Genomic DNA, 288,358 nt, shown 5'->3' on the forward strand with positions numbered 1-288,358 from the left:
CAAACTTAATTATTATGCCTCAGAGTCATATTAAGAAGTTGGCATTAAAGATACCATTAAAATGAAGTAATTATACAAAAATCAGTGTTAATTTTTTTCCCTTGGAATTATAAAACACATTTTATGACCTAATATTAGTGAAAAATGTTAGTGGGAAAAGATTATAAATGCAGAATAATGTATTTATCTAATAGGCTTAATGTCAATTTAGAAGGGACCATTATCATGTTTTAGAAAAGAATGTCATTTTATAATATTGCTGTAGAGAAAATTTCTAGAATTCTCTAATATATCTTTATGGTTGATAATGCATCTGTGGGGCAACACTTTGAAATTTTCTCTATGGTTTTCATCTGTGTGGAAACAAATTCCAAAGTTAAATATTTATTTTTATTTTTTAACTTTTTATTTTGAAGTACTTTCAAACTTACAGTAAGTTACAAAAATAATACAAACAACATACAGAGAATCCCAACATTCCCCTACCCCACCAGATACGCAGATCTACTAATTTTAACATTTTGCCATGTTTTCCTTATCATTTTATGTCTGTCTGTCTATCTATCTATCTATCTATCTATCTGCCTATCAATCAACCATTTATGTGTCAATCCATTTTTTGAACAGTTGAATGTAGGTTGTATACGTCATGTTCCTTGAAACTTAATGCTGCCATGTACATTTCCTATAAACAAGGATATTAATTTATGTAACCACCTTCAGTGCAGTTATCAAGTTCAAAAAATTTAACATTGATATAAAATGTAGAGTCTATATTCCAAGTTCTTGTATATCCCAGTAATAACTTTCTGAGCCTTCTCTCCCACCTTGTTAATTCTCTCACAAGATCATGTATTGCCTTTAGTTGTCATTGTCTCTTCAGTAGCTCTTTCTTTTTTTTAAATTTTAATTGTGAGAACATACATTTACAACATAAACTCTTCCATTTCAACCACTCCAAAGCATACCATTTAATGGGATTGATCACATTCATGATATTGTGGTACCTTCAGCATCTCCCATTACTAAAACTTTCCCATCTTCCCAAACAGAAACTCTGTAACCATTATGCATTAACTCCCCATTTCTCCTGCCCCCTGCCCGTGGAACCTGTACTCTAATTTCTGTCTCCACAAGCTTGAATATTCTCCTTTATTTTCTTTATAGTTACCCTGGAGCTTAAATTTAACATACTAAATCTGTAACAATCTCCTTTGTTTTGATACCATCTTAAGTTCAATAGTATACACAAACAATGTTCCTATAATCCTCTATCCCCCTTTTATGTAGTTCTTGTCACAGATTGAATGTTTATACATTATGATTCCCAAACCACTGATAAATCATTACATTTTATGCATTTGCCTTTTAGATACTGTAGGGTGTAAAAAGTGGAGTTACAAAACAAAAGTACGATAGTAATGGCATTTATATATACCATTGTCATTACCCTCAGCAGAGATCTTTATTTCTTCATGTGGCTTCACTCTATTGTCTATTGTCCTTTCCTTTCAACCTGCAGAGCTCTCTTTAGCATCTCTTGTAGGGTTGGTCTAGTAGTGATGAATACCCTCAGCTTTTGTTTATCTGGAAATGTCTTAATCTCTCCCTCAGTTTTGAGTGAAAGTCTTGCCAGATGTAAAATTCTGGGTTGGCAGTTTTTTGCTTTCAGCACATTAAATATGTTATCCCACTGCGTTCTTGCCTCCGTGATTTCTAATGAGAAATTGGAACTTAAACTTATCGAGGCTCTCTTTTTTTTTTTTATCATCATTTTATTGAGATATATTCACATACCACGCAGTCATACAAAACAAATCGTACTTTCGATTGTTTACAGTACCATTACATAGTTGTACATTCATCACCTAAATCAATCCCTGACACCTTCATTAGCACACACACAAAAATAACAAGAATAATAATTAGAGTGAAAAAGAGCAATTGAAGTAAAAAAGAACACTGGGTGCCTTTGTCTGTTTGTTTGTTTGTTTGTTTCCTTCCCCTATTTTTCTACTCATCCATCCATAAACTAGACAAAGTGGAGTGTGGTCCTTATGGCTTTCCCAAACCCATTGTCACCCCTCATAAGCTACATTTTTATACAACTGTCTTCGAGATTCATGGGTTCTGGGTTGTAGTTTGATAGTTTCAGGTATCCACCACCAGCTACCCCAATTCTTTAGAACCTAAAAAGGGTTGTCTAAAGTGTGCGTAAGAGTGCCCACCAGAGTGACCTCTCGGCTCGTTTTGGAATCTCTCTGCCACTGAAGCTTATTTCATTTCCTTTCACATTCCCCTTTTGGTCAAGAAGATGTTCTCCGTCCCACGATACCGGGTCTACATTCCTCCCAGGGAGTCATATTCTACGTTGCCAGGGAGATTCACTCCCCTGGGTGTCTGATCCCACGTAGGGGGGAGGGCAGTGATTTCACCTTTCAAGTTGGCTTAGCCAGAGAGAGAGGGCCACATCTGAGCAACAAAGAGGCATTAAGGAGGAGACTCTTAGGCACAAATACAGGGAGGCCTAGCCTCTCCTTTGCAGCAACCGTCTTCCCAAGGGTAAAACTTATGGTAGAGGGCTCAACCCATCAAACCACCAGTCCCCTATGTCTGTGGTCATGTTAGCAACCATGGAGGTGGGGTAGGCGAATACCCCTGCATTCTCCACAGGCTCCTCAAGGGGGCACTACATCTTTTTTTTTTTTCCTTGTTTTTCTTTCTTTTTTTTTTTTTTTAACTTTCCCTTCTTTTTTAAATCAACTGTCTGAAAAAAAAAGTTAAAAAGAAAACAAACATACAATAAAAGAACATTTCAAAGAGACCATAACAAGGGAGTAAGAAAAAGACAACTAACCTAAGATAACTGCTTAACTTCCAACATGTTCCTACTTTACCCCAAGAAAGTTACCTAATATAGCAACATTTCTGTGAACTTGTTTCTACTATATTCATCAGAAATTAACAGACCATAGTCATTTCTGGGCATCCCCAGAACGTTAAATAGCTTATCTGTTCTTCTTGGATTATTGTTCCCCCTTCCTTAATTGCTCTCTACTGCTAGTTCCCCTACATTCTACATTATAAACCATTTGTTTTACATTTTTCAAAGTTCACATTAGTGGTAGCATATAATATTTCTCTTTTTGTGCCTGGCTTATTTCGCTCAGCATTATGTCTTCAAGGTTCATCCATGTTGTCATATGTTTCACAAGATCGTTCCTTCTTACTGCCGTGTAGTATTCCATCGTGTGTATATACCACATTTTATTTATCCACTCATCTGTTGAAGGACATTTGGGTTGTTTCCATCTTTTGGCAATTGTGAATAATGCTGCTATGAACATTGGCGTGCAGATATCTGTTCGTGTCACTGCTTTCCGATCTTCCGGGTATATACCGAGAAGTGCAATCGCTGGATCGAATGGTAGCTCTATATCTAGTTTTCTAAGGAACTGCCAGACTGACTTCCAGAGTGGCTGAACCATTATACAGTCCCACCAACAATGAATAAGAGTTCCAATTTCTCCACATCCCCTCAGCATTTGAAGTTTCCTGTTTGTTTAATGGCAGCCATTCTAACCGGTGTTAGATGGTATCTCATTGTGGTTTTAATTTGCATCTCTCTAATAGCTAGTGAAGCTGAACATTTTTTCATGTGTTTCTTGGCCATTTGTATTTCCTCTTCAGAGAACTGTCTTTTCATATCTTTTGCCCATTTTATAATTGGGCTGTCTGTACTATTGTCATTGAGTTGTAGGATTTCTTTGTATATGCAAGATATCAGTCTTTTGTCAGATACATGGTTTCCAAAAATTTTTTCCCATTGAGTTGGCTGCCTCTTTACCTTTTTGAGAAATTCCTTTGAGGTGCAGAAACTTCTAAGCTTGAGGAGTTCCCATTTATCTATTTTCTCTTTTGTTGCTTGTGCTTTGGGTGTAAAGTCTAGGAAGTGGCCGTCTAATACAAGGTCTTGAAGATGTTTTCCTACATTATCTTCTAGGAGTTTTATGGTACTTTCTTTTATATTGAGATCTTTGGTCCATTTTGAGTTAATTTTTGTGTAGGGGGTGAGGTAGAGGTCCTCTTTCATTCTTTTGGATATGGATATCCAACTCTCCCAGCCCCATTTGTTGAAAAGACCATTATGACTCAGTTCAGTGACTTTGGGGGCCTTATCAAAGATCAGTCGGCCATAGATCTGAGGGTCTATCTCTGAATTCTCAATTCGATTCCATTGATCTATATGTCTATCTTTGTGCCAGTACCCTGCTGTTTTGGCAACTGTGGCTTTATAATAAGCTTCAAAGTCTGGGAGTGTAAGTCCTCCCACTTCGTTTTTCTTTTTTAGAGTGTCTTTAGCAATTCGAGGCATCTTCCCTTTCCAAATAAATTTGATAAGTAGCTTTTCCAAGTCTGCAAAGTAGGTTGTTGGAATTTTGATTGGGATTGCATTGAATCTGTAGATGAGTTTGGGTAGAATTGACATCTTAATGACATTTAGCCTTCCTATCCATGAACATGGAATATTTTTCCATCTTTTAAGGTCCCCTTCTATTTCTTTTAGTAGAGTTATGTAGTTTTCTTTGTATAGATCTTTTACATCTTTGGTTAAGTTTATTCCTAGGTACTTGATTTTTTTAGTTGCTATTGAAAATGGTATCTTTTTCTTGAGTGTCTCTTCAGTTTGTTCATTTCTAGCATATAGAAACATTACTGATTTATGTGCATAAACCTTGTATCCCGCTACTTTGCTAAATTTGTTTATTAGCTCTAGTAGGTGTATCGTCGATTTCTCAGGGTTTTCTAGATATAAGATCATATCATCTGCAAACAATGACAGTTTTACTTCTTCTTTTCCAATTTGGATGCCTTTTATTTCTTTGTCTTGCTGGATTGCCCTGGCTAGAACTTCCAGCACAATGTTGAATAACAGTGGTGATAGCGGGCATCCTTGTCTTGTTCCCGATCTTAGAGGGAAGGCTTTCAGTCTCTCACCATTGAGTACTATGCTGGCTGTGGGTTTTTCGTATATGCTCTTTATCGTGTTGAGGAAGTTTCCTTCAATTCCTACCTTTTGAAGTGTTTTTATCAAAAAGGGATGTTGGATTTTGTCAAATGCTTTTTCAGCATCTATTGAGATGATCAATTGATTTTTCCCTTTCGAGTTTTTAATGTGTTGTAATACATTGATTGTTTTTCTTATGTTGAACCATCCTTGCATGCCTGGAATGAACCCCACTTGGTCATGGTGTATGATTTTTTTAATGTGTCTTTGGATTCGATTTGCAAGTATTTTGTTGAGGATTTTTGCATCTATATTCATTAGGGAGATTGGCTGGTAGTTTTCCTTTTTTGTAGCATCTTTGCCTGGTTTTGGTATTAGATTGATGTTAGCTTCATAAAATGAGTTAGGTAGTGTTCCATTTTCTTCAATGTTTTGAAAGAGTTTGAGTAAGATTGGTGTCAGTTCTTTCTGGAAAGTTTGGTAGAATTCCCCTGTGAAGCCATCTGGCCCTGGGCATTTATTTGTGGGAAGATTTTTGATGACTGATTGGATCTCTTTGCTTGTGATGGGTTGGTTGAGGTCTTCTATTTCTTCTCTGGTCAGTCTAGGTTGTTCATATGTTTCCAGGAAATTGTCCATTTCTTCTACATTGTCCAGTTTGTTGCCATACAGTTGTTCATAATATCCTCTTATAATTTTTTTAATTTCTTCAGGATCTGCAGTTATGTCACCTTTTTCATTCATTATTTTGTTTATATGGGTCTTCTCTCTTTTTGATTTTGTCAGTCTAGCTAGGGGCTTGTCAATCTTGTTGATCTTCTCAAAGAACCAACTTTTGGTGATATTTATCCTCTCTATTGTTTTTTTGTTCTCTATGTCATTTATTTCTGCTTTAATCCTTGTTATTTCTTTTCTTGTACTTGGTTTAGGATTGGTTTGCTGTTCATTTTCTAGCTTCTTCAGTTGATCCATTAGTTCTTTGATTTTGGCTCTTTCTTCCTTTTTAATATATGCGTTTAGTGCTATAAATTTCCCCCTTAGCACTGCTTTTTCTGCATCCCATAGGTTTTGGTATGTTGTGTTCTCATTTTCATTCGTCTCTATATATTTAGCAATTTCTCTTGCTATTTCTTCTTTAACCCACTGATTGTTTAGGAGTGTGTTGTTTAACCTCCAGGTATTTGTGAATTTTCGAAGTCTCTGATGGTTATTGACTTCTAATTGTATTCCATTGTGGTCAGAGAATGTGCTTTGAATAATTTCAATCTTTTTAAATTTATTGAGGCTTGTTTTATGTCCCAGCATCTGATCTATTCTGGAGAAAGTTCCGTGAGCACTAGAAAAGTATGTGTATCCTGGTGATTTGGGATGTAATGTCCTGTATATGTCTGTTAAATCTAATTCATTTATCAGATTGTTTAGGTTTTCAGTTTCCTTATTGGTCTTCTATCCAGTTGATCTATCTATAGGAGAGAGTGATGTGTTGAAGTCTCCCGCAATTATTGTGGAAACATTAATTGCTTCCTTTAGTTTTGCCAGTGTTTCTCTCATGTATTTTGTGGCACCTTGATTGGGTGCATAGACATTTACGATTGTTATTTCTTCTTGCTGAATTGCCCCTTTTATTAGTATGTAGTGGCCTTCTTTGTCTCTCAAAACATCCCTGCATTTGAAGTCTATTTTATCTGAGATTAATATTGCTACACCTGCTTTCTTTTGGCTGTAGCTTGCATTCGAGGCTCTCTTATACGTGATATGTTGCTTCTCTTCTGTGGCTTTCAGAATTTTCTCTTTATCTTTGGCATTTGACAATTTCATTATACTATGCTGTGATGTATGTCCATTTGGGTTCATGCTGTTTGAAGTTTGTTGAGTGTGTTGGATGTGTATATTCATGTCTTTCGTTAAATTTGGGAAGTCTTCAGCCATTATTTCTTTGAATATACTCTCTGCTCCTTTGTCCTTTTTTTTCTCTTTCTGGGACTCCCACAATATATATATTGTTATGCTTCATGGTATTCCACAGGTTCCTCAGGCTCTGTTCAGTTTTCTTCATTCTTTTTTCTTTCTGTTCCTCAGACTGACTGATTTCAGTTGTCTTATCTTCAAGTTCTCTGATTTGTTCTTCTGTCAGCTCCAATCTGCTGTTGAGCCCCTCTAGGGAATTTATAGTTTCTGTTACTGTGGTCTTCAGCTCTGTTTGGTTCCTTCTCAGAATCTCCAGCTCTCTATTATTATTCTCTTTCTGTTTGTCTATCATTTTCTTGATTTCCTTTAGTTCTTTGTACATGTTTTCCTTTGGCTCTTTGAGCATTTTTAGTACCATTTTAAAAAAGTCTTTGTCTGCTATGTTCCCGGTCTGGTCCTCCTCATTGATGATTTCTAATGCTTTACCCTTCTCCTTTGCCTGAACCATTGCTTCCTATTTCTTTGTATGTTTTGTAATCTTTTGTTGAAGCCTGGTATTTCGATATTTTAATTGTCATCCCTGGGATTTAAATTCTGAGACATCTGTATTCAGTTAATTTTATGACACTTTCCTTAAATACCAGGAGCTAATTTTAAAAAAAGGTAGTAGAAGAAGAAAAAGGCAAAAATGAAAACACCTTTTTTAGTCTTTGCAGACTGACCTGTGCATGTACATTTATTCAGGGTTTTTCCATATAATGAATTTAGAAAATAGCTCCAGGTCAAAGTGTAGGGGTCTCCCTGATCCTTTATGTGTATGTGTCTTGTCTTGGGCATGTATGTATGGGCCTAAAACTTCCCCTGCTTACAAAGTTCTGAATGTCCCCTTTTCCCTAGGAAACAATTTCCTCATGGTTCCAGATACTGCATTGTATGTCCTTGTAGTGATTTGAAGTATGTTCTTAAAGTTAATCCATTCCTGTGTATGTGGACCCATTGTAAGTAGGTAGGATCTTTTGGTGAGAAGGATCTTAAGATGTGGCTCACCTCATTCAGGGTGGGTCTTAATCCTCTTACTGGAGTCCTTTGTAAGAGAATGAAACTCAGACAAAGAGAAAGCCATGGAAGCAAGAAGCTGAAAGCAAGGAAACCCAGAAGAGAAGGGAGAGACTAGCAGATGCCACCGTGTGCCTTGACATGTGACAGAAGAGCCCAGGATCACTGGCAGCTGGTCTTCAGACAGAAAGCATCGCCTTGATAATGCCTTGATTTGGACATTTTCTGGTCTCAAAACTATGAGCTTGTAAGCTAATAAATTCTCAGTGTAAAAGCCAATGCATTTAATGGTATCTGCTATGAGCAGTTCAGCAAACTAGAAAGATCCTATAGTCAGGAATCCCTTGCCCCAGGCATCATGACTTGACTGCTCTCTCACAACATTCTGTAGGAGTGCTTGGTGAGCTCTTCTATGCACAGGACAAGGTTTGGGTTGGTGAATCCCTCAAGCCACCACCAGGCAGATTGGGCCAGAACTACATGCTCCCAGTATGTATACAAATGTTACTCTGCTCACTTTTGTACCAGGGCCAGGGATCCTCTCTGGGAGCTTAGTCTCTCTCCACACAGGCTAGTGAGTGGTGTTGAAGGGGCCAGCCAGGGCTCCAGATAGAACTTCTTTTAAATACTTTTTCCTTGATTTAGTGATCACCCTGCTGCTGCAGTCCTTTAACTGTTTTCTGGAGCTTTAAGAAAGATGTTTCTGCCAGTTCTTGTTGGTTGTTTAAAGATTCTGTGGGCAGATGGAGCCCTGAAGCATCTCATTCCACCTTCTTGATTGAGGCCAAAGGTAAATATTTTGAAGAATTGAAAGTTATACCCTCAAGCTTAGGGCATAAAGGAAAAGCAAAGAAAATCTGCTAAAATTTCTTCTACCCAGGTACATTTTCTCCAAAGGCAATAAAAGTTTAGAGGGTTTATTGCTCTCTATCTTTCAGTTTTCTCTAGATCTTTCCTCAATAACTATTTTCTCCTTTTCTTTCTTCCAAAATTGCATTATTTTAGTTTACTATATTTTGATTAATGTTTCATGAATGGGATCTTGAAAGTAAAGTTTAAGTCAATCAGTAGGCCCAATTAAATTGTTTCATGTTGAGAGTATTCAATGAACTCTTAACTTTGCCAAATGTTATTTAGTTTCTAGGATATGGGGCCAGGAGAAAAGGCATTATTGTTTCATGATTTGCTAGAATTTTGTGAGCAGTATCAGCCTGTTATCTGTAAAACAGATATTTAGCTTCTCACATACCTAAGTATCTCTTTCTTTTTTGAATCATGGTGTTTATGTAAGAAGAAGATAATTATCAAGTCATAGATAGCATTTAGCTGTCAATTTGCTAAGCTGTTTGTTACCTAGAATGAAAGTTAAGGATGATGGAGCTACAAGAGCTTCATCTTGAATCCAGTGATTTTAAAATTATTTTTCTATTGTGAAAGTTACCAAATACAGAAAGATATATAAAGCCTACATGTATAAAGAATCATACTTTAAAAAACCTCTGTGAAGCCACCACCTATGATAAGAACTAGAACATTATTTGAGTGTTAGAAATGCCTGCATGCCCTTCTCCAAATGTAGGTTTCCATTCCTGTGCTGTAAGTAAAAATTATCTTGACTTTTATGTTAATCATTCTGATTTTCTTTACAGTTTTATCATCTATGTATGCATTGCTAAACATAGATTGTTTTTTAAAACTGAGTAGAAATTTCAAACCTAGCTGGGAGAGACTACCAGGAAAAGACGGCCATAGTCTGTTATGATCTGGCTTTGGCTTCCCTGAGAGTTTGAAGGGCAAAGTCATGAGTGAATTCTGGGAAACAAATGGCTTACCACTATTGGGGTATCTGGCTGCAGAGTGAATCAGGTATTGGACATCTGTGGTAGTAAGCTGCTCTGGATTTTCTGTTTCTAAATTCAAAATGAGCCACTTTTGGCTCTCCAGGAAGATCGGAGGAGAAGAAATGAGCTTTCTGTCAAAACCTGTGGAGAATCAGAGATTTATCCACTTGCAAGCTAACAAGCTAGCCTGACACAATTTCATGGATGCTGGCAGAAAACAGGGGACCCCTGGGTCAGAGACAAAGGACAGTGTGTTATTCAAAGCAATAGCAGTAGTCAAAGTATTCATATTTTTTGCACTCGTTTCTCAAGATCCAATTCCCACAAACTGATGCAAAGGGACCAAATGGTACCTGAACGTAGAGAGGAAGCCTGGGGTATAGAAATCCACATCTTTTATAATGGACAGTAAGCATGCCTACCCTTTGCTCCGGGGAGACATTATTTCTGTCTTCCAAGGCTGTTTGTTTTAGAAACACCCTTGAGTAGCTAGTCTAGATCAAAGAACAGTAAGTACCTTGCTGGCAAGCTGGACAGAAACATGAGAAACCTATGGAAAATTACTACTCGATATTTCCTCAGCTGATTCAGGCTGTTCTGAATGTTTCATTTTTTCCCAATTCCATCAGGTTCTTATTTCATGGAATCAGTCTTCTGTTATCCCTCTGAGTATGAGAACTTTTCCCTTGCATAGTTATTGCTTTCACCAAGTTGATTTATTTTTATTTTATTAAGTATTATTTTTGTTTCTATCTTCCATGTTGAGAACTTTCCTCAGAATCTTGTTAATCTTGGCTGCATGGTCATGGGTACTAAATAGCTTATTGAAAGCTCTGAGCATGTAGGTGGGGCTCATCATCTATGGGAATAACTGTTGGGTGATCTCATTGAATCGTCTTTGGGGAAGACTTGATGTCCTTATGTTTAGGTTTTTGTTCTTGGGCTGATCAGTTTCCACAGATAAGTCTCTTCCAATCTTCTGCTTGGATGATAAAGAACTGGCTTTCAGGGTTCTGAGAAACCAGTGGTGATAGCACCATGAGATTCTTAGCACTCCTTATGTATGTATACATTAACTTAATCTCCTTGTTTAAGTTAAGTACTCCTAAAATTGCACTTCTCAAATTGCAGATAAGATTGAGAATATTTTCCTGTGTTTATTTTAAGTGTGTTTTCTTTTTCATGAATTGCCTATTCATGTCTTTCGCCAATCTTTCTATTAATTGTTTGTCCTTTGCTTTTTTATTTTCCAGGAATTCTTTATTTATTCCTGTTCCTAATCTTATGCCAGTTGTATGTGTGGTATCTTCCTCCAGATTGTAGGATTTCTTGCTGGTTGTCTCTCCTGAGCTTTTCCTCAACTTACAGCCTTTCATGATTCCTGAATTTTTGCTACCAATGTGGACTCAAGTCTTAGTACCCAATGCCACCGCCATCCCTGCTTAGCCACCTAGGGCCTCTGCTCTTAGAGAACCACATGGTATATGGCATGTCAAGCACATTGACCTTCTTGCTTGGTTCCTTCCCTCTAGGGGATGTTTTTTGTGTCTTCCAAGCTTTTACATTGAATTAAAAAATCATTTACCCATGTTTCGTGCATTTCTAGACATTTTGTAGTCAGTGTGTAGTGATCTCTAGTCCACCTTGTTGCCAGGAACTGATGTTTACCCTGAATTTATTTACTTTTTAGTTTTCCTAAACATTCTACCCATTCCAGTTTGAATTTTATGAAATATATTTCTTCTAGCTAGTAGGTGGAAATGGAAAATTGAGTTTTTGCACTGACTTTTTTTTGTTGTTTTGTTTGTTTTCTTTTTTAAATATAATTTACCATAATCTACAGCAAGAAATACATTTACATGATCCAGAATTACATATCTACTGACACCTATATACACAAATGATTGAAAGAAAACTTTTATGAAATAATGCTTTTACAATGTGCAAAGCACTCTGATATTTTCTATTATATTCTGTTCTGTTGTATTTTATTTTATTTTTATTTTATGGTAGTTTATTTTATTCTCAATTTTGTTGTATTTTATTTTATTCTGTTTCTTCCTTTTTTATGCAATTTTATTGAGATACATTCACATACCAGATAATCATCCAAAGTGTACAATCAGTGGTTCATATCATCACATAGTTGTGCATTCATCACATAATCAAGTTTTGAACATTTTCATTACTCCAAAAATAAGAATAAAAATAAAAATTAAAATGAACACCCTAAACATCCCACACCCCTTAATCACAACCCCCCTTTCTGTTTTTTTATAGTCCATCATATATGCTGTGCACAAAGCTGATGCTCAAACCATTTGTTTAAAGAATCATGTGATGACATTATCACTTCATTGATGAGTATATGTCATGTGCCAGACATTACGCTAGATACTTTGTATATAACATCTCACTTAGTTTTCCTAAATCTAACTTATGTTCATAAATAAGTTAAGCATTGCTATTTATATATTTTAGGAAGGGAAACTGAGGCTTGTAAATGTCAAGCACCTGTCTTTTGTCACACAGCTACTAAAGGGCAGAGCAGTAATAAATGTAGGATTGAAATCTCTAATTGACTCAAAAGTGCTCTTTCCACTGCTGGAAGGATGATGAAATGAATAAATGAATCGGTGAATGGGGAGTGTAAAGGAAAGTAATTCATTTGAAGTGAATGAGAATCAATGAGATTTTAATCATGTATGAATTGCAATCTGCTTATTCTAGAGGCAGAAGGAAGATAGGTGGGACTCCTGCCCAGTTCTGAGCCCTTTGGAAGAAGACTTGGTCTGCTGGCAGGGGGCGCCAGTGCACAGAATGTACAATCTGGAGGTGCCTTGAATGCAGGACAGTGCCGCTGGATATTAAATAACCTGAATAGTTAGGGAGGAAAACCCAATGATCGACATGATAGTATTGTGTGACAAAGCAAGAGAGCAAGTCCTCTGATGGGAGTTAGTCTTGTGTGTCAGTCACCTGAGGAACTTTTGAAAAATACCAATGCCCAGACCCATCCCCAGAGATTCTGATTGCATTGGTCTGGGGTAAGTACCAGACTTTTCCAAAAATAATGAGCAGCCAGGGTTGAGAACCCACTGCCCGAGTATTTAACTTCATTACCTGAACACTGGGATTTGGCACTGCCCCCTACAGGTACGTTCCATGGGAATAAATCACCCTCTGAGGTTGCTGTCCTCCTGCTATTGAATAAAACACTACGATTATTACTAGAAAGCTGTTTTGTTCCCATCAGATGGGATTCATCTTTATCTGAGCAAGTCCTGCATTTCCAGTGATTTTGCTTCTGGGACCCAATTATGCAGCCACTGGTACAAAACTGGCTTAGCAAAATTAATGAAAACATAATTAAGCAAATTTCCCTCAGCTCTGCCATCTAAAGGGTCCTTATAATTTTTAAATAATATATCAGTAAGATAAGAACAAATTAAGAAAATGATTGTTTAAATTGCAAGCTAAACTTTTCAATTAAACTCCAAAATTATACTTTTAATGAAGTGGATCATTAGTGATGATTTCAAATGATAAAGCAGGCTTAGAGTATAGAGGATGGGCTTTGAAACTGGAGATGTAGCGTCAAAACCTAACTTTGCAGTAGTAGATGGATAACTTTGGGAAGGTCACCTAACTTCCCATAGCTGAGCTGCCTCATTTATAAGATGATGATAATGGTACCGACACGCAGGTGTGCTGATAAATGTATAATGACTGGTTCTCTGCAGTGGAGGCCAATTTTTGAGGTGTAAATGTTCCCATCATGGCAGAGTTCAAGCTGCCAACAGAATGGATTCATGAAATTCCTGAAAATTTAACAGTGGACCCTTGTGAGCAGGTATGAGCTGCACCTCCTCACTGTTTGAGATATTATAGTGATTAAATGAGGTAATGTATAAAACACCTAACCCAGTGCTTGGCCTATAGAAACCTAATTCTATGGTTTTCAAGGATTTAAAGTATTGCTGTATTGAAGAAATAATTGCTAACCATTTGAAAAGTAAGATATGTTACTCATGGCAAAAAGAGCAATATTTTCTTGTTAACCCAAGCCTGAAAAGGGGTTATGCTCTTCCAAGTTAGGTTAGCCCTAAGTTCACTATCTCCCATTATGAGTCCTTGAAAATCTACACTTACATATTTGAGAATTATTGGATCTGGGTGGAGATTTGGTTTGGAAGTATTTTTTAAGCACATTTTGAGTACTCAGCATTATGCTATGCACTGTGGGCTTGGCTGGTAACTTCTTTGAAAGGCACGATTTGCATGCATGAACATCTTAGATGGTCTTCGAAGGCTTTCTACTTTCCTTCTCAATGACCCTCTCTCTGATCTTGCGCTCAGTGCCTCTCCTTGTCTCTTTTCTCTTTTCTGCTGTCTATACAGTCACCCCCCCCCCCCATAGGGGCAGTTTTCTTTTAAGGGAGACCAATAAAAAGATAATGGTCAAATCTGAGACAAAAGGATGGGGATGGGGAAACTCTTTTGTATTTAGTTATAAAATAATGAAAGCCAGATATTGCTTATATTTAATAAAAATTTATTAGATTGTAACTTTTAGTTTTCTAATTCCTGCTCTGACACTGTCTAGGCTTATTTTGCAAACTGTAAGAAAAACAGTCAATTGAAGTTGCATTAACCCAGTGGATGGTTACTGTTCATTTGAAATGCTCCCAAATGGCTCCTCAAAATCAAAACTAATTTACTGCTCAGATAACAGCTGTATTCATTGGTGATGAGCTAATTTTCTTTACTATTGGCAAATTTTATGTCAAAATTCCTATGCTGTTTGGAATTAAATTCAACTGTTTCAAAAGGTAGATAAGCATCTCTCCAACCCTCTGATGGAGTTCACCTTGTTGCTAGAGTGATGTTTCTGTTTGGAACACCCAATAATCTCTCCACTCAAAACCTTTCATTGACGCCCCATTCCCTGTGGTTACAAAGCCCCTCCTTGGCTGTTTTTACAAGCCCTGGTGGGGGGCTGTTCTCTGTCTGCCTCCACAGTCTCTCTTCCCACCAATGTCTATATGCATTCCATGCTTGCATCCCAGTCACATGGAACTGCACTGAGTTCACCAAAGATGCCCTCTTGTTTCTTGCTTCCATACATTTGTACATGCTGTTTCTTCCAACTGGAATGCCCTTTCCACCAGCCAACATCTGCCTGGAGAACTCTCTCACCTTTCAAGATCCAGCTCTAGCTTCTCCTCTGTGAAGTCTTCTCTGATCATCCAACAGAGTTGATCCCCCCAACCCCCAATCCTCTTTGTGCTAATATTGCACCTAATACTTTTCTCTGATTATAGCCCATTCACTGAGTGTTGCAACTTGCTTACACATCTCTTTCCCAGCCTATACTATGAATTCCATGAGGTTGGAGAGCATGACTTTCTAATCTCTGTATCTGAACGTCTAACATTCAGGCAACCACCCCAGTGTGGCTATTTATAGCCAGAGTCCATTCTGATTGGTCCCATGCCCATGCCATTCTGGTTATTAAATATTTTGAGTATCATCCTCACCCTGCACCCCTTGAATCTGTCAGCTGTTCCTGGGAACCAATGCTGATGTGACAGGGTGGCTTTGGGCAGCCCTTAAACTGCAGTTATGGTTGGACAATGTCAGTCTTGGTGTAGAGGGTGATTAAGGTAGCATGTATAAAATCCACCCTCAGCAATGCCGGAAATATGCAACATGGCCGCCAGGGCTGATGCAACAACAGCTTAAGTTACCCTCAGCCTTCTTTACGGAAGTAGTTCGCGCCAAAAGTGCTAGTTCGCGCCAAAAGTGCTAACCTTACATCTGCCATCTACCCTAGCAACAGCAGCCACCAATCCTAGACCGCCACGAGCCCTTGCTAGCCACTTCCCCTTCTCCTAGAGTATATATGCTCTGCCTCTTCAATAAAATTTTGCAGCTTGATCAGAAACCTGTCTTGCTGTCGTTCCTCGCGTCTCTTGTCCCATACCATTCCTCCCTCACAGGATTCGGAGTCTCCGTTGAACGTCCCGCGGGCCGGGACAAACTGGCGCCCAACGTGGGGCTCGGAGTTCTGTGAGAGACGGAACGCCGCACTCAAGGAGAGAGTCCTCTCACACTCACCGCACCCGGGATCGCCGCGAGGAAGCGTGCTCGCGAGACAGATCCGTTCAGCAGTCGATCAGTGCCGACGAAAGGAAGAAACGGAAAGAAGAAAAGAAAGCAACAAAAGGTAAGCCCCCACCCCCAACATGGGACAAGCAATCTCCCAACATGAATTATATATTAGTCAGGTCAAACAATCGCTCAAGGCACGAGGAACTAGAGTTAAGAAAAAAGATCTCACGCGCTTTTTTGATTTTTTGTTAAAAACCTGCCCTTGGTTCCCTCAAGAAGGTACTATAGACCACCAATGCTGGCTAAGAGTCGGCGACTGTTTAAAAGATTATTCCCGGACCTTTGGTCCTGAAAAGGTCCCGGTTACTGCCTTTTCTTATTGGAATCTAATTAATGAAATCTTAAGAGTCCATTCTTTAGCTCCAGACATTCAAAACCTCTGCAAAAAAGGAGAGGAAGCTTTGAGAGAGCACTCTCGTCCCGCTTCAGCATGCAGCTCAGTAATTATTAACATACCTGAGGATCCCCTAAACAAAAACCCCAACAGGGATAGGCCAAATACCCCAACCAGTCAAGCTAGTCTATCGCCTGATCAGCACAATATCGAACCAGAGGTTAAAATTTCTCCCTTTTTGGAGGAACCGGAGGCTAAAATCTCTCCCTCTTTGGAGATCAACTCCCTTCCTCCGTTTCGGCCACCCCCTTACGCACCCGATTTTCCAAAACCATATTCTCATTTTTATCCAGTCACGTCCTTACCTCAGTTCCGCGCTTTGGAAGAGGCCACAGAAAACCTCCGGCTACACGCCGATAACTTTAGAGAAACTTTTAATCAAGAGCGGCTGTGAGCTGCCAATTTGCTCGCCGACCTCCGGTCGGCAACTCAGAGCGTTGCAGCCCTTGTGCTTCCAGAAAACGCCCACTCATCACGTCCCCATTGCGCTCACCACACCTACGCCTTTCCAGTTACACGTAGTCAAACCCAAAATGGCGCCGCCAGCTCCCAAAATGGCGCTGCCAGCTCCCAAAATGGCGATTCTAGTAGCGAAAGCGAGGAAGAGGAACAATCAAATCCCCCTAGTTCTAACGAAGAAGAGCAGGAAGAAGCTAGTACTACTTCAACAGTTAAATATAAAAAACTCAGTTTAAAATATTTAGAAAAATTAAAAAAGGCAGTGAGTGATTATGGTGCTACTGCCCCCTTCACGCTCACCCTATTAGAGAGTCTCAGTGAAAAAGAACTCACTCCTAACGATTGGTCCCAATTAGCCAGAGCTGCCCTGTCCGGCGGCGATTTCCTGTTGTGGAAATCCGATTATGAAGAGCATTGTAAAAAGTATGCCACCCATAATGCCCGTAAAGCCACCTCTAAAACCTGGACATTAAACAAATTTTTAGGTCAAAGCCCCTACCATCGGAATAATAAACAGGCTCAATTCCCCCCAGGTCTCTTAGCGCAAATACAAACGGCCGCGCTTAGAGCATGGAAAAAACTTCCGCAAAAGGGTGCCGCCACTGCCTCTCTTGCTAAATTAAGACAGGGACCTGATGAACCGTACAGCGAATTCCTTAGCCGCCTGCAAAACGTGGCTGAGCGCTTATTTGGGGCCAGCGAAAACGAAAGTGATTTTATTAAACACCTGGCCTATGAAAATGCTAACGCTGCCTGCCAAGCAGCAATCCGCCCCTTTCGTAATACCAACCTTAATAATTACATAAAGCTCTGTTCTGGCATTGGGCCCACTCAAACTCTTGAAATAGCCATTGGTGCCGCCCTTCAAAATTTTGCAGCGCAGCATAAAAATTTTATGGCACAAGCAAAGCCTCCAACATGCTATAACTGTAAGCAACCTGGCCATTTTTCAAAAAATTGCCCCGTGCCACAAACCAGTTCCTCCTTACTCATTACTAATAAACCCCCATTGCCGCCCTCTATTTGTCCCCGCTGTAAAAAGGGGTTCCATTGGGCATCTGAATGCCACTCTAATGCAGACATTAATGGCCAACCCCTTAAGCCTAAGCTCCAGGGAAACTTCCAATGGGGCCGGCCCCAGGCCCCAACCAAAACAAACCCAGGGGCAATACAGTTTGTTCAGCCATCCCCAGTCGCAGTACCTGTGCTCCCAACTATAAACCACGCTGCTATATCGCAGACTTATGGAGAGCAACAGCAGGAAGCGCAGGGATGGACCTCTGTACCACCTCCAAATCAATATTAACCCCAGAAAACAGTCCTCTCCTCATACCAACGGGAGTTTATGGACCACTGCCCCCAAATACCTTTGGCCTCATCTTAGGAAGAGCCAGTACCGCCCTTCACAGGATTCAAATCACCCCAGGTGTGCTGGATAATGATTTTAAGGGTGAAATAAAAATAATCGCAGCCACCTCAAGCAACATTGTCTCTATTCCTCCCGGCACCCGAATAGCACAGCTTGTAATCCTCCCCCTTCAATGCATTAACTCAAACTTCAAAAAAACCCAGCGCCCCACAGAGGGCCCTGGATCTTCCGATATTTTTTGGGCACAGCCACTATCCCATAATCGACCCATCTTACGATTAAAATTAAATGGTAAATCATTTGAAGGTATTTTAGACACAGGGGCTGACGCCACAATTATATCCTCAAATCACTGGCCTAAATCCTGGCCTCTCATGGCCGCTGCCACCCACCTACAGGGAATAGGAGAAGCCACAAATCCTCTACAAAGTTCACAAGCCCTAAAATGGGAGGATGAGGAAGGGAACGCTGGTACAGTTATACCATATGTTATCCCCCATCTCCCCGCTAATCTATGGGGCAGAGATATCTTAACTCAAATGAAAGTTTTTATGTGCAGCCCTAGTGATACAGTTACTGCTCAAATGCTCAAAATGAATTTTCTCCCTGGCAAAGGCCTAGGCAAAGCTAATCAAGGAATAAAACTGCCCATCTCTATAACACCTAATACAGGTAGAACAGGACTTGGGCTCCCCCAAAATTTAGCCTGATGGCCATTGACATCCCTGTACCCCATGCTGAAAAAATTTCGTGGAAATCCATAGAACCAGTATGGGTTGATCAATGGCCCCTGACTCAGGAAAAGACCCTAGCGGCTATAAAGTTAGTACAGGAACAGCTTAATGCCGGACATATTGAACCTACTCAGTCCCCTTGGAACACTCCTATTTTTGTTATAAGAAAAAAATCAGGTAAATGGAGACCGCTACAAGACTTGCGCGCCGTAAACAAAGCCATGGTACCCATGGGGGCGCTGCAACCCGGTCTCCCTTCACCAGTTGCTATCCCTATCAACTTTTACAAAATAGTTATAGATTTAAAGGATTGTTTTTTCTCCATACCTCTTCACCCAGAAGACAGGCAATATTTCGCCTTTAGCGTCCCTCAAATCAATTTTCAAGGCCCTATGCCCCGGTTTCAATGGAAAGTCTTACCACAGGGCATGGCCAACAGTCCAACCTTGTGCCAAAAATTTGTCGCTAAGGCCATTAACCCTATCAGACAGCTATGGCCACAAATCTACATTCTTCATTACATGGATGATGTCCTATTAGCAGGTGAGGACGTAGATAAATTACATTTTTGCTTTCAAGACCTTCTTAAAAATTTAACAGCAAAAGGTCTTCAAATAGCCCCCAACAAGGTACAAACCTCAGACCCTTTTTCTTATCTAGGGTTCGAACTTTGGCACCAACAAGTTTTAACACCCCGCATTCAATTGCGAATCTCCCATTTGCTAACGTTGAATGACTTCCAAAAACTCTTGGGAGACATTCAATGGCTTCGCCCCTACCTAAAACTACCCACTGAAACTCTCCTACCACTCTTTAATATTTTGAAAGGAGACGCAAGTCCCTCCTCTCCCCGAAGCATAACTCCAGAGGCAATGCAAGCGCTTACCATCATAAATCAAGCTATCCAAAATCAAACTTGCTTTCAAATAAACTACCACCAGCCTTTAATTTTTATAATTCTTAATACAATTCACACGCCTACAGGCGTATTCTGGCAATCCAATTTAAAACAACCAAACGGGCGAGGCCACCCACTACTCTGGGTTCACCTCCCAGCTACTCCAACAAAAATGCTCTCGCCATACGTTGCTCTTATAGCTGCCCTCATAATTAAAGGCTGGCAAACTAGCTGCCAACTGTTTGGAAAAGATCCCGATTCCCTTATTGTCCCATACACCCAAGATCAAATCCATTGGCTTTTCCAAACCAGCGATGAATGGGCTATCGCATGCTCTTCATTCCTAGGCAATATTGATAATCATTACCCAAACGACCCATTAATCCAGTTCGCTAAAATCCATCAATTCACTTTCCCAAAGGTCACTAAAGCAAAACCCATAGACCCTGCTACCTTAGTCTTTACTGATGGTTCAGCAAATGGGACCGCAGCATATGTCATCCAGGGTCAAGCATTTTCCGTGCGCTCTCCCTATACCTCAGCTCAACTTGTCGAGCTCTATGCAGTCCTGCAGGTTTTTTCCCACCTTCAAAACCAACCTTTTAATTTATACACTGATAGCGCATACATAGCTCAGTCTGTACCACTATTAGAAACAACTCCATTTATCAAACCATCCACCAATGCAGTCCCCTTATTTTCAAAGTTACAAAAATTAATTCTCAAACGGCAGCACCCCTTTTTTGTGGGGCACCTCCGTGCCCATCAAAATCTACCAGGTCCTCTTGCAAAAGGCAATGTGCTAGCAGATGCTACCACTCAGTTAATATGCCCCAATCTCTGCGATTCTCTAACCTTAGCTTCCCAAGCCCATGCCCAACACCACCTAAATGCAAACACCCTCCGCCTAAAATTTAATATTACAAGGGAACAAGCAAGGGAAATTGTTAAAGCCTGCAAAAACTGTGTAACCCAACTGCCAGTCCCTCATTTAGGAGTTAACCCAAAAGGGCTTATCCCAAATGAAATCTGGCAAATGGATGTCACACACTTTGCCAGCTTTGGGCAACTTAAATATATTCATGTTTGCGTTGACACATATAGTGGATTTATTCAAGCTAGTTTGCAAACAGGAGAAGCTTCAAAACATGTTATCTCTCATTTACTGCATTGTTTCACCGTTTTAGGCCAGCCTAAAACCATTAAAACAGATAATGGACCTGGGTATACTGGCAAAAATTTTCAAACCTTCTGTCAACAATTACAAATCAAGCATACTACAGGAATACCATATAACCCCCAGGGGCAAGGCATAGTAGAACGAGCACATCGCACCCTAAAAAATGCTCTGTGCCGCTTAGCCGAAAGCACTCTCAATCTCACGAAACAACGTCCCCGAGACCTTTTACATCATGCTCTTTTTGTTCTTAACTTCCTAACTCTGGACGATGAAGGACAATCTGCAGCCGACAGACATTGGCATCCCAAAACACAGATACAACAAGCCACTGTTATGTGGCGTGACCCCTCAACATCAAAATGGAATGGACCTGACCCCGTTATCATCTGGGGACGAGGTTCTGCTTGCATATATGACCAAGAAAAAGAGGGTCCTCGCTGGCTTCCAGAAAGACTAATTAGACATATTAATCCTCCACTGTCAAAACAAGCCCCAAAATCCCCCCTTCCCTTTAACAATAACCTTTCCAGGGAACAAACCCCTCCCTGAGAAAAAATTTCTCTCCTTTTTTCTCTTCCAGCACGTCGCCAACTTTGCTGTAGCCTGCCCAGAACACGCCCAGCCTACGTGCAGCCAGCAACTAAAAGAAGCCCAACTTACAGGTATTACTGGCCTGGGCACCGGAATCGCCTCTGTCGTTCTCCAAAACCAAGGCTTCTCCCACCTAAGAGCTGCTATAGATGAAAATTTAGCCCGCATTGAAACCTCCATCACCCATCTTGAAAAATCCCTTACGTCCCTATCGGAGGTTGTTCTCCAAAACAGGAGAGGCTTAGATCTGCTTTTCCTTAAGCAAGGAGGGCTTTGTGCTGCACTAAGCGAAGAATGTTGCTTTTACGCTGACCATTCTGGCATAGTTAAGGATTCCATGACCAAACTTAGGGAAGGAATTGAAAACCGCAAACGTGAGCGAGAAACCCAAGGAGGTAACTCCTGGGGGCTTAACGGAATTCTCCCTTACCTCCTCCCTATATTAGGCCCCTTTATAACCATACTCCTTATAATATCTTTTGCACCTTGGACCATAAAAAAAATAATACAGCTAGTTAAGGACCAAGTTGATTCTGCCCTAGGCAAGCCTATTCAAGTGCATTATCACCGGCTTCACCTCGCTGACCAAGGTGTGGATCCAGAAAATCTGCCTGCTACCCACCCTTTCGGGTAAGAAAGCCCCCTCCTACGGGAGCAGCATATAACTCGAAAATATGCTTCTAGCTTATGCTATGATTGGTACCGCTGGGTGCGAGGCAAAGCACTGCAAAGGAGGGCCAAAACAATTAAAGGCCATTTTCGAGCTCCTTGAGAAGTATGCCTCATTAGCATAGGGGTTCGCTCTGCACAAATTCCCCTCCCCAGAAAAACAGAGCCACAAACAACTTGGGGAATGAGGCCTCTACTTCCCCCAGCAGGTTAATGCCAAAAGAATGCTCAATCAGCATTCTTCCTCCATCCTTTTGAAAAACAAAGGGAGGAGATGTAGAGGGCGATTAAGGTAGCATGTATAAAATCCACCCTCAGCAATGCCGGAAATATGCAACATGGCCGCCAGGACTGATGCAACAACAGCTTAAGTTACCCTCAGCCTTCTTTACGGAAGTAGTTCGCGCCAAAAGTGCTAGTTCGCGCCAAAAGTGCTAACCTTACATCTGCCATCTACCCTAGCAACAGCAGCCACCAATCCTAGACCGCCACGAGCCCTTGCTAGCCACTTCCCCTTCTCCTAGAGTATATATGCTCTGCCTCTTCAATAAAATTTTGCAGCTTGATCAGAAACCTGTCTTGCTGTTGTTCCTCGCGTCTCTTGTCCCATACCATTCCTCCCTCACAGGATTCGGAGTCTCCGTTGAACGTCCCGCGGGCCGGGACACTTGGAGGGCATGTTGGAGCCTCACTGCCTCTGTTCCTTAATAAGGAAACTGAGTCCCAGAGAGCTTGAATTTCCTGACCCAAATCATGGAAGACTAGGAGCAAAACTCAGATCTTTGGATTCTTAGGCTGGTGCATTTTTCATTAATCCTCTTTCATTTCTCTCTAAGATGTTGGTAGCAAATAGAAAAAGAAAGATGGGCATTTAGAAGAAAGAAGAGAGGCAGAAGGATAGTAGATGATAGAGTGACAACTACATTCTCAGTTTGGGTGCAGGGACCTGAGCTCTGGAGCATGTGTTCCTGATGGAGCACATCTGAGGGTCTTGCTGAGTTCTGTCATGCTCTTATTTGGCAGTACTCCGAAGGACAGAAGCACTACATTATTCTGACTTTGGCAGGGGGTTTGGTGCTAACAGATTGCACCCAAGTTACTCCCTATTTCCTGAGTCCTATAAACACATTCATCACATTTGCCTTCTCTCTTATATAGGCCTCTTGTTATTCCCACAGTTCTAGCCATATACTCTTACCAAGGTCTGCATAGCTCCTGCCCACTGCTCCAATAATAACAGCAACTTACATTCATTGAGTGCTTTCTGTGAGCCATGGGTCACCCCACGTGCTGACCTGAATTAGGTCAGACAATCCTCAAAACAAAGCTTTGAGCTATTAATCCTGCTTTACAGATAAGGAAATGGAGGTTTTTCTTTAAATAATTTGTATGAGGCCCCATAATTCCTAACTGGCAGGGGTGGGATTTAAAGAGATGAGGTCTAATTGGAATTTCTTTCTTAAAGGACATGTTGTAAGGAGCATCAAAGTTCTGAACATGGTCAAACCTGCCTTCAGGGGGGTGGGGAGCATGGTCCTCCATGGGGGAGGGGGGCTCTGGGAAAGGCCTAGGAGAGAGGGGCAGAGGACATTTTAACATGATTCATGAAATGGCAAAAAAGCACCCAGAGAAGGGAAGATGGAGATGAACATTGCATCACAGTTTTGGAATGAAATCACATGGAATTGCCTGTCTCACGATTGCTATCCATTTTCAAAATTAACTTTTTCACAAGAACTGCTCTAGTCATAAGTGTACAACGCAATGCATTTTCACAAAAGAAACACACCCATGTAACCAGCATCTATTTTTAAAAATTGGATGTCACCAGCACCCTAGAAGCCCCCTTATGCCCCTTGTCGTTTATTTATATTCCTCCTCCCCAAAGGTAACCACTATTCCAACTTACATCACCATAGATTGGTTTTCCTTGTTTTTGAATGTCATATAAACAGAATCATAAATATTTACTCTTTAATGTCTGACTTCTTTTGCTCTACATTTTGTTTCTGAAATTCATCCATATTGTTGAATATAGCAATAATTAATTTGTTCCCATTGCTGTGAATAGAATTTTATTGTTTAAATATACCATGCTTTATTTATCTGTTCTATGGCTGATGGACATTTGGGTTGTAGTTTTTGGCTACTCTGACTTGTGCCACTGTGAACATTGTTGCCCATGTCTTTTGGTGCCAGTAAAATGCACTTTGTTGGCTATATATAGAGGAATCGAATTGCTGGATCATAGGATATGCATATGTTCTACTTCAGTGGATAATGCCAAACAGTTTTCCAAAGTGGTTGTACCGAGTTAAACTCCCCCCACTGTGTGTGAGGGTCCAAGTTGGTGCCTTGGCTTGACTTCTCTTGGATTGTTGTCACTCTTTTTTATCTTGGTGGATGTGTTCTGGTATTTCATGGTGGTTTTAATTTGAATCCCCTCATAAGTAATGATGTTGAAAAAAAAAGCCATTGTTTATTTTCCATTTGGATACTCACTTTTGGGAAGTGTCTGGTTAAGCCTTTGGCCTATTTTTAATTGAGTCTTCTGTATTTTTCATTTTTTCCCTTTGATTTGTAGGAGTTTTAAAACTTTATTTCATCACTATTTTACAAGGATTCTTTATATATAATCAGCAAAATACTGTTGTTGCACATGCAAAGCTAAGAATAGAATTTCATACTTGTTAATTGTTGAAACAAGTAACTAGTTCTTTTTAAAATTGGTGTGTTTTCAGCAGTTTGGTTTCTAGATTTGCTTTTGTTACAGATACGGAAGTCCTGTACTCAAATATGTCAGGATGGTTATTCTAGGAAAGAGCTTGCTTTTTCTTCCCTGCCTGCCCCCTCCCTACCCCCTTCTTCCTTCCCTTCCTCCCTTCCTTCCTTCCTTCCTTCTTTCCCTCCCTCCCTCCTTCCTTCTTTCCTTCCTTCCTTCCTTCTTTCCTTCCTTCTTTCCTTCCTTCCTTCCTTCCTTCCTTCCTTCCTTCCTTCCTTCCTTCCTTCCTTCCTTCCTTCCCTACCTACCTCCCTGTCTACTTGCAGTCCTACCTTCTCTGCCTTTCTTTCTTCCTTCCCATAACAGTTTATATCTATGTAAAATTTTGTACTGAGTTTCTTTTAGAGAGCTTTTTCTCAGCTATAGTTTCCACCTTCTTTTCTGAGGACATTGTCTAAAGAAGTGGGACTCAAGTTTGTGAAAGTAACCATATCAGAATTACCTTATGATGATTCTTTCTGAGCACTATGTTTAACAGGAGCCATTTTAAGACTGCTTTTAAAATTCATTTTGAAAGAGAGAGAGAAGGAAATAAGGAGGGAAGGAGGGAGGCAACGAAAGAAACTCTCAAATATATGCTCATTGTAGAATTTGAAATGAACCATGTAATACAAAAAGAACATCGATAAAATACAGAATAACAAATAATGTTGTCCATCCTACGCAGGTGTGCTTGCTAAAGCACACCTGATGCATGAACATTTAGAGCTACACAAAAGATAAATGCTTTTCATTTCAAAAGCATTCTCTGGATTACAAAGGAATCCACAGTAATTCACATAATGCTGTTTTGCACCTCTGTGTTCCTTTTGCTTACTCTGTTTCATCTGTCTCTTTACCTGCAAGTTCTCCAGCTATGCTTGAAGCATAATTTTATTTACAGAAGATGATTTATACATGAACTTTATAGGAAAACATTGTATCAAATAGGCTGTATCTGTAGAAAAGTAACACTTCTCAGATATCAGTAGGGGGAGTTTTCTTTAAGTATTTTTCTTAGTTGCAGCAATGGGTTTCCGCTGATCCCACCATACTCCCAACTCTGATGTTCCTGGTGATGATTTGCAATGTTGACAGAGTGGCAGAGGGGAGCCAAGGAATCAGTGGAGTTCAACTGTCACTTTCTGGGCTGAATCCATGTCTCATTACTGGTAAATTCTAACTTAATGAAACAAACTAGCCACATCTGAAATGAAAAAGACAATCTAAGGCTCAGTCTGCTGAAGAAATGGCCTGAGGTAAAAGCTCGGAAGGTATCTGCATAATTTTAAACCTCAGATTCTGAGAAAGAATATAGAAGGAATACAAAGCCACTGGAATGACTGAATTTCAGTGAGAATACACAATTCTTTGATGAGTTTAGCTATAAAGGGGAACAGAGAAACAGTATGGTAGGTGACTGGAGACAAGAAGTCCTTGTAAGAGGGAAGAAATAACAGCATCTTGATATATTGATGAGAATAATCTGGTAGAGAGGGAAATTTGGTGATACAGGAGAGAGAGGGGAGAGTTACTGGAGTGAAGCTCCTGGGTGTACGGGAGGAGATGGGATCCCGTGAGCAGTAGGGGGCTGGTGCCTTACCCAGGGGTGCAGAGCACATGCTCAAAACAGATTGAAGGAGGGAACAATTTAGCACTGTGAGAATTTATATTCACTTTTTTTTTTTAATATTATGTGGGACCTCAGTCTGGTACAGTGATTAAGAGCAGCAACTTGGGAGTTGAAGGCCCTGGGTTTGAGCCCTACCCCTGCAATGTCTTGGGGAAATTACTTAGATGCTCTAGGACCTGTGTAAAGTAGACATAATAATAGCACCTCCCTCAAAGGGTTGTCAGCCCTATTAGGTATAACAGAGGAATTATTAGCAAGTTACCTAGTGAGTGCCTGGCACCTGGGAAGTGCCTTCAAAGTGGCACTGCCAACACCGCCTCTGCCTTGGGCAGCAGCCCTGGAGTGCCCAGGGCTAGGAATCTGGGTAAATGGCACACAAAGCCTACCTGTACCCTAAGAAGAGCACAGCCCCACCTTCCCTCCTTGACAGCCCCGTGCTGCAGTAGCACACAGCACGCCTTCTTCTTCACAGTGCTCCAGCTACGCACTACCTTGAGAATTTTGAAGGAGGGTTGGAGAGGCTGATTTCCCCTCCTTTTGGAGCCTTCCCTAGGGAAGAGCAGTTGGCAGGAGTGAGCTGAACTGCAAGAGCAGGAGTGGTAAAATGGAGAGGGGGGAGGTGATTTACCCCTCCCCAGAGTTGGCCAAGATTCTGCCTTGAGCAGGTGCCCTGGAAAAAGTCTGGTGAATTGATGGTTTATTACCACTTCCCAAGGAATCTGAAAGCCCATGGAAGGGATAATAGAACACTTAAAGTGAATAACAATATTATCCAAGATGGGCCGGATTTTAATCTCTTAGTATAATTGAACAAATATTTACAGTTTGTCCAAGTGTATCTCCTAGCCTGTGAATCAAGATTCCTCATCAGTGGTTGTTAAAAATTATTTGGACAGACTGCACAGTAACATTGAAAACACTGATTTAACTGTGACTAGCACTTCACAGCTGATAGTTTGGGTTGCTTTGGGGGCAAAATTAGGGAAAAGCAAGTTATGGCAGCCCTGAATTCATGTCGAGCAAGGGCCATATTTTGGGGAAATACAGATGAGAAAAGGAAACCCAGGGATAGGACAACTAAGGGAGAGAAAAATATGGCCTATTTTTTCTTGATTTAAAAAATGAACACATGCAGGAGTCATTGAAAATAAAATGGCTTTATGAAATTTCCATGACAACACCCTAAGGGCTAAAGTCCAGTGATACAATTAATTAAGAGTATGTTTCATTTATACTGTCAGTATCATCATATCAAATTCATCATTTCTGGTTTTTGTACTGATAAAAGTGCCTGCCAGTCAACGATAATGTCCCTCAATTCAGTAATAATGAATAGGGTCTTGCACATTATAGGTACTCAGCAATATTTAATTCGTGAAATTTCGCTTTTTAAATCTGCCAGTGAAGGCTCGTTTTCAGTCAAAATCTTCACATGCTTACTGTCATGATCCAGTTATAGCATCTTTCTTAACACTAATCACAGTTTCTCTTAAATTAAAATTTGACTTATAATTATGAATTTCTTGTTGCCTTTTTCCAGGTTTGGTCTTTAGCTGTGATATAACTGTCTTGATTTTTCTCTATACCTCTGTATTATATCCTAATGACATGGAAAGATAATGTCTAAAGATAATTTTCAAGGCTGGGAGTCTTTTACTCATTACTAAGTGTTACATGTTCTGATACTTGCCAAAGTATCCTCAGTTGGCCAGTCCTTCCAGTGTGTTCAAGGAGATAGCCAGAAACACATTGGAAGCTGCACCACCAGTGGGCTTCTCTGGCTCCGCTGAGCCCGGGTGCTGGGCTGCCTTCAGTGCAGTGCCGAGAGGCGGCACCGGTGTCTGGCATGGCACGTGTCAGTGCCCCCTTGAGAGTCAATGACAGACATGTGTTAACTTCAGACTTAGCAACTTTGATATTTATTTAATCCTCTTAGCCACCCATATAGTTCAGTGTGATTACTCCATTTTACAGAAGAGGAAACAAGCTCAGAAGATTTCAGTTGGCAAAAGTGGAAAACAAACTGCCATTTTCTCACTCCAGATCCAGTGCTTTCAGTGTTCCATCACTTTAGCCACATGCCTCACTTTTTTTTTTTTCACCTGGGGATAGCATCTGCCAGTGCTTCATATTTCCTGTCTTGCCTTTGGTGGTGGGTTGATTCATTCATACATTCGTTTATTCATCCATTATATAGACAACAGATAATATCGAATACCTCCTGGGTTCCACTGGGGGTTCGGTGATGGACAAGAGATACATGGTCTTTGTCCTTGTGGAGTTTGTGTCCCACTGGGGATTAAGATACCAAACAAGTAAATGTCATGTGAGATGAGTGTTGCCAAGACAGTGGGTGTGGGTGCAGTGGTGTGAGATGCTGCAAATGAGGGGACCTAGCCCAGGTCATGTCTGAGCTGCAACTTGGTGTCTCATTCACAGAAATATTGATCTAACTTCCAAAAATAATTGCAAAGTAATTAAAATGTTAATGCAGTTTCTTGGCAAAATGCTAAAGAGGAATTTCATATATAATATGATATAAGTAACATTTATTGAGTACATACCTTACGGAGTAGAAACTATTAATGTCCCTATTTATGGATAAGGGCACTGACCTATCAGTGGGCGGTTAAGTAACTGCCCAAAGTCACACAGCTAGTAAGTGATGGGAATTGGAATTGGACCCAAATACTCTGACTCTCAAGCTCTATATTGTATTACCACTCAAGAAACATTTCTGAAAAATCTTTTTTTTATTTCTCTCTTTTCTCCCTCTAACCTTCTACATGTAAAATTCCCCCAAAATTATTCTACAAACTTTGCCCCCTGATTTTCCTGACTCCAATTCCCCACCTTCTCTAGCTTAAGCTTTTTTATGTAGAGCAATTTAGTGTCTTTGGCTTCTTTCCAATTGACCCGTTTGCTGGATTACCACTGGTAAAGTAGGGTCCAGGATCTAACCAAGTAAAAGAAAGTCCTCCTTTTTGGAAGGTGTATGTGAAGTGTGTGTAGGTATGTGTGTTCTCCCTCAAACGAGGCAGGAGAGGTTTTGGTGTTATCATTTTGCAAATGCTTTATAATTTCTTCTCTTTTATCATTGTCACAGAGGAGTTGGAATAATTAGCCAGAGCAGGAGTGAGGAGAATTTTCTGTTATGGGGAAAAGCATGTGCCATGGCCACAAGGGCAGACAGAATGGAACATTTGAGAAACTGAAAGCTACCCAGTGTGGCTGGGGCATGGGGAGGCAGTAAGGTAAGCAGCAGCCAGGGTGCGAGGAGCTGAGGAGCTTCCTACGCCTTGGAAATCATTTTAGACATTATTGTATCTGCATTCAGTGTGGGGAAGCCAGCTAGGAGGCTAGTGCAGAAATTAAACCCTAAGCGATAGTGATTTGGACCTGGATAGTGGTGGTGGGTATTAAGGGAACTGGATTGATTCAACAGACAATTAGGAAGTAAAATAAAAAATACTTGTGACTGATTTTATGTAGATTGTGAGGGAGAGGGAGAAGTTGAGGATGACTCCTTAAGATTTACAACTTAAAGCTTTAAGCCTTAGGTAAGCCTTAGGTAAGGATGCAACATGGGGAGCAGGACTCATGGGGTTTGTGTGCTGTCGATTTCTATGAGTCAGTTGAGCTGAGCTGGAATTACATTACTCAGAATTTCTTTTGCCACATAGTTTCAAATTAGTATAGGCTACCGGGACCATTTCACATGAGATTTGGAAAGCAGAAGTGAAGCGATAGCCATATTCTTTTTTATTTTATTTTATTTTGAAAATAAATTCAAAGTTATAGGAACAGTTGCGAAAACAATACTAACCCCATACAAAGATTTCCATCATACCCTGACACCCCTCCCCTGATAGCTCAATCCACCAACCTTAACATGCTGTCACATCACTATTTCTTTCTCTCCCTCCCTCCCTCCCTATCTATCATCCATCATCTATTGCTCTGTCTTCTGAACATATGAGAGCTAGCTGCACACATCCTTGAACATACACTATAATTCATGTATACAGTTCCCATGAACAAGAACATTCTTTTATGCAATCTCATGAAGCGCAGCTAAGAAGTACAACAGGTTCAACAATGATACAAAGCTTACATTCTATATTTCCTTTACCTTATGTCTCAACTGTGTCCCTTTGAGCCACCTGTCCTCTATCCTCTAATTCCATCCAAGTTCATTCTTGGCATTCAATCATCTATTTAGACTGTCTTTTTTTTTTTAGTTGTGGAAACATATATACAGCCTAAATCTTCCCATTCCACCCCCTCCCTAGCCTTCCATTAGTGGGATTAATCACCTTTAGAATGTTGTAATGCTCTTTCCCACCATCCATTACTAGAAATTTCCCTTCACCTCAAACAGCAACTCCACCCTCGTTTCTTAACTCCCCGTTGCCCCTTCCCCCATTTCTCTTAACCCGAACTCTACAATTCATCTCTATGGTTACATTCTTTGATAGTTTCTTTGTGTTTGCTGTGGGGGTTAAAATTAACCTCTTAAATCCATATCAATTGTGTTTTTCTTTGATACCACCTCCACTTCAATAGGACACATAAACTATGTTCCTATACGCCTCCATTCCCCTACCTTTATATAGTTGTCTAAAATTATATATTTTACATTGAGTTCAAAACCACTGATTTGTCCTTAGGTTTTGTGTAATTTATATCATGTAGGAAGTAAATAGTGGAGTTACAGTTCAAAAATTATTGACTTCTATTTGTATTCCATTGTGGTTGGAGAATGTGCTTTGAGTATATTCAATTTTTTTTTTTTTTTTTTTTTTTTTAATTTCTTGAGGCTTGTTTTCTGTCCCAGCTTATGGTCCCTTCTAGAGAAAGATCCGTGATTGCTAGAGAAAAATGAGTGTCCTGGTGCTCTGGGATGTAAGGTACTATATATTTCTGTTAAAATTCTCTATATCTCTTTCTTCTTTCTGTTGTTTCTCTGTTGATAGGGTTCCCTTTAGAATCAGAAGTAGGGCAGGTCTTTTATTGGCAAAGTCTCTCAGTATTTGTTTGTCTGTGAAAAATTTCAGCTCTCCCTCAAATTTGAAGGAGAGTTTTGCTGGGTAAAGTATTCTTGGTTGGAAATTTTTCTCTCTCAGTATTTTAAATATGTCATGCCACTGCCTTCTCACCTCCATGGTGGCCGCTGAGTAGTCACAACTTAGTCTTATGTTGTTTCCTTTGTATGGTGTGAATTGCTTTTCTCTTGCTGCTTTCAGAACTTGCTCCTTCTCTTCAGTATTTGAGAGTCTGATCAGAATATGTCTCGGAGTGGGTTTATTTGGATTTATTCTATTTGGAGTTCTGTGGGCATTTATGCTTTGTGTATTTATATTGTGTAGAAGGTTTGGGAAGTTTTCCCCAACAATTTCTTTGAATACTCTTTCTAGACCTTTACCCTTCTCTTCCCCTTCTGGGACACCAATGAGTCTTAAGTTTGGACGTTTTATTTTATCTATCGTTTCCCTGAGATCCATTTTGATTTTTTTTGTTTTTTTTCTCCATTCTTTCTTTTGTTCTTTCATTTTCTGTTCTGTGGACTTCTAGGACACTGAGATGATGTTCAGCTTCCCCTAGTCTTGTATTGTGATTATCCAGAGTCTTTTTAATTTGGCCAATAGTTTCTTTTATTTCCATAAGATCTTCTATTTTTTTATTTAGCCTTGCAATGTCTTCTTTATGCACTTCTAGGGTCTTCTTTATGTAGCTTATATCCTGGGCCATGGTCTTCTTGATGTCCTTTAAATCCTTTGCCATGCTTTCGTTCCTCAATCATATTTCTTTGATTAATTCTGCGAGAAACTTCGTTTCTTCTGATAACTTGATTTGTGTGTTTTGAGTTGGATTCTCCATATCGTCTGTTTTTATCATATGCATTGAGATTTTCTGTTGTTTTTGGCCTCTTGGCATTTGCTCTGCTCGACAGGGTTCTTTTAATTTGTAAAAAAAAAACCTATCTAATTTTTCAGAAACACTGTTTGGTGACATACACTTTCTCTAACTAACCAGCAGATGGCATCTGTGAGTCACCTATACCTCTCAAGTCAGTTCTCCACCTTGTCCCCGAAGTGTGTGGGGAAATGATTCTTGTGGGTTCCAGCCGGAGAACTCAGCCTGGGTGTGTTGCTGGAGCCATCCTCCCTGAATGCGGGGTGCTTGTACGGGTGGTCAGGGAGGAAGGACAGCCTCAATATTCAAATCTCCCCAGTTCCTGGAGATTCAAGGCAGCCACAAGAGTCCAAGCCTTCATTTCATTTCAGCCCCAGCCCCTCTCGCTCACTGTCCCACAAACCACTGGACTTGGTGTAGTGTCTCTGGGATCTCTGAGCAGATCCCCCTGCCCAGCCGCGATCCTCCAGGACCTCTGCTGAGGGAATGCCGCGCTACGTCATCAGCGCGCGCCGTCCCTCAAGGGAAGCCCCGGGCCGCTGGGCCGAGCCGGCTTGCTTTCAGCCTTATGCAAAAATGGCCGAACGGGGCGTCTCCACACCCCCCTCCTCGCACAGTTCCTCCTTCCCAGCTCCAGAACAACTGGCAGGGCTCTGGGCTGTGGGCATGGCCCCAGGCAGGAGTTTATCCAGCCCTCCCGGGAGCGAGCTGCTAGCCACGGGGATTCTTTCGGCTTCTGGCTCTCCGCTCCATTCCCCCGGCCCCAGGGATATCTGCAGCAGGCTATCTTCCAGGCCAGTCACTGAGAGGCTGGTCCAGCCCCCTCTTGCTGTGTTTTACTGCGTGTTTCCCACGATCGCACCTGCAGCCGATTGCACCTGCAGCCGCTCCTGGGTTTTCCCCTTTTTTCTTTTTTTTTTTTATTAAAAGAGCCTGTTGGTCTCCAGATGCCAAACCCTGGCTTCCCTGGATCACCGCGCAGCTGCGGGACTTCCAGCCAGCTTACTCACTTGTTTCAGAATGCAGGCTCTCAGTTTCACCAAGTACACAGCCCCTGGGAACTAGCAGATCTTGTCCAGCTGACACATCACTGTAACTGGTATTCTGGGTCACTCTCTGGTCCTTATCTAGTGTTTTCCATGGAGGTGTTCTTTAGCCCTGTCTCACCTACCCGCCACCTTGGTTTTCCCAGTCGCCATATTCTTTTTAGGCTGGAAGTTTGGCATAGGGGCACAAGCGGCTATCTCCCCTCAGGCAGATAGCTGCTTATCTACAGATTCACCTGGTTGTATGGGCAGGCAAATAGGCTTGTAGCACCCCCAGCCCTTGCAGGATCCTCCTTTGGCTTCTCTGACCCCCATATGCGTGTGTGACTCCTTGATGAAGGGTGACACCTTCTCTTGCAGGTCACCAGGTCATGCAAATTGGAGCCTTGGAGGCAGTGAGAGACCATTGTGGGTTCCGTTGAGTCCTCATGGGTTCCAGCTCATCTTTGTGGATTTCATATTGTCACAGTTCTCCCCCACTTCACAGTCACCTTTCCTTCCCTGCTGACTTCAGGCTCCAGCACCAGGTGCAAAGATGACAACTTCACACAGTTGGTTTATCCAGCACCCACCAGCTCCTGAATGAGGTCAAATCCCTGACATGCTTCCTTTATTATCTATATGTCTAGTGGTTCTGTTTCTGGTTGAACTCTGAGTGACATATTGTGTTAGAGGAAGATTAGTCAAGCTTGGTCCGTACTGAATTTGAAGGGCCTGTGAGATATCCAAGTGGAGACAGCAAATAGGGAGAGGGATATTCAGGTCTAGGGCTCAGAGATGATACAAATTCAGGAATAGTTATCTTGTAGATAATGACACATCATAGGAATGACTGCTGTAATGAGAAAACACTTAAGGAGAGTTTAAATCAAGTGAAGTGACAGCCTTCGCTATGAAAAGCCATGGTCCTCTTTTGCTGACTGATGCTCACCTGGAAGGGGCTGGAATTGGGGGAGGATCAGGGTGTATGGGGATGTGCTGCTATTTTGATGGACTTTCCCCAAGTCTTGGGTCTCCTGGGTTGTAACACAAACTCTGTACTCCATTTCTATGTTGTGAAGATGCATAAGCTGTGGGTTATTCATGGGTTATTTACTTTCTATTTTGTTCTTCCAGCATCCAGTCTGCGCTGGGCACGGTCACCCTCCACTGCCTCTGGGGGGTGGTTATGGGAGGGAGGCAGAAGACAGAACAGTTAGTGGCAGCAATGAATTATATGACTTGTTGAACTTCTGCCTCACAAAATAGCTTTTCTGAGCAAATGCAGAATGCGTTTTCTCAGCCAATTAAGCCAAATGCTCAGTGAACAACTTGAGGGCCTTCCAGGAGTCATTTGGGGCTTGCACTCAGTCTTTGAATCTGGGGACATTATCCATGAATAATTTAGTACCTTGGAATGTTACCTGAGAACTAAGATTCTGGGTTACAAATTTAGCGTCTCAGAGTCAAGAAGCTTTTTTGTGTCATTCTTGCTGTTTTCATGAAAGCATAATCTTGCAAGATGATTTCCCCTAGAACAGACACCTTTAGCAATATTTCATGATAGGCCTCATGGGAGTTCACATGTAAGTGGCTGAGAGAGAAGACATATTTACATGTGGAGTTCACTACAAAAAGGAAACCTTGGAGAAGGAATGTCTGTTGTTATGCAGTCTGAAAGATTTTGCAGTCAGAAGAGAAACTAATCATCAGGTTAAAGAACAAATGGTTGAGCTTTAGTCTCTTACTTGTCCATATAAGCCAACTGGAGACTTGAAGAGTAGGACCGAGTCCTCTGGGTCCTAACCAAGTCAGTGCCCTCTGTCCCTGACTCCCTTCCTTCTGTCTAGTCCTCAGGAGGCATTCAGGCATCTTGAGACTAAATCTTGGCTGCAAGCAGGAGTAGATGGCATCCCAACTCGTCACTAGCTCGGCACCTTTAAGAGAGTTACCAGTCCAGACAATTGCTCTCTTATATCCTTCTGACCTTGACACTGCCCTCTCACACAGCACCAGTCCTGCTCCTCTAGCTTTTCAGTGTGGGTGGAGAATAAGGAAGTGGCCTATAGAAATATCTGGACACAAATTCTTCCTGATACCCACTAGCTGTATGACTCTGGCAACTCCTGTATCTTCTCTGAAACCATGTATAAGTGGATAAAAACGGCCTTGTAGGTTTTTTGGGAGGATTAATTACAATAACGTAAATAAATGTCTTAGCCCAAGGCCTGGCATATACAAAGTGCTGGTAAATAGTAGCAAATAACCTTCTTATTTATGTCATGTTCATGAATGGGCCATTAGTAAATAATTTTACCTGGGAAGTCTCATGGGTCACAAAAAAGATAATTTATAGAGTGCAGGTGAATTTGTCACAGTGCTTATGAGGACAAGAAAGATTGGATTGCCTTTTTTTTTTTCTCTCCAATGGCCATAGGCTTCTTTTTCCGGCCAGACCTTGGGACAGGCACTGTGTGGATAAGAACTAATGGCTCAGGCAGCCCTACTCCGTAGAAAAATCATTTCTGATATTCTCTTCCTTGGTTAGTCTGATAAGTTTTGAAGATAAAGTTTTTTTTTGTTTATTTGTTTTTTTTTTTTTTTAAGATCTTCTTGACAGCCTCTGAGGCACTTCTAGTTGTAAGGAAGGAACAAACTCATTCAGATTATCTCAAGCAAGGATTCCTGAGGCAAAAAGAGGGAAAGGAGTCTGAAAGCAAGTACTGAAACCTGGCAGGCCTCTGCCTAATGGAGACTGGGCCTGGAGGCTGTTCAGGATTCACAGACCACCCACTGATGGCACTCTGCTGCTTTTTCCTTCTCTCTACTTTTGCAGTTGCCAATTGTCTGAATCTTTCTGATTTTCCCAATTCAGATTCCCAAGGTGGAAATTGAAAATATCTAGTTACCATTACCCCACTTGGGCAGAACTTCTTATGGCTTGTGGTAGTTGGAAGCTGAATGGGCCCCAGAAAAAGATCATGTTCTTAAAGCTAATCCATTCCTGTGGGTGTAAACCTGTTGTGGGTGGGAACTTTTGAATAGGTTGTTTCTGTTGAGGCCTGCCTCAGGTGGTTCCTCTTACTGAAGTCCTTCGTAAGAAGATGAAAGAGAGAGAAGCTGAGAGAGGGGAGAGGGACACACACAGAAGCTCAGAAAGAAAGCCACAGGGGAGCAGCCAGAAGCTGAAACAATGAAACCCAAGAGAGAAGGACCAGCAGACACTGCCATCAGGACTTCAGAGCTGTAAGCTTGTAAGCTACTAAGTCCCCATTGTTATAAGCCAGTCCATTTCTGGTATATTGCATTTTGGCAGCTTTAGCAAACTAAAACATGGCTGGACAGAGCTGAGGCATAGAACTAAAAATTATGAGCCCCAGACTCTCTGATTCAGCCTTGGATAGAGTTAGAGTTGGTGATAGAGGCAACAAGTGTCAATGCAATTGAATGAAGAACCTTGAGAGAACAGAGACTCTTGGCCAGGGTGTTCTCTGATCTGATATAGCTGGCTTTCACATCTCCTTTAAAGTTGGGGAAGAGGTCTGTGCCTATTTATAAATTAGCTACCTTAAAGACACTCAATATAAACATTTGTCAAGTTGGAGCGAAGATGCTTGTCAGATTTATACCTTTACTGCATCTTATGATCGTAAAATGAGTGCTGGCAGGTTTGTTTACAAGAAATTTCCTGAGAGACTGCTTTAACAACAAAGGTTTGTCAGATAGCTTTAACCTTGAGTCTGTGATGCTTGTTTACTTATTAGAGACAAGAGATTGTAGTTACTTCTGTATGTTTCGTATAGGGAATTGCATTCAAATTTATTCATCAACTTTATAATACTTAATCCTTTGACTTACTTTACAGTAATAAAAAGTATTGTTCAGTATAAAACCTTGTTCAGATTCTCTTGGAGCTGGGGCTGGGGAACAAACACCTGTTTCTTCTCAGTGTAGTTATGTATAATTAAAGGTACCTGCTGCATTTAGTTGAGTGGTTTTAAAACTTCTTAACTGTTTCCTTGGCTACCATCCTGGTAGCCTATCATCTTTTCTCTGGATTTTCGCAAGTATCTTCTATCTATTCTTTGGGATCCTTCCCTTGCTTCCTGCAGTCTGCCCTTAACACAATAACCAGAGTAATGCCATAAAATAAGGCTGCTCAGCCTCCTTCAGGTCCTTCCCCCTGAATCCTTCCACTAAATCCCTACGTGATTCGGGATTCACCTGGTCCTCCTTGACCTCTCTAATCTCATCTGCACTTCTCTCCCCGGGCTCACTACATTCTAGCCACCTGATGACTCTTTGTTCTTCAAACACAGTAGGAATTCCCTTGCCTCGGGGCTTTTGCACGTCTGTTCTCGCTACCCAGATACCTGCAGTGCTCCTTCCCTCCCACAGCTCCTCAGGTCTTTACTCAAAGGTGGCTTCCAGGTGAGGTTTTCCAGGCATTGTATTTAAAATGTAACTCCTTTTCCCCTCCATGAATTTCTCTATCCCCCTTTCCTGCTTTATTTTTCTTCCTAGCAATTAGCACCAACTAAATGAACTTATTTTACTTATTTTGTTTTTATCAGTTTCCCCTCATTAGATGCCGATTCCATTAGAGTGGGGATATTTTTCTCACTAGCCCCCTCCCTGTATTGCAAAATTCTTCGCACCTAGAACAATTTCTGGCACATAATAGGTATTTAATAAATGTTTGCCAGATGAATAAATGAATAAATAAATAATATAAATCTCAACCTTTTCCTTAGAGGAGGTTACTGGCTTTCTGTTGATTGGTGGTGCTTATGTCACGCGCCCTGCCCAGGCTGTCATAGGGCAATCTATTTTAGAAGGGAGGAAAAACCGTGGTGGTACCAAAATTGATGTAAATGGCCCATGCTTTGGCCAAAGAGATGGTTTACACTGTGATTTAAAGTTATGGGAAACTGTGCTTCTCAGAAAGACCTGATGGTGGAGTTTCGTTGGAAAATGTGGTAGCATCTCAGGGTCCCCCAAGGAGGTGGAACTACATGCACACTTTTGACCTTGCAGATGACCATGATAGATCACAGTATGGACCACCAAGACAGCAGACTGGTGTATTCCAATGCACTGTCACCCTTGGAAAAACAGCGCAAGACACATCTGATTCCAAGTCTGTGGCAGAGCACTGGAAGTTTGCTGCCAGCTCCGGAAGTTTCAGGAGAGAAACAGAGGACAAACAGAAGGATCTCTCCCCCCAAAATATATTCCTTCCAACTTAATTTTCATAGCATCTAGAATTCTACCATTAGGAACTATTCCTATTATACCCTTTTGTTTTGTTCTAAAGAGAGTATCTTCTTAAGATGTTCTTTTGCCCAGATCAGCTAATATGTAAACTAATACTTTATGGGAAATGTCTAGCTTTCAGGAAGGTTGCAGAAATTGATCATTGGCCAAATGCCTTGAAGGAGGAAAGGAAGAAGAGGAGGTAGTTGGAGGAGAAAACGAGGAAGAAAATAATCCTATAATAATATAATATAAAATAATATAAAGTAACTGGGAGAAGAAAAGTAGAGAAAGAGATGCCAATTCCCGTCCAAAGCTTTAATTGCCAAGTTTTCTTAGAATGAATTTTACAGAGTTATAAGTTCTTGTAAATGGAATCTATAATGGAAATGCTGAGAGATTCTTGTCTAAAGTGGCATTATTAGATGACGCTGTGATGCTACTGTAATGTGATAAATTATTAAATTGTTGCAAAATGCTGTTTTTTGCCTTAAATTTTTAGTTTGTGTGTCTTGAAAACTATAGTATTAAAAGTATTGAGATTGTGCAAATGCTGGGCACGGCTTGGCATGAGATAATTTGTTTTATTTTTACAAAATTGTAATATTAACTATGCAAGTGTGTTTATTAAAAGGACACAAAACTATATAAAAAAATAATATAAGGAAACTTAATTCCCTAAGATGTATGTCCTCCCCTGATGTTAGATCATAGGCATATACAATCCAGGATGCCCTACTGGGAAGACAGGCCCTTTCTGCTGGAGCTATTGTTTTTACTGCTATCTCATCCTTAGAATAATTCTATAAGCTAGTCATTGTCTTTGTAACGTGTTAGTTGGGGTTCTTTTGGTTACAAGTGAAAGAAAATCTCAAACAGGTTTAAGGAGAAAGAGAGAGAGAAATTTGTTGGTTTGGTATCTTAGTTTGAGTTCCCCTAAAAGTCATGTATTTGGGAGGCCATCCCAGAAAGTGGTGTGTGGGTGTGGGGAAGCAAGAGAAAAATAGGAGGGAAGCGAATAAAGAATGTACTAATGAGCTGGTGACTGCTGGGGAGAGTCCTTGTAGAACACACAGCAGGACTGGGTCACTGAGGGGCAAGAAAGCTGGGTATTGCCCAGCCTAACAACTCTCATTCCTGTTGCTTGAGGGTTACTCTGCGGGTGTTAACTCTCTAGCACTTCTGGCCTGTCCTATCTGCCCCATCCCGGCCCATGTGTGCTGATGCCACCAGGGAGTTCTGCAGGCAACTTCCCTGAAGGCTGAGGGGATACAGGCAGAGACCAACAGCTTCTGCCTCAGCCAGGTAACTGGAAAGCCGACTCAGGTGGATGCCAGCCCTGAGGTGAGGCCATTGGCCTTCCTCTCTCTCCATGTCTTGACTCGGCTTTCCTGTGTGCTCAGGCAACTCTCTCCACCTGGGAGCCCACTTATATCCCTGGGGAAAGAGAGCTTCTCTGCCCATTCCAGCAAAAGTCACAGAATTGGGGCCTCTTGGTCCAAATGTGGGAGTGAGAAGGCAGGTCCTTTCGGTTGGAATTGTTTTTGATAAACAAACGACAGAGTAGCCTTTGCGAGAATTTTGCTTTGGAACCTGTATTTAAACCTTAACCCCTAGATCAGGACCCATGGGGGAGAAAAAAAGGCACATGCCTATTTCGTGATCCATGGATTGAGTCTTGAGGCAGATGTTTGCATCTGTTTCAGAAAAGCATTGAAAGTTAATAGGAAAAGGTATCTCAGTAAAGTAGGAAGGTAGAATAAAGCAGCCTGTGGCTTATGGAGTTGTCTCTCCTACATAATAACTGTTTTCCTCTAAGAGGCACTAGGAATCCCCAGAAGCTTCTGTTTGTTTGTTTCCCCCCCTAAAGATATATATCTTTATCTCTGAACTAAAAGAGGCTGTTCCCTGTGGGGTTTAAAACCAGGGAGGCACAATTGGAAATTGGGCTCTTGAGGGATGGCTGGAGCCGACTATGGTAATAAGTTCTTTGGAGGCAGGGAGGGGGTGGCTATCTCTCCCCTCCCCACAGATAGGGAGGGGCAGGGAAGGGGGGTGCACAGAGTAGGGGGTGGGGTAGGTAGAGAATTCTCTTGAGGATGATAGATTTTGAATAGATAAAGATGAAAATTTATTTGTAATACAACTCTCCCTATCTCAACCAACAGCCACAACATTGAGTCAAAAGTGAGATTCAGAAACAATAGTTTAAGATGATTTATTTGAATAGACTGCAGAAAAGCTTTTCCCTCATTTTAAAAAACAATCTTGAGCTTTATAATTACTTTAAAAGTAACACATATTCATGCTTTAAAATCAGAAAATGTAGAAAAGTATGAAGAAAATAAGTCACTCATAATCCTATCATGTAATGTTTTGATGCTTATTGTTTCAATTTTTTCTATTAATAGGTATACTTTGAAAATGCAATTAAACTGCATATCCTGTTCTGTGATTTGCTTATTTTACTTAATTTATCATGTACTGTTTATTTTTTCACATAATTAAAACATGCATCAATATGTATTTAACTGTTTCTGTTTGGGGGCATTTAGATTGCCTTTCTATTTCAATGTGAACCTGTACTTTATTTTTGAGGAAGAATAAAAAACTGCATGTGTAGTTTAAAGAAAGTTTTATTCCTTCTTCCCAAGACATTAATTCACTAATCATTCAAAATGTCTGTCTGTTGCCTGAAAACAAGGACCTTTCTCAGCTTTTGAGAAATGGGGAGGCCTTTGGTAGACAGATTTCAGGAGGGTGATGTGTGATGGGTGATGGGGTTGGGGGTTGGCGATGGTTCTCAGTAGTAGTTTGTCACACAATGAAATCTTTTTTTGTTTTCAATTAGATAAGTTGTGGTTTACATAAAAATGATGCATAAAATACAGGATTGCCATATACCACCCCACCAGGAACACTTGCATTGGTGTGGAAAATTTGTTACATTTGATGATAACACTTTTTTGTAATTCTATTTTTAAATGGTGGTTACATTTGTTACAATTGGTGAAAGAGTGTTAAAGTAGTAGTGTTAACTATTGTCCATAGTTTATGTAAATGGAGCCCAGGTTATTCTTTAAGGTTTTCAAGAATACTGTTAGTTGGGGCTTGACGTACTGTGGCAAACTGCAATCTCTGGCTGAAGCTTACATAAGAGTAACCTCCAGATTTTCAAGCTCTATTTGAAATCTCGTAGCCACTGAAACTTTTTTTTTCATTTGTTTTCTCCCTTTTGGTTCAAGAAGGCATTGTCAATCCCATGATGCCAGGGCTAGTCTCATTCCTGGGAGTCATATCCCATGTTGCCAGGGAGATTTACACCCCACACAGTGAAATCTTAATGCTTAAAATATTTAGAAGACAGCAAAGTTGTAAGTAAATGGATTCCAAGGTGTGTGTGTATGTAGGTGTGTAAGTGCGTGTGTTTGGCAAGTGGGATGGGATTAGGTGGCGTTAAATGTGAGTTATTCAGAACAGAACCAACTTGCTGATGTTGAGGGTGAGTTGGATTAATCTTATTCTTAGCATGTGCAAACCATTATTTTGCTGTTATTTAGCAATTAGCTCCTTTCTCCCTATCTCCCCCACACTCTCACTCACAGGCACTAAACATTACACGCCCACAGCAGAGGAGAGGATTGGAGCTGCTTTTCTTTGTAGGCCAAGGTCAATTTGTCACAATGAACCCTGACTTTCTTTTCTTTGGATCCAAGGTTCTAGCAACATCTTTTCTGAAATATTGGAGCCTGCTCATTTAGATATACCTCCTTTGTTAAACTTTCCCAGATGTCCCAGCAGAATTAATTATTCTTTCATGGGCATACCCACTTACTTGCAATTATTCACAATTCTTTTTTCTTTTTTTCACCTTGGGTTATAAAATGTTGTTTATCTGTTTGTGTCCCAGTGTTTGAGGGTATGCACTTTTTCTTATTCATTGTTGTGCTTCTTATGCCTGGCACAGAGCCTGACTTAAGTGCTCAGCAAATATTTGTGGTAAAATCAAACAAAATAAAGAAAAGACTAAGGAATAAGATAAAGCACTCAGACTATGAGTATTTCTTTCCCTTTTAATTTTCTTCCTGTTTGTTGTTTCTGTTCTTCTTATCACTTAGGTTAGGATATTTAATTTAAAGTTTATTCAGGGTTCTTGTACTCTTAGGAGAAAAGTGACAAGAACAAAAGCCAATTAAATAAGTAATATTTGGTGACTGCATCATGTTAAACATCAACTACAATCAATAGTACAATAAAAGAACATAAAAAATATCCCTTGGTTTGGATCTCAGCACATCAAAGGCTGGCCATTTTCTTTGGGTTATTCTTTCTCTGGACATGTGCTTACTTCCAAGCTTACAGAATTGAAGTGAGGTCTAGCAGGTATGGGGTTGATTCCTGGTTGGGTGAGAAGGATTCCCTAGCAAGTATGGATATTCTTTTTCTTGTCTATGGGGGAAATTTGCTTCTAGATTTAATTGAATTTGTTATTTTATAAAGTTCTTGAAGCCCAAGGGAAATTCTGCTTGTTTAATAAATCAGAGAAACAAGATTTTATAAAAATCCTAAGTGACTTGATAAACACACAGAATGAAACATACCTAATTCTTACATTTAAATCAATTCGGTAACTCTGTATTAGATGCTTACTGTGTGTGACACTCTGCAGGACAGTGGGAAACAGGAAAGGAGGAAAGACGGCTCCTGCCCTCAGGAAGCTAAGAGTTTAGTAGAGACTGACATGTTAATTGCTATCTAAATACACGTCTTGATGTAATGAGGTCTGGGTAGTGTTCTGTGCCAAATATACACTTTACAATGGGGAAGCTGAGTGGAGAAGTGTCACGCAGTGAGCCCAAGCTGGCTTCAGACAGCGGGTGCCCTGAGTGGACACCCTTACCCCTCTTCCGCTATCACCCCCCATCTGCAGCTAACAGCCCCATCCCGGCCTTTCTCCCAGCCTCCACCACACCTCCCACAGGTGGGAAAAGGAGATGTGGGAACGAAGGTACCGCTTTCTTAGTGGTAGAGCCATGTCATGAGAATTTAGAGGAGGAAGAGAAACCACAGTTTGTAAACTCTTTTGGGTCACAGATACTTTGAGTATCTAGTAAAATACTAGATACTCAGGTATTGGAGCCTCTCCTCAGAAAACAGCAACATGCTCATATAGACAACTACAAGAGCAATCTTCAGACTCTCCCTGAGGCCCACCTGGGGCAGGAGCTGAATCTTACCTCTTTCCTAGCGCTGACTGGCTCTCTTCCATCTGTGCCAACTGCACAAACGAACAAGACCGCTCCTGAAAGCAAGTAAAGGGAGTCAGGAAACAAAAATCTGAACACTCATGTTAAACCAGTCAGAAAGGAAACAACATAAAACATAAAAAATAATGTCTTTAGCTTGATATAGTAATAAGTAATTAAGTGAATATTTTTACCACAGAAGGCTGAAAATTTTCATTGTTACTACATTTTAAATTGTAAAACAGTAGCAAAACCTCTGAGAATAGTATAAAATACCTATTCCCAATGCTGACAGGAGGTCACTGTTTATAATGGAATACTTTTTCAGATGGTAGATAGATTTAAGAATTTGAAGGAATAATGGGAAAGCTCTGTGAAATGATGTATTTTTGAAAACGGATTTATTTGTGATAAAGGGAGAGAAACGCGGTTGTTTTCTGTTATCCTTTACCCTTATGTTATTCCTTCTTGCCTTTCTCAATCACCTTTGCTTTTCTCTTCTACATTTGAGCTCAGGCTATTGATATAGGAAAGACCAAAGATTTATTAGGCTATTGAAAGGAAATAACTTTTCAAATGCCAAGCAAAATTTCTGGGGAGGAAAATGTCCCTTGAGCTAAACAGTAGTTTGGAAATGTGATCTTTTAGAAAATACCGGAGACCTTTCAGAAAATAAGCTGATTGTTTTGGTTCAAATCTGATTTGTTGTTAAATCAGGGAAAAATAGCCTTTATCACAAATGCTTTAATGCAGAGTTTTGTTTTGTTTTTTTGAAATGATAAATTTTGACCTTACCTTGATTTTTCTAATTTCCCTCTCCTTAGTTCTCTCAAACTGAAATTCTGATTACAGAGGAGAAGTTTGTAAAGCCTAGACATTCCAAACTCGATACAGAGACTACCCTGAAGAGAATTACTGTGGACAGAGCCATTACAACAGACTCCATATATCTTGCAGTATTGCTTCTTGCAGCAATTTTTTCAAATGAGCGCCAATGTCTACATAATAATTTGACCAGAAAGATCAGTCACCTAGGACACTTGTACTGAGTATCCCCACAATAATTAGAAAAGGGGTACTGGGATCCAGGGGGATGCTAGGGAAAAATAAGGTTGGGGAGGATCAGCTAGTGGCCTGACTCATCAGAGGCAACATGAATATGGCAGAGAACTGCTAATTTCCCCTTAGTACCCATTCTTCTTTCTTTACTTTTAAAATTAAAATCTACTACTTTTACTTGCACACATGGCTGGACTGTATTTCCCAGGTTTCTTTGCACTGGGCATGGCCTATGGGATATGAATGGAAGTATTGTTGTAAGGTAATCAAATATATTAAATTTATGAATGGAGATTTAAATATCTAAAGGATCTAATTAAATTGGCTTGTAAGTGGACCAAACATTGATTTAAAATGTCTTAAAAATATTTAAAAATTTTGCCTGATATCGAATATAATAGGTTTGTAAGGAACTTAAAATCTTAAGAAAGAACTAATGTGAGTTTTAAACCTTAATAAATGTAGTATTAAATTACTGATTAAAAATGTAATTTGTGCTAAGGGCTACAAAGCCATTTTGAGTATCCTAGACTGTTAACACTTCAGATTTCCAACTAAGCATGAAAAATGAGATGTGACCTTCCAATAGGTCTGAATCACTGGCTAATTCACCAATGCCCACACTTTTGTATACTCTATTCATCAAATCCCCAGGCAGATGACGGCTACTGAGACAAGAGATAATAATAAATTGTTCTCCACAATAACAATTGAAGCTCTATACAGTGTCAATTGACTCATTTTTGCTTTGTTCCTGGAGAACAAGTGGGGGCTTTTCAGTTTGGAGATCACAGCAGCATATCTCTGAGGTCTTTAATAATTTCAGACTGATCATGGATACCGCATTCTTTGATTAACTCTGCCCTTATCTAAGAGAAAGAACAAATGAATGAAAGTGAATATGCTTGGCAGTTAAAAGAACTGCTTGGGCATTGCTTTTCTCAAATACATGAGATAAAATGTTGATCAAAATGTACATTAAATCATGAAGGAATGAAGAAATTTCTTTGTACCATGCTATCTTTTTGGGGAGACAAACCAGTAGCTTACCTAATACTTAGCCTTCAACTAGATTTTAGAGGATTTCCATTTTCCCCAACACCTTGCCATTTGTGTAGAGTTTCCACCAGCCTTTCAGAATATTGAAGCAATCAGACTGCCCAAACATTTTATTCTGGGAGCCTGTCATGATGAGGACAGAATGGACGTTGCTGAGGTCCAGTAAACTACTTGGTAAAGAGCACTGGATAGGGGTCAGGAGACCTGAGCCCTATCCCAGATCTTCCACTCACTACCTGGGCCAGTATGGTCAGGCCATCTCGGCTCTTTGAACCTGAGTTTCCTCATTTGGAAGAACTTTTGTAAGGATCAGATGACTTGATGTATAGGAAAGGGTTTTGCAAACTAAAAAGTGCCATATAAATGTAGGGGTACTGTACAGTTTGGAGTATATTGACTAAAGTCCAGAAAAGCATGAGACATAAGTGGGAAGTTTTTTAATGGATTAAAGTACATATTCTTAGATGTGACCTTCACATTTCCAAAGGAGACCTGTAATAGGGCAGAAAGAAAATGTGGTTGAATTAAGAACTTTTTTTTTTTTTTTTAAAGTCCAGAATGAAGCCCGAGTGATTGGGAAAAATTCTGGAATTTCCAGCTTCCTGCTTATGTAGACAGAAGCCACTCTGGAACATTGGAATTTATGTTACCAAGGTAGGTGACTGATTACTTGTTAATGACTCTAGCATATTTGTTTTCAGGTTTTTTAGCTTAAGCTCAGATAGTTTCATCTAGTATCATGTGATGGGCATCTCTACTTGGAGGCTATAGTCATGTTCCATGCTTTCCTCTGATACTCTCCCCTGAAAAAATGTGTCCATGCATCCAAACAAAACAACCCAAATTATTCTTCTGTCTGTCTGTATGTGGTCATTGGTGGCTCCAATGGCACTAAGCTAATTTAGGATAAATCCCTGGACAGTGTGCAAGGATGACAGCCCTTGTTGAACTTCTGTAGAGCTTGCTCATAAATCTTCCTGCCTCCAGTCAAATCCATTCTCATTTAAATGCATAAATCTTCACTGCTTAAAAGTCGTTCATTGACTTCTGATCTCTGACTGGACAAATCCTGAACTTGGAGAAGGGCAGTGGTTCTCAACTGTGGCTGTCATTTGAATCAATTAGGGACCTATGAAAAAATGCAGATGCCTAGGCTTCAAACCCAAGGCTGATTTAAATGGTCTGGGGTGTGACTAGCCATCAGAAATATTGATTCCTCTGGGTATCCAGGGTTGAGAATCTAGGGGAAGCTGTACAACATAGAGCTTGGAAAAGTAAGTTCCAGAATCTTACTGAATTGGGTCCTACTCTTGGCTCTGCTACTTATTTAGCTTTGTGATTTGGGACAAGTTATTTGATCTCTCATTTTCATTATCTGTAAAATGAGAATAAGAAGAGTACCTCTCTCACAAGGGTTTTGTAAGGATTAACTGTGACCCTGCATATATAACACCCTGTAGAATGCCAGGTATGTCATAAGGGCTATTAATGCTGTGGATGCTATTATCATCATTATGATCATGGTCATCATTACTGTAATTGTAACGAATACCACTCCTCTTCATTTCACCCAGTTTCTGAACAGGGCTACCAGTGACATTTAGGCTAGGACAATGGCTAACTGTATGTCACCATATGGACACTTAGCATCGCTGGCCCCCTAACTACTAACCGCCAGCAGCACTTCCTGAGTCATTGTTTCAACCAATAATTGCCTCTACCCATTTTCAAATGCCTGTTCCCTGGGGCTTGGCTGAGTCTCCTTCCTCATCTTGGAGTTCTCCCCATCCCCTTCCACTTCTCTTAGGCGAAACTGAAGTGGGTACAATTTTAGGCATGTGCCCCATGTTGCTCCTGCTTGAATCGCCCATCTCTTCCTCTCCCTCTGGCCACTCAGTATCCACTTCCTCTTTGGAGCTTCTGATTCCCTCTTTTCCCAGTCATTTATCACTTCTGAACTTTGTACATTACTTTAGTAATACATGAGTACTCAAAACTGTATTCATATTTATTCTCCATGAAAGATTCTTTACATGTGTTCTAGTTTAATAAAACAAGACTGCAAATTTGTATTAATATCTCCAAATGTAAGAGATGATCCTGAGGCTCACAGATATTAAGTATCTTGCCCTAGTTCATCCAAATAGTGTCAGAGCTGGGCTTCTTCATACCTCAAATTCTATGCTTTTCCTGTTGAACCATCACATTGTTGTGTTGTGGCTCTCGTTTATATTTCTTCATGTCTTCCTCTCTCCCATCTTTCTTCATGTCTTCCTCTCTCCCATTGACAATAAGGGCAGGACCCGAGAGTGTCATCTTTTTATTCCCAGTTAGAATGACTGGTGCACAGAGTCAGTGCTCAAAAAATGCTTGTTGGATTTGAGGAAATTATGCCATTTTACAGTTGGTGCCGTATGGTTGAGTTTCCATGCTTTTCTGGCACCAGCTTCCTGCCTTGATTGTGAGCTCCATGAGGACAGGGACCTTGCCTTATTCATCTTTGTTTCCCCTGAGTATAGCACATTGGCTAACTCATGGTAGGTACTCAATAAACACTTCTAAGAACCACTTAACAATACTGGCATCTTGCCCTCATAGTTTGTGTCTTTAGAACACAGGCTGCTTTCTTCTGGCTTTCCCAAGACCCTGGAGCAGAATGGAACTGGTTTGGAGTTTTCTTAAGCTATGTTTGGCCTCTGAGAGCCTCTGAGAAGGAAAGAGCAGCACTGGCAAAAAGAAGCTGTCGAGATGATGTGATGACTAAAACTGGAGTAGATTTGTTTTTGTTTTAAAAATACTCTTAAAATATAGTGGACAATCTTCAGGACCTATGGCTAAGCAAAACGTTCTTAGACTTGACACCAAAGGCAAAATCCATCAAAGGGAAACTGATAAATTGGACCTCATCAAAATTAAAAGCTTTTGCTCTGCAAAAGACCATGGGAAAACTATGAAAAGTCAAGCTAACGACTGGGAGAAAATATTTTCAAACCACATATTCAACAAAGGACGAATCTCTTTTTCAGATTTTACCAGTTTTACATGCATTTGTGTGTATGTAAAACATACATAAAAACTCTCAAAACAATAGTAAAAAATCAAAATAATCCAATTAGAAAATGGGCAGAAGATATGAAGACATTTCATCAGAGGATACACAGATGATGAAATATGTTCAACATAAATAACCATTAGGAAAATGCAAATTAAAACCACAGTGAGATATTATACACTTATCAGAATGTCTAAGATAAAAAAGTCATAACATCAAATGCTAGGAGGATGTTGAAAAAACTGGTCACTTACATATTGCCAATGGGAATATAAAATGGTATCCACTCTGGAAAAAGAGTTTGTTTCTTCCAAAACTAAATGGGTACCTAACAAATGACCCAGCTATTGCAATTTTGGATGTTTATCCCAGAGAAATGAAAACTAATTTTCACACAAAAACCAGTACATAAATGTATATAGAAGCTTTATTCATAATAGTAAGTGAATGGTTAAACTGTGGAAATCCATACCATGGAATAAATAAATAAAAGGAGCTATGAATGCAACACATTGGGTAGATCTCAAGGGAATGATGTTACGTGAAAAAGCCAATCTCAAAAGTTTACTTACTTAGATTCTATTTACATAGCATTCCTGAAATGGCAACCATATAGTGAAGGAGAAAAGACTAATGGTTGCCAGGGAGGGGATGGAAGTGGGGGGTAAGTAACTGGGGCAATAAAAGGGTAGCATGAAGGATCCTTGTGATGGAATTGCTTTGTCTTGACTGTGGTGGTAGTTACATGATTATACAGATGGGATAAAATTGCATAGAATTTAATACCTACACATACACACGAATGCATTTAAAATTGGTGAAATCCGAAAATGCGTTGTGGATTTTATCAATGTCAGTTTCCTGGTTGTGATTGTTCTATAGTTAATTGAGATGGTACCATTGGGGGAAGACTAAGATAAAAAAGTCATAACATCAAATGCTATGGGATGCCTCTGTGTTATATCTTACATCTGCATATGAATTTCCACTTACCTCAAAATAAAAAGTTAAATATGCTTTCATAAATTGTCTTAAATGAGATAAATTGATATTATTTCCCATTTTATGGAAAAAGAAAGCAAGATTCAGACATGTTAAGTATCATGACTTAGATCACTCAAATGCAAGTTGCAAGAATCGAATTTGAATCCAGGTTTCTCTGACTCCAAAACTGTATCTCTCATTTTCATTACTTTACACTTCCAGAAGGGATAGCTGAAATCTTGCTAATCCTTTCTGTAGATGGTCACAATAAAAAGGGACTTCTAGCATAGGTCATTAGTTCCTTATGGAGGGATTTATTTAGTTCTTTATGGAAAGGAGATGGAATGCAATGCTGGTAAGAGGTAGGACAGGCCTGGAAGGATGTTGGTGAATGAGTTAGAGGACAGCATCAAAGATCCTCTTTGCTCTCTTCACTGTTGTTGTTGTGTTAAGGGCTGACTTTGGAACCCAGAACTTTCAGAAGGGTTGAAGGAAATGTGCTATGTGGACTGCAACCTCCCAGACTGCAGTTGGAATTCAGAAATTTAGAGAAGGCCTTTTTGGCAATTTGGTAGACACATCAGACCATGCAGTTGGCCAGAGAATTCTGGGGTTCAGGATAAAACTCCAGGGCATTTTTGTGTCCCCTGGAGACATCATTGCTTTCCTGAGTGTGCTGGCAATGAGTGTACTGTTTTTATGAGTTGATTCTTTACCCCATCAGAATTATCAGGAGGACTGAAAAGAGCCTTCTGGGATGTGTATCAGATTTCCAGCTGACAGAGTTGGATGCAATGTCCTTTCTTGTAGATGCTTAATGAGTATTTGTTGACTGATTTACGATGTCATTTTAATCTAACCTGAATACTAAGTAGAAATCAGGCAGGGATCATTATTTACCATGTCAATATTTCTGCAAACTGCCTTTCAAGGTCTAAGGCTGGCTCTCTTCCTAGGGCCAGGTTTGTGATATGGAAGGCTGTTTTTGTTTGTTTTTTTAAACATCAGAATACATTTTATCTCTGTAACTCTCAGTTGCAGTAGAATGAATCCTCAATCTTAATTCTTCCTTTGACAAGTGATGTGAAATGTGGATAGTGTGTGGTAAGGAATGTAGATGAAAGTATTCTTGTAATTTGATTTTCTTTGAATGTGAAACTAATGTCTGACATAAATAAAGATCAAATATGACCCATCACACATACACACACCACTCCGTCCATACTATCAGTGACTGGTCAGGAATATTATAAAAATTCTGCTGCCTCCAAAAAAGGTAGTACACTTTGCTTTAGTCATCAAGAAGCACTTGCTAGGCAATGTTAGTCCTATAGCAATAGTGACAAAGCAGTTATGAAAGAATGGATGTATCAGGAGCTGCAGTTTGTTTTTCAAATAAACAAAACTGACTGGCATGTTCCTCAAACTAACCCACCGGGTATTGTGACTGGACATTGACAGACTAAAGAAAAAGGATGTGCTGACTTACAGTTAACGTGCAAGAGAGGCTTTTGGACATTACAGAGAGGAAACTTTGGCTTTCCCTGTACTATCATAATATACAAAGGGTTAATAATTCCATATGTTTGGGGGAAAATTTTATAGTGTCTATAGAATGACACTGAACTATGGTGAAGAGAAAAATTTTTTTCTTTCTTGAATGGTGAAAACCTTTTCAGTTTGGAGGTAATGGAAAAGACACCCACATTTAAGGGAAAAGAACTGAAAGTTAGTAAAGGTGCAAACAGCACAGCCTTGTGCCAAATGTTGAAAAAACTGCGACCCTTTGCTTTCTGAGAGGAATGAGGCTTTGTGGGGTCCCAGGGTAGGAATTCTCCAAACATTGCTTAACAAGGTCTACAGCAAACAAAAGGCTTTCACCTGAGCCGAGTAGGGCTTTAGGGTCTGTGAGCAAAATGCCAGTGTAGATAACAGCATGGATCTGGAAACCTGTATAAAGCCTTTTTCTCACTGTGAAGAAAACTGACATTTTGCTTCATCTTACCTTTCAAAAACTGTGTTCATTCACTGTAGAAAAACAGCCAACGTTTTTACTTTTTAGACTTTGTTTTCTTCATCACAATGTACTGTTTATCTCCTTTGGATTATTAGGACAGTATTTGTCACAATCTGTACCAGATGGAAGCTACTTTCTTTTTAATTGCATTACTCCTAATGCCAGTATTTGAGACAAATTTCCATCTCCATTAGACAAATAATTCAGTTGTTTTTGTTTTGAATAAATTATGGGGCTGTGGTTTCTGGTGCTTTGGTCTCCGAAAGGTTTATTTTCCAAAAATGATGGAATGGCTCAACAAAACTTAGATGAATTTGCAAACCATAAATTGTCACATATTTAAAGATGAAGTAGTTTACATGGTAATGTGCTGTACAGTGAAGGGAAGCCATCCTAAGGTTTAAAATCTGCTCTACCACCTCCTTCAAATCAAATTCTGATGTGATAGGAGTACATGATGGGGTCCATAGAAAGCATCCTTGGTATTCCTAGGCAAATATTTTCTGGGCTTATAAAGGCCTATAAAGTATGCTGAATTCCTTTTAGTTATAAGCATCCAAAAACCACCTTGAGCTTTTTAGGCATAAAACAAAATTTTCTGAGATGTTTGACTAAACTGTAGTGAGTTTAGGTATGGGACTGGCTCAGGAATGAAGAAACTAGATTTGAACGCAGACATGTAACGCAGCTGGGGAGTGGCCACCAGCCACTGTCTGTCTCATTCCCGTGGAGAATGGCCACCCGCAACTTTCAGACTTAACCTCTTCATAGCTTCCCAACGAAGAAGATGAGGCTCTGCTCTCTCTCTCTCTCCTCTTGTTTTTCGTTTCCATTTTCTCCCCTCCCCTCCTTCCCTTCTTTCACTTTTTCCTCCTTTACTCTTTCCTTCATTCCCACCCCACCTGACAACTGTGATTTAAAAAACCCAGGGATGGAATTTTTATTTTGTCCTCATTCTTGAATAATAGTTTAACTGGTTATATAATTATGGTTGATAATTATTTTCTCTCAGCTTTTTGAAGATAGATATTGTTCTACAGTCTTCAAGCTTCTCTTGCAGCTGTTAAGACATCAGCTATAAGCCAAATAGCCATTTTTTTTTTTTTTTTTTTTTTTTTTTTTTGTAGGTATTGTTTTTTGCTCTCATTACTTTTAGGGTCTTTTCTTTGTGTTGGGTGCTTTGTGGTTTCACTGCAAAATGTCTAGGTATGAGTTTGGTTTTATTTATTATATTCAGGGCTTTCTGGTTCTTGATTCTGATACTTTGTGTTTTCTATAATTCTGGAAAATGCTCGAAGTTTAAATACTTCTACCTTGTCTTTATTTCTTACAGAACCACTATTTTTTTTTAATTAACTTTATTTATCAAAAAATAAAAAAAATCAGACAAAATGAAACAAAGGAATAGGAAAAACAAATATCCTGATAGAAATTTTATTGCTTCCAATATGCTCCTACTGTACACAAGAAAATTAACAAACCATAGTCATTCCTGAGGATTCCCATATCATTAATATTACCTGCAATATCTTATCTATTCTTATCAGATTATCGTTCTCCTTTCACTAACTGCTATCTATTGCTAGGTCCTCTATATTCTACAATATAAGACACTTGTTTTACATTTTTCACAGAGTTCACATTAATAGTACCATGCAATGTCTCTCCTTTTGTATCTGACTTATTTCACTCAACATTATGTCCTCAAGGTTCATCCATGTTGTCATATGCCTCGTGACCTCGTTCCTTCTCACTGCTGCATAGTATTCCATGGTATGTATGTACCACATTATATTTATCCACTCATTTGATGTAGGACATTTAGGTTGTTTCCGTCTCTTGGCAATTGTGAACAATGCTGCTATGAACATGGGTATGCAAAAGTCTGTTCGTGTCACTGCTTTCAGGTCCTCTGGGTAAATACCAAGAAGTGAAATTGCTGGATTGTAGGGTAACTCAATACCTAGTTTTCTAAGGAACCACCAAACAGTCTTCCAGAGTGACTGAACCACTATACAGTCCCACCAGCAATGAGTAAGAGTTCCAATTTCTCCATATCCTCTCCAGCATTTGTAGTTTCCTGTTTGTTTAATGGCAGCCATTCTTACTGGTGTGAGATGATATCTCAATGTGGTCTTGATTTGCATTTCCCATATAGTTAGTGAAGATGAACATTTTTTTCATGTGGTTTTTAGCCATTTGTATTTCTTCTTTGGAGAAATGTTTTTTCATATCTTTTGCCAATTTTATAATTGGGCCATTTGTACTATTGCCATTGAGTTGTAAGATTTCATTGTATATACAAGATATCAGTCTTTTTATCAGACAGATGATTTCCAAATATTTTCTCCCATTGAGTTGGCTGTCTCTTTACCTTTTTGACAAATTCCTTTGAGGTACAGAAGCTTTTAATTCTAAGGAGTGTCCATTTATCTATTTTTTCTTTCATTGCTTGTGCTTTAGGTGTATGGTCTAAGAGGTAACCTCCTAATACTATGTATTGAATATGTTTCCCTACATTATCTTCTAGGAGTTTTATGGTGCAGTCTCTTATATTGAGATCTTTGATACTTACTGAATTAATTTTGTATAGTGTGTGAGGTAGGGGTCCTCTTTTATTCTTTTAGATATAGATATCCAATTCTTCCACCCCCATTTGTTGAAGAGGCTGTTATGTTCCAATTCAGTGGATTTTGGGGCCTTATCACAAATCAGTTGACCATAGATCTGGGGATCTATTTCTGAATTTTCAATTTGATTCCATTGATCAATATGTCTATCTTTGTACCAATACCATGGTGTTTAGACTACTGTGGCTTTATAGTAGTCTTCAAAGTCAGGCAGTGTAAGTTCTCACACTTCATTTTTCTTTTTCAGAATATTTATAGCAATTCGAGACATCTTTACCTTCCAAATAAATCTGATGACTAACTTTTCCAAATCTTCAAAGTAGATTGTTGGAATTTTGATGGGAATTTCATTAAATGTTTAGATGAGTTTGGTTAGAATTGACATCTTAACTATGTTTAGCCTTCCTATCCATGAACATGGAATATCTCTTTCCATCTCTTTGGGTTGCCTTCTATTTCCTTTAGTAGAGTTATGTAATTTTCTGTGTAGAGGTCTTTTACATCTTTGATTAAGTTTATTCCTAGGTATTTAATTCTTTTAGTTTCTATTGAGAATGGAATCTTTTTCTTGAATTTCTCTTCAGTTAGGTCATTTCTGGTGTTTAGAAACATTACTGACTTACGTGCATTAATCTTATATCCCTCCACATTGCTGAATTTGTTTATTAGCTCAGGTAGGTGTATCACTGATTTCTCAGGGTTTTCCAAGTATAAGATCATATCATGTGCAAATAATGAGAGTTTTGCTTCTTACTTTCCAGTTTGGATGCTGTTTATTTCTTTTTCTCGCTGAATTACTCTGGCTAGAACTTCTAGCACAATGTTGACTAATAGTGGCGACAGTGGGCACCCTTGTCTTGTTCCTGATCTTAGAGGGAAGGCTTTCAGTTTCTCACCATTGAGTACTATATTGGCTATGGGGTTTTCATATATGCCCTTTATCATATTGAGGAAGTTTTCTTCAATTCCTAACTTTAGAAGTGTTTTTATCATAAAAGGATGTTGAATTTTGTCTAATGCTTTTCAGCATCTATTGAGATGATCATTTAATTTTTCCTTTCTGATTTGTTAATGTGTTGTATTATGTTGATTTTTCCTATGTTGAAACCACCTTTGCATGCCTCAGATGAACCCCACTTGGTCAGGGTGTATTTTTTTTTTTTTTTTTTTGCTTTCTTTTTTTTTTTTAATCTTCATTTTATTGAGATATATTCACATACCACGCAGTCATACAAAACAAATCGTACATTCGATTGTTCACAGTACCATTACATAGTTGTACATTCATCACCTAAATCAATCCCTGACACCATTAGCACACACACAAAAATAATAAGAATAATAATTAAAGTGAAAAAGAGCAATTAAAGTAAAAAAGAACTCTGGGTACCTTTGTCTGTTTGTTTGTTTGTTTCTTTCCCCTATTTTTCTACTAATCCATCCATAAACTAGACAAAGTGGAGTGTGGTCCTTACGGCTTTCCCAATCCCATTGTCACTCCTCATAAGCTACATTTTTATACAATTGTCTTCGAGATTCATGGGTTCTGGGTTGTAGTTTGATAGTTTCAGGTATCCACCACCAGCTACCCCAATTCTTTAGAACCTAAAAAGGGTTGTCTATATTGTGCGTAAGAGTGCCCACCAGAGTGACCTCTCGGCTCCTTTTGGAATCTCTCTGCTACTGAAGCTTATTTCATTTGCTTTCACATCCCCCTTTTGGTCAAGAAGATGTTCTCCATCCCACGATGCCAGGTCTACATTCCTCCCCGTGAGTCATATTCCACGTTGCCAGGGAGATTCACTCCCCTGGATGTCTGATCCCACGTACGGGGGAGGGCAGTGATTTCACCTTTCAAGTTGGCTTAGCTAGAGAGAGAGGGCCACATCTGAGCAACAAAGAGGCATTTGGGAGGAGGCTCTTAGGCACAATTATAGGGAGGCCTAGCCTCTCCTTTGCAGCAACCGTCTTCCCAAGGGTAAAACCTACGGTAGAGGGCTCAATCCATCAAACCACCAGTTCCCTATGTCTGTGGTCATGTTAGCAACCATTGAGGTGGGGTAGGCCAATACCCCTGCATTCTCCACAGGCTCCTCAAGGGGGCTCTACATATTTTTTTCCTTGTTTTTTTTTTGTTTTTTTAACCTGTTCTTCCTTTTTAAATCAACTGTATGGAAAAAAAAAATTAAACAAACAAACAAAAAAACAGAAAAAAAGAGAAAAGACAAACATGCAATAAAAGAACATTTCAAAGAGACCATAACAAGGGAGTAAGAAAAAGACAACTAACCTAAGATAACTGCTTTACTTCCAACCTGTTCCTACTTTACCCCAAGAAAGTTACCTAATATAGCAACATTTCTGTGAACTTGCTCCTACTATATCCATCAGAAATTAACAGACCATAGTCATTCCTGGGCATCCCAAGAACGTTAAATAGCATATCTGTTCTTCTTGGATTACTGTTCCCCCTTCCTTAATTGTTCTCTATTGCTAGTTCCCCTACATTCTACATTGTAAACCATTTGTTTTACATTTTTCAAAGTTCACATTAGTGGTAGCACATAATATTTCTCTTTCTGTGCCTGGCTTATTTTGCTCAGCATTACATCTTCAAGGTTCATCCATGTTGTCATATGTTTCACGAGGTCGTTCCTTCTTACTGCCGTGTAGTATTCCATCGTGTGTATATACCACATTTTATTTATCCACTCATCTGTTGAAGGACATTTGGGTTGTTTCCATCTCTTAGCAATTGTGAATAATGCTGCTATGAACATTGGCGTGCAGATATCTGTTCGTGTCACTGCTTTCTGATCTTCCGGGTATATACCGAGAAGTGCAATCGCTGGATCGAATGGTAACTCTATTTCTAGTTTTCTAAGGAACTGCCAGACCGACTTCCAGAGTGGCTGAACCATTATACAGTCCCACCAACAATGAATAAGAGTTCCAATTTCTCCACATCCCCTCCAGCATTTGTAGTTTCCTGTTTGTTTAATGGCAGCCACTCTAATAGGTGTTAGATGGTATCTCATTGTGGTCTTAATTTGCATCTCTCTAATAGCTAGTGAAGCTGAACATTTTTTCATGTGTTTCTTGGCCATTTGTATTTCCTCTTCAGAGAACTGTCTTTTCATATCTTTTGCCCATTTTATAATTGGGCTGTCTGTACTATTGTCATTGAGTTGTAGGATTTCTTTATATATGCAAGATATCAGTCTTTTGTCAGATACATGGTTTCCAAAAATGTTTTCCCATTGAGTTGGCTGCCTCTTTACCTTTTTGAGAAATTCCTTGGAGGTGCAGAAACTTCTAAGCTTGAGGAGTTCCCATTTATCTATTTTTTCTTTTGTTGCTTGTGCTTTGGGTGTAAAGTCTAGGAAGTATCCGCCTAATACAAGGTCTTGAAGATGTTTTCCTACATTATCTTCTAGGAGTTTTATGGTACTTTCTTTTATATTGATATCTTTCATCCATTTTGAGTTAATTTTTGTGTAGGGGGTGAGGTAGGGGTCCTCTTTCATTCTTTTGGATATGGATAGCCAACTCTCCCAGCCCCATTTGTTGAATAGACCATTATGACTCAGTTCAGTGACTTTGGGGGCCTTATCAAAGATCAGTCAGCCTTAGATCTGAGGGTCTATCTCCGAATTCTCAATTCGATTCCCTTGATCTATATGTCTATCTTTGTGCCAGTACCATGCTGTTTTGACAAGTGTGGCTTTATAATAAGCTTCAAAGTCAGGGAGTGTAAGTCCTCCCACTTCGTTTTTCTTTTTTAGAGTGTCTTTAGCAATTTGAGGCATCTTCCCTTTCCAAATAAATTTGATAACTAGCTTTTCCAAGTCTGCAAAGTAGGTTGTTGGAATTTTGATTGGGATTGCATTGAATCTGTAGATAAGTTTGGGTAGAATTGACATGTTAATGATGTTCAGCCTTCCTAACCATGAACATGGAATATTTTTCCATCTTTTAAGGTCCCCTTCTATTTCTTTTAGTAGAGTTATGTAGTTTTCTTTGTATAGGTCTTTTACATCTTTGGTTAAGTTTATTCCTAGGTACTTGATTTTTTTAGTTGCTATTGAAAATAGTATCTTTTTCTTGAGTGTCCCTTCAGTTTGTTCATTTCTAGCAAGTAGAAACATTACTGACTTATGTGCATTAATCTTGTATCCCGCTACTTTGCTAAATTTGTTTATTACCTCCAGTAGCTGTATCATCGATTTCTCAGGGTTTTCCAGATATAAGATCATATCATCTGCAAACAATGACAGTTTTACTTCTTCTTTTCCAATTTGGATGCCTTTTATTTCTTTGTCTTGCCAGATTGCCCTGGCTAGCACTTCCAGCACAATGTTGAATAACAGTGGTGACAGCGGGCATGCTTGTCTTGTTCCTGATCTTAGAGGGAAGGCTTTCAGTCTCTCACCATTGAGTACTATGCTGGCTGTGGGTTTTTCATATATGCTCTTTATCATATTGAGGAAGTTTCCTTCAATTCCTACCTTTGAAGTGTTTTTATCAAAAACGGATGTTGGCTTTTGTCAGATGCTTTTTCAGTATCTATTGAGATGATCATTTGATTTTTCCTTTTTGAATTTTTAATGTGTTGTAATACGTTGATTGATTTTCTTATGTTGAACCATCTTTGCATGCCTGGAATGAACCCCACTTGGTCATGGTGTATGATTTTTTTAATGTGTCTTTGGATTCGATTTGCAAGTATTTTGTTGAGGATTTTTGGATCTATATTCATTAGGGAGATTGGCTGGTAGTTTTCCTTTTTTGTAGCATCTTTGCCTGGTTTTGGTATTAGATTGATGTTAGCTTCGTAAAATGAGTTAGGGAGTGTTCCATTTTCTTCAATGTTTTGAAAGAGTTTGAGTAAGACTGGTGTCAGTTCTTTCTGGAAAGTTTGGTAGAATTCCCCTGTAAAGCCATCTGGCCCTAGGCATTTATTTGTGGGAAGATTTTTGATGACTGATTGGATCTCTTTGCTTGTGATGGGTTGATTGAGGTCTTCTATTTCTTCTCTGGTCAGTCTAGGTTGTTCGTATGTTTCCAGGAAATTGTCCATTTCCTCTATATTATCCAGTTTGTTGCCATACAGTTGTTCATAGTATCTTCTTATAATTTTTTTAATTTCTTCAGGATCTGCAGTTATGTCACCTTTTTCATTCATTATTTTGTTTATATGGGTCTTCTCTCTTTTTGATTTTGTCAGTCTAGCTAGGGGCTTGTCAATCTTGTTGATCTTCTCAAAGAACCAACTTTTGGTGATATTTATCCTCTCTATTGTTTTTTTGTTCTCTATGTCATTTATTTCTGCTTTAATCCTTGTTATTTCTTTTCTTGTACTTGGTTTAGGATTGGTTTGCTGTTCATTTTCTAGCTTCTTCAGTTGATCCATTAGTTCTTTGATTTTGGCTCTTTCTTCCTTTTTAATATGTGCGTTTAGTGCTATAAATTTCCCCCTCAGCACTGCTTTTGCTGCATCCCATAGGTTTTTTTTTTTTTTTTCTCTTGGCTACTATTTTTTTTTTATCTTCATTTTATTGAGATATATTCACATACCACACAGTCATACAAAACAAATCGTACTTTAGATTGTTTACAGTACCATTACATAGTGGTACATTCATCACCCAAATCAATCCCTGACACCTTCATTAGCACACACACAAAAATAACAAGAATAATAATTAGGGTGAAAAAGAGCAATAGAAGTAAAAAAGAACACTGGGTACCTTTGTCTGTTTGTTTCCTTCCCCTATTTTTCTACTCATCCATCCATAAACTAGACAAAGTGGAGTGTGGTCCTTATGGCTTTCCCAATCCCATTGTCACCCCTTATAAGCTACATTTTTATACAACTGTCTTCGAGATTCATGGGTTCTGGGTTGTAGTTTGATAGTTTCAGGTATCCACAACCAGCTACCCCAGTTCTTTAGAACCTAAAAAGGGTTGTCTAAAGTGTGCATAAGAGTGCCCACCAGAGTGACCTCTCGGCTCCTTTTGGAATCTCTCTGCCACTGAAGCTTATTTCATTTCCTTTCACATCCCCCTTTTGGTCAAGAAGATGTTCTCCGTCCCACGATGCCAGGTCTACATTCCTCCCCGGGAGTCGGATTCCACGTTGCCAGTGAGATTCACTCCCCTGGGTGTCTGATCCCACGTAGGGGGGAGGGCAGTGATTTCACCTTTCAAGTTGGCTTAGCTAGAGAGACAGGGCCACATCTGAGCAACAAAGAGGCATTCGGGAGGAGGCTCTTAGGCACAACCATAGGGAGGCCTAGCCTCTCCTTTGAAGCAACCGTCTTCCCAAGGGTAAAACCTGTGGTAGAGGGCTCAACCCATCAAACCACCAGTCCCCTACGTCTGTGATCATGTTAGCAACCATGGAGGTGGGGTAGGCGAATACCCCTGCATTCTCCACAGGCTCCTCAAGGGGGCACTACATATTTTTTTTTTCCTTTTTTTCTTTTCTTTTTTTTTTTTTTAACTTTCCCTTCTTTTTTAAATCAACTGTATGAAAAAAAAGTTAAGAAAACAAACATACAATAAAAGAACATTTCAAAGAGACCATAACAAGGGAGTAAGAAAAAGACAACTAACCTAAGATAACTGCTTAACTTCCATCATGTTCCTACTTTACCCCAAGAAAGTTACCTAATATAGCAACATTTCTCTGAACTTGCTCCTACTATATCCATCAGAAATTAACAGACCATAGTCATTCCTGGGCATCCCAAGAACGTTAAATAGCTTATCTGTTCTTCTTGGATTATTGTTCCCCCTTCCTTAATTGCTCTCTATTGCTAGTTCCCCTACATTCTACATTATAAACCATTTGTTTTACATTTTTCAAAGTTCACATTAGTGGTAGCATATAATATTTCTCTTTTTGTGCCTGGCTTATTTCGCTCAGCATTATGTCTTCAAGGTTCATCCATGTTGTCATATGTTTCACGAGATCGTTCCTTCTTACTGCCGCGTAGTATTCCATCGTGTGTATATACCACATTTTATTTATCCACTCATCTGTTGAAGGACATTTGGGTTGTTTCCATCTCTTGGCAATTGTGAATAATGCTGCTATGAACATTGGCGTGCAGATATCTGTTCGTGTCACTGCTTTCCGATCTTCCGGGTATATGCCGAGAAGTGCAATCGCTGGATCGAATGGTAACTCTATATTTAGTTTTCTAAGGAACTGCCATACTGACTTCCAGAGTGACTGAACCATTATTGAGTCCCACCAACAATGAATAAGAGTTCCAATTTCTCCACATCCCCTCCAGCATTTGTAGTTTCCTGTTTAATGGCAGCCATTCTAACCGGTGTTAGATGGTATCTCATTGTGGTCTTAATTTGCATCTCTCTAATAGCGAGTGAAGCTGAACATTTTTTCATGTGTTTCTTGGCCATTTGTATTTCCTCTTCAGAGAACTGTCTTTTCATATCTTTTGCCCATTTTATAATTGGGCCGACTGTACTGTTGTCATTGAGTTGTAGGATTTCTTTATATATGCAAGATATCAGTCTTTTGTCAGATACATGGTTTCCAAAAATTTTTTCCCATTGAGTTGGCTGCCTCTTTACCTTTTTGAGAAATTCCTTTGAGGTGCAGAAACTTCTAAGCTTGAGGAGTTCCCATTTATCTATTTTCTCTTTTGTTGCTTGTGCTTTGGGTGTAAAGTCCAGGAAGTGGCTGCCTAATACAAGGTCTTGAAGATGTTTTCCTACATTATCTTCTAGGAGTTTTATGGTACTTTCTTTTATATTGAGATCTTTGGTCCATTTTGAGTTAATTTTTGTGTAGGGGGTGAGGTAGGGGTCCTCTTTCATTCTTTTGGATATGGATATCCAACTCTCCCAGCCCCATTTGTTGAAAAGACCATTATGACCCAGTTCAGTGACTTTGGGGGCCTTATCAAAGATCAGTCGGCCATAGATCTGAGGGTCTATCTCCGAATTCTCAATTCGATTCCATTGATCTATATGTCTATCTTTGTGCCAGTACCATGCTGTTTTGGCAACTGTGGCTGTATAATAAGCTTCAAAGTCAGGGAGTATAAGTCCTCCCACTTCGTTTTTCTTTTTTAGAGTGTCTTTAGCAATTCGAGGCACCTTCCCTTTCCAAATAAATTTGATAACTAGCTTTTCCAAGTCTGCAAAGTAGGTTGTTGGAATTTTGATTGGGATTGCATTGAATCTGTAGATGAGTTTGGGTAGAATTGACATCTTAATGACATTTAGTCTTCCTATCCATGAACATGGAATATTTTTCCATCTTTTAAGGTCCCCTTCTATTTCTTTTAGTAGAGTTATGTAGTTTTCTTTGTATAGGTCTTTTACATCTTTGGTTAAGTTGATTCCTAGGTACTTGATTTTTTTAGTTGCTATTGAAAATGGTATCTTTTTCTTGAGTGTCTCTTCAGTTTGTTCATTTCTAGCATATAGAAACATTACTGACTTATGTGCATTAACCTTGTATCCCGCTACTTTGCTAAATTTGTTTATTAGCTCTAGTAGCTGTATCGTTGATTTCTCAGGGTTTTCTAGATATAAGATCATATCATCTGCAAACAATGACAGTTTTACTTCTTCTTTTCCAATTTGGATGCCTTTTATTTCTTTGTCTTGCCGGATTGCCCTGGCTAGCACTTCCAGCACAATGTTGAATAACAGTGGTGACAGCGGGCATGCTTGTCTTGTTCCTGATCTTAGAGGGAAGGCTTTCAGTCTCTCACCATTGAGTACTATGCTGGCTGTGGGTTTTTCATGTATGCTCTTTATCATGTTGAGGAAGTTTCCTTCAATTCCTACCTTTTGAAGTGTTTTTATCAAAAAGGGATGTTGGATTTTGTCAAATGCTTTTTCAGCATGTATTGAGATGATCAATTGATTTTTCCCTTTTTACTTGTTAATGTGTTGTAATACATTGATTGATTTTCTTATGTTGAACCATCCTTGCATGCCTGGAATAAACCCCACTTGGTCATGGTGCATGATTTTTTTAATGTGTCTTTGGATTTGATTTGCAAGTATTTTGTTGAGGATTTTTGCATCTATATTCATTAGGGAGACTGGCTGGTAGTTTTCCTTTTTTGTAGCATCTTTGCCTGGTTTTGGTATTAGATTGATGTTAGCTTCATAAAATGAATTAGGTAATGTTCCATTTTCTTCAATGTTTTGAAAGAGTTTGAGTAAGATTGGTGTCAGTTCTTTCTGGAAAGTTTGGTAGAATTCCCCTGTGAAGCCATCTGGCCCTGGGCATTTATTTGTGGGAAGATTTTTGATGACTGATTGGATCTCTTTGCTTGTGATGGGTTGGTTGAGGTCTTCTATTTCTTCTCTGGTCAGTCTAGGTTGTTCGTATGTTTCCAGGAAATTGTCCATTTCCTCTATATTATCCAGTTTGTTGCCATACAGTTGTTCATAGTATCTTCTTATAATTTTTTTAATTTCTTCAGGATCTGCAGTTATGTCACCTTTTTCATTCATTATTTTGTTTATATGGGTCTTCTCTCTTTTTGATTTTGTCAGTCTAGCTAGGGGCTTGTCAATCTTGTTGATCTTATCAAAGAACCAACTTTTGGTGATATTTATCCTCTCTATTGTTTTTTTGTTCTCTATGTCATTTATTTCTGCTTTAATCCTTGTTATTTCTTTTCTTGTACTTGGTTTAGGATTGGTTTGCTGTTCATTTTCTAGCTTCTTCAGTTGATCCATTAGTTCTTTGATTTTGGCTCTTTCTTCCTTTTTAATATATGCGTTTAGTGCTATAAATTTCCCCCTTAGCACTGCTTTTGCTGCATCCCATAGGTTTTGGTATGTTGTGTTCTCATTTTCATTCGTCTCTATATATTTAGCAATTTCTCTTGCTATTTCTTCTTTAACCCACTGATTGTTTAGGAGTGTGTTGTTTAACCTCCAGGTATTTGTGAATTTTCTAAGTCTCTGATGGTTATTGACTTCTAATTGTATTCCATTGTGGTCAGAGAATGTGCTTTGAATAATTTCAATCTTTTTAAATTTATTGAGGCTTGTTTTATATCCCAGCATATGATCTATTCTGGAGAAAGTTCCATGAGCGCTAGAAAAGTATGTGTATCCTGGTGATTTGGGATGTAATGTCCTGTATATGTCTGTTAAATCTAATTCATTTATCAGATTGTTTAGGTTTTCAATTTCCTTATTGGTCTTCTGTCTGGTTGATCTATCTATAGGACAGAGTGATGTGTTGAAGTCTCCCACAATTATTGTGGAAACATCAATTGCTTCCTTTAGTTTTGCCAGTGTTTCTCTCATGTATTTTGTGGCACCTTGGTTGGGTGCATAGACATTTACGATTGTTATTTCTTCTTGCTGAATTGCCCCTTTTATTAGTACGTAGTGGCCTTCTTTGTCTCTCAAAACATCCCTGCATTTGAAGTCTATTTTATCTGAGATTAATATTGCTACACCTGCTTTCTTTTGGCTGTAGCTTGCATGAAATATTTTTTTCCATCCTTTCACTTTCAGTTTCTTTGTGTCCCTGTGTCTAAGATGAGTCTCTTGTATGCAACATATTGATGGTTCATTTTTTTTGATCCATTCTGCGAATCTATATCTTTTAATTGGGGAGTTTAATCCATTTACATTCAACGTTATAACCTTGAAGGCATTTCTTGAATCAGCCATCTTATCCTTTGGTTTATGTTTGTCATATTTTCCCCCTCTGTCTATTAATATCCTTTATTGTACCCATACCGAATCTCTTTAGTACTGAACCTTTCTCCAAGTCTCTCTGTCCTTTCTTTGTTTCTCTGTCTGTAGGGCTCCCTTGAGTATCTCCAGTAGGGCAGGTCTCTTGTTAGCATATTCTCTCAGCATTTGTTTGTCTGTGAAAAATTTAAGCTCTCCCTCAAATATGAAGGAGAGCTTTGCTGGATAAAGTATTCTTGGCTGGAAATTTTTCTCACTCAGAATTTTAAATATATCATGCCACTGCCTTCTTGCCTCCATGGTGGCTGCTGAGTAGTCACTACTTAGTCTTATGCTGTTTCCTTTGTATGTGGTCAATTGCTTTTCTCTTGCTGCTTTCAGAACTTGCTCCTTCTCTTCTGTGTTTGACAGTGTGATCAGTATATGTCTCGGAGTGGGTTTATTTGGATTCATTCTATTTGGGGTTCGCTGACCATTTATAATTTGTGTATTTATGTTGTTTAGAAGATTTGGGAAGTTTTCCCCAACAATTTCTTTGAATACTCTTCCTAGACGTTTACCCTTTTCTTCCCCTTCTGGGACACCAATGAGTCTTATATTTGGACGTTTCATATTAACTATCATATCCCTGAGGTCCATTTTGATTTTTTCAATTTTTTCCCCATTCTTTCTTTTATGCTTTCATTTTCCATTCTGTCATCTTCCAGGTCACTGATTCGTCATTCAGCTTCCTCTAGTCTTGTACTATGAGTGTCCAGAATCTTTTTAATTTGGTCAACAGTTTCTTTAATTTCCATAAGATCATCCATTTTTTTATTTAGTCTTGCAATGTCTTCTTTATGCTCTTCTAGGGTCTTCTTGATTTCCTTTGTCTCCCGTACTATGGTCTCATTGTTCATCTTTAGTTCTTTGAGTAGCTGCTCTAGGTGCTGTGTCTCTTCTGGTCTTTTGATTTGGGTGCTTGGGCTTGGGTTATCCATATCGTCTGGTTTTTTCATATGCTTTATAATTTTCTGTTGTTTTTGGCCTCGTGGCATTTGCTGAACTTGATAGGGTTCTTTTAGGATTTGTAGACCAATTGAAGTCCTTATCTCTAATTTATCAGATCTACCGCTTCGTGGAGTACACTTTCTCTAACTAACCTGCAGGTGGCGTCCACGAGCCACCTGTTCTCCACAAGCCAGTTCTCCCCTGCTTAGCCTTTTTGGTGAGTGGGGGAGTGAATCTTGTGGGGTCCAATTGGTGTGCCAAGCTTGCGTGTGTAGTCGGTGTTGCCTGCCCTGTATATGGGGCGTGTTTCTGGGCAGTCAGTGAGGGGGGGGTGGCTCTAACAATCAAATCTCCCTGGTCATCCTTGAGTTTTAAGGCTGCTGCAATAGTCTAATCCTTCAGTTCAGTCCTGCCACAGTTTGTCTCTGCCACTGACCCACAAGTCCTTGGTATTGGCGTATGGCTCCTGAGACTTGCAAGTGGGCCCCTCTTCCAGGCCGTGCTCCCCCTGGTCCTCTGTTGAGGGATGACTGTGCTATGTCACAGGTGAGTGCCGTCCTCCCAGGGCAGTTCTGGGCTGCTGGGCTGTGTAGGGAGGCTCCCAGTCTGCTGAAATGATGGCTGAATGGGGCTTTGTTAATTCACACTGCTCTACCTTCCCAACTCTGGGACAATCAGCTGAGGTTGCAGGGAAGACTAATGTCCACGCCCAGTTTTGTGGTGTGTGCCTGTTATTTGAAGCACTTCCGTCACACTGGGTTGTCTGGGGCAGCTCTGGGCTATGGGGCTGGCGATGGGCAGGAGTGTTTCCTGTCCACCAGGATGATGGCTGTGAGCGGACACCCCCCTTTTCTTGGGAAGTTGTGTTGTTTAGTGAATTTTCTCAGCCACTTGATTATTGTGTTTTGTCTCAGAGCTCTCCTAGTTCTGCTCTTGACTTGACCTGCCCAAATTGCAGGTCTTTGAAGCTTTCTGTATTGGGCTTCTTAGAGTAATAGTTTTAGAAAAAGAGAAAAGGATTAAAAAAAAAAAAAATCCCTCCTCAGAGATCAAATGGGTTATTGAAATGCTAAGAGACAGAGCAACCAGGGCCATTAAGGAAAGTTCCACAGGGCAGAGAGATCAGCTTTTCTTCGGGATTTGCATATGCGCCTCAGGGCCTGAGTTCGGGCCTGAGGCCCTTCCCCTTTCTATGTTCACCAGAACTCCAAAAATCCTCCGCTTTTATTTTGGAGTTTTTCATTTTGTTTTTTTTCTATGCCTGTCTCCTCTCTGCTGGGCTGGCTGCTCTCAGATTCTCTGGTGTCTGGTCTCCGTCTATCTATGGTTGGAGTTTGGATCAGTAGGATGAGTTTCCGATAAGGGCTGCCACTGCAGTTCTCCCTTCTCCTTCCCGGAGCTGACAGCCCCTCCTCCCACGGGACTGAGCCTGGCAGGGAGGGGCGCGGGTCCCCTGGCCGCAAAAACTTACAGATTTCGCTGATCTCAGCAGTTCCACGTTTTCATGAGTGTTGTATGAAGTATGCCCAAAGTCAGATTGCTCTGTGGTGTCCAGTCCACGCAGTTCCTGGCTTTCTACCTACTTTCCTGGAGGAGTAACTAAAACATACAGCTCACCAGTCTGCCATCTTGCTCCGCCCCCGCTATTTCTTCTTTAACCCACTGATTGTTTAGGAGTGTGTTGTTTAACCTCCAGGTATTTGTGAATTTTCTAAGTCTCTGATGGTTATTGACTTCTAATTGTATTCCATTGTGGTCAGAGAATGTGCTTTGAATAATTTCAATCTTTTTAAATTTACTGAGGCTTGTTTTATGTCCCAGCATATGATCTATTCCGGAGAAAGTTCCGTGAGCACTAGAAAAGTATGTGTATCCTGGTGATTTGGGATGTAATGTTCCGTATATGTCTGTTAAATCTAATTCATTTATCAGATTGTTTAGGTTTTCAATTTCCTTATTGGTCTTCTGTCTGGTTGATCTATGTATAGGAGAGACTGATGTGTTGAAGTCTCCCACAATTATTGTGGAAACATCAATTGCTTCCTTTAGTTTTGCCAGTGTTTCTCTCATGTATTTTGTGGCACCTTGATTGGGTGCATAGACATTTATGATTGTTATTTCTTCTTGCTGAATTGCCCCTTTTATTAGTATGTAGTGGCCTTCTTTGTCTCTCAAAACATCACTGCATTTAAAGTCTATTTTATCTGAGATTAATATTGCTACACCTGCTTTCTTTTGGCTGTAGGTTGCATGACATATTTTTTTCCATCCTTTCACTTTCAATTTCTTTGTGTACCTGTGTCTAAGATGAGTCTCTTGTATGCAACATATTGATGGTTCATTTTTTTTTGATCCATTCTGCGAATCTATATCTTTTAATTGGGGAGTGTAATCCACTTATATTCAACGTTATAACCGTGAAGGCATTTCTTGAATCTGCCATCTTATCCTTTCGTTTATGTTTGTCATATATATTTTTCCCCTCTCTCTATTAATATCCTTTATTGTACCCATACTGAATCTCTTTAGTACTGAACCTTTCTCCAAGTCTCTCTGTCCTTTCTTTGTTTCTCTGTCTGTAGGGCTCCCTTGAGTATCTCCAGTAGCGCAGGTCTCTTGTTAGCAAATTCTCTCAGCATTTGTTTGTCTGTGAAAAATTTAAGCTCTCCCTCAAATTTGAAGGAGAGCTTTGCTGGATAAAGTATTCTTGGCTGGAAATTTTTCTCACTCAGAATTTTAAATATATCGTGCCACTGCCTTCTCGCCTCCATGGTGGCTGCTGAGTAGTCACTACTTAATCTTATGCTGTTTCCTTTGTATGTGGTGAATTGGTTTTCTCTTGCTGCTTTCAGAACTTACTCCTTCTCTTATGTGTTTGACAGTGTGATCAGTATATGTCTTGAAGTGGGTTTATTTGGATTTATTCTGTTTGGGGTTCGCTGAGCATTTATGATTTGTGTATTTATGTTGTTTAGAAGATTTGGGAAGTTTTCCCCAACAATTTCTTTGAATACTCTTCCTAGACCTTTACCCTTTTCTTCCCCTTCTGGGACACCAATGAGTCTTATATTCGGACGTTTCATATTATCTATCATATCCCTGAGGTCCATTTCGATTTTTTCAATTTTTTTCCCCATTCTTTCTTTTATGCTTTCATTTTCCATTCTGTAATCCTCCAGGTCACTGATTCATTGTTCAAATTCCCATAGTCTTGTACTATGAGTGTCCAGAATCTTTTTAATTTGGTCAACAGTTTCTTTAATTTCCATAAGTTCATCTATTTTTTTATTTAGTCTTGCAATGTCTTCTTTATGCTCTTCTAAGGTCTTCTTGATATCCTTTGTCTCCCGTACTATGGTCTCATTGTTCATGTTTAGTTCTTTGAGTAGCTGCTCTAGGTGCTGTGTCTCTTCTGGTCTTTTGATTTGGGTGCTTGGGCTTGGGTTATCCATATCGTCTGGTTTTTTCATATGCTTTATAATTTTCTGTTGTTTTTGGCCTCTTGGCATTTGCTGAACTTGATAGGGTTCTTTTAGGATGTGTAGACCAACTGAAGTCCTTATCTCTAATTTATCAGATCTACAGCTTCGTGGAGTACACTTTAACTAACCAGCAGGTGGCGTCCACGAGCCACCTGTTCTCCACAAGCCAGTTCTCCCCTGCTTTGCCTTTGTGGTGAGTGGGGGAGTGAGTCTTGTTCAGTCCAATTGGTGTACCAAGCTTGCGTGTGTAGTTGGTGTTGCCCGCCCTGCATATGGGGCGTGTTTCTGGGCAGTCAGGGAGGGGGGGTGGCTCTAACAATCAAATCTCCCTGGTGATCCTGGAGTTTTAAAGCTGCTGCAATAGTCTAATCCTTTAGTTCAGTCCTGCCACAGTTTGTCTCTGCCACTGACCCACAAGTCCTTGGTATTGGCGTATGGCTCCTGAGACTTGTAAGTGGGTCCCTCTTCCAGGCCGTTCACCCCCTGGTCCTCTGTTGAGGGATGACTGTGCTATGTCACAGGTGAGTGCCGTCCCCCCAGGGCGGTTCTGGGCTGCTGGGCTGTGTAGGGAGGCTCCCAGTCTACTGAAATGATGGCTGAATGGGGCTTTGTTAATTCACACTGCTCCACCTTCCCAACTCTGGGACAATCAGCTGAGGTTGCAGGGAAGGCTAATGTCCACACCCAGTTTTGTGGAGTGTGCCTGTTATTTGAAGCACTTCAGTCACACTGGGGTGTGTGGGGCAGCTGTGGGCTATGGGGCTGGCGATGGGCAGAAGTGTTTTCTGTCTACCAGGATGATGGCTGTGAGTGGACACCCCCCTTTTCTTGGGAAGTTGTGGTGCTTAGTGAAATTTGTCAGCCACTGTATTATTGCCTTTTGTCTCAGAGCTCTCTTAGTTCTGCTCTTGTCTTGACCTGCCCAAATTGCAAGTCTTTGAAGTTTTCTGTATTGGGCTTCTTAGAGTAATTGTTTTACAAAAAGAAAAAAGGATTAAAAAAAAAAAAAGGGCTCTCCTCACAGATCTAATGGGTTATTGAAATACTAAGAGACAAAGCAATTAGGGCCATTAAGGAAAGTTCCACAGGGCAGAGAGATCAGCTTTTCTTCGGGATTTGCATATGAGCCTGAGGGCCTGAGCTCTGCCCTTCCCCTTTCTATGTTCACCAGAACTCCAAAAATCCTCCGCTTTTATTTTGGAGTTTTTCGTGCTGTTTTTTTCTATGTCTGTCTCCTCTCTGCTGGGCTGGCTGCTCTCAGATTCTCTGGTGTCTGGTCTCAGTCTATCTATGGTTGGAATTTGGATCAGTAGAATGAGTTTCCGATAAGGGCTACCACTGCAGTTCTCCCTTCTCCTTCCCGGAGCTGACAGCCCCTCCTCCCATGGGACTGAGCCTGGCATGGAGGGGTGCTGGTCCCCTGGCCGCAAAAACTTACAGATTTCGCTGATATCAGCTGTTCCACATTTTCATGAGTGTTGTATGAAGTATGCCCAAAGTCAGATTGCTCTGTGGTGTCCAGTCCACGCAGTTCCTGGCTTTCTACCTACTTTCCTGGAGGAGTAACTAAAACATACAGCTCACCAGTCCGTCATCTTGCCCCGCCTCCTGTATAAATTTTTTTTTTAATGTGTCTTTGAATTTGACTTGCAAAAATTTTCAACAAAATACTTACATTTATATTCATTAGGGAAATTGGCCTGTAGTTTTCCTTTCTTGAAGCATCTTTATCTTGTTTTGGTATTAGAGTGATGTTGGCTTCATAAAATGAGTTAGGTAGTGCTCCATTTTTTTCAATTTTTTGAAAGAGTTTAAGTAGGAATGGTGTCAGTTCTTTTTGGAAAGTTTGGTAAAATTCCCCTGTGAAGACATGTGGGTCTGGGGTTTTATTTGCAGGAAGCTTTTTTTGTTGTTGTTGTTCTTGTTGTTGCTTTTTGTTTTAAATTCAGTTTTACTGAGATATATTCACATACCATACAGTCATCCATGGTACACAATCAACTGTTCACACTACCGTCATATAGTTGTGCATTCATCACCCCAATCAATTTTTGAACATTTTCTTTATACCAGAAAGAATCAGATAAGAATAAAAAATAAAAATAAAAGAACACCCAAATCACCCCCCCCATACCACCCTATTTTTCATTTAGTTTTTGTCCCCATTTTTCTACTTACCCATCCATATACTGGATAAAGTGAGTGCAATCCACATGGTTTTCACAATCACACTGTCACCCCTTGTCAGCTACATTGTTATACAATCGTCTTCAAGAGTCAAGGCTACTGGGTTGGAGTTTGGTAGTTTCAGGTATGTACTTCTAGCTATTCCAACACATTAAAACCTAAAAAGTGTTATCTATATAGTGTGTAGAATGTCCACCAGAGTGACCTCTCTACTCCATTTGAAATCTCTCAGCCACTCAAGCTTTATTTCCTTTCATTTAGCATCCCCCTTTTGGTCAAGAAGATGTTCTCAATCCCACGAAGCTGGGTCAGATTCATCCCGAGGAGTCATATCCTGCATTGCCAGGGAGATTTACACCTCTGGGAGTTAGGTCCCACATTGCAGGGGGGCAGTGATATCCCCTGCCAAGGTGGCTTAGAGAGAGAGGGCCACATCTGAGCAACAAAGAAGCACTCAGGAGGAGACTCTTAGGCACAATTATAAGCAGGTTTAGCCTCTCCTTGGCAGTAACAAGCTTCGTAGGGGCCAGCCCCGTGACAGAGGGCTCAGCACGTCAAGTTGTCAGACCCCAATGTTTGTGAGAACATCAACAACAATCCAGGTGAGGAAATCTAACACCTCTGCATTGTCCCCCAGCTCCTTAGGGGTGCCCCAAATACATATTTTCATTCTCTGCCCAAATTACTTTGGGATGTGTTGCTATTTCACTCTAACCTATACAGACCTATCATAGCTCACTTCCCATTCAAAGTTCCATGTAATTGTGGTGTTTGAACAAACTGACTCTAGAAGTTATATTGTTTAGAAAATCTATACCAAATAAACATTTCTTCCCTTGGTCTCACATGGAAGTTGAAGTTTTAACACATAGTCAGTTTCAACCTTTACACTTTGGCCCAATTTGCCTTAGTCATAACCAGATCTGCTTCATTCATATCTCTAATTGAAGTCTGGGCTCTTTTTCAGCTTTTTTTTTTTTTTTTTTTAACAGTTGCTGTATGAGTTACTACTGACATTCATATCTGCCAAGCTTGAGCTCCGAGTTTCAGGTGGAACACAGATACCCAATGTTTCAGAGACCAGTCAGGTTATATACCAAGGGATCAACATCTTAGAGTTTGGAGATAGCCTTTACAATTCAGGAATAGATGTGACTGCTGTAAGAGCTTACAGTCTAGGGACTATTCCAATAATCATTTCCCTGTTTAGGCTGTGCTCTAAGATTTAATTCTGAGTTTACACATTGTAGTTAGTCCATATTGGTGAGGCATTATAGTGTTTGCCTTTCTTTCTGATGTACTTCACTCAAAATGCTGTCTACAGGATCCATTTATCTCCTTGCTTGTCTCACAACTTCACTTCTTCTCGTAGTTGCTCAATATTCCATTGTATGCCTACACCACAGTTCACCATTCTGTTTCTCGGTCAGTGTACCCCTAGGCCACCTCCACCCACTGCAAATCATGAATGCTGCCTCCATAAACACCAATGTGCAAATGTCCATTCATGTCTCTGTTCTCAGATCTTCCAAGGACATACCCCATAATGAGGTTGCAGGACCTTATGGCCCCCAGATACTTAGCTTCTTGTGGAACCACCACAGTGACCTCCAGAAAGCCTGCACCATTCTGCCTCTATTTTCAGGATCTCCTTGCTTGTGATTGGTTTGAGTTCTTCTATTTCTTCTTTTTTCAGTCTAGGTTGTTCATGTGTTTCCGGGAAATTATCCATTTCCTCTAAATTGTCTAGTTTGTTGGCATAGAATTGTTCATAGTATCCTCTTATGATAATTTTGATTTCTTCAGAATCCATAGTAATATCCCCCCTCTTTTTTGTTATTCTGTTTATTTGGGTCTTTTCTCTTTTTGACTAAGTCTAGCTAAGGGTTTGTCAACCTTGTTGATCTTCTCAAACAAACAGCTTTTGGATTTACTTACTGTCGCTATTGTTTTTCTGTTTTTCATATCATTTATTTCTGCCTTAATCCTTGTTCTTTCTTTTATTCTACTTGCTTTAGGATTAGTTTGCTGTTCATTTTTTAGCTTCTTTAGTTGTTCTATTCATTCTTTGATTTTAGCTCCTTCTTCCTTTTTAATGTATGCATTTAGAGCTATAAATTTCTCTCTCAAAACCGCCTTTGCTGCATCCCATAAATTTTGATATGTGGTGTTCTTGTTTTCATTCATCTCTAGATATTTAGCAGTTTCTCTTGCAATTTCTTCTTTGACCCACTGATTGTTTAAGAGTGTGTTGTTTAACCTCCAGAGATTTGTGAGTGTTCTAGTTCTTTGATAGTTATTAACTTCTAGTTGTATTCCATTGTGGTCAGAGAATGTGTTTTGAATAATTTAAATCTTTTTAAATTTATTGACATTTGTTTTATGCCCCGGTATATGTTCTATCCTTGAGAAAGTTCAATGAGCACTAGAGAACAATGTATATCCTACTAATTTGGGATGTAATATTCTATATGTATCTGTTAAGCCTAATTTGTTTATTATATTGTCTAAGTTCTCAATTTCCTTATTGGTTTTCTGTCTAGATGATCTATCTATAGGAGAGGGTGATGTATTGAAGTCTCCCACAATTATTGTATGAAGATTATTGCTTTCTTCAGTTTTTCCAATATTTGTCTCATAGTGCCTTGATTGGGTGCATAAATGTTTGATGGTTATTTCTTGGTGAATTGCCCCTTTTATTAGTATATAGTGTCCTTTTTTGTCTCTTACAACATCCTTGAATTTAAAGTCTATTTTATCTGAAATTAGTATTGCTATCCCTGCTTTCTTTTGGCTGTAGCTTGCATGCAGTATTTTCCATCCTTTCACTTTCAATTTCTTTGTGTCACTAGGTCTAAGATGGGTCTCTTGTAAACAACATATTGATGGTCCATATTTTTAAATCCATTATGCCAATTTATATCTTTTAATTGGGGAGTTTAATCCATTCACACTCAATGTTATTACTGTGAAGGCTGTTCTTGAATCAGCCATCTTATCTTTTGGTTTTTATGTGTAGGATCTATTTTTACTCTTTCTCTTTATTTCCTTTAAGGTAACCTTACTAAAACTCTTCAGTTCTGTGCCCTTCTCCAGAACTCTCTTTCCTTCCTTTTTTTCTCAGCTGGTAGAGTTCCTCTTAGTAGTTCTTGTAGGAAAGATCTCTTGTTAACAAATTCTCTCAGCATTTGTTTGTCTGTGAAAATTTTAAGCTGGCCTTCAGTTTTGAAGGAGAGCTTTGCTGGATAAAGAATTCTTGGCTGGCAATTTTTCTCTTTCAGAATTTTAAATATATCATACCACTGTCTTCTTACCTCCATGGTGCCCACTGTATAATCAGTCCTCAATATTATATTGTTTCCCTTGTATGTAGTGAATTGCTTCTCTCTTGCTGCTTTCAGAACTTGCTCCTTTCTCTTCAGCATTTGACAGTCTGACCAGAACATGTCTTGGAGTATGTTTGTTTGGATTCATTCTAAGTTCATTGGGCATCTCTGATTTGCGTATTTGTTGTTTAGAAGGGTTGGGAAATTTTCCCCAACAGTGTCTTCGAATACTCTTCTTAGCCCTTTGCTCTTTCCCTTCTAGGATATTGATAATTCTTGTATTTGTGTGCTTTATATTGTCCATCATTTCCCTGAGATCCATTTCAGAGTTTTTGATTTTTTTTTACCATTCTTTTGTGCTTTTACTTTCCATCACTCTATCTTCAAGTTCACGGATTCAGCCCTCTGCTTCTTCAAATCTGGTGTTATTGTCTCAAGGATATTTTTAATTTGATCAACATTTCTTTTATTTCTATAAGGTCTATTTTTTTTATTTACTCTTGAAAATTCTTCTTTATGCTCTTCTAGGATGTTCTTCATGTCCTGTATATCCTGAACCATAACATTAATGTTTGTGAGTACGTCTTTGATTAATTGCTCCAGGTTCTCTGTCTCTTGGACATTTGGGTTATCCATATCTTCTAGTTTCTTCATATGCTTTGTACTTTTCTGTTGTTTTTGACCTCTTGACATTTGCTTATCTTGATAGGGTTCTTTAGAGTATGCAGGATTATTTAAGCATTTATTTATCATTTGACAGAGCTACAAGTTGGTGGCAGCCACATTCCTGACCTACCATCAGATGGCGCTCCTGAGCCACCTTTTACCCTTAAGTCAGTTCTCCTCAACTGCATTTAATACTGATTGGAATCCAAATCATATGGTGGTCCAATCATTGTACCAATTTTCTGTGTGCACTGGGGACTGTCAGTCCTGTGGGTGGGGGCATAACCTGTGCAGTTTGGCAGAGAGTCTGCTCCAGGACCCAGTGATCCTGGCCATTCCTGGGTCTGTTGGTGGAATACTCTAGGGCTGCATAGCTTGTGTCTCACCTTCCAGGTGAGAGGTCTCCTGGCACTTCTGTGTGGCACCCCTGTCTCTATGCTGTGCACACCATGGGCCTCCATGGACAAAGAGTGTACACAGACACAAGCCCACCGAATCCCAAATCCTGAATTCCCTCAAGGAAATTCCCAGCTGCTGGGCTGTAAAAAGTTATCTCCCAGCCAACTGCAAAGTTCCAGCCCTGGGGCCAAAAAATGCTGTCTCCCAGACAACTACAAAGTCCTGGCCAAGGTGTCTCCCAACCAACTGCAAAAATGGCTGCACTGGGTGTGGAAAACCACCTCCTATTGTGATCGTCTGCCCACTTGCACCACCAGTCCCTGGCATGGAAGCTCTCAGCTGCTGGTATGTGAAGGGTTATCCCCTGAGCCTCATACTTTGAAGGGTGCCCAGGGTGTGGAAGGCAACTTCCCTTCATGCCATCAGCCAGCTCAGTGGTATTGTGGGCTGGACACCCACCTATCTTGAATACAGCCTCTCGGTTTCTCCAAGTAGGCACTCACCTTAGTACATGCTGGACCCTAGTGCTCCTTGAGGGTTCCAGGAAGGCCAATGTCCAAGACTGTGCATTTGATTTCACACTTTCTGCCAGACCAGCCGGAGGTGCTTCCAAGTGCTGTAGGGCAGGGGCAGCTTATAAACACTTTGGGAGGGGAGTCAGCGGTCAGGGCATTTGGAGGCAACCTGCGTCTTTAAGAACAGCTATCTTCTCACCCTTACTCAGTTTCCAAAGGTAGGGTTTTCTGACTGGCTGCTTTACTGCCTTATCCTCAGTGCCTACGAAAACCTCAAAATGAAAAGAAGCGAAAAGAAGACTTAAGTTGTTCCTTCTTAATTTATCCTTCATGTCTCTTAACTTCTCTTTTGTATTTCCATCTTTTTATCTTGCTACATTGTTCTAGGTTTGATTTTCAGATGTCTTCCAGTTTACTGTCTCTTTAGCTGTGTCTAATCTTCTCTAATCCATCTAATGAGTTAATGGCTTTATTTTTCATTTCCTAAAAGATTAGTTATTTTTAGTTTTTTCCTATAATATCTTGTTCTTTTTGTGTTTGATTCAATTTGTATCTTTAATAATTTTAAATTAATTTTATAGTTTCAATCTGAATTTTTTTTTACCTTGTGTTATTTTTTCATTTTGGATGTGGAAATACTGTGTGACCTTGGCCAAAGTGTCCTTCAGAAACATTTTTCATATGCTTCTGTTTTGTACCTTATAGACTTTATCATCCTCATATGACTTCTTGTGTTAATTTCTTGACTTGGAGTTTCCAAATCATATAAGTAGTATACATTTGAAAACCAAAATTTGCATAAAGGTAAAACCATAGTTTCTTAGAGTAGATATCTTCACCCCCAATTCAGATCAAAACTGACAAGATTTCTTAAAATTTTTTTGGTTTGGTGGGTAGAATTTATTTAGTCTATCCCTGCAGTGAATGTATAGCCCTTCCAGTGCTCTAAGGAGGCTTTATGCAATGGTTTCATTCCAAATTCCCTACCTCACATGGCTCCAAAACCTTGTTGTACATCTTGAGTAGGTGACAAAACCCAAGAGGCATGGGGCTTTCATTGACTGACCAACTAGGAATTATGACAAAATAACAATCAGTCTTTCCTTTCTTGAAGTTGGAGAATAGGAACTTTTGTATTCTCAGGAGGTGTTTCATTTTATTTTGAATCTCTAAATGTTTTTTACAGTGAGGATCATCTAAAATATTGACAAAACGGAAGTTACAAAATACCCATTTTATGAGCAGTTTGCATTGTATACCTCCTTTTTTTTTTTTTTTTTGAGAAGGAAAAGAGGGTTTATTTATAACGGCAGGAGACAGGGGAAGCTTTCCAAAACCTGCCTACTCCAAGTGATCAATTGGCTTTTATGCAGATTTAGAGACAAAGAGAGAGAATCATTTAATTAACATGCAACAAGAGTGATAGACAAAAGGCTTATCTATATCTGGGAGGTTTGGGGCAATTTCCCACAAATCTGATTTTTAATTGGCTAAACCCATTAGAGCTGGGCAAAGGGATGAATCATTTTAGTTAAATGTAGCAAAGGTTTGAAGAATTTCAGTAATTTAGTTATTTCCTATTTCCTTTAAGAACTAGGTAACACCTGTGGAAGGTGCAAACTTTACATTTACATGTTGTTGCAGACTTTACATCTTGCCCTTTTGTGAGACTAAAGGTTTTTCACCCCCTGCCTACTTCCCATTTTAAGATTATATTTAAAAGCTGCTTTAGGATACATTTTAAGGTTAATTTACAATTTTCTGCTTGCTTACAGTTTTAAGGTTGTATTTTAAAAGTCACTGTTACAATTTCTCCCTTAAACAATATTCATTTCCAATCTTCGGAATTGGGCTGTTGTTCATTCTGGCTGCTTCCAGCTGACTTTGGGGCAATATAATCAAGGGGTCATCTGGTGGAATTTCTGACTCATAACTTGTAGGTATTGTCAATTTCCTTTCGGGGAGAATGGATCATTCTTAGCCAGAGTTCTGGAAGATTAAAAGGGTTTCATACATATTTGAGTTATTATTCAAGTACATAGAGACAAGAGACATTTGACTCGGACAAGAGTAGATATAATGATTAGGAAGACTATGAGCACAGTTTGAAGAAGAGTCCGTAACCATGACCCTATTCCTGAAGGTAGCCAACTGAATAGATCGGACTTTCTTGGGTGGCTACTAAAAGGCACATAAGGTCATGGAATAATAGAAAGCAAGGAACATTTTAACTAATCTATCTGGGGAGACTTCTTTTTAAACAAATATCTTAGGCTGTCTGGAGGTTCACAGGTGTACATATGTTCTGGATTATCAGGGGAGTCCACTGTCACTGCAGTTTTTCATTAATGGGAGGTGAATTTCCATCCTGGAAAAGTTGTGGCTTGACTCTGGTGTGGTGAGTCCAAGGCTTTATTCCTTGCAACAAACCTGTTTTCCACCACAGCCAGCCACTGGTGGGGTCTTGGATGCCTGGGGCAAGAAACTCTCTTGTCCAACTCTCAGAAAATGTTTCTCTGTTGGCTGTAGAGCCAAGACTTGCAAATGTATTACTTTGGGGGTCCAGGAATCCATGTCATTCAGATGTCGTGCCCCATGTTGGGTGCCCAAACTGTAGAAGGGGTACCTCCCAAATCTGGGTTCATCACTTGGTGTGGTCAATAGAAGTCACATCAAACCAGGCTGAGAAGGAAAATGCCTGCCTCTTGAACCAATCTCTTGACCCAGATTGATTGTGTGCTGACTCTTCTAGGCTTGGCAAGTGTGGTGGTTTGAATATATTATGTCCCCCAAAATGCCATTATCTTTGATGTAATCTTGTGTGGGCAGACTTATCAGTGTTGATTAGATTATAATTCTTTGAGTGTTTCCATGGAGATGTGACCCACCCAACTGTGGGTGATGACTCTGATTGGATAGTTTCCATGGAGGTGTGGCCTTGCCCATTCAGCATGGGCCTTGATTAGTTTACTGGAGCACTGTATAAGCTCAGACAGAACAGTGAGCTTGCCACAGCCAAAAGGGACACTTTGAAGAATTTACAGGAACTGAGAGAGGAGCTGTAACTTAGAGACATTTTGGAGATGGCCTTTGAAAGCAGGCTTTTGCTCCAGAGAAGCTAAGAGAGGACAAATACCCCAAGAGCAACTGAGAGTGACATTCTGGAGAGAAGCTGAAGCCTAGAGAGGAATGTCCTGGGAGAAAGCCATTTTGAAACCAGAACTCCGGAGCAGATGCCAGCCATGTGCCTTCCCAGCTAACAGAGGTTTTCCGGACACCATTGGCCATCCTCCAGTGAAGGTACACGATTGTTGATGTGTTACCTTGGACACTTTATGGCCTTAAGACTGTAACTGTGTAACCAAATAAACCCCCTTTATAAAAGCCAATCCATTTCTGGTGTTTTGCATTCTGGCAGCATTAGCAAACTAGAACAGGGAGGTACTGTGATTATCAGTTCCTTCTAGAACTTCATAGATGGAATGGAGGAAGAGTAGTTCTCTCCCCAAAAAGGGAGAAAGGGACTAATGTAAGAGGGAAAGCAGTGCTAAATAAACAGATACAGTGGATGTGATGGATTCCTTGGTCTCACCCCATAGATGGGACTGGTTACATAATTTGCAGGGCCCAGTGTAACATGAAAACATGTTCAAAAATTTGTCAAAAAGCAGAAAAACTTGGCTTTAAAGATACTAAAAGATAAAGCTTTTTTCTTTCTGTCACAGTCTCTCTCTTTACCTGTTTATGTTTGATATTTAATGTCATGCTTCCTCAGACATGGGGATACAGGACAAATGCAGATGCTCACAGATGCCTGGGGGCCCTGCTGTGTGACTCAACACATGCACACACATGATTAGTTTGACATCACCTGGATTCTCCCTCCCACCAGCCCCTGGGCTGACATGCATGACAGGAAAGTTGAATCTTTCCCATGGGACTACCACCCTAAACTGTGGCAGATGGACAACCCCAATGTTATTTGCTACCTCATGCTGGGACATGCTAGGTAGCTGGATTGTGGGTGGGTGAGAGGCTTTTCCCTGCTTAGTTGCCTGCTGAATTTGCTATGGGGGTGCCAGCCTAGAGTAGCATTGAGCACCCTAAGATGCCATGGGGTCTATGTGTCTGATTCTGACTTTAGCCATGCCCAAGCCAGGACCCTGCTGGAGGTGGAGGGCATCATTAGTTGCTGTGTGGGAGCCCAGGGTCCCAGGTGGGGTGGGGGAGGAAGCAACCAAGACCCTATCCTTGACAGGCAATCAGACCATGTGTGAATAGAGGTTCCAAGCCCTTGGCACATGCTCCATTGTCTCATTAGACTTCACTTAACCCAAATCTGAAGATAAAATTTACAAGAATTTTAAGATGGTGGCTACAGAGCATGAAGCCACAAGTATGGAGCCCTTCTGAGCCAGGAAGTAATGGGTAGTAGTAATGAAAAGTGCCTTGGCCTGATAATCAGGACACCTAGGGTCCTGTCTGAATTCTGATACTATCAATATAATCTTGGGGATGCCTCTTAAGTTGCTTTCTTATTGACAAACTGGGCATTTTGGACAAGATCAACTTTTCCCATTACCCAAAGGAACTTCTTCAGAAGTAATTTAAGCTTTTGTTCCTTTGGAGGCAGAAAAGTCCTAAGTTTCTAATCTCCTTATCCAATGGCAGACTTCAAAAAATATTCTCAATGTTTGGTCTCACTCACCATGCTAAACTTAACACACACAAACATACACCCACGCACACGCATACACACACTCACAGATTGTTAATGTTTGAAATTCCTAATCCTAAATTAAACACTTCACATTCAGATGATTTTTCAGTGACTCTGAGCTCACTCATATATATCTAAATTCAGTACAACTTACCACCTACTGATGAGATCTGAGACCAGAATTTTTGATGAATCACCTGCAAAATTTAACTCTCCCCTCTCAGAAACTCAAACATGTCTGAAGAATGACCAACAAACACAAACTTTAAAAACTTAAAAAATTATAACTAAAAAAAAAAATTGGATTTCACATGCAGAAAATCTATCTTTGCAGTCCATTGCTAGATTTTAATAGCCTGTAGCAAGACTTGAAAATAAAAATGTTGAACACAATGAAATTTTCACTTCCTCATTACTCCCTTCTTGGTATAGTGCTTCTGACCCCCATCGCTGTGTTGTGTGCAGAGACCTAGAAGTTGCTTTTCTGGCAGCAGAAGGATGCCAGTTAAGTCACTGGCGTTATCCTCTATTAAGACCCTGGGTTTTGACAGACTAGTACTGTGTTGTGAAAGGGCATGCTTTTCTGAGACACTTATGTGACAGTCCACTCATAATATGAAGCTGGTGATGAAAGGGGTAAGCATAGGGAAATAGTAATTAAAACATAGGATATCTACTTCTGGTTCTTTTTATTGGAAATATAGTATAAGAAGGAGGAAAATGATAATGAAAGGAAAAAGTTGTCAAGGAAAAAGCATTGGAAACTTGAAAGAGAATATAATAGAAAAGGGTCTTTATTATTGTGCCCCCTACTAGTTTCCCCTCATGAAAACCTTATATACCCTGGTTCTTACAGCAGTCATGGTTTGAAGTAGAGAATAGCATGCAACTTCTCCAGCTCAGTCACAATAAAATCAAAAGAACAGGCATTCTTAAAGAGAATATACAATCAAAGGGAAAAAGTACATAAGGATTTTGGAACACACAAAGGGATGTGTAGATTGAAGTAGTGAAGAGTATGGATTCTGCCTATCCACATTTTATTTGTGAGTAGCTGGACTTGTTACTTAATATTCTAAGTTTATTTCCCTATCTATAAAATGGAGCTGATACTAATACCTATCTCATATGTTTATTCATAAAGTATTTTATAGAAAGTACCTAAGTAGCACTATGCTGAGCACACAGTGCATATTTAGTAAATATTAACTGCCATTATTATCAGTTATTATTTCCATGCAACCAACTATGTAGCAGAAACTTAGGTTTACCTCCCCAATATCTATCATCCTCTTTTTCTTTTTAAATGAGTCCCAATTTTGTGTATTCCTCAGGGAAGTGTCCCTCTACCTAGCTTAGGTCTAAATTCTGATAAATCTAGAACAATTACTGTATAATAATCTCATCCCCCTTGCCAATGATTGTGTTAGACATGATCAGGTAAAGCAATTCTGACCAATAGCACATCAGAAAAGTCTACCAACAGGAGTTTCTGGGGGAGGTTTCATTGTTTTTAAGAAGAGACACATGGGACAGGATGACCTGTAATACATTGGATGTATGTCTGGATGTAAAGTTAGGACTTATGGTAGCATCTTGTGACCATAAGGACAGCTACTTTTTTTGTTGTTGCATTTTTTTAAATGCAATTTATTGAGATAGTCACACATCATACAAGCCATCCAAAGTATACAATCAATGACTCACAGTATTATCACATAGTTGTGCATTCATTATTGTAATCAATTTTAGAACATTTTCATTACTCCAATAAAAAATTAAAAATAAAACATGAAAATAGAAAAGAAAACCCAAAACATTGCATACCCCTTTTTCCCCTCTGCCATTGATACCTAGTATTGGTTTAGTACATTTGTTACTGTTGATGAAAGATTACTAAGATATTACTGTTAACTACGGCCCATAGTTTGCAATAGCCACATTTCCCCTCATTTACTACTCTATTATTAACCCCTTGTAAAGGTTTCATACATTTGTTCTAGTTTATGAAGGAATGTTTTAATATTTGTACTGTCAATCACAGTTACTGTCTACCATAGGATTCACTGTGATAAATAGTCCCATGTTTTAACCTCTAGCTTTCTTTCTGGTGACATACATGACTCCAAACTTTCCCTTTCAATTACATTCACACACAATTCATCACTGTTAGTTATACTCACAATGACATGCTACTATCACCTCTATCCATTTCCAAACACTGAAATTAAACCTGGTTAAAAATTCTGCATATATTAAGCAACCGCTCCCAATTCTCCAGCCTCAGAGGTAACCTATATTCTAGATTTTATGACTATGAGTTTACATAGTATAATTAGTTCATATTAGGGAGATTATACAATATTTGTCTTTTTGTGTCTGGCTTATTTCACTTAACATAATGTCCTCAAGGTTCATCCATGTTGTTGCATGTATCAGTACTTCATTCCTTCTTACTGCTGAATAGTATTCCATCATCTGTATATTCATTTTATTTATCCATTCATTGGTTGATGGACACCAGGATTGTTTCCGTCTTTTGACAGTTGTGAATAATGCCACTATGAACATCATTGTACAAATGTCTGTTCACATCCCTGCTTTTAGTTCTTCTGGGTATACACTGAGTAGCAGGATTGCCAGATCAGAAGGCAACTCTATAATTAGCTTTCTGAGGAAATACCAAACCATCTTCCACAGTGGCTATACCATTTTACATCCCACCAGCAATGAATAAGTGCTCCACATCCCCTCCAACACTTTTGGTTTCCTGTTTGTTTAATGGTGGTCATTCTAGTAGGTGTGAAAAGCTATATCATTGTGGTTTTAATTTGAATTTCTCCAATGGATAGTGAAGACGAATGTCTTTCCATGTGCTTTTTAACCATTTGTATTTCCTTTTTGGAAAATGTCTATTCGTGTCTTTTGCCCATTTTTAAAAATGGGGTTGTCTTTTTATTGTTATGTTGTAGGATTTCTTTATATATTCTGAATATCAAACACTTATCAGATATGTGGTTTCCAAATATTTTCTCCCATTGAGTCAGCTGCCTTCTTACCCTTTTGACAAAGTCCTTTGGAGCACAGAAGTATTCAGTTTTAAGGCAGTCCCATTTATCTATTTTTTCCTTCATTGCTTGTGCTTTGGGTATAAGGTTTAAGAAACTACTGGCTACCACAAGATCTTGAAGATGTTTCCCTACATTTTCTTCGAGGAGTTTTATGGTGCTGTGTCTTATATTTAGGTCTTTGATCCATTTTGAGTTAATTTTTGTATAAGGTGTGAGATAGGGGCTTCTTTCATTCCTTTGGATATGGATATCCAGTTCTTCCAACACCATTTATTGAAGACACTCTTCTGTTCCAGTTGAGTGGACTTAAGAACCCTGTCAAAATCAATTGACCATACATGTGAGGGTCTATTTCTGAACTCTCGATTTGATTCCATTGATCAATATGTATATATTGTATATATATTTGTATATATTGATTTAGGCCAATACAATGCTGTTTTGACCACTGTGGCTTTAAAATATGCTTCAAAGTCAGGAAGTATTAGTCTTCCCACTTCATTCTTCCTTCTCAAGATGTTTTTGGCTATTTGAGGCCCCTTACCCTTCCAAATAAATTTGATGATTGGCTTTTCCCTTTCTGCAAGTAGGCTGTTGGAATTTTGAGTGGTATTGCATTGAATCTGTAAATCAATTCAGGTAGAATTGATAGTTTTACAACATTTAGCCTTCTAAACCATGAACATGGAATATCTTTCCATTATATAGGTCTTCTTTGATATCTTTTTGCAATGTTTTGTAGTTTTCTGGGTATAAGTCTGTGCTGGTTTGAAATGATTATGGACCCTAGAAGAGCTGTGATCCTTTAATCCAATTTTTTGGGGTGGAAACTTTTGACTGAATGTTTCCATGGAAATGTGATCCACCCAACTGTAGGTAAGAACTTTTGATTAGATCATTTCCATGGAGGTGTTACCCTGCCCATTCAGGGTGGGTCTTGGTTAGATCACTGGAGTCCTTTAAGAGAGTTCATGGAGAGAAAGAGCTCAGAGAAGCTGAGAGAGACATTTTGGAGAGAAGCTAAGACATGCAATCCAGATTTGCCCCTGGGAGAAGCTAAGAGCTGAAGTAGACCCAGACACTTGGAGATGCTAGGAGATGCAAACAGAAGGACACTTGGAGATGTTAGGAGATGCAGACCGAAGGACATTTGGAGATGATAAGCTAAGAGATGAATCCCAGAGTTTGCCCCAGAGGAACTAAGAGAGGACCCCAAGATGCTTAGAGAGAAATGCCCAAGGAGAACAAGCAAGGATGCACAGAGGCTGAGAGAAGTTAAGAGAGGCAGAAGCCCAGAGACATTTTTGGGAAAGCCATTTTGAAACCAGGACCCAGGAACAGAGGACCAGCAGACTGCAGCCACATGCCTTCCCAGCTGACACAGGTGTTCCAGAAGCCATCAGATTTTCTTCAGTGAAAGTATCCTCTTGTTGATGCCTTAGTTTGGACACTTCTATGGCCTTAGAACTGTAAATTGTAACCTAATAAATCCCCTTTATAAAAGCCAATCCATTTCTGGTATTTTGCATAATGGGCAGCTTTAGCAAACCAGAGCAAAGTCCTTTTCATTCTTGGTTAAGTTTATTCCTAGGTATTTGATTCTTTTAGTTGCTATTGTAAGTGGACTTTTTTTCTTGATTATCTCCTTGGGTAGCATACAGAAACACTACTGATTTTTGCATGTTGGTTTTGTATCCCACCAGTTTGCTGGACTCATTTATTAGCTCTTGTAGCTTGTCATAGGTTTTTGGGACTTTCTAAACCTAGGATCATATCATCTGCAAATAGTGAAAGTTTCACTTCTTCCTTTCCAATTTGGATACTTTCTATTTCTTTTCCTTGACTAATTGCTGTAGCTAGACCTTCTAGCACAGTGTTGAATAACAGTGGTGACAGTTGGCATCCTTGTCTTGTTCCCAGTCTTAGAGGGGAAGCGTCAGTCTCTCACTGTTGAGTATGCTGTTAGCAGTGAGTTTTTCATATATGCCCTTTATCATGTTGAGAAAGTGTCCCTCTATTCCTTTCTTTTAAGGTGTTTTTATCAAGAAAGGATGCTGGATTTTGTTAAATGCCTTTTCTGCATCAATCAAGATGATGATGTGGTTTTTCCCTTTTGATTTGTCAATGTGATGTATTACATTAATTGATTTTCTTTTTTAACATTATTTATTGAAAAATTAAAAAAAACATTTCAAACAAAACAAAACAAAGGATTAAGAAAAACAAATAACTTAAAAAAAACTGTATTGCTTCCAACATGTGCCTACCATACCCCAAGAAAGTTAACAAACCCAAACAGAACAAAGGAATAGGAAAAAAAATAACCTAAAATAACTACATTGCTTCCAACATGATCCTACCATACCAAGAGTTTGCAAACCATAATCATTCCTGAGCATTCCCATAACATTGAGATTACCCTCAATAGCTCATCTGTTCTTACTAGATTATCATTCCCCCTTCACTAGTGGCTATCTCTATGTTCCCTACAATCTACAGTATAAAATATTTATTTTACGTTTTTCACAGACTTCACATTAGTCATAACATACAATATCCCTCTTTTTGTGTCTGGCTTATTTCACTCAACTTTATGTCTTCAACTTTCATCCATGTTGTCATATGTTTCAGGAACTCGCTCCTTCTTACTGCTATGTAGTATTCCATAATGTATTGTGCCAGTTTGAATGTATTATGTCCCCCCAAATGCCATTATCTTTGATGTAATCTTGTGTGGGCAGACCTATCAGTGTTAATTAGATTGTAATTCTTTGAGTGTTTCCATGGAGATGCACCCCACCCAACTGTGGGTGATGACTCTGATTTGATAATGTCCATGGAGGTGTTGGCCCACCAGTTGGGTGGGTGTGAATTGAATTACTGGAGCACTATATAAGATCAGACAGAAGGAGCAAGCTTACTACAGCCAAGAGGGACACTTTGAAGAAAGCACAGGAGCTGCAGATGAGAGAGAGTTTGAAGACGGCTGTTGAAAGCAGACTCTTGCTCTAGAGAAGCTAACAGAGGACAAATACCCCAAGTGCAACTAAGAGTGATATTTTTGAGGAACTGCGGCCTAGAGAGGAACATCCTGGGAGAAAGCCATTTTGAAACCAGAACTTTGGAGCAGACACCAGCCACGTGCCTTCCCAGCTTGCGGAGGTTTTCCGGACACCATTGGCCATCCTCCAGTGAAGGTACCCGATTGCTGATGTGTTACCTTGGACACTTCATGGCCTTCAAACTATAACTGTGTAACCAAATAAACCCCCTTTTATAAAAGCCAATCCATCTCTGGTGTTTTGCATTCTGGCAGCATTAGCAAACTAGAACAGATTTTGGTACCGAGAGTGGGGTGCTTGTGCTGCTGAGTTTGCAAATACTAAACATGTTGGAATGGCTTTTAAAATGGATAAGGGGAAGATTCTGGAAGAACTTGGAGGAGCTTGAAAGAAAAGGCCTTAACTGCTTTGAAGAGACCATTTATGGAAATATGGACTCTAAAGATACTTCTGACGAGGCCTTGAACAGAAATGATGAATATGTTGTTGCAAACTGGAAGAAAGGTGATCTTTTTTTAAAGTGGCAGAGAATTTGGCAAAATTGAGTCCTGGTGTCAGATGGAAGGAAGAATTTGAAAGCGACAACTTGGAATACTTAGCTGAGGAGATAGCCAGACTACGTGTGGAGGATATACCCTGGCTGCTTCTTGCAGCTTATAGTAAAATGTGAGCAGGGAGAGATAAACTTAGAACTGAACTCTTGGGCTCAAAGAAACCAGAAGCTGATGGCTTGGAAAATTACGGGCTTCCAGGGGGTGGAATCCCAGAAGCTACAGCCCAACGTGAGGATGTTACCAAACGTGGAACCCAGACACCATTTCAGTACAAGCCAAGATTGGAAAAGGAGTTATCCAGAAAGGATTTGTGGAAAGTCCTATTGTCTGACAGCTTTGACCCCTGTGTGCTTCATGAGAAGCCAACAGAATTTTTGCAAGATCTTTATAGATGGAGCTGCTGCCAGTTGGGACCAGAGGAGAAAGACAAGGAACAAATTGAAGGAAAAATTTCTTCAAAGTCAGAGCCATGGAGGTTGAGGTCTGGAGTTAAGAGGCCTTGGGCTGGGAGAGCGGAGTGGTCCACATGCATGGAAAGGGTGAGTTTGCCCCAGAGGTCGAGGGTGGGCCTTCCACCTAGATGCTCTGGAAGTTTTGCCACCCCAGGCCCCAAAAAGGGTGGAGCACATTACAAGGGAATTGGGGAGAGCCTGGCTGCCACCACAGTGTTCTGAAAGGGTTGAGCATGTGCCCCAGAGATGGAAGGGAATCTGGGTGCTGTCCCGATGTTTGAGGAGGGTGGGGCCGAGAAGGTGGTCTCCCCAGTGTGTGGATATGTTGGAGCACCCACCCAAGCGTTTGGAGAGGAAAGGGCTGCTGAAGAGGCCCTTAGGAAGGGTTAGACTCCCGCTCTCTCAAGCTCTAAGGATGCAACGTTGTTCTGTAAATGACTCTCAGACTTTGAAATCTAATGGTGTTTGTCCTGCGAGTTTTAGGAACTCTTTTGGTCCTGTTAACCGTTTTCCTTACTCTTTCTCCTTATGGCAATGGGAATATTTATCCTATGAATGTCCCTCCTTTGTATATCGGGAGCACATAACTTGTTCTAAGTTCATAGATCCACAGCTAAAGGAAAATTATGCCTTAGGACTGACCATACCTATTATTGATTTTGATGGAATCTTGTACTTAACTATTGTTACTGAAATGATTCAAGTGTCTGTGATATTGTTGGATGAATGTATTTTCTATATGGAAAGATAATGTCATTTTGGGGTCCAGGGGGTGGAATGTGCCAGTCTGAATGTATTATGTCCCCCTAAACGCCATTATCTTTGATGTAATCTTGTGTGGGCAGACCTATCAGTGTTAATTAGATTGTAATTCTTTGAGTGCTTCCATGGAAATGCACCCCACCCAACTGAGGGTGATGATTCTGGATAATTTCCATGGAGGTGTTGGCTCGCCCATTGGGTGGGTCTGAATTAAATTACTGGGGCACTATACAAGATCAGACAGAAGGAGCGAGCTTAGTACAGCCAAGAGGGACACTTTGAAGAAAGCACAGGAGCTGCAGATGAGAGACAGTTTGAAGATGGCCATTGAAAGCAGACTCTTGCTCTGGAGAAGCTAATAGAGGACAAATACCCCAAGTGCAACTAAGAGTGACAGTTTGAGGAATTGCAGCCTAGAAAGGAACGTCCTGGGAGAAAGCCATTTTGAGACCAGAACTTTGGAGCAGACACCAGCCACGTGCTTTCCCAGCTAACAGAGGTTTTCCAGACACCATTGGCCATCCTCCAGTGAAGGTACCCAATTGCTGATGTGTTACCTTGGACACTTTATGGCCTTAATACTGTAACTGTGTAACCAAATAAACCCCCTTTTATAAAAGCCAATCCATCTCTGGTGTTTTGCATTCTGGCAGCATTAGCAAACTAGAACATGTATATACTGTATTTTGTTTATCCACTCATCTGTTGAAGGGCATTTGGATTGTTTCCATTTCTTGGCGATCATAAATAATGCTGCTATGAACATCAGTGTGCAAATATCTATTTGAGTCACTGCTTTCAGATCTTCTGGGTACATACCAAGAGTGAAATTGCTGGATTGAAGGGTAACTCGATATCTAGATTTCTAAGAAACTAGCTTTGCCATTATACTGTCCCACCAACAATGAATATGAGTTCCAATTTCTCCACATCCTCTCCAGCATTTGTAGTTTCCTGTTTGTTTAATGGCAGCTATTCTAATTTGTGTGAGATGATATCTCATTGTGGTCTTAATTTGCATCTCCCTAATAGTTAGTGAAGATGAACACTTTTTCATGTGTTTTTATTTTTAAATTTTATTTTGAAATAAATTCAAAGTTATAGGAACAGTTGCAAAAACAATACAAACCCCATACACAGAACTCCAGCATACCCTGACCCCCATCCCCTGATACGCCAATCCACCAACTTTAACATGCTGTCACACTGGTATTTCTTTCCCTCCCTCCCTCTCTCCCTCCCTATCTATCATCCATCATCTATTGCTCTGTCTTCTGAACATATGAGAGCTAGCTGCACCCATCTTGAACAAACACTATAATTCACGTATACAATTCCCACGAACAAGAACATTCTTTTATGCAATCCCATTAAATGCAGCTAAGAAGTACTAGAGATTCAACATTGATACAAAGCACATATTCTATATTTCCTTTTTTTTTTTCCCCCTATGTCTCGGCTATGTCCCTTTGAGCCTCCTGTCCTCCATCCTCAGAACCCATCCAGGGTCATCCTTGGCATTCAATTGTCATCTATTTAGGCTGTCCTTTCTTTTTTTTCTCCTCAATTGTGGAAACATATATACAGCCTAAATCTTCCCACTGTACCCCCTCCCTAGCATTCCATTAGTGGGATTAATCACATCCATTACTAGAAATTTCCCTTTACCTCAAAAAGCAACCCTACACTCATTTCTTAACTCCCCTTTGCCCCTTCCCCCATTTCTCTTAACCCATACTCTACTTTTCATCTGTATGGTCATATTCTCTGATAATTTCTTTGTGTTTACTGTGGGCCTTAAAATTAAACTCTTAAATCCATAACAATCTTGTTTTTCTTTGATACCAACTAATCTTCAACAGGACACACAAACTATGCTCCTATACTCCTCCATTCCCCCACCTTTATATAGTTCTTGTCAAACTTACATATTTTACATTGAGTTCAAAACCACTGATTTATCATTAGACTTTGTGTATTTTATATCATGTAGGAAGTAAATAGTGGAGTTACAATTCACAAATTATTGACTTCTATTTGTATTCCATTGTGGTCAGAGAATGTGCTTTGAGTATATCCAATCTTTTTTTTTTTTTTTTTTTTTTTTTATTTATTGAGGCTTCTTTTATGTCCCAGCATATTAGTCCATTCTGGAGAAAGATCCATGATCACTAGAGAAAAATGAGTGTCTTGGTAATTTGGGATGTAAGGTTCTATATATGTTTGTTAAAATTATCTATATCTCTTTCTCCTTTGTTTCTCTGTCCATAGGGCTCCCTTTAGTATCTGAAGTAGGGCAGGTCTTTTATTAGCAAAATCTCTCAGCATTTGTTTGTCTGTGAAAAATTTAAGCTCTCCCTCAAATTTGAAGGAGACTTTGCTGGATAAAGTATTTTTCTCTCTCAGAATTTTAAATATGTCATGCCACTGCCTTCTCGCCTCCATGGTGCCCGCTGAGTAGTCACTACTTAGTCTTATGTTGTTTCCTTTGTATGTGGTGAATTGCTTTTCTCTTGCTGCTTTCAGAACTTGCTCCTTCTCTTCAGTATTTGAGAGTCTGATCAGAATATGTCTCGGAGCGGGTTTATTTGGATTTATTCTATTTGGAGTTCGCTGGGCATTTATGCTTTGTGTAGAAGTTTGGGGAAGTTTTCCCCAACAATTTCTTTGAATACTTTTTCCAGACCTTTACCCTTCTCTTCTCCTTCTGGGACACCAATGAGTCTTAAGTTTGGACGTTTATTTTATCTATTGTATCTGTGAGATCCATTTCGATTTTTTCAGTTTTCCTCTCCATTCTTTCTTTTGTTCTTTCATTTTCTGTTCTGTGGACTTCTAGGACACTGAGTCATTTTTCAGCTTCCTCTAATCTTGTATTATGGGTATCCAGAGTCTTTTTAATTTAGCCAACAGTTCCTTTTATTTCCATAAGATCTTCTATTTTTTTCTTTACTCTTGTTATGTCTTCTTTATGCTCTTCTAGGGTCTTCTTTATGTCCCTTATATCCTGTTCCATGGTCTTCTTCATGTCCTTTATATCCTTTGCCATGTTTTCATTCCTTGATTATAGTTCTTTGATTAATTGTGCCAAGTACTGTGCCTCTTCTGATATTTTGATTTGGGTCTTTTGGATTGCGTTCTCCATATCATCTGGTTTTATCATATGCATTAAGATTTTCTGTTGTTTTTGGCCTCTTGGCATTTGCTTTGCTTGATAGGGTTCTTTCAAGTTGTAAAAAAAAAAAAAAAAATACCAATCTAATTTTTCAGAAATGCAAGTTGGTGGCGTACACTTTCTCTAACTAAGCAGCAGATGGCGTCTGCGAGTCACCTATACCCCTCAAGTCAGTTCTCAACTTTGTTCTTGTGGTGTGTGGGGAAATGATTCTTGTGGGGTTCAGTTGGTGAACTCAATTTGGGTGTGTTGCTGGAGCTGTCCGCCCTGAATGTGGGGCGTGTGTCCGGGTGGCTACGGAGGCAAGGCAGCTTTAATATGCAAACCTCCCAGGTGTTCCTGGAGATTCAAGGCTGTTGGAAGAGTCTAAGCCTTCATTTCAGTTCTGCTCCTGATCCTCTCTGACGCTGACCCACAAACCACTGGCATTGATGTAGTGTCCCTGGGTTTTCCGAGCAGGACCCCCTTCTCAGCTGTGATCTTCCAGGACCTCTGCTGAGGGAAGGCTGTGCTACGTCACAAGTGCACGCCGTCCCTCAAGGGAAGCCCTGGGCCGCCAGGCCATGCAGGGACGCTCTCAGCCTGATGCAAAGATGGCTGAATGGGGCATCTTCACCCCTCCCCTCTCCTCTCACAGTTCCTCCTTCCCAGCTCTGGGACAACTGGCGCTGCTCTGGGCTGTGGGCACGGCCCCAGGCAGGAGTATCTCCAGCCTGCCAGGGAGCAGCTGCAAGCAGCGGGGTTTCTTTCTCCTTCCAGCTCTCCGCTCCATTCCCCTGGCCTTGAGGGAATCTGCAGCAGGCTATCCTCCATGCCAGACACCGAGAGGCTGGCTCAGACTGCTTCTGCCATGCTTCACTGCGTAGTTTTCACCATTGCAAATGCAGCCGCTCCTGGGTTTTTCCTTTTTTTTTTCTTTTTCTTTTTTTTAAAGAACCAGTCCGTCTCCAAATGCCAACCCCCAGCTTTCCCACTCTGCAGCGTGGCTGCGAGTCTTTCAGCTGGCTTACTCACTCGTTTCAGAATGCAGACTCCTGTTTTCACCAAATGTACGGCCCCTGTGGTTCTAGCAGACCTTGTCCAGCTGGTGCATCGCTGAAACCAGTATTCTGGGTCACCTTCTGGTTTTTATCTAGTATTTTTCACAGAGGTGTTATTTTGCCCTGTCTCACCTAGCCGCCATCTTAGGTTCTCTCATATGGTTTTTTTTTTTAGCCATTTTTATTTCCTCTTCAGTGAAATGTTTTTTCATATCTTTTGCCCATTTTATAACTGGGCTGTCTGAACTATTGTCATTAAGTTATAGGATTTCTTTATATATGCAAGATATCAGACTTTTGTCAGATACATGGTTTCCAAATATTTTTTCCCATTGAGTTGGCTGCCTTTTCACGTTTTTTGACAAATTCCTGTGAGGTACAGAAGCTTTTAATTTTGATGTGTTCCCATTTATCATTTTTTCTTTCATTGCTTGTGCTTTGGGTGTAAGGTCTAAGAAGTGACCTCCTAATAGAAGGTCTTGAAGGTGATTCACTGCATTATCTTCTAGGAGTTTTATGGTGCTGTCTCTTATATTGAGGTCTCTATTCTACTTTGAGTTACTTTTTGTATAGGGAGTGAGGTAGGGGTCCTTTTTCATTCTTTTGGATATGGATATCCAGTTCTCCCAGCCCTATTTGTTGAAGAGATTGTTATGTCCCAGATCAGTGGTTTTGGGTGCCTTATCAAAGATCAGTTGACTGTAGATCTGAGGGTCTATTTTCAAATTCTCAATTTGATTCCATTGATCAATGTGTCTATCTTTGTGCCAGTACCATGCTGTTTTGATTACTGTGGCATTATACTAAGCTTCAAAGTCAGGAAGTATAAGTCTGCAACTGAAATAAGATTTGGCTTCTTAGCCTGCCTGCTCACACCACCCTCCCCTCACCCCCACCTGACTTGAAGGCAGTTCTATGGATGCTAAAAACAAATGAAGAAACAAAAAGGAAAATAAACAAATAACTACAAAAAACGTTCCTCAAAAATTTAACTCCCAAAGCATTGAAGGACAATGCAGAATTTTAAAAAAATTATCTTCTTTTTAAAAATATAACAAAAAGATATATCCCACTGTAATAAATGAAAACAATCGAGAAATATATTGAGTAAAAAGTGAAAATTTTCCACCATTGTGCCCCGTTTCCCAATCATACTCTCCTCTTCAGAAGTAACCACTGTTAGGTTTGATGCACATCTTTCCAAATCTTTCTGTATGCATTTACATAGCTATATTTTAAGAGGGAAATGTTTATCAGAGGAGGAAATCAAGGAGGAATCAGGTAATGGTTCAGAGTCCTCTAGGGGTGTGTTTTGGTTTGCTAAAGCTGCCTAAATGCAATATGCCAAAAATAGTTGGCTTTTGTAATGGGAATTAATTAGTTTACAGATTTACAGTTCTAGGCTCATGAAAGTGTCCAAATTAAGGCATCAAGAGGAAGATACCTTATCTGAGGAAAGGCAGGTGGCATTCAGGGTCCCTCTGTCACATAGGAAGTCACATGGTGATGTCTACTGATCTCCCGGCTTCTGGTTTCAGAGTAGTTCTCTCTGTTCCTGTGGGTCCTCCTTGCTTCTCCCAGGGGCAAACTCTGGATTACATATCTTAGCTTCTCTGAGCTCTCTCCAAAATTTCTCTGCCTTTTATTCTTTCATAGAGGACTCCAGTGAGGGGATTAAGACCCACCTTGAATGGTTGGGGGTCACACCTCCATGGAAACAACCTAATCAAAAGGTCTCACCCACAATATTCTGCCCCCACAAGATTGGATTAAAAGAATACAGGTTTGTCTGGGATATGTAATAGATTCAATCTAGCACAGGGTGTGTGTATTTCCTTCCTTTGGTTCCTTAGGGAAAGCTGCTTACCCTAAGTTTAATGGACTGAAAGGTATACCCCTTTTCATTCTTTTGTTTTTTCTTCATTTGGTCTACAACATGGATATGATCTCTTGAACTTCAACAACCATCTTGTATCATGAAGTAGCCTTAAAGAAACAAACTACATGGATTGAGTACTCTATCCAGAGAGAGAAGCAGCTTGGGTTCAGGAGACTTTTGGAACACATCCAGTTGTGGACTGCCTACCTCCGATGTTGTTGTTTAATGCATTGTTTAAATGTTTAATTCACCATTATTTTGGATTTCCCATAACATGAAACCAAACTTTACCCTCATACACCAAGTTGTCTTCTTTTTGTTCCTTTCATTTTCCTTTCTTGTGTTTTGTTGGACTAAGATTTGTGGTTGTTTTAATTGTGTGTTCAGTTTTCTCTCTCTGATGATTTTGAAGCTGTTCACTCTATTTCTATCTTTAAGTGTTAACCATTAATATTTTGAAGCTCATGTTGAAACTTATGTTTTTATTTTCTTGTTTTGAATAAATTCTTGTCTTTATGATTTCACTACAAATGTCAAGAACCTAATCATTTACTGACTTCCTTCCTGACTCAGTTCTCCATGTTGACATCATCTATCAATTTTAATTCTTGAATATTAAGACTCTAGCAGTCTTGCTATGAATTTTTTTTAACTATTTGCCATATTTATTTTAGATGCTTTAGATATATATTTTAAATAATTCAATTTTATTGATATATATTCACATACCAAGCAGTCATACAATGCGTACAATCAGTTGTTCACAGTACTACCATATAGTTGTGCGCCCATCACCAAAATTAATTTTTGAACATTTTCATTACCATACACACAAAAGTAATAAGAATAAATATTAAAGTGAAAAAGAACAATTGAAGTAAAAAAGAACACTGGGTGCTTCCTCCTCCCCCCCAATTTTCTACTCATCCATCCATATACTGGACAAAGGGGAGTGTGATCCGCATGGCTTTCCCAATCACATTGTCACCCCTCATAAGCTACATATTTATATAATCGTCTTCAAGATTCAGGGGTTCTGGGTTGTAGTTTGATAGTTTCAGGTATTTACTGCTAGCTATTCCAATTCATTAGAACCTAAAAAGGGTTGTCTATATTGTACGTAAGAGTGCCCACCAGAGTGACCTCTCGGCTCCGTTTGGAATCTCTCAGCCACTGAAACTTATTTCATTTCGCATCCCTCTTCTGGTCAAGAATATGCTCTCAATTCCACAGTGTTAGGTCCAGATTCATCCCCAGGAGTCATATCCTGCATTGCCAGGGAGATTTACACCCCGGGGAGTCAGGTCCCACATAGAGGGGAGGGCAGCACGATCACCCACAAAGGTGGCTTAGCTAAAGAGAGAGGGCTACATCTGAGCAACAATGAGGCATTCAGGAGGAGACTCTTAGGCACAATTACAAGTAGGTTTAGCCTCTCCTTTGCAGTAACAGTCTTCCCAAGGGCAAGTTCCATGATTGAGGGCTCAGCATATCAAGCCATCAGTCTCCAGTGTTTGTGAGAACATCAGCAACAATCCAGGTGAGAAAGTCCAACACCTCTGCATTCTCCCCCAGCTCTTCAGAGAGGCCCTGAATATATATTTTTATTCTCCATGCTATGACTTTTTACCTTTAAACATATATGTTATGATACTTTAAGGGAGGATTGGAAACACATGCTCAGTCTATCTTCTTGAATCAATCTATATACAACATAACAAAAATATATTTATTGAAAATTTATTGAGAAAGTAGGAGAGGAGGTTGAGTTCATCACATTTGAAAACTTCTCCCCAATTCTTTATCTAACTCATAATTTCTTCATTAGTTGTGCAAATTTTCTCTTTGTTCTCTCTCTGAGAATCTTTCTCCTTGAATCTCCCTCACGATGTCCCTCTCTGATATTTGCTTTATGTCTATAGTCCTCTCTCAACTTCCCATTTTTATATCTCTACTCTCTTTTTATTCTTGAAAAACTTTTTTAAAAAGCAGATTTATTGAGATAAATTCATATACCATAAAATCCATCTAAAGTGTGCAATCTCTGTCTTCTAGTTTAGTCAGAGTTGGGCACACATCTCCACAATCAATTCTAGAACATTTTCAACCTGAAGAACGTTCACTATGTTATACAGTCCCATGTTTTATCTTCTGGATTTCCTTCTAGTGACATCTACAACTCTAATTTTCCCTTACAACCACACTTACACCAACATATCATCACTGTTAGTTACACTCATTATAATGTGCTCTCATCACCTCCATCCATTTCCAAATATTTCCTATCAGCCTTATTACATATTCTGCACAAATTAAGCATCAGTGCCCCATTCTCTTCCTTATTCTATCTTCTGGTGACCTGTGTTCTAGATGTTAACACCATGAGTTTGCTAGTTATATTTAGTTCATACATATTTGTCCTTTTGTGTCTGACTTATCTCATTCAATATAATCTCAACATTCAGCCATGTAGCCACATGTGGCATGACTTCATTTCTTCTTACTGCTGAAAAATATTCCATCATATGTATATACCTGTGCTAGTTTGATTGTATTGTGCCCCCCAAACGCCATTATCTTTGATGTAATCTTGTGTGGGCAGACATTATCAGTGTTAATTAGATTTCTTTGAGTGTTTCTTTGGAGATGTGCCCCACTCAACTGTAGGTGATAACTCTGATGAAATAATTTCCATGGAGGCATGGCCCCACCCATTTAGGGTGGGCCTTGATCAGTGGAACCATATAAATGAGCTGATGGGCAGAGGCAACTCAGTGCAGCTGAGAGTGATGTTTTGAAGAGGAGCTACAGCCAAGAGGGACACTTTGAAGAAAGCACAGCAGCTGCAGATGAGAGACAGTTTGAAGACAGCCGTTGAAAGCAGACTCTTGCTCTGGAGAAGCTGAGAGAGGACAAATATCCCAAGTGCAACGAAGGGTGACATTTTTGAGGAACTGCAGCCTAGAGAGGAAGATCCTGGGAGAAAGCCATTTTGAAACCAGAACTTTGGAGCAGATGCCAGCCATGTGCCTTCCCAGCTAACAGAGGTTTTCCAGACGCCACTGGCCATCCTCCAGTGAAGGTACCCAATTGCTGATGTGTTACCTTGGACACTTTATGGCCTTAAGACTGTAACTGTGTAACCAAGTAAACCCCCTTTTATAAAAGCCAATCCATCTCTGGTGTTTTGCATTCTAGCAGCATTAGCAAACTAGAACATACCACATTTTGTTTATCCCTTCATCAGTTGATGACACCTGGGTTGTTTCCATCTTTTGGCAATTGTGAATAATGCTGCTGTGAACATCAGTGTATGTAAGTCTGTTTGCATCCCTGCTTTCAGTTCTGAGTGTGTACTGAGTAGCAGGCTCATCAGATCATATGGCAGTTCAATACTTAGCTTCCTGAGGAACCACCAAACTGTATTTCACAGTGGCTGCACCATTGTACATTCCCACCAACAGTGAATGAGTGCTTCTGTTTCTCCACATCCTCTCCCAAACTGTTTTTTTTTTAAATTTAATTTTGTTGCCATTGTTGACATACCATACAATTATTCAAAGATCCAAAGTGTACAATCAGTTGCCCACGGTACCATCATACAGCTGTGCATCCATCACCACAATTAATTTTTTTTCTATTTTTAGAACATTTTCATTACTCCAGAAAAGAAATAAAGACAAAAAAAAGGGAACTGAAATCCTCCCATACCTCTAACCAGCCCCCTCCATTGTTGATTTATAGTTTTGGTATAGTACATTTGTCACTGTTGATGAAAGAATGTTAAAATACCACTAACTTGGTTACCCCAATCAGATTTTCCCAGACCAGAACGGGTTCAGATCTCAGAGTGGGGTTATATTCAGTTTGAAGTCTCCCTGCAGGTGTGTCTTTGAGATCAACTTTCCTGTGAGGTCTCTAGCCACTGTGCTTTTCCTAACCTTCCCAGCAGGTGGTGCCTGTTAGCCTGTCACTCCTGAGTGGTGTAAGGATATGTGGCCCCTTCAGTTTCTGTTTTGGCTGTTTTCCCCCAGAATCTGGGGCCTGGTTCTGAAGGGAAGACTGGTATTAGAGCTGGGCTCCAACTCCTTCCTTTAGGGAAGATATACCCCCTAGGGTGTTATCATCTGCATCTGAATTTTCTCTCTGCCTCTGTTATCTCCACTTCTGTATGGGTCAGAGTGCTGTGAAATGAAAATGGTTGAGGCTGTCTCCACTGAGTACTTCATGTTGAGAGAGAGAAAAAGGGACAGAAAGCCCCCTTTTAGAACCAGTACATGGCCTGACAGTTTCACTCATTGGCCAGAGGTAATACCTGGTCTTCTGGGCTTCCTCTCCAAGGACAGATGAATCTTCCAGTTCTTTAAGGTCAGTTGTCACTAAAAGCCTCTGTCTGCTTGTTGGGGGTTTGTAGCTTGTATTCAGCATTCTACATTTGTTAATTAAAACCCCAGTTGGAGGTGGGCTGAGCTATATTCGCTTGCTCAGAGAGTGCTGCTTTCTACCACAGCAAGGTTTTGCAGCTCAGCCTAACATGGGGGAGGAGGGTCCCAGTGTGGTTCTGCAGTTTTTACTTACAGATTTTATGCTGCAATCTCAGGCATTCCTCCAAGTCCAGATTGGTGTATGATGTGTGAACAGTCATGGTTGTCCCCCACCAGTTATTCCAAATTATTTACTAGTTGTTCCTCGTTGTTTATTAGTTGTTCCAGGGGACTGCCTAAATTACACTCCTCTCTATGCTGCCATCTTGCCCCCTCTTCCCCAAAACGGTTTTTTAAACAGTGGCCATTCTAGAAGGCATGAAATGACATCTCATTGTAGTTTTAATTGCATTTTCATAATAGCTAGTGATGTTGAGCATTTTTTCATGTGATTTTTAGCCATTTGTGTATCCTCTTTGGAAAATATCTATTCATGTCTTTTGCTCATTTTTTAATAGGGTTGTTTGTCTTTTCATTGTTGAATTGTAGGATTTCTTTATACATCCTGGATATTAAACCCTTATCAGATATATGGTTTCCAAATATTTTCTCCCATTGATTAGGCTGCCTTTTCACCATTTTGACAAAGTCTCTTGAAACACAAAAGAATTCAGCTTTGAGGAGGTCCCATTAATCTGTTTTTTCTTTCATTGGAGTTTTATGGCGCTGTCTGTTATATTTAGGTCTTTGATCCATTTTGAGTTAATTTTTGTATAAGGTATAAGATAGGGGTCTTCTTTCATTATTTTGTTGAAAAGACTGCTCTGTTCAAGTTAGGTGAACTTGGCAGCCTTGTCAAAAATCAATTGGCCATAGATGTGAGGGTCTATTTCTGATCTCTGGATTCAGTTCCATTGGTCAATATATCTCATTTTATGACAATAACATGCTGTTTTTATCACTGTAGCTTTGCAGTATGTTTTAAAGTCAGGAAGTAAGAGTCCTCCAACTTCATTTTTCTTTTTTCAAGATGTTTTGTCTTTTCGAGGCCCCTTACCCTTCCAAATAAATTTTGTAATTGGCTTTTCCAATTCTTCAAATTAGGCTGTTGGAATTTTGGTTCTGATTGCATTGAATCTGTAAATCAGTTTGGGTAGAATTGACATCTTAAAAATATTTAGTCCATGAACATGGAATGTCTTCCATTTATTCTGACTTCTTTGATTTCTTTTAGCAGTCCCTTATAGTTTTCTGAATACAGGTCCTTTACATCCTTGGGTAAGTTTATTTCTAGGTATTTGATTCTTTTATTGCTATTGTATATAGAATCTTTTCCTGATTTGCTCCTCAGATTGCATATTGCTAGTGTATAGAAATACTACTGATTTTTGCATGTTAATCTTGTCTCCCACCACTTTGCTGAACTCATTTATTAGCTCTAGTAGCATTGTTGTAGATTTTTTGTCAGGACATTCTACATGTAGGATCATGTTGTCTGCAAATAGTGAAAGTTTTACTTCTTTCTTTTCTATTTGAATGTCTTTTATTTCTTTTTCTTGCCTAATTGCTCTAGCTAGAATTTCTAGCACAATAGTGAATAACAGTGGTGACAGTGGGAATCCCTGTCTTGTTCCCAATCTCAGTGGGAAAACTTTTAATCTTTCACTGTTGAATATAATGCCAGCTGTGGGTTTTACATATATGCTCTTTATGCCCTTTATCGTGTTGTGAAAGTTTTCTTCTATTCCTGTCTTTCAAAGAGTTTTTGTCAAGAAGGGATGCTGGATTTTGTCAAATGCTTTTTCTGTGTCAATTGAGATGATCATATGCCTTTTCCTTTCAATTTGTTAATGCAATGTATTACATTAATTGATTTTCTTGTGTTGAACAACCTTGCCTACCTGGGATAAAACACACTTAATCATGGTGTATTATTCTTTTAATTTGTCATTGGATTGGATTTGCAATAATTTTGTTGAGGATTTCTTCTTCTATATTTGTTAGAGATTGTTCTGTAACTTCCCTTTCTTATAGTATCTTTGTTTTTGTTATCAGGGTGATGTTGGCTCCATAGAATGAGTTAGGTAGTGTTCCCTCCTCTTCAATTTTCTGGAACAGTTTGAGCAGGATTGATTTTAATTCTTCTTGGAATGAGTGATATAATTCACATGTGAGGGCATCTGGTCTTGGGTTTTCCTTTGTTGGGAGGTTTTTGATGACAGATTCAATCTCTTTACTTGTGATTGGTTTGTTGAGATGTTCTATTTCTTTGGAGTCAATGTGGGTTGTTCTTGTGTTTGTAGAAAATTGTCCATATCATCTAAGTTTCCTAGCTTTTTGGCATACAGTTTTCTATAGTATCCTCTTATGATCTTTTCTTTTTTTTGTGGGTCAGTAGCAATGTTGTTTCTCCCATTTCTGATTTTATTTAAATCTTCTCTCTTTTTCTTCATCAGTCTAGCTAAGGGCTTGCCAATTTTCTTGATCTTCTCCAAGAACCAACTTTTGGTTTTGTTGATTCTATCATTTTTTTTTTTGTTCTCAATTTCATTTATTTCTGCTCTAATCTTTGTTGTTGCTTTCCTTCTGCTTGCTTTGGAATTAATTTGCTGTTCTGTCTAGTTCTTCCAGGTGTGTAATTAGGACTTTGATTTTAGCTCTTTCTTTCTTTTTAATGTAGGCATTTAGGGCTATAAATTTCCCTTTCAGCACTGCCTTGGCTGCATCCTATAAGTTTTGATATATTATGTTCTTGCTTTCTTTCATCTTGAGATATTTACTGATTTCTCTTGCAATTTGTTCTTTGACTCACTGATTGTTTTGGAGTATGTTGTTTAACCTCCAGAAATTTGTGCATTTTCCAGTTCTCTGCCTGTTGTTGACTTCCAGCTTCATTCCAATATGATCAGAGAAAGTGCTTTGTATAATTTCGATCTTTTAAAATTTATTGAGACCTGTTTTATGCTCCAGCATGTGGTCTATCCTGGAGAATGATCCATGAGCACTAGAGAAGAATGTATATCCTGCTGTCTTGGGGTGTATATCTCTGTGCATGTGTGTTAGGTCTAGTTCATTTATCAAATTATTCAAGTTCTCTATTTCCTTATTGATCCTTTGTCTAGATGTTCTATCTATTCATGTGGGTGGTGTATTGAAGTCTCCAACTGTTATGCTAGTTACGTCTATTTCTCACTTCAGTTTTGCTACTTTTTACCTCTTGTATTTTGGGGCATCCTGGTTAGGTGCATATATACTGATGATTGTTATTTCTTCTTAGTGGATTGCCTCTTTTATTAATATATAATGCTCTTCTTTGTCTCTTATGACCATTTGCATTTAAAGTCTATTTTGTTATATAGCTACCCTAGCTTTTTTTTTTTTTTTTTTTTTAATACTGTTTGCATGGAATATCTTTTCCTGTCCTTTCATTTTCAACCTATTTGTATCCTTGGGTCTGAGGCAGTCTATTGTAGGCAAAATATAGATGGATCATATGTATTTTTAAATCCATTTCACCATTCTGTGTATTGGGGGGGGGTGATTAATCCATTAACATTCAACATTATTATTGTAAAGGGACTATTTACTTCAACCATTTTATCCTTTGGTTTTTATATGTCATATCTTATTTTTGTCTCTTTACTCTTTTAGTTTCTGATAATCTTAATTTTTACACTATCCTCCAAGCTTCTCTCCCCTGCCTTTCCTTCCAACTTGTAGGACTCCCTTTAGTATTTCTTGTAGGGCAGACCTTTTATTAATGAACTCTCAGACTCTGTTTATCTGTGAATATCTTAAACTCACCCTCATTTTTTTTTTTTTACAATTGGATTTATTAACTTACAAATTTACAGTTCATAGGTCATGTAAATGTCCCAATTAAGGCATCAACATGATGATACCTTCTCTGAAGACAGGCTGCTGGCATCTGGGGTTACTCTGCCAAATAGCAAGGCAGATGGCAGGTGTCTGCTGGTCCTTCACTCCTAGGTTTCATTGCTTTCAGCTTCTAGTTCCAGAGGCTTCCTCTCTGAGCTTCTCTTAGCTTCTCGGGGGTTTTTCTCTCAAAGCTCTCTCAGCTTTTTCTGTCCTTTATCTTCTCATAAAGGACTCCAGTAAAAGGATTAAGACCCACCTTGAATGGGGTGGGTCACATTCCTCCTTATTTTTGAAGGACAGTTTTGCCAGGTAGAGAAATCTTGGTTGGCAATTTTACTCTTTCAGTATTTTGAATATATCATACCACTGCCACCATGCCTCCCTGGTGTCTGATGAGAAATTGGAAACTAGTCTTATTGGGTATCCCTTGTATGTTATGAATTGCTTTTCTCTTGCTGCTTTCAGAATTCTCTCATTATGTTTGGCATTTGACATTCTGATTAGTATGTGTCTTGGACTGTCTTAACATTTATACAGTTTGAGGTACATTGCATTTCTTAGACCTGTATATTAATGCCTTTCATAAGTTGGGAAGTTTTTGACCATTATTTCCTCAAATATTCTTTCTGCCCCCTTTCCTTTCTCTTCTTCTGGGATACCCAAGACACATATATTCATGCACTTTGTGTTGTTGATCAGTTCCCAGAGATTCTGCTCAATTTTCCCCATTCTTTTTTCTACTTGTGCTTTTTTCTGTTCAAATTTGGATGCTCTGTTTTCTAGCCCACTGATCCTTTCTTCTACCTGTTCAAATCTGCTGTTGTGTGCTTCTAGTATATTTTTAATTTCATTGAGTGTATCTTCCATTCCCAAAGATCTGTTATTTTTCTTTGAATGCTTTCAAATTCTTTATGCTTACCCAATGTCTTCTTCATGTCCTTTATTTCTTTGGCCACTTTGTTGTATTTGTTTAGGAGATTTGTTTGAACATTTTTTATTATTTCCAGATTCTGAATCTCCTCTGACTTTTTGATTTGCTTCTTTGACTGGGCCATATCTTCCTGTTTCTTAATATGGCTTATTTTTTTGCTGATGTCTGGGCATCAGATTATCTTGGTGAGGTTACTCTGAAAGTCAAATTATCTCTTATGTCAAAGCTTTTGATAATTTTGGATTTGTGTTAATGTACTTCTTTGACACTTGGTTCATCAGTGTCACCCAACTAGGGCTTACCAGGGACCCACAAAGGGGTTGCAAACCAGCTTCACAGGGCCGCAGAGTACAGGTCAAGTAAAGATGCCTAACAGCCTTTAATTCTGTTCCCAAAGGGTGCACTTTCCCTGTCTGCCAGCAGATGGTGGTCTTTGGCAACCTATACCCTGCAGCCCTCAGAAGGCTGCCAATTCCATGCAATGGCTTAGTTGCCTGGCAGAATGTGTTTAAAACACTGGGGGTCCCAGCAATTAAAATTGGCTGGCCAAAAGCTGGCACAGTGTTAGACAATGCCCCACACTGTTTTGGGGAGAGTGGACTGCCACTGTCCTTTCAGTCTGGATCTGCCCACTGGCTGGAGACTGGTGAACTGGATGCTTTCTGCCCCATGAGTGGGGGATGGGCAGCAGGAGCTGAAGCTGAGGGGTGGTTACTCATGATCTCTCACTGCAACTTCTCCATTTCTTCCTCCTGCATTTTCCTGGGTGTTTTATAGCTCTCACCATCTCCAGAGCCCTAGATCTATTGTAGTCAGTTTCTGCCTGACCTTTGCTGTTTTTCTGGAAGAAGAGTGGGCCCAGCCTCTCCCTAATCAGCCATCTTGGATTGGCCCTTATATCTCCAGTCTTGTACCTCTTCTCCACAATGAGAGTTCCATGACAAAGAGATGCACACAAGATTCTTCCACCTCAGAAAATGCAAGGGAGTTTGTTGTAATTGCCCAAGATTTAACATATATTTTTATGTCAGATATACTACAAATACGAAGAATAAGGGAACCTGTTGGGTAATAGAATGCTATTATTAATTCCTATGTGAAAAGAAGATGTAAATGCAAATTTATCTCTTTGTTGTTATAAATCTGTTTCATAATTTGTATTTCTTTTTTATTGCAAAATATAACGTATACAGAAAAGTGATAATTTTCAAAGTACAATTTAACAAGTAATAAGAGCAAATTTCAAAGAATGTTATGGTTTATGGTTCCACAATTCAGTTTTTTCCCTTATTTGAAATATAACATATATACAAACATGTGATATCTTTCAAAGTACACTTTTACAAGTAGCTAAAGAGCAAATTTCAAGGCATATTCTGGGTCACAGTTTCACCATGTCAGTTATTTCCCTCTAGCTATTTTAGTAACTTAGAAACTAAAATATAATATATATATATTTATATTTATATAAAAATTTAGTATTTGTAATCCTTTGTTAAATCCTATCTTGTCAGGTGCTACCCCTTTCTCACATTTGATCACTTTCTCAATCTTCAGGAATAGCTGGGTAATGACTACCCTATGTTTTTCCTATTGAGAAAGGGTGTTAACATTATGAGGAAGGGGGATGCATCTGATTGATGTTCTTGGAGAGACTGTTGCCTCTGCATTTTTGGAACTTATCTGGCATATAAACACTCTGGAGGATTTAAGTTTCCAAAAAGTAAACTTAGTGAGTGAAACTTTTATAAAGTTTCAGATAGGGCCTTACGTATACTTTAGTATTTTCAGGACTACTGTGAATTAGGGCTTGGCATACTGTGGGCATTTGGAATATCTAGCTGGAGCTTGCATAAGAGTTATCTCCAGGATAGATTCTCAACTCTATTTGCAATCTCTTAGCCACCAAAACCTTATTTTATTACCTTTCTTTCCCCCCTTTGGGTCAAAAAGGCACTCACAATCCATCAATGCCAGGACCAGACTCATTCCTAGAAGTTGCATCCCATGTCCTAGAAGTTGTGTCTCATGTCGACAGGGAAATTCACTCCCCAGGGAGTCCCATGTGGGGGGGGGTTGATGAATTTATTTGCAGAGTAGGACTGTTTGTTTTGTTGTTGAGTTGTAGGATTTCTTTTTATATGTTGGCTATCAGTCTCTTGTCATATATATGGTTTCCAAATATTTTCTCCCATTGCATTGGCTGACTTTTCACCTTTTTGACAAAGTCCTTTGAGGTGCAGAAGCTTTTGGTTTGAGGAGTTTCCATTTATCTATTTTTTCTTTCATTGCTTGTGCTTTGGGTGTTAGGTCTAAGAAGCTACCTCTTATAGTTAGGTCTTGAAGATGTTTCCTGATGTTCTAGGAGGTTTTATTGTACTGTCTCTTATATTGAGGTCTTTGATCCCCTTTGAGTAAATTTTTGTATAGAGTATGAAGTAGGGGTCCTCTTTCATGCTTTTAGATATGGATATACAGTTCTCCCTGCCCCATTTGTTGAAGAAACTGTTCTGTCCCAGTTCAGTGGATTTGGGGGCCTTATCAAAAATCAGTTGACCATAGGTCTGGGAGTCTATTTCTGAACTCTCAATTTCATTCTATTGATCAATATGTCTGTCTTTGTCCAGTACCATGTTGTTTTGACCACTATGCCTTTATAATAGGCTTAAAAGTCAGGAAGTATAAGTCCTCCCACTTTGTTCTTTTCTTTTTTAGAATGTTTTTTGGCAAATCAAGGCCCCCTTCCCTTCCAAAAATTTGATAACTACCTTTTCCAAGTCTACAAAGTAGGTTGTTGGAATTGTGATTGGAAATGTATTGAATCTGTAGATCAGTTTGGGTAGAAGTTACATCTTAATGATGTTTAGCCTTCTTATCCATGAACATGGAATATCTTTCCACATATTTAGGTCCTCTTTGATTTCTTTTAATAGATTTTTGTAATTTTCTGTGTAGAAGTCTTTTACATTCTTGGTTAAATTTATTCCTAGGTACTTGATTTTTTTAGTGGCTGTGATTTTTTTTTTTTTTTTTTTGATTGCCTCTTCAGTTAGGTCATTAGTGTATAGGAACATTATAGACTTTTGCACATTAACCTTGTATCCCACCACTCTGCTGAATTTTTTTGTTAGCTCAGGTAGCTTTGTTGTCAATTTCTCAGGATTTTCCAAATATAAGATCATATCTTCTGCAAATAATGACAGTTTTACTTCTTCCTTTTAAATTTGGATGCCTTTTATTTCTTTTTCTTGCTGGATTGCTCTGACTAGAACTTCTAGCACAATATTGAATAATAGTGGTGACAGTGGGCATCCTGATCTCAGTCCCAATCTTAGGGGGAAGGCTTTCAGTTTCTCACCATTGAGTACTATGCTGGCTGTGGGTTTTTCATGTATGCCCTTCGTCATATTGAGGAAGGTTCCCTCAATTCCTACTTTTGAAGTGTTTTTATCAAAAAAGGATGCTGAATTTTGTCAAATGCTTTTTTAGCATTCTTTGAGATGATCATTTGATTTTTCCATTTTGATTTGTTAATATTTTATTACATTGATTGATTTTCTTATGAACTACCCTAGCATGCCTGGAATGAACCTCATTTGGTTGTGGTGTATGTTCTTTTAATGTACTTTTGGATTTGATTTGCAAGTGCATTATTGAGAATTTTTCCATCTATTTTCATTAGGGATATTGGCCTGTATTTTTCCCTTCTTGTAGCAACTTTATAAAATGAGTTAGGTAGTCTTTTCTCTTCAAATTTTGAAAGAATTGGAACAAGTTTGGTGTCAGTTCTTCTTTGGAAAGTTTGGTAAAATTCTCCTGTGAAGCCATTTGACCCTGGGCTTTTATTTGTAGGAAGCTTTTTGATGACTCTTTGGATCTCTTTACTTCTGATTGGTTTGCTGAGGTCTTCTATTTTTTCTCAGGTCAGTATAGGTTGTTCCATGTGTTTCCAGGAAATTATTCATTTCCTCTAAACTTTCTAGTTTGTTGGCATACAGTTGTTCATAGTATCCTCTTGTGAATTTTAAAAAATGTCTTGGAATACACAGTAATATCCCCCCTTCTCATTTCTGGTTTTGTCTATTTGGGTCTTCTGTTTTTTTACTTTGTCAGTCTTGTTAACGGTTTTTCAAACTTGTTGATCTCCTCAAAGAACCAAGTTTTGGTTTTATTTTTCTCTCTACTGTCTTTTTTCCTGATCATTTATTTCTGTTTTAATCCTTGTTATTTTATTCTACCACTTGCCTTAGGGTTAGTTTGCTGATCATTCTCTAGCTTCTTAAGTTGTTCAGTTATGTCTTTTTTTTTTTTTTATCTTCATTTTATTGAGATATATTCATATACAAAAAAAAAAAACAGTAAAAAAGAACACCCAAAGCATTCCATCCCCCCATCCCACCCTATTTTTCTTTCTTTTTTTTTTTTTTAATTCAGTTTTATTGAAATATATTCACAAACCATACAGTCATCCATGGTATACAATCAACTGTTCACAGTATGATCATATAGTTATGCGTTCATCACCACAATCTATTTCTGAACATTTTCCTTACATCAGAAAGAATCAGAATAAGAATAAAAAATAAAAGTGAAAAGAGAGTACCCAAACCATCCCCCCACCCCACCCTATTTGTCATTTAGTTTTTACTCCCATTTTTCTACTGATTTTTTTTTCAATTTTTTAACTTTGTTTATCAAAAAATTAAAAACAAACAGGCAAACAACCACCAAAAAAACCCCACAACATTTCAAACAAAACAATGGATTAAGGAAAACAAATAACCTAAAATAACTACTTTGCTTCCAATATGTTCCTACCATACCCCAAGAAAATTAATAAACCATGTCCAAACAGAGGAGTAAGAAAAACAAATAATCTAAAATAACTACATTGCTTCCAACATGTTCCTACCATACCCCAAGAAAATTAACAACCCCTAAGAAAACAAAGGAATAAGAGAAAAAAAAACCTAAAATAACTCTATTGCTTCCAACATGATCTTACTATATCCAAGAAAGTTTACAAACCATAATCATTCCTGAGCATTCCCATAACATTGAGATTACCCTCCATAGTTTATCTGTTCTTATTAGATTATCATTCCCCCTCCACTAATTGGTATCTCTAGGTCCCCTACATTCTACAGTATAAAACATTGTACATTTTTCACAGAATTCACATTAGTGGTAACATACAAAATCTCTCTTTTTGTGCCTGGCTTATTTTGCTCAGCATTATGTCTTTTTTTTTTTTTTTTTTTTTTTTAATCTTCATTTTATTGAGATATATTCATATACCACGCAGTCATACAAAACAAATCGTACTTTCGATTGTTCACAGTACCATTACATAGTTGTACATTCATCACCCAAATCAATCCCTGACACCTTCATTAGCACACACACAAGAATCACAAGAATAATAATTAGAGTGAAAAAGAGCAATTGAAGTAAAAAAGAACACTGGGTACCTTTGTCTGTTTGTTTCCTTCCCCTATTTTTCTACTCATCCATCCATAAACTAGACAAAATGGAGTGTGGTCCTTATGGCTTTCCCAATCCCCTTGTCACCCCTCATAAGCTACATTTTTATACAACTGTCTTCGAGATTCATGGGTTCTGGGTTGTAGTTTGATAGTTTCAGGTATCCACCACCAGCTACCCCAATGCTTTAGAACCTAAAAAGGGTTGTCTAAAGTGTGCGTAAGAGTGCCCACCAGAGTGACCTCTCGGCTCCTTTTGGAATCTCTCTGCCACTGAAGCTTATTTCATTTCCTTTCACATCCCCCTTTTGGTCAAGAAGATGTTCTCCGTCCCATGATGCTAGGTATACATTCCTCCCTGGGAGTCATATTCCACGTTGCCAGGGAGATTCACTCCCCTGGGTGTCTGATCCCATGTAAGGGGGAGGGCAGTGATTTCACCTTTCAAGTTGGCTTAGCCAGAGAGAGAGGGTCAAATCTGAGCAACAAAGAGGCATTTGGGAGGAGGCTCTTAGGCACAATTATAGGGAGGCCTAGCCTCTCCTTTGCAGCAACCATCTTCCCAAGGGTAAAACCTATGGTAGAGGGCTCAACCCATCAAACCACCAGTCCCCTATGTCTGTGGTCATGTTAGCAACCATCGAGGTGGGGTAGGCGAATACCCCTGCATTCTCCACAGGCTCCTCAAGGGGGCTCTACATATATTTTTCCTTGTTTTTTTTTTTTTTTCCAACTTTTTTCTTTTTTTTTTTTAAATCAACTGTATGAAAAAAAATTAAAAAAAAAAAAACATACAAGAAAAGAACATTTCAAAGAGACCATAATAAGGGAGTAAGAAAAAGACAACTAACCCAAGATAACTGCCTTACTTTCAACATGTTCCTACTTTACCCCAAGAAAGTTACCTAATATAGCAACATTTCTGTGAACTTGTTCCTACTATATCCATCAGAAATTAACAGACCATAGTCATTCCTGGGCATGCCCAGAACGTTAAATAGCTTATCTGTTCTTCTTGGATTATTATTCCCCCTTCCTTAATTCCTCTCTATTGCTAGTTCCCCTACATTCTACATTATAAACCAGTTGTTTTACATTTTTCAAAGTTCACATTAGTGGTAGCATATAATATTTCTCTTTTTGTGCCTGGCTTATTTCGCTCAGCATTATGTCTTCAAGGTTCGCCCATGGTGTCATTATGTTTCACGACATCATTCCTTCTTACTGCCGCGTAGTATTCCATCGTGTGTATATACCACATTTTATTTATCCACTCATCTGTTGAAGGACATTTCGGTTGTTTCTATCTCTTGGCAATTGTGAATAATGCTGCTATGAACATTGGCGTGCAGCTATCTGTTTGTGTCACTGCTTTCCGAACTTCCGGGTATATACCGAGAAGTGCTATCTCTGGATCGAATGGTAACTCTATATCTAGTTTTCTAAGGAACTCCAGACTGACTTCCAGAGTGGCTGAACCATTATATAGTCCCACCAACAATGAATAAGAGTTCCAATTTCTCCACATCCCCTCCAGCATTTGTAGTTTCCTGTTTGTTTAATGGCAGCCATTCTAATCGGTGTTAGATGGTATCTCGTTGTGGTCTTAATTTGCATCTCTCTAATAGCTAGTGAAGCTGAACATTTTTTCATGTGTTTCTTGGCCATTTGTATTTCCTCTTCAGAGAACTGTCTTTTCATATCTTTTGCCCATTTTATAATTGGGCTGTCTGTACTATTGTCATTGAGTTGTAGGATTTCTTTATATATGCAAGATATCAGTCTTTTGTCAGATACATGGTTTCCAAAATTTTTCTCCCATTGAGTTGGCTGCCTCTTTACCTTTTTGAGAAATTCCTTTGAGGTACAGAAACTTCTAAGCTTGAGGAGTTCCCATTTATCTATTTTCTCTTTTATTGCTTGTGCTTTGGGTGTAAAGTCTAGGAAGTAGCCATTTAATACAAGGTCTTGAAGACGTTTTCCTACATTATCTTCTAGGAGTTTTATGGTACTTTATTTTATGTTGAGATCTTTCGTCCATTTTGAGTTAATTTTTGTGTAGGGTGTGAGGTAGGGGTCCTCTTTCATTCTTTTGGATATGGATATCCAACTCTCCCAGCCCCATTTGTTGAAAAGACCATTATGACTCAGTTCAGTGACTTTGGGGGCCTTATCAAAGATCAGTCGGCCATAGATCTGAGGGTCTATCTCTGAATTCTCAATTCGATTCCATTGATCTATATGTCTATCTTTGTGCCAGTACCATGCTGTTTTGACAACTGTGGCTTTATAATAAGCTTCAAAGTCAGGGAGTGTAAGTCCTCCCACTTCGTTTTTCTTTTTTAGAGTGCCTTTAGCAATTTGAGGCATCTTCCCTTTCCAAATAAATTTGATAACTAGCTTTTCCAAGTCTGCAAAGTAGGTTGTTGGAATTTTGATTGGGATTGCATTGAATCTGTAGATGAGTTTGGGTAGAATTGACATCTTAATGACATTTAGCCTTCCTATCCATGAACATGGAATATTTTTCCATCTTTTAAGGTCCCCTTCTATTTCTTTTAGTAGAGTTATGTAGTTTTCTTTGTATAGGTCTTTTACATCTTTGGTTAAGTTTATTCCTAGGTACTTGTTTTTTTTAGTTGCTATTGAAAATGTTATCTTTTTCTTGAGTGTCTCTTCAGTTTGTTCATTTCTAGCATATAGAAACATTACTGACTGATGTGCATTAATCTTGTATCCCGCTACTTTGCTAAATTTGTTTATTAGCTCTAGTAGCTGTATCGTCGATTTCTCAGGGTTTTCCAGATATAAGATCATATCATCTGCAAACAATGACAGTTTTACTTCTTCTTTTCCAATTTGGATGCCTTTTATTTCTTTGTCTTGCCGGATTGCCCTGGCTAGCACTTCCAGCACAATGTTGAATAACAGTGGTGACAGCAGGCATCGTTGTCTTGTTCCTGATCTTAGAGGGAATGCTTTCAGTCTCTTACCATTGAGTACTATGCTGGCTGTGGGTTTTTCATATATGCTCTTTATCATGTTGAGGAAGTTTCCTTCAATTCCTACCTTTTGAAGTGTTTTTATCAAAAACGGATGTTGGCTTTTGTCAAATGCTTTTTCAGCATCTATTGAGATGATCATTTGATTTTTCCCTTTCGAATTTTTAATGTGTTGTAATACATTGATTTTCTTATGTTGAACCATCCTTGCATGCCTGAAATGAACCCCACTTGGTCATGGTGTATGATTTTTTTAATGTGTCTTTGGATTCGATTTGCAAGTATTTTGTTGAGGATTTTTGCATCTATATTCATTAGGGAGATTGGCTGGTAGTTTTCCTTTTTTGTAGCATCTTTACCCAGTTTTGGTATTAGATTGACGTTAGCTTCATAAAATGAGTTAGGTAGTGTTCCATTTTCTTCAATGTTTTGAAAGAGTTTGAGTAAGATTGGTGTCAGTTTTTTCTGGAAAGTACGGTAGAATTCCCCTGTGAAGCCATCTGGCCCTGGGCATTTATTTCTGGGAAGATTTTTGATGACTGATTGGATCTCTTTGCTTGTGATGGGTTGAGTGAGGTCTTCTGTTTCTTTTCTGGTCAGTCTATGTTGTTCATATGTTTCCAGGAAATTGTCCATTTCCTCTACATTATCCAGTTTGTTGCCATACGGTTGTTCATAGTATCCTCTTATAATTTTTTTAATTTCTTCAGGATCTGCAGTAATGTCACCTCTCTCATTCATTATTTTGTTTATTTGGGTCTTCTCTCTTTTTGATTTTGTCAGTCTAGCTAGGGGCTTGTCAATCTTGTTGATCTTCTCAAAGAACCAACTTTTGGTGATATTTATCCTCTCTATTGTTTTTTTTTCCTCTGTGTCATTTATTTCTGCTTTAATCCTTGTTATTTCTTTTCTTCTACTTGGTTTAGGATTGGTTTACTGTTCATTTTCTAGCTTCTTTAGTTGCTCCATTAGTTCTTTGACTTTGGCTCTTTCTTCCTTTTTAATATATGCGTTTAGTGCTATAAATTTCCCCCTTAGCACTGCTTTTGCTGCATCCCATAGGTTTTGGTATGTTGTGTTCTCATTTTCATTTGTCTCTATATATTTAGCAATTTCTCTTGCTATTTCTTCTTTAATCCACTGATTGTTTAGGAGTGTGTTGTTTAACCTCCAGGTATTTGTGAATTTCTAAGTCTCTGATGGTTATTGACTTTTAATTGTATTCCATTGTGGTCAGAGAATGTGCTTTGAATAATTTCAATCTTTTTAAATTTATTGAGGCTTGTTTTATGTCCCAGCATATGATCTATTCTGGAGAAAGTTCCATGAGCACTAGAAAAGTATGTGTATCCTGGTGATTTGGGATGTAATGTTCCGTATATGTCTGTTAAATCTAATTCATTTATCAGATTGTTTAGGTTTTCAATTTCCTTATTGGTCTTCTGTCTGGTTGATCTATGTATAGGAGAGAGTGATGTGTTGAAGTCTCCCACAATTATTGTGGAAACATCAATTGCTTCCTTTAGTTTTCCCAGTGTTTCTCTCATGTATTTTGTGGCACCTTGATTGGGTGCATAGACATTTATGATTGTTATTTCTTCTTGCTGAATTGCCCCTTTTATTAGTATGTAGTGGCCTTCTTTGTCTCTCAAAACATCCCTGCATTTGAAGTCTATTTTATCTGAGATTAATATTGCTACACCTGCTTTCTTTTGGCTGTAGCTTGCATGAAATATTTTTTTCCATCCTTTCACTTTCAATTTCTTTGTGTCCCTGTGTCTAAGATGAGTCTCTTGTATGCAACATATTGATGGTTCATTTTTTTTTGATCCATTCCGTGAATCTATATCTTTTATTTGGGGAGTTTAAGCCATTTACATTCAACGTTATAACTGTGAAGGCATTTCTTGAATCAGCCATCTTATTCTTTGGTTTATGTTTGTCATATATATTTTTCCCCTCTCTCTATTAATATCGTTTATTGTACCCATACCGAATCTCTTTAGTACTGAACCTTTCTCCATGTCTCTCTGTCCTTTCTTTGTTTCTCTGTCTGTAGGGCTCCCTTTAGTATCTCCATTAGGGCAGATCTCTTGTTAGCAAATTATCTCAGCATTTGTTTGTCTGTGAAAAATTTAAGCTCTCCCTCAAATTTGAAGGAGAGCTTTGCTGGATAAAGTATTCTTGGTTGGAAATTTTTCTCACTCAGAATTTTAAATATATTGTGCCACTGCCTTCTCGCCCCCATGGTGGCTGCTGAGTTGTGACTATTTAGTCTTATGCTGTTTCCTTTGTATGTGGTGAATTGGTTTTCTCTGCTGCTTTCAGAACGTGCTCCTTCTCTTCCTTGTTTGACAGTGTGATCAGAATATGTCTCGGAATGGGTTTATTTGGATTTATTCTATTTGGAGTTCACTGAGCATTTATGATTTGTGTATTTATGTTGTTTAGAAGATTTGGGAAGTTTTCCCCAACAATTTCTTTGAATACTCTTCCTAGACCTTTACCCTTTTCTTCCCTTTCTGGAACACCAATGAGTCTTTTATTCGGATGGTTTATATTATCTATCATATCCCTGAGGTCCGTTTCGGTTTTTCCAACTTTTTCCCCCATTCTTTCTTTTATGCTTTCATTTTCAATTCTGTCATCTTCCAGGTCACTGATTCGTTGTTCAGCTTTCTCTAGTCTTGTACTATGAGTGTGCAGAATCTTTTTAATTTGGTCAACAGTTTCTTTAATTTCCATAAGATCATCTATTTTTTTTATTTAGTCTTGCAATGTCTTCTTTATGCTCTTCTAGGGTCTTCTTGATATTCTTTGTATCCCGTACTATGGTCTCATTGTTCATCTTTAGTTCTTTGAGTAGCTGCTCTAGATGCTGTGTCTCTTCTGGTCTTTTGATTTGGGTGCTTGGGCTTGGGTTATCCTTATCGTCTGGTTTTTTCATATGCTTTATAATTTTCTGTTGTTTTTGGCCTCTTGGCATTTGCTTAAGTTGTTACGGTTGTTTTAGGATTTGTAGACCAATTGAAGTCCTTATCTCTAATTTATCAGATCTACAGCTTCATGGAGTACACTTTCTCTAACTAACCAGCAGGTGGCATCCACGAGCCACTTGTTCTCCACAAGCCAGTTCTCCCCTGCTTAGCCTTTTTGGTGAGTGGGGGAGTGAATCTTGTGGGGTCCAATTGGTGTACCAAGCTTGTGTGTGTAGTTGGTGTTGCCCGCCCTGTATATGGGGCGTGTTTCTGGGCAGTCAGGGCGGGGGGGGGGTGGCTCTAACAATCAAATCTCTCTGGTTATCCTGGAGTTTTAAAGCTGCTGCAATAGTCTAATCCTTCAGTTCAGTCCTGCCATAGTTTGTCTCTGCCACTGACCCACAAGTCCTTGGTATTGGTGTATGGCTCCTGAGACTTGCGAGTGGGTCCCTCTTCCAGGCCGTTCACCCCCTGGTCCTCTGTTGAGGGATGACTGTGCTATGTCACAGGTGAGTGCTGTCCCCCCAGGGCAGTTCTGGGCTGCTGGGCTGTGTAGGGAGGCTCCCAGTCTGCTGAAATGATGGCTGAATGGGGCTTTGTTAATTCACACTGCTCCACCTTCCCAACTCTGGGACAGTCAACTGAGGTTGCAGGGAAGGCTAATGTCCACGCCCAGTTTTGTGGTGTGTGCCTGTTATTTGAAGCGCTTCCGTCACACTGGGTTGTCTGGAGGAGCTCTGGGCTATGGGGCTGGCAATGGGCAGGAGTGTTTCCTGTCCACCAGGATGATGGTTGTGAGCGGACACCCCCCTTTTCTTGGGAAGTTGTGGTGTTTAGTGAATTTTCTCAGCCACTGGATTATTGCCTTTTGTCTCAGAGCTCTCTTAGTTCTGCTCTTGTCTTGACCTGCCCAAATTGCAAGCCTTTGAAGCTTTCTGTATTGGGCTTCTTAGAGTAATTGTTTTAGAAAAAGAAAAGAGGATTAAAAAAAAAAAAAGGGCCCTCCTCACAGATCTAATGGGTTATTGAAATGCTAAGAGACAAAGCAATTAGGGCCATTAAGGAAAGGTCCACAGGGCAGAGAGATCAGCTTTTCTTCGGGATTTGCATGTGAGTCTCAGGGCCTGAGCTCTGCCCTTCCCCTTTCTATGTTCACCAGAACTCCAAAAATCCTCCGCTTTTATTTTGGAGTTTTTCGTGCTGTTTTTTTTTATGCCTGTCTCCTCTCTGCTGGGCTGGCTGCTCTCAGATTCTCTGGTGTCTGGTCTCAGTCTATCTACGGTTGGAGTTTGGATTAGTAGAATGAGTTTCCGATAAGGGCTGCCACTGCAGTTCTCCCTTCTCCTTCCCAGCACTGACAGCCCCTCCTCCCACAGGACTGAGCCTGTCAGGGAGGGGCGTGTGTCCCCTGGCCGCAAAAACTTACAGATTTCTCTGATGTCAGCAGTTCTACGTTTTCATGAGTGCTGCATGAAGTATGCCCAAAGTCAGATTGCTCTGTGGTGTCCAGTCCACACAGTTCCTGGCTTTCTACCTACTTTCCTGGAGGAGTATCTAAAACATACAGCTCACCAGTCCGCCATCTTGCCCTGCCTCCTCAGTTATGTCTTTTGTTTCAGCTCTTTCTTCCTTTTTAATTTATACATTTAGAGCTATAAATTTCCCCCTGAGCACTGCCTTCTCTGCATCCCATAGGTTCTGATATGTTGTATTCTCATTTTCATTCATCTCTAGATATTTACCTGTTTCTCTTGTAGGTTCTTCTTTGACCCACTGATTGTTTAGGAGTGTGTTGTTTAACCTCCATGTATTTATGAATATTCTGGTTCTTTGATGGTTATTGATTTCTAGTGCATTCCATTATGGTCAGAGAATGTGTTTTAAATAATGTCAATCTTTAAAAATTTGTTGAGGCTTGTTTTGTGCCCCAGCATATGATCTATCCTGGAGAATGTTCTGTGAGCACTAGAGAAGAATGTTTAGCCTAGTAATTCGGGATGTAATGCTCTCTATATGTCTGACAGTCTAATTGATTTATCACATTGTTTAGGTTCTCGGTTTCCTTATTGGTCCTCTGTCTGGTTGTTCTATCTGTAGAAGAGGGTGGTTTATTGAAATCTCCCATTACTATTGCAGACATGTCTATTGCTCTCTTCAGTTTTGCCAATGTTTATCTCATGTACTTTTGAGCTTAATTGTGTGCATTTACATTTATGATTGTTATTTCCTCTTTGTGAATTGTCCCTTTTATTAATATATAGTGCCCTTCTTTGTTTACTGTGACATCTTTGCATTTAAAGTCTACTTGTCTAATATTAGTGCGGGTTCCCCTGCTTTCTTTTTGCTATAGCTTGCATCAAAAATTTTTTTCCATCCTTTCACTTTAGAACTCTTTGTGTCACTGGTTCTAAGATCCATCTTTTATAATTTGTATAATGATGGATCATACTTTTTAATCCATTCTGCCAGTCTGTATCCTTTAATTAGGGAGTTTAATCCATTCACATTCAAAGTTAATACTGTAAAGTAGGTTCTCGAACCAACCATCTTATCCTTTGGTTTTTGTTGGATCTATTTTTCCCCTCTCTCTCTTTTTTTTCCCTTTAAGTTATCCTTACTAATACACTAAAGTTCTGTGCCCTTCTCCAGACCTCTCTCTCCTTTCTTTTTTTATCAGCTGGCAGAACTTCCTTTAGTATTTCTTGCAGGGCAGGTCTCTTGTGAAATTCTCTTAGCACTTATTTGTCTGTGAATATTCTAAACTCTCCCTCAATTTTGAAGCAGAGCTTTGCTGGATAAAAAATTCTTGACTAGCACTTTTTCTCTTTCAGAATTTAAATATCTCATACCACTGCCTTCTCACCTCCATGGTGCCTGCAGAGTAATCTTATGTCATATGTGGTTTCCCTTGTAACTGGTGAATCTCTTCTCTCTTACCTTTCAGGACTTTCCTGTTCAGCATTTGACAAGCTGATTAGCGTATGTCCCACAGTGGGTCTATTTGGATTTGTTCTATTTGGAGTTTGTTGGCCTTCTTTGATTTACATATTTATGTCATTTAGAAGGGTTTGAAGTTTTCCCCTATGTCTTCAAATAATCTTCTAGTTCTTTACTCATCTCTTCTCTTTCTGGGACATAGAAGATTCTTATATTTTTGCACTTCATGTTGTCCATCGTTTTCTTGAGATCCATTTCAAATATTTTTTTCACCATTTGTTCTTTTGTGTGTTTGCATTTAATTGTTGTGTCCTCTAGTTCATTTATTCTTTCCTCTGCCTCTTCAAATCTGCTGTTGTGTCTCTAGTATATTTTTAATTTGATCAACAATATACTTTATTTCCATTGGATCTGCTGTTTTTTAATTTACTGTTTCAAATTCTCTCTCTCTTTTTTTTTTTTTTTTTTGCTTTTCTAAAGTCTTCTTGGTGTCCTTCACCTTTAGCCAATCCATTGAAATTGTTTTGGAGATTTGTGTGTACTTCTTTGATTAATTGCTCCAAGTTCTGTGTCTCCTCTGGTTTTTAAATTTGTTTGTTTGGCCTTTCATATCTTCTTGAGTCTTCATGTGCTTTGTGATTTTCTGTTGGCTTTAGGGCATTTGCTTATCTTTATAAGGCTATTTTGGGTACTGCAGGATTATTTGAACATATATATTTTTTGGCAGAGCCCCAGCTGGCTGCAGTGCACTTTCCCTGTCTTCCCAGCAGACGGTGCTCTGAGCCATCTCTTACCCTCAAGGCAGGTCTCCCCTAACTGTGCCTGTGAGCTGGGCAGTGTCCAAACTGGGTAGAAATCTAGTCAGTGTACCAGTTCTCCATGTGCACTGGGGACCACCAGCTCTGGGAGTGCAGGGTGGACCCTGTGCCATTTGGCAGGGATTCCACTTAAGGACACCCTGGGAATGGTGATTCCTGAACCTCTGATTGGATCACTCTTGGGCTGTGAGGCTGCACATCTCACTCTCCAGCTCAAACATGCCCTGCTCCCTGCCCACTGTGCACCTGTGAGCCTCTGGGGCATGGGAAGGGCTCCTGTGCTTCCATGTGGTGCCATCACCTATCCCTGCCTCTCCCCCAGCTCACCAGAGGCTTCTATGGAGGGAGAGTAAATGCAGTTGGCACAGGTCCACTGTTTCCTGGGTTCCCTAATGGGAGTTCCTGGCCATGGGGCTGAGGAGGATTCTCTCTCCAGCTAATTGCTGAGATGGGTGTGTAGGAGTGGAGAGTGGCTCTCTCCCCTGCTCAGTGGCTGTCTCATTGCTGCCAGCCCTCAGTGGTGGTCCCAGCTGAATAAACTCACCCCATCCTTTGAGACACAATTTCTCTGCTTTTTCATCCAAGTCCCCACCATGTATTGAGGAAGACCCTCTCTGGCTGCTGTCACCCTAAAACCATTCTCCTGGACACTTTCTGCCTTTTCTCTAGTTTCTTTCATGTTGGAGAAGTTTTCTCTGTCTTACCTATTCCACCATCCTCCTAGAAGTCCAATTTGTATTTCTTTTAAATATGTCTATATCAAATTATTAAAACATCAAAGGTATCAGTTTTTGGAGAGACCATGAAATATGTAGTTAAATACATAGATGAAATAGTTCAGAATGAGAGAGTAAGACAAGTATATATCTGCTTACCCACCACACATAATGCATATTAACCCATCATGCCTAACACATATTAGCATACTGACAGAATTAAAGTAAGGAAGGTAATATAGTGTATAATTCAAACATTAAACCTGCTGTCCCCATCTATCTATTTCTTATTGGAGATGGTTAACATCTATTAGCTAATTTGGACAGTTAGCTTTACTAGACTGAGTGGATCATGAAGCAGTTTGTTTGGGCCCCTTAATATCTCCTTTCTTGAATACCAAACATTTGATGTCTGTGTGCAGACTTGAATAAAGCATGATTCCTGTCATCAAGATGCTCACAAATTATTATGACATGTTAGCCTAGGTTTAAAGCCCTGTATCTTGTGCAGACCCTATAGCTGGCTCTGATTAAATAGGAGAACAAACTGTCTAATTTAAATGCAAGGTCATGTGCATATTTAACTTTAGCCCACAGGTCTGATTATTCCTTGTCTGCCTCTCTGTTCATTCTTACTAGCACCCATTACTCATGAACAGTCCCATCTCTGGCATCTCCGGTTCAGAGCCCCCACTTCAGACAAGTCCCACAGGGTTGTCTGGTACCAATTTTTATATTTTGAACAACCATTCCTTAGATTTTTAAACTCTGACACTTTAAATTATAGTTCTTTGTTCATTCTCTGTATTTGGAAAGCTCTTTCCAAGCGTACTATCAACTTTTTCTTATGGACATCACATATACATTCTATATTTGTAATTAGGTTTAGTTCCTTTGTTCTCTTTGATAGTTTACCTTATAACTTTACAATAATTCCCATATCATGTTTATATATATTATGGGAAAAGAAAACAATTTTTGTTTATGTATTGGTTCCTGTGAAGTACTTGACACTTCTAAGAGTAAATCCTTTGCTTTCTTTCATTCCTGCTCAAAAATTAGGGGGCAGGCAAAATAGTGTTAAAACAAATACAATACATTCATGAATTGAACACAATCCTAGACCCCAATATATTCATGAATTGAACACAATCCTAGACCCCAGAGGTCATGGGTAATCCTTCTAGGTGTGGAAAAAACCTGCCACTACCTCAGCTTTCTCCAGCCACACCAGTATTCACAAGGGCAGAGCACATGGTCATTCTCAGCCTGGACAGGATGCCAAAGCTTACTGTGGAGTGACTGGTCTGTGGTTTATTTCAGGCTTTTACCAAAGCTGATGTAAGCTACATGTGATTACCTAAATGCAAGGGGACAAATTGGAATATGGTCTTTCATGTTCATCTTATATATACAAGAGGTTATGGGTTCTCTGGGAAGCAGACGCTGAGATGGAGTTCAGTGTGCAAGCTGTTCATTAGAGAGTGTTTGGGAAGCAACACTTGTGGAAGGGTGGGATGGGAAGCAGATGTGGGCACAGGGGAATTTAAGCTGTGAGGGGACAGGGAATGATGATTTGGGGAGATGATGAGGAGATGTTCGTTTATGTTGGTCAGAGAAGTCCTCCCTGAGATGGTGACATTTCAGTAGAGACTTGATTGACAGTCAGGGGCAAGCAGGGTGGAACTCTGGGGGTGTGGACATCTTGGGCAGAGGAAAGGGAAGCATGAACATTTTGAACAGGATTGTGCTTTTCATATTTAGGATGCAGTAAGGGCAAAGAGGTTGAAGCAGAGTGAGGGGTGGCAGGAGAATTGGTAGGGACAGAGATCCAGGACCTATAGTGTGAGGGGCCCTCAACAGGAGTCTGGATTTCACCCTCAGTGTAATGGAAGGTCCCTGGAGAGCTTCTAACAGGGGAGAGACATGATCTGCTCAGTGGAAAAGGCACTGTAGAGGATTGTTCCGGTTTGCTAATGCTGCCATTTTGTAAAACACCAGAAATGGATTGGCTTTTATAAAGGGGGTTTATTTGGTTACAAGTTACAGTCTTAAGGTCATAAAGTGTCCAAGGTAAGGCATCAATAGGGTAACTTCACTGAAGGATGGCCATTGGCGTCCGGAAAACCTCTGTTAGCTTGGAAGGCACGTGGCTGGTGTCTGCTTGCTCCCAGGATGCGTTTCAAAATGGCATTCTCCAAATTGTTGCTCTTGGGGAGTTTTGTCCTCTCTTAGCTGCAGCTGCTCCTCAAAATGTCACTCTCAGTTGCTCTCCAAAATGTCTGCTCTGCATCTGGGCCTGTGTGGCTCTTTTTAAAGTACTTGAGTGATCCAATAAAGCCCACGCTGAATGGGTCGGGCAACACCTCCATAGAAATAATCCAATGAAAGGTCTCGCCCAGTTGATTGAGTCACATCTTCATGGAAACACTGAACCAATACTTCTAACCTAATCAACACTAATACGTCTGCCCCCACAAGATTGCATCAAAGAATATGGCTTTTGGCGGGACATAATATATCCAAACTAGCACAAGGATGTTGTGGAAATAAAGACACAGATTCATAATATATCTGTATATTTTAAATACTTCCAATATCTAGAAAGCAGGATGGAGAGAGGGAGAATGTAGTGTATGGGTAGAGAGACCTACTCTCTCAGTTCTTTAGTACTTTGAAATTACAGATTTCCTTTTGTATACTTTTCTGTGGAATAAGTAAGTGGAAATAGCCAGGAAACTTGAGAAAGCCATCAGGAGGCTCTTTTTGAAACTAATTTCCTTTGTATTTAGGATTTTTTTTTTTTCAACACAGGGATCTGTAGACAGGTGTCTTGAGAGAACAGGTGAGTGGAGATGTTATCAAGGGCCAAAGGTGAGACCTCTCCCCCCTTAGGAGGTGCGTCTCGTCCAGATGAGTGATGATGGTGGCCGGGAGCAGGGTGCTGGCAGAGAGGTTGGGAAGACGGGGCTAGGTTTGAAATTTACTTTGAAAGTAGAACTAAGAGAACTTGAAGATAGATTGGAAATGGGAGACAAGAGAAAGAAAAGACTTACAGGGAAAGAAAAGTCTAGGTTTTTGGCTTGAGTGACTGGGAGAAGGGGGGTATAGTTAAAGAGAAAGGGACAAGTGTCAGGGAGAAATAGATGTGCAGGAAGATCTCACTAGGTCTTCTGGACATGCTACATTTGACAGGTTTATTAGATAACCAGTTGATTTTCTCAAGAAGTTGCATTTTGAATCTGGACCAGGGGAGACCTTGGGGCTGACTAGGGCATTGTGAGTGGTTGGATGACATTCAGAGCCCTGGCGCTGGATGAGATCACCTAGGGATCTAATAACCAGCTGAAGTTGGTGGCAGGAAAAGATGATATGCAAATTTATGACTGGATGTTAAGTAGACCAGAATTTATTTTTGTGATTGCATGTACCAAAAGTTAAAAACAAAGTTGTATGTCTCAGAACACACACACACACACACACACACACACACACACACACACACACACACACACAGGTGTATCCTCAATTTATGTCTCTTATTTGTAAATTATGTGTAAGAAGTACCATGATTAATAACCTAGGTGCATTATAAAACAGGCAAAATAAGGATGAGTTAAAGATTAAAAAATAAGTAGTATTTTAAAAGCAATATTTTATTCCGTAATGGTAGAAAAACTGTTTCCATCTCATTTAACTATTAATAAGAATGAAATGAATGCACTTCATTATTGCTGAAAATCTTGGTTTAACACATTTTCATACTGCACTTTGAATATCCCATTTGTTCTAAATTTAGTTTGTTTTGATGTTTGTTTTCAGGGATGTCAAAGCTGAAAAAGTCTCCTCACCAAGATCTGAAAGGAATAAATGCACCATTGAATGCCATGCTGTAGCGGTAACTATCGCCCTCTTTCATTTGTTCAATTTCAAAGTTATGATATTCTTTGTCAATTCCAAGCTCTAATTGTGCTTAGTGTTTTAAAATAACGTGACTAATAAATTTTCATTTTTATATCAGGTCTTACAAATGAATCAGAAAGAATTGTACATTATATAAATAACAAATAAGTTTGAAACAATGCATGTTTTAGACATTGCTGAAATAATATAGATGTTTTTTTCCATTTTTGTGTGTGTTCAGGATGCTTCTTTTTAAATATCTTGGTAATAGGAGTGGCTTCATTCTAGTTTATATCCAAGGATAAAATATGTGTAGGAGGAAATTCGTTGTTAGTGAAAGTAGATGTAAATCCAGAGGTTGAATAGTTTCTTGTTCATTTTGAACTTTGGGGGACTGTGTTCCTATAACATCTGCTTATCACTGTTACCATCATCGTTGATGAAGATTTAGTACTAGGAGAAGCTCTCTATAGAAATCTTGGAAAACCTTGCTATTCTGTTGTTAGCATGTTCTTCCAAATGTACTTTGCAGGCCTATTTTGTGGGAATTAGTTAAAATAATTAATATATTCACTTAGCTGAGCCCATTCTCCTCATTAGAATGTTTTTATGAAGGGAGGAATGTTGAGGTGTCCTAGTTACCTAAAATGGGGCTCAGCACACGGAAGACATTTTGTGAATATTTGTTGACTGAAGTTGAACGAAGGCATGAGGGTGCCGTCCACCTGGGGCATTGTTCTAGTTTGCTAATGCTGCTGGAATGCAAAACACCAGAGATGGATTGGCTTTTATAAAGGGGGGTTTATTTGGTTACACAGTTACAGTCTTAAGGCCATAAAGTGTCCAAGGTAACACATCAGCAATCGGGTACCTTCACTGGAGGATGGCCAATGGTGTCCGGAAAACCTCTGTTAGCTGGGAAGGCACGTGGCTGGTGTCTGCTCCAAGTTCTGGTTTCAAAATGGCTTTCTCCCAGGACATTCCTCTCTAGGCTGCAGTTCCTCAAAAATGTCACTCTTAGTAGCTCTTGGAGTGTTTTTCCTCTCTTAGCTTCTCTGGAGCAAGAGTCTGCTTTCAACAGCCATCTTCAAACTGTCTCTCATCTGCAGCTCCTGTGCTTTCTTCAAAGTGTCCCTCTTGGCTGTAGCTCCTCTTCAAAATGTGACTCACAGCTGCACTGAGCTCCTTGTGTTATGTCAGCTCATTCATATGGCTCTACTAATCAACTTAGACCCACCCTGAATGGGCGGAGCAACACCTCCATGGAAATTATCCAATCAGAGTCATCACCCACAGCTGGGTGGGGCACATCTCCAAAGAAACACTCAAAGAATTACAATCTAATCAACCCTGATAATGTCTGCCCATACAAGATTACATCAAAGATAATGGCATATGGGGGACATAATACATTCAAACTGGCACAGGCATTGTGGGAAACTTCAGCATAGTACCTGATGCAGACGTAGGACATGCAGCTAATCTGAGAGCACTGGGGCCAGCCAGTACATTAGCATGTGTCAAAGGTAATATATTTTTTTAGACTAAAAGGAAATACAAACGAAAATTCTAATAATTTCTTCCTACATTCCTGTGGATCATCTTGTGTACCCTTCTTGGACACTAGTGATTTTTGACTCCAGGGAAAAATTATAGTTTGCTGAATTAACGCCATTTTTCACAATTCCTTTCCAAGTGTTTGCTTCAGGGAAATGTTGACTTAGCTTTTATTATGAGATGCAAATTGTGTGAAACCCAACCATAGTTTTGTTTATTAATGAGCCTAATGACATTAATGAAGGCAAACCATCTCATTAAATATGACTGAATAATTATCTTTGACAACAGAACTGAACACAGGCTATTCATCAGTCCCTAAATGAATTGGTTGTCTCTACTGGATTCTAAAAAGAAAAATCGAATCTCAATTTAAAGCTGGAAACACTCGTAGGCCTCTGACAGGTGGCATGTCAAAGCTCTATGTGAAGGCTATGGGACACTGGCTAATGACCCGAGGGTGGCTGCTGGAATTTCCTCCCGTGTTCTCTCAGGTGCTGTTGCTTTTATTTGGCTGTGACAGGCAATAGGGACCTTCCCGGACATACTATAGCTACAGCCTCACTTCAGCTCAGTTGCCATCCACAGTGGGAAAAAGCAATGTGAGAACAAGGTTCTACTGGATCTATGCATTTCAACATAAGCTCTCTAGAGAAATCCCTCCCTCAAGGAAGCAGTTATAAAAGCTCCAATTCCTTGATAACTACTATGCTAAATGAAAATTTTCTCTCTATATATATTTAATACATTTCTTATTGTGAAATTTAATGATATACAGAACAGTGATAACTTTCAAAGTACAATTTAATAAGTAGTTAGCAAATTTCAAAGAATATTATGGATTACAGTTCAACGATTTCAGTTATTTCCTTATGTGATATGTAACATATATACAGAAAGGTGATAACTTTCAAAGTACAATTTAATGAGTAGTTATAGAGCAAATTTCAAAGAATTTATGGGTTACAGTTCCACCATTTCAGTTTTTCCTTCTAGCATCTAAAATATATACATACATACATATATATATATAATGTATATATAAAGATTCAGTATTCATAATCTTTTGTTAAATTCTATCTTGCCTGTTGCTACCCCTTCCTCTTGTTTAATCACTTTCTCGATCTTCAGGGGTGTCTAGGCAGTGCCCACCCTAACGTGTTCATATTGATAAGGGGTGTCGACATTAGGAGGAAGGAGGCTGCATCTGGTTGATGTTTTCAAAGAGGCTGTTGCCTCTGGGTTTTAGGACTTGTCTGGCATAGGAACACTCTGGTGGATTTAAGTTTCTGAAAAATAAACATAGTGAGTGAAACTTCTATAGAGTATCAGATAAGGACCTAGGCATTTTGGGACTACTGTCATTTAGGGCTTAGCATACTGTGGCCATTTGAGATGTATAGCTGGAACTTGCATAAGAGTAACCTCCAGGATAGCCTCTTGACTCTATCTGAAATCTCTTAGCCACTGTAACCTTATCTTGTTACCTTTTCCCCCTTTTGGTCAAGAAGGGATTTTTCAATCCCTCAATGCCAGGGCCAGGCTCATTCCTGGGAATCATATCCCATGTTGCCAGGGAGATTCACTCCCCTGGGAGTCATGTCCCACATGGGGGTGGGGGGGATGTTAATGAATTTATTTGCCAAAGTAGGTTTAGAGAGAGAGACCACATCTGAGCAACAATAGAGGTTCTCTGGAGATGCCCCTTCAGCATAATTATAGAATGGTTTAGTCTCCCTTTTACAGCCTTAAGTTTCTCAAGAGCAAGCCTCAAGATAGAGGACTTGAGTTATTAAGTAGGAGGTTCACATAGCATTTATTCTGTCCAAGGTAAAAAATCAGTATCTCACATTATCTTCACTTAGTTGTACAATCATCATCACTCTAATGATAACACAAAGCATTTCAAAGCTCTTATCAGCCCCTAATTATTCATCCATATTATTAGTGTAGTACTGGTAAGGTGTTACTATAAAATATAAAATATAGTCTATAATGTATAATTCGTAGTTTTCCATATACCACTCAGTTGTTAACTCTTTATACCAGTGTCATACCTTAGAAGTAGATCATGCAAGCACTTATTTATATTCATAGTATTAATCTGTGCAAAACATACCTTTAAACAATCCCTTTCAATCATGTCCACCTTCAGTGCAGGACTGATACTTATAATCCCATCAATAAACTATCATCACCCTTGTCCATTTCCATACCTTTAAGCTCACCCTCATTAACTTGTCTGTACATGTAATCATTCCCCCTTCACTAGCTTCTGTCTGTCTCCAGTTCCCCTATATCCTACATTATAAGATACTGATTTTACCTTGTCCAGGGAGTTCATATTAGTGATAACATACAATATAATTTTTATGCCTGGCTTATTTCACCCAGCATTCTGTCTTCAGGGTTTATCCATGTTGTCATATGTTTCAGGACCTCATTCCTTCTTACTGCTGCATAGTATTCCATTGCATGCATATACCACATTTTGTTTATCCACTCATCTATTGAAGGACTTGGATTGTTTCCATCTCTTGGCAATTGTGAACAATGCTACTATGAACATCAGTTTTCAAATGTCTGTCTGTGTCACTGCTTTCAGATCTTCTGGGTATATACAGAGAAGTGGAATTGCCAGATCATAGGGTAATTCAATATCTAGTTTTCTGACGAACTACCAAATTGTCTTCCATAGCAGCTTTACCAGTATACATTCCCACCAGCAATGAAGAAGAGTTCCAATTTCTCCACATCCTCGGTAGATTCCTGTTTGTTTAATGGCAGTCATTCTTATTGGTATGAGATGATATCTCATTGTAGTTTTGATTTCCATTTCCCTAACAGCTAGTGAAGATGAACATTTTTTCATATGTTTTTAGCCATTTGTATTTCTTCTTTGGAAAAATGTCTTTTCAGATCTTTTGCCCATTTTATAAATTGCTGTTTGTACTACTGTTGTTGAATTGTAGGATTTCTTTATATATGCAGGATATCAGTCTCTTATCAGATATAAGGTTTCCAAATATTTTCTTCCATTGTGTTGGCTTTCTACTTCACCTTTTTGACAAATTCCTTTGAAATGTAGCAACTTTTTACTTTGAGAGTTCCCATTTACCTATTTTTTTTTCATTGCTTTGGGTGTAAGGTCTAAGAAGCTGCCTCCTAATACTATGTCTTAAAGATGTATCCTTACATTATCTTCTAGGTGTTTTATGGTACTGTCTTATATATTGAGGTCTTTGATCCACTTTTGAGTTAATTTTTGTATAGGGTGTGAGGTAAGGGTCCTCTTTCATTCTTTTGGATATGGATATCCAGATCTCCTGGACTCATTTGTTGAAGAGACTGTTCTGTCTCAGTTCAGTGGATTTGGTGGCCTTATCAAAAATCAGTCAACCATAGATCTGGGGGTCTATTTCCAAACTCTTGATTCAATTCCATTGATCAATATGTCTATATTTATGCCAATACCATGCTCTTTTGACTACTATGGCTTTATAGTAGGCTTTAAAGCCAGGAAGTGTAAGTCCTCCCACTTTGTTTTCCTCTTTTAGAATGTTTTTAGCAATTCCAGGCCCCTTTCCCTTCCAAATAAATTTGACAGCTAGCTTTTCCAAGTCTGCAAAGTAGGTTGCTGGAATTTTTTTTTTTTATTCAGTTTTATTGAAATACATTCACACACCATACAATCATCCATGGTATACAATCCACTGTCCACAGTATGATAACATAGTTATGCGTTCATCACCACAATCTATCTCTGAACATTTTCCTTATATCAGAAAGAGCCAGAACAAGAATAAAAAATAAAAGTGAAAAAAGAACACCCAAATCATCCCCCCATCCCACCCCATTTGTCCTTTAGTTTTTATCCCCATTTTTCTACTCATCCATACACTAGATAAAGGGGGTGTGATCCACAAGGTCTTCACAATCACACTGTCACCCCTTGTAATCTACATTATTATATAATTGTCTTCAGGAGTCCAGACTGCTGGGTTGGAGTTTGGTAGTTTCAACTATTTACTTCTAGCTATTCCAATACATTAAAACCTAAGAGGTGTTATCTATATAGTGCATAAGAATGTCCACCAGAGTGACCTCTCGACTCCATTTGAAATCTCTCAGCCACTGAAACTATTTTGTCTCATTTTGCATCCCCCTTTTGGTCAAGAAGATACTCTCAGTCCCATGATGCCAGGTCCACATTCATCCCCTGGAGTCATATTCTGCATTCCCAGGGAGATTTACAACCCTGGGAGTCGGGTCCCATGTAGAGGGGAGGGCAGCGAGTTCACCTGTCAAGATGGCTCAGTTAGAGAGAGAGAAGGCCACATCTGAGCAACAAAGAGGTACTCAGGGGGAGACTCTTAGGCACAAGTACATGCAAGTTTAGACTCTCCTTTGCAGTAACAAGCTTCATAAGTGCAAGTCCCATGATCAAGGGCTCAGCACATCAAACCGCCAGTCCCAATGTTTGTGACAACATCAACACCAGTCCAGGTGAGGATGTCCAACACATCTGCACCTTCCCCCAGATCCTCAGGGCTGGGGAGGGAGAGGCTGTAAATATATTTTTTATTATCTGCCCAAATTACTCTGGGATTTGTCACTATTTCACTCCAGCCTATACTAACCTACCGTATCTCACTTCCTATTCAAAGTTCCATGCAATTGTGGTGTTTGAACAAATCGACTGTAGAGTTGTACCGTTTAGAAAATTTAGATCCTGTACCAAATAGATATCTCTTCCCTTGGTCTCATATGGAAGTTGAAGTTTTAAAACACAATCAGTTTCAACCTTTACCCTTTGGCCTGGCTTGCCCTGGTCTTAACCAGACCTGCTTCATTCATATCACTAATTGAAGTCTAGGCTCTTTTTTTTTTTTTTTTTTTTTTTGACAGTGGCTGTATGCACTAATGCTGACATTCATATCTGCCGAGCTCTAGCTCTGAGTTTCAGGTGTCTCAGAGATATGCATTGTTCCAGAGACCAATCAGGTTATATGCTTGGGGATCAGCATCTCAAAGTTTAGAGATAGGCATTACAATTCAGGGATAGAGTTAACTGCTGTAAGAGCTTACAATCTAGGGACTATTACAATTATTATGTCCATGTTAGGCTATGTTCTAAGATTCAATTCTGAGTTTACACATTGTAGTTAGTCCGTATTGGTGAGGCATCATCCCTCTCACCATGTTTTCTCCAACACTTTTACTCCTATATATATATTTTCCTACAATTTGATAGAGTTATATTCACATACCATACATTTATCCACAGTGTACAATCAGTTGTTCATGGTATCATCATAAAGTTGTACATTTATCACCACAATCAGGTTGCTGGAATTTTGATTGGAATTGCATTGAATCTGTAGATCAGTTTGGGTAGAATTGACATCTTAATGATGTTTAGCCTGTATCTTTCCACCTTTTTAGGTCCCCTCTGATTTATTTTAGTAAAGTCATGTAATTTTCTCTGTAGAGGTCTTTTACATCCTTGGTTAAGTTTATTCCTAGGTACTTGATTGTTTTAATTGCTGTTGTGAATGGATTTTTTTTCTTGTGTGTCCCTACATGAAGGTCATTTCTAGTATATAGGAACATTACTGACTTTTGCACATTAATCTTGTATCCTGCCACTTTGCTGAATTTATTAGCTCAAGTAGCTGTATCATTGATTTCTCAGAATTTTCAAAATATTTGATTGTATCATCTGCAAATAATGACAGTTTTACTGCTTCCTTTCCAATTCAGATGCCTTTTATTTCTTAGTCTTGCTGGATTCCTCTGGCTAGAATTTCTAGCACAATGTTGAATAATAGTGGTAACAGTGGGCATCCTTGTCTCATTCCTGATCTTAGAAGGAAGGCTTTCAGTCTTCTACCACTGAGTATTATGCTGGCTGTGGGTTCTTCATATAAGCCCTTTATTATATTGAGGACATTTCCTTCAATTCTTACCTTTTGAAGTGATTTTATGTAAAAAAAAAAAAAAGATGCTGAATTTTGTTGAATGCTTTTTCAGCATCTATTGAGATGATCATTTGAATTTTCCCTTTTGATTTGTTAATGTATTATATTGATTGATTTTCTTATGTTGAACTACTCTTGCATGCCTAGAATGAACCCCATTTGGTCATGGTGTATGATTGTTTTAATGAGTCTTTTGATTTGATTTGCAAGTATTTTCTTTAGGATTTTTGCATCTATATTCATTAGGGAGATTGGGCTGTAGTTTTCCTTTCTTTAGTATCTGTTGTAGTTTGCTAATGCTGCCGGGATGCAAAACAACAGAAATGGATTGGCTTTTATAAAGGGGGTTTATTTTGGTTACGCAGTTACAGTCTTAAGGCCATAAAGCATCTAAGGTAACACATCAGCAATCGGTTACCTTCACAGGAGGATGGTCAATGGCGTCCAGAAAACCTCTGTTAGCTGGGAAGGCACATGGCTGGTGTCTGCTCCAAGTTCTGGTTTCAAAATGGCTTTCTCCCAGAACACTCCCCTCCAGGCCACAGCTCCTCTTCAAAATGTTACTCTCAGTTGCTCTTGGGGTGTTTGTCCTCTCTTAGCTTCTCTGAAGCAAGAGTCTGCTTTCAAAGGCCATCTTCAAACTGTCTCTCATCTGCAGCTCCTGTGTGTTCTTCAAAGTGTCCCTCTCGGCTGTAGCAAGCTCACTCCTTCTGTCTGAGCTTATATAGTGCTTCAGTAAACTAATCAAGGCCCATGCTGAATGGGTGGGGTCACACCTCCTCGGAAACTATCCAATCGGAGTCATCACCCACAGTTGGGTGGGTCATATCTTCATAGAAACACTCAAAGAATCACAATCTAACCAACACAGATACATCTTCCTATACAAGATTACATTAAAGATAATGACATTTTGGTGGGCATATACATTCAAACCAGCACATTCCACCCCCTGGACCACAAAATGATATGATCTTTCCTTATACAAAATACATTCATCCCATCACAATATCACAGAAACTTAAATCATTTCAGTAATAATAATTAAGTACAACATTCCATCAAAGTCAGTTATACACATGGTCTGTCCAAATGCATAATTCCCCTCTAGCTGTGGACCTGTGAAATTTAGAACAAGTTATGTACTTCCAATATACAAAGGAGGGACAGTCATAGGGTAAACATTCCCATTGCCATTAGGAGAAACTGAAAGGCAAACAGGGTTAACGGAACCAAAACAGTTCCTAAAACCTGCAGGACAAACTCCATTAGATTTCAAAGTCTGAGAGTCATTTACAGAACAACAGTGCATCCTTGGGGCTTCAGAGAGCGGGAGTCTAACCCTTCCTAAGGGTCTTTGTGGCAGCCCTTTTCTCTCCAAATGCTGGGGTGAGTGTTCCAACATATCCACACATTGGGGAGACCACCTTCTCGGCCCCACCCTCCTCAAGCATCAGGGCAGCACCCGGATTCCCTTCCATCTCTGGGGCACAAGCTCAACCCCTTCAGAACAGTGGGGTGGCAGCCAGGCTCTCCCCAATTCCCTTGTAATGTGCTCCACCCTCTTTGGGGCTTGGGGTGGCAGAACTTTTCCTGACCATCAAGGCGCCCTCGACCTCCAGGGCAAACTCACCCTTTCCATGTGTGTGGGCCACTCCACTCTTCCAGCCTGAGACCCATTGACTCCAGTCCTCAACCTCCATGGCTCTGTCTTTGAAGAAATTTTTCCTTTAATTTGTTCCTTGTCTGTCTCCTCCAGTCCAGATTGGCAGTGGCTCTGTCTATAAAGATCTCGCAAAAATTCTGTTTGCTTTGCATAAAGCACACAGGGGTCAAAGCCGTCAGACAATAGGACTTTCCACAGATCCTTTCTTCATAACTCCATTTCCAATCCTGTCTTGTACTGAAATGGCGGCTGAGTTCCATGTTTGGTTACATCCTCATGTTGGGCTGTAGCTTCTGGTGTCTCACTTTTTGGAAGCCCAGAATTCTCCAAATTATCAGTTTCTGGTTTCTTTGTACCCAAGAGTTCAGTTCTAAGTTTATCTCTGTCCTGTTGCATTTTACTATAAGCTGCAAGTAGAAGCCAGGCTGTTACTTCTATTTTTTGCTTGGAGATCTCATCAGCTAAATATTGCAGGTTGTCACTTTCAAATTCTTCCTTCCATCTGACATCAGAACTCAATTTTGCCAAATTCTCTGCCCCTTTAAAGCAAGGATCACCTCTCTTCCAGTTCACAACAACACATTCATCATTTCTGCTCAAGGCCTCATCAGAATCATCTTTAGAGTCCATATTTCCACAAACAGTCTCTTCAAAGCAGTTTAGGCCTGTTCTATCAAGCTCCTCACAGTTCCTCCACAATCTTCCCCTTATCCATTTAAAAAGCCATTCCAACATGTTTGGTATTTGCACACTCGGCAGCACCAGCACCCCACTTCTCTGGTACAAAAATCTGTTCTAGTTTGCTAATGCTGCCAGGATGCAAAACACCAGAAATGGATTGGCTTTTATAAAGGGGGTTTATTTGGTTACACAGTTACAGTCTTAAGGCCATAAAGCGTCCAAGGAAATGCATCAACAATCGGGTACCTTCACTGGAGGATGGTCAATGGCGTCCAGAAAACCTCTGTTAGCTGGGAAGGCACATGGCTGGTGTCTGCTCCAAGTTCTGGTTTCAAAATGGCTTTCTCCCAGGACACTCCCCTCTAGGCCACAGCTCCTCTTCAAAATGTTACTCTCAGTTGCTCTTGGGGTGTTTGTCCTCTCTTAGCTTCTCCGGAGCAAGAGTCTGCTTTCAAAGGCCATCTTCAAACTGTCTCTCATCTGCAGCTCCTGTGTGTTCTTCAAAGTGTCCCTCTTTGCTGTAGCAAGCTCACTCCTTCTGTCTGAGCTTATATAGTGCCCCAGTAAACTAATCAAGGCCCATGCTGAATGGACAGGGCCACACCTGCATAGAAACTATCCAATCAGAGTCATTACCCACAGTTGGGTGGGTTGCATCTCTGTGGAAACACTCAAAGAATCACAATCTAATCAACACTGATACGTCTGCCTACACAAGATTACATCAAAGATAATGATGTTTTAGGGGACATAATACACTCAAACTGGCACAGTATCTTTATCTGATTTTGGTATTAGCGTGATGTTAGCCTCATAAAATGAGTTAGGTAGTATTCCTTTTTTCTTCAGTGTTTTGAAAGAGTTTGTCCAGGAATGGTGTCATTTCTTTTTGGAAAGTTTGGTAAAATTCCCACGAAGGTATCTGGTCCTGGACTTATATTTGTAGGAAGCTTTTTGATGACTGATTGGATCTCCTTACTTGTGATTGGTTTGTTGAGGTCTTCTGTTTCTTATTGTGTGAGTCTAGGCTGTTCATGTGTTTCCAGGAAATTATCCATTTCCTCTAAATTGTCTAGTTTGTTGCTATACAGTTGTTCATAGTATCCTCTTATGAATTTTTAAAAATTTCTTTGGGATCCACAAGTAATGACCCCCTCTCATTTATGGTTTTGTTTATTTGGGTCTTCTCTCTTTTTTCCTTTGTCCAGTCTAGCTAAAGGTTCTCAAGCCTGTTGATAATTCTCAAAGGAAGCAACTCTTGGTTTATTTATTCTATTATTCTGCTTATCCTTGTTTATTTCTTTTTCTTCTGGTTGTTTTAGGGGTTAGTTTGCTGATCATTCTCTAGCTTCTTTTCAGTTCAATTAGGTCTTTGATTTTAACTCTTTCTTCCCTTTAAATGTATGCTTTAGAGCTATTAAATTTCCCACTCAGCACATGCCTTCACTGGCAATCCCATAAGTTTTGATATGTTGTGTTCTCATTTTCATTCATCTCTATATATTTACCAATTTCTCCTTTGACCCACTGCTTGTTTAGGAGTGTGTTGTTTAACCTCCACGTATTTGTGAGTGTTCTCATTCTTTGGTGGTTATGGACTTCTAGTTGCATTTCATTATGGTCAGAGAATGTGCTTTGAATAGTTTCAATCTTTTTAATTTTATTGAAGCTTGTTTTGTGCCCCAGCATGTAATCTATCATAGAGAACATTCCATAAGCCCTAGAGAAGAATGTACATCCTGGTATTTTGGGATGTAATGCTCTCTATATGTCTATAAAGTCTAATTCATTTATCACATTGTTTAGATTCTCAATTTCCTGATTGGTCTTCTGTCTGATTGTTCTATCTATAGAAGAGAGTGTTGTATTGAAGTCTCCCAAAATTATTGTAGAAATGCCTATTGCTTCCTTCAGTTTTGCCAGTGTTTGTCTCATGTTCTTTGGAGCACCTTGATTGGGTGCATAAACATTTATGTTTGTTATTTCTTCTCAGTGTTTTGTTCCTTTTATTAATATATGGTGTCCTTGTCTCTTATGACATCTTTGCATTTAAAATCTATTTTGTTTGATATTAGTATTGCTACCCCCTGCTTTCTTTTTGGCTGTAGCTTGCATGCAATATTGGTTTTCCATTCTTTCACTTTCAATCTCTTGGTGTCCACTGGGCCTAGATGAATCTCTTGTGAGGAGCATATGATCATTCATACTTTTTAATCCATTCTGCCAGTCTGTATCTTTTAATTAGGGCATTTAATCCATTCACATTCAATGTTACTATTGTGAAGGCAGTTCTTGAACCATCCATCTTTCCTTTCCTTTGGTTTTATGTGTGAGATCTGTTCCCGCCTCTCTTTTTTGCTCCCTTAAGTACCCTACTAATATCTTCAGTTCTGTGCCCTTCTCCAGATCTCTCTCTTCTTACTTTTTTACTCAGCTGGTTGAACTCCCTTTAATATTTCTTGTAGGGCAGTTCTCTTGTTAACAAATTCTCTCAGCTTTTCTTTGTGAAAATTTTAAACTCTCCCTCAATTTTGAAGGAGAGCTTTGTTGGATAAAGAATTCTTGGCTGGATATTTTTCTCTTTCACAATCTTAATATGTCATACCACTGCCTTCTTGCCTGCATGGTGCCCACTGATAGTACTTAGACTTATTGGTTTCTCCCGTATGTGGCAAATGCTTCTGGTCTTGCTTCTTTCAAGACCTCCTTCTCTTCAGCATTTGACAATCTGATTAGTATATGTCTTGGAGTGGATTTATTTGGATTTATTCTATTTGGAATTTGTTGGGCATCTTTGAGTAACATCTTTATGTTTAGAAGGGTTGGGCAGTTTTCCCCAACTATGTCTTCAAATACTCTTCCTAGCCCTTTACTCTTCTCTTCAACTTCTGGTACACCAATGATTCTTACATTTATGTGCTTCATGTTTTCTGTAGTTTCCCTGAGATACATTTCAATTTTTATTTTTTTCACCATTTGTTCTTTTGTGTGCTTGCATTTAATTTCCCTGTTCTCTTGTTCACTTTTTCCTTCTTCTGTCTCTTCAGATCTGCTGTTGTGTGTCTCTGGTATATTTTTATAAAGATCAATAGTATTTTTTATTTCTATATGATATGCTTTTTTTTTTTTTAATTTACTCTTTCAAATTCTTCTTTTTACTCTTCCTGAGTCGTCTTGATTTCTGTGCCTTTATCCAACTCATTGAAGTTGTTTTGGAGATTTTTGTGTACTTCTTTGATTAATTGCTCCAATTTCTGTGTCTCCTATGGCTTTTTAATTGGCTCATTTGGCTTGTCCTATCTTCTATTTTTTTTTAAATGTGCTTTATGATTTTCTGTTGTCTTCAGAGCATTTGCTTATCTTGATAAGGCAATTTTGGGTTATGTAGTATTACTTGATCATATAAAATGTGGCAGAATTACAGCTTGGTGAAGTGCACTTTCCCTGTCCTACCAGCAGACTTCACTCTTGAGCCACCTCTTACTGTCAAGGCCTCTCTCCCCCAACTTTGTGTACTTCTAGTCTGGGTCCAAACCAGGTGAAAATCCAATCAGCACACCAGCTCTCCATGTGCTCTGGGGGTTGCCAGCCCTGTGGGCGGGGGGTGGGCCCTGTGTAGTTCAGCATGGAGTCCACTCCAGGGCACAGTGGGCCCGGCAGTTCCCAGGACCACAAGGGGACCACTCTGCGGCTGTAGGGCTTCGTGTCTCACCCGCCACTCAACTGAACCATGGTCCCTGACCACTGCACCTGTGAGCCTCTTGGGTGGGAAGGGATCCCGATGCTTCAGTGCAGCAGCCTTGACTCAACTGTGCACACCTTGAGCTTCCGTGGAGGAAGAGTGAGTGTGGTCACAAGAAGACAGCTGAATCCCGAGCTCCTGTGGGGGGCTCTCCCCAGCCAGCTGCTGAAATGGTTGTGCAGTGTCTGGAAAACTGCTCCCTCCTGTGCTCTGCAGACAGCTCCAGCTGAGAGTCCCTGGCTGTGGTCCCGGCCAAACAAACTCACCCCGTCCTTTCAAGTGCAGTCTCTCTGTCTCTCCATCTAAGTCCCCACTATATGGTGTGGAGGTCCCTGTTCAGCCAGTGGCACCCTCAAACTGCTGTTCTAGAGTACTTTCTGCCCTTTGTCGAGTCTTTCACGGGAGAGAAATTTGCTCTGCCTCTCCTAATCTGCCATCATCCAGAAGTCCAAAAAATTTTTGAATTTGATTAGGTTATCAGCCACTTGTACTTTGGACATCCAACTCCCCCATGACATACAGGGAAGCTATTTTAATACTGGTGATTTATACACGGTACATCCGCTCTCTTGATCACTTTTGAAATCTTTATCAACAAGGCATGAAATGACCTTCCTTCTTTCCTTCATGTTGAAGAAAAAGTTGAACTCCCTACCACCACTGCACTCCCAACACACACATCCTTGGGGGCTGTAGTCTCACATGGTCTGAGCATGCCACACAGGCCCCACACCAACCCTGCACTCTGTGCTGCCACACTGTCAATTTCTGGCCAAAACGGCTGCCTCCATTACACTGCCTATATATTTTTTTTCCCTTGGCTAAATCATATATATTTAATCTGAATGTTCAAGAGACTCAGTTCTCAGCAAACAGGTTGCCTATTTGGTCAGTTTATCACTTCTAGGTTTATTTCTCTATGTACAATATGCAAAGGTGTTTTGATTCTGCAGTTGGTACATAGAACTGAAAAGCGTTAGGCTTGGTTTCCTGATGTAGAAGCCACCCCACAAACTTGCTGTTTGAAATTCGGACAAGTTGGAGCACTTCTGTGTTCTAGTTTCCTCATTAGTTAAGTCAGTATAATCATGCTAGATTACTTAAAGAACTGATTGATCTTTAAACCAATTAAGAAAAGATCCTTCCAAAGCAAACTGTAGCAACATTTGGTTATTTACTGGCAATGTTATAAAAAGCAGAGCCTTTGGAAGTGAGACACAACAAGCATGATTTACTTAGATATAGGAATAAAATTTAACTTTTAATATTTGCTTTATGTTTTCCAAGAGTACATCAGGCCTACTATATCATTTGATCCTCAAAAGAGTTAGGTAAGTTAAGGAGAGCAGACACTATTACTCACATTTTATAAATGAAGAAACTGAAGCTCAAAGAAGTTAAAAGAGGAACCTGTGTGCACCCAGCTAGTTAAGATAGACTGAGACCATGGTCAAGAATTATCCGACTGCTAAGTATCATCCAACTACTGATGGGATATTTCCTTACAGAAATATTTAGTTTAAGTAATCCAGCCTAAAACACCAAACTTCAGCTATCTCAATTCTGAAAAATGAAAACCACATTTTCTCCCTCTGTTTGGTACAAGAATGTTGTGAAACTAAAGGTGCAGTGTATGAAACTCAGAGAATGCTTCTGGGACATACATTTAATTGTGATATGATAGCACCTAGCTTTATGGACTCACAGAAAGGATTTGTTGAGTTAGGGATGATGGCAATGTACAGTAACCTCATGCACAATGGGGCCAACTCAATGTTTGTCTAGAGTTAGTTGGGGTCACTAAATATTTGTGTGTCAACTAGAGCCTCTTGATTTAGGGATAATTCCATTTTGTATAACTGTTTCATGGATAACATACCAGGCATACAGGCACCCTCAAACTGCTGTTCTGGAGTACATTCAAGATAAGTATTAGGGTGAGTAATTAATTAATATCAATCTTAAGGTCTTTATTCTAAGATGTGCTAACATGTAAGTGAGGACTTATTTATGGCTGCACTGTGTCAAGGCCTTAATAGATTAATGATGCAATAATCAGTTCCATTTTACAGATGAGAAAAGTGAAGCACAGGGATGTAAAGTAACTTGCCCTAGTTCACAAGACTCGTATGTGGTGAAGCAGGGTTCAAGTTCAGGGCTATTAGCCAGTCAAGTCTTGGCTCCTTACTAGATTTTGCCAGTACCCTGCCAGTACAGGAATTGTGCCAGGTAGTGGGAATATAAAGGGGAATAAGTGATGAGTCCATCCTCTAGGTATATTCAAATTCATTTTTAAATGCAATTTTATTGAGCTATAGTCACGCACCATACAATCCATCCAAATTACACAATCAGTGGCTCACATAGTTGTGCATTTATTACCACAATCAATTTTAGAACATTTTCATTGCTTCAGGGAAAGAAAAAAAAAAGAAAAAAGAAAAACCCTGAAACCTCCCATACCTGTCATCCCCCCATCATTGATCCCTAGCATTGGTATGGTACATTTGTTACCATTGATGAAAGAATATTAGGATATTACTGTTAACTATATTCCATAGTTTGCAATAGGTACATTTTGTCCCATATACTACTTCATTATAGCTCCTTGTAATAGTGTCATACATTTGTTCTAGGTCATGGAAGAAATTTTTCATATTTGTACTGTTACTCTCAGTCATCATCCACCACAAGATTTACTGAGTTATACAGTCCCATGTTTCAACTTCTGGGTTTCCTTCTGGTGAAATATATGACTCTAAACTGCCCCTATCCATCACATTCACACATAATTTAGCACTGCTAATTATGTTCACAATAATGTGCTACCATCACCTCCATCCATTTCCATTCATTTAAATTCAAGCTAGTTAAAAATTCTGCACATCTTAAGCAACTACTCCCCATTCTTCAGCCTCATTCTATCTCCTGGTAACCTATATTCTAGATTCTAAGTCTATGAGTTTACATAGTGTATTAGTTTATATTAGTGAGATCATACAATTAGTGTATTAGTGTATATTAGTGAGATAACACAATATTTGTCCTTTTGTATCTGACTTATTCCATTCAACGTAATATCCTCAAGATTCATCCATATTGTCACATGCTTCAGGACCTCATTCCTTCTTACTGATGAATAATATTCCAATGTATGTATATACCACATTTTGTTTATTCATTCATTGCTTGATGGACACATGGATTGTTCCCATCCTTTGGCAATTGTGAATAATGCCTCTATGAACATCAGTCTGCAAATGTCTATTCATGTTCCTGCCTTCAGTTCTTCTGGGTATATACAGAGTAGCAGGATTGCCAGGTTGTAAGGCAACTCTATACTTAGCTTTCTGAGGAAATGCCAAACTTTCCTCCACAGTGGCTATACTATTTTACATCCCCACCAGCAGTGAATAAGTGTTTTTATTTCACCACATCCTCTCCAACATGTGTAGTTTTCTGTTTGTTTAATAGCAGCCATTCTAGTAGGTGTGAGATGATATTTCATTGTGGTTTTGATTTTCATCTCCCTAATGGTGAGGATGAGCATCTTTTCCTGTGCTTTTTAGCCATTTGTATTTCCTTTTTGGGAAAAGATCTATTCATGTCTTTTGTCCATTCTTTAATTGGGTTGTGTTTTTATTGTTGAGTTGTAGGATTTCTTTATTTATTTTGGATATCAAACCCTTATCAGATATGTGGTTTCCAAATATTTTCTCCCATTAAGTCAGCTGCCTTAATGACCTAAAGTCCTTTGAAGGACATAAGTATTCAGTTTTAAGGAGGTCCCATTTATTTTTCTTTCACTGCTTGTGCTTTGGGTGTAAGGTCTAGGAAACTACCATCTATCATTAGATTTTGAAGATATTCCCCTATATTTCCTTCTAGGCATTTATGGCGCCATCTCATATTTAGGTCTTTGATCTATTTTGAGTTAACTTGTGTATAGGGTGTGAGATAGGGGGTCCTCTTTCATTCTTGTGGTTAAGGACATCAGTTCTCCCAGCACCATTTATTGAAGAGATTGTTCTGTCCTAGTTTAGTGGGTTTGGGAGTCTTGTCCAAAATCAATTGACCATAGATGTGAGGGTCTATTTTTGAACTCTCAATTCAATTCCATTGGTAAATATATCTATCTTTATGTTAGTACTATGCTGTTTTCACCACTGTGGCTTTATAATGTTTTTTTTTTAAGTTGTTGAATATAACATATTTACATAGAAGTGATAACTTTCCAAGTGCAATTTAACAAGTAGTTAGCAAATTTCAAAGAATGTTATGGGTTACAGTTCTACCTTTCTGTTCTTTCCTTCTAGCTATTCTAATACCCTAGGAACGAAGGAAAAGAAAATTATGTAGAGATTCAGTATTCATAATCCTTTGTTAAGTTATATTCTTGTCTGTTGCTACCCCTTCCTCTAGTTTAATCACTTTCCCAATCTTCAGGGGTGTCTAGGCAGTGACCACCCTAACTTCTTCATTTTGAAAAGGGGTGTCAACATTATGGGAAATGGGAGGCAACTGACTGATGTTGTTTCCTTGGGGTTTGGGGACTTAGCTGGCATAGGACTTCTCTGGAGGATTTAAGTTTATGAAGAATCAACTTAGTGAGTGAAACTTTTATAGAGTCTCAGATAGGGACCCAGCTATTCTTTAGGGTTTTTGGTACTACTGCTGACTTGGCCTTATCATACTGTGGCCATTTGGGTTATCTAGCTGAAGCTCACATAGGAGGAACCTCCAGGACAGCCTCTTGATTCTATTTGAAATCTCTTAGCCACTGAAACCTTATTTTGTTGCCTGTCTTTTCCCTCTTTTGCTCAAAAGGCATTCTCAACGCTTAATGTCAGAGTCAGGCTCATTTCTGGAATCTATGTTCCACATCACCAGGGAGATTCACTCACCTGGGGGGTCCTGTCCCACATCAGGAAGAAGGTGATGAATTTATTTACAGAGTTGGGCTAAGAGAAAAATTTCACATTTGAGCAACAAAAGAGGTTCTCTTGTGGCATAATTATAGGTGGGCTTAGCCTCCCCTTTACAACCATAAGTTTCAAAAGAGCAAGCCTCAAGATCAAGGGCTTGACTTTATAAAGTAGGAGGTTTCTAATTTCAAATAGCACATGTTCTGTCCATGATAATCCATCAGTATCTCACATTATCATCACTCTCCATTTTAAACAATTCTCATGACTCAAAACACCCCATAGCTCTTTTCAGCTCTTAATTATTTGTCCCTAGTATTTGTATTGTACTAAGAAGGTATTCCTATTAATTATAGTCCCTTATATTGCAATAGGTAGATTTTTCTCATATACTACTCTGTTGTTAACTCTCTGTACCAGTGTTATACTTTGGAAGTATATCATGCAAGTACTTATCTATATTTGTTTTCCTAGTCTGTGGGATACATGCCCTTAAATAAGCTCTTTCAATCCTGTTTGCCTTCAGTGCAGGTCTGATACTTACAATCTCATTAACAAACAATCATCACCCCTGTCTAACATATCTAAACATATTAGGTTATCATTCCCCCTTCACTTGTTTTATATTATGTTATACTGTATCATTTCCCCTTTATAATATGTTTTAAAGTCAGGATATGCCAGTCCTCTGACTTCATTCTTCTTTTTCAAGATGTTTTTGGCTATTTGAGATCCCTTTCCCTTCCCAATAAATTTGATAATTAGCTTTTCCATTTCTGTAAAGTAGGCTGTTGGAATTATGTTTGGTATTGCCTTGAAATATGTAGTTAAATTTGGGCAGAACTGATATCTTAACAACATTTAACCTTCCAATCTATGAACAGGGAATATCTTTCCATTTGTTCAGGTCTTCTTTGATTTCCTTTAACAATGTTTTGTAGTTTTCTGGGTACAGAAAACTTTACATCCTTGATTAAGTTTATTCCTAGATATTTTATTCTTTTAGTTGCTCTTGTAAATGAAACTTGTTTTGATTACCTTCTCAGATAGCTCATTACTAGTGTAGAGAAACATTACTGATTTTTGCATGTTGGCCTTTTATCTTGCCACTTTGCTGAACGGGACTCTCTAAATATAAAAAAAAAAAAATGTCTTCTACCAATAGTGAAAATTTTTCTTCTTCCTTTCTGATTTGGATGCCTTTTATTTCTTCTTCTTGCCTAAATGCTCTAGCTAGAACTTCTAGTACAATGTTGAAAAACAGTGGTGACAGTGGGCATCCTTATCTTGTTCTCTAATATTAGAGGGAAAGTTGTTAGGTTTTCAGCATTGGGTATTATGTTAGTTGTGGGTTTTTCATATATGCCCTTCAGCATGTTGGGGAAGTTCCTTCTATTCCTTTCATTGAAGTGTTTTATCAAGATAGGATGCTGGATTTTGTCAGATGCCTTTTCTTTGTCAATCAAGATGATCATGTGGTTTTTCCTATTTGATTTGTTGATGTGATGTATTACATTAATTGATTTTCTTGTGTTGAACCACCCTTGCACACCTTGAATAAAACCCACTTGGTCATGGTGTATAATTCTTTTATGTGCTGTAGGATTTGATTTGCAAGTGTTTTGTTGAGGATTTTTGCATCTATATTCATTAGAGAGATTGATTTCTAGTTTTCATTTCTTGTAGTGTCTTTATCAGGCTTTGGAATTAGGGTGATGTTGGCTTCACAGAACAAACAAGTTAGGTAGTGTTCCCTGTTCTTGTTTTTGGGAAGAGTTTGAGTAGAATTGATATTGCTTCTTCTTGAAATGTTTGGTAAAATTCTCCATATGAAGCCATCTGGTCTTGGGATTTATTCTTTTGGGGTTTTTTGATGACAGATTCAATCTCTTTACTTGTGATTTGTTTGTTGAAGTCTTCTATTTCTTCTCAAGTCAGTGTAGGTTGTGCGTGTGTTTCTAGGAAATTGTCCATTTCATCTAACTTGTGTAGTTTGTTGGCATACTGTTGTTCATAGTATCCTTTTATGATCTTCTTTATTTCTTCAGGGTCATGGTAATGACCCTCCTCTAATTTCTGATTTTATTTATTTGCATCTTCTTTTTTCCCCTATCTAGCTAAGGGTTTGCCAATTTTATTGAACTTCTTCAGGAACCAATGTTTGGTTTTGTTGATCCTCTCTATTGTTTTCTTTTTCTTGTTGTTGTTCTCCATTTCATTTATTTCTGTTCTCATTTTTGTTATTTCTTTCTGCTTGCTTTGGGATTTGTTTGCTGTTCTTTCTCTAATTTCTCCAATTGTTCAGTTAGGGCTTTGATTTTAGCTCTTTCTTCTTTTTTAAGGTAGGCATTTTGGGGCTATAAATTTCCCTCTCAGCACTGTCTTTGCTGCATCCCACAGGCTCTGATATGTTGTATTCTCATTTTCATTCATCTTGAGATTTTTACTGATTTCTCTTGCAAGTTCTTCTTCGACCCACTGATTGTTTCAGGATGTGTTGTTTAACCTCCATATATTTGTGAATTTTCCAGTTCTCTGGCTGTTATTGATTACCAACTTCATTCCATTACGATTGGAGAGAGTGCTGTGTATAATTTCAATCTTTTAAAATTTATTAAGGCCTGTTTTGTGCCCTAGCATGTTGTCTGTCCTGGAGAATGATCCATGAGCGCTTGAGAAGAATCATTGCTCTGTATATGTCTTTTAGGTCTAGTTCATTTATAATATTATTTAGCTTCTCTGTTTCCTTCTTGATGCTCCGTTTAGATGTTCTATCTATCAAAGATAGTGGGTTGAAGTCACCTAGTATTATCGTAGTGCCGTCTATTACTCCCTTCAGGTTTTCCAGTGTTTGCCTCATGTACTTTGGGGCACCTTGATTAGGTCCATAAATATTTGTGATTTTATTTATTCTTGGTGAATTGCCCCTTTTATTAAAATACGGTGTCCTCCTTTGTCTCTCAACATTTTTGCATTTAAAGTCTATTTTGACTGATAATAGTTTAGCTACCACTTTTTTTGTTTTTTTTGTTATACCATGCATGTAGTATCTTTTTCCCTCCTTCCACTTTCAACCTATTTGTATCTTTGGGTCTAAAATGAATCTCTCTAAACAGCATATAGATGAATCACATTTTTTTTATCCATTCTGCTAATAATGTGTCTTTTGATTGGGAAGTTTAATCAGTTAACATTCAATGTTATTACTGTAAAAGCAGTCCTTACTTCAAGCATTTTATACTCTGGCTTTTATTTGTCCAATCTATTTTTTCTGCTCTTTTTATCCTTTTAGTTAACTTATTGATAATCCTCATTTCTATATTCTCCTCCAAGTTTCTCTCTCCTGTCTTTTCAGCTGGCAGAATCCCCTTTAGTATTTCTTGTAGGGCCAGTATCTTCTTAACAAACTTTCTCAGGTTCTGTTTATATGAGTATTTTAAACTTTCCCTCATTTTTTTTCTTTCCATTTTTTTAATTGAGGTTGTTCCCATACCATACAATTATCCAAAGATCCAAAATGTACAATCACTTGCTCATGGTACCAACATACAGCTGTGCATCCATCACCACAGTTTTTTTTTCTTTCCATTTTTAGAACATTTTCATTATGCATTGACCAGCCACCATGGGCCAGACCCCTTTCTAGTTACTGGAGAGACAACTATGAACTTTATGAGATTGTCCCTTAAGAAGCCTAAGGTTGCTGGGAAAGGCAGGCAAATGAATGAGCAATAACACAAGTGTGATATGTGCTACTTCTTTGAATAAAATCCTATAGAAGTATCAAAAAGGGAGTGGAAAATTCTGACTACTGAATATTCTGGACATATCTGAAGAGGCTGTGGAATGAAGATAGGATGCTTAATTTCAAAAGGCTTGCCTCAGATATTTTACTGTTTTTCCCCTAGGATTCATCTGTCCTCTTCTTTCTTTTTCCTGTTTATGCTCTCCTGAATGTCCAGAGACCATAGTATCAGAACCTCCATCCCCAACTGAGTTAGCGTACAAATAGGCTGAAAGGGCGGCAGTTAACTAACAACTTTAGACTCTGCCGCCTAGCCTAGGCAAGAAGGCCCTCTCCTTGATGACCTTCTCTTCATCAAGAAGAGACGTCTCCACAGTCCAACAAAACTGGGCTCAAGTTTCAGACAACAAATCTTCCATAGCCCCAAGGAAAGGAGAAAATGCAACCCATCATAGCATCTGGTTTAGGGTTTCTAACAATTTCTTCTTAGGTTTCTTTTCACAGATCTAGCTCCCCCTTCCCTTTCATAGCTTTTTCTTTTCATCCATCCTTGATAGCATGTTTAACATGTGGATCTTCTTTAGATTGTGCTCATTTTTAAGAGACCATATTTCACAAACCAGTGGAAGCTTTAACATTATCCTCTCAGCTCATGCTTATTAAACAAAGTAAAGGAAAATTCTTCTCTTGGTTGTATAATTCTCAAGTTTGGGATTTGATGAAGTGAGAGTATAATGTGTTTGCTTCAGTGAAAAGTAAATGCTGTTTTCATTTTTGGCAGTAGGAAAAATATGATGTTGAATGTTACAATGGAATGTGTAATTTTTCTCCCAATGGATACATTCTGCAAATGAGATAAATATTTTAAATGTTTTATAGGATTGATAAATGATAGCCTATGTTTATTTTGTGAGTAATTTTATGTTCTAATTATGTTTAGGAAAAAAATAAAAATCAGTCTAACACTGTGGTATCAACACTATTTTTTCTGAAACTAGAAAAATTTCATGTTTATGTTTGTCTCATGATTCATTCTTGAGTTTTGTATATGCTGAGAACAATTATATTATGAAGAAAGGTTAAAAATCATTTATCCACTTACCTAAGAAATTTACCTACACAAAGACTGATGAGGATGAAGGCAAATATCTTTAAAATTTGATAAACTTGACATCCCTATGTGATGTGCAAAGGAAAAGAAATGCATGTAATAGAAATTTTGAGGTAAATAGAAAAATAGACTAACTATAAAATAGAAAGGCTTTAATGCACCCACCTTCAAAGAATGGACTCTTGAGAGAGAGGAGGAACAGACACATGTCAATAATAGTAAATGAGGAAGAGCTCATCGCCTTTTGTTTCTTTGTATGTACCATGTTTGGAGTATCCTGATAAAAGCAAAAAGACACAGGCAAATGAGAAAAATATCTCTGGATTTACTTTGCTTAACTTACAGGGTTTGTCTCCCTGGGAGAGAAGCCAATCCAGTGAGATTTGTTAACATTTAAATGAGGATTTATTCATGCCTGATGTTGCACCCCATTTTACAGATGAGAAAACTGAAGTGCAGAGATGTGAAGATACTTGTGAATATGGGGTTCAAACTTGGGTCTATTTGTCATCCGAGAGTGTCTCTGGCATATAAAGTGACACATTTAACTTGTGAAATGATAGCACACGGCTTTATCACCTCATAGAAAAGATTTGTTGAGTTGGAGGTGAAGGCAATGTATGGAAACTATTGTCACAGTGGGGCCAGCTAAATTAGTGTCTCAAATGATCCTTTCACCCAGACCAGAATTTCCACCAAAGTTTCACTATTTGGCAGCTGAAAAATGCAATTTCCACTAGTGATGGTAGTTTTTAGCTAAACAAATAATAAAAATTATTACTACCTAAAGACTTTGGATTTGTCTTGAAATCTTTGAAGCAAAGCTGCTGTGTGATTAATGACCTCATTTCTGATCATTTGGGAATGGTGGCATTCATGGTTTTTTAGGATGGGAGAAACCAAGAAATCAAGGCCATTTTCCTTTTCAGCCCCCACCTTTCCATCCCTTAGCTGAGAGTGTGGTGGAAGGAGGGGGTCTCTGGTGGGGCCATACTAACACATGCCCCTTTTCACATAATGAGTTGGCAGGCAGACTTTCTGTCATGGCCAAGAGCTGAAATTTAGGTTCACCATTTGCCTACAGGATTCCTACACACCTGTTAGAAACTGGCACTCTTATTGCCAACTATGGATACCTTATTAGGAGTATAATATATTCTTTTTATCAACTCATTTCTTATGTGTCTTCAAATTATAAAATGAATTTTAATTCAACCTGAGAACCAAAACATTTTCTGTCCTCTGATTTTGGTTGAATAAATCTTTGAATATTTTTCATTGAATAATGGCAGAAACAGGCAACTTTTCTACTTTCTTGTCCTCTATGTAGATGATTTAAACGTCACAGAAAATATAGGAGGCTCCCCCCACCCACCCCCAGGTGTTCTGTGATAAAGGCACCAAATGTATAGAAATAAGACTTACCTGAGCTTTAAGAGTCTTAGATTTCTGTGTGGGTCATGACAGGAGTTTTCTTCTGAGACAATCATGAGTTTTAATAGCAGAACTAATGGTAAACTGATGTTCTTTACGTATTTATGAAATCTGACTTAACCTAAAAGCAAATCATCGTGGGAAAGTCTTGGAACTCAGACTTTAAAAATTATAGCTGGAATATAATCATACCTTAATATCAGAAATTTTATTTTGATCTCTGAATTTTTATTCCTTCAGTTTTGGCCACCATTTCTTAGAAAATGAAAATTTCCAGGTAGTTGACAACTTTTACTATAATTGATCCAATGTCCATATTCTATGATGTGACGGACAGAAAAATTGCTGTGAACGTGATTCTCTCTGGAGGCAAAGGTAGGAATTTCTTTAGGAAACATAAGTTTCATTAGTTGGAGAAAGTATGCAATGAAATATAAAATATGAACCTGAAAATTTCAGTGCAACTAACTGGAAATTTAACATTTCTAGATTGATGGGGAAATAGGACAAAATATGAAGAATTTGACAGTTTCATGAAGGACCAGGGGAGTAGATGGAAGTGTCAAAGTGTGGTCCTGCACATGCAGATACAGGGCCTGGCAGCTCCTGAAGTTCCCCTCAGGCTGCCCTGGTTGAATGGCATGGGTGGCAGAGGGGAGTGCCACTGCCAGTGGCTAGCTAATTCCTCACCAGGAGCAAGCAGCAGGAAGGAGCAGAAAGAGAGGGATTGTCACTTGGAGTCTTGGGATTAGGGAGATGTTGCATTCTAATTGTTTACATTCCAGATCTAGGCTCCATATTAGGAGTTATCAAGATTCTTTTTGGAAACACACAATCAGGGTTCAGTTTTCTCAAGGACCTGACTAAAATAACAGTCTATGGCCACAATAATAGAGGGGAGAAAAGAGGAGCTGTCAAAAGCACAGCCTCATGAACTACACTTCATAAACAGAGCAGAAACCCCAATCAGGGAAGTGTCTTGTGAATCAATTTCGAATTTTTTCAGTTCAGTTTCTGATTATATTTCTGCTTTTGTTTTCTTTTTTGCCTAGATGGTGAGCTGGCAGGAATGTTGGAGAGGGGGGAGAAGGAGTCACCAACAGATGGGGTTCTCCACTTCTCTCCAGATTTGCAAGTGCTTATATGATCCAACTGTGATGAGTTACTGGTATTATATCATTTGATCCTTACAACATCCTAAGAAGTAAAACGGAGGCTCAGAGGTTTGGGTCATGCTGCAGTTTACAGTGGAACATACCTAGGGAGCTTGAACGTAGAGATACCTACTTTCCTGAGGTCTGCTGCCCAGGTAGATGACAGCAGGGTCTTTTGGCATCTCTGCTGGGATGTAGGCAGTATTCCTTCTAAGTCTATGCAAGTCCTCATCATATAGAACCTGCCTGTGTTATCAGTTTAGAGGGAATTCTTTTAGGCCTTTTCTAGACCAAAAGGTATTTAGTGTTGCCTCTTTTTTTGCTACCATCTCATATCCTAGAAAGCTTTATCCTATCACCAGCACGTGCTATAGTGGAGAAGACAAAGCCCTTTTACGCAGCTATGTTTAGTTTTCTCTGAATCAGTTCATTTGCATTCTCCTTTTGTTTTATCCTCCATGAGCTATGGTAAGGGGTACTCAACACTTAAAATAAGCATGTGACCCTTAGAACACATCCTTTTCCTGTTAGTCTTGGTTACAGATTACAACGAGAGAGAAGTGAGAATCCTTTTTATAGCTGGAGGGAAAGAACAAGGGAAGAGATTCAGGAAAGACATGAAAGTCAAACACATATTCCTTTCTCAGAAACCTCAGATCCTTTCAACTTGTAAATGTATTCGGTTCATATAAATTCAATCTATCACAATTGTTGACCTTGAAAAATAATTTTGAGGTTAATATTTTATAAATGGAGAAGACAAATGACTTTTTTCATAAGTTACAAATCACACAGTTTTCTAAGAATGTATTGCAGAATCATATTGAACACGGAAGGCAGAAGCAAATCGATCCATGACTTCCTAGATGAAAGGGCTAAAATATTTTTGGATTTAACTGGAAAAGTAAAACAATCCTATCCTTAAATGGCTGTCTAAGTATGTAAGTAATTTTGTATATCCATGTGGTGGTTGATTTTAACACATTAAACTAGAAGTTGTCTAGGGGGTTTTAAAATGTTGAAGTGCTTTTATACAAATTAATCTTAATCAACTTTTCAAAATTATTTTTACCTAAAGTTATATGTACTTTCAAAATAGCCGAGTAATTAAAAATTTATTTTTAAAAATGTATGTCTATTCAAGCAAACTCAATGAAATTAAATAGCAAAAAACTTCCATCCAGTTGACTAAGATTATTCAGTCCTTAATGTTAATTTTTGAGAATGGACTTTGCAAAATATAGTTTATTTTCTATACCTAGAGAAAGTTCCAAACCATACAAAAAAAATTCAGTTTTGCATAAAATTCTGAATTATTCTTTAAAGAAGTTAGGGAAAGGGAGGAAAATTAATAGATTAATACAAACACCTAATTCATTTTGTTAAAATGTGAAATCTTCCCAAATTTGCCCTATCTTTCCAAGCCAATTTAGACTTCTACATAGTTAATATTCTTACATGAAGTTTTAAGTATTTGGAAAGAACATAATATTTGTTGATAGCAGTGTTTTATAAAGAAGTCCTCAACCCAGAACTTTTAAGTTGTCCAGTGTATGCTAGTTGAGATGACAAGCTTCCTGGCTGTGTTTTGTGCAGAAGTGTAGATTTACCTGAGGATATATGTTATCATGATTCTTTTTAAGGAACCAAGTCATGGAATATGGCATAAAAAACTTACTGCCTGTCCTTTTCTGTGCTCTTCAGTTCATGTATGGACTTGTGCCCAAAACAATGTTCAAATCTTACTTGCAAATGGACTTTATCTATGTAAATAACAGAAGGAATACCTTCCAAGGTGACCCTTCATAAGCCTCAGTGGGAGGACAGTAGCATTTTGGGATGCAGCCACTGGTTTCCTTCACTTCCTCTAGTGAAAGAGCCAGGCCCATGCTGAGCTCTGGCACTGCTTCCAAAAGAGAATTTCCTCACCCTCATAAAGCCACAGATGGACCCCAAAGCTTTCTCTCCCCAACCTTGACACTTTCCCTACCAATCCAGGCTCAGGCCAAAGAATTTACCAAGCTGTAGCCCAGTGGTTCTCATTCAAGGGCAGTTGTGTTCCCCAGGGGACATGTGGCAATATCTGGAGACATTTTTGGTTGTCACAACTGGATGGGGCAGGGTGCTACTGACATTTAGTGAGTAGAGGCCAGGGATGCTGCTAAACACCCTACTATGCACAGCACAGTACCATACAACAAAGAATTATCCAGCCCCAAATGTCAATAGTGCCAAGGCTGAAAAACCTTGATGTAGACCAAATGGAGGAAAATAAAAATAAAAGAGAATACCACATTACCCCAACTGCCTCGGGAACAATAAATACAAGGCAGATCCCCATAGTCCACAGACGCACAGTGGGCTGTCCTCCCTGCCATATCGGGGGTGATAACTCCTTTTAATAGCCTCATATTTCTTGGGAAAACATCTCAACTGGGGTGCAGTTTTAAAAATCCATTAGCAACTTTATCGTAAATGTCTTCAGTACTATGCCATACAGAGGAAGCACGGTGTGAGGCCATTTTAAAAAACAGTTTCTTCTTATGAGAAACAACAACAAAATGTCTTTTTTTTTTTAAACCATATCTCAACAATTACTTCCTTCTACTGTGAGGCTGAGCATCTTCTCTAAAACATTCAAAGCACAAAATTAAATTTTTATAACTATAAAATATCTCTGCTATCTTTAAAGTTCAGCTTTGGAAGTTGCCTTGTTTTTTTTCATTTTCACATCAAGTGTTTCTTCACTTTGGCCTTGGCAGTTGGTTCTAGTTCCTAGTTTTTCCCCTAGTCCCCCAACTAGCCTCAAGGTGCCTACTCAGACACCAGCGCCAACTGGCTGGTCTCCATTCCTCAGTCGCCTGAGTCCCAGATCTGCAGGGTGCCTCCTCCGAATTCCCGACCACCAGCGCCCCTGGACAGCACCTTCTCGTCAGAGGTCTGGATCTCAGCACTGTGGAGTCTTTCTCCAAGCTGTTACATTCAGAGAACCACAACCTCTTTCCCTCTTTCTCAGATGCTGCCTGCAGTTACTTTCTCTGTTCTCTCTTTGCTGATGTTCTAATGCAGGTACTCAAACCTAGAAATTATTCTCTTAATTTGAAGATGCTTTAATTGCACCGTGGAACAAACTTTATAAAAGTTTTAATTCAGATTTGGACCTAAGTATTTTAAATTTCCATTGTGGTTCCTTCTTGTACCCATGGGTAACTAAGGAATGGCTTAAATTTAAAACTTATGGATTTTTAAAAAAATTCCCCTTCTGGTAATTATTATGTAATTTAATTTTCTTGAGGTTAGAGATTAGGATATGTAGGATGCAGATTTTTGAAATTAGCTGAGGCTTGCATTATGATCTGGTTCACAATGTATTTTTAATTTTTTTAAAAATTTTTATTTTTTATTCATTTTATTGAGATATATTCACATACCACGCAGTCATACAAAACAAAGCATACCTTCGATTGTTCACAGTACCACCACATAGTACCCCACACACAAAAATAACAAGAATAAAAATTAAAGTAAAAAAGAGCAATTAAAGTAAAAAAGAACACTGGGTGCCTTTTGTTTGTTTTTTTCCTTCCCCCCTTTTTCTACTCATCCATCCATAAACTAGACAAAGGGGAGTGTGGTCCTTATGGCTTTCCCAATCACATTGTCACCCCTCATAAGCTACATTTTTATACAATCGTCTTCAAGAGCCATGGGTTCTGGGTTGTAGTTTGATAGTTTCAGGTATCCACCACCAGCTACTCCAATTCACTAGAACCTAAAAAGGGTTGTCTATATTGTGCGTAAGAGTGCCCACCAGAGTGACCTCTCGGCTCCTTTTGGAATCTCTCTGCCACAATGTATTTTTAAAATATTCTATGTGTGCTAGAAAATAATGTGTACTCTCAAAGTACAGCATACTATGTATGTTCTCAGATCAAGCTTTTCAATTGCATTGTTCAATAGTCCTTATCTTTAGTGATTTTTTTTGCCTACCTTTTAAATCAGTTACTGAAATTGGTGTGCTATAATCTCACACATATATATAATTGCTGGTGGATTTATTTTATTCTTGTACTTTTGCCAAATTTTACTCTTTATATTTTTAAGTTATGTTATTAGGTGTTTAAACAATGAAAATATTATTTCTTATTGGTGAATTGAAAATTTTATATAGCAGTGACCAGAATTTACCTTTGATATTGCTTTTATCTTAAAGTCTATTTTTGTTTGATATTACTTTTCTATGTTAACTTTGTTTTGGCTTGTATTTGTTTCTGGTGTGTGTTTTCTCATCTTTTTAGTGTCTTTTTTTTTTTTTTAATGTATACTGGTAAACACTGTGTAGCTAATAAAAACAATCTAATCTAAAGATTTTTTCTTTTAACTAGAGCCTTACCCTATTTACTTGTAATGACTGGTATATATATGCACTCATTTGTATTCTTTTATTTTCTGCTATTTGACTTATTTGCTTCTCTCTTTTTTGTCTTCTCTTGGATGGAATATTTTTTCCTTATTAGTTTTTTCCTCTACTGGTTTGGAGGTTTCACTCTATTTCTAATCTTTAATGGAGTTCCTCTAGAAATCATATTTAATACTTAACAATTTTCATTTTTTATCACATTCATTTCTTGTCTCCTTAAAAAAATGAAATAAATATGATAGATGCAACAATGATCCTCATTATCCACCTTCTCTTGTCTTTTTACCTAGTCATGCTTCTAAGAGGTAACTAATGTTATGATTTGGGTTCTTGTTCAGACTTCCTTTCTCCCCCCTCTTTTATTGAGGTATAGCTTACACACATACATTAAAGCACATATATGTTAAGTGTACATCTTGAAGTTTTATTCATTCTACGCCTGTGAAACCACCATTCAGATTAAGATATATAACGTTTCCAGCACCCCAGCAACAACCCTGTGCTCCTTCCCAGTTGATACCTGCCTCGAAGGCAACCACTATTCTGACGGCTCTCTCTAGGGGTTGTTTGGGCTGATTTGAACCTCACATAAAAGAAATTGTACAAAGTGTACTCAATTGTATCTGGCTTCTTTCACTCAACATTATGTCTGTGAGATTTATCCACATTGTGTGTCCTATTAGGTTTTTTAAATTGTTTTTTTGGGTAGTATTTCATCATACATACATTTTGTAGGTGTCATTTTGTGTTTATTTATCCTGCTTAAGATTAGATTTCTAAATTTGAAAACTGGTGTCTCATATGAATTAAGGAAAATCTTTTAATTCACTAAGACAGGAATTCTTTTAGAGATTTTGGATTTGTGTGTTGGGGTCTCAGCACCCCACCAACCCCTTATAAAGCTCAGGACCCAGGCTTTGTTTCTCGCCCCTTGCACTGGCCGTGGTTTTCCATCGTTTCAAGTCTCTAAAACAATCCCTGATTTTTCTATCTGCTAATCACATTAAAAGAAGATTAAAAAATATTTCATCCTGCTTTTCTTGGGAGTCATCAGGAATCATTTCTTTGAACATTTACAGTGAAATCTCGTTTTTTTTTTTTCTTGTAATAAATTTCTAAAGTTGGTAGGTAGGCAAAAACCAGGAAACTAGTGCATAGAAGTTAAGTGACTAAGCCTAAGCCACATACATCATTAACAATAAGTTCTGAGTCTGTTTCAGCTGTTCTTTTTAAATATTCCACTTTCATGTTTGATACCCTTGCCTAAGCCTGATTCTTAGGAAGAACCAGCAGTGAAAAGTCAAAGAGAAACAACAACAAAATGTCTTTTTTTTTTTTTTTTTTTTTTTAACAGATATGGCTATTCAACCTAAACTGATGCTGTGTTACTAGTTATCAAGGTAAAGTAAGAAAGCAATTTCCTTATTCAGGTCTTGGATTTTTGGGGGTGGGGGGTGGGGGGTGGAATGGTGGGGGGGTGTTAGGAGTTAACGGTGTTAGTAATCCTGGAAGGTTTGTTTTGTTTTTTAAAACCAACCCACACATAAAGCATTAGTATATGATTTCTGTGTGAATTTGTGCCATAAAAGATTTAAAATGTTAAAATATGCTGATGCTGACCAGCGTTTTACGTTTGATAAATGTAAATATTTAATGTAGTGAGATGACAACATTTGAGGTTTGAATATACTCACTTTATGGGATGAAAGGTCAGATCTCACTCTTTAAAAAAAATTCAGGGAGAGAAGGAGTAACTTGCAATGAGTTAAAAATTATTTTAACAAACCTGAGAACAACTCTCACATTAGCATTAGTTCTTACATGTTCTAATAAAGGACAGTAAGATAGAAAGGACAATAGATAATTCACCATTTTTGTCTCACTTTTTTTTTTTTTTTTCAATTTAACCTGTCAACAGATTCTTTAAACTTTCATTGGACTGTTCCCTTTAAATAATGTTTTGTTCACTGAATTATTTTCACCTTCTTTAGTAATATAATATAACTTATACCTGAAGACCGAGCTAGGTAAACCTCCAAAGCCAAACTCTTGGCACTTAGGAAAGAATTGGTGGCTGCTGTCAATAGAACCGATGTATGAAATGACATCAGGGAAAGCCATCCAGTTGAACAACAGGAAAACTGAAACCATATTGAAGAAAAATCTGTTCTGTTTATGTCTTAAATTTTTAAGCTGTCAGGAAACGTCATATTTTTTAAAGATTTAGTAGCTGTCTTTACATTGGTAAAGTGGCAGCCCAGGGCCCAGCCCCCCGCCTGCCCCCACCCCAAATGGCTCTAACAAACCTGCTTTAGCCAAGGACAATGGTCAAGAAAGTAAACAGTCTCCCCGGAGGAGGATGAATGTAGCCACAGATGTAAACACAGCATTGATCGTATCTTAGTCTTAAACATTAGTCTTAATAAAACATCAGGTTTTAGGCCCCTTTAATGATTATACTAGAGACTCGATCTGCTTCTGTGCCTGGCATGTTTTTTGGTCTCACAGCTGCACCAGCCTGTGTTCTGCACCGACTCGGTCTGGGCCCAAACAGGTACTTTTTCAAAATAACAAAGACCATCGTATTTCTAAAATGCTTCAACAACTGATGACAACTTAGTTATAACTTGTGCTACTAAAAAACATTGTGATGGTTTTAAACTAATTTTCCTGAAATACTTTACCAGAGGCTTAGCATGAAAAAATATATATTAAATATATTTAAAGATTTAGCTATTTTAATTATATATGTATATATAGTTTTAAAACATTTAGCTAATTTTAAAAATAAAAATGGTTTTGTTTATTCCTCCACATATTTAAACTTTTGTATCTTCTACTATGAATCCCCAGATTTACACAGAAAATCTAAAAGCTTCACTCTGTGGCAATGAATTTACCTGCTGCAAGTATTTATATTATGATTCTTTTAAAACTTGGACCATGTTATGCTGGCATCAACAGGAAGTTTTAGGAGAAACCCATCAACTGGGATTGTACACACAGTGAAGATGATGGCCCTAGAGGTAAAGTTCAACTTCTTTCTCAGGTATGTTGCCCAGGGTTTTGGCTGTGTGACTATCCTAAACAATGAACATCTAGCTACTGGTCTCTGGAAAATGACATATACCAAACTGCCATGTAAGCAGAGGCTGGGGTGGGAACCACTTTGAACGAAGCAGCTCTACAGGGCTTTGGCCTGCGGAGTCCTTTATGGCCCTAAAAAGAGTCTACACACACCTCCTGGCATCCACCAAACAATGAAGGGCTCTTTTCTCCTCATGTGGGAAACAAGGGTGTAGCAGTTGTGGCTATTATGTATTTAGAAAGTCACACAAAGAGACTTTGCCTCTTTCCCAGAAGAAAATGTCTACATGATGCAACAAATAGGCATGTAAGCTGGCAGAGTTCCTGGGAGAGTTGCCTCTGCCCTAGAATCATGTTGTCTGTTTATGTATAGCGAGGTCCCTTTCCGGGAACCTGGCTGAATGAGGTTTTATGATGGAGTGTTCCCATGTTCTCATTTCCACTCCAGGGAAGTATTATGGTATCTCTTTGTCCCTCTCATGCCCAGTCTCTGAGCCCAGAGCTACTGAGATATTTGATAAAAGGAAAACAACCTCACAAATAGAAAACTCAAACCAAAGGGAATTCCTAAAAGTTGTTCAATGTTATTTTGACTAGAGAATAAAGGGTAGTAGAAAAACTCTTTGGTTTCTGTCTCTCAGTTTCTAGAACTTTGTCTCACTGTTTATTTTCAAAGGACCTAAATTAGGCTCATCCAGGGTAGGAAGCTGAACATGATTTGGCAAGTGCCTAAAACTGGCAAGTTTACTTCCCCCTATGAATTATAACTCCTTGAAAAATCTAACTTACCTTTGCATCTCCACGGTGCCTAGCAGACTGTCTTGCTCAGTAAATACTTCGAGGGAAGGAGGGAGGGAGAGCTATGGGTAAAACGCTTTTTCCACTTCAACCACACAGTGAAAACTGCTATTTGTGGCATCGTCTTTCATTCCAAAGAGCAAACCAGAAAGGCTTGTCTACCTTACGGGGATGATAGGAAGACAATTCTCCTCAAGAGTCATGGAGAAATACGGGGAAATACTTCTTAATTTCCAGCCCTTTGTTGGTTTTAAAACAAATTCTTCTGAGTTTCCAAAACTCAAATTTATGTCAGAACCCTACCGATAGATTCTAAATAATGCCAATTTACTTAACTTTTTAGTCATAGAGAAAACAAGAATAAATATCAAGCAGGAGCCCTTTGCTGCAAATTCCTATTGTAAAGCTCGACAACAAAAATTGTCCTCTAACCTGTTGTATCTTAATGGAGGAATTTATTTATACAGTTATCTTGAAGTAATCAATAGATGTAAACAATGCATCATAATGAGGGGAAAGGACCCAGCTATTATTTAAATGTTGACAACTACACAGATTTTAAGTGCAGGAGGTAAACATCATCCCAGCTCACCCTGGACAGACAAATCATGCCAATAGATTTCACCTACTTGTATCTTCCCATTTTATTTCAATGGGAACCATGAGTTATGGGTACTAATATTTCCTCACCCACACAGTATTTAAAAGAGTGCACAAACTTGGAAAAGAGCTCCACAGAGAGATGGCAAAGAAGAAATGCATGGAGAAATATCAGTCTGGTATTTGCTAAGACTAAAATAGGTATATAATTATGACACAGACAATGGAACATAGTGTTAAATGGCATGCTTGTCAGAGAGGAGAATGCATTAAGTGGATGGTGGGAGAGGGCTACCAACATTCTGCCTAATTTTAACTTGTTCTGATATTTTGGCCCAATCATTGAATTTGTTTCATTTGTAAAGTTCACTTGCCTGGGTTTACCCCAGAAGCATCAGATCCAAACATTACTGTGGTTGCTTTCCCTTAGTGGTCCACCACTGAACACTGGCTGAGTTCACCATAAATTTCAAAGTCTCCTCATGCTCCCAGAATTTTCCCCCTATCGTTTATCCACCTCCCTCCTTCCACTGCAGAAGGACTGGCATCTGGTCTAGGCATGCGATCCTGGCGGGGGTGGGGCTGATGTTTACCCCAGGACCATGTTTTCTGCATTTCTGACACCCAGTTGTTTGCATTTGTGTGTGTGTGTGTGTGTGTGTGTGTGTGTGTGTGTGTGTGTGTGTGTGTGTTTTGCCTCAACCTCCCATAGTATCAGGTGTCCAGACTAATTTTCTAGTTTCTGGATTCTGCTCACACTGTAAGCCCTAGTCTGGGTCCGGTTCCAATCCCACCAGTCCCATGAAACATTCCTTCCCCCGGTGATGTGCTCGAAAGAAACCACATTTCTGCACATCTTTGCCACCCTCACTGTCTCACATCCTAAGACATCTTGGCTTTAACCCCACTGAAGACAGGGGCTTTGTTTTCTTGAGATTCTTGTATCCTCACTACCTGATGAATCTCAAACATAGAATGACTTCTAATAAATGTTGAATATTTATGATTGCATCTCATTTTACAAAATAGGCATTTTTCAAGTGTGTAACTCAGATTTTACAAATTAAATCATTTAAAAATACACTATGAACAATGGCTTTTAAAAAAAATCAGATTCCATGTTGAATACTTCTATAAGAAAGAATAATTATCCTCTAATGGATTCCTTTGGTGAGTTCAGAGTTTTGTGCACCATTTCAAGGCAGACTTACAGAGGATTTGGGACCTGTTGGAAGACACCCAAATGTTATAATGCCAATTTATGCTGCAGCAATTTTGCAAAAGAATAAACTCTCTGTATGCAATGGACTGCCAGTCTTCTGTTTTGAAATAAACAAAATCAGTGTTTTACCTATGAGTGTATCTAAACCATGCAGTTAGTTCTATACCTCAGTTTCAAAGACAATGATACTAATTCAAGAATTCTAGATCTTGCAAGTCTACCAAATTCCTTGGTTTATAATGACATAAACACTGCTCTAGTCTTGACTGCAACAGGGTTTCTCAACCTGGGCACTATTGACATCTTAAGCCAGATAATTTTTTGTTGTGGAGAGGTCCTGTGCAGCGTAGGATGTTGAGCAGCATCCCTGGCCTCTGCCCACTAGATGCCAGTAACACCCCACCTCCCAGTTGTGACAACCAAAAATGTCTCCAGACATTGCCAAATATCCTTGGGGGGAGGGAGGAAATTCTCTTTCCCTTCGGTGGTCCCTGGATCAGCTGCAGTGGCACCCCCTGTGAGCTGGTTAGAAATGCAAATTTGGGGGCCCACCTTGATCTATTCAATTAGAATTTCTGGGGGTGGTGCCCCGGAAACTGCCTTAAGCTCTCCTGGTGATTCTTATGCACTTTAAAGTCTGAGATCCAGAGAGGCCCAGGCCCATTGAAGTAGGACAAGGCCTGGGCCTGTGTATTTTTTTCCAGGCACTTCGTATGATTTTGATAATGACCACAGTTTGAGAACCACTAGAACAGAGGTTCCCATACTACTCTTAACATTAGAATCACATGTGGATCTTTGAATAATCCCACAGCCCATGGCTTGCCCCAGAACATTTAAATCATACCTCTGGGGGTGGGGCACGGGCATCAGGACATTTTGAAGTTCCAGGTCTGGATGCATGTTAGAATCACTGGGTGAGCTTTTAAAAACATTTGTGACCAGGCCCAGTTTTGATTTAATTAAATACAGTCTTTAAAGTGGAATCCAAGCAGCAGTTTTGTTTTGTTCCGAATACAATGCCCCCAGGTGATTTTAAGATGCATCCAGGGTTGCACAAATGCATAACTGCAAAATAGTGTAGTAAGTAGGAATGAGGGCCCTGCATTCAAACTCACTGGATTTGATTCCCAGTTTTGCCACTTCCTGTTTGACTTTAGACAAGCCACTTAAGGGCACTAAATTTCCATGTCTTTGTGTGTCAAATGGGGAAAATAATAATGGTACTTATTTAGGGGGTTGTTGTGAGGATTAAATGAAATAATCCATTTTAAGCACTTAGCAAGTCCCTGGAACATAGCATTCAGTAAAACTTATTATAATGATCTTTTAAAGCAAAAGCTCATGAGGAGATTAAACATTAATATATCTTTTGAAAGATAAATATTTATAGGCAAATGTGAATTTCTTATTCCAAGCAAGACAAACCTGCTGGTACCCAGAGGTGTGTTTTTAGCAAATGGAGCTTGACTACAATTCTGGATACTGTTGATTGAAAAGAAGTCATTTAATACTGCCAGTCACCCCCGTATCCATGCACAACGGGATGTGAGGAAAATATCCTTCCTCTGCTGCTACTTTTCACAAATTAGCTATGCCACAGGGAGAAGCCTACCATGGCTCCTTCTTGGGGAGATCAGCTGAGGCCGCCTTATTAGCCTAACTAGCTTTCCCGCCTCAGTCTTCTCCATTTGTTTTCCTATTGTGCACTCTTTCCAACTCCCTCTGTCCTTCCCCATCTGGGTCTGTACTTTGCCTTGTATGAGCCTGTCCCATTTTCATGAACTTTCAGATTCAGAGGATAAGGTCCATGACATTCACAGAAGTCTCTCCATGCTAAATATAGTTATAGGGGAAAACACCAAGACATAGTACAGATTTTGACAATTTTCTTCACTGCCTATGCAGGAAGTTTTACACAGTCTAAAAACTAATTGAGAGTCAGATTCCATTTTTAAAATATCCTCAAAAATAAGTATATTGATTTACATGTGTGGGTCATAAAGTGATTCAAATAAAATCAAGGCAAGTTTCAATGAGAAATTAAGAAGAATCTGGGTCACTTTTGCTGGGTTTATTGAGTGCTTGGTATAACCCCTTGTATGTGGAGGGTTGCAGATGTAACACTAAGAAGTAGTTCAAAATCTGAGCCTGTGGTAAGGATATGTGGCCACTGAAGATAGTAGGGGCCTTGGTCATGTGGTCTAAAGTCGTCCTCAAAATGGGGTCCTCAGACCAGCAGCATAGCAGCACCTAGAAACTGCTTAGAAATGCAGATTCCCAGGCCTCGACCCAGACCTTGTAAACAAACCAAAAACAAGAGTATCTCATCCACCTCTCCAGATTCTAGTCAGTTGATTTGGGGCCAGGGAATTCATATTTTCAAAAGATGCCTCCAGGTGCTTTGAAAACTCAAGAGGGCATCAGAATGATCTAGACAGCTTGTTAAAATACAGATTGCTGGGCCCCATCCCTAGAGGTTCTGATTCTGTCGGTCTGGGTTGGGGCCTGAGAATCAGCATTTCTTGTTCGTCTTCAGGGGGCGCTGTTCTGAAGACCTGGCTGGCTGGATATGGAAGCCACTTTAGAAATCATCAGATTACAGGGGCTAACAATAGGGGAGTGGAGAGGGAACCAGGGAGAGGGAGGGGGAGGATGAGAGGGGGAAGGAGGTAAGGGGATTGAGGAGGAAAAGGGGAAAGGAGGAAGGGGGAGTGAAGAGACGTGTTGGTGAAAGGAGAGAGAGTAAGGTGGGGGCGGGGGCACTAAATAGCTCTTACTTTTTCAAGTCAAAATATAATACTTCAATGATACATCTATATTTAATACTATTTTTGGAACTAGGTTTACAGAATTTACATTAACAGCAAGATTTTACACAAAACCTAGGGTAAAATATTGTTCCCTTTCTCCCTAATTGTTGACTATTAGTGATCAGTGTTTAATTTAGCCCTAGTTACCTACCAGTTTTGATTAGAATACTCTTTTCTAACACACTTGAAATTTTTGTCTTAAAGTCTGACCCTTTCACTACTCAGTTCTGGAAGCTAAGAGAGGCTTGGGGAAAAAAAATCCTGCCAACAATTTGGTCTCAACGTTCTGGCCACTCTCAACTTTTCTCCATCTTAAACAGTGGAAGGCTCTTCCTCCAAGGAGCTGATTGAAGGAAAGAAAACCTTTCTAGCTCCCTCCTCAGCAGGAATCATCGGCCATTTTCTGATTTGCTTATGCGCCTGAATAATAAAGAAATTCTATATTTAAAAATGCCTGCAAATGAAAACACCAAAATCATTTACAACTAATTTTGAATATCATAAGGGGAAAGGCATTATTCTCCACTAGGAAAGAAAAGAATACTACCCTTCTAATGGTAATTCTAGCTCCAACTTCTGACCATCAAATAAAAGTGCCTCTCCCGACTCCCTAGACTGGGGATGGCAAACTATGGCCCACCTATTTTTGTGTGACCCGTGAGGTAAGAAAGTTTTTCACATTTTTAAAGGCTGGAAAAAAATCAAAAGCAGAATAATATTTCATGACATGTGAAAATGATATGAAATTCAAATTTCAGTCTTCATAAATAAAATTTTATTGGAACACAGCCATACGCTTTGATTTATGAATTGTCTAGGGCAGCTTTTGTGCTACAAAGGCAGTATTGAGTATGACTACAGTAAGGAGTATCTATTGTAGAAAGGTGACAGATCATATGACATAAAGTAAGAAGTATTTTCTATGCCCTTTACAGAAAAAGTTTGCCAACCCCTGTTCTAGTCTCTGAGCTCCTGGAATGAAGAGACCCCTGTCATTCATTCTTGTAGTGTCTTCCCACTACCTAATTTGAATAAGTACCTAATTTCATGTTTCCCATTTTTATAGGTACACAGTATGGTTGCAATTTTTACAATCTATCTTCCTTCTGGAAGAGCTTATTCCTTATTATCTACATCTTTACCAATAATTAGAATAGGAGATTTAACAAGGATATAAAATAGAGACTTCCAAGGTTTGATCTTCCTGGGACTTAAGTAAAACCTATGATGAAGGAAGCTGAGGCTTAAAGATTAACAAGGAGCAAAACTTACTCCTCTGCAGGGCCAGTTGCAGCCCTAAAACAAGGGCATTGCTTTCTCTAGCAACTTTTTCTTTTCTTTCAAGAATAAATATATGAAGTTTTCTCTGCACAAAGCCAAAAAGATTTTTCAGATTCCACTTTCGGCTATTTAAACTCACTTTCCATTTCATAGTAAGTTCTTATTTTTTCTTATGAAGAACCCCACTGTGACATACTTATAAATCATCTCTTTCAGAGAGAGTAAAGTATTGATATCTGAATTAGATTTAAAATAGCAGGAGAGAGGATTAAGGGGAGAATATGAATCAGTCTTAGAAAAACAACAGTAATTCCAAAGATGTAAAATCACATGAGAAATAAGACCAAGAGAAAAAAACGCAAATCAACAGCAACCATTTCTCAAGACTTTTCCTAAGAAAAGTCTAAAACAAACACTTTCCTAATAAATTCAGCTCCTTGCACCCATGTTGCTTTCCTTTGTCATATTTTCTGAATGTTACAGGAAATGAGCAAAGAAGTAGAATTCATCTTTTAGATTTCTAATAATGATGTAAACCATTGAATTGAGACCAATTCTCATAAACGTCTCTTTCATTGCCAGTATTATTGGCATCTTCCAACAGTTACGAGACAAAATAATTCACAAGTACCTAGAACACTAATTCTTTTGCATACAAACTTACCAAAGGATATGCTGGTTGATTAGTAGAATTTTCTTTGCACTTTGTATATGTCCAGTATTTTATGGGAGTGAAAAAAATCCTCTGCTACTACCTCAAGTTACATGTCATAATCCAAGAACTGTATGTTAGGGAAAATTACTACCCAGGAATATCATTAGGTTTTACTTTTAACAGTTTGCATTTCTTTCAATGGAGGCATTCATATAGTTATTGAACTCATTTTTTTAATCTTCATTTTATTGAGATATATTCACATACCACGCAGTCATACAAAACAAATCATACTTTCAATTGTTCACAGTACCATTACATAGTTGTACATTCATCATCTAAATCAATCCCTGACACCTTCACTAGCACACACACAAAAATAACAAGAATAATAATTAGAGTGAAAAAGAGCAATTGAAGTAAAAAAGAACACTGGGTACCTTTGTCTGTTTGTTTCCTTCCCCTATTTTTCTACTCATCCATCCATAAACTAGACAAAGTGGAGTGTGGTCCTTATGGCTTTCCCAATCCCATTGTCACCCCTCATAAGCTACATTTTTATACAACTGTCTTCGAGATTCATGGGTTCTGGGTTGTAGTTTGATAGTTTCAGGTATCCACCACCAGCTACCCCAATGCTTTAGAACCTAAAAAGGGTTGTCTAAAGTATGCATAAGAGTGCCCACCAGAGTGACCTCTTGGCTCCTTTTGGAATCTCTCTGCTACTGAAGCTTATTTCATTTCCTTTCACATCCCCCTTTTGGTCAAGAAGATGTTCTCCGTCCCACGATGCCAGGTCTACATTCCTCCCCGGGAGTCATATTCCACGTTGCCAGGGAGATTCACTGAACTCATTTTTAGGGGCAGGCAAATGACTCTGTTAGAACATGGTAGGAATGTGTGCTGGGCTCAAGATTAAACAAGAAGCAGATGAAATGCCACATTTGTGGATTTTGGAAATGATAATTGGTTCATGACCTTCATGCCAAACAACTTGTAGCTAGAGGTAAACAAGCAAGAATGGTTAAAGAAAAAAACTAGACTCATCATCATCTCTATTATCAAAATCAGAAACAACAGCTAAAATCCACTGAGTGCTTAATGTGCAGGACTCTGTAAATTACTTAATGTGCTTTATTTTGTTTAATTATTCACCAGATGCTGCTGTTTTTCAAAATTTCAAAACATTTTAACCTGGTGTCCTATCAAATAGCTTCTTGTGAAAGATGGAAACAGGATGAACAGGTAGGAAGAGCCAGCGAGGATGTCAGTGCCCTAACTAGAGCTTCCTCCTCCCAGCACCCAGTCACCCTGGGAGAACACAGACTCCAGGAATTGCCCCGTCGTGCCTCTGTGTCTAGTTCCTCACAGCAAAGGCTCACAGCCTTGCAGAAACACGGGCACTTCTCTGGGTTCTGTGCCTTGTTCCCTTCTGAACCACAATGCCATCTTGTGATGAATTGGTTAATACTGCAGAGGTCCAGGGGTATCAGTTTATGGATTCTCAGGGAAGATGGCAAGCTGAGAGACATAAAATTACCAGTTTTCAGAGACTGTTTTCTACCCCACCACCACAAACACACACAAAGACATTCCAACTTTAAAGCAATGAAAAAAGGTAAATTCCAAATACGGTCTAGCAATTCTAAAATAGAAGGGCAAGCTGCTTTCAGAGTCCAGTGGAGTTGAGGAGACTTCACATTTGTTTTGGGGTTTAAGGACAAGATTTGAGGGGAGAGAACCATAACAGTCACTATCTTTATCTACTGCTTTTTATTTAAAAAGACACAAACTCATCTTTTGTTTACCCTATGGTGACTGATATAAAGCAAAATCATACATTGATTTTAAACTTATTTTGTTTACAGTACAGGTCTTGGATAATCCTGGAGCATTTTTAGACAAATTTTCCTTGTGTTTGCCTGTGTTGCTGGACACTAACCAAGAGAACTAAATCATTACAGTCAGAAATCATGTTGAATATCCTGAGACACCAGTTGCCCAAGTGATATTCTTAGGGAGGACAAATAAATATTAAAATTCCTTGGCTAGTCTACTATCCATAAATTCTAGGCTCACACTGTTTTCTTTTAGCTACTGTCTGTTTTATTTTAAAATATTTGATATTTGAGAAATTACCCCATTGCTAAATAGTCATATATTTATGAAAGATAGTTGGAATAAAAGAGCTTATAAATACAATGTATGTGCAGTGTTCCTGAGAATTAAACAAGTGGTATTTGAAGTCATCTGTGAATCAATACTGATTAGTCTCTTTTATTATAAAGCAGCAATCCAATCAGGATAGAGTAAAAACTGTAACATACAGACAAGCTATCTCTGTAAGACCATACAAATCTACACAATCAAGGCAATTTAAAAAAATGTACAAACTAAAAACACTGCTGAAAATATTTGTGTTTGTGAAATTTGTATTTTTGAATATCATTAATATAATTCCCACTTGAAGATTACATTGTGGTATTTTGTGTTTGTAGGCAGTCTCATTAAACATGGGTTAGTGTACAGCTTTATGGACAGTGCATATTCAAATGTGTGCGGGCTGCGATGTTCCTTCAGTTAATGAAGTGGTTCAGTGCTTAGAGCTGTAAAAACTGCTCATATCCATAAATCCTTTTAGTCTGCATCACAGCACTAGGGAGTAAGCAAGAAGTCCCATCCTTTGAATAGAAGTGCTCAGTAAGGGTAAAGGACTTTACCAAGGTCACAAGGCTGTTAACATTGGAGCCTTTACAAGAAGACAAGCCTTATTCATAATTCATTCTATTCCTAAACACTTCTCTTTTGAATGCTGAGTCCAGCATTAAAGCCTCTTAAAAATTCCTTTGAAAGCTAAAACCTTACGATTCTGCACCTCAGTTTCCTTTTCTCCATAATAGAGCTAATGCTTACTATGCTTATTCCACAGGATAGCACATTAGATAATCCATGCAAATGACTTACCTACATAGCAGAGTCCCAAATCTGAAATGAGGGCCCTTCCAGGCCAAACAGCCTTAAGTTTGCATGAAAGCAAGATGAGACAGGGGATAGGTGGGAAATCTTCAGAACTAAATATTCAAGAAATTGGGGAAAAGTGTGTGAGGAACCAGGGCCTGGGGCCTTCCCCCTCCTCCATACTGAAATACTCACAAACGTCTACATGACCAGTCAACAGGCCCCTCCCCACAGGGGGAAAAACATTACAACTTCTCTTCTTTAATCACTGTTAGTAACCAAATCTCACAAGAACCTGTTGTAACCAAATCTTGTGAGAAACTTGGTTGTTACAAACCTTTATAAGCACCCACCCCACCCCCAACCCCACCATCCCTTGGCATGCCTCTCTCTCTCTTTGCAGAATTGGCAGAACGCTGACTTCACTCTCCCAACTGGCCACCATCAGGAAAAAGAATTCTCTCATTTTGTAAGTCCCTAATTAGTCTCATGGGTCAATCTGTGCTAGGTTATGTTCTGTGGTCTTTGGGCTAATCTGGGTTGGAACACACTGTTAGCCCTCATCTCCGAAAGTTCAAAAAGACTTATCATGTTAGGAGAGATAAGGACTTGAATAGAAAGTAGGTGGGTAGAAAAGATCTTCTATGGGGATTTTGTGAGTCAAGTTTGGGAGTTGAGAAGGCAAATGAAAAGATGTCATAAGCATAAACAGCTATCTGATGAAAGCTGTAACTTGTGCTATGTTCTAAAGCTTAGAGGAGCATCTAGACCCATAGTTTGGGTGCTAAAAAAATTGCCTTCCCTTCCCTTTTTCTTTCTCCTTCCCATCTCCTCTTTTTATTTTTATTTCCTTCTCTTCCTCTTTTAATAATGGATTAAGGAGAACCTTTTCCCCAACTCTCCTAAACAACTGATGGAGCAAAAGAGGAGCTAGAACCATACCATTTGGGGACCTGCCTTGAGGCAGCTTATAGGAACAGCAGCTACAACCCCTAAAACCAGAGGGTTATCATGAACAGGAAGCAAAGTTTTTCTCAGAGTTGAGGAAGTAACTTGGGCTATGAGCCACCTTGTCCCCATAAGGATTGCTTTCAACTCCAGATCACAGAAAACTTGACAAACTACACAGCTTAATATATAGGGGATTATTTATCTCACTGAATAAAAATCCAGAATTAGGCAGTCCTTAGCTGGAACAGCAGCTCAAAATTCCTTCAAGGAACAGAGACCCTCTATCTGCTCCTCCATCCCTAGTGTGTTGCTATATAAAAATATTACCACAATCTTAGCACCTTAAAACAGCCCATATTTACTATTTCACAGTTTCTGAGGGTCAGAGTCTGGGCATGGTTTAGCTGGGTCTTCTGCAAGTTTGTAATCAAGGTGCCCACCAGGGCTGGGTTCTCATCTGAAAGCTCAGCTGGGAAAATAATTGATTTCAAGCTTACATGGTTTGTGGCATCATTCACAAACTTGCCAAGTTTTACCTGGTTTTTGACTAGAGGCTTCCCTTATTTCTTTGACATATGGGCCACCACAACAGTCGCTTGCTTCATCAAAGCTAGCAAGGGAGAGAGTCTCCTACCTAAACCAATGTTGCAGTCTTATGTAACATAATCACAGGGGTGTCATCCCGTGACCTCTGTCCTTCTCTGTTGGTTAGAAGCAAGTCACAGATCCTGTTCACACTCAAGGAGAAGAGATTATACAGGAGCATGAATACTTGGAGGTAGGGATCATGGGAGCCACCTTAGGATCTGTTGTCCACACCTAGCATGGGCATGAGGAGATGGCTATTAAACCTCTAGATGTTGTGTCCGTGCTCTAGTCAGAAAGAAGGAAGAAGGGGAAATGTGGCACCAGAAGATTTCCCCTTACATATGTAATATTGGTTAGAACTGGGCAGCACAGCCCACTCCAGCTCCAAGGAAGGCCAGGAACTCTAGAACATGGCTTCTACCTGCTCTATAATAGAGGCAGGCTAGGAGATTGGAAGTGGAGTCGCATTATGTCAGCTAAACTAAAGGGCCTGCCACTAACTCCAACGTGGCAAAGAAAGTCTATGATGGCTGTTTGGAAGAGAACCCTTCATGTCTGAACGGCAAGAAAAGATTGTGCAAGTGGGGCTTTCAGTGATTTCACAGATGAGGGCTATAAGACATAAGCTGACTGTAGTTGTGGTATGATTTCTTTTTCCTACCTCTCAGGCTGATGTGTCTTGGGGAAATGGGGGAGGGGGCTCCACAAATATGAATGGAATGTGATTATAAAGAAATGGTACTGATTTCCAAAGCACATAAAAAAAACAATCTTTTATCTTCTATTCAAAGCTTCAAAAGAGTAGTAATAGTAAAGCAAATAGACTCGCATTGTATGTATTTGCACTGCATTAGCCTTACTTTTTACAAATCTAGCAGAGGGGACTCTTGCCTTTTTCTGGTCTAAGAACCTTAAAATTCTGTATGAAGTGTGCCATAAAAATGGAAAAGTTAACTGTTTTTAAAATTGGTTTTAATCATCATCATTTCTTGATGTGAACTTTGTTCTTTTATGCATGGCCTTAACATTTCACTTTAATTAGTTACCTAAAGCTTTGGACAAACAGGTCTCAATTAAAATGGACCACATTGGAAAAAAAAAAAAAAAATCAACGTTTCATTTTATACCAGAAGGAAATCAATTGGGCGGTATCTTTTTAACAATGTGGTTGCACTGCCTCAAAGCCAAGTTTTCTGGGAACTAAATACTTTATAATCACAAAAGAAAATCAGATTGTCTTCTGATTGTGTGTTCCTCGGATGTGGAAATTGTTACACAAAAAACTAGACTCAATCTTGCCTGTAATATTTTTTTCTCACCACTGCAGAGTTTATTATTTCTTGACAGAATCAAGTCAAACTCTAGCCATCTCAAGGTACTTTATGAAAAACTAGGATATTCTGACAGTTTGAGAAATAAGTGGCAATACAAAATACAAAAGACTCTTGTAATTCAGTTCTCTGGCTTCTTTCTGTTAACTTTCCAGAAAGAGCATAAAAGAACTTCAAATGAGGTTCTTTAGCTTTGCTCTACACTGAAATTTTTCTTGTTTATCATTATTTGAGCCAGTAGACTGGAATATATTTAGATTTTCTCTGTCTTTATCTATTACCTTTCTTCCAAAATTTCAACACTGCTTAAAAAAACAAACAAACAAAAAAAACAAATTGCTGATGCTCAGGGCAGCATCAGACTATTATTCTGGGACACTGGATCTAGTAAACCTGCTAACAAACAGCTTTCTCCCAGGTAGCAACAACAGAACACTTTGGAATAAAGATTAAAGACTGTCCACATTAAGAGGAGGAAATGAGGCTGTAAAGGGGTGTGCCAGTTTGCATGTATTATGTCCCCCAAACACCATTATCTTTGATGTAATCTTGTGTGGGCAGAACTATCAGTGTTAATTAGATTGTAATACTTTGAGTGTTTCCATGGAGATGCGCCCCACCCAACTGTGCCTGATGACTCTGATTGGATAATTTCCATGGAGGTGTTGGCCCGCCCATTCAAGGTGGGTTTGAATTAAATTACTGGAGCACCATATAAGATTGGACAGAAGGAGCGAGCTTGCTACAGCCAAGAGGGACACTTTGAAGAAAGCACAGGAGCTACAGATGAGAGACAGTTTGAAGATGGCCGCTGAAAGCAGACGGTTGCTCCGGAGAAGCTGAGAGAGGACAAATATCCCAAGTGCAACTAAGAGTGACATTTTTGAGGAACTGCAGCCTAGAGAGGAACGTCCTGGGAGAAAACCATTTTGAAACAAGAACTTGGGAGCAGATGCCAGCCACATGCCTTCCCAGCTAACAGAGGTTTTCCGGACACCATTGGCCATCCTCCAGTGAAGGTACTTGATTGTTGATGTGTTACCTTGGACACTTTATGGCCTTAAGACTATAACTGTGTAACCAAATAAACCCCCTTTTATAAAAGCCAATCCATCTCTGGTGTTTTGCATTCTGGCAGCATTAGCAAAGTAGAACAAGGGGCAAGAGGAGAGGAGCACTTGCTCCAGACATTTTTGGGGGAATGGTAAAATAGATTTTGGAGTTGGGTCATGGATGCATCTATTTACCTGGAGTCCAAATTTTGTCCAAGAGATATATTTTATGTAGATTTTAATTCCATGCCTTGATGGCTCTTCCCAATTCCAAATTTTTGACATAAATAGGTCAGAAAAATTCAGGATAAGCCAAGGTGTGTTCTGATATCACCTAACATTGGTTTTCAGTTGGACCCTGGAGGGCTTAGTTTCTCTAGCTCTCATAGAAGCTCTGTGTTTAACAAGAGAATAAGAATCATATCCCAGGCAAGGAATGGTAGTAATAGCCCAGAAAGTTTAGGAAACATTTTGAACAGTGGTGGCACCTCCTGTGTAACTTTCCACTGTACAAGTCAGACTCATGGGGCCAGCAAACCCCGCTTGGGCAGCTATTCCAGTGACCAGCACTTCTGTGGGTTTCTCCCTAATTCTAATATAATGTATATGAGCAAGGGCCCGTGATTGTTCCTGCTGTAAGAAATTACTACAAACCTTGTGGCTTAAAACAACATAAATTTATCTTACAGGTCTGTAGGTCAGAAGTCTGAGAAGGATCTCACCCGGCTAAAACTGACGTGTCACCAGGGATGTGTTTCTTTCTAGATAGAGGTTCTAGGAAAGGGTCCATTTCCCTCTCTTCCAGCCTCTAAAGGCCACCTTCATGGCTCATGGCCCCCTCTTTCATCTTCAAAGTCAGCAATGGTGGGTCAAGTCCTTCTCAAATCTCCATCACTCTGATCTGCTCTTCTGCCTACACTTTTTCATTTTTAAGGATCCTTGTAATTATGTTGGGTCCACTGGATGATCCAGTATAGTCTCCTTATTTTAAGGTCAGCTGATTAGCAACCTTAATTCCATCTGCAACTTTAAATTCCCCTTTGCCATGTAATGTAACATAGTCACAGGTTCATGGAATTAGGACATGAACATTTTGGGGGATCATTATTCAACCTACCACAGTTCCTAATTAGTATCTGAAAACAAATAAAAATATTTCTGATCAGCCAGTCACACCAAGAAGCAGACTCACAGATACAGTACTGAAATGTGAATTTATCTTTGTCAAGCAGTCCTGCCTCACACAGAGGGTTGGGAGTGCAGAGGTCAATCACCTGTCCTTATCTCATTTTACCCCTTTTGAATTAATAGAGAGCTCACTCTGCATTTACCCTCTCCTATGTTAATTCACTAAGAATTCCTGTAAGTCCAAGTGGGAGAGACTGCAAGCGATTAACCAAAGTTTATCTGCTTCTTTCTTGGCTCTCAGATAGATAGACTATATTTCCCAGCCTTCCTTGCAGTTATTATGGCCATGTGACTGGGTTCTAGCCAATGGAAGTGATGTATGTTCTTTCCTGGCCTGGCCCATAAAAACCTCCCATATGTGCTCCTCCATTTTCTACCCCCACTCATGATTCAGTTGGAGATAACCATAGTGACCTTGAAATCTGTTGGTTCAACTACTGAAAGCTGAATGACAATGTGAATCAGAGCTTCATCTGACCCAGAATCCCCACCTATTATGTGAGAAGGAAAAAAAAGTTCTTGTTCTAAAACCGCTGAATGTTTGGGGTCTCTGTTCCTGCAGCTCAGCCTATGCTAATTAATTGTTTTCTCCTGCACTCCTGTTTGCTGCGCTGTCTCGTTTCTTCTTTGCAGTTTATTACTTCTGCAGCCAGATAATTGCTGTTCTGGGCTCTACAGAGCTGCTACCTCTGCTGCTTTCTAGGCTGCTCTCATTTACTGCTCAGAGTTCAGACCCACCCAATACCCTATATTATTCCTTTGTGAATATCAGGAAAAGGGTCTCCTCTAAAAGGCAAAAGCTCCATGAGTGCACAACTTGACAAACACATCATGCCTTTTGGCAAAGCAAAAGGCTCCAATTCTTCCCAACAGAAGCAGTCTTGTGCTTGGTTTCCATATGTGTTTATCAAATCTGATTTAATTTTTTTTCTGGGGCACATAGGAAGACTACATTTTCCAGGCTCCCTTGCAGTTACGTCTGGCCATGTGACTGAGTTCTGACCAATGGAATGTGGTGGAAGTGATAGATGCCATTCCCAAGCTAGGATAAAGAAAACTTTCTTTAAAGAAACCTCTCTCCACGATTTAAAACAAAACAAAACAAAACAAAAAAAGTTATTTTCTGATGTAAACAAATACTTTCTGGGGAAAGAAGAGGATTTGTTTACATTAGAAAAAAAGTTTCTCTCCCTCTTTTAGAGGTGATAGGGGTCCATGTCAAGTGCCTGTGAAAGCTCCCAGTTTCGTAATTTCAGAGCTCCTCTCCCATGGGGCAAAACACTTCTTTTGCAAGTGCAGGATATGTCTGCCCTCATCACATAACCCCATGGGGGAGAATGGAGCATGGGGAACCAGCTCAGTTACTGCTGTAAGTAATAGTAAGTCTGATTTCTGATATGCTTGCTTTCAGAATAAAATATATCTATAGGTATTTAAAACCAACTCAGTGACTCCTTTATACACTCTCTATTCCGTGTCTTTGGGCTGGATGCAGAGAATCCAGGAGAGAATCTGAAGCCCTAGGGAAACAGAAAGATTAGATGGAAGGAGACTGCATCCCTGAATGTCTATGTGGAAAATATAACCCTGTTGGCCCATTTTTGCTCTGATGTGAGTAAAAAATTTTCCCTTAACATTTTAAGTTGCTGGGATTTTTTTGGTTTATTACAACTGCTGACCTTACTTTAATACAACATGAATTTTGGTTGTCATGATATCTTGACATCAAAAGCACTATTCAGGTTACTAAAACACCAAAATCGACGAATCACCGAATACAGTACTTTTTATCCTTTCTCCTTAGGGTTAGTTATTTCCAGACATTTTATAAAAAATTGGACTTTAAAATGTTATTCAAAATACTTAGCAAAATATCTATAAACAGAAGATGTTATATAATAATAATAATGCTCTTATTTAGGACGATATAATAGGTCTATTCATACGTCATTTAAATTTAAATATGCAAACGTCCCTTTTGAGGGAGAGGTTTAGTGCATTATATTGTAGTGACATTCAGTCTCACTTCAAAATGTAGCTAATTTAGAGCATATCAGAGAAAATGACAACTGTTCCCTTGTTACAAAGAACATAAATGAGATGATTTATAATCTTTACTGACTAAAGTTAATCACTGATGTTAATAATACTTTATACTTACATAACACTTACTTCCATATATTTTGTGCCTAATTATGGTAAATCCTCAAAACATCTCTGTGAGCCAGGAAAGAGACAGTGCTTTGTAGACATTTGTGTGTGTGTGTGTATGTTTTCTTAGCTTTCCAATAGCTGTAAGCAGATGAGAGGCAAATCCCTTCATGGCAGACATTTCCCCACAAGCTCTGTGGAAACTGAGGCACAGGCATGGGAGTAAACAAAAGGGTGGAGATTATCTACATTGGCTAGGCTGAAGTGAGAGTCCAGCAGTAAATGCAATTGTCCTGGGGCAGAAGAGTCCAGAGCATGACCACAAGTGTCCAGTGGGAATGGCACCTTGGAAATAATGTATGTGTGTGTGTGTGTGTGTAAAATGGAAACAGAGAAACGTTTTCCCATTTTCTAATTTTTGACTCCCAACAAAAGTTGCCTCTGATAGCATTGCTAGAAGTAAGGTCACTTGATGACCAAGTCCTGATAGAAAATGGTGGTTCATTTTGCCCAAGTCATTTCAGTGAAGCATACAGATGTTAAAGAGTAACAAGAAAAAGATTTGGTTTGGTAAGGCTTCTTCCACGGTTCAAACAAGTAGTTTATGAACAGAAGTTATGACAAATGACACATTACTAAGATCTCTGCCTGGGCACGTCAGTACACATTGGGCTAGTACTTTTCTGTTCACATGGGGCCACCATGAAAGAAGTGAACAAGTGCATATGGAACCCATTTCGCCCGTTTTAATGAGAAGCGGATTATCATCAGAGTCCATGTAATTGGTCTGTATGGGTGGAGAGATCTCATAATTCTCAACCTGCACAGCTAAGAAAAATTAAAATATCATGAGGCAGTCTAGACAGAATCGGAGCAAAGAATATATAGAAACACAATACAAATTGTTTACAAAACCAAATAAAGATTTTCTTGACATCTTACACAATCCTCATATAAAGTTTTTCTGTGCTTTAATGTTAGATTTAAAATTCTTTGCCACTATTGCCATTCTAACTCATCTTGCCACAAACTCATGTATTATTCAGACCATGAATGGTTTGAGTCAAAGCATGCTTATTGTGAGGAATATCAATAGCAGTTCAGTTTCTGAGGAAATAAAATGAGGAAAAGTTGGTAAAGTTTAAAAAAAAAAAGTTGCTTCTCTAATTGTGTTGCAAACTGTCTGATGATTCTTGAATCCTACATAAGAAGACTATTTCTGCTTAAGCGCACAAGGATTTAGTATTGATAGAAAGTGTTCGCGTTTAGAAGTATGCTTTTTACAGCTTTGCAAATTTCGGGGACAAACAGCAGAGGCAGAAGCAACTGCAGTTTTGCAAAAACCACCAGAAGGATCCTGAGTCTGGGTCACCATGCAGATTACTCCCTCCAGGAAGGGCAGCAGGAACCTGTGCCAGCAAGCCTCAGAGCCAACAGCCCCCAGCCCGTCCCACCTCTCGTCCCCCTACACTCTGGGCTAGGCATCACTAGAGGGTTCTGTTTGCAGCGAACGACATCTCTCAGGCAGTGGTGGTGGAGTGTAGGCTCTGGAGGGGGGCTATTGGGTTTTAAACCCTGGCTCCCTCCATTTCCTTGGGGTAAGATGCAGTACAGGGTGCATAATTTGCAGCATCCATTGCAAAATGACAATAAGGCGTCTTTTTCAAAAGCAGGAAAAAGTGCCCTTAAAGGTACTAAAATAGAATGCTTTTTCATTTGTTCTATGCTCTCTCGCGGGCTCTACTTCTCAAGGTGTTTTTATTTTGCTTTTTAATGTGCTTTCTCAGATAGGGGAATGCTCCGGGGCAAAAGCAGACTCTCACAGGTTCCTGGGGTCGTGCCGCGAGACTGGCACACACAGCCCTCTGGCTGTGGGACTCCCCTCTCGCTAGCCCCTGGACTCATGCACCGCATCCTCGCCAGCGTCCCATGGGCCCTCCGGCCCAGCCCACTGTGCACGTGCGACCCGACGAACGCACAATCTCGACGCCTCGCCCCAACCTGAGACACCACGGGATGCACGCTGCCACCGCGACCCGGCCCACACCCACCCCCAGGACCACACAGGGGGCTCAGGGCAGTAGCTACTGCTGGGCAGGGGAGACCCGGCTGGGACCAGGGCACCAGACGACTGGGAGAAGGTGGCAGGGAGACGGTTGTGGGGAGGGGGTGGCAGGTGCAACCTGGAGTGAGCCAAGGCTCCATTGTCCCATTGGACCTCACATACAAAATGCAAATTCAAGATGGTGGCCTTAGAGCATTAAACCCCAAGCACGGGGGGCCCTTCCAAGTGGGGGACCAGTGCTTCACGATGGATGACACATGCAGGAAGTCAGCCCTGGGGAGATCTTGGGCGAGTTCCTCCCCTGCCTTAGTTTCCTTATTTGTCAAAGCAATAAATATCAGAACCTACCGGAAAAGGCTCAGAACGAAGTACACAATAGATATTAGATATGTTGTTTCAAGAATTATTAATAAAACTTTGGTGATGAAAGTGCTAGGCCTTGCTTTCAAAGAATGACAAATATTGGTTGAATAGTTCCAATATATTTCAACTATGGTCATAAATAAATTCTATTCAAAATAGTTCATGATTTAGATGCCTTATTCTCTTCCTTTTGTGTTCTGGTTATAGTCACTGATTTTTAATTTTTCACTGAAGGGGGGGAAGGATTAAGACCCTCAGCCAAATATATTTTTATTCACTAAGAAATCTAGAAAGTTGCTGAAGGAATGAAAATAACAAAAATAGTGATTTTGGAATATGTGAGATGAGAAAACTGAGTTATTAATAATTTTTATTTAATTTTTTATTAGAGAAGTTATAAATTTACAGAAAAATCATGCAGAAAATACAGGGTTCCCATATATCCCCCACACACAGAGATATCCCTATTATAAAGACAATTAGTGTGGAACCTTTGATAAAACTGATGAGAGCTGGGCAAGATGGCGGCATAGAGAGGAGTGGAAGCTAAGTAGCCCCCCTGGAACAACTACAGAAAACCAGAAACAACTAGTAAATAATCCCGAATAACTGCAGGGGCGACAAACAAGACCATCTACTCATCGTACTCCAACCTGAATTGGTGGAGGAATGCCCAAGAACACAGCATAAAATCTGTAAGTAAACCTGCGGATCCAAGTCATGAGACCCCCTCCCCCATAGCCTGAGCTGCAAAGCCTCATGGTGCCAGAGAGAAGCTCTCTGCCAGCAAGCAAATATAGCTCAGCTGAGCTCCAACTGGGGTTTTAAGTAGCGAGTGTGAACTGCTCACTACAGGTACGCAGCCCCAAAAAAACAGACAGAGGCTTTGGGTGACGACTGACCTTGGAGAGCCGGAGGGTCGACTTGGACTGGGTCTGAAGGGGACTACCTGTTTCTTTTCTGGCTCAGTGGAGAAAGCCCCAGTCATTTTCAGTTTCCAGGGCTGTGACTCAGAGAAGGGTGGAGACAGCATGAGTAGAGAGAGAGACCACTGAAATGCTAATGACATCCCCCTAGGGGGGTCTATCTTCTCTAAGAGGAAAGGGGTGGGGTCCTTTCCATTCAGAACCAGACCCCAGAGCCTGGGGGAACACAGCCATACCTCCTCACACCAGTCAAGAATTATAGGCTAACAGGCATCACCTGCTGGGCAGAAAAGCACAGTGACCTGAGACATCACAGGGTGGAGCAATTTTCTAAGACACACCCTCAGGGAAACCAGATACTGAATATTTCTTCCTTCTGGGACCTGAGCCTGTTCTGGTCTGGGAAAACCTGATTTGGATAACCAAGGAAACCATGCCTAAACCACAGAAAATTACAACCTACACTAAGAAAAACAAAGTTATGGCCCAGTCAAAGGAACAAACATACACTTCAACTGAGATACAGGAATTTAAACAACTAATGCTAAATCAAATCGAAAAGTTTAGAGAAGATATTGCAAAAGAGATAGAGGCTGTAAAGGAAACACTGGGCATATATAAGGCAGAAATTGAAAGTTCAAAAAAACAACTAGTAGAATCTATGGAAATGAAAGGCATAACACAAGAGATGAAAGACACAATGGAAACATACAACAGCAGATCTCAAGAGGCAGAAGAAAACACTCAGGAACTGGAGAACAAAACACCTGAAAGCTTACACGCAAAGGAGCAGATGGAGAAAAGAATGAAAAAATATGAGCAACGTCTCCGGGAACTCAAGGATGAAACAAAGTACAATAATGTATGTATCATTGGTGTCCCAGAAGGAGAAGAGAAGGGAAAAGGGGAGGAAGCAATAATAGAGGAAATAATTAATGAAAATTTCCCATCTCTTATGAAAGACATAAAATTACAGATCCAAGAAGTGCAGCGTACTCCAAACAGAAGAGATATGAATAGGCCTACGCCAAGACACTTAATATTCAGATTATCAAATGTCAAAGAGAAAGAGAGAATCCTGAAAGCAGCAAGAGAAAAGTGATCCATTACAAAAAAGGAAGCTTAATAAGACTATGTGTGGATCTCTCAGCAGAAACCAAGGAGGCAAGAAGGAAGTGGTATGATATATTTAAGATACTGAAAGAGAAAAACCACCAACCAAGAATCCTATATCCAGCAAAGCTGTCCTTCAAATATGAGGGAGAGCTCAAAATATTTTCTGACAGACGATGAGAGACTGTGAACAAGACACCCGCCCTACAGGAAATACTAAAGGGAGCACTACAGGGTGATAGAAGACAGGAGTGAGAGGTTTGGAACACAATTATGGGAGATGGTAGCACAGCAATGTAAGTACACTGAACAAAGATAACTATGAATACGGTTGAGAGAGGAAGGTGGGGAGCATGTGACACACTACAAGAAAGGAGGAAAGAAAGACTGGGACTGTGTAACTTGGTGAAATCTAGAGTATTCAACAATTGTGATAAAATGTACAAATATGTTCTTTTATGAGGGAGAACAAGCAAATGTCAACCTTGCAAGGTGTTAAAAATGGGAAGGCATTGGGGGAGGGATGCAATCAACATAAACTAGAGACTGTAACTAATAGAATCATTGTATTATGCTTCCTTTAATGTAACAAAGGTGATATACCAAGGTAAATGCAGATAAGAGGGGGGGGATAGGGGAGGCATGTTAGACACTTGACATTGGTGATATTGTCTGATTCTTTGCTGTACTTTGATTTAAGGTTATTTTTCCTTTTGCTGCTTCCTAGCTGTCATTTTTTTTTCCTCTTTCTTTTGCGTCTCTACCTTCTTTGACTCTCCCTCCTGCCTTGCGGAAGAAATGTAGATGCCCTTATATAGATAGTGGTGAAGGTGGTGAACACATAAATATATGACCATACAGAGAACCATCGATTATTTACTTGAGATGGAATGTATGGTGAGTGAACAAAACCATATTAAAAAAAAATGGGTTGATGACAAAACCTCGAGGGCAATATACTGAGTGAAATAAGCCAGATACATAAGGACAATTATTGCAGGGTCTCACTGATAGGAACTAATTATAATATGTAAACTCATAGACATGAAATATAAGGTACCAAGATATAGGACGTGGCTTAAGAATGGGGAGTGGTTGCTTAGTATGAGCAGAATGTTCAATTAGGATGAACTTAAATGTTTGGAAATGAACAGGGGTGTTGGTAGCAAGATGTGAGAATAACTAATAGCACCGAATGGTGTGTGAATGAGGTGGAAAGGGGAAGCTCAGAGTCATATATGTCACCAGAAGGAAAGCTGGAGGTCAAAAGATGGGAACGTATAAAACTGAATCCTATGGTGGGAAATGTCCATGATCAACTGTACAAATACTAGAAATCGCTTCCATGAACCAGAACAAATGTATGGCAATACAATGAGAAGTTAATAATAGAGGGGCATATAGGGAAGAAATATATACCTATTACAAACTATATACTACAGTTAGTAGTATTTCAACATTTTTTCATAAACAGTAACAAATGTACTATACCAATACTACGAGTCAACAATTGAGGGGGGTTGGTTAGGGATAGGGGAGGATTAGAGTTTCCTTTTCTTTTTTTCTTATTTCATCTTTCACTTTATTTCTTGTCTGGAGTAATGAAAAGTTTCTAAAAATTGAACAAAAATTAAGTGTGGTGATGGATGCACAGCTGTATGAGGGTACCCAGGGGCAAGTGATTTTACACTTTGGATCTTTGGATAATTGTATGGTATCTGAACAATCTCAATAAAAGGAAAAAAAAAAAACTGATGAAACAACATTATTACAATTATGCTATTTACTATAGTCCATAGTAAGTGAACAAGTGTTCACTGCTTGTGTTGTACAGTGTTGGTTTTTTTAAAAAAATTTTATTCTACTGGCATGTATACAAAGTAAAATTTCTCCTTCTAATGTCATTCAAATATATAATTCAGCGGTGTTAATTATATTCACAATGTTGTGCTACTCTTACTACCATTCATTACTTAAACATTTCCATCACCCCAAGCAGAAATCCTGAACCAATTAAGTGTTAACTCCCCTTTGCTACCCTCCACCCTGGCCCTTGGTAACCTGTATTCTAGTTTCTTACTCTATGAATTCGCTTATTCTAGTTATTTCATTTCAGTGAGATCATATAATATTTGTCCTTTATGTCTGGCTTATTTTATTAAACGTGACATCTTCAAGGTTCATCCATGTAGAGTCACATGGCCACAAAAACGACACCAGTCTTTAATCATTTCTCAAGATCCACTCAACAGGCAGCTATCTGTATCTCCTTTAAAACCAAATAGCCAGGTCATCATTCTAACCAGGGAAACGTAGAGTAGGAAATGATCAAGTTTGGATGGGGAAAGATCCAGAGTTTTCAAGGCTCTCCCTTAAACCCTCAGGAGGCGAAGCAAATTGAAAAAAGAAAGAGAGGCAGATCAATCCTCTTTCCTCACACATTTCCGTAGAGCTGGAATTTGGGATTGTTCTGACTCCTTGAGTGCTTCTGAATTCCAGTATGAAGTAGAACACACTATAAGAAGTGACTGACTCTGAACATATTGTCCTGGACACCCAGTGTTGTTCCTGATAAACAGTGGAAACAGCTAATTTTATCTTAATTCCTACTTGTCAAAATTAAAGAGTATAGATACCTAGAGCTTTAATTTCAGAAAGATAATTTCCATATGAATTTAAAAAAATATTTGCTAGTATTTTAGCAAGAAGATAATACTTTCCAATAGCATTCGTCATATTAAGAAGTTATTTCTAGTAGTTTATCATTCTCTAATCCTAGCATCAAAGAACGCCAACAATGAGTTAGGAACCTGTTTGAGCTCCAAAGTATTTTCAGACTTCAAGCATTCTTCATTTGTTGGATACTGCCAAACCTTATTTTCTCATTTTCCAGCAGCGCCTACCTACAGATTCCACACCTGTTTCTCTATTACGCCCATTTAAAAAGTTATGTCCTCTAACTGAAATGAGATTTTAGTGAATGTTTCGGGAACAAATTGAATGCCTACTGAGAGTACTTCTCCCAGGTAAGCTGACAAGACAACTTATAATGAGCATAATCCAAAATGAGATGCCAATCCTACTTTCAGAAAGGCAGGTCACCTGGAGATGACAATTGTTATCCAGTCATTTTCTTAACAGAGTGAAAAGAAGGCCACGTGTACCAGAAGATACCTTGAAGAGAGGCTGCTAATTGCCACCCACCCTTCACCCAAGGCAGTATGACTAACAGACTCACATGACAATCAGTGAGACAGTTGGAGGAGGAAGATGCCTAAGACAGCTTGCCCACCAAATAAAACTGAACTGACACCGAACAAAGACATTGACTCGGAGCAGAAGTAAAACCAGGTGATTTAAAGGAATTTCTTTGTATTTAAAGTTTGGGGGTTATAAAGGTCTTGCATTCTAGTTGAATAACAACACTATTAGAGTTTGGATATACTTGGAAATTGAAGTATTAACCTTTTTTTTTTTTAACGCAAGGAAGGATTCTATAAAACAAACTAAATGAAACATCAAGTAGTTCTAAGCACATTTTACACAATATTAAGTTTTCTTAACTCTTGACTCCTTCCTTATGTATCCCCTACCATGTATGTGTGCTTATCTAAATGTGTTATACTTATTCCTGAATGTCTTGCAGCTTATAAAAGTACATTTTTTGGAAATTTTCATTAATTCACTGGGAGACCCTGATCAAGTCACTTTGCTGCCTTGTCTGTATTGGGAATAATTGGTCGAGACCATCTCTGAGCTTGGGCCTATATCAGTCATTCAGTGATCCCCAGGGCAGAAGGCTTCTGTGTATCTGCTCCTCCTCCTGGGGCCCCAGGACCATGGAAAAAGGCAGAAGTAACTGACGAATTTGAACCATTTTGAGAAGGAAAGATAGTGGGGTGTCCCTCACCTGTTCTCTACACCCAGATAATGGATAGCAGTATCCGAGCCTGCAGGTCAGTTTCCCCCATCCCCACCCCCACTGTCACCACCAGACTTACATCCCCACTGGAATCAGGCCTAACTTACATTTCTACAAAAGCTACAACCAAACAGTTTTTAATATTGCACTTTAGATTTGGAGTAAGAGCCACAGAGAAGTAAAATAGTTTAAAAGTGTTTCATGAGGGTAGATTCAAAATGTGGTCCTGGTAGGCATGGTTAAAAAGATAAAAAGATTCTTCCAAAACTATTAACCCTAAAATGTAAAAGCAGAACCACAATCAGGATCAGGTAGGTGGAGAATATTGTCCTCTAAGATGCTTTTTAAAAAATAAAATATGTTTATTATTTGAATCCATGCGTAATATATGTTCATTGTAGAAAAATTTTTAAACACAGAGAATAAAACCTAAAACAAATAGCATCTCTGTCAAGAACTCAAAGTTCTAGAATATAAAACACTTCAGCTGGAAAATCAGCAACATTGATTATATACAGCTATGTGATCCTGGTCAAGTTATTTAATATCTCTAAACATCAGTTTCTTCACTAGTAAAAAGACTAGAAAATCTACATGAGAGGACTGTTCTAAGGACTACAGTTAACCATATGTATAAAGCAATTACACGGTTGCTAGCAATAGAAGGACTCCAGAAAAGGTGGTGGTTGTCATGCTTGTTATTATTTTTATTAATCATTATAATCTCACTGATAATTATGGCTTAACCATCTTTGCCAAGGTCATGATGAAAGGATTTCGGAGTTTTCAAGGATCTACACTACTTTTTGTACTCAGGGGTCATTTTCCACTTTTCTAGTCATTGAAATAATAAATTAGATTGATTTTTTCCTTTCCCTTGGAAGGCAGAATTAAATACCACACTATTTGGCAGAAGTAGGGCTCTACCTCAGGGAACCCTGGGCTGGTGCTGCCCGCTGGGACACTGATATCATGACTGGACACATACTCCATCTAACAGAGCATAAGAATTTACTGAATGCCTACCTCACATTTTTAAGTGTTTTCAGTTTGCTTTCACACATAACATCTAATCTGATCTGATAATATCTCTGTCTATCCAAACTCTTCCAAAGGCTCTATCCTGTTTGCTGAAAAGTGTCAGACTCTGCAGTCAGAGGGCCTTGCCAATCAAGGTTCTCGATGACCTAACTCTATTTTTTTCCTTCATAATCCTTAGGTTCTAGAATAAATGAACTTTGGGTTCCCCAAATGTTGTAAACTCTCCCATATCCCTGGCTTTTTTTTTCCCTTAGAATATATTTTTTTCCAACAGCCTCCCCTCCTTCTGACAAAGTCCATACAAGTCTCAGCTCCAGATCTCCTTGGCAAAGCTCCAGTGTATTCCCTGCCTTCCTACAAATGCCTCCACACTTTGAATTTGTATACTAGTCAGAACTCTTTCATAGGATTTCCTACTTCTTTTATAGTGCTTGTTTTTCCTTGTGTATTTGTTTCCATTCTTTTACTGGACTGTAAAGTTCTTGGGTACAGGGACCCTGTCTGGGAATTTCTACATTTCTTATAGAGTGTCATACCTAGAAGGAAAACTCTTAAACATGCTTATTAAATTAATAATGTTTCATACTCATGATATATTTGCTACATTGGCAGGGAAGGCATAACAAACCTTATGTCAGATGATGAGGCAGACCAAACATGATCTTAGATTCCTAACCTGGTGGTCTTTCCACTGCATGACACCACCTCTATTATAGCTCTGGGCTATGAAAGGACAGTTGCAATGCCCATGAGGGTAAGGCCTGATCCCTAATTTATTTCCTGCCTACGTGAGAACAAAGAACTGAGACACACAAGACAGTGCTTGGGAAGGGCCTATCCTCCTTCTATCCCTGCAAATCACAACTGAGAATAAAAGCAGAATTGGACAAAGTCAAAGCACTATCACTATTGCTACATGCCACAGAATTTTCTTTATAACAATGTAAAAATAATGTTTCTTTAGGTTTCCATGTATTTTTGTCTTGTCTCCTCAAATAGGAATCCCTTTGAGAGAAAGGGCTCTATTTTATACATATTTGCATTCAAAAGCCTTGTATGTAATAGATAGATCACATGTACTTCATTCAATCTCTTTGTGCAATTATGTGTATTTATAGGAAAGAACAATATTTTATAAGATAAAAGAAGTTCAGTGAAAATAAATTCAGGTCAGTCCTGGGAGAGGGGAAAAAAACTTGGCTGCCTATGATAAAAATGGAAGGAACCACACTTTGAAAATGAGTTGGGAAAGAAATACTAAACATACTTAACAAACTGGGGAAATATATTTAAATATCCAAATGCACAGGAGATTTTGCTCACTCACTCATCAGCACAAAAGAGTCGCATCTGGAGAACCAGGAAGAGAACATAGAGCATGATACCCACGTCCTGTCTCCCCGAGTTCCTCTCCACCAGCTCCACCTCCGTGGCATGCTCCCCGTGAGCCACAAGGGGCCCACACTTAGAAGGACCCCCTCCTTGGTTTAATGCTCTACTGTTGCTGTCTTGAAATTGTTAATGAATTTTGAACAAGGGGCCCTGCGTTTCATTTTCCACTGGTCTCTGACAGTCATGAAAATCACATAGTTGCAACTGGATGACTTGCAATTTGAATTTTCCCATGAAGGGGGGTAGAGAGGCTGGGAGGGCTGGGAAGGGATTGTTGGGAAAATTCCTTGCTTGCTTTCTCTCTCTCTCCCAATCTCTCTCTAAGCCCAACTATAGGAAACACTTTTCTAACAAGAGTCTAAGAAAAAAGGGGCATGAAAGACCATACTAAGGCCAACATTGTCTCTGGAAGTGGATGCCTGGGGAGTCCAGAAGAAGTGTATGAGTGTGAGTACTGGAAGCCACAAATCCAGGCTTCCTGTAATATTTTTAAAAGGGTTCATCACAGAATACAGAAAAAGATGAGCACTTAAGCATTGTGGGAATCTTCTCATTATATCCACATTGGCCAGAATCTTATTAGAGAGATATGTCTGCTTTGACTGCTCATCTAGAAAATCGAGATGTCTTAGAGGAAAGAAACAATTAATTAAAAGAGTAGAAAATGGAATCCATCAAAAACGTTAAAGGTCTGGGATTAAATTGTTGAGAAAAGTCTGCAGCACATAGCTTTCACCAAGAGTATGAAGAGCTAGCTTTTGGGCATTATTTTTCTAATTTTGAAAAGGAGAATTCTTCTTGGCTGGCATAGGTTACAGGTTAAACTTTCAATGTACTATATGGCAATAAGCATATTTCAGTTTAGCAGAGACAAAGCTATCAGAAACAAAGCCCAAGATGAGCTTCTGGATTAAAAAGGGATATGAGTGGTTGGTCATGATTGAAAAATAGGTAGAGGTCAGGATGCCAACTTAGAATGTACATTTCAACAGTATTATAATTTGTTATTGAGAAGCAAACCAATAGGATCAGTGAGGTTAAACAAAGGAATAAAAAAGTGACTAATAATAGAAAAGAAGGAGGGAAAGAAGAAGCAGTGGGAATTAGTTACTAACACTCAATTGACTACTTGAAAATATACTACCTCCCACTCTAGAGTTAGAAGGTTAGAATAAATGCTTGAAAATCCTGAAAGCCATTCTCCTTCTCCTTTGTAAGCCTCCCTCCTTCCCAGCTATCCTTCATTTCTCTGTGTGCCTTTCTCCAAAGACTGCTTCTTCCTTCTATCTTGGGTGAGTCTGGTGGTTGCAGCAATTTGGGGTTTCGTAGCAAATCCGGAATAGCAAAAGCGCGTATCCTTTCCAGATACATTTCCAAGGAGAACAGACAGATTCAGTCCCTCCTTTATTATCTCCTTGTTTACTTGAATTGACTGAGATAATCATCCTAGAAAGATACATTTTCTTTTCCTAGAAAATTTAAGTGTATGCATTTGGAAAAGGGAAGGAAGGGAGGGAGGAAGAGAGAGATACCATAATACACAAGTTACTTTCGTTAAGTCAACTTATAACTAGATAAGTATTGTTTTTAAGAGGAAATAAAAGGTCATTATCACTTTACATCTCTTTGCTGTCCTTCTCTGAACTCGATTAACTTCCCTGCTTCTTTCTCTTATTTATGGAAAAGCAGTAATCTAGCATGCCAATAAAAGATGTGATCAAGATATTGTTTTGAGCATTACACTTATAAATTATGTGGGATAACTAAGATAGAGAGGGTATAACATATTAGAGGAATAAAAGATATGAAATTGATGATGGAAAGAAAGCCTAAATTGAAAACAATACTTAAAATAGAAAACGTAAGATGCACAGTATATCAAAAAAAAAAAAAAAAAAAAAAAAGAAAATAGTGCAATAATATAATGAAGGGAAATAAAAATGATTAATTGGGTTGAGGTGCTAGAGAATAAATAGGAATAAATAAATGTATTCTTGGGCTTGCAATATGTACTTAGAGAAGTTAGCTCCTTTTGCTGGATGTATACCTGTAAAATAGAAATTTTAAAAGCATTGGAAACCTCATGAATCCTGAAATCAGATCAAGAGTGTACTAAATTTGATTTGAGGGAACAACTGAATAAGTCACACCAACTCACGACTTCGTATTCCAAGCCCAGTAGGAGTAAGAAATTGCTAGTAATGCAATCCTCAATGGATATTTACAGGCAGTTACCACCTATGTGACATAATTTGAACTCCAGGTACAGCTAAGAGTAGCAATGAAACAAGAAGATGAAAGTCAAGGTCAGCAGCTTTATTCTCTGTTACTCTATATACTTTGGATATGTGTCAGCAAAGGCTGAAAAATAAACTCATATTTGAAACAGATTTTTTTTTGCAACCTTCAACTATTTATCTATATGGAATCATCTTCACAGACTGTTTCCCTAAACAATGCCACTATACATGTTAAACAAGTGTTCAAAAGAGATTGCCCATGGACTGCTACATGAAATGTCCTAAATTGTCTCAAACAGATTCCTCTCTTTTGTGTGTGCATGTGTTTTAACCTACTTTGACTGACTATGTTAACTACAAATCATAGCCCCAAACAAAACAGAACAAAGTAACACTATTTTTATGTTTGCAGATTTGGGATGTTTGCTCAGCTCACAAGAATTTCTCCAGTAGCCATGCTACCCTTCCCTACTTCTTTTGGGAATTTTACTCCCCTCTCCCAAGATTTAGACACATGTCCCAAATGGGAACTGTCATTTTCTTTGATGACCTGGCTCCCTGGCCCAGGGGTGGGAACCTGATTCACCTCAGTCCAATCAATCCAATCCTAGAAATACTCAATAATCATGTCTCCACACCCACCCCTGATCTTCAAAAGTGACTGATTCAGATAACGGTTTAAAAGTCAAGTTGACCAATTAGATTCCGGCCCTAGAATTTCAACTTTGAGTTAGGGAAAGAGAGTTCTCTCTGGTCCTAATGCTTTGAGCATGTGAGCCTGGAGCCTCTGGAAGCCATGGTTCACAACCTTGTGGAGAAGTTAGCCTGAGAGAATGCCGTGAGCATCCAATAGAACAGGTCATTGAGAGTCTGGGAGAGAAAGGCCTTTCAGAGACCAAGTCCTGGTTTGGTTGTCCTCAAATCAGTCCTACCTCTGCCTTTTCCCCGTTTCATATTTGCAGCTATTTTCTACCTAGGCTAGTTCAGGCTGAGTTTCTAATCTTTGACATCTAGAGTTCTAACATAACCCTAAAGAAAATCTTCCCATAAATTATATGGCTCCAAATCCTAAGATTACAGTGAATGTATGTGTGTGCATGTCTCAAACTGAGGGTTTTTATCCTTTCAGAACTCATTTCTTTACTTGCATATTATGCCCCTTCCTTTGACTTAACCCTCTAAGCTCTCGTACAATGGTCTAATGCTCCCCTTGAAGAACTTATTGATCGTAGATTCCTAGCCCTATGTATTTACTACATGAATGGCTAGAGGAAATTTCTCCAAAAAATGGGGTCCTGTGTCTCTCAACATCTGCCTAATTTTTTGTATAGTCTCGCACTTAAAATACCTGTTCACATTGTCAGCTCCAAGTTGGCAAACCACACCTTTGGTCTCTGGGCCATTTTCAGCCATTATTTCTACTAGACTCACCCTGTTTCAAGCCCACTAAATCACTGAATAAAAAGCAGACATTTTCTTCACCCATCACTCCCATCTATTGCGCCACATCCTTCAAAGATCTCTAAATATTAGCAGAAGCTGGAGTCAGTCATAATTTTAGTTGTACTGTTGTTTTGTCCTTAAAATTAGCACTTCCATCTCTCATGTAACAGTTTATAATTTAAAGTTCTGACTAGGTAAGGACTTGACAGAAAAAAAAAGTTGCTCAAAAACATTTTTACTCTGCCTGCTCTGGAATGAAGAACATCAATGTTCAAACATGACAATCTTTGAAGCTGTTAAACATTTAAAAGCTAAGTATGCTTTAAGATCATATATAAGAGTATCCTGGAATTCTAGTTTTAACAATCACGTAGTGTTTATTTGTTTCACATACATGTTTGCAAAGCCTTTGTAGGTCCACAAACTAACCAAGAGTGTTTGTTTGGGACCCTGTTGAGAATAGGGCTTTGGAAGAAGGTAATGTTTTGGTTTCTTTGGAAACCACCAGCTCTGAACACAACTGCTGAATCTTTTGAGGGCAGCTATTTTTTGTATTGATCTCCTACCAAAAGAAAATAAAAAGATTTGGATAAAAAACCTGAATTACATCAAAGTTCTCTGTCATAGTAAGAAGACTACTATGACACATTGTTTTTCCAAAAAATCAACACATTACATTGTTTTTCCAACCAAGGCAGTGTCAATATATGTGTTAAAGTTTATGTAAATTTTTAAATTGCATATCATCGGTACTGTTTTTGATCTCTTTTGAGCAAGCTTGGTTTACTTGCATAAGGTAGCTTTTTTCTTAAATGATTTCATACTCTAATTTGAAGTAATTGGCTCCCCTTCACTACAGACCCACATAACTAGTAAACCATGATGGATCTTTTCAGTTTCATCTGAACACAAAGGAAACAGGCTATGACAAAACACAAACACAAGACTGAACAAAATGGAACTTCTCTGTCAGTTTAGTGGGTCCACATTGGTTTGAAAGCAGCTGCTCTGACAGCAATCCAAAATTTGACTTTAATACCACTTTTAAGAACTTAGATTAAGAAAATAATCATGGATGCTAAGGTAAACAATGGTGTTCCTTGAAGTGATACAATGGTGATGGTGGAATGTCCAATAATTGGGGATTCATTACATGAATTATGGTTTATATATTTAATGGACTACTGTATAATGATTAACATTATTATTTTAAATGATATAGTAAGATATTAAGGACATATTGTTAAGGAAAAATTTAGGTGACAAAAGAGCACATATATTGTGCCATCCCTAATCTTAGCTCTTCCATTTTGCATCATAAGGGACTTTAAAAATATTTTAAAGCATGTGTAAACACATACGCATTACAAATTTAGACAATAATATATCAAGATGTGATCCCTGGTTGTCTCTGGAATGACATTAATGGCTGGTTTTATTTGTGCATTCTTTTTTTTTCTTTTTACATTTTCTTCTCTAATGATATAGTACTGCAAGAAAAAGAAAATAAGTACTTTTAAGTAGCTTCTCAGTGGGACCTATTCTCCCATTTTGGGTCCAGGCAAGATCATCATTACTGACAACACCTAAAGAATAGACTGACAGGTGGCCCCTTTCTGAGAAAACCAAGAAAACCTCCAGCTCCAGGCCCAGCTCTCCCCCTTCCCCCTCATCACCCATCCCTACTCCCTCATTTTGTTTGTGCCCTTGTTTGTCTTCAGTACAAAACAGAGTTTAGATAAACTGTGAGCTCCTCTGAGGGCAGAGAGTAAATCTTAGGAATCTTCCTGTTTCTTTGAGGTGCCCAGCACTGTACTTGGCATATGGTAAGCACTTAAATGTATGTCAAATAAATAAAACATAGCACATGTGCATTCCCTCTACAGGTTTGGGCTATGGGGAGCAAGGTTTAATATGTATTTTCTCCTGAAACATTTCCTCCCCTTGCCCTCCACACACTACCTATTTATATCTGCACTGGAACAAGTATACATATTAAGGAAAGACAAGAACATGAATAACAAATTAGCAAGTCTTTTGTTTTAGAAATAAGTAGCTGGGGTGGGAGGTCATGGAGGATGGATGCAAATTTCATATCAATACATTATTGTCCAACTGCCACTATTTAATGTCTGCTCAAATATTTTTGCTCTTATAGTTTAGATTATCAATGCTCCTCATCAGGTGAGTTTACTTGGTACATCCATAAATAAAAGATAAGAAGTTCTCCTCCTTCTGCATCATTGCATGTTAAAAATCCAAACAATCTGGGAGAGGCGGGGAAAGATGGCAGAGTGGTGAGATGTGGGTTTTAGTTACTCCTCTAGGGTAGCTGGTAGATAGCCAGGAACTGTGTGGAACAGCCACATCAGGGAAATCTTTGATCAGTCATGCATCATATAATAGTCTGGAATGGGAGGAACAGGTGAGATTGCAGAGAAACTCCCTGGGGGGGGGGGGGGGCTGCAGTGAAACTTCACAGGGGGCTGATGCCTCTCCCTGCCAGGCACAGCAGACTCTTGTAGCTGATTTCCTGAGGGTGGAGGAAGCAGTCTGTGCTGGGAACCAGGAAGAAGGCTCAACCCAGCCCCAGATGAAGAACTGATTAACAAACTCAGACTGCTGAATAAAAGTTCCAACCACAGATAAACTGAGACCAGACACTACAAAATTGGGGAGGAATCAGCCTGATAGAGAGGAGACAGGGCTAGCCAAAACAGCAAAAAACAACAACAACAAACAAACAAACAAAAAACAAAACACAAAAAACAGAAAAGAGACTTTTGGAGTTGGGGGTGTTCAGAATATGAGAAGGGCACATATGCAAATCTTGGAAGCTGGGACCCTTCTCTGAAAAGCTAGTTTTTCTGGTTTCTTGTTGCTTCTTCTCTTGCTCTTGGACTCCTTATCTTTTTGCATTTCAATAGCCCATTAGAGCTCCTGTGTCAGCTGCTGCAAGGGCAGAATTAAAGTTGTCTCAGAACAACTATTCAGTAGGAAGAGACAATAGCCTAAAGTGCTTATCTTTATATAATCTATGCTGGGACTGACAAACTTGGGGGCTAGGGAAAGGCCTTTCTTTTTTTGTTATTGTTGTTGGGTTTCTTCTTCCTCTTTTTTTTTTTTTTTTTTTAAATAATGATTCTAAGTAGCCCATACCAGAAACCCTCAAAGATTTGCAATTGGCTGCTGGACTCGGGCAAGAGTGGAGCTAAGATAGCTCTGAGAGACAAGCAATGAGTCTAGTGGGGGAAAAAATTCCCTAAAGGGGAGGGCGGGGCCCAGCTCAGGAGGCCAACCCTCCTTCAGAGAACTCAGTGCCCAAGGGCTGGAAAACAGAAACCAGCTTGAGTCAGCCACACCCTCAGGGAAAAGGTTTGTAGAGAATTAACAGCACCTGTGACAACTCTTTACACTGGTGGGGAGCTGCAGGTTGACAAGTGCCACCTGCTGGGCAGGATAGGCAAAGCACTGAGTATAGAGGCTTCACAGGAGGGTCTGACAACCTGCAGATACTTATTCTCAGGGAAAATCCATACCCTCCTTCTGAGACTTGGGCTTGTCTGTACGGGGAAAATCTGATTGAGGTTGATTATATCTGAGGAGACTCTCTCACAAAAAGGTTACATAGAGGTAAAGCATGAACCAGAAAAACAAGAGGTGAAAAACTATGATCAACTAAACAGAAGTTATGGTAGAGGTCTAGAATAAGTTGAACTGAATGCCAAAGAACAGAGAACAAAGCCATCCAACAAGAAAACCCTAGGTTAAACAAGGAAAAATGAGATCCAGAATAAATTAATCAAGAAAACCAGATAACAGCTTAAGATAACAAGCCACACTAGGAAACATGAAAATATGGACCAGGGAAAGGAACAAACTAACAGTTCAACTGAGATACAGGAATTGAAACAACTAATTAATAACTAAACAGATCTCCTAAATCAATTAAAAATTCAAGTCAAATGTCAATTCAATGAACTGAGGGAAGATATGGCAAAAGAGATGAAAGATATAAAGAAGGCATTGGGTGAACATAAGGAGGAATTTGAAAGTATGAAAAAGCAAATGGCAGAACTTATTGGAATGAAGGGCTTAATAGAAGAGATGAAAAACACAATGGAGACTTACAATACCAGATTTGAAGAGGCAGAAGGAAGGATAAGTGAACTAGAAGACAAAACATCTGAAAGCCTACACATAAAGGAACAGATTGGGGAAAGAATGGAAAAACAGGAGCAGGGTCTTGGGGAACTGAATGACAACATGAAGCACACAAATATATGTGGTATGGGTGTCCCAGAGGGAGAAGAGAAGGGAAAAGGGGAAGAATAATAGAAGAAATAATCACTGAAAATTTCCCAACTCTTACTAAAGTCATAAAACTACAGAGTCATGATGTGCAGCATACCCCAAACAGAATACATCCCAATAGACTTACTCCAAGACATCTTCTTATCAGACTGTCCAATGTCAAAGACAAAGAAAGAATTCTGAAAGCAGCAAGGGAAAAGCGATCCATCATATGCAAGGGAAATGCAATAAGACTATGTACAGATTTCTCTGCAGAAACCATGGAGGCAAGAAAGCAGTGGTAGATGTACTTAAGATATTGAAAAAGAAACACTGCTAACCAAGAATTCTATACTTAGCAAAATGGTCTTTCAAAAATGAGGGAGACTTTGTTGTTCAGATGTGGCCCTCTCTCTCTAACTAAGCCACCTTTGCGGGTGATCTTGCTGCCCTCCTCCCTACATGGGACCTGACTCCCAGGGGTGTAAATCTCCCTGGAAATGCACAATATGACTCCTGGGGATGAATCTGGACCTGGCATTGTGGGATTGAAAACATCTTCTTGACCAAAAAGGGGATGCAAAATTAAATGAAATAAAGCTTCAGTGGCTGAGAGATTTCAGATGGAGTTGAGAGGTCACTCTGGTGGACATTCTTATGCACTATATAGATAAACACTTTTTAGGTTTTAATATATTGTAATAGCTAGAAGTAAACTCTTGAAACTACCAAATTCCAATCCAGTAGCCTTGACTCTTGAAGTTGATTGTATAACAATGTAGCTTACAAAGGGTGACAGTGTGACTGTGAAAACCTTGTGGATTGCACTCCCTTTATCCAGTGTATGGATGGATGAGTAGAAAAATGGGGACAAAACCTAAATGAAAAATAGGGTGGGATGGGGGGTTGATTTGGGTGTTCTTTTTTTTATTTTTATTTTTTATTCTTATTCTGATTCTTTCTGGTATAAGGGAAATGTTTAAAAATCGATTGGGATGATGAATGCACAACTATAAGATGGTACTGTGAACAGTTGATTGTACACCATGGATGACTGTATGGTATATGAATATATCTCAATAAATAGAATTTGAAAAAAAAAAGAGATCAAAATATTTTCAGACAGACAGACACTGAGAGAGTTTGTGAATAAGAGACCTGCACTTCAAGAACTACTAAAGGGAGTGGTAAAGGTTGATAGAAACAGACAGGAGAGAGAGAGGTTTGGAGAAGGGAGTGTAGAAATTAAGACTATCAGGAAGGGTAAACGGAGAGACAGAGAGAAAATAAGATAGGACATATAAAATCCAAAAGACAAAATGATAGAAGAGAGTACTGCATTTACAGTAATAACATTAAATATCAATGGAATAAATTCCCCAATAAAAAGACAGACTCACAGAATGGATTAAAAAACAAGAACCATCTATATGCTGTCTACAGAAAACCCACTTCAGACACAAGGACAAAAATAGGCTGAAAGTCAAAGATTGGAAAAAGATATATCACACAAACAACAACCAGAAAAAAGCAGGAGTAGCCATATTAACATCAAACAAATTAGACTTCAAATGTAAAACAATTAACAGAGACAAAGAAGGACACTATATATTAATAAAAGGGACAATTCACAAGAAAACATAATATCATAAATATTTATGCACCGAATCAGAGTGCCCTGTGCCCTGACAGCAAACACTGTCAACACTGAAGGGAGAGGTAGATACTTCTACAATAATAGTTGGAGACTTCAATATACCAATCTCACCAATGTATAGAACATCTAGACAGAGGATCAATAAGGAAACAGAGATGTTGAATTGTACGATAAATGATCTAGACTTGACATTTATAGAACACTACATTCCACAATAGGATACATATTTTTCTCAAGTGCTCATGGATCATTTTCTAGGGTAGACCACATGTTTGGTCACAAAGCAAGTCTCAACAAATTTAAAAGAATTGATATTACACAAAACACCTCCTCAGACCATAAGGGAATGAAGCTAAAAATCAATAACAGGTAGAAGGTTGGAAAATTCACAAATAAATGGGGGCTAAATAACACACTCTTAGACAACCAGTGGGTAAAGGAAGAAATTACAGGAGAAATCACTAAATATCTCAAGGCAAATGAAAATGAAAACACAACATATCAAAATTTATGGGATGCAGCAAAGGCAGTGCTGAGAGGAAAATTTATTGCCCTAAATGCATATATTAAAGGGAAAGAAAGAGAAAAAAATTGAGGAATTAACTGCTTACGTGGAGGAACTAGAGAAAGAACAGCAAATGAACCCTAAAGCAAACAGAAGGAAAGAAATAACAAAGGTTAGAGCAGAAATTAATGGAATTGAGAACAGGAAAACAATAGAGAGAATCAACAAAACCAGAAGTTGGTTCTTTGAGAAAATAAATAAAATCAATGGACCCTTATAGCTAGGCTTAAAAAAAAAAAAAAAAAAAAAAAAGCAGATGCAAATAAACACAATCAGAAATGGAAAGGGGAACATAACTACTCACCTCACAGAAATAAGGGAGATGAGAGGATACTATGAGCAACTACATGCTAATAAATTGGACAACCTAGATGAAATGGACAACTTCCTAGAAAATTATGAACAAACATTGACTCAAGAAGAAATAGATGACCTCAACAAACCAATCACAAGTAAAGGGATTGAATCAGTCATCAAAAAGCTCCCAAAGAAGAAAAGCCTAGGACCAGATGGCTTCATGTGTGAATTCTACCAAACATTCAAGAAAGTATTAGTACCAATCCTGCTCAAACTCTTCAAAAACATTGAAGAGAAGGGAAAGCTACCTAACTCATTGTATGAAGCCACCATTACCCTAATGCCAAAGTCAGACAAAGATACCACAAAAAAAGGAAACTATAGATCAACCTCTTTAATGAATATAGATGCAAAAATTCTCAACAAAATACTCACAAATCAAATCCAGCAGCACATTAAAAGAATTATACACCACAATGAAGTAGGATTTATCCCAGGTATGCAAGGCTGGTTCTACACAAGAAAATCAATTAATGTAATACACCACATTAATAAATTGAAACAGAAGGACCACATGATCATCTTGATCAATGCAGAAAAGGCATTTGACAAAATTCAACATCCTTTTTTTGATGAAATCACTCCAAAGGATAGGAATAGAAGGAAACTTTCTCAATATGATAAAGGCAATATATGAAAAACCCACACCTAACATCGTACTCAATGAGGAGAGACTGAAAGTTTTCCCTCTAAGATCAGGAATAAGACAGGGATGCCCACTGTCACCATCATCATTCAACATTGTGCTGGAAGTTCTAGCTAGAGCAATTACACAAGAAAAAGAAATAAAAAGCATCCAAATTGTTTGCAGACAACAAAATCCAGAAAAATCTACAGCAAAGCTACTAGAGCTAATCAATGAATACAGCAAAGTGGCAGGCTACAAGATCAACATGCAAAAATAAATAGTTTTCCTATACACAAGTAATGAGCAACAGGAGGAGGAAATCAAGAAAAAAAATTCCGTTTACATTAGCAACCAAAAGAATCAAATATTTGGGAATAAACTTAACAGAGGCCACAAAAGACCTATACAGAGAAAATTATAAGAAACTGCTAAAAGAAACCAAACAGGACCTTAAAAATGGAAGAACATCCCATGCTCATGGATTAGAAGACTGAACACATAGTTAAGATGTCAATTCTACCTAAACTGATTTATAGACTCAATGAAATACTAATTAAAATCCCATCAATTTACTTTGCAGAAATAGAAAAGTCAATAACAAAATTTAATTGGAAGAGCGAGGTGCCTTGTATAGCCAAAAATATCTTGAGAAAGAGGAAGGAAGTGGGAGGTCTCTCAGTCTAACTTTGAAGCATGCTACAAAGCAACAGTGATCAAAACAGCATGGTACTGGCATAAAGACTGATACCCTGACCAATGGAATCAAATTAAGTGTTCAGAAATAGACCCTCTCCTTTACAGACATTTGATCTTTGATAAGGCAGTCAAGCCAAAACAACTGGGACAGAGCACAGAGCAGCCTCGTCAATAAATGGTGTCTGGAGAACTGGATATCCATATCCAAAAGAATGAAAGAGGGCTCTTCTCTGATATCTTAAACAAAAATTAGCTCAAAATAGATTAAGGATCTAGACGTTAGGGCTAAGGTCATAAGACTTTTAGAAGAAAATGTAGGGAAATATCTTAAGGATCTAGTGATAGGAGGTAGCTTCCTAGACCTTACACCCAAAGCATGAGCAATCGAACAAATAGATAAATGGGTTCTCCTCAAAATTAAACACTTTTGTAAATCAAAAGACTTTGTCAGAAAAGTAAAAAGGCAGACTACATGATGGGAGACAATATTTGGAAACCACATATCAGATAAGGCTTTAATATCCAGAATATATAAAGAAACCCTATAATTCAACAAGAGAAAGACAAACAACCCAATTTAAAAGTGGGCGAAAGACATTGATAGACACTTTTCTGAAGAGGAAATACAAATGGCTCAAAAACACATGAAATGATGTTCAATTTCACTGGCTATCAGGGAAATGCAAATCAAAACCACTATGAGATATCATCTCACACCTACCAGAATAGCCATTATCCAAAAAACAGAAAATTACAAGTGCTAGAGAGGATGTGGAGAAAGGGGCACACTTATTCACTGTTGGTGGGAATGTAGAATGGTGCAGCCACTCTGGAAAACAGTATGGCAGTTCCTCAGGAAACTGAGTATAGAATTACCATATGATCAGCAATTCCATTACTAGTTATATACTCAGAGGAAGTGAGAGCAAAGACACGAATGGACATTTGTAAACCGATGTTTATAGCGGCATTTTTCATGATTGCCAAGAAATGGCAACAGCCCAGATGTCCATCAACTGATGAGTTGATAAAGTGTGGTATATACACACAATGGAATATTACACAGCTGTAAGACAGAACAAAGTCACGGAACATGTAATAATGTGGATGAACCTTCAGGACATTATGTTGAGTGAAGTTAGCCAGAAACGAAAGGACAAATATGTTATGGTCTCACTAATATGAACTAACATTAATGAACAAACTTTGAGAGCTAAAACTGAGAACACTGATTATCAGGAGATAGAAAGTTGTTAGATATCAGGCACTTCATGCTGAAGGATTATAGAATGCCCAACAGGATTGACTGTGTAGATCCAGAAATGGCAAGAGCAGCGCTGTGTGATGGTAGCACAGTATTGTAGCTGCACTGACCAAGGATGTCTGTGAGTGGGGTTGAGGGAGGAGGGCTGGGGGCATGTGTGATACCAGAGGGAAGGATGGACAATAGAGACTAGGACTGTGTGGCTTGGTGAAACCTAGACTGGTCAGTGATGGTGACTAAATACACAAATGTAAAAGTGTTTTTACATGGGGGAGAACAGATGAATGGTAACCTTGTGGGATGTTGAAAAGGGGAGGGTATTGGGGAAAAGAATATAACCAATGCAGCTGGAGTCTGGGGTTAAAAATAACATTGTAGCATGATCCCCTTACATGTGACAGGGGCAATATACCAAAGCTGAATGTCTGGGAGGGAGGAGTGTAGGGGAGGGGTACGGGATTCTTGGTAGTGGTGTTGTTGACTGACCTTATTGCTGTATTTTATTTCACTTTTACTTTTGTCCTTTTTATTATTCTTTTGTTTCAATTCTTTTTTTTTGAGTAATGAACACGTGCAAGTGCTAATTGTGACAAATGCACAACCATATGATGATACTGTAAACAACTGATTGTACACTGTGGATGACTGCAGGGTGGAAAAATAAATAGAGGGACAAATGCTGGAGAGAACTTGGAGAGAGATGTATGTATTCACTGTTGTGGGGGAGTAGAATGGTGTAGCCCAGTCACATCTGTTCCTGAGTTGTAATGGTTGTCTGTAAATCCTGAGATGCTGAGCTCCTTGTGTGTGGCCTGGTTGGTCTCTGGAACTTTGGGTATCTGTGTGACACATGAGACTTGAAGCTACAACCAGGCAGCTATGAATGTCCATGTTACACCATATGGCAACTATTGAAAGAGCTGAAAAAGAACTCAGACTTTAATAAGAGATATGAATGAAGAGTATCTGGTTGGGACTAAGGCAAATCAGGCCCAAGGGTAAAGGATGATACTGACTGGGTTTTAAAATGACAACTTATATGTGAGACCAAGGAAGGAGATGTTTATCAGGTGCAGGATCTGTATTTGCTGTGGCACACTGGATAATTTAACTTGTACGATCAGTTTGTTTGAACACCATGCAGGGAGTGGTGAATGGGAAGTGGGATTTGGTGAGTTTGTACAGGCAGGGGTGGAATCCCAACACATCCCAAAGTGATGTGGGCAGAGAGTATAAGTGTATTTGCACCCTGCACCCTCAGGAGTTGGGGAGAAATGCAGAAGTGTTGGAATTCCCCACCTGGGCTATTGCTGATTTTCCCGCAAACATTGAGGACTGCCAATTTAGTGGGTAGAGCCCTCGATCTGGGGGCCTTCCCCTGTGAGGCTAGTTGCTGCAAGAGAGAGGCTAAGCCCACTTAGAACTGTGCCTGGGAGTCCCCCCAGAGAGCCTCTTTGTTGCTCAGATGTGGCCCCATCTCTTTCTAAGCCAACTTGGCAGGTGAGCTCACTGCCCTCCCCACCTACGTGGGACGTGACTCCCAGGGGTATGAATCCCCTGGCAACATGGGAAATGATTCCTGGAGATGACCCTGGACCCAGCACTGTGGGATTGAAAGGATCTTCTTGACCGGAAGGGTGAAGAGAGATGAAACAAAAGAAGGTTCCAGTGCCTGAGAGATTTCAAAATGGAGTCAAGCGGTCACTCTGGAGGGTTTTCTTATGCTCTATATAGATATCACCTTTTAGTCTTTGGTGTGTTGGTATGGCTAAAGGGAAATACCTGGGGCTGGTGAGCCATGACCCAGTGACCTTGATTCTTGAAGACTATTGTATAACTATGCAGATTGCATAGTGTGACTGTGTGACTGTGAAAACTTTGTGGCTCGCACTCCCGTTATCCAGTGTATGGACAGATAAGTGGAAAAACGGGGACAAAAATTAAATGAAGAATGGGGTGCGATGGAGGGGATGGAAAGATTTAGATGTTCTTTTTTGCTTTTATTTCTATTTTAGAGTAAGGAAAAGTTTCAAAATTGATTTTGGTTATGATCGCACAACTGTATGATGGTGCTGTGACTAACTGTACACTGTGGATGACTGTAGGGTGTGTGAATATATATCAAACTATTAAAAAAAGTAAATGAACAATGGGGGGAGGAGGGGAATGGAGTGTTTTAGATGTTTTTTTTTCAATTTTTACTTTATTCTTTGGACTAATGAAAATGTTCAAAGTTTGATTGTGGTGATGAAAGCACAACTATATGACAATACTGTGAACAAATGATTGTATACTTTGAATGACTGTATGTTATGTGATTATGTCTCATTAAAATTGCATTAAAAAAAGCCAAACAATCTACCACACCATTAAAAAAGGCAAGTGACATTTACTGAACCAATGTGCCAGGCACTGCTTTAAGCACTTTCAGAGGGATGATCACATGTAATTCCCACAATAACCCTATGAGGGTGGACCTATTACCTTCATTTTACAGATGATGAAAAAGCTACACAGAGAGTTTAGATAAACTGCTCAGATCACGCATAGCTAGTAAGTAAGAGAGTCAGATCTTAAACCCAGACTATCTGTCTCCAGAGCCCAAGCTTTAAACCACTGAGCTTCACTGGGGATGAGAACTGAGATGATTCACCACTGTTAAATAGATTCAGCAGGGTAACCCATGAGATATAATATAATTTTATATACTTAGCTGCCTTCTATTAGGACTTCCAAAGAAACTCCCCAACAGCAATGAGACTAATATTCTGAACATTCTACTCCAGTGTTGTCATCTTCAAAACACACTTTCTGAAGATGGAACCCATGCAGAAGATTATGCGGTTTCCTGTTGTGTACCCCTGCCTTGACCATAATTCCCAGAAGCATCTGGAACCTTTCCAGAGAGTCTTCTGCTCTCTGTGCCCTAATATTTGTACCACGCCTCCAGACCTCCAATTCATCAGCATAAGTTAAGGGTCTACATGGAGAGGTTGGAGGGGAGGCCAGCTAGTATGCTTTGGTGAGCCAAGAAAGCCAAGAAAGTGTGGTTCAACAGAGTAACTCAAGCCAATCCGTCCCCTTGCAGATGTTCTCTACAAAAGGGGTTGGTGGTTAATCACCCATTTTCAGAAGACCTACCTAAGGGTTTTGTAGAAGCTAAGTATGTATGAAAATAATGAATATGAAAATATTTTAAAACATGCTCAACCTCACCAATTTTAAAAATGCCAAGTAAAAAAATAAGATTTTTAATAAATATGTGATTGTTTACATTTACTAAGATAGAATATATGCACTCTTATGTATTGCTGCTGAGAGAGTACATTGTTATATACTCTTTGGAGGGTAATTTTGCAGTGTCAGCCAACATTTAAAATGTGAAGGCACTCTGACCTGTCAATTTTGCCTCTAGAAATTTATTCTTAAAAAAAAAAAAAAAAAAAAAAAATCCACGAAAGAGATATGTACTCTCTCCCACTATGTATTCAAAGATTTTTATTGCACCATTATTTTAACAGCAAAGAGTTATAACCAATTTAACTGGCCCTCAATAGAAATACTGAATAAATTATGCCATGTTTATACTGTGAAATATAATGCTTGGTTATATTTTTAAATATTATATAAGTTTTTAAAATTATAAAATTTATATATTTGTAAAATATATTAAAAATAAGATGATATATGTATTGATATGAGATGATAGATTAACATGGGTTGTAGTTTTATGAAATAAGCATATTTTACAACATTGTTAGTATATCACCTGTGTGTAGGTACATGTGTACATACTCATATAGATGAGTTAAACCATATAAAATTATAAGTCTTGTAGGTGAAAATCATTGAATATTAGCAATTTCATAAGTTCAAACTAACATTTGGCAAGAAAAATTTCTAAACAATAGCTGTTTTTTGCATTCTGAGGAGTGACTGTTTTTTTTTGTTTCTGTCTTAGGCTGTATTTTATCAGGATGGCTTATTGGCCTCATTTATATTGGTTCAACAATAAACATTTCTTGAATCCTACCTATGTGAAAGCACCATTCCAGACTCCAAAGATTCGGTTGTGGGCGGGGGTGGGGGGGTGGAGCAGGAAAACTACTTTCTTCTCTCATAGAGGTTACATTATTTTTTTCTTATGTATTGTGGGCCCTGGAAAAATACGGAAGCACAAAGTTGACAAAGAGAACACAAAACTCTATTATAATATGCAAAAGATTCATTTGGAAAAGAAAAATCTTGGCAGACTATTATGCCTTTTGGAAGCTGTTTCTTTTCCTCCTTCATATGTGTGGCAGAGTTCACTCATCATCACTCCTCTTTCTTGAGCACAGAAAGCCTGTATTTTTCCAGCCTCCCTTGCACTTAATTCGTGGACATATGACTATTAGGGTCCCTCTCTGGGCAAAGGCAGTAAGAACTTGGCTGTGTCCTCCTTTTTTCTCTTCCCTGCTGTTCTGGTTTTGCTAATGCTGTGTTTTGCAATACACCAGAAACGGATTAGCTTTTATACAGGGGGTTTATTTGGTTATAAAGTTACAGTCTTTAGGCCATAAACTGTCCAAGGTAATGCATCAGGTACCTTCACTGAAAGATGGCCATTGTTGTCTGAAAACCTCTGTTAGCTAGGAAGGCAAATAGCTGGTGTCTGTTTGCTCCTAGGTTACATTTCAAAATGGCGTTCTCCAAAACGTTTGCTCTTTGGGTGTTTTGTCCTCTCTTAGCTGCAGCTCCTCTTCAAAATGTCACTCGTAGTTGCTCTGAGTCCCTGTTTGTGAGCTCTTTTTATAGGACTCCCAGTAACTAATCAAGACCCACCCTGAATGGGCAGGGCCACATTTCCATGGAAAACATTCAATCAAGAGGTCAAACCTAGTCAAAGGTGTCACTCACAGTTGGGTGGGTCCATCTCCAAGGAAACAATCAGAAGGTTCCAACCTAATCAACACTAATACATCTGCCCCCACAAGACTGCATTAAAGAATATGGCTTTATCTGGGGGACATAATATATACAACCAGCACACCTGCTATGGTGACCTCGGAGCCCGAGTTCTAGCAGCTACAATTATGAGGTGAGAGAGGCTGCCAAATTCAGATCAGACTCTGCCATGAGAAACAACCACTGTAAGGGGGGTATCTGCCAATTACAACAACATAGTAAATTCATATTTCATTATCCCTAAGATTATTTGGCCTTGGAATAATGTGTGTGACAGAGAGGGAGAGAGACTAATGAGAAGGGAGGGGGAGGAAGAGGGAGAAAGAGGAGAAAGAGAAAGTGGGGTGTGGGGTGAGGGAGAGGGCGTGAGGCTCTGTGAGGCGGAGGATGATTAATGGTGGGGTTGTGAAATAAGAACCCTTGTGGTGTAGGGACTCCAGGAAGGAAGTAGAGAGAGTAGCATTAGGAAAGAATGAGGAGAGAAGCAGTTTTCTCTGAGGGGGAAAGGCAGCGAAAGAGAGAGAATTACTAGAGATAGGAAAGCAACAGTGGGATGCCCGTGAGAGGATTCTTATAAAAAGTTGACTTTTTTCAGACTCAGGGAACAATTATGTTTAGAACCCAGTTTTGGGGTTTTCACCCAAACTCCCCTTGAGTTGCCCAAAACTTTCAAAAAGTCTGTCTTACACAACACCCTTGTGCCACTGGTAGAGTAGGAAATCAAAGGCAAGGACTAGACAGAGAAGTGCAGCATTCCCAGAGGTGAGGATGGTAATACCCACCTCATCCCAAAGCAGGGAGGAAGTCCTCAAGTCCCAGACGGTGCCGAGGGGCAACCTGAATGGAGGGCCAGAGCGAAGTGGAGATTAACTGTTGGGAGCTGAGTGCAAGTGGAGAGGTAGGTCCCAGAAGAGAAGTTCATTATAGCCCCTGAATATACTAGAGGAAAGTAACTTTTAGAGAAATGCAGGAGGAGGCTAACTCCCACCTTTAAAGGGATATCCAGATGGGAGACATTATATATTGTCAGGAAAGATCCGCACTATCCTTGGGACTGAGATTATTCAGCAGGGTGGCTTAAATATTTTTGCTTTATACACTTCCGTATTTTTTAACAATGAGAAAATAATTTAATAATAAAAGTTTTATGAAGTGTAAATAGAAGAATCTTGAGGCATGTACGATGCAAATTACTAAGTAGTTAAGTAGTTTAGCCGTTAACTTGGAATGAACCTGCAATTAAGATTTGCCACCCTAAATTTATCAATCAATCAAGATATATCCATTGAGCATAGTGTGAATGCACCACAGAGTTTAATTTGGAAAACTGTGAGTAATTTCAGAGATGATTGCAGGTTGCTACACTTTATAAGCTGTCACTTGCCATTGTTAACGGGGTAGGGTTTCTGATTCAACATTTTGAGAGTTCTGGGGTAAAATGTACTTTTAAAGTGCTTATTAAAATGTTGAGGTTGGATAGCAGTAGACTGAGGCAGTGTAATACTATATTCCTTTATGAAGGTGCTTTATTTAAAGCACTCTTAAAGACAGACCCCTTTATGCTCTTACATCAAGTTCACTGGCATATGTCCTGTCTTTGCTTTGAAGCTCAGTACATTCTTCTCAGTAGAAAGTGCTGCATGGTGGAACGAACATCACACTGGCACTAGAGTCATCTGTGGAGTGGTGAGTAGTGGAGTAGTTACTGGGTGGTTTTTCTAAGATTTCTTCTAGCTCAAAATCTGATAATTTTGTGAGCCATGGAGAGAGATCATAGAATAGAGTACAGAGATAAGCTAGGTAAGAATCACAAGACCAGAAGGATGAAATAATTACTTTCAGTCAGGATTCTGAGTTATAAACAAAGAATTCACACTGGCTAGCATAAACTGACAGATTTAGTAAAAAGTTGTTGGTAGCTTGAACAATCTCCAGGAGAGCCTGGAAAGCAGGTGTGGATGTTAACAAGGTGCATCTGTTGGGCAGAAACTGGACCACTTGTGGAGCCAGAACTGTAAGCCTCTGGGAAAGTTGTCCTGAATATTCTCAGTTGCAGCATGTGAAAAGCACATGACAAAGGGGTGGGAGGAGAACAGAGTGAACTGATCATCAATATCTGCCAAAATTTGTTGAGCTCTTAAGAATATGGATATTCTTATCCATAGCCAATTATATTCTTTTAATAAATTTCTAAGGTAGTTAGTATTCTCCATTGACATGCAGGATTCTAAAATGTTAAGGGAATGCCCAAGGTCACATAGCTGGGAACTGAAGGACCTGGGATTTCAATCTAAATTTTCTGTCTCCAAGTGTAGCACTTTGCCGACTTCTAACTTACCTAGGTTGTGGTACTTCTTGGACAAATAGACACCCAGCCACACACACACACACACACACACACCATACATCCTCATTGTTTATTTGCATGTGGCATATTTTCTTCTCTTACTTCAGTTCTGGACCCAAGTTTAAATATATAGGACTCTCAGGTTGTATGCCAACTAGTTTTATTTGCTGATACTAAAATTGGCAACATCCTTGTTGTAATGGAACATAACACGACTATAATTGCATAGCAAAGTCACAATGAATCTGTGAATCTGCTTCCATTTATGGTCAGGGATATTACTGTGACAGTCTAGCTTCAGACTGGGGCAGTCCAGGACCAAAGCCTATTTTTCCTGGGATTGAAGCTTAATAGAAGATATAATTCAAATATCATTCTTTATTAAAAATTTAATTATCATATATTCTTAGTGCTCACGTTTAATGAATGAGATTTCTATTTTAGGTAGCAGAGAGCAATGCACAGTAGCTAACCAATTTATATTTTAATAATTAGCAATGAAAGAAGAGCTTGCATTTTTGCAATTTAAATTATACAGGAATAGAGGAACTATGGGGAGAAATGAAATCAACTAAGGTTAAAGATGTTTTGCAACTTTTTCAGAAAAGAGGACTATAAATGTTAAATGATTCTTTTAAAAACTCTTGAGAATGGAATTTTCCTAGAAAAAATAACAGGCCGTGGAAAGGCACTCCTTCCTAGCTGCTACTCAGGGCATGTCAAATGAACAAAGAAGGCTCCATGGGCTTGGAAGTATGATTTTAAATAACTTTCCCGCTATTCTGAAACAACCTGCTGTGCTTAGGCTGTTGAGAAAGCAGTGTGGGGAAAGTGATCAGCAATCTCCTGACTGCTACATTAAAGCTAATTGTATCCTGTGAGGTAGCTTCACTCCCTGAAGGAGGAGGGGGGGAATACTTACCTCATCATGATAGGTGGTTTTCTCTGTGGATTTCAGGCAAAATCCAGAGAGTCTGTATGTCTTAAAGTTTAAACTGAAGAAGACTTTTTAAGAATAGAGGGATCAAGTCCTTTAAAAACCCAAATATAATCATTAAGTTCCCTAATATGGTAATTGTAGTGAGCAATCTGAGGAGGAAATTAAGAAAAAAATTCCATTTACAAGAGCAACTAAAAGAATCAAATATCTTGGAATAAATTTAAGCAAGGATGTAAAGACCCTGCCACAGAAAACTATAAACTATTGCTAAAAGAAATCAAAGGCAGCCTAAATAAATGGAAGGACATTCTGCGTTCATGGATTGAAAGATTAAATATCAATAAGATGTCATTCTACCCAAACTGATTTACAGAATCAATGCAATCCGAAACAAAATTCCAAGAGCCTACTTTGTAGAAATGGAATGGCCAATTATCAAATTTATCTGGAAGGGTAAGGGCCCTGAACAGTCAAAAACGTCTTGAAAAAGAAGAATGAAGTTGGAGGACTCATATCCTGACTCTAAAGCATATTACAAAAAGCTACAGTGGTCAAAACAGCATGGTACTGGCATAAAGATCAATATATTGACCAGTGAAATTGAATTGGGAGTTCAAAAATAGACTCTCATATCTATGATCAATTGATTTTTGAGAAGGCTGTCAAGTCCACTCAACTGGGACAGAACAGCCTCTTCAACAAATGGTGCTGGGAGAACTAGATATCCATATCCAAAAGAATGTAAAAGGCCTCCATTTCATACCTTAGACAAAAATTAACTCAAAACGGATCAAAGACCTAAATATAAGAGCAGGACCAATAAACACCTAGAGGAAAATGTAGGGAAGCATCTTCAAGAACTTACAGTGGACATTGGTTTCTTCGACTTCACACCCAAAGCACAAGCAACAAAAGAAAAATAGATACATGGGACTTCCTTGGCACATCAAAAGATTTTGTCAAGAATGTGAAAAGAGAGCCTATTCAATGGGGAAAAATATTTGGAAATCACATATCTGATAAGGGTTTAATATCCAGAATATGTAACGAAATCCTACAACTCAACAATAAAAAGGCAAGCAACCTAATAAAAAATGGCAAAAGACTTGAATGGACTTATTTCCAAAGAGAAAATAGAAATGGCTAAAAAGCACATGAAAAGATGATCAACATCACTAGCTATTAGAGAAATTCAAATCAAAACCTCAATGAGATACCATTTTACACCCACTAGAATGGCTGCTATTAAACAAACAGGAAACTACAAGTTTTGGAGAGGATGTGGAGAAATAGGAACCCTCGTTCACTGCTATTTGCAATGTAAAATGGTGCAGTCACTGTTGAAGACAGTTTGGTGGTTCCTCAGGAAGGTAAGTATAGAATTGCTATATGAGCCAACAATCCTGCTACTAGGTAAATATCCAGAAGAACTGAAAGCAGGGACTCCAATAGACATTTCCACACCAAGGTTCACAGCAGCATTATTCACAATTGTCAAAAGATGGAAGCAACCCAAATGTCCATCAACTGATGAATGGTAAACAAAATGTGGTATATACGTACAGTGGAATATTATTCAGCAGTAAGAAGAAATGAAGTCCTGATGCATGTGACAACATGGATGAACCTTGAGGACATTATGTTGAGTGAAATAAGACAGCCACTAAAGGACAAATATTGCATGATCTCACTAATATGATCTAATTATAATAACCACACTCAGAGTTAAAGTCTAGAATTTAGGTTACCAAGAGATAGAATGAGGGTAGAGAATGGGTAGCTGATGCTTAATTTGTGCAGAATTTCTAATTAGGTTGATTGTAAATGTTTGGAGACGGATAGAGGTGGTAGTAGCACATTATTGTGAGTGTAATTAACAGTGCTGAATTATGCACTAGAAGGAAAGCTAGAGGATAAAACATAGGACTATATAACGCAGTGAACTTTCTTATGGATGATGACTGAGGTTAATAGCACAAATATAAAAACATTCTTTCATGAACCAGAACAAATGTACATCACTATTACAAGATGTTAACAATAGAGTGATATACGGGAAGAAATATACCTAATGTAAACTATGGACTATAGTTAACAGTAATAATTTAATATTCTTTTATCAATTGTAATAATGTTACCACACCAATGCTAAGTGTCAATAATAATGGGACATAAAGGGTATGGGGTTTTTCTTTTTGGAGAAATGAAAATGTTCTAAAATTGATTGTGGCGACGAATACCCAACACTTTGAATATACAGTGAGCCATGGATTGTACACTTTGGATTGATTGTATGGTGTGTGAATATATCTCAATAAAACTGCTTTTAAAAAAGGTCTGGAGGGAGTCATAGATTGGCTCAGGTTTTCACAGTCTTCTCCACAGTAAATACTCCCAAGTTATGAAAAAAGTTTCAGATCAAATGCTTCAATTATGTTTGAAGAGAATCTAATGAACACAATGAGCTAAGTGTACTCTTCACTCTAATTATTAAAGAATTCTCTCTACCCCAGGAGAAGCTAGGCCCATGAAAAATCCATCACCTAACCTTCTATATGGTTGCAAATGATTTTGTGATGTGTCAAAGATTAGCTTTCTCAGTGTTGTCACCTTTCTGCTTCCACTTGAAGTGTTAAGGCTGGATTAAAGTATCACAGGTTTGCCTCTTATAATATAAGATCAACAGTGGCAGGAAGACATTCACTGAGCTGTATGTGAACTGAAATACAACAGGTGCTCTCTCTTCCCATATTTGCATCCTGTTACAAATCATGTCAGCACTGAATCCTGATTCTTTGTCTATTACATATTTTTCTGCTCAGACTGGGAAGTGCAGGAAAGAAATATGCCAGGAATAATTCACCATGGTTAGGTACCAAACTGAAGTTGCTAATGGATTTTCCCCACATTTCTGATTTCCTTTGGCAATGATAATAAAATTATTCATTAATTGTACAATAAAAATTGAAAAATATGCAGGCTAGTCTTTTATTGGGGGAGAGGTGATATTCCACAAACATCCACACATAGAAAACAAATTCTTATAAATAGGTACAAGAGGGATAATGAGAATGAAAACGTTTTGAGTAGGGGGGAAGGAAGTTATGCTAAATTGACATTGATCATGCCATAATGGCTCCCCGGCAGCTATGAATAAAGGAAGAGGATTAGGTCAGATAGAAGATAGGTAGGTGTGATGCAGATACACTAGCAGCCTCTCTAGGTGATACACATGGCCAAGTCCAATCTGGAAGTGCTCAGAGGGTCTGGGCTGGAATCTGGGCATCTCTGATTTTAAAAGTTTCTTAAGATGAGCCTGATTCATCTTTCTCTTGGAGTACTACTGCTGTTAGGTCCCAGAGTATGACACTTATTAGTTTGAAAGCTGATGAAGGTAATGATGACAGTAAGTTCAGCCTCCCATGCAGCCTGAGAGGCAGCCCACAGATCAGGGGGAACTGTTAGAGTTGGGATTGAAAGTGTATCCACATCATTACACAGGCTCTCTCCTGGCTTTACACAACATACTGGATACATTTTATTTGGAAATACCTTGTCATTTTAAAAGTGAGAATGGATTAATGGTCTCCAAAACTGTTTTATAATATCTACATCAGTGAATGTCCCCACCTGTCCCCCAAGCCTTCCTGAACTCAAATCCATTCTCCTCTAATCTCCCATTTAGTCACCAAGTCCTGTAGCTTCTACCTCCTTAATACTGCTCAATGTTGTCTCCTCTCTGGTCCCAACATCTGTGCTTTAGTTCAAGTTCTCACTGTTTTCCTCTCTGGATTACTGCAGTAATTTCCTCAATTGCATTTCCTCTCTCCTGTTTTACTTCCCCCTAGTTCATTCTCCATAAATAGATTATTCAACTTTGCCTAATTAAAATGCTTTTATAACTCCCAGTTGCCTCCAGAATGAAATCTAAGTTTAGCACCCAAAGTCCTACATGGTCCCAGTGGTTTAATTTAAAATTCAGGTAACAAAGACGATGTGGGCTGGATCGGATAGGTGGGGATTTTGGCACACAAGAGAACACCTATCTAAAAAGCACAGACCTCCCCGTTCCCCAGTTCCCATTGCCCATTACCATGTAGTAATGCAGCATGATCAGTGCTGGCATGTCTGCCATTTTTCATGGAAGGTGAATTTATGTGCTATCTCCAAATTTTTAATTAAACATGAAAATATAATGCTGTCCCCTTCTCCCAAATCTGTGAATTAGACCCACTTCCAAGAATGCCCAGAGATTTCATAGCTCTTTCAACCATATAATGAATATTCATTGCTGAGACCCAAACCAAGAGAAGCCATCCTGATTTTCAGTTCATGTCTATTTTCTCTCCATTACATGATAAAATTTTAAAATTTTATCATAAAATAATTACCTTTGTGGAGCTCTTTCCATTTCTCTCTTTGCTTTATTTCTTGTTCAAAATCTCCCCTGTGCTGGGGAGGCAGTGAATAGATTTGATATAAGGGTCTTTTCTTCCAAGAAGAATGCACCTGCCCTCACCATAAACACAAAAGTGACAAAAGTGTCTATGAAGGACTTAAGAAAGCTGAGTCAGGCAACCATTTGGGAGGAAAGCTGGAGGAAAGGCTCTGGAAGGTGAGGTTGAATTCACCTATTGGTTTCCCATTACCAGGTTGCCCTACAGGGAAAGTCAAAGTTCACCTTCTCAAGCACAGCTTCTCAAACAAGCTCTAACCCTCATTTTCTCATAGATTCTTACACGGAGTGAATATAAACACACTGATTCTCTCTACTTTATCCAAAGTCACCACCTCTTTGTCACTCGAACCTCATCTTACTTATCATTAACCTGAGAAGAACATCTGAAATTTCTCTGTTCTTAATCCTTCTTGATTATGGACCCTTTGAAAATCTGAAGAAATCCATAGATTCTTTTCCCAGGAAAATATACATGCACACCAAATTTGGTAACACTTGCATATCAGTTTCAGTACATAAAAGTGTCAACCCCCTAAGCTATCCTACTGAAGGACTTGAAGCTTCAGAATACTCGTTTACCCCAAAACAATTATTCCCCATGAGAAAAAACAAACCAACAGTGAACAAAAATGTAAATGTTAATTATTTAATTTTCCTTACCCATAGCTCCACCACCTAAACAGGTCAAGGACCAAAGACTTTCCTAGCTGGCATCTCCTATTTACAAAAGTTCCCAGAAACAAAGACCTCTTATTTGTGGATTCCTGTCCAAAGCTTCTGATTAAGAAAAGTTGTACTGATATTTAATTTAGATGCTTCCAGTGATGTCTCCTTGCAGCCAGACAGAAAACATGGTATCTTTCATCAGATGGCTCCTGAATTGAACCAGCACACTCTTCCAATGAAGAGGTGAAGAAGAGAGAGAGACAAATTTACGTCTGGAAGAAAACTCTTGCCTGTTGGCACTTTGCTGTATGTGCCGGTTTGGATGTATTATGTCCCCTACAACACCATGTTCTCTGATGCAATCTTGTGAGGGCAGATGTATTAGTGTTGATTAGGTTGTAATCCTTTGATTGAGTGTGTCCTTGGAGATGTGACCCACCCAACTGTGGATAATACCTTTGATTAGATTATTTCCATGGACGTGTGGCCCCACCCATTCAGGGTGAGTCTTGATTGATTTACTAGAGTACTTTAAAAAGAGCCAAACAAATGAAACAAAATAAAGTTTCAGTGGCTGAGAGACTTCAAATAGAGTAGAGAGGTCATTTTGGAGGTTATTCTTAAGTATTATACAGATATTCCTTTTTAGATTTTAGTGTATTAGAATAGCTAGAAGGAAATACTGAAACTGTTGAACTGCAACCCAGAGCCTTTATTCTTGAAGACAACTGTATGACTACATAGCTTACACAGTGTGACTGTGTGATTGAGAAAACCTTGTGGCTCATTCTCCCTTTATCCGGAGTATGGACAGATGAGTACAAAAATGAAGAGAGAGGGTGGATGAATGATAGGAAGGGATTTGTGGTATGGGATGTTTTGGGTGTTCTTTTTTATTTTGATTTTTATTCTTAATTCTTTTCTTGTGTGGTAATGAAAATGTTCAAAAATCAATTGTGGTGATGAATGCACAACTATATAATGGTGCTGTGAATAGCTGATTGTGCACTGTGGATGATTTTATGGTTTGTGAATATATCTCAATAAAATTGAATTAAAAAAATAAAAGAGCCACACAGGCCCAGATGCTTGCTGCAACTTAGAGAGACATTTTGAAGATGTCGAAAGCTGATGCTGACATTTGGAAGAACGCCATTTTGAAACACAACCTGGAAGAAAGCAGACACCAGCTACGTGCCTTCCCAGCTAACAGAGGTTTTCCAGATGCCAATGGCCTTTCTCCGGTGAAGGTACCCTATTGTTGATGCCTTACCCTTGGACACTTTATGGCCTTAAGACTGTCACTTTGTAACCAAATAAACCCCCTTTATAAAAGCCAATCCATTTCTGGTATTTTGCGTAATCAGCATTAGCAAACCAGAACACTGTAGAACCCCAAACTCCTTAGCTGTAGAGGTTCAGAAAATTGCTTTTAGCAGATCACACAATGATGTCAGATCCTGGGAAACTAGCCATGAATTGCAAATTTACAAAGGCAGACTAGACATGCTAGAAATATACATATATATTGAGTGGATTAAAATGCTAACTGTGTCCTCTTCCAAAAAGATGGTCAATTTGAGAAAGCAAATGAAGACTAGAAATTTGCATGGTGCATGCTGCCAAGTGGAGGGGAGCTGGATGGTCTGATGGGCAGGTCAGGATGCCCTGTCTGCTGGTGCTCTGTACCCAACCACGGGAACATGCTGGCCAGGGAGGAGAAGGCCACGGAAGCTTCTTCCTTAGGCATGAATGTTTTCACTGTTGCTTTTGTTAAATATTTTCAGTATAAAATATAACCACATAAAAGAAAAAAAAAAAACTTATTGAAGAGGCACTCATAATTTCTTCACTTTAACATACCACTGCTGTTAACATTTTGCTATGTCACCTTTGGTCTTTTTTTCTTATATACATCCTGTGCTGGTTTGTATATATTATGTCCCCCCTGGAAAAAGCCATATTACTTAATGCAATCTTGTGGGGGCAGTCTGATTAATCTTTTTGATTAGGGTGTGACCTCTTGATTGAATGTTTCCATGGAGATTTGACCGTATCCATTCAGGGTAGGTCTTGATTAGTTTTCCAGAGTCCTTTAAAGGAGCTCACACAGAGAGCCGGGGGAGGAAAATGCCCCAGGATATGCTAAGCCAGGACACACACATATTAGATGCTTGGAAGCCAAAAGAGTTGCTTGCTGATGCTCTGAGAGGCTGGCCCAGAGTTTGCTCCAGAGAAGCTAAGAGAGGAAAAAATGCCCCAAGAGTTGCTTGCTGATACTTAGAGATTCTTAGGGAAGCAGACAGAAGGAGGTTTGGAGATGCTAAGCTAAGAGAAATGCAGAGACATTTTGGAGAAAGCCATTTTGAAACCAGAACCTGGGGCAAAGAATTAGCAGACAGCAGCCACGTGCCTTCCCAGCCAACAGATGTTTTCCCAGGCATCGGCTATCCTTCAGTGAAGGTATGCTAGTGTTGATACCTTAATTTGGAAATTTTCATGGTCTTCAGGCTGTAAATTTGTAACTAAATGACCACCCTTTATAAAAGCCAATCCGTTTCTGGTATTTTGCACAATGGCAGCATTAGCAAACCAGAACACATCCAATCTCAGACATCAGTTCTATTTGGATCTTCCTCTCTGAGCTCCCCCAAATAAAGGATCTACTTGCACATCTGGATTAAAGAATAATATAAAATGTATCAATTGTCTTGTAAGAGAGATGGAGTGGAACTGACTTTAAAATCTTCTTCAATAGCTCTTTGGGAAATGCAAATCAAAACCACAATGAGATATCATCTCACACTAATAAGATTGGCTGCCATCCAACAAACAAGAAACTATAAATGCTGGAGAGGATGTGGAGAAATTGGAACTCTTATTCACTGCTGTTTGGAATGTGTAATGGTACAGCCAGCATGGAAGATAGTTTGGCAGTTCCTCAAAAATCTAGATATCGAGTTACCCTAGATCCAGCAATTCTTTATCTCAATATATATCCAGAAGATATGAAAGTGGTGGCACAAACAGACATTTGCACCCCAATGTTTATAGAAGCATTGTTCTCAATTGCCAATGGATAGAAACAACCCAAGTGTCCTTCAACAGACAAGCGGATAAACTAAATGTGGTATATACATACAATGTAATACAATGCAGCAGTAAGAAGGAATGAGGTCCTGAAACACATGACAACATGGATTAACCTTGAAGACATAATGCTGAGTGAAATAAGACACAAAAGGAGAGATATTGTATGTTATCACTAATATGAACTCCCTGAACAATGTAAAATTGGTGTTTTGAAATGTAGAATATAGGGAACCCAGAGATAGAAGTCAGTGAAGGGGGAATGATAACCTAATATGTATAGATATGTTAATGAGGGTGCACTTAAAGGTATGAGAATGGACAGGAGTGATGATAGTTTATTACTGGGATTATAAGTATCAGCGTCACATTGAAAGGGAACATCATTGAAAGCGGTTCTTTAAAGGTATGTTTCATACAGATTAGGACTACAAATATAAATGAGTGTTTGCATGATCTACTTCTAAGTTATGACACTGGTACAAAGAGTCAACAACAGAATGATATATGGGAAAAACTACCTATTGCATATTATAGATTGTATTTAATAGGAATACCTTACCAGTACCACACTTATACTAGGGATAAATAATCAGGGGCTGATAAAAGCTTTGAGATGTTTTAGGTTATGGTAATTGTTTAAAATGGAAAGTGATGAGGCTTGTACAACTAAGTGATGATAATGTGAGATATGGATGGATTATCATGGATATAACATATGCTATGTGAACTTAGGAACCCTGTACTTTATAACTCATGTCCTTGATCTTGAGACTTGCTCTTGTGAAACTTATGGCTATAAACGGGAGGCTAAGCCTACCTATAATTATGCTTAGGAGACACCTCCAGAGAACCTCTTTTGTTGCTTAGATGTGTCTTCTCTCTCTCTAAACCCAACTCCGCAAAAAAAATTCATTACCCTCCCTCATACATGGGACATGACTCCCAGGGGACTAAATCTCCCTGGTGATGTGGGACATGACTCCCTGGAACAAGCCTGGCCCTGGCATTGAGGGATTGAGAATACCTTTTTGACCAAAAGGGGGAGAAGAGATGTAACAAAATAAAGTTTCAGTGGCTAAGAGATTTCAAATAGAGTCAAGAGGCTATCCTAGAGGTTACTCTGACACATATTCCAGCGAGATATTTCAAATGCCCACAGTATGCCAAGTCCTAATCAAAGGTAGTCCTGAAAATACTAAATACCCCAAGGTCCCTATCTGAGACTATATAAAAGTTTCACTCACTAAGTTTACTTTTCAGAAACTTAAATTCCCCAGAGTGTTCCTATGCCAGATACATCCCGAAATCCAGAGGCAACAGCCTCTCCAAGAACATCAAACAGATCCATCCCTCTTCCCCATAATGCCAATACCTTTTTCAATATGAACAAGTTAGGGTGGTCACTGCCCAGATATTCCTGAAAATTGAGAAAGTGATCAAACGAGAGAGCAGGGTAGCAACTGACAAGATAGGATTTAACAAAGGATTACGAAAACTGAATATTTATATAAAAATATATATTTTTTAGTTTGTAAGGCACTAGAATAGCTAGAAAGAAATAACATGGTGGAACTGTAACATATAATATGCTTCAAAATTTGCTCTGTAGCTACTTATTAAATCATACTTTGAAAGTTATCACATTTCTGTATATATGTTATACATCACAATAAGGAAATAACTGAAACTGTAGGACAGTAACCCATAACCTTCTGTGAAATTTGCTAACTGCTTGTTAAATCATACTTTGAAAGTTATCACTTTTCTGTATATGTTGTATTTCACAAATTTAAAAATGTAAAAAATAATCTTCTTTATAGTCTTACCAAAAAATTCAAGCCTGATTCTGATCATGCCTCTTGATCTAACTCACAGTTTGCATGAAATAGAGAAATACAAAAACATATTCAAATGACATCAGGGAAGGAAGGAGCAAATTCCAGCATATGAGAAATTCTACAAGATAGCCACCTCATGGTTTTTTTTTTGTTTTTTTTTTTTCCAAAATTAAATGGCAAGATTAAAAAGAAAAAAGGAAAACCTATAAATTAAAAGAAATTTAAGATATATCAATAAAGTACCATGCATGGATCTGATTTCAAACACACTTAAAAAATTGTACTCTACAAAAATAACATTGAGCCCAACACAAAGAGTGAATTCTACTTGTTTTGATTTATATAAAATTTACAATCAGGATAGTGGTTACCCTTGGGTGAGATAATGGAAGGAGAGCTTCTGGGGTGCTGTTGATGTTTGGACTCTTCATCTGGGTCCTGCTACATGATATATTCATTTACAAAAATACATGACACATTCACTTATGATTGTGTGCTTCTCTTTATGTTATACAATAAAAAGCTTCCTTATATTTATGAGACAATTGGAACACTGGATATTTGATGAGACTAAGGAATTTCTGGGTTTTTTTTTTGTTGTTGGTAGTGATTCTGGGATTTTGGGAAAAGCGTATTTTAGAGATACATAAATATTTATAAATGAAACGTGGTGCCTGAGATTTGCTTTAAAAGGTGGGGGTTTGGGGTGGTGGCAGAAGGGAGGTGGGGAAGTGAGCTGGAATTTAGATTAGCCATGGCCATGTGCTGATAATTGTTGAAGCCAGGTGATGGTTGATCGGAGATACATGAAGCTATTCTTACCCATATATTTGAAATTTTCCTTTATAAGAAAATAAGTGTAGAATGCCCTTTGGATGCTTCTTTTTGCCCAGCTCCCCCTCTCTGCAATGCCTTGGGATTTCCATCTCTCTCTCTCCCTCCTCTTACTATTGCCCCCCACCTTACAGCAGAGTCTACTCCTCAAACTGGAACTTCTTTTTTTTTTTATAACTACTATTCAATTTTATTAAAGTTTAAAAAGAAAAAGGAAAACCTAGTTTTCCTTAAGCCTTTAAGTTCAAATTACAAAGTCTATTATTCTATTTATAAATCTAGTAAAATAAGAATGATTACCTTCACTTTTTCTTTGATTAGTGTTCAAATAACTCAGACTGAATACATTAAACTCACTTAAACAATCATGCCCATTGGCAATTTAATTAAGTTCCCTTAAACTTTTAAAATTGCATTTGTATGTTTAAAATGTTTAATTTTCTTAAATACCTCAAATGTCTGACCTAAATGTTAATTTACCACAGTAGTTCCTGGTAAATCTTAAACTTATAAAGTGCAACAACTCTAATACTGTTTATAAACTTAAAAAACATTACCTTACACATTTTAGCCAAAAACCACAACCCTAACATCAACTTCTTAAATAAAAATTTTATTGTGGCATCATATGCATAACATAAATTTTCCTCCCTGGGACTTTTAATCCATTTTCTTTCTCATGCAGTGCAGCTCTTTTCCAGGAAGTGGGTCAGAGAGGCATCCATTCTAGCTGCTAAGAAAAATAAAAAGGTTCCCGCACTTATTCATTCTCTCCTTTTCACTTTCTCTGTCTCTCTGTATGTGCATGCAAATATCATGTAAAGATAGGACTTGGAAGCTACTCCAGTCCCACAATAAATTTGATAAGTATTATAACAACATCAAGAACATCGTCTTTAACCTTTCCCCAGGGGTGGACCCCTTCTCTCAGTCACTGATATCAACCATATCATGAAGATCCTCACAAGCTTGGATGCCGGAAAGTTCTCTTCCCTGAAATTGTTCCAAGTTCTGAGAGCATATCTATTTTGAGCCTCCAGTGCCTTCTACACTGGCTATAGTTATTGAAATTTTTTCTGGGATATTTTGGATTTCATAGAGAAAGCAGCTAATAAGTGTCTATTGACAGATGAGGTATTTCTGCAAGGGGTTGGCCAGGTGAGACCACAAACAAGCGACTTAAGATCAAATGGAATGGAGGTAAAACATTCACCCAAACGAGATTGTTTTCCAGCAACGGTGATGGTGTAGGATAATTTACTTGAAATGGTCTCGCAACATACATTCTCCACCTAGAAACAAAGCATGCAAGCCAGTGTTTGATTTAGGAATTAATAAACAGATGTGAGTGGGGGAAATTAAAACATTTCATCAACCTCTGCAAATATCTTGACTCTGGCTATGTGAACCCAAGTAAGCTCTGAGGCACTAAATCATCCCCCACTGTGGAGGTTTCTGCCCCAGCTTCATGCTGACAGCTGCTCAGTCATGGGGAAACTTCCAGCTCCATCACAGCCCATGTAATGTCTATTGATAAGCCCACCTCTGCCATTTAAACTTCTGCTGTCTCTCCCACCCTGAAACCCCCCACAGATCACCTTCATTTATATACTCTCCATGATTTTCCTGAACAAATATGCACACAGCCATCTGCTCCAATTGCTTTGTATGTCTTAACTGTATCGCTAGGTAAAATAAACCTCCCTAATGCCCAAGCAAGGCACTAGTTTAAGTGATTGCAGAATTTTTTGGAGAAGTTCAATGTATCCTAAATGCCCAGCACAGTCATTTGACTCTAGACAATCTGGACAGAAATAATTGTGAAGCATGTAAATTATCCAGAGAGGTCAGGATGGGGACAGAGACAGGAAAGCTATTCTCCAGATTCTTGAATCATATCACAGCTTCCCACTGCTTACAATTAACCTTTCACAGAAAGGGCACTGGTTGGTATCAGCTGAAAATGATCCTCCTGTGTTGTAGACACAACTTAGAGCAACACAGATTTTTGGAAAACATCTGACCACACATCATGCCACTTTGAATCAGCAGCAAAAAGACTCCCTCTTGAAGGTGAAGGAGTTCTAATCTGGTGATCATTAGCAATTGTGCTTTGGGACACACTGAGTTACCACATGTAGGCAAGGATGTGACAGGTTCAGATCCTTTTTTTAATGGTGCTTGCTTGGAAAACAGGAAGGGCTTGGTCAGAGGCCCCACAATGGGTGGGATTAATCCACACAGTTTTGTGTGACTCCTGATGAGGTGTACGTACTAACATTTCATGTGAGAGGCAGTATGGGCATAGTGCTAAGAGGACGGGCTCTGGGTTAGATTGCCCAAGTCTGCCAAACCTTTTACTTGTAAGACAGAGATAATAACAGTGCCTATTGCACTGGTTTTGTGAGGATTAAATGAGTTAGTACAGGTAAGCCCCTAGAACAGGGCCTCCTGGTTCATAGTCAGCACTCAATAAATGTCAGCCCTTTTGGATTGGGAGTGTATTGTAAAAACTCAAGGAGGATAATCTAGTGTGGTGTTTAAAAGATATTTAAAAGGAAGTTTCCAGGAAAGCATAGTAGAGTCATGTCTTCAATTTGTGGGCTAGAACTCATTTTAATGGAACACAAAGACAAAGTCTCAAGTGATAGGGGAAGAACTGTATGGCCCAGGAGAAATAGGTAAGAGATCTGGGTTTAAGTCCTGGTTCATCACCAGCTCTGCGGCCTGGGATCAAGCCACTTATCCCTGTGAGACTATAAGGAGAATTTATCTCTAGGGTTGCATCTAGCTTAAAATTATGATTGGGTGCCAAGTAATGCCTGTGTCGCTGTTTCTTTGACTTGATGAATATTAAAAGTTAAAAAATAAAACAGGAGGGGTCACTCTAGGCCTCTGAGCTTCCATTCTCCTCTTATTTAAGTCACCTAGACTAATTTACCCACAGTTTTATGACATGGTAGTAGTCAGAAACAGGAAATCCAAGCACTCAAAAGAAAGGACAAATGGATACTAAGGTAGAGTTTGACAAATCTCTCTCAAGTCACCAGCTCTTCGTCTTTCATCTTCCTCAACAAGGTTTACAAGTAATATGTCCTGAGTGGTATTTTACCCCCAATAAAGAACTTGCAGAGATCCATCCACATAGCTGACCAGTTTCCTCTGCTCCCAGCTGTCCATATTTCCAAACAGCTGGTCAGAGTTATGGCCGCAGACTGTGGCCATGAGCAGAAAAGCTTGCTGACCTCCATGCAGACTAGAGCTATGACTCTGGCTTCATGAGCACCAGACGCCTACCTGCTAAGCCAAATCCCAACCATTAAGAGGAATTAAATTACTTAACAACCCAACAGCAGGGTTCATAGATCTGAGAAAAAAATTAAGATGATGATCTAAATTTCATATAAAATATGCCTTCAAGTGTAACCTCTAAAGGGCATTTATAACCATCTTTTTGAAAGCATTAAAAAAGGAAAAAGAAAAAACCTGACATACATTGATATTTTCTCCAGCTAATTCCCTTGAAGAGGTAGTGCTCATTATCAATTCAAACTTTCAAACTGATGCATTCACTGGAAAGGATAAATGAAACTCCGTAGACATTATCATGCAAATTCAGTGCTAAAGCTCCTCAGTTGTAAAAATGTTCAGTTGTATATAACCCTCTTGGCATTTCTGTGTAAGGCACAGATTTATGGAAAAACAGGGTGTGCTTTTAAAAAAAATCAAGCAGGGCTAACATTTTTCAAAATGCCACAAAAGGAGGTTGAAATTTATGAAAACTGACATGATCTCCAAAAAGCAAAATCCCAAGTTTGAGTGGCATCCATTCCTTAGGTTTTCATACATATTATTTAAAGGAAAATGGCTTAGGTATCCCCAAATCCTTTATTCACACATTTCACATTCCTGGTAAGGGAATTTCAAACCAATTCAACAGAACCCAGGTAGGATTTCAATAACCCCAGGCTTTGCTTTTGCTTTTGCTTTTGCTGTGGTGAGCAGAGGAAGGAGAAAATGCACAAGTAATTGAAATACAAGGCAAAATGTGGTAATTATTATAAGAGGTACCAACAAAATGCTTAGAGGTGGCTATGTTTGAAGGGAGAGAGAGATTAGATTCGAGAGAAGATTCTGTGGTAAAAAAAAAAAATGTATTATTTCAGCTTGATTTTTAGGGCAGGTAGAGTTGAGACAACAAACAAGTGAATGAGGAAGAGGCTATTTAAGGTAACTGGCATGAGAAAAAAACAAAGGAGATGTCTCAGTACCATCCCTTTTGTCTTCAGTGTGGTGCATTAGCAAGATAGCTGAAAACCTGGCCTAGAGTGGCCCTGCGGAGGGCTGGCTGTAAAAGCGAGGCTGAAGTTATTCTTTATTCTGCAACAACTGTTCTTCTTGGAATTTTGATGTCACTGAAAGGAATCGAACCATGCTTACTTACGATGAACAGTGAAGGAGTGATTAGAGAGGAAGACCGTGAAGATGTGAGGAAGAGGGGGCCCTGTAGAGACAGGTAATGGAGGAGTCAGAAGGAGGTGTGTCTGTGGACTGGGATGGGGGAGGTGGGGTTCCTGTAAGAAGATGTCACTGTTTCCTTAGAGCAGGGGTTGGCAAACGTTTTCTGTCAATGGGAAGACGGTGATAGTTTAGATTTAGCAGGCCGTATGGTCTCTGTTCCAATTATGCAACTTTACTATTGTATTGCAAAAACAGTCATAGACAATACGTAAATGAATAAGCATGACTGGCTGTGTTCCAATAAAACTTTATTAACAAAAAACAAACAGGTGGTGAGCCATATTTGACCCATAGGCCATTGTTTGCTGACCCTTTTCTTTTAGAGAATCAGCAAGGAAGAATAAAAATACTACGATATATTTGAAAGAGATAAAATGAAATGCTTTCTTTGACTTTTCAGTAAAGTAGGAGGCTAAATTGTATGTTAAGAAATACAGATGAAGGACAAAGGAAATGAAATATCTCAGAACGGTCACCATGAGGTCAGTTAGGGATGAAAAATCCCAGAGTAGCAGTTTGAGTTCTTAATGGAGCCAATCAACAGTTCTCAAACCAGCGTGGACAAAGCCTACAAAAGCATGAACCAATCTTGGTCTTGGCAAGTTCTCAAAAGCTTTTGTATTTTTTTTTTTTTTTTTTTTAGGATAAATTCAAAGAAGATTAAGCCATGATCCATCCCAGTGTGCTGAGAAGAATGTAGTGTTGTAAAGTACAAAAAAGAAAGGTTTCTCTTTTTCTCCCCATAGGTCTCATCCAACAATCCACTTCAGCCTCAGCCACACCGAAATCCAAACACTGTATTCATAGGACCAGCAATCAAGCATGGGACCCAAAGGGGAAACGATGAGGTCATGAATAAACTAATGGCTAGTTCTCAGCCATCAAGTTATCAACAATATGAGCTGAGGTTGGCATAAAGGAGTTTAATTCTCTATGTTTTCTTTCCATCATCTCCAAAACAGAGAGATCCAAGACAGAGAAAACATGATGCTATTTCCCCAACAGTAACTCAGAAGTTTCAGAAGATATTTGACACTGAGTGTTCCAGGAATATAATGAAATGAGGGCTAAGAGCTAGCTGCAGGCTCTTTTATTTAAGAAACAGCTTCTATGTGTGTGTGTTTTCAAATGACTTTGGGCTTTTCACATTTCCTATTAGGACCAGAGGCTAGTTCTGCACTTCCCACAGCCTGTGAGGAAGAGTGTCACATGTCAGTCACATGGAGCATATTACAGGAAAGAGTGGCAGGAACAAGAGGCTATACTTCCAATGCCTTTTAATGATACCCTGGAGGAATGGACAAGGCTTTCAGGCATTTTGATCAGGCAAGCTGTTAAAAGTATCACACTGAGCCGAGAATCACCACAGCTGGAAAGACAGGAAAGTTGGCACCTATTTGAACTTGCTAATTTGCCTAAAACTGTTAGAGCAAGGCTTGTCAAAGAGGATTATTTGGCACTGTCAGTTTCTCCTTAAGAGGATTTCCCCGATTCAGCCTTTGGTCCCTGTTAAGAACAATGTAGAGCAAAGCTCTCCTTGCACTTTGTCACCTCAAACCATTTCTTTGTTTCACCATGTAATAATTTACATCTTGATTGCACTGCTACAAAGTGGAAGTAGCATTTTCTATGGTAACAGCAGTTGTAGGCATTACCTGAGCTTTCAGAATTGTCTCTGCATGAAAGACGTTAGAAATCCCAGTTCACAACCCCTGAACCGTTTAATTCCGCTAACCCATGGGCTGTCGTTTTCCCACTGTCTCCCATGGGTAATGCAAGCTTATGCCCCAGGAATGCCCATCTCGTGGGAGAACAGGGAACTGTGACAGAGCTGGATGGTCAGCTCAGGATGGAAGGAAATCGAACCTTAAACACAGTGCTTTGAAATATTTTTCTGATTATTTGAACAAGATTTGCAGCAAGCAACTCCTCTGGCCTACCTTCTGATCCCATCCCCAGTTTCACTGCTCACTATTATTTGCTTCCCTTGATGTTATGACTATTTAACAATTCCAAGGAATTGGGCATAGTGTCTCTCAAGAACCCTCAAGGAACAAATTGTCTCAATTTACAGAGAACTCAAACTTTGAGAAGTTGGGGCATGTGCCCAAGATTCCACAGCTGTGGTGGGTTGGGATGCAGGCCCAGGTGTGTTTGGCCTCAAAGCCTGCACTCTTTGCTAGTCTCTGCTCAGTGTGCTCTGAGGGGGTTGCTCAGTGATGTGGGGTTTTTTCCTCTGGGATGGGAGAAGCTACTGCGTGTGTGCACCCACAGGGAGACAGCTGGTGTCCTGGTGTCAAAGCATGTGGTGAAAGCAGGCAAAAATCACAAAAAAGTGTTAGAACCCTCAGAACATAATCAAACCATCTGCTATCTCTTGGTTAAAGAAGAGAGTAAAGTTTGCATAGGTACAGTTCACACTGATAAAAGCATTTGCAATTTGCAAGTTGTTTACACGTACAAAATTTCACTCACTTTACATGGCAACCTTGGGAGAACAGCAGAACAAGTGCCATTTCCATTTTTCAGATTAAAAAAAAGTTTCTAAATGGTTACTAAATACACTTAAGGTTACATGACTAAGAAATAGAAAAACCAGGTTTAGAAATCTATTTTTCTGGCTGTGTATAAATTTTCCCTATACCAGACGCTTCTGTTCTGTGTATTGCTCACAATAAATCTGCAGAGAAATTTCTCCAGCCTTCAAATTTTCAGCTCAGGTTCCTGAGAGATGGCATTTAGCACTGCCAGGGCAATTAGAGCAACCTAAAAGCAATTAGCCTGGACCAGCTCTTCACTAGTTGGTAGTAGCTGGATTTAATTGCTAAATTTTAAAAAAGTGGGAAATTTGGCCGTACTATACCATGTAAAGTTAATAGCTCTAATGCTATAGTAAAAAAATAAAAACAGCAAAAAAGTGGAAGGAAGGAAGGAGAGGAGGGAGGGAAGAAGGAAGGGGGTAAAAAGGGTTAGCCAGAGTCCCTAAACAGCTGTATCCTGATATATTTGTTATTGATTAGTGTCAGAGAGAAAACCATTGGAGACCCAAGAAACATAAATAAGAGAGGTAGACAATGACAATCTTATATTAAATAAAAAAAAAAAAAAAAAAAAAGGAAAACAGAATGAACCAAAAATAGATAACAAATACTGGATCTGGATCATTACTCACAGGTAACAATATAAAAGAGAAGGAAAAAAAATCACCAAAGTTATACATTATATAATCCTGGAATTCTTGTAACGTAGGGATATGGCACCAAGGAAGAAAAGAAGTAAAATAGAACAGAAAGAGGTAAGGGGACTGGGAGAGGGAGAGAGTTGAATCCAAAAAGCTCAGGAAAAAAAAATTTAGTATGAAGGAGAAATTCTCCTGAAAGATAGGCATATTTCTCCATTGCTTTCTGTATTATTATTATTATTAAATAAACTTGGGTATGAAATATGAAAGGCTGGGGGAGGACTTTTGACAATCCTGGCTGTCAGTCCCTCAGCTGACAGTTGCTATTTTTTCCTACTGCTATTTCATTTCTTAGCGTCTGCCTTTATCCTGCAGGTGAATGAGCTGAGCAGTCCACACCCCCACACTGCAGTCTGCTCCCTCCTCACACTTGAGCTGCTGTTTCGGGGAGGCAATGCCTGCAGCCCTGGTGGAGGAAATCACACGTTCTGCTGAAAAAGAGGCTGGGGTCACCAGAATTTTCCCATTGCAATAGTAGTATAGGCAGGCTGGAGTCTAAAATAACATGAGGTTTGAATGCTGATAATTACTGAAACCCTAGAATCAAACAAACAGCGTTGGAGCTCTTTCTAACTAAACTCAGGATTTTGAGAGCACAGGCCAGCACCTACTTGGTAGGATTAAATGATTTAAATGATTTTACTGAGACTCTAGATCAGGGTAATAGCAAACAGTGATGTTGGGGATTCAGTCATGTCCCCACAAAAGGCATGGTCCTGTGGCTGTGAACCCATTTGTAAATAGGATCTTGGAAATGTCATTAGCTAAGGTGAGCCCAAACTGAACAAGGGTGGGGCTTATTTCCATATGACCGAAGTCCTTATAAACAAAGGAAATCAGACACAGGAAGAGAAGCCAGGGGAGCAGCCAGAAGCTGAAAGGCAGTGGAACCTGGAAGAGAAAGAAGATGCCACCACATGCATTGCCATGTGACAGAAAAGCCAAGGACCAAAGATTTTCTGCAGCCAGCCCCAGGACGCCACAATCTTCGGAGAGAAAGCATTGCCTTGCTGACCCTTCGATTTTGGGCTTCTCCCAGCTTCAAAACCATGAGCCAATAAATTCCTGTTGTTTAAGCCAACTCATTGTACGGAATTTGATTCAGCAGCTGGGAAGCTGAAACAAGTGGCATACTGTGATCATTTATCTGCCCAGTAATTACTAAAGTCACTAAATTTCAAAACATTTTAGTGAAGATCTAAAATGGACTGACACTGTGCACACAAAAAGAACTTATAGACTAGCCATACATTTTCAAGGCATTTTGAAATGCAATAAGCCTGGATTTCTTTTCTGACACGTTTTTCTTAAGCCATCTCCCCACGACTGTAAATCCATTTCAAGAGATGATACGGATGGTATTAGTCCCAGCTTAGTCTCTCAGCTAACTAGTTCTGGAAGATGCTTCAAATAAGGGCATCTGTAGCTTTGTGCAAGGCTCTTTAAATCTCCTTTGCGAGTACTCATTCTGACCTCCACACAAACCCAGTCACTAACAAGACAAATTCAGGTCTTTGCTGCAAACCTTCCAACATCTGTCAAATTGATAAGCCCTCCCACACTCCTCTTTCAGAATTCATCCTGACAGACAGAAACTGCAGGCAAACGCATCCAAACATGGACTTCCTCCTCTTCTTTTTAAAGATATGCACTCTTCAAGGGAGAAATTCTAAGGCAAGGTCTACCCTTTTTGATATGTATTACAGGCATGTAGGTAAAGCCACACATCACTTGGAAATTCCCATTTATCTGTTGTAAATAACTCCTCCAAGAAGCAAACTACACACTACTAAAACAGCATTTACTGATTGCCAAAAGTGTGCACAGGGTACTAAAACAAAACAAAATCAATTGGAATTATGCTAAAATTATTATACACCAGTCATCAATGGCAAAATTCTTTGCTATAGAAAGCAAGCCATTAAAATAAAGCCTGTTTACCTGGTTTGCTGCTGAAGAAAGGTAAGTGGCAGCTCCAAGACTGTATACGGCTTAGTTTGGTCCCTGAACCAGCAACACCAGCATCAGCTGAGAACTTGTTAGAAATGCAAATACTCAAGCCCCACACCAGACCAATAGAATCAGAACTTCTGGGGGGTGGGGTAAGGCCCAGTAATCTGTTTAACAAGCCCTCCAGGTGATTGTGATACACGTTCAAGTTTGAGGACCATTGGTGTAAGTGTTGGATTAAAATTAAAGTAGAAATATCTGCTGTTGCTTTAAAATTTTACTACCCCATGACTTTCAAAACAGCTTCAGAATTTTCAAATGAACTGTTTATTTAGAACAATTTTAGATTTACAGAAAAAATATTAAGATAGTACAGAGATTCCCATACACACCACACAGCATCCCCTATTGTTATATCTTGCATTAGTATGGAATATTTGTCAAACCAATACAGACACATTATAATTAACTAGAGCCCAGACATTATTCAGATTTCCTCAGTTTTTACCTAATGTCCTTTTTCTGTTCCAGGATTTCATCCAGGATCCCATATCAGTTAGTTGCATATTTCCTTAGGCCCCCCTTGGCTGTGACAGTTTCTCAGACTTTCCTTGTTTTTGATGACCATCATAGTTTTGAGGGATACTGGTTGGCCATTTTGTAGAATGTCCCTCAGCTGGGATTTGTTTGGTGTTTTTCTCATGATTAGACTGGGGTTATGGATTTGGGGGAGGAAGACCACAGAGGTAAAGTGTCATTCACATCTCCTCATGTCAAAGTTTCAAACCATTGACAGACAAGACTAACCACTAATGACGTGATCCATATTAGTGTTTGTCAGGTTTCTCTTCTGTAATGTTACTGTTTTCTCCCCTTTCCATACAGTATTCTTCAGGAGTAGGTCACTATGGCACCCCACACTTAAGAAGTGGGGAGTTAAGCTCCACCGATTTGAGGGGCAATATCTACATAAATCAGTATCAGAATTTTAGAGCTGAAAAATGAGCAAAACCAATTTTGATATTTGAGATGACTCTAAAAAGAAAGCATAAAACTAGGAGCATTATCAACATGAGAAACAAAATTAAATCATGATGACATGGGAAATGTGTCTGCAACAGGGCACCGAGCACTAGGTATGGTGACTACAAGTGGTGACTACAAATGGCTACCCCGTGACTTCTGTGTCCTTTACAGATGTACATCCAGGAGCTCTTTCTGGTCTAAAATATTCCTTTCCTCTTCTGCTAGTGGTTCTCAGCCTTGGCTGCACATTGGCATCACCTGGGGAAGGTCTGGGCACAGAGGGGCTGAAAAGCTCCTCAGGTAATCCTAAAGTGCAGCCAGAATTGAAAACTATGACCTCAGCAAAGTCAGCATCCTCAGGTGGCAGCTTTTAAACTAAGGAAGAGACTGGAGAATGTGGGGATATGAGAACAGAGGATCCTAAAAGTTTTCATAGCACTAGCCTCCACCAGACTATATTCCAGAGAAGAGGCAACATTGAACAGGAGAAAGGTGGAAGGCAAGTTCAAACAGGCATAAGACATAGCTCTGCCTTTAAAAGTCTCCCAGTCTGTGGTGGCTCACACCAGAAAAACATGTTTTTAATCTTAACTCATTCCCGTGGGTATGAATCCATTGAAAACAGGGCCTTTTGATAAATTTACTTTAATTAAGGTGTGGCCCAACTGAATTGGGATGAGTCTTAATCCTGTTACTGGAGGTCTTATAGGGAAGGCCACAGAGAAAGAAAAGACACAGGGAGCAGCCAGAAAAGACACAGGGAGCAGCTGGAAGCTGGAAGTCAACAGAACCCACAAGAGAATGTGCTTTGTCATTTAATGGAAAAGCGAAGGAACCCCACAGATTGCAAGTCAGCCAGAAGGTACCGACTCATGAACCAACAAATTCCTGTTTTAAGCCAACCTACTGTATGGTATTTTTTTAGCACCTGAGAAACTAAAACATTTATTGAATGTTGGTGATGTACTGGGCACCATAATTCCCATGCATCTTATTTAATTCTTACAGGAGCCCAGGTGGGATGGTGGGATGGTAATAGTCATGGTAGAGCGGTAGTACTCTACAATAATGTTTATTGAGTTCTTACCTAAGCCCAGCCTAAGGATTTTTCATGGATTTTCTTATTATATTCTATTTTCAACCAAGGAAAGTAGGTACTATTATTATTTGCATTTTACAGATGAAGAAACTTGCTCAAGATCACATAGACAGGAAGTGGCCAGAGATAGGTTTCAAACCCTAGCAATCCAACTCTGAGCCTTTGTTCTTGTACCATGTTCTCCTCCCTCCCTTAACCATATCCCAAAGTATATACAATGGTCCGTGGGGGTACACAGAAAGGAGAAATAATTTAGTCCTGGGAAGTTAAGGGGATGCTTCCCAAGAGACCGGTTATAGAAGCTCAGTAGAAGAGATTAAGCTGCTATGAAGGATGGCCTGGATGGGGACAGATGAGGCAAGGAACACTTAATTCAGTTGCTCATTGCTGGGATCAAGGCCTGAGGTAGGAGAGTCAGAAGCAGAGTGGGACAATGGCTAGGCATGTTTGCAAATTTAATAGAGGCATGTATGATGAAGGAAGGAACCAGAGAAGAGGCACTCCCTGGTAGCATATGTTGGGTAACTCCCAGCATCCTCTCTGTGCTCTTCTCTGCCCAGCTCTTTGCACTAGGAAGTCTGACCAATATGGAATATATCAACAGATCTCGATTGACCTCTGGCTTCTGAAGTGTTTACCAATTGAGAAGCCTCAGCAAGAGACTCAAAGAAGGAGAAGAGTGAGTCTAGGGCACTATAGTCTCTGCTCCCTTTCTGAAGTTTGCATCAAGCTGGCTGTCCCTTCCAATGAAGGTAACTGCTCTTCACAGGGTGGCCTTCTCTTTGTAGCTCTTGCCTTCCAGTTCCTTCTGGTTCCTTCTAGTTCCTTCCAGGCCTAGGTGGTGCTAATAGCTCCACCCAGAGTTCATTAACCCAGAGCTCCTTGCTCATGCCTTAAAAATAATTCCTCTGTAAAACAAACAAAAAACCCAAACCTCCTCTAATGTTTTTAACTTGATTGTGCCTTCAATTTCCTGTTAGGTTCCTGACTAACACACAGCATCAGGTGCCAATTTTCTCCCATTCTGCTGGGAGCAGTCATGCCTAGAAATGGTTCTTCTGCATTCCATGCATATGTAAGGCTGACAACTGTTCTATCCACTCAGTTTCCATGTTTCCACAGTAACAGGGCATAACAAAGTATGCTGTAAAAGTCATTTTAAGTAGCCCTAAAAGTCATTCCATGTGCAGTCTCCTCATTCCAGCTCTGATGCTTGCCTACCCAGAAATAGAGATAATAATAATAATAATAATAATAATAATAATAATAATAACAATGAACCAACCACTGTAAGTCTGCAATATTCTGCTCCCTATGGTTTAATACATTTCTTTCTCCTTGAGATAATTGTTTAATGTTTTACCTTTATCTCCTCTCTTGTTCAATAACTTCCTTCTGGTCCTATACCTCTGGTAAATATTTTCCCCCAAATCCTTAAGATATAGAAATTTTCAGTTCATATGGTTAACATTACTGTTTAATTTCCTAAAGATTTAAATTAAAATAATAAGAAAAATTAACATTTATTCAATGTTGTTGATGGGCTGGGCACCATAGTTCCCATGCATCTTATTTAATCCTTACAGGAGCCCTACGGTGTCAATAATGGCATTATCCCCATTTTGCAGCTAAAGAAAAGGGGGCAACTCTCTCTCTAGCTAAGCCAACTTGAAAAGTGAAATCACTGCCCTCCGCACTACGTGAGTTCAGACACCCGGGGGAGTGAATCTCCCTGGCAACGTGGAATATGACTCCTGGGGAGGAATGCAGACCTGGCATCGTGGGATGGAGAACATCTTCTTGACCCAAAGCGGGATGTGAATGGAAATGAAATAAACTTCAGTGGCAGAGAGATTCCAAAAGGAGCCTAGAGGTCACTCTGGTGGGCACTCTTACATACAATATAGACAACCCATTTTAGGTTCTAATGAATTGGGGTAGCTGGTGGCAGATACCTGAAACTATCAAACTACAACCCAGAACCCATGAATCTTGAAGACAATTGTATAAAAATGTAGCTTATGAGTGGTGACAATGGGATTGGGAAAGCCATAAGGACCACACTCCCCTTTGTCTAGTTTATGGATGGATGAGTAGAAACATAGGGAAAGGAAACAAACAAACAAACAGACAGACAAAGGCACCCAGTGTTCTTTTTTACTTTAATTGCTCTTTTTCACTTTAATTATTGTTCTTGTTATTTTTGTGTGTATGCTAATGAAGGTGTCAGGGATTGATTTAGGTGATGAATGTACAACTACGTAATGGTACTGTGAACAATCGAATGTACGATTTGTTTTGTATGACTGCGTGGTATGTGAATATATCTCAATAAAATGAATATTAAAAAAAAAAAAAGAAAAGGGGGCAAAGTGGGAACAGTGACAAACTATGGCTCACGTAAGAAGTAGTGTTGGGACTCCAAGCTGGCTCAGAGTGAGCAGGTTTTAGGTCTGTCTGTCCATGTGTCATCCTCATTCTTACTCCTGTTTCTATTCTTCTTTCTCTATTTCTATTCTTTCTCCTCCTCTCTTCCTCCCTTCTACCTCCCTCTCTTTCTAGTCAATAGGCACAAACATCTTTCTGAACATTTGCTACATCCAGTACCATGTGCTGTTAGCTGGGATAGAGAAACTTTTAAGATAGGGCTCTTGACTTCAGCGGGCTTATAGTCTAGCTGGTCTATGGATCATAGGTGTTTGTCTTTTTTATATATAATAATTTTTAAAAGGAAAGAAAGCATAAGACAGCACATTCTGTGTACCAGTGCAAGAGATATAAACAATGAGTGATACAGTGGTTCAGAAGAAAAGGCAGTGGCCTTGTTGGGGTGATGAGAAAATGCTTCTTGCAGGAAGTAGAATTTGAGATGAACTTTGAAAGGGGGTAGCTTTTTCCGTTAAGGAGATGCAGTGGTGTACTTCGCAGTTACTTATGTAAGATGTGTATGATTGGAGTGAAGTTCCATGGAAAAGGCTGAGACCTTCCTCTTTTCCTCTTATTCCCCAATTTGAAGTCAGTAAAGATAAAAGGATGGGAAGTGCTGGTAATAGTTGGGGATGGGAGTTTGGGAATTTGTGACGAGAGATGAATTTGGCTTTAAACTTCCAGAAATCCAAGAATAGAATAAGAATGAATTCACAGTGATACTGAAAGCTCTACCTATTCCACAGATTTTTTTTTTTTTTTAAATGAAAGGTCCTAATAATTAAGTTTGAGCTTGGGTACAAATATACAGTTACTCTTCCTCAAATCTGGGAAGTGCCACCAGTAACATGTATGCATAAGTCTGGAATTGTCCAAATAAGAATTTGCATGCCTTTCTATCTCCTGGCACACTGAGAAAAAGACAAGCAGTCCCGCCAAAATATAATTTACCATGCTGCCTGGAGCTAGCCAAATGGATTTTGACAAAGGCCTCTTTGGTAAAAACTATAAACACTTTACATAAAACAAGCCTGTAGGTAGAAAAATGTGACATCTCTATAATTGCTCTGTATGTACAATAAAATGCCTGGCAGCATTTAGCATTACATATTCGATTACACCTGATACTCCTTAAAAGTTTCAATTTCAGGATGTTAATTAGAATGTGCCAAATATCATTACTTAATGGATCTGAAATCTTGGGCAAAGGCCACTTTGCTAATCATTATTTTTCTGTGCTGCTTTCTAGAGCTGTTGAATATCCCATTATGCCAAATTCCCTCTGCAATTAAATAATTTAGAGGAAAAACTCTCAGTGAGGTCACACAGATGCCTAAACCCACACAAGATCTGATGTTTACAAAATGTGTTGTGTAATGGATATAAATTGATAAATTCTAAAAGTCCTATTTCTTTCATTGTTGTCTTGATTCAACACCCTCTTAGCATGACTGTGCAATTTTAAATAGAATTGTGTGATTCTGAGATTAGTATTCACTTCTCCCAGTAGACTGTAAGTGCTATGAGGACAGGGCTCTACCCAGTTTGCCTGCCATTGTATCCCCAGAACTTAGCACCATACTTGGCACAAAATAGGCATTCAAAAAACATTTGTTAAAGGAATAATGAGAACCTGATAAGAATGAAATCACATGCAATACATATTAAAGGTATTTAAATATGATAGTAATATAAATTAATGTATAATTAAATACTGCTTTGAGGTATCTGTTCAGTGATCTGCTGTGCATTGACCATCCAGCCATTTCCGTGCCATTTCTAGTCTCCTCTCTTCTTCCCTCCCCTCCATGGAAGGTCCTGCAAAACCTGACACCTGGTACTGGGTATTACTGGGGGGATAGAAGAATTGCCACAGTTTGGACAGATGTGAATTCAAAGTGAACACAGTAACTTTTCTTAGAAAGAGGTTAATGGCACATTGCTGCCAATAGGTATTAATAAAAATAAGAAAGGAAAAGAAGCAATAAAGTATCAATAACTTCATGCTTACCAGTGCTCAGGGCAATTGTTTATATTCATGATCAGATTTCTTGTGCATAATATTAGATGATGCTAGACATATTTGAAATAAAGTTAAGAATAGTACATGATAAAACCAAAAGAATAAATTTAGTGAATGCAATGAATTCTGATGTCTACTTCAGATGTTTTAGACTAATAGCTTAGAGATTCAAATCATGAGTGCCCTATAAAGGGGATTTTTCTCCACTTGAGTCCCTTGCCCAATTTAAAAAAACAAAAACAAAACAAAAACTAAATTTTTAAAGTTTTCATCCCTTACTATTTCATTTTAAATAATTTCCAGTAAGTGTAAGATATTTAATATTTCCAATGAAATATGACATTATGGAAAACAGGGAAGCAATAAAACATTTTGGATGATGATTCATCCCTTAGGGTTTATGCAAATATAGCATCTCTTATTATCCACAATAAGTGATAGGTATAACATTATTTGCTGTGAAAACAGCCCCAGAGAGATGTTATTTATGTAGGCTGGTTACAAAGGTTGTGCCAATTATTTATGAGAGTATAAGGGTAAAATTGAGTTATCCATTTTTTTCTAATCCCAAACCACAAATTCTGCACTGCCACTTTAGGCACACAAACAAAGCAAAACCAAATCTAAACAGAATCTGATTTTTGCTGCTCTGGGGAGAAACCAGAACTACTTCTGGTTTTCAAAATGTAATTCTGAATGTAAAGTAGAACAACAGGAAGGAGTTAAAGATAAGGTTCTAGCTGAATAGAACTTCAGAGATTGGCCAATTGAACTCCCACATCTTAAAAATGAGGAAACTGAGTCTCTGAGAAGCCTGATCTGTTCAAGGTCACACAAATTAATTAATGTAAAACTGAAGAGTAAAGAAATCACCAGCTACTACAAGTCAAACTCCCAACAGAATATTGATGAAACTAAAGCTTTATCTTCTTAGATAATATTCAATCCTAGAAAACACAATAAAAATTATAGGACTTTTTATAGGTCATTAGAATAAGATTTTACTGATTTAGGTCAGTGTGGTAGACATAATAATCACCTCCCAAAGATGGTCAGGTCCTAATCCCCAGAACCTATGAATATGTTACCTTACAGGCAAAAGGAATGTTGCACAGGTGATTGAGTTAAGAATCTTGAGATGTGGAGAGTATGTCAGATTACCCAGGTGGGCCCAATATAATCACAAGGGTCCTTAAAAGAAGAAGGCAACAGAGAATTGACAACAGAGTAGTATATGGGAAAAATCTACCTATTGCACACTAGGGACTATAATTAATAGGAATACCTTATTAGTACCACACAAATACTAGGGACAAATAATTAAGGGCTGAAAAGTGCTATGAGGTGTTTTGGGTCATGAGAATTGTTCAAAATGGAGAGTGATGGGGATTGCACAAATAAGTGATGACAATATGAGATACTGATTGATTATCATGCACAGAACATAAGCTATGTGAAATTAGGAATTCCCTACTTAATAAGTCAAGCTCTCGATCTTGAGGCTTGCTCTTGTGAAACTTATGGTTGTAAAGGGGAGGCGAAGCCCACCTATAATTATGCCTAGGAGTCACCCCCAGAGAACCTCTTTTGTTGCTCAAATGTGGGCTTTCTCTCCTTAAGCACAACTCTGCAAATAAATCCATCACCCTCCCTGATGTGGGACAGAACCCCCCAGGTGAGTGAGTCTCCGTGGTGATGTGGGACACAGATTCCAGAAATGAGCCTGACCCTGTCATTGAGGGGTTGAGAATGACTTTTTGACCAGAAGGGGAAGAAGAAAGGCAAAAAAAAAAAAAAAAGTTTCAGTGGCTAAGAGATTTCAAATAGAATCAAGAGGCTGTCCTGGAAGTTACTCCTATGCGAGCTTCAGCTAGATATCCCAAATGGCCATAGTGTGATAAGCCCAAGTCAACAGTTGTACTGAAAACCCTAAAGAATACTCAGGTCCCTATCTGAGACTCCATAAAGGTTTCACTCACTAAGTTTATTCTCCAGAATCTTAAATTCTCCTGTGCCAGTTAAGTCCCCAAACCCAGAGGCAACAGCCTTTTCAACAACATCAACCAGATGTGTACCCTTTTCCCATAATGTCAACACCCCTTTTCTACATGAACATGTTAGGGTGGTCACTGCCTAGACATCCTGAAGATTGGGAAAGTGATTAAACTAGAGGAAGGGGTAGCAACAGACAAGATAGAATTTAACAAAGGACTATGAATACTGAATCTCTATATAATTTTCTTTTTCTTAGTTGCTAAGGTATTAGAATAGCTAGAAGGAAAGACCTGAAATGATGGAGCTGTAACCCAGAACATTCTTTGAAATTTGCTATATAGCTACTGCTACTTATTAAATTGTAATTTGAAAGTCATCACCTTTTTGTATATATGTTATATTTTACAATAAGGAAATACACTGTAACTGAAACTATGGTACTGTAATCCATAGCATTCTTGGAAATTTGCTCTCTAACTAATTGTTAAATCACACTTGGAAAGTTATTACTTCTATGTAAATATGTTATATTCCACAATAAAAACACATAAAAAAGAGGAAGGCACAAATATTCAGAGAAAGAAATATGACGACAGAATTGTGAGGGTGGGGGCAGGCAGGGAGGGAAAGAAGACCGATCTGAAGAAGCTGTGCTGCTGGTTTTGAAGATGGAGGAGGGGGGCACAAGCAAAGGAATGTAGAGCAATTTCTAGAAGCTGGACAAGGCAAGGAACTGGATTCTCCCCTAGAGCCTTGGATTCTGATGAAAGGATACAATTAAATTTAGCTATATTGTAAACTGTAATCCTCTTCAGGTCACACTGGCATATCATCACTGGCTAGATGACTAGGTTTCCAACTATATAGAGAGACAAGTTTTGTGCCACGGGCATAACTTTATTTAGCAGTCATGCAAAGGAATCTATCCAGGTAAAGTCTCCAGACAGAGCAATTTAATAAGGTTCTTGTCTTTGTTACAATTTATGCAAATTAATTCCCCATTCATGGAGAACAACTGAGCTTAACTCATTAATATAAATATCAGCTTTGCTCACAAGAAAGTTTGGTTAAAGCCCTAGTGTCCAAAGAATGATCATTCCATGGCTTACCTTGATGGGAATCAGAATGCATTCTACATTAGAGAAAGTGGAGAAGTTGACTCTGATTTTCTTATATCCAAGGAATTTAACTTGAACATATTCAGGATTTATAACTAAGGACTGGAGTGACCAAACCACAAAGAATATCATGTTTACTGTTGGATCTGGATTTGTTCTTTATCTTAATTTGAAATAAATGAACAGTATAAAAATAATTGCTGCCTTTTATTGACAATTCCCATGTGTCCAGTCCTCTGCCAGATGCCTTATTTATACTTCTTAATCTTCACAAACTCTTCAGGATAGGAACTATTACCTCCATTTCACATGGTAGAACTGAGGCTCAAAAAAGGAAAGTAATGCACCCAAGAGCACACAGCTGGAAAATGACAGAGCCAGGATTAAAGACGGGCCTGACGCTAAAAGCTGTCTTTTATCCTCTACTCCACTTTGCCCACCAAGACAGTAACCCATCTATTCTGTTCCCAGAAAGAGATAAATTTAGAAAGTGATGTACAAGACTTCTGGAAATAAAAAGAGTCTCTCCTAGGGTAATAAACAAATAAACTATCACATGATAGAGAAGAATATAAGGCACCAGTTTACAAATACTAAATTCCATGCATCAATTGAGAACTTTCCTCCTGTTGCACTTTCCTGGTCATCGCATGATGTAATGCAAAGAGCAGGGGACTTGAAACCAGAAGGTTGAGGTTTGAATCCTTTCCTTCCTCTCACTGTCATGTGAACCCCCTTTGAAGTCTTAAAATTTACAGGGAAGGAACTCAATTTATATCTATATTTCATTACAACATTGCCATACTACTGAAATTTAAAAATCTCCATCTAAACATATAGGAAAAAATCTGGGTGGATATAAACAAAAACAATAGTAGTTATGAGGGGTTTAATTTTTGTCATTAATCTCTATAATAAAAAGGCATTTTGATGTAATAAAGGTTATTTTTGAAGTGAAATAAGGATACAAATTGAAGAATTTTGTTAGCCTGAAAACTAAGCCTCATTTAATTTTTCTGGAAAAGATGGTTAATGATTCCCATCTCACTGGGTTTTCAGGAAAGTCAAATTACCAGGGTCTTCAAGTGAGGGTTTGAAATACAATGCTTTCCAGGAGGGAAGGGCAAGGAACAAATCTAGGGAGAGGGAGAACTGGAGGAAAGTTAGTAAATGCTAGGAAAGAGAGAGGAGGACTGGGGACCCTCTGTAGCATAGAGACAATTAATTACCAACTTGGAATATTGTTTGGAGGATTAATGATGACACACGTAAAACACCTGAAACAGTGCATGAAATAAGAGTTGCTCCCCAAATGATAGCCATTATCAAATGTCATCGATGTTCCAGTGTAGTGTAGAATGCTAAGATGCAAGCACCATTAAGCAAAAAGTCTAAGCTGAGTACCAGGTCTTGGACATCTATCCAAGCTGACCAGGAGAAATAATGGACAGAGTGATGAAGGTGCACAAAGCCTGGAAAGTCCATCTGGCAGCTAGGGATCCCATACTGAGAAAATGAAGTTCAAGAGAGAAAACCACTGCCCGAGGGGCTTGCAGTGTCAGACAGAGCCTTGGTGAGACGGTTGCACACACAAGGAAAATGAGTTGGTGGGCAGCGGCAAGGCTGACATGATGCTTCTCTGGTAAACAACTGAACAAAAACTTCTTAAATCACAACCTCCTAAGATTCAAGTTGGTCTTATTGCTAAGGTAGGATAGAACTCCAAGGGGCATTTAAGTGGCTTGAGCTGGTAGCCAAGAAGACAGATTCATGTCCATGAGACACAAATCCAGATGAACAGCTATAAATGATAATGCTGCTGGTTATTGCTTCTAAAATTTATGCCTACCCTGCCTGGATCTTTGTCTTGACACCTCCCAAGACTAAAGTTATTATTAGAAAACATACAAAATGATTTTAAATGTAAATTTTTGCCAATACAAATGACCAGGACAAAGATGCGTTTCTTTTTAATCATAAAATCAACTCACATTTGTTAATTACTTCTCTCATACACAACACCCTACATTCATTCATTCAACGTATTATTGAGGATCTTTAGGCATGGTTCTGAGTCTCGAAGGGATGCTATTGCACAATTCCGACCAGGTAGCTCTCCTCATGGAGCTCATCTGGGGGTAGTAGATAATGGGTAATGGAGTAAGTAAACAAGATAATTTCATTCTGTTAAGTACTATGAAGCAAATAAAGCAAGTGAAATTATTATGACCTACTTTAGATGGTGTTATCAGGGATGTCTTCTTTTGGAAGATGGTATTTGAATTGAGATCTGAATTATGCAGATATGTGGGAATAAAGTTCAAGGCTGAAGAGAAAAAAGGATGCAAAGGTCTTAAAGGAGGAAACAGCCCCTCATTCTCCAAGAACAGGGAGGGCTGACATGAGCAAAGGTAGAGAGGAGGCAAGGGCCACAGTGAAGAGCTTGTGCTATATTTCAGGCCTATAGGAGTCATCAAGAGGTTCTAAGTAGGGCAGTGACATGGTTACATTTCCAAACTATCACTGAGGAAGTTTTACGAAGAAAACCTCTAGCTTACTAGGGGTTTTAAGAGTAGATGCAGGGAGACCTGTAAAGGGGGAGTGGTTGTGGGGGGCTTCTGCATACAAGAGCTGGAGATGATAAAGTGTAAGCACCAATGGCTAAGCTGCAAGCCCTGCAGGGATCTGTTGACCATATTATGGAGAGAAAATTGACAGACTTAATTGCAAATTGACTAGGGAGAGTCAGTGACAGAATGATCAAGGATGACTCCCAGGCTCGAACAACTTAAATGATAGGGTGCCATTTGCTAAGATAGAGAAACATAGGAGAAGTAAGTCTTTGGAGGAAAATTTAATCTACACAAGTCTACAGGATAGGTATTATATTTTCTCCACATTATAGATGAGAAAACAGATCCTTAAAGAGGTGGTTCAAAGTCATGCAGGAGATTAAACCCAGAGAGGTGGGCTGTAGGGCTTCCCCTCCCAACAACCTCTGCTGGGACTATTATCCCTCACATCTATTATCCCTCTCATCCCCACTATTATCACTCACATCCTAGTCACTGGGAAAGTCTTGGAGCAGCAGAACCTACTAACTCAGAAATCCGAGCAGTGAAAATGCTTGGCTCTTATGAGAACCACAAAATCTTTCCATGAAAAACCTGGGAATTCTAACAAAGAGGATATGACTCCTTTCCTTATGAATGCCTTTCTAATTTGGGCTACAACACTGGTGGTATTAATGCCAGCTGCCTCCCAGCCATCTCTTCTACCTGAGAGAGAGAACTTTGGCCAAATGCACTGAATTTCCTGATTTTCTATTAAAGAAGTCCAGGAAAATACAACTGAAGGGGAATGAAAAACAAGAAATGTCTGCATTTTGAGTTAGTTCAAGTGCTGGCTTTCCTTTAGGATCATCTCATTTCCATGTGGGCCAATGCTTTTCCCAATCTGATTTTTAGCCTGGACCTTTCCCCTTACAGGATATTAAACATGACAATCACACCTGTCCTCTCATGGTAACAGGAGCCATTGAGAGCCTCAGTCACTCATGCTTTGCCAGCTCTGGGCTCCGAGAAACTCGAATGATTATTAGGTTGTTCTGAAGGTTATCAACATTCACGCTGAGAAGGAAGAGATTGCTTATCTTGTTCCTGGAAACCCAGCACCTTGGTGTGCATCCTAGATGAGATTCTGTAGGACCTCCCAGACTGCCACTAACAGTTACTTTCACTTGGGTGTGGGGGTGGCATTTAACACAAGAACACTTTGCAGAAGAGAAAGTTAGCAGAACAATTAATAAACCACATCACCTTTTAAAATAGGGTCTATTTTTACATTTATTCCTGAGTTGTGAAAAGTTCCTCTTTGAGATGTTGCTGTTTTCACCGATGAGACTAAATTTAAATCACCTTTTTCTCCTGGGAAGTCATTTCTTTCATTCTCCTTAGAGATTTAACCTGCTTCTCTGAGTTAAGTTCATCAGGCAGGACCAGGACAAAGAGCAATGCTTACATATTCTTGGCGTGAAGTACATATTTTCTTAAAAGTTGATGGACTCTGAGGATTAGAAGGGATTTGTAGTATTTAGTCCATTAAAGAGTCTCACTTTGAGGAAATCCCCAGGGTACTCAAATTCAGCTCTTTGTCCAGTTTGTAAAGGTTTGCATTGAAAGTGGAGAGTTTGGCAGTGATCATCTGTCATGAGCTTTATATCTGATTTGTTTCCTAAAAATTCCAGGTTTACTGGAGTAGTGAACCCCACTTTTTTTTTTCTTTTGCAAAGAAATTAAGTGCAAATATATGGGGGAGTTTTCTGGCACTGGAAAGATTGCTTTGCCATCCTGTTCTGGAGCCACTGGAGATAAAATGCTGAAATAGAACTCATTTAAGGGTTTGTTGTAGATCTTGGTCATTTTTAGCTAACATAAGTTCTTTAATTTTCTTCCTTCATTTTCTCTGTAATTCTCAGGGACTCAGTGGTGAGAGAGAATTACATTTCTTAATTCCTTTCACTTAAAGATCATCACCAAGCTGTCAAAAAGATTGATGCAGACTGTGGGGCCCTCGTGAGGTCAGGCGGTTCTGCCCAGCTGAGGGAGAGGAAACGGAGATGCCATATGGAGCTCACATTACAGCAGCTTGTCGAGACCAGGCTTGTTGCAAACACGAGCTGGCTGTGTTGCTGTGGTTTCTTTCAAGGCAGCAAGTGCACAGTAACAGCTTGGTAAGGATGATAACACACAAATGCCTCATAGGATATACAAGCAGAGTGATGAGGAGAAACCACACTCAGACGCAGGACAGGTTTCTTGACTGTGGCAAGAATGGAGCTGTGAGACTGGAAAGAGAAATATCTCACGAATTAACCATTTGTCCTGGAAATCCTTCAAACATGGTTGAGAGGCTTGTGTTTTGCACACAAGTTGTTTTCTCTTGGCCCTTTCTCTGACAGGTCTTGGCATATATCTCCACACATACAGTGTCAGAAATATCATAAAGGAGTCTGAGCTGCAGTCATCATCAGTGGGTGCCAGCAAATCTGGAGAAAGACACGAAAGAGACGTGATTTCTGGCTGAAAGGAAGAGCTCCCTGGGTCCGGCCTGGAACATGGATACATGGATAAGATCACCCTTCCAGGGTCAGAGGGTGGGGGAGGATGATAATTGTGGTTGACTTTAGACCTGGCATAAGCGTAGAATTACCAGTGTTAAAAAGCAGAGGGTGGAAACTTCAATTTGACAAATGGTTGGTTTTGGGTAACAACTTCAATTTCCACAGTCTAGAAGGTTCAAGTGGCCTCGGCCCTACACTGGAAATGGGGGAAAATCTCCATGACATGTGGAGTCCAGAAGGTGTACTTTACATCAGAGCCTTCAAGCCCTTCTTTCTGGAGTCAGTTGCATTAATCCAATGCTAATGATAACATTTTCCACCTAGAAGAATCAACTGGATTGTGGGCTTCTGTTGAAGAAGACCAGACTTCCACACATCTAATTGCCAAATCCCTCCTGATCACCTCAGTGATAGCAAATCACAGAAAGAACAAACATAATCTATGTAGGCGTTGATGTACCCTTAACTAACAAGCCACATAAAACTATCTCAAAACAGGATTATCCTAATAGTTCATTAGCAAAACTTGGCAAAAATGGAGTGATAGTGGTCAATAAATTCTTTCTTTCCTTTCCTGTTACATAAACTTTCTTTTCTCATCTGTTGATCCAAATATCCAAGCAATTATTTCAAACCCTTGAACAGTTTCCAGAACAAAGTGAAAGACAGCAGACTCAAAAAGGATCCTCCAAGCACCTCCAGCCTCTAGGGATCCCCCTGGCTCTGGGATTGGACTTGTGGGATGCTCTCCTTCATTTTGACCTTTGATCATCAGATCAGCTAACAGAAAAATCTAACTTCTTGGGAAAACTCATCATTTAATCTGAGTCTGTGTATGCTAATTAGTCATAGTAACTGAACATTCATTCATTCAAATATATTTAAGTGACAGACACTGTGGTAAACTCTGAGGATCTAGTGGTGGCCATGGGACAGTCTCTGTTCTCAGAGAGCCCCAGGTTATTGAAGGAGACAAATAAATGGCTATTAACATTATATTGTTTTAGTGCTATATAGAAAGGTAGTTCTCAATTACTTTTTCTCCCCCTAAACCTGAGAAAATTGACACACTCTTATCAGTAAGTGTTTCAAAATGTGTGTAAAGCTTGTAGGGACACAGGAAAGAGCAAACAGAAAGGGTAAGCAGAGGGCGTCCTGGTGGCAAGGGTGGTGCCTAATCTTAGAGAGTCAGGAAAAGCTCACACAAGAGATGTCTAAGCAGAGACCTAAAGGAGCTGGCCAGGCAATGGAGGAGCGATCTGGGCAGCTCTAGGCAAGTACACAGCAGGTAAAGAGTGTGTGCAAAGGCCAAGCAAACAGAGAGACTGACACTTGGTGCAGAGCAGTACATTAGGAATATGAGGTTCAGCATAAAGAAGAGTCACAAAAACTTGGCTCAGGAAATTGGAAAGGCCTATTGTCCCCTGGGTTGATTCATAACGTAATTGGGACTTTCCCTTAAACAAAGCAGACTGAACTCAAGCATTTAGCTCCACTTTCTTTTGCAACTGTACTCAATAAAATGTTAGAAGCTGGAGAGAAGATGGACAACTGGTGACTTGGTAAAGAAAGCTGAATCATGTATTGAGAAAGCTAAGTAGCAACTGGATTTACAAGGCAGAAGACCCCAAATGCTGAAGAATGGGTAATCTCAATTATCTCTGGAAATGTGCATAAAAGTAGGGCTAAAATCAAGAAGACTGGGGCAGAGACTTGAGCTATGTTCTCCGGTGAGAGGAAAAACAGAGGGTCTCTGGATATTGGAATACCAGGCACAGATCACAGTGAGGATATCATATATAAGTAAATATTAAGTGAACATGGAGGACTTTAGCCTTCTTTCCCAGTAGCTCAAAGATTCTGGCAGCCAAAGCACTTACCTTCCAAGTAGGTGTTCAGAAAGGTATTCAGAGGACTGACTGGCCCACTAAAAAGCCTCAAGATACTGAAATGTGGGTTTCCAAAGCAACAGCTCATCCAGATCACCCTCCAGGGAAGATCATGGTCAACAAAACACACTCCCCTTCACAGAGCTTTTGTAGCAATGGGGACCCAGCAGAAAACAGGAGGCACACTGCACTTGTAGGGGGGTGGGCAGGAACCAAAAAGGAGTGGCACAAGTGGTAAGGTCTGAAAGGGCAAGGGGGGAGAATGGGATTACTAGGGCCCAGTGGAAGAGGAGCTGTCCAACGGCCACAGCAATAGAAGAGTGCATCTCAATGGTGGGAGGTTTCCCCTCTGTATTAGTCAGGGTTCTCCAGGGAATCAGAACTGACGGGTTATGTGTATATATACATATAGTGTAAATATAATAAAAAACATATAATGTGAATATTATGAGATTTATCATAGGAATTGGCTCATGCAACCAGGGGGATTGGCAAGTCCAAATTCTGTAGGGCAGACAACAAACTGGGGACTCCAATGAAGGTTTTGATGAATTCCCCTGGAGAAGCTGGCTGGCTGAAGGAGAGATGGAAATTTTTCCTTCTGACAGCTAAAGTCATCAGTTCTCCCTTTAAGGCCTTCAACTGATAGGATGAGACATCGCTCATTGCTGAAGGCAGTCTCCTTTGTTGACTGTAGAAGTAAGCAGCCATAGATGCAATCAACTGACTAATGATTTAAATCCACAAAATAGCCTCATAGTACCAGTTAGGCCAGTGCTTGCTCGGCAAAACATCTGGACACCATAACCTAGCCAAGTTGACACATGATCGTAACCACCACAATGGGAAATGGCAGGAAGAGGTTTTTCAGGAGCTGCCACAAGCAAGGGCCACCAGTGACTAAGGAGATGATGCGAAGTGAGACAGAAGGTGCACTGGATGCTCCAGGGTAAAAGAAGAGATGAATTAGTAAGGTCATGGGAATACAATTTGGCTGTTGTTCACTGCCCAAGACATCCAGCCCAGGGGGTCAGAGCAGGGTTGGTTCCAGCTCCAGGTCTGCTTTTTAAGCCAGATCATATCTGCATGGATAATGAGTGAGATAAAGGGGACTGGCAGCTTCAGAACCTTTCATGAGCACTTTTCAATCAGAAGTAAGGCTCTGGGAGTTGGGTTACAGTGGTTTTGCTAGAGGAGGATTGGCTTAGAGATTTGGGGTTTGATAATTGTCATTGTTACCCCAGGGTAAGCACAGATGGAGGAGGCCTAGGGAAACACTGTCACATGCACTGGATTTTAATTTAGTTATTAGTCTCTATTTATACTCTTACAAAAGGACTTTAATATATGCAAAACTCAGTTGTGTGAGAGTGTGTGTGTGTGTGTGTGTGTGTGTGTGTGTGTGTGTGTGTATGTATGTATGTATAAAGGCGACTTAGGGTGACTTTCCACAAAGGAACGTATATTTTTATTTCCCATCCTTATAGCCCCTTAACCCCACTTTTTTCTCCAAGAGTACCATGACATTAACTGCATGTGGGAAGTTATTTAACCTACCTTCAAGGAGCATTTATAATTTAGTTTTGAAGTGTGGAACAATATTCTTCATTTAAAATGTTCAGGATATTATGCAGTTCTTAAAGAGGAAAAAAGATTTTTTAAAAGAAAAGGTACTAAATACAGCAATTGCTTTCAGTGACATTACATACAGCCTATTCAGATTGTTTTTCAAAACACACACACATTAAATATTATGTGTTAATCAGATCCCTGTTCAATATGAAAATGATTGAGGCATAAACATTTCATAATAAGAATTTATGATTGAGGACTGAGAATGATAGCTCCTGACTTGCTCTGTAGAACAGATAATCAAGTTGTCGTTCAAAGACTGAACCTGCAGTGAAGTTTTACTTGAGAAATAAATGAAATTGATTATATATTCTAGGCAAAAAACACACTGTAATTACTTTCAATCTCCTAGTAAAATGTTTTTCCTCTTGTGGAGAAAATTCAGAATTGTTAGAAAATACAAGAGGATGGGAGCAAGAGCACGTTAATCATAGGAATTAGACATGGAAGAGACCTCTTGGGTCAAACAGTCCATCCTACTTCTATCCAAGATGGCACCTCAGTCATTCTGCTCAGTCCAACCTAAAGGGCCCTAAGTGATGGGCTCCACCATTTCCCTCGAGAGGGTATTCAACATGATCCTGCACGCATTTCTTCACTGGGTTTCATAAGAGAGTGGGAGATATGGATTGGGGGTTGAGGGGTGGGGCCATGGGGATTAGGGTTTTGTGGGAATGGAGGGAAGGCTTAAGTAAGACTTAGGGTTATTTTCTAAAACTGAGAGGATTCAAAACATAGCTTTGGCTTGAAAATCATTTTGGCCCAATTCTTCATGTACTACTGGTCCTTCCGCATTTTTTACCTTCTTCCATCACCTACTTGGTCGCTAGACCAAAACACAAGAATCTGTTTATATTATGAGCTGTCCACGGATAGGAGCGAAGCCCGGATAGTTCTAGGGCTGTGGCAAGATTGAAAGCCTATATCCTCTGGTGCTGCTGTCCCCACTTCCCCCCAAGTGTACCTTCCCTCCTTTAAGAAGACTCTCTCTTATGAATGAAGCAGATCTGGTTAGGACTAGGGCAAATTGGGCCAAAGGGTAAAGGATGCTACTGACTGTGTTTTAAAACTTCAACTTCAACTTCAGCTTCCATGTGAGACCAAGAAAAGGGATGGTTATCTGGAGCAGGATCTATATTTTTCTGTAGGACACTAAACAATTTAACTTGTACATTCAGCTTGTTCAAACACCACGATTACATGGAACTTTAAACAGAAAGTGAGGTCTAGTAGGTTTGCACAGGTGTCAAATAGTGACACATCCCAGAGTAATTTGGGCAGAGAATAAAAATATATATGCAGGGTCCCCTGAGGAGCTGGGGGAAAATGTAGAAGTGTTGGACTTCCTCACCTGGGTTGTTGCTGATGTTCTCATAAACATTGAGGACTGAGGGTTTGGTATGTCGAGCCCTCATTCCTGGGGCTTGCCCTCGTGAGGCCAATGGCTGCAAAGGAGAGACTAAACTTGCTTGTAACTGTACCTAAGAGTCTCCCCCTGAGTGCCTCCTTGTTGCTCAGAGGTGGCCCTCTCTCTCTAGCTAGGCCAACTCACAGGTGAACTCACTGCCCAACCCATGTGGGACCTGACTCCCAGGGATGTAAATCTCCCCAGCAATGTAGGATATGACTCCTGGGGATGAATCGACCTGGCATCATGGGATTGAGAACATCTTCTTGATGAAAAGGGGGAAGTAGAATGAAACAAAATAAAGTTTCAATGGCTGAGAGATTTCAAATGGAGTTGAGAGGTCACTCTGGTGGGCATTCTTATGCACTATATAGATATCCCTTTCTAGGTTTGAGTGATTTGGAATAGCTAGAAGTAAATACCTGAAACTATCAAACTGCAACCCAGTGGCCTTGACTCCTGAAGATGATTATATAACAATATAGATTACAAGGGGTAACAGTGTGATTGTGAAAGCCTTGTGGATCACACTCCCTTTATCCAGGGTATGGATGCATGAGTAGAAGAATGGGGACAGAGACTAAATGCAGATTAGGGTGGGATGAGGGGGATGATTCGGGTGTTCTTTTTTATTTTGTTTTTTATTCCGATTTTATTCTTTATGGTGTAAAGAAAGTGTTCAAAAATGGATTGGGGTGTTGAAGGCACAACTATATGATGGTACTGTGAACAGTTGATTGTACACCATGGATGACTGTATGGTATGTGAGTATATCTCAATAAAACTGAATTTAAAAAAATCAGATTAAAAAATAAGACTACCTATGCAACAAGGCTGTTGGGACCACTAGGCTTCTCCTTGTCTCTCAGCCCCTTGCTGCTCTGACTGTCTTCTCCTGGAACTTGCTATTCTGCAGCTCAAGGCTAACCTCCCCCAAATCCTTTCAACTAAATGCTTTGGAAATAAATTCTCAGCCACCCTCAAAGGCCTAGAAAATTTCCTCTTTCTTCTTAACCTAATTAAGTGTTTCTCAATCTTCAGTCATATGTGTCCCACCTTCATGATTTTTACTATATCCATATGCCATGTTTGTGTTAAAATGGGACTCTTTCAGTCCCAGTTTCAGCTGAGACAGAAAGAGTAAATTTCAAAAGGGAATAAAGCATTAGGTGCCAGGTACTTAAATCCTGTGCTGGTTTGGATGTATTATGTCCCCCAAAACGCCATGTTCTTTGATGCAATCTTGTGTGGGCAGACATATTAATGTTGATCAGGTTGGAATCTGAATTAAGTTGTTTCCATGGAGATGTGACCCACCCAACAGTAGGTGATAACTCTGAATGAATTATTTCCAAGGAGGTGTGGCCCCATCCATTCAGTGTGGGTCTTGATTTAATTACTGAAGTCCTTTAAAAACACTGACACAAGGATCCATATTTTCTAAACAATTTAACATGTACAGTCAGTTTGTTCAAATGCCATAATTACATGGAACTTTGAATAGGAAGTGAGATCTGGTAGGTTTGTATAGATTAGTGTGAAATAATGACATCCCAAAGCAATTTGGGCAGAGAATAAAAATATATATGCAGGACCGCCATGAGGAGCTGGGGGAAAATGCAGAAGTGTTGGACTTCCTCACCTGGATTGTTGCTGATGTTCTCACAAACACTGAGGTCTGAGGGTTTGGTATGCCAAGCCCTCTATCTTGGGGCTTGCCCTTATGAAGCTCATTACTACAAAGGAGAGGCTAAACCTGCTTATAATTGTGCCTAAGAGCCTCCCTCTGAGTGCCTGTTTGTTGCTTAGATGTGGCCCTCTCTCTCTAGCTAAGCCAACTCCACAGGTGATCTCACTGCCCTCCCCCCCTTTGAGAGTCCTGACTCCCAGGAGTGTAAATCTCCCTAGCAATGCAGGCTATGACTCCCGGGAATGAATCTGGACCCAGCATCATGGGATTGAGAATATCTTCTTGACCGAAAGGGGGAAGCAAAATGAAACAAAATAAAATTTCAGTGACTGAGAGTTTTCAAATGGAGTCAAGAGGTCACTCTGGTGGGCATTCTTATGCTCTATATAGATATCCCTTTTTAGGTTTTAGTATATTGGAATAGCTAGAAGTAAATACCTGCAACTATCAAACTCCCAGTAGCCTTGAATCTTGAAGATGATTGTATAACAATGTAGCTTACAATGGGTGACAGTGTGATTGTGAAAACCTTGTGGATCACACTCCCTTTATCCAGTGTATGGATGCATGAGTAGAAAAATGGGGACAAAAACTAAATGAAAAATAGGGTGGAATGGGGGGATGATTTGGTGTGCTTTTTTATTTTTATTTTTTATTCTTATTCTTTCTGGTGTAAGGAAGATGTTCAAAAATAGATTGGGGTGATGAATACATACTATATGAAGGTACTGTGAACAGTTGATTGAACACCATGGATAATTTATGGTATGTGAATATATTTCAATAAAACTGAATTTAATAAAAAAAAACAAAAACAAAAACAAAATGCTGGCACAGACCCAGACTCTAGCTGGCTTAGCTCAGAGATGCTTGGAGTTGTGGAACCCTGACATTGGCTGCAACTTAGAGAGACATTTTGAAGATGGCCATTGAAAGCTGATGCTCACATTTTGGAGAACAGCATTTTGAAATGCAACCTGGGAGCAAGCAGATGCCAGCCATGTACCTTCCCAGACAACAGAGGTTTTCTGGACACCATTGGCCATCCTTCAGAGACGGTACACTGTTGTTGATGCCTTACCTTGGATACTTTATGGCCTTAAGACTGTAACTTTGTAACCAAATAAACCCCCTTTATAAAAGCCAATCCATTTCTGGTGTTTTGCAAAATGGCAGCATTAGCAAACTGGAACAAATCCCAAAGTAGGGTGTTATCATATTTCATTTGTGCCAGTCTGTGTGGGATAGGAAAAGGATAAGGAGACATGGAAGCCACTGCGGGAAGGAATGGAAGAGTCACAAGGTCACACACAAGCCCTCCGCCATTGTAGCCATTCCAGTCTGAACAGCACCAAGATGGTGAAGGGAAAGGCATTCCCTTCGAAACAAGTTTAGAGTTTGGCAGGGAGAGTCTTTGTATTATGTAAGAGGATCCATAAAAAGCTATGGATTCTGCCCAAGGGCAGGGAAATCATAGATCAGATATAAGAGCACAATTGGGTTGGGGGTAGAAAAGAATAAATTGTTTTCTTCATCAACCTATAAGATCACATTCTTTCCACTTGTTGCACTGTTTTCATTTGTGAGGGCTCCATGAGGACCCTTTAAGGATTGGTACCCAAGGCTACATTTGCATCTGGGCTCATAAAACCCCAAGAAGGGGAAAAATGCTCCAAGGTCAAAACCACTCGTGAGGCACAAGAACACTCTCTCGAAAGATCATATCCAAAGATTCAGAACTCTGGCTGGAAACTTACTGATGAGCTCATGGTTACTTATGTTTTTTTCTTAAAACAATTACTTTTTTTAAAAATCAGCTTGTTTGGGATATAATTAACAGACTGTAAAATTCACCCTTTTTAGGGGTACAGTTCTACGTATTTTGACAAATGTACACATTTGTGTAACTATGGCCATAATCGAGATATACAGCATTTCCATTACCTCCATAAGGCAGGCCACAAGCTGGGAACTCCAATGGTTGTGATGAATTCCCCAGCTGAAGCTAGATGGCTGAAGTAGAGATGGAGATTCTTCCTTCTGATTGCTGAAATCATCAGTTCTCCCTTTAAGGCCTTCAAATGATTGGATGAAACTTCTCTCATTGTTGAAGGCAATCTCCTTTGTTGACTGTAGATGTAATCAGCCATAGATGCAATCAATTGACAATTTAAATCCACAAAATACCCTCACAGTAACAATCAGGCCAGTGTTTGCTTGACAAGCAACTGGACACCATAACCCAGCCAAGTTGACTCATGAACTTCATCATTACAGTGAGATTAAGTGCAGTTTTCCAGATGGGGTGTTAAAGACCAAAGCTTTATAGCATAAGATAATAATTTGACATTTATTTGCTGTTTTTCCTTTGGGGAAGCCTAGCTGCTGATTACTTTTGAAACTATTTTATTGTGTCTATTATGGCATAAGTCACAGAAAGTGAAATAATTTTGTTTTTATCTTTTTAGCCATCAATGGTTGTTTTCAATTTCAAGATTAATATCTGGGTCCCCAGAGCATATCTTTAAATTTAACAGTCTATTTTTTCTAGAATATATAAAAAACCTATTAGTAGAATATTTAAACAAAACAGGCATTATGGGATAAATGAATTAATATAAAAGCTGACCATTATTCCATGAGATGAACACACACACATGCACACATATAGTTTTGTACAGGCATACACACATAATGCACACATATGTGCATGTTCTGTCTTCTTGATCTATCAAATTTTTCCCATTCAACAGCTTCCTATAGCACATATAAAGCTTATTTTATAATTAGCAATATTGATGCTTGATCCTTTCTTTCTTCAATAAATTGTCATCCTTTTTGAAGCAAAGATTTCAGAAACTCTGAAGATAAATTATAGCTATTGATGTTTCATTGCCTTAGGGACAAAGACTTCTGCACCTTAAACAATATAATTAATAAAATAAAGATGACAGTCAATCACCCTAGACTTTGCTCCATCCCTCACTGTCTTTAGCAGATTTACTGAATGAGAAGACTAGCTGGAAGGGCTTACTGCCCTAATCTCTTGAAACAGCTAAAGTTCCAAAAAACAGTTCATATTAAACTTAATTACAGTAATACATTTCCGTCGTACCACATGAACTTGGTCCTTTTAAAAGCTTCTTAATGTATGAATATTGTATTATTTCCCACACCTCTCTCAGGAAGCTAGAACAGGTTCTCATTCTACAAATGAGGACAATGAAGAGAAGTGGTGGGTCCTGAGTCATGAGTTGAATTCTATGTAATATTTGGAGACGCAGCATAAGACCATATTGTTGGAAGGAACTAAATTGCAAGCAGAAATCCAAGGCCCTTGATGGACCCACAGGGAAATGTGAGGCATAAAGGCCAGGAGAACAGCAGCCTTGAGGTTGGGCTGCTAAGAAGCTAAGCAGAGGAGAGGAGGTACAAGGCCAGAGAGGAGAGTCTGGGAAGCAGTAGCTATAGAGATGAACCCGGGTACCAATGGTATTCCAGAGGAAAAGTTAGAGATGGGCAGGAGTGAGGAGGCTAGTGTCAAGGCAGAGTATATTCAAGAGCTGGAGCACTAACAGAGGACCAGAGGTGGATGTGCAGAACTAAGGCTGGATGAGAATCCTGTAGGTACTGCCCAGACCTGTCGCAGGGACCTAATGGGATGCCTTGGATATGGTAATGTGATCTCAGCTCTCCTTTATTTATCATGGCTCCTTGTGGGGCCATTCTGCTATCATTTCTTAAAGCCACCATGTGGATTCCTATGCATATTAGATGGAATCAGAAGAGACTCATAGAAATCAGCTAACGGAAGGCATCCTGTAGATTTCAATTATCCCCTTACCTCTTAAAAGAAGAGGACCCTGCTGAATACTATGGAGACACAGTGTGCACACCTGACCTGACTCATAGGCCACAGTCTTCTGAAGCTTGTTTTCTGTATGCACATTGCTTGGGAAATGTTGCCCAGACTCATTCAAGTTAACAATCACTACACACTACTTCTAATTCATGTGAAAGTAATTGACACAGTCAGAAATATATCTCTTTAAATATATCTCTGAACTCTTTGACTTTCTCTAAATGAGGAAGTCAAAGACCAGGTAGCACAGACAGTATTTTATTTGCGGATTCCAACTTAAGTGTAATTACCCTTTCTCCTCAGATTACTTACATCCTAGGCTTCTGCCTCTCGTTTGAAAGGGAGAGAATTGGAAACAAGCAGCTATCTATTTTGTTGGTGTGGAAGACCAAATTTTACATCCTAGACTTTGGTTGTGAAAAAACAACAGAATTCTAGCAAAAGGTAGAGGAAATTGAGTGAGGGAAAATGTGCTTGGCTACGAACCCTGAAAACTAATAGTTTGAGCTTTAAAATGAATTTATCTTTAGCAAACTCTGAGCAATTTACAGCAATTGAGAGACTAATAGCCAGGAAAGTAGGTGCCAAGGAAAAAGTAATAATCCAGAGGAATAGGGGATTCATAACTATCAGTTGAAAATAGTTACGTAACTAACTTATGGCTTGAGAGGACAAGCATCATCTAAATTCCAGGTGATTGATTTATAATGAAATCTTGGAACATAGCTTGTACTTAAGTTAGGGAGTGCCTATAAGTCAGCAAAATTATTCATTTTATTTCTCTACTTTTCTTCTTACCAGTCACCAAATACCATGCTTCCTCTAGCTAGTTTATAGATTTCCTAAAGAAAACTAACTCTGAAAAAGCAGAGCATCTTAGTAAATTACTACTTGACTTGTTAAGAAATTCATTTCTCTGAAGGTAGATAAGCAATAGGGGGAGCTATTAATATGGGCATAGTGCTAATGATCAAAACCTGTCTAGTTAAGTGGAATTAATGAAACCCTAAGGAAAAAATGCCCAAGTTATTTTGAAGTTTGTGATAGTGAAGGAAGAGAATATGAGATAGATTCAAACTTTGGAACAGCAGATTTCAAATGTTCAAAGCAATGAAGAAATTCTAAGAAATGAAAGGTTAAACATGCAATAATGAAAAACTCCATAAGACAGCAAAGGAGAGTATTTAAAAATAAAAGCTGACATAAATCCAATAAACATTTACAGGAAAATCAATTCCACTAGTAATCAGAGAAATTCAAATTACAGCAATGAGGAAACTTTATTTTTTTACCCTTTCAAACATCAAACAATAAATAAAATAAAATATCTGACAATATCAAATACTAGGTAAGTTGTGAGGAAATGGGTGTGCATATTGTTGAAGCCATTTTGGTGGCCAATTTGGCTGTATTGATTAAAACTTCATAGGTATCTTCCTTAACCCGGTGGTACAATAACAATAATGAGACAATGATAGCCCTTTTTTTTTCCTCACAGACATAGGGTACCTTCTTGGTAAAGGCACTGTTCTAAGCACTTTTTGTATATTAATTCATCGGATTGCCACAACAACTTTATGATGTAGAAACCACTGTTAACCAACTCAAAGGGAGAAAATATTTGGAAACCATGTATCTGATAAGAGTCTGATATCCTGCATATATAAAGAAATCCTAAAACTCAACAACAATAGTACAAACAATTATAAAATCGGTGAAAGATATGAAAAGGTATTTTTCCAAAGAGGAAATATAAATGGCTAAAAAACACAAGAAAAAGTGTTCATCTTCACCAGCTATTAAGGAAATACAAATCATAACCGCAATGAGATAAAATCTCACACCAATAAGAATGGCTGCCATTAAACAAATAGGAAACAATAAATGTGGAGAAGATGTGGGAAACTCAGAACTGTTATTCATTGCTGGTGGAACTGTACAATGAATAGTACAACTGCTGTGGAAGAGAGTTTGACAGATTCTCAAAAAACTAGATATTGAATTACCCTACGATCCAGCCATTCCACTTCTCAGGATATACCCAGATTTGAAAGCAGTGACATGAACAGACATTTGTACACTGATGTTCATAGCAGCATTGTTCACAATTGCCAACAGATGGAAACAATCCAAGTGTCCTTCAACAAATGAGTGGATAAACACAATGTGGTATGGTATATACACACAATGGAATACTATGCAGCAATAAGAAGGAACAAGGTCCTGAAACATATGGCAACATGGATTAACCTTGAAGATATAATGCTGAGTGAAATAAGTCAGAAATATTGTATGTTACCACTCTTATAAACTCTCTGAACAATGTAAAATCAGTATCTTATCATATAAAATATTGGGGACCTCATGATAGAAGCTAGTGAGGGGGAATGATAATCTAATATGTTCAGATATGTTAATGATAGTGAATTCAAAGGTATGGGAATGGAGAGAGGTGACAACTGTTAATGGGGTTATAGGTATCAGAGTTGTGTTGAAGGTGAATATGATTGAAAGGGTTGTTTAAAGGCATGTTTCCCACAGATCAGCACCACAAATATAGATAGGTGCTTGCATGATATATTTCTAAGATAGGACACTAGCACAGAGAGTTGAAAACAGAAGCATACATGGGAAAAATATATTTATTGCATACTAGGGACTATAATTAATAGGAATACCTTACTGGATTCATACAAATACCAGGGACAAATAATTAAGGGCTGACAAGAGCTACAAGGTGTTTTGGGTCATGAGAATTGTTTAAAATGGAGAGTGATGAGGATTGTAAAACTAAGTGATTATAGTGTGAGATATGGATAGATTATCATGGACATAACATATGCTATATGAACTTAGGAACCGCCTACTTTATAAGTCAAGCTCTTGATCATGAGTTTTGCTCTGATAAAACTTATGGTTGTAAAGGGTACGCTAAGCCCACCTATAATTATGCTTAGGAGTCACCTCCTGAGAACCTCTTTCGTTGCTCAAATGTGGACTTTCTCTCTCTAAGCCTAACTCTGCAAATAAATTCATCACCCTACCCAATGTGGGAAAGGACTCTCCAGATGAATGAGTCTTCCTGGTGACGTGGGACATGGATTTCAGGAATGAGACTGACCCTGGCACTGAGGGATTGAGAATGCCTTTTTGATCAAAAGGGGGGAAAGACAGTCAACAAAATAAGGTTTCAGTGGTTAAGAGAATTCAAATAGAGTCAAGAGGTTACCCTGGAGGTTACTCCTATGGAAGGTTCACCTAGATATGACAAATGACCACAGTATGATAAGCCCAAGTCAACAGTAGTCCTGAAAACCTTACAGAATACTCAGACTCTAAAAAAGTTTCACTCACTAAATTTACTCTTCAGAAATTTAAATTCTTCAGAGAATTCCTATGCAAGCAAAACAAACAAACAAACAAAAAATGAAACTATTGTTAATCACAGTTTTGAATGGGAAAACTGAAGTGCAGAGATTAAAAACTCAGCTGCAAAATATTTTGGCAAATGTAACTTTGTGTACCCTAGCTAGTGCTTTTCTAGATAGGCAGCCTGGCAAGTGGTTAGGAGCATGGGCTCTGGAGCCATACTCTCAGGTGGCAAGCCATGGTTCTGCAACTTGACACCTAAAAAGCCCAAAAACCAAGTTGCAGAATGTTATGTCAAGTGTGACATCATTTACATGTAATATATGAAAACATAAAACACTAACATAATTTTCTGTGGAATCATACATATGTTAAAGTATCTTTTAGTAGCACTGAAAAGATTCAAAACAAATAGGATTGGAAGTGAAATTGAAGGGAAAGATGGTTTTAACTGCAATGTGCAGATATTTTTCTTTGAAAGGAAAACAAGAAAAAGTCAAATATTGCATAAGTAATTCTAAAATCTATTGACATAGAAAGGGAGAAATCAAATAGTTCAAATGTTGGACTGTGTGGTTGGCTATATGGTTACCTTCTTTATTTTATTGTAATTTTCAAATTTCCAAATGTAAAAAAGAAATACAAACCAAATAAGAATAAGGAGGAAATGAAGGAAGAAATAAAGGAGAAAATACAAGGGGAGGGCATCACAAAAGTCTTAAAGATCTCTGAAGAGCTCATATTTCCAAAACTCACACATTCATGGTGTTAGGAGATACACACGACAGAAGCATACAAAAACAGAAGAATCACAGAAACTTGCTAGTGCTAGGAAAATTGGTATCAAGAATGAACCTAGATAGCAAAAGGAGTTGTGTAGGCTGGAAAAACAAAACAAAACAAAAAGAACAGGAGAAAGAGGTCTGGAGAAGGATATAGAATTGAAGAGTGTTAGTAAGGGTAACTTAATGGATAAAAAGAGAGGGGGGGAAAAACTAGATCTGACAAATAAAAACCAAAGGATAAGACAGTTTTTTCAAGTACTGCCTTTACAGTAATAACTTTGAATGTGAACAGACTAAACTCCCCAATGAAAAGATACAGATTGGCAGAATGGATTTATTTAAAAATATGATCCATCTCTATGCTGTTGACAAGAGACTTATCTTAAACCCAAAGATACAAACAGAAAGTGAAAGGATGGAAAAACATATTCTATGAAAGCTGTAACCAAAAGAAAGCAGGGGTAGCTATACTAATATCAGACAAAATAGAATGTAAATGCAAAGATGTCATAAGAGAAAAAAAGGACACTATATATTAATATAAGGGACAATTCACCAGGAAGATGTGACAATCATAAATGTTTATGTACCCAACCAAGAAGCTCCAAAGTTCATGAGGCAAGAATTGGCAAAACTGAAGGGAGCAACAGATGTTTCTACAATAATGGTGGGAGACTTCAATACACCACACTTTTCTATAGATAGAAATTTCTATAAGGAAATAGAGAACCTAAACAATGTGATAAATAAATTAGACCTAACAGATATATATATATCTATATATATCATTACATCCCCAAACACCAGGATATACATTCTTCTCTAGTTCTCATGGAATATTCTCCAGAATAGATCACATGATGGGGCCAAGACAGGTCTCAATAAATTTAAAAACACTGAAATTATTCAAAGCACATTCTCTGACATAATGGAATGAAGCTGGAAATCAATAACCACCAAAGAACCAGAACTTTCACAGATATATGAACACACTCTTAAAAAATCAGTGGGTCAAAGAAGAAATTACAAGAGAAATCAGTAAATATTTGGAGATGAACAAAAATGAGAATACAACATATCAAAACCTATGGGATGCAGTGAAGGCAGTACAGAGAGGCAAATTTATAGCTCTAAATGCATACATTAAAAAGGAAGAAAGAGCTAAAAACAAAGACCAAACTGAACAACTGAATTAGGTAAAGAACAGCAAACTAATCCTAATGCAAGCAAAAGAAAAGAAATAACAAAGATTAAAGCAGAATTAAATGAATTAGAGAACAACAACAACAACAAAAACAATAGAATCAATAAAACCAAAAGTTGGTTCTTTGAGAAGATTAACAAGATTGACAACCCTTAGCTAGACTGACAAAGTCAAAACGAAAGAAGATACAAATAAACAAAATCAGAAATGAGAGTGGTGGTCATTACCATGGATCCCAAAGAAATTTAAAAATTCCTAAAATGATAGTTTGAAAAACCACATTCCACAAACTAGACAACTTAGAAGAAATTGACAATTTCCTAGATACACATGAACAACCTATAGTGACTTGAGAAGAAATAGAAAACCTCAACAATTGAATCACAAGTAAAGAGATAAATCAGTCATCAAAAACCTTCCTAGGTGGGACAAGATGGTGGCATAGGGAGGTGTGGAATTTAGTTAGTCCTCTGGAACAACTAGCATATAGTCAGGAACAACTAGCAAATAGTCTGGAACAACTGTTGGGGGTACATCTGTGACAAAATACACATCGTACATCCATCTGGAATGGATGGAATGGGTGGAATGACTGAGATCTCAGCATAAGAACTGTAAGCAAAGCTACCCAAACTGTGGAGCTGGCAGCCCTCCCCCACCAGCATGGCAGGGTAAGCTGAAACACTTCCCTGTGGGAAAAAGAAGCAGTCTACTGGGAGGAAGGGAGGGTAGCTCAACAATGCTCCAATTGTAGTTTTTAGTTAATGAAGTTGGTCTACTGAAAACAAGCTACAAGCACAGATAAACCCAGACCAAGCAGGAAAGGAACCCAGAGGTTTCTCCCAGCAGAGAGGAGGTGGGGCTGACAGAAAAAGATACACAAATAAATATAAATAGAGGCTTTTGGAGTTTGCTGAGCTCACAATATTGAAAAAAGGGTCTGTGCCAAGAAATGGGGCACATAGAACCAGGTATCAACTCTGATTCTTGACTGGTAACTTGGAGGCTGGGGACTGGCTCTGAAAAGGGGATTTCTTTCTTTTTTCCTTTTTCTCTTTCATTCTAAGTAGCTCATTATAGAAAGCCTCAGGCATTTTAACTTGTCAGTGCTGACCCAGGAAAGGGTGGAGTTAAGATAGACAAAGGAAGAAATCAAATGTAGGAGATAAATCACCAAAGGGCTTATCTTCCCTAAGAAAACGGGAGGCGATACCCAGCTCAAGTGGCTGCCCTCCCTCAGAAAACCCAGACTCTAGGGCCTGGGGAAAAATAACAACAGAAACAGTTTAAGCTTGGCTTCTAACACTCTCAGTCCTTGGCAGGTACAGGGTATACTGAAAATTAAATGCAACACATCTCTTTATGCTGGTGGGGAGATGTGGACTGACAAGTGCCACTGGTTGGGCAGGATAGGAAAAGCACAGCATGTAGAGGCCTCACAGGAAAGTCTAACAACTTCCTGGGTCTCATTCTCAGGGAAACTTGGTACTGATTACACCCTCTTCCTGAGACATGGGCCAGTCTGGTGTGGGAAAATCTGATTTGAGTAATCAAGGAAACCAGATGCATAGACAACAAAACATTATGATTCACACTAGAAAACAATGAAGATATGGCCCAGTCAAAGGAACAAATTTACACTACAAATAAAATACGGGAGTTGAAACAACTAATTAAAGATCTTCAAACAGGTATGCTAAATCAATTCAAAAATCAAATCAATGAGTTGAGGGAAGATATTGCAAAAGAGATGGAGGACATAGAAAAGACATTGGGCAAACATAAGCAAGAACTTGAAAGCTTGAAAAAACAATTGGCAAAACTTATAGGAATGAAAGGCACAATAGAAGAGATGAAAAGCACAATGGAGACAAACAACAGCAGATTTCAAGAGGCAGAAAAAAACATTCAGGAACTGCAAAATAAGACACCTGAAATCCTACACACAAAAGAGCATAAAGGGAAAAGAATGGAAAAATATGAGCAACATCTCAGGGAACTGAATGGTAACATGAAGTGCATGAATATCCATGTCATGGGTGTCCCAGAAGGAGAAAAGAAGGGAAAGGGGGCAGAAACAATAATGGAGGAAATAATCACTGATAATTTCCCATCTCTTATGAAAGACATAAAAATTGCAGATCCAAGAAGTGCAGTATACCCCAAACAGAATAGATCCAAATAAACCTACTTGAAAACACTTAAAAATCAAATCATTAAATGTCAAAGACCAAGAGAGAATTCTGAAAGCAGCAAGAGAAAAGTGATCCATCACATATAAAGGAAGCTGGAAAAATGATGTGCCAATTTCTCGGTAGAAACCATGGAGGTGAGAAGACAGTGGCTTGATATATTTAAGATACTGAAAGATAAAAGCTGCCAGCCAAGAATTCTATATCCAGCAAAACTGTCCTCCAAAAATGAGGAAGAGTTTAAAATATTTTCAGACAAACCAACACTGAGAGAGTTTGTGAACAAACTCTACAGAAATAGTAAAGGGAGCACTACAAGCAGAAAGGAAAAGACACGAGAGATAGGTTTGGAGAAGAGAGTAGAAATGAAGACTATCAGTGAGAGTGAAAAAGAGAAAATGAAGGGAAATAAATGAGGGGAAATAAAATAAAATGAAATATGACACATAAATTCCAAAAGTCAAAATGGTAGACAGTAGACATTACGTTGTTGAAATTAGCCAGAAACAAAAGGACGGGTACTCCATGGACTCACTAATATGATCTAACACTGATGAGTGAAATTTGAGAGTTAAAGTTGAGATACAGGTTGTCAGGAGACAGAAGTTAGAAAATGGGCATTTGTTGCTGAAGGAGTACATAAGGGTAAACAGGATTGATTGTATAGATCCAGAAATGATGATAGCACAATATTGTAAGTACACTGAACAAAGATGAGTGTGAGTATGGTTGAAAGAGGAAGGCCAGGGGGATGTATGACACCAGAAAGAAAGATAGAAGATAAAGACTGGGTTTGTATAACTTAGTGAAACATAGAGCGGTCAGTGACAGTGATTAAATGTACAAGTACAAAAATGTTTCTAAAATAGGGAGAACAAATGACTTTCAACATTGCAAGGTATTGAAAACTGGATGGTACAAGGGAAAAAATTAGAATCAATGCAAACTAGGGTTAATGGTAGCATTATGAAATGCTTCCAATTAATTGTAACAAAGGCAATATGCCAAAGCTAAATGTCTATAAGAGGGGGTTATAAGGGAGTGCTACGGGATTCTTGGTGGTGGTGTTATTGTCCGACCTTTTCATTGTATGTTATTTTATTTTTATTTTCCTTTTATTTTTTATTCTTCATTTTTTCCCTCCTTTTCCTATTTCTTTGTGGAAGAAATGTAAATGTTCTCATAGAGGTTGTGGAAGTGAATGCATAACTATGTGACTATACTGGCAATCATTGATTATTTACTTAGAGTGGATTGTATGGTGTGTGAATAAAACTGTTTAAAAAATAAACAGAGGGATACAAGTGCTGGAGAAAATGTGGAGAGAGGGATGTACCTATTCAACTGTTTATAGGGAAGTAGAATGCTGCAGCCCATCTGGAGGGCAGTGTTGTGTTCCAACAGGAAGCTAACTGTGGGGTTGCCATATGGTCCTGCAACCCTGTTATTGGGTATCTACTTGAAAGAACTGAGAGCAGGGACATGAATGCACATTGCACACCAGTGTTTATGGCAGCAGTATTCACAATTCAGATGGATGGAGGTGATCTTAAGTGTACATTGACCGATAAACTGAATGGTGAACTGTGGTGTATACATTCAATGGAATATTGAACAGTAGCAAGAAGAAATGAAGTTTTGAAGTATGCAACTAGGTGAATGGACCTTGAGGACAGCATGTTGAGTGAAATAAGCCAGAATTGAAAAGATAAGCATAATGAATTATAATCAATTATAATGAATTGATAATTGAATCTGAGAACATAGGTTATCAGATGAAGGCTTATGGTAAAGGTTGCTAGACTGTATGCTCTTACAACAGTCACATCTATTCATGAGTTATAATGGTTATCTCTAAATTCTGAGATGATGAGTTGTTTCTGTATAACTTGATAGGTTCCTGGAAATTTGGGTTTCTGTGTGACACCTGAGAATCAGAGCCAGAGTTCAGCAGCTATGAATGTCATCATTCCCATACAACAAATGTTAAAGAAGCTGAAAAAGAGATCAGACTTTAGAGATATGAACAAAATGGACTTGGCTAGGACTAAGATAAACCAGACTAAAGGGAAAAGGATGATATTGACTGTGTTTTAAAACTTCAACTTCTATGTGAGAACAAAGGAAGAGATGTGTATTTGGTAGAAAATCTATATTTTTGGTAGCACACTATACAATTTAACTTGTGTGGTCAATTTATTCAAACACCATAATTACAAGGAATCTTGAATAGGGGGTTAGATCTGGCTGTTTTGTACAGGTTAGCATGAAGCCCCAATACATCACAGAGTAATATGGGCAGAGAATAAAAATGTATTTGCAAAGCCTCCTTGAGGTATTGGGGAATATTGGAAATATTAAACTTCCCCACCTGGGGAATTCCTGATATTCTTGCAAGCACTGGGGACTAACATTGTAGTAAGCCACACCCTCAATCTTGGGGCTTGCCCTTATGAAGCTTGTTAGTGCAAAGGAGAGGCTAAGCCTACTTCCAATAGTGCCTAAAAGTCACCCCCAGAGAACCTCTTTCATTGTTCAGATGTAGATTCTCTCTCTAAGCAAACACTGCAGGTAAACTCACTGCCTTCCCCCCTATGTGGGACATGACTGCCTAGGCTGTAAATCTCCCTGGCAATGTAAGACATGACTCCTGGGGATGAGCCTGGACATGGCATCATGGGATTGAGAAAGCCTACTTAACCAAAAGGGGGAAGAGAAATGAAACAAAGTTTCAGTGGCTGACAGATTTCAAATAGAGTGGAGAAGTCATTCTTGAGGTTATTCTTATGCATTATATAGATATTTTAGTTATTAGTGTATTAGAATAGCTAGAAGGAAATACCTGAAACTGTTGAACTGCAATCCAATATCCTTCATTATTGAAGATGATTGTATATAGCTATAACTATATAGCTTACATAACTATATAACTATATATATAAAGCTATATAAATATATATAATTACATATATTTATATGTATATATAACTATATATGTATATATAACTATACAACCATATAACTATATGGCTTATATGGTGTGACTGCGTGATTGTGAAAACATTGTGACTCACATTCCCTTTATCCAGTGTATGGAGAGATGAGTAGAAAAAGGGGGACAAAAAGTAAATGAATAATGGGGGAGGAGTATGAGATGTTTGGGTGTACTTTCATACTTTTGTTTTTATTTTTATTTTTATTCTTATTTTCATCTTTATTTCTTGGAGTTATGAAAATGTTTAAAAAATTGTGGTAATGAATACACAACTATATGATGATACTGTGAACAACTGATTGTACACTTTAGATGACTGTATGGTATGTGAATATATCTCAAGAAAATTGCATAAAAAAAAAAAACCTTTGTTAATTTGTTTTTCCTATTCCTTTGCTTTGTTTTATTTGGAAATGTTTTTTTTTAAATAAATAAAATTAAACAAAAAACAAACCTTCTTACATGGGAGGCTCAGCCTTCCTATAATTATGCCTAAAGGCACCTCCAGAGAACATCTTTTGTTGCTCTGATGTGCCCTCTCTCTCTAAGCCCATTTTGACAACTAAACTCATTAACATCTCCTGCACAAGGGACATGATTCCCAGGGGAGTGAATCTCCCTGGCAACATGGGACATGACTCCCAGGAATGAGCCTGGCCAGGGCAATGAGGAATTGAAAATGCCTATTTGACCAAAAAGGGGAAAAATAAAGGTAACAAGCTAAGGTTACAGTGGCTGAGAAATCTGAAATAAAGGCTGTCCTGGAGGGTTCTCTCATGCAAGATCCAGCTAGATACCCCAAATGGCCACAGTGTGCCATGCCCTTACCAAAAGTAGTCCCCAAATACATAGGTTCCTCCCTGAGATTCTGTAAAAGATTCACTCACTAAGTTTTATCTCGCAGAAACTTAAATCCACCAGAGTGTTCCTATGCCAGACAAGTCCTAAAACCCAGAGGCAACAGCCTCTTTAAGAATAACAATCAGATGCAGCCCCCTTCCCCATACTGCTGACAATCCCCTTTCAATATGAACAAGTTAGAGTGGTCACTGTCTAGACACCCGTGAAGATGGAGAAAGAAATTAAGTGAGAGGAAGGGGTAGCAACAAACAATATAAGATTTAACAAAGGTCTATGAATATTGAAACTTTATATAAAAATAAATATCTATATATCTATCTATCTACATATCTGTCTATCTATATATAGATATACGCTGGGGTGTTGGAATAGCTGGAAGGAGGTAAATGAAATGGTCAAACTGTAACCTATAACATTCTTTGAAATTTTCTCTATAGCTACTCATTGAATTGTGCTTTGAAAGTGTTCACCTTTTTGTATATACTATATATTTCATAATAAGGAAAGAACTGAAATTGTGGAACTGTAACCCATAACAATTTTTGAAATTACTTGTATAACTACTTGTTGAGCTGTACATAAAAAGCTAACACCTTTCTGTATGTATGTTATATTTTACAATAGTGGAAATAGCTGAAGTTGTAGAACTGTGACCCATGACATTCTTTGAAATTTGCTCTCTAAGTACTTGTTAAATTGTACTTTGAAAGTTATCACTGCTATGTATATATGTTTAAGTTCAGAAAAAAAGTCATTAAAAAAGAAACCTCCCTACAAAGAAAAGCCTAGGGTCAGATGGATTCACAGGGGAATGTTACCAAACATTCCAAAAAGAACTAACACCATTCCTCCTCAAAGTCTTCCAAAAAATTGAAAAAAATATCTACCTACCTCATTTCATGAAGCTATCATCGGTGTAAAACAAAAACCAAATAAACATACTACAAGAAAGGAAGATAACAGGCCAATCTCCCTAATTAATATAGATGTAAAAATGCTCAAAAAAAAAAATACCTGCAAATAGAATCCAAAGGCACATTAGAAGAATTGTGCACCAACCAAGTGGGATTCATTCAAGGAATGCAAGGGTACTTCAACATAAGAAAATCAATCAATGTAACACAGCACATTAACAAGTCAAAAGGGGAAATCACATGATCAACTCGATTGATGGTGAAAAATATTTGACAAAATTCAGATCTTTTCCTGATAAAACACTCCAAAAAGTAGGAATCGAAGGAAACTTCCTCAATATGATAAACAGCGTATATGAAAAACCCACAGTCAGCAACATACTCAACAGTGAGAGACTGAAAGCCTTCCCCCTAAGATTGGGAATGAAACAAGGATGCCCACTGTCACCACTATTATTCAACATTGGGCCAGAAGTTCTAGCTAGAACAATTAGGCAGGCAAAAGAAATAAAAGGCATCCATATCTGAAAGGAAGAAGTAAAACTTTAATTATTTGCAGATTACATGATCCTATGTTTGAAAAGTCCTGAGAAATCTATGGCAAAGCTACTTGAGCTAATAAACATTCAGCAAAGTGGCAGGATACAAGATTCATGTGCAAAATTCAGTAATGTTTCTATTTACTAGTAATGACTTAACTAAGGAGGCAATTAAGAACAAAATTCCATTCACAATAGTAATTAAAAGAATCAAGTATCTAGTAATAAACTTAATCAAGGATGTAAAGGACTTCTATACAGAAAAGTACAAAACTTTGCTAAAAGAAATCAAAGATCTAAATAGGTTGAAATATATTCCATGCTCATGGATAGGAATCTAAATGTCATTAAGATGTCAATTTACCCAAATTGATCTAGAGATTCAACCCAATTTCAATCAAAATCCCAACAACCTACTTTGTAGACTTGGGAAAGCTTGTTATCAATTTATTTGGAAGGGAAAGGGGCTTCAAATTGCCAAAAACAACCTAACAAAGAACAACAAAGTGGGAGGAGTTCACTTCCTGACTTTGAAGTCTACTATAAAGCCACAGTAGTTAAAACAGCATGGTATTGGAACAGAGATAGATATATTGATCAATGGAATTGAATTGAGAGTTCAGAAATAGATACACACATCCCCGCTGATCTATGGTCAATTGATTTCTGACAAGGCCCCAAATCCACTGAACTGGGAGAGAATAGTCTCTTCAACAAATAGGCTGGGAGAACTGGATATCCATATCCAAAAGAATGAAAGAGGACCCCTACCTCACACCCTGTATAAAAATTAACTCAAAGTGGGTCAAAGATTTCAGTATAAGACAGTACCATAAAACTACTAGAAAAAAATACAGGGAAACATCTTCAACACCTAGTAACAGGAAGTAGCTTCTTAGACCTTATACTCAAAGCACAAGCATGAAAGAAAAAATAGATAAATGGGAACTTCTCAAAATCAAATACTTCTGTACCTCAAAGGACTGTCAAAAAAATGAAGACGCAGCCAACTCAATGAGAATAAATATTTGGAAACCATATTTATCTGATAAGGATTTCATATACAGTACATATAAAAAATTCTACAATTCAACAATAAAAGAACAAACAGCCCAATTCTAAAAGGGGCAGAAGAAGTGCCACAAAGGCCCTTAGGAAGGGTTAGACTCCCGCTCTCTAAAGTCCCAGGAATAAAACATCATTCTGTAGATGACTCTCAGACTTTGAAATCTGATGCAGTTTGCCCTGTGGGTTTTAGGAACTGTTTTGGTCCTGTTAACCCTGTTTTCCTTTCAGTTTCTCCTTATGGCAATGGGAATGTTTATCCTATGACTGTCCCTCTTTTGTATATTGGCAGTACAGAACTCATTCTAAGTTTCACAGGTCCAGAGCTAGAGGGGAATTATGCCTTAGGACAGACCACATCTGTAACTGATTCTGATGGGATCTTGTACTTACCTATTGTTACTGAAATGATTTAAGTTTTTGTGATATTGTGATGGGATGAATGTATTTGTATATGGAAAGATCATGTCATTCTGGAGTCCAGGGGGTGGAATGTGCCAGTTTGAATGTATTACGTTCCCCCAAACACCATTATCTTTGATGCACTCTTGGGTGGGCAGACACATTAGTGTTGATTAGATTGTAATTCTTTGAGTGTTTCCATGGAGATGCGACCCACCCAACTGTAGGTGATAACTCTATTTGGATAATTTCCATGGAGGTGTGGCTCTGCCATTGGCATGGGCCTTGATTATTAGGGCACTATGTAAGCTCAGACAGAAGGAGTGAGCTTGCTACAGCCAAGAGGGACACCTTGAAGAACACACAGGAGCTGAGAGAGGAGCTGCAGCTTACAGAGACATCTTGGAGACAGCTTTTGAAAGCACTCTTTTGCTCCTGAGAAGCTAAGAGAGGACAAATGCCCCAAGAGCAACTAAGAGTGAAATTTTTGAGGAGCTTCAGCCTAGAGAGGAACATCCTGGGAGAAAGCCATTTTGAAACCAGAACTCTGGAACAGATGCCAGCCAGCTGCCTTCCCAGCTAACAGAGGTTTTCCAGACGCCATTGGCCACCCTCCAGTGAAGGTACCTGACTGTTGATGCCTTACCTTGGACACTTTATGGCCTTAAGACTTTAACCTTGTAACCAAATAAACCCCCTTTATGAAAGCCAATCCATTTCTTGTGTTTTGTGAAAAGGCAGCATTAGCAAACTGGAACAATATGAATACACATTTTTCTGAAGAGGAAATGCAAATGGCTAGAAAGCACATGAAAAGATGTCCATCTTCATTAGCTATTAGGGACTTGCAAATCAAACCACAATGAGATATCATCTCACACCTATAAGAAAGGCTGCAATTAAACAAACAGGAAACTACAAATGTTGGAGAGGATGTGGAGAAATTTGGACACTTATTCACTGCTGGTATGAATGTATAGTGATTCAGCCACTGTGGATGACAGTTTGGCAGTTCCTCAGAAAACTAAATATCGAGTTGTCCTATGACCCAGCAATTCCAGTACTTAGCATTTATCCAGAAGATCTGAAAGCAGTGATATGAACAGACATTTGCACATTGGATGTTCATAGTGGCATTATCCACAGTTGCCAAAAGATGGAAAAATCCAAGTGTCCATCAGCAGATGAGTGGATAAACAATGGAATATTATGCAGCCATAAGAAGGAATGAGGTCCTGAAGCATGTGAGAACATAGATGAATCTTGAAGATATAATGCTGTGTGAAATAAGCCAGACACAAAAGGATAGATATTGTATGATTTCACTAATATGAACCCTGTAAAAAATGTAAACGAATAGTCTTCGAATGTATATAGAGGACCTAGAGATAGAAGCTAGAGAAGGGGGAGTAGTTACCTAATATGTACAGACTTGTTAATAAGGTTGAATTTAAATGTGTGGGAATGGATAGAGGTGATGGTAGTTTCTTAGTGGGATCATAAGAAATAGTATCATATTGAAGGTGAATATGATTGAATGGGGTTGTTTAAAGTGATATATCTCACTGATCAGCACTACAAATATAAATAAGTTCTTGCATGAACTACTTCAAAGGTATAATGCACAAAAATTTAATAATAAAGTAATATATGGAGTAAACTACCTATTGCATGCTATGGACTATATTTAACAGGATTACCTCCCTAGTACCACACTAATACCAGGTGTAGATAATTGGGGGGAGGTGAGAGTTATGGAGTGTTTTGCATTTTCTCTTTGGTGTGGGTGTGTCTATCTGTTATTTTTCTCTTGGAAGCAATGAAAATTGTCTAAAACTGGAAGTGATGATGATTGTACTGCTAAGTGAGGATACTGTGAGACACTGCTTATTTATTTTGGATAGAATATATGCTATGTGAATATATCTCAACAAAATCTGTAGATTCAAAACAACAAACAGAGATTCAGGTGCTAGAGAAAGTGTGAAGAGAGGTATACCTATTCAATGTTGATAAGGTAGCAGAATGGTGCATCCCCTCCAGAGGGTAATGTAGCAGATCCAGAGGAAACTAAATATAGGGTTGCCTAATGATGAGGCAATCCCATCACCAGGAATATATTCAGATATATTATATATAATATACCCCTGAAAGCCGGGACTCAAATATACATTTGCACATTAAATATTCTATAGCACATAATCTAACTTAACCTGTCTGGCCTGTTCATTTAAACAACCCAAGCACATAGAGCCTAGAATAGGGAATGAGAACTTGTAATTCCATATAGCTTAATGTAATACCCTGATACATTCCAGAGTATGTTGGGAAGATAATAAAAAGTATTTGCAGGGTCCCTTAAGGGACAGGAGGAAAAATAAGGAACTATTAAGCTTCTCCATCTGGAAAATTCCTGATACTCTCTCAAGCATTAGGGATTCCCAATTTAATAAGCCAAGCCTTCAATCTTGAGGCTTGCTCTTATGAAACTTATATCTGTAATGGGGAAGCTAAGCCTATCTATAATTATGCCTAAGAGGCACATACAGAGAACCTCTTTCGTTGCTCAGATGTAGCCTCTCTCTGTCTCTAAGACCAACTCTGCAAATAAATTCATTACCCTCCCTGCTACGTGGGAGTGACTTCCAGGGTGTAGGTCTTCCTGGCAACATGGGACATGACTATCAGGTATGAGCCTGGCCCTGGCATCATGGGATTGACAATGCCTTCTTGACCAAAAGGGGGAAAAGAAATATAACAAAATAAGGTTCCAGTGGGTAAAAGATTTCAAATAGTGTTGCAAGGCTATTCTGGAGGTTACTCTTCTGCAAACTTCAGCTAGATATTTCAAATTGCCACAGTACGCCAAGCCCCAACCAACAGTATTCCTGAAAACCCTAAAGAATACTGAGGGCTCAAGCTGACATTCTATAAAAGTCTCATTCAGTAATTTTATTCAATCAGAAACTTGAAACTTCCAGATTATTCCTATGCCAGATAAGCCCTGAAATCCAGAGGTACCAGTCTCTCCAACAACATCAACCAGTTGCATCCCCTATCCATAATGTCAAAACCCCTTTTCAACATGAAGAAGTTAGAATGGTCATTGCCCAAATATCCCTGAATATTGAGAGAATGATCAAATGAGTGGGAGAAGTTGTAACAGAGAAGAAAGGATTTAACAAATGATTATGACTACTAAATCATTATATAGATATTTCTTTTTAGTCTCTAATGTATTAGAACAGCTACAGGAAATACTTGAAATTGTGAAACTGTAACCCATACCATACTTTGAAATTTGCTCTATAACTATTTGTTAAACTATATTTTGAAATTTATCACTCTTCTGTATATATATTTCACAATAAAAATGTTTAAAAAAAGAATAAACCTAGGATAGTATTAAACACATATATTAAAAAATAAAATGAGTGTTGTTGTATTTTGTTTTGTTGTTTGTGCGTTTTCTACTTTGGAGAATGAAGAATAGCAAAGAAGGGATAGCTCAGAGTGTGTAACATGGGATAATGGTCACAGAAGACAGGAATAAAGTTGAGCATGTGAAACACCACTAGAGTCATATGAAAAAGACAAATCTGGAAGGCATAATTAATATGCTATGTGCCAGGATCAAAAGTTTAAAACAATATTAACAAGCTAGAAACCTGGGAAGAAACCAACAAGATACAACTTATCAAGAATAATCAATTTGCTTTGTGTGTGCATGTGTGTGTGTGTGGGGGTGTTATAAATATGGCTTTAGAAGAGATGAGTCTCATAGAATGGATGAGATGTCAAGAGATGGAGATGGAGATAAGGACATTCCAGGGAGAAAGAACAGCCTGAAAAAAAGTATAAAAGCAGGAAATCAAGGGATCTTACTAGAGAATCCTGAAGAAATAATCCAAGGTATATAGAAAACAGGTTGCATAAAGAATACACAACAGGATTTTGCATAGAGCATGGAAAGTGTAATGACAAGCAAGCATGCTTGAATTTAACTCCTTAATAGATTCACTGACGGTTTCTGAAAAAGAGAGCAACCTGACTGGAACTATCAGAGATGAAAAGATTTCAATCTGAGCTATTCTGCTCATCTGGTGGGCAGAATAATGGCCCCTAAAGATGTCCATGCCTTAATCCCAGGTACCTGTGAATATGTTACGTATGTGCCAAAAGGGAATTTGTAGATGTGAGTAAGGTTTACCATGAGTCCTGAAAAGAGGAGAGAGACGCAGTGATTGAAAGAGCCAAGAGACACTAATTGAGACTCAAGGTGCTGTTGCTGGCTATGAACATAGAGAAAGGGTCCACAAGCAGCAAGAAAATAGGGGCCCCAAGTCCTACAGTCACAAGGAACTGAATTTTGCCAACAACCTGAATGAGCAGGAAATGAAGTCTCTCCTTGTGCCTCCAAAAGGAGACAGCTCTGCTTATGTGTTCATTTTAGCCCACTGACGCTCATATGGAACTCCTGGCCTACAGAACTGTAAGATAATAAATTCACATTGTTTAAGCTGCTATATGTGATAATTTATCACAGCAGCAATAGAAAATGAATACATGTTGATTTTAGACACATTCGTTTCCTTTCAATTCCTCCAACTATTTTGCATTCTCCCATGTTGAAGTCTTTGCATGTGCTCTGGCACCTAACTAATCTGCTTTGTTTGCACCCACCACCCACCCTACAGCCCTTGCGTGGAAGTCTCCTTTAACTCTCTGCTTTAAATGCCACCTCCGCAGAAAGACCGTCACCAAATCTAAATTAATTCCCACACATCTGTGTTCCTTACTGGATCCCAAAGACTCAGGGTATCTGGCTCACAGCAGATGTCTAGCAAATATTTGCTTGAGAAAGTAGAATTCATCATTAATGGAACACCTTCAAATTATTGATTTGATCTCACAAAGTACTTTCCATCAGATCTCTCCTTTTAGAAGGAACTTTCTGCAGTTGTAATTAAGTTATTCCATTTGACAATAATTTGAGACCCTCTGAATGTCCTCGTCCCCAACAATCTTTCACTCAGTTGTTTTGGGAGTCATTTATTACCCTTGCCTGTATCTATTATTTTATTGGTCAGTGCAAAAATATGCTTCTAATTCTACACGTCTTTCTACTTTTATTAGCTGTCATTCTCCCATTAAGAAGAGCTTTCCCTCCTCTCCCACTTAATTTTGTTATTACTACAGATTCATAGCATCAGAAAAATAATGGCAATAATGGATTATATCACATTCAGGAAATAAAAGAATATGTTACCTCAAATTTGGCCAGTGTGGGCTCCTTCAAGTCAGCTGTTGGATCCTTTTCATAAGACCCCATTAGACTATGAATACTGTCTTGTTTCCTGGCGCAAGCTCATCTTGTATTTTCTCTGCCCCAGATCTGGAGTCAGGGAAGCTAAAAAGACAGACAATGACAATTTTAGTTTATAGGAAGAAATTTACTGTTAGGGCACAAACTATTTTTGCCCTTATAGTGAGTATGGAACAAAAATAGAAACTTGAGGAAAATGGGTTTGAAACTACTTAGTCAAATAATTTTTACTGAAATACAAGAAAATTGGCTCAAAAACAGATAAGTGGTATGAAACTGAATGAAACTCTTGGTCTACAAAGTGTGGATAAAATTTAAAGTTTCCCTCAACATTTGAGTTAAATCAATATAGACTGGTGGAGCTCAACCTTATGTGTGCATCAGAATCTCCTGGAGGGTTTATTGAAACACAGATTTCCCCCAGAGTTCCTGATCCATGAGGTCCGGTGATGCTCAGGTTGCTGGTCTGGGGGCCTCACTTTGAGAACTGCTGTTATAGAAGTTATCCCATTTGAGTCTGCTGCCTGTTGTTCTGGTGATGTTTCTAAATCTTTAGAATATGCCTCTCACAATGGAATTCAGTGACATACATATTAAAACAGTCACCCCGATATTCCTTGTGCCTATATAATAATTGCATAGGGTGAGAAGGGAAGCAGGGTTGGGGAGGGGTGGTGAATTGTGCAAGAAGCCAGGATTTGTTCACCTGCTGGCCATGGGGGGGGGGTGGGGTTCTTGTCAAGCCTCCTGTTGGAGCGCTCTCAGAGATGTGTGTTAGCTCTTTCTAGGACTGTAAAGCTTTCTTCTCCAGTGGATCTTTGCCATCAGCTAAATGAATGTGCTGTAAAAGCTTCTGTCTTAGAAAATATCCTCTAAGCCCATATCCATCCATTTTTCCATTCCCCCTTTATAGCAAAATGGCAGGAAAACTTTGAGTTTTCCCCTTGTCTTCCCTTATGGAGTTCCCGATTGCCTTCACTCCAGCAAGATCACCAGCCACATTCACATGGCTGAATCTATGGTCTGTTCTTGGTTTTCATCTTACCCAACTTCCCAGCAGTGTTGGACCTGATTTCTCCCTTCTTCTGTTTTTGCTTCTTTGCTTGCTCTCCTCCCATTCTCACTCTCCTCTCCTTCTCTCCCAGTCCTCCCAGTGCCCCCAGTTTCAGTTCTCAGATCTCGTCTCTTCTCCATGTATGTGTTCCCAGGGAATCTCATCTGGCTTTAAGTACGACTGCGACACCATATATGAATACCATGTGATGATAGCAGCCCCCTCCCCACCCACACTCCATCACCACTACCACCTCCTGCCCCCTGATACGCTGTTTACAACCTGGTGTACCCAACCACTTTCTGCAGAATGCTCCTTGATTCTTGCCTAAACATCTACAATGTGTATGGCAACTCTTGTATGCCTCTCTCCTGACTTCTCTTTAAAACTCAGAGACTTGTGACTGACTACTTTAATTTATCCAGCATGTCTGAACAAATTCTCTATAATTATTCCCAGTGCTCTCATTGCTTATTTTATTCCCTAAATCTCTTTTTGATGAACTGTATATAAAAGATGGCACATAATTCTGTGTGGAGTGAAAATAATTTTGAAATATGAAGCAAGTGGTGACAAAATATCTTTTTAGCAATAAAAACAATATATGTGTATGTGTGTATATATGTGTGTGTGTGTAAATTTTGTGAATATATAAATGCTAGAACAGTTGATGCAATCTTTCTTTAGAAAGATTTTTATCCTAAAATTTGAGAGTATAGATTTGATGGCTTAAAATCTGATTCTTATGTTTCTTGATTCTGTCAATGCACCTCCTTAAAAAGACTCCTCATTTTACATAAAAACTGGAAGTGTATGTATGTGGATGACTAATGGATGAACGTCAAGGTCAATTTGAAATGTTCATCTATGTATGAGCTATTTAGGGTCACATAGCATAGAAGTTTCTAGGTAATACAGTTCTAGATAAATTGTTTTAATCTAAGTTTGCAATGTTAACTCACAAACTGGCCTGAAGTAACACTACTCAAATCTACATTTGATTTCCCAAGTTTTTTCTGAGTCTCCTATGTGAAACTGGTCAGAAAATATTCACCAAATATCCTGTGGTCTTCAGGCAACTGCAGTGACTAAGGGTCTCGTCTGTTCTTCCTCACCCTAGATGCCTAGAACAATCCCTCGTCTCTGAGAAAAGAGGCAAGTGGAAAAGTGGGTACCAGATGTATGTTTAGGTGGATTCCAGAAACTGTCAGGGAGAAGGCAGTGGGATGAGGAAGGAATAACACAGGATTTTGAGACAGAGGTAGCCTGGATTTCAATCCCCTCTTTGTCACTTATTAGCTGGTTATCTTGAAGAGTTTAACTTCTTTAAATTCTACTTGAAAATAGGAAAAATAATAATAGTTTTATAAAAGTGAAATGAAAAATTATGTAAAAAGAACTTTGTAAAGATCAATGTCTGTATCGAGCCATCCATCCATTTATCGAGCCATCTAGAATCACCACCTGTTTTCTCCCCACTTCTGATAGCATAGAGTGAAATCTTTTGAGTTTTCTGCAAACTTAGTACATATATTGTAATTGTAAACTAATGGATAAGCAAAAGCTTACTTAAATAATAATAGATACTCAATCCTTTCTCAAGAATGCTTTCCTATCGTGTCATCTTTGATCCACAATCTCCTATTCACTACATTTCTCTGCGGGGCAAAACCACATAAAAGCTAACACTTTTTCCTTGTGCTATAGATTAGGAAACAAAGCCAAAGTCCTCCAGTGGAGTCATTCTGTTTGGAATTTCCTAAAAAGAAAATATTTTGTTATGATTTCCCTAATTCTTGCTAATTGTGCAACCAGTGGAGCAGTGAATAGAATAAGATACTGCGAACTAGATAAACAAAAGAAAACTTCCAGGCTTCACTGGCATATGAGGTCCCATCTCCGTCAATAGGTACATTTCAGTATATTCATATCTAGGAAGTTCAGGCACTTGTGGAATTTCCCTCCCTCAAGTATTTTGGGTTATTCTCTGATTCACTTAGAAACAGTTCCAGTCCTGCCTTCCTCTCAGACTCTGGGTTAAGGGACATGCTGCCACTGCCTTGCTGCTGACGCTGGTGCAGGCCCGTGGGGACTGGGTGGGGGGGAAGGGAGGGAGGACAGGCACTCTCTGGAGCTTCGTTTTCTCAGTTCTTATTATGCTGCTCTTTCTTCTCCCGTTGCCTCTCCCTCACCTCAAACAGGAAACTGATACCAATCAATTCAGACTAAATGGCTATTACTTACAGAAATCATAAATATATTACAATGCCATTAGATTCGGAAAAAGAGTTAAAATTCCAGGAAGTAGAGTGAGGGAGAGAGACTGACACAGAGAAGGAGGAAAAGCCAACATTGGGTGTTTTACTGAACTGGACCATTGGGGCTGAACCTGACTGGGGACACCTAAAGAAACACATGGAAGCAAGTCAGAATGATGCCTCTGAAGGACATGATGCAGGGGACATTTATCCACTGAACCCTGCCCTCCAAGAATTAAGAATGGTTACCAGGGGTGTTCACTGCCTGACACTTCTGGGCAGCTCATGCACTTGAGCACAACAAACACCTGGGGCTTTTCCCTGAGGCGGAAAAATGGAGCAAGGCAGGTGCATGGCTGCTGCCAAAATCAGAGGTGGCTGTGGAGATGTATTACAGGGTTCAAAACACATCTGTTGCAACCAAGATCAGTGAAATTCAGTCTAATGGTTATACCTATAACTTCCATACAGTATGATAAGAACAGATCATCAGAATGATAAATATTGACAGTCCCTATAGAAACTAACACTAATTCAAGAGGTAGAAGACCAGGAAGGTTGTACAGTATGATGCACAGACTGTGAACTTCAGAGCCAGACAGACCTGAGTTTAAGTCCCTGCTCCATCATTTACTGGCTGTCTACTCTTTGAACAAGTTATTCAATTTATCTGAGGTTCTGTTTCCTCACATAAAAAAATAGGAATATTATAAACTCCTTCATAGGACAGTGATGGGAATTAAATGAGATAACTATGTAAGTGCCTAGTCCAGGTACAAAGCTGCCGCCCGTGAACATGAGTTCTTTTCTCCCACTTTATGAAACAGAATTATTTTCCCTAAAATATTCGGTCACAGGAAACAGTGCTTATGTCATCTAGGGTACTACAGCTTGAAAGTCATTTAAGCCATTTTCACAGATTCTCAGGACCTTTTAGTTTATCCTGCTAATTACATATTTCCAGGATGTCCTTAATTGAATCCAAGTTCTATAAGATATAAAGCTGTCTTAATTGGCCCAGAGAAGCTTTTTTTCAAGATTTGATTACCCAGCAATGCCTAGCAATCAGCTACGGAGTTGCTAAGTGTCAAAGATGAGCAGGCCCTGTGACGCCAGCAGGAGGAAATTGAATAATAAAATAAGGGAACCCATTCCAGCACTTTTGAATCAATATCTCCAGTGAGAGGTGGGGCTCAGAGTTTTGGATTTTTACAAGATAATTCTTAACAGCCAGGTTTGGAAACTTTGGCTCACCAAGCTACTTAATAAGCTCAAAATCATTATGATTAAAAAGGTTCTAAAATGCAATTGTCTTAGATTGAGCTTCTCTTGCGTTTATTTACTTTATGCTTCTTAACTAAGGAATTCTGCCTCCCACCCCACCCCCAACTAGAATCCCAGGACTGGAAGGAAACAAGACAAATTTTTAGTATTACCTTAACTTTATAGCATTTCCCATGTATATTATATCATTCCATTTTCTAAATGATCCTTTGGGGGGGGTGGGTTACTAATGGGGAAACTGAGGCTGAGAGGAGTCAGCTAACTTATTAATGTCCACACCTAATAATAGACCAAGGAATTCAAAACTAGTTTACTGTTTTCTTAATGTAATTTTATTGAGATATATTCACATACCATAAAATCATCCAGTGTACAATCGTTCACACTATCATCATATAATTGTGCATTCATTACCACAATTTTGTGAATATTTTCATTACTCCAAGAAATAAAAATAAGAATAAAAATTAAAATATAAGTAAAAAAGAACACCCAAAACATTTCATACTACTTTTCCCCCCTATTATTCATTTACTTTTTGTACCCCTTTTTTCTACTCATCTGTCCATACACCAGTTAAAGGGACTGTGTGCCACAAGGTTTTCACAACCACACTGTCAACCCATACAAGCAATATAGTTATACTATCATCATCAAGAATCAAGAATACTGGATTGTAGTTCAACAGTTTCAGGTATTTCTTTCTAGCTATTCTAATACACTAAAAACTAAAAAGGAATATCTATATAATGCATAAGAATAACCTCCAGAATGGCTTCTCAACTCCATTTGAGATCTCCCAACCACTGAAACTTTATTTTGTTTTATTTCTCTTCCCCATATTGGTCAAGAAGGCTTTCTCAATCCCACAATGCTGGGTCCAGGCTCATCCCAGGAGTCATGTCCCACATTGCCAGGGAGATTTACACTCCTGGGAGTCATGCACCATGTAGTGGGAGGAGGGCAGTGAGTTTACTTGCAGTGTTGACTAAGAGAGAAAGGCCACATCTGAGCAACAAAAGAGGTTCTCTGGGGGTGACTCTTAGACACAATTATAAGTAGGCTTAGCCTCTCCTTTGCACTAACCAGCTTCATAAGGGAAAGCCCCAAGATCGAGGGATTGGCCTACTGTAATGGTAGTCCCCAATGCTTGTGAGAATATCCGGAATTCCTCAGGTGAGGAATTTTAATATTTTCACATTTTTCTCCAGTCCCTCAAGGAGGCTTTGCAAATACTTTTTATTCTCTGCCCAAATTACTCTGGGATGTATTGGGGTTTCATGCTAACCTTTACTAACCAACCAGATCTCACCCCCTATTCAAGGTTCCATGTAATTATGGTGTTTGAGTAAACTGATCATACAAGTTAAATTACATAGCATGCTACAGAAAATATAGATTTTCCACCAAATAAATATCTCTTCCTTTGGTCTCACATAGAAGTTGAAATTTTAAAACAGTCAATATCATCCTTTTCCCATTAGACTGGTTTACCTTAGTCCTAATCAAGTCCATTTTATTTATAACTCTAATTAAAGTCTGATCTCTTTTTCAGCTTCTTTAACATTTGCTGTATGGGGTAATTCTGACATTCATAGCTACCAAACTCTGGCTCTGAGTCTCATGTGCCACACAGATACCTGAAGTTCCAGGGATTGACTAGGTTATACACAAACAACTCATCATCTCAGAATTTAGAGATGACCATTACAACTCACGAATACATGTGACTGCTGTAAGAGCTTACAATCTATGAACCTTTACCATAAGCCTTCCTCTGATAACTTATGCCCTCAGATTCAATTTTCAGAGTTTGCACATTATAGTTAGTCCATATTAGTGAGGCATTATAATGTATGTCTTAGATTCTGGCTTATTTCACTCAACATACTTTCCTCAAGGTCCATTCACCTAGTTGCATACCTCACAACTTCACTTATTTTTGCTGTCACTCAATATTCCATGTTATATATACATCGTAGTTCATTATTTCATTTATTGGTTAATGTATCCTTAGGTCACCTCCATCCATTGTGAATCATGAATACTGCCACCATAAACACCAGTGTGCAATGTCCATTCACATCCCTGCTCTTAGTTCTTCCACGTATATACCCAATAACGGGGTTGCAAGACCATATGGCAACCCGATAGTTAGCTGCCTGTGGAACCACAATACTGACCCACAGATGGGCTGCCCCATTCTACTTCCCTACAAACAGTGAATAGGTATATCCCTCACTCCACATTTTCTCCAGCACTTGTATCCTTCAGTTTATTTTTTAAACAGTTTTATTCACACACCATTCAATCCATTCTAAGTAAACAAACAATGATTTCCAGTCTAGTCACATACTTATGCATTCACCACCACAATCTATATGAGGACATTTCCATTCCTTCCACAAATAAGGAGGAAAAGGAGAAAAGAAAATGAACAATAAAAATATAAAAGATAGAATAAAAATTAAAATAAAATAAAATACAATGAAAAGGTCAGACAACACCACCACCACCAACAATCCCATATCGTTCCCTTAAATCCCCCTCTTATAGAAATTTAATTTTGGTACATTGCCTTTGTTACAATTAATTGGAAGCATCTTACAATGTTACCATTGACTATAGTCTCTAGTTTGCATTGATTGTATTTTTTCCCCTATTCCATCCAATTTTCAACAGCTTGCAATGTTGACATTCATTTTCCCTCTTTTAAAAACATTCATATATTCATACATTTAATTGTCATTATTGACCACTCTAGGTTTCACTAAGTTATGCAATCCCAGTCTTTATCTTTCCTTCTGGTGTCATACATGCCCCAGCCTTCCAATTTCAACTGAACTCATACTCATCTTTGTTCAGAGTACTTACAATATTATAAAGTGCTACCATCATGCAGTATTATGCTATCCATTACTGGATCTATACAACAAATTCTGATGAACCTTATATACTCATTCAGCATGAAATGCCTATTTTCTAACTTCTTTCTATCTCCTGACAACCTGTGTTCTCAACTTTAACTTGCAAATTTCGCTGATCAATATTAGTTCATAATAGTTAGTCCCATAGAGTATCTGTCCCTTTGTTTCTGGCTAAATCACTCAATGTAATGTCTACTGTCTACTGTTTTGTCTTTTGGATTTTATATATCATATTTTATTTTTATATTCACTCACTCTATTTTTACTCTTACTGATAGTCTTCATTTCTATTGTCTTCTCTACCCTCTCTCCCCTGTCTTTTCCTATCTGCCTGTAGTGCTCTCTTTAGTATTTCTTGTAGAGCAGGTCTCTTGTTCACAAACTCTCTCAGTGTCTCTTTGTCTGAAAATATTTTAAACTCTCCCTCATTTTTGAGGACAGTTTTGCTGGATATAGAATTCTTGGTTGGCAGTTTTTCTCTTTCAGTATCTTAAATATATAATGCCACTGCCTTTTTGCCTCCATGGTTTCTCCTGAGAAATCTGCACATGGTCTTATTGAGCTTCCCCTGTATATGATGGATCACTTTTCTCTTGCTGCTTTCAAAATTCTCTTTGTCTTTGACATTTGATAATCTGATTATTAGGTGTCTTGGAGTAGGTCTATTTGGGTCTATTCTGTGTGGGGTATACTGCACTTCTTGGATCTGCAATTTTATGTCTTTCATAAGAGATGGAAATTTTTCAGTGATTATTCCCTCCATTATTGTTTCTGCCCCCTTTCCCTTCTCTTCTCCTTCTGGGACACCCATGACACATATATTCATGCACTTCATGTTATCATTCAATTCCCTGTGACCCTGTTCATATTTTTCCATTCTTTTTCCTATCTATTCTTTAGTGTGTGGGATTTCAGGTGAACTGTCCTGTAGTTCCTTTCTTCTGCCTCTTCAAATCTACTGTTGTATGTCTCCATTGTGTTTTTTATCTCTTCTATTGTACCTTTCCTTCCCATAAGTTCTGCCAATAGTTTTTTCAAACTTTCAGGTTCTTCCTTATGTTTGCCCAATGTCTTCTTTATGTCCTTCATCTCTTTTGCCATATCTTCCCTTAACTCATTGATTTGATTTTTGAATCAATTTAGCATATTTGTTTGAAGATCTTTAGTTATTTGTTTCAACTCCTGTATCTCATTTAAAGCGTACATTTTTTCCTTTGACTGGGCCATATCTTTGTTTTTTCTAGTGTGAATCATAATTTTTTGTTGTCTAGGCATCTGGTTTCCTTGATTACCCCAATCAGATTTTCACAGACCAGATGGGCCCAGGTCTCAGGAAAAGGGTGTAATCAGTATCAAGTTACTTGATGATGAGACCCAGAAAATTATCCATCTTTCCTGTGAGGCCTCTAGATGCTGTGCTTTTCCTATCCTGCCCAGCTGGTGGCACTTGCCCACAAGTGTAAAGATGTGTGTTGCCTTTAATTTTCAGTAGACCTGTCCTTGCCAGGGGCTGAGAGTGTCAGAAGCCAAGCTTAAGCTGTTTCTGTTTTTTTTTTTTTTTTGCCCCAGGCCCTAAGGTCGGAGTTCTCTGAGGAAGGGCAGCCACTTGAGCTGGGCCCCACCTCCCCCTTTCCTTAGGGAAGATAAGCCTTTAGGGATCTGTCTCCTACACTTGATTTATTTCTTTGACTCTCTGACTCTCTTAACTACACCCTTGCCTGGTCAGCACTGACAATTGAGGCTTTCTCTAATGAGCTACTTAGACTGAGACAGCAAAAAAGGAAAAAAGAAAGAAATCCCCTTTTCAAAGCCTGTCCCCTGTCCCCCAGTTACCAGTCAAGAACTGGAGTTGGTGTCCAGTTTTATATGCCCCTTTTCTTGGGACACAGCCTCTTTTCAGTATTCTGAGCTCAGCCAATTCCAAAAGCCTATTTATTTATTTATTTATTTATTTATTTATTTTTCATCATCCCCACCTCTGCTCTGCCAGAAGGAACCTCTGGGTTCCTTTCCTGATTGCTCTGGGTTTATCTGTGCTCATAACTTATATTCAGTAGTCTGAATTTGTTAATTAAAACTGCAGTTGGATCTAGGTTGAGCTATCTTCCCTTCCTCCTAGCAGACTGCTTCTTTTTCCCATAGGTAAGTCCAACTCAGCCTGCTGTACCAGCAGGGGAGGGGCACCAGCTCCACAGTTTGGGGAATTTTACTTAAGGTTCTTATGCTACGATCTCAGCTGTTCCACCCATTCCAGGCTGTTGTACAATGTTTGTCCAGTCACAGATGTTCCCAAACAGTTGTTCCAGACTATTTACTAATTGTTCCTGGCTATATGCTAGCTGTTCCAGAGGACTAACTAAATTCCACACCTCCCTATGTCGCCATCTTGCCCCACCTCCTAGTTTCCTTTTCAGTGCCTTTTTATTATATTTCTGCTGAACTGTATGTATTTTACCTAGTTTTTAAGTCTTCAAGATTTCCCCCCTCCTATTCTACATTCAGAAAGTCCTTCTCAAACAAAATAGGACTTTCAAGGAGAGAATGCTGACAAGACAGCATGATTCTAATCAATTTATTCATAAAAACTGGAAAACAGACATATCAAATTTGTTAAAGAAATAATTATTCTGCCAACACATTTAATGTAGGTGGAAAATATTTGCTTTACTGACTGGCTGATTAATCACATCAAATAATTACAACATTAAAATAATAATTTGTCAAAAAGGCTGGGAGCCCTCAAATAGAAATTCATTGCTACTCATTAAATTACACATTAATTCAACTACCTTTATGGCATGGTCTCAAACTTGCTATTTATGCTCATTTATATTTACTTGAGCTTATGGTTAGTTTGTATAAATTTTAAATCACTGTTTTCATGTAAACCCTGTATATTGCTGACCTTCTAGCCTATGACTACCAAATGAGGTTAGACCTCCTATTTATATGCAAAGTATCATGGTTAAATCCTCATTTATTTTTTGGCAGAAATTACCCTTCTTAAATTTTCATCTCACCCAGTGATTTCCAGAAGTTTCCTGAGACAACGTTCTTAAAGCTCCTAAATTTTCCCTTCCTCTGGCTTCTCCGCTTGCTGCCAGACCACCTCCTCTGGGTCAGACGACACCTAGGATATCCTCTCACTCCTAGGCACAGCTGTCATCTTCCTGTAATACCCGCACTGACAGCCTCAATCCCTCTGATTCCCGCACAAAACCTTACTGAAAGCATGGGGACCAGAGAAACACAATTTAGACAGCTGCTGGAAGCAATCACTCTAAGAGGCCAGTTTCCTGACAGATGTCTCTGTAGAAGGATGTCAATGCCACCTTCACCAACAGGACTCTTCAGGCATTTCTACGTCTGAGAGTCCAGGCCCACTGCTTCCCCTGCAAGGATAACTGGAAATTCTTTTGTTCCTAAGGTTCATCTTATTTCCTATCCTAGGATGACTTGCACTAGGAATACCCATTCTCTTCAAGGGAAAATATTACAAACCCATGAATAAAGTATAGTTTGGTCCCACGTCTAGGGTAAAGTGCCATTTCCCAAACTGTGGGTCATCTGACATCAAATTAGAACTATTTGGGGACACCAATAGTCCAGTACTGCCAGTCCTTTACATCATGTTTTTTGCAGCACAAGTTGAAGAGAAGATAAGAACTGTCTTTGCCATCTGCCACAGTAGCCTCAGCTTCTGGGAGTAAAGACTTGCACAACAATCATTCACATCTTCTGATAACACACAGTACATTTCAGGCTCAGGGCAATTTCTGATTCTGCAGGGGCTCATTTTTGCTAATAATTCAACTTCATTGCTAAGCAGAATACTGAATGTAAGTCTAAAGCATCTGCTCTTAGGTGAATTCCCAAGAAGGATGAGTAGGTACTTCTTTGTGTCTGCGTGACTTGAGGGCTTAACAAGGAGGGTTTTCTCTAAGGACGAATTCCAGCATCTATTCTAGAATATTTAAATCGCCTGCACTGTCCTAAAGGGCAGTTTTCAAGCTTTAAATCTCTTAAGATATAATATTTATTTTAAATAGATACTTTGTTTCAATCATATTTTTGAGGCTGTGTTTTATATGGTTTGCCAAATTTATTCGATACTTATTTAAAATGAGATTGTAGCCCTTTCTTGCTATCAAGAAAAAATTAAATTAAAGCCAAACAAATATCTCAGCCTTTCAAGAAGAGAAATATCAACCATTTTTTCCATAGGTTAAATTAATAATGGAGAATAAAGAACCTTATCAGATATAAATAAAATAGGCTCCAGGTCTATATTGTGGTCACAGAAGAAAAGGCAGTGAGAAACAAAGTAAAAGAAAGGAGACATAAAAAGGTAGTGATATTGATAAACAGAGGCACAAGACAGGCAAAAACAGAACACACTCATGCACACACATATACCTACACATTAAAACATCACACACCCAAGACTCCTTTGTGAATAAAATGAGATAGGAAGACACATTGAGACAGAGAGATACATACAAACCATGGATAACATGATAGAGATCTTGTCTTCTAGTACACACCCACTAAAAATTTAATGTAGGGTTCCTTTCTGTTTTTATCTATAGGCACAAATAAGGACAGTGAGTTGTATGCATTTTACTCACAACTGATATGATTCCAGATCTCCAAACCAGTAGTCATTCTACTTTTAAACATTTCTTTAACACCAAAATGGTATTTTTAAACCCATAATTTAGACCTCTAACTGCTTCGGTATAAATAGATAAGATTTTACAATATCCTACAAGGGAAATTACTCTTTTCTCCAGAGAGATATTCCATGTATTTTGGGAAACCAAATTAGGTGTTCTATAGCCACTTTAACATTTTTAACACAGAATCTTATAGTTGAAATTTTCTAAACTTTAAGTTTCTTTCTCTAAGTAGTTCTGCACTAAACCAATCAAAACAGACTTTAGAATCTGATAAATCCACATGTGAAATCTGGCTGTATCATTTACTAGCAGTGAGAACTTAACATATGTATTTAACTTCTCTAGATTTTTCTGTTTTGTTTGTCTTTGCTTTTGTTTTGTAAATGGCAATGATGTGATGATTATATGAGATGTGTATACAGTGCATGGCACTGGCAAGCATCTTTATTAACGGCCTTTGTCCTCCCCTCCCACACTTCATGACAGGCAGTGCACCGGATGCAATAAGTGTGGTTTCATGGAATGCTACACAAAGGACAACTCATCCTGTTACAGTAACAGTAACTGCACTTGCATTTCACTTCATGTGCCAAGCTTTGTTCTAAGTGCTTTACATTTATAGCTCATTTAATTCTCACAGCAAACCATGAGGCAGGTGTTATTATGATCCCTGGCTTATAGATGATGAACTAAGGATGAGAGAGTTTAAGCAACTTGCAAAGATCCCACAGCTAGCAATTCCAACTCGACTGTCTGGATTCAAGATTGGTGCTCTGATCCTCTCCAAAGCAAAGCGTGCAAGACCTAGCCTAAAGATCCTAACATCTGCTGCTGATTTTCATGCATTCCTGAAAAGTAAAAGAAAATTCATAGAATTTATTTTCCAAAAATTTGCCTCAATTCAATACAACACATCTGCTTGTATGCGGGAACATGTCGAAGGAAATGGAGTTTAAGTTCTTGAAAGCCTGATATTTAAGGGGCTTATGTTCATCCTTCCACATCTTGGGATGAGCACAGTTCATTATGTTGTGAAATATGATGTAAACCAGAGAGTTCTTATAGGCCTCTCTGCCTATGATTTTGTGCAAAAATGTACATGAACGTAACCCAGGAAATTAATCAAGGTTATAAGAAATGACTACCAGAGGGAACACCTATCTACATTCCTTCGCTTGTTTAAATTTCACACTTCTCCTTTACCATTCAGCAAATATATACTGATTGCCTAGCTAGTGTCTGTGCTTGGCTGGAGCCGTGAGAATAAGAGAGGAGGTGTCTATTCTGAGAGAAACAGACAATAGTCAAGGATCTGTGGCCAGATTCTCTCTTAAAGAATCAGTCTTTTTCTTTATACAGTCTTCTTTTTCCAGGGCACCCTAAAGCAGAAATCAAGAATTGAAGAAATCTCTGACCTACCAGCCAGATGAAGTCTCTGAGGCCCTTCCCATAAACTAGATATGTCTGAGTCTGGGGGGATGGAGGATGAAAGCTTAGGGGCTACACAAATGAGAGGGAAGTGAGGCCCTTGCTTAGGATTGGGAAGGGAAACCTTGGGTCCTGAGATGCACATATCATGGAGGAAAGACAATAGAGGACCTATAATGACTGGCACTTGCCTGGCATATAGTAAGCACGCAATAAACTTTAGCTATTATTATTATTATCCTCTTTATTTTTTTGCTATTTTATGATGACCTGTCCTTTTAGCACTGGATGTCCTTTACCAAAAATCCCCTCTCTATGGCTGGGTCTGGACTGCCAACTACAAGCCTCCTAAACTTTTCCCTATTGTCGCACTCTGCCTCTCTCCCAGGATCCTCCTGGAGCTCACTCCTCCAAGCTTCCAGGACAGACTGCCAAGTCCTAACCAGTTTATTTCCTCTCTTGGGTTTGTTACAGCCCTCCCTGATCAGCTTTGTTCCATTGTCAAGTGAGCTTGGAATCACTTATCATATGGATGATCTATGTTCATTTCTAACAAAGAGACGTAATGCATCTTCAGTCAGGAATTTAAGAAGTCCCAATTTTAAGTGTGTCTACAGGAATCTAAATCTACTTGTACCAACTCAACTTATAATAGGCACAAAACCCACCACAAGGATAAGGACTGCTTGATTTGCAGGTCTAACCTATGTGCTATAAACAAAACACTAAATAAGAACTGGTGTAGAAGCCACTGCATTGCAAGCATCGCCTTACCCGCTGTGGCTGCACTGGAGGTTCTTTGCTGGGTGGTGTAGGACAAGCCCATGCCAAGCCCTGGAGGAAATGGTGGAAAACTTTTGTTACCTAAACCAAAAAAGTAGATCTGACAAGTGCTAACAAGACCTATTG

General features: G+C 39.0%; 1 long non-coding RNA gene across 1 annotated transcript; it reads left to right on the plus strand.

The window, feature by feature from the left end:
* Positions 1-46,787: 46,787 nt before the first annotated feature.
* Positions 46,788-150,926, plus strand: LOC119534415. The gene is made up of 3 exons (XR_005217021.1): positions 46,788-46,890; positions 124,903-124,978; positions 150,878-150,926. It is a non-coding gene; the product is annotated as an uncharacterized LOC119534415 (long non-coding RNA).
* The last annotated feature ends 137,432 nt before the right edge of the window (positions 150,927-288,358 follow it).

The sequence above is a fragment of the Choloepus didactylus genome, chromosome 5, assembly GCF_015220235.1.
Source record: "Choloepus didactylus isolate mChoDid1 chromosome 5, mChoDid1.pri, whole genome shotgun sequence".
In the NCBI taxonomy this organism is placed as follows: domain Eukaryota; kingdom Metazoa; phylum Chordata; class Mammalia; order Pilosa; family Megalonychidae; genus Choloepus; species Choloepus didactylus.